The sequence below is a fragment of the Taudactylus pleione genome, unplaced genomic scaffold (assembly GCF_031769625.1).
Source record: "Taudactylus pleione unplaced genomic scaffold, aTauple2 ptg000522l, whole genome shotgun sequence".
Taxonomy (NCBI): domain Eukaryota; kingdom Metazoa; phylum Chordata; class Amphibia; order Anura; family Myobatrachidae; genus Taudactylus; species Taudactylus pleione.
In genome coordinates this window covers 2,349,987-2,638,344 of record NW_028284924.1, presented here as the reverse complement: position 1 = coordinate 2,638,344, position 288,358 = coordinate 2,349,987, and the positions used below count along the sequence as shown (strand labels likewise).

Sequence of the window (288,358 nt, the reverse complement as noted above, 5' to 3'; positions counted from 1 at the left end):
ACAGTGGAACTACAATTACTTTGATTCTACACTTTATTACCCCCATACCAACAGCCCAGGGGTGCGGGGAAGAGCCCCGTGATTCAGACCAAGCCTGGGAGTTCCCTACCTCCCCTGAAATCCTACGCAATTTTTCCCTCCTATATTTAAAACCAGGACTGGCCCTGCAGCCTGGTGCTGGTTCCTAAATAATGGTGGAACCCTACTCATTTTGTTCCCTGTAATTTTTGGAAGCAGGACTGGCTGACAAGTCCGGGGCTGGTAATGCTTTTTTTGGGGGGGGGCATGCCATTTTTGTAAAATAATTTAACACGTTTTTTACAGGTCTAACACACAAGCAGCCTGCACATATCTCACTGATATGTGCAGGCTGCTAGCTCGGGAGAGATATGCAGAGGGAAAACACTGCAATCTCGGGTGAGTAATCTCATCTTCACTTGCAACTCAGGGAAGATATCTCGATCTGCTTCCCCATCGGCCATCTCACTTTCAGCTAAACTCTCTTCTTAGTAAATTTGAGAGATGAAAAACGGGCAAATCACCCGAGATTCGGTGGTGCAAATCAAGATTAAAAAAAAACTAAACTCCACCATTCTCGATTCTTAGTATATTTACCCCTAAGTTATAGCTCTTTAAATTCAAGCCATGACCTTTTTACAAAGTTGTATTCCATACAGATAACCCCCCATCCATCAACCAAGAAAAAAAATACACGTGTAAAACTAAAGACATCCACAACAAGTACAAAAAAGTATCATTGCGTGTTTTATTTTTACGACTGCTTGAGAAAATATTTAGAACAGATACCCTAACACTACAGTACACTCCTGTATAAAGCTGGCCACACATCTAGGGATTATCTGTCCAACCAGCCAACTAGTTAATTGGTTGGAATGGAAATCTGGTAAGGTATAAAAGCAAATGACAATCAGCAATTTGCTCCCAAAAGCTGGAAAATTTACAAAAACTGTTGTTTGAACAAATTGTTTAGATCAAACATTTAACAAACTTGTCTGACGGCCATTTTCATCTGTTTTCTGGCATTTAGGAGCAAATTGCTGATCATCAGTTACTCCCATACGTTACCAGATTTTCATTCCAACCAATCAACTAGTTGGCTGGTTGGACAGATAATCTTTGTTACTGTGCTTAACTCTATGTTGTTACGAATATTTACCCACATCTTATTATTAGACCCTTATAATAGAAAACTATTTGACCAATTTAATCATTACTGTTTTACTGTTTATCTATCTAAGCCGTACATGTAGACATAGGACCTCATTCAGAGCCGCCGCAAAATGCGAGCGCTCGCTCTGAATGATCGCGGCCGCATGTAAAAATTGATCCGGCCTCCTGGCCGCTGGCTAGGCTGTGGGTTACCACCCACAGCCTTAGCGAGTGGCCAGTTTGATGGTCGCGATGGTCGAGACCATCGGAGCTTGCCACGAGACCCTTGAGGTAGGGTCTCGTCTGCGGCAAGCCCCAGAGAGCTTTCGGCTCTAATAGAGTCGGAAGCTCTCCCACTGACATCACTGGTGATGTCAGTGGGGCCACCCACAAACGGCAAACGTTCGCTTGGGAACGCCTCCATTTGTGAAACCACCCCCCCCGCCACGCCTACAAAACGGGGTGAGCTGTCGATCATCCACCCCTTTTGTAGTGAGCCCCGGAGCGAGAGAATTTCTCTCTCGCTCCGGGGCTTGCGCAGTGCGGCCGCTGAGCGTGCGCACAGCCAAACATCGACCCGCTTGCAAGCATGAGGTCCATAGATTCATTTTAAGGGGACGTTTTCTCAACTGATGGTGCATCTTGAAATACACTGGGCAGAAACTGGGGCTCTTACTAAGAAGCCTGCCACACTTTTTGAAAATTTGAATGACCTTTCAAGTCATTCATATATGGGTATACAGAATCAAAGCCCTACTCCCAAGACAAGGCACTGTGTGTCCTCCCTCCTCTCCCTCTAGTTTACAGTTAATAAGAGGGTTAAAAAAATCCCCAAAGAAGAGAGAAATAACAGAGTTAATATGAAAACACTAAATTATGTATAAGATTTTACTTTTCTTTGGTTACAGCACGTATCTGGTAACGATGTGATAAAGAATATGCTAATTCATATGTACTTTAACATTGTTTAGTATGCAAGTTTAGAGGATTAAAAACCAAATGAAAATCAAATATTATACATTAAGTAGTAAACATTTTACAAATTAGTCAGCTCATGTAGCTCAATATACATTGTGTTATAAAAAAAATAGCATTCAGTAAAAGTTCTGTGAAATGGAGATTAACTCACAATGCGAATTACTGATTTTCATCTACATTAAAAACGGTTACATTTGAATTTTTATATATATTCATGATGGCGGCACTCAGGAAAAAAGACAAGACTCGCAGGGTGAGTAAACAACGTTTCAGTGCTGTATTGGGTAGTGCATTTTCGTCAGGGATCAAGATACAAATGAGTGTAAAATAGCTTACCTAAATACCTATAGGACCATCCAGGTCACCGCCCACTGATCTCAACGGCGTCAAATGATGATGTCATAGTGATGTATGTGGTCACGTGACACGGAAAGAGCCGCACCATGTGATGGCAAACCAATGATGGAGATGCTGGTTGCTAAGTAGCAAACACAGATGGGTAAACATAACAAGGCAATACCAAAACTAGTAGTATGCAATGACTGGTAATGCTGGTTGCTGAGCAACTAGACGGCAGCGTAAATGAAACAGCACAGAAGGGAACTACAGCGGTGATCACATATACTGATATAAAATATTAAACAATCGGATCAGCCATATAAACAAACACACAATCAGCACTGTTTACATATAATAATGGACATATAGAAGGCTATCTACACCAATGAAATACATGGCACTAAGAAATCAAAAGAATATCGGCACTGATCACATATATGAGTATGAGATGTTAAACAATCGAATCAGCTGTATTGGCAATCGCAGTGGTTAATTTATGCACGCCCATGCAACGGCGTTCAAACGTACAGGTACGCCTGCGTTTCTCCAACTACTCCCCCGTTACCATTCCCAAATGCTCACGGTCTGTCACTCACTCTGCGATAGATTCCTATTTGCGTGCGTAAATGCAGTGCGATTACAGCACACGCGCTGTGCGGTGTATACGCATGCGCAGTACCGAACAATCGTCCGATCTGCGTACGTAGTTGCAATTGTCTACACTGCTGAATCAGGCCCTAAGACATTTTGTTGGTTGGCAAACTTAGCCCTTGAGAGGAAGACATTACCGGTGCCGAAATGATCCCAATAAAAGGACTAATTTAATCCTTTTATATCTGTATTCCATTTTTATTATTTTCTTACATATATATTCCCTCTACCAAATCATTTTATTATGTTTTATATCCAATCAATTGAATTTCACTTTGCACATATTCATTAATCACATAACTGTAATTAATATGTACATATTAATATACTTACTAGTGTTTTCCTTTATATTAATACTTCTGATTTGTTCATTATTCCTATTATTTATTTTCTCTCAGCCTACCTGAATTTACAGACCCTAAATATAAATATTTCATTCACTAATTTTTTAGATATCATTATTTATCTGTCCTAATACCCACCATCACATCCTTCATCTATCTTACTCAACTACCCTTAATCTCCAACCAGCCTTTCGGACCATAACGGATATCCACCTGCCTACATATTAATTTCCAACGCTCTCATTAAAATCAGTCCTTTGTTTCATTACCCCGTTAACTCTCTCTTCAAGGATTTCTTCTTTTCTTTTTGTTTTATGATCTTTGCTCTTTCACATCAATTTGTCCATCTCTCTGTCATCTTAAATGCATATATCTACTGTCCACTTCTGCCCACCACACTCATTTACAACGTCACCGTCTGCCATTAAAGCACCAAAGGGAACATTTACTATGTGCTGAGTTTGAAACCCCAGTGGTTTTGTTGAAGTTTAGCAGAAGGATTACATCCCGCTGATTTATTATGCACAAATCTGCTGTAACATAGCAGACAAATCGCAATTAAAATAGAATAGAACTTCGAATGACCATCAATGTTTTTACTATTACAGGTATAGGAACCTCAGATTTACTAAGAGGTGGGTTTAGAAATAACTGCAAACCTGCTGGTAAACCCACCAAAATAAATGAGGTGGTCATGACAGAAAGAGAGTAATCACAACACACTTATAATAAGGCCAATCATTATGTATTTGATAAGGAGGTAAATAACATTGATAATTCTCTTATGGGGGAAATACCATTTTATTAATATATTAGTGGGATAATTATTGTTTAATTTTGTTAGGAGAGCAATATTATTGATTAATTATAATATTGGGGCAATATTAATTGTAAACATTTTTATGTTGTTTTTTTTTTAAAGTTATGATGGGTCAACGTTTAATATTTTATGTAAATGGTGCACACAACATAAAATACTAAAGGTTGCCCAGTCATATATTAAAAAAAAAAAAACATACAAAAATTACATATACAATAGGAGTTAGACCCTAACTCTAATATATATAAATATATATCCCTGCATTACAGTGTGGTAGGCTTAATTGTTAACAATAGACTGGACAGACTTTGGGGAAAGATAAATAGGGGGCAGCAAGCCTCTAGAATTCTTTTTTACGTGACCTAAAAGCCATAAAGTGTCAGCTAGCTAAAATGCTTAATGGGAGATATTACAGATCCAAACTATTGGGGACCAAGTCCAAGAGCATTTCAGATAATAGTTTGTTCAAATAATTGGACATATGTTAAGCTACAGGTGTATGTTGTTTTATTCTTAATTTTACAATATAAATTAAGTTTTATGGGCTAGTACACCATCAAACAATATCTTTTGTTCCCTCAGATTGTCTTTGGGTGATCTACTTCTCTGACTCATTAAGTTTGCTGGTTCAATGATAAGATTTTTCAGTCATTGTGATACTAGCTAGCATAAAGGACTCTACATTTATATATATATATATATATATATATATATATACTGTTTTTATATATATATATATATATATATATATATATATATATATATATATATAATCACCTCCACACAAAAGTTTGGATAATAGCTTGGCCAAGACATGTCAACATTTTCCTAAAATTGTATCCTGGATTAAAACCAAGGAGTTTTCTATTCTGCACAATGCAGTATAATAGCAATGCTAAACACATATTTTACAGAAGCTCTAAACATTACTGCAGATCTTGTAGAGGAAATCAACACAAACAAGCTCAATCTAATAACATAATAAGGTAACGTTCAGGGGCAAACAAATCAATACAATAAAAAACAGCAGCACAGTAAACCTCTCTCTGCTTGCAATGAAATAGATAAAAGATTCCTTTTGTGAACATACAGGCGACTGAAAGTCACACAAATACAAAGTCTGGGGAATTCAAAACTATAATAACTGGCTGTGTTATGTGTGAGGTGTTGCTGCACAAAAAATCGGGTAACATCTCAAAGATTAGAGAATAATAAGTAATACAACTGGTTTTTTAACAGATTTCAAGTTTATCTTTGCATTTCAATATTAATCACAAAATATATATCTGTCTTAATATTTAATATCGGTGGGTCCTGCATGCTCACCCATCAATCTAAAGCGACAGCAGGGTTGCACAAATCAGGACCAATTTCCACTTGTGAATGGCCCAAATAATGCCAAATACAAACCAAAATGGAATGAAGGCACTCTCCAAACTTTGAAATAGCAACAAAAAAAAGCAAAAATATTTATTCCAATTAGGACACCAGTTTGCGTAGTATCAACGTTTCGGTCCCCACCGGGACCTTTGTCAAGGTATCATCAGCAGACTAACAGTAGTAATCAGGCAGCACTAGCAGGGAACAAGTTTATATCTTTATAACCTAAGTTTTGTTTGTTTTAAAGTCAGGCTTAATATTGGCTGGAAACTTGCCCAATATCGGGCAACATCCAACACAGAACATTACTTTTGAGATGTAAAACCTGTCTGGGAGATGGCTTTGGCAGATATAACATACAGTAACTGTGTGTATATGGACCCGGAGGTACCTTTAGTGCCATCATAAGCCTGGTAACATGTCATAGCTGTTTCTTGATCACTGTCGAGGAGTAGGAATTTCGGATCAATTGATCGGGTCTTTGCTGGATGTAGACAATAGGTCTACGTCCGTGTGGACCTCACCATGGGATGGGAGCTTTGAAAAAAAAATGACTGGGCATAAACAATGGGACTATTTCTGGTCTGAAATTTTATTTGTGTTTTTCATGATTACTCTCGTTTTATTATATTTGTTTGTTAATAATGTACATGTGATTTTTATGGTTAGTTTGATTAATCATTTCTCAGATAATTTTGAAATATTAAAATGTTTATCAAAATTGTTTTGGTCACTGACCATGACAATTCTGATTGGCTGACCAAAGTTTAAACAGAGAAAGTGCCCTCCCTGATCTCCTTGATAAAGACCGATCTGAAGTCAAAGGAGCTATAGACCTAAAATTTGGAGAGCTGAGGGCCTTTCTCCGATTGATAACCCTGTCCAGTCCTGCGATTGATCCTGAATATACATCTATAACCTGGTGGGAGGCCATTTGAGCTTTCCCTTATTGTTCAGATTTTTATCAGATATCAAATGTAAAATTTTTTATTTTTTTTAATGGAATTACACTATCAAGTGTTTTTTTACTTTTTGGTTATCATCAGCCCATTTTAGAATATTTTGAATGAGAAGGACGATGGAGTTGGAGATGTAATACATCTATTATCATGTTCATTTAAGGTGTATCCTATGGAGTGTGAACACAACCTTCCTTATCATTCCTAAACACGGGATAGGGATCCGGGGATTCCATTTGAAGGGACACCCTCACAGTTGCGTGCTGCACAAGTGGACACACTTTGTACTGGGTTACTACACCATATTGCCATTTATTTTTCTTCCACATACCATCTTGAACAAAGGATTATGTGACGGTGAAATTAAGCTACGACTTTGTTTAGGTCCATAAGGATAGTGGACTTCCAATTTAAAGGCTGCCAAGTGTTTCTATATTTATTTACATTGCGTGTTTAGTATTGTTGGTGCAAGGATATGTCACCTATTTTATTTTTGCCTAATTCACAGTGTAAATAAGCTCTTACTAGTCTTAACTATTCTGACAATATTCCAGAATCTATTTAAAAATAAATGGTGTTTGGGAAAAACACAGGTGCTTTGAAGATTTACTAAATATAATTGGTCAATTTTGAGCCAAAGTTACATGGTGTCTCTAAAATAAATGCATACAACAAATTACTTCCCCAGCGCTGACAAGTCATCATATATATGAAAATAAGGGCCTGATTCAGAGCCTCTCGTAAGCGGCCGCTCGTTCGCTCTGAGCGATGTTCGCAAAACTGCACATGCGTATGGGTCGTACTCGTAATGCGCATGCGCGAACCAGTTATTGCGGTCGGAAATCGTGCGCTCGTAAAACAGCGAGGGGCTGCTAATTTGAGTGACAGATTGAGGCGTTTGTGGGTGGTAACAGGGGAAGATGCTTGAAAACAGGGGAGTGGAGATCCGAACGCAGGCGTGCCAAACGGTGAAAACGCCGCTTAATGGGTGTGCATAATTAACAAAGCAGAGTCATCGACCACGTCACTTGGTTGTCTTTTAGCCTGAACTGCTCGCAGTGATTGCGGGAAGTAAAACCTACCACAAGCACTGCGAGCAGTTCAGACGCCTTTCGATGTACTCGATTAATCTAATAAATAGCGGAGATGACGTATGATGCGAACGGTCAAGGGGCGTCTTTACAAAATAGCGAGCGCATGTTTCGGACGCTCGCTCAGACATAGAGGCGTTCACAGACCGCAAAGAGCGAGCGCTCAATTTAAATATCCGGCCCCTTTTTCTGAACGAGCGTCCGCAAATAGCGTCCGGCTCTGAATGAGGTCCTAAATGTCACTTAGAACCAAATAAAATAAGACAGTGAAATTGATGGTGAAATCTTCCTTACTCAATAAAGAGCCATATGAAAATAAGAGAATATCTATTCAGTGCCAGATTATGGTCCATATGGGCCTGGAGCTGAAGTTTATGAAGGGCCTATTGTGTGCCACTGCGGCGGGGGGGGGGGGGGTGACCGGCGCTGCGGTGGTGGAGACTAGTCATGTGGGGCGTGACCAGTGCTATGTGTATGTGGTCTGCATAGGGAATGTGGCTAGTTCCATGGAAGGCATAGCTAGCGCCTTCATTTAGCCAGTTGTCTTTATAGTGCAGCTACTGTATAACAAAAAATATGTTGTGAACTGTATTGTCTGCCTTTTTTTGAGTGCTAGAATAGTTTAGATTAATAAAAAAAAAAATATCTAAAATTGTTCACTGATTATCGCCATATTTCTAGAAGTGTTTATCACACATCACTAGCTATATATATATTAAATAAGGTGAGTCTCCAGCTGGTCATCTTGTAATAAGGACGTAACCTGAAACCAGTTATATCTCCGAGCACAAATTTCTGTCACCTTCCAAGGATAAAGACATGCATACAGGCATTACAGGTATGTTTCTACAAATATTAAATTGGCCGTGCATCCACTTTGCAAGTAACAATCTGTAGCACTAATGTTGGGGTTCGTCAGTGGCGTCCTCATCTTTAGTTGCACCTGGTGCGGGTGCACAGGCAGGAGCGCGGCTACGCCGCGCGTCGGGGAAAGGGGCGGGGCCTCCGGACAAGTGGGCGGGGCCTCACATGTGGGGCGGGGCCGCGCACCCGAACCCTGGTTTTAGTGTCTCCGGGGGATCCAGGAGGTGCGGGCTGCCCCGGGGACCAGTGTGCTTGTAGTGCTGGCTCCCTCACTGTGACAGGAGCCGAGTGCTGCACGTAATTCTACAGTGCAGCACCCAGCTCCTGTCACCAGAGGGGGAGTCTGCACTTTGGTGTCACCTCTCGGCGGGTGACACCCGGGCGCGGCCCGCACACCCGTTGTGACGCCACTGCGGTTCGTGCATCTGCAAGCGGTTATGCCACCCTCTGCGACTGTCATCATTAATATCAGCACTTGCACCAGACTGTGCTGGGTGCAAGATATCCATCAGTAACAGGTGTGCCATGCTTGTACATATGACACAGAATCGCATGGAGCCTTAGATATATGCCCACAACACGCCCATGAAACTCCCACAAGTGAGGTTGGTTATATGCGTTTACATTGTCACCGCCCAGTTCCCGCCCCAAAATACCTTATTTCACGGAAAGACAAATCCCGAAAAGTTTCGTCTGACTAAGAATAGGACAGAGATACAAAAAAAAACCCTTCAATTTACATCTGCGCATGCGCTGCGTGCAAACACTCGCCATCTATGCCCTTGAACAGAGATCTGTCTGTCTCAGAATCAGGCCCATTAAGTGTATGGATGGATGGATGGATTGCTGATGCAAATGGTACTCCAAGGTATAGTTCAAAAGGGTTTGATGTATTAATTAGACAGTTACAATTTGGCAATCATCATATAAATGATGTTGACATTGACCATGTTGACACTCATCTAGTTGATACTGATGTTATGTCGACATTGTTATAATCTCGACATGGAGGTTTTCTTCTCCTGTCCCTAACACTAACGGAAACTCTCACCCTGCTGGAAATGTCACCTTTTGACAAAATCAACATTTATAATGTCTATATTCTGATAATGTTGATATTTTGCAGGCGGCACTGTTATTGAGGTTATCAAAGCTGTTGAGATTGTAATTGTTGACCACCAACATTGTTTAATTTCTGGAACTCTACCTACACTGGACTACTGGCAAAAATGTGACAAATTAATGTCACCGTTTCAGTATAAAATATTATGGCATCAAAAATAATACAACCTAAATAAAAATACTTGGAAACATTTTAAACACAAAAAATAAAGCATAAAATTAAATTCTAAAAAAAGTCTTACATTGTATTCATTTGTGACATGTCTGCGAACCGCGTCGCAGAATGATACACTGTAATACTTTTTTTTTATCATTTTATATTTAAAATAGGAGTACAAATAACTCCATGGGCACTGAAAATGTTTGACCTATTCCAATTAAAAGCACTAATATTTTTATGAACTCTACCAAATGTTCTCATTTACATATGGCTCATTATTAAGTAAGGATGATTGCACCATCGGAATCACTGTATTAATGTGGTTCTATCAAAGAATATTTATCTTCAAATGGCGTTAGCTGCTGTAGCCCAATGGCTACTTTCTCAAAAATTACAGAGAGAGGGTTTTGTAGGAACCCTCCATGGCAAAGTCCGCCCATGCATCTGTGGTCAGCAGACCGTGCGTGCGCAGAAGTGCCTTAGCGCACTTACAGAGAAGTGAAGGGATGGCATTAGTGTAACTTGGATCACATTGCAGGGATGATTTACTTCCGGAGCCCTGTCCCTGGTTGTGATTTTTAATACATCGTAGGAAATCTTAATTTCTTATTGTCACTAATAGCGGTTATAAGAAATTATAAGTATTGGGTCTAAAGCTGGCCACACACTGGACCAACTTTCATCCAACCAGCCAGCTAGTTGATTGGTTGGAATGAAAATCTGGTAAGGTATGAAAGCAAATCACAATCAGCAATTTGCTCCCAAATGCCGGAATATGGACAAAAACTGTTGTTTGAACAAATTGTTTAGATCAAACAGTTAATAAACTTGTCTGACGACCATTTTCATCTGTTTTCTGGCATTTAGGAGCAAATTGCTGATCATCAGTTACTCCCATTCACTTACCAGATTTTCATTCCAACCAATCAACTAGTTGGCTTGTTGGATGAAAGTTGGTCTAGTGTGTGGTCAGCTTAAGACATGATAAATAATACATATGCCCCTAAGTGACATTTATACAGGTTGAGTCTCCCATATCCGTTATTCCAAAAACCGAAATATTCCAAAAACCGGAATATTTTGGTGCATATGTGACGTCACGACGTCACCTGACGTCATGACGTCACTAGTATCAGCGGCCAATGACTAGCGGCGTGGGCGTGGTCCACAAGCCAGGCCACCCCCCGCATCGCCCGCCAGACCCCCAGCGGCAGCCGCGGGACCCCTCGTGACAGCTGCAGCACCCGCCGGACCCCTCGTAACAGTCGCAGCACCCACTGGACCCTTCTGCCTTACCTGCCGGACCCTTCCGCCTCAGTCGCTGGACCCCTCACGACACCCGCCGGATCCCTGTAGCACCCACCGGACCACCACAACACCCGCGCGACACCCCCGCCGGACACATGTATCACTCGCCGGACCACCGCTACACATTCCGGACCCACCCGCAGCACACGCCGGGGCCTCCCGTGACACCCGCCGGGCCCCCCCTCGTGGTCCCGAGCATTTCGGATATGGGAGACTCAACCTGTACTCATATACCTGACAACTTGTCAGTGACGTAGAATAAATTTGTTGTACGCTCGTCCGTGGGGTCATTTGGGAAGTTCTTATCTCCTTTTTTGGCTGGAGACATAGGAGTCAATTCACACTAGGCACCAGCCACTGACCCTTTTTGTCCATCTCTAAAATAAAGCCACCAGTGTACTTTCCAAAACCAGGTAAATGCACAGAGGCTCTTTAGTGTTCGTGGAGTAAGTACAGGGATCAGGGCAGCTTGTACTCTACACCCCCTGCACCAACAGATCAATACAGAACCATTGTTCTGTATTACATAATGCCCATAATAGTGCCCCAAATCTACAGCTGGGGTGTCGTTGGGGGTGGGGTTGTGTTTGCATTACTCTTTATTAGGTTGTAGTGCAGCTTTAAAAGATTCCACACATGGCATGAAACAAACTATAATATACAATAACATTTTATACATATAAATCACCACAGGACATAGGACTCCATTCAGTCAATCGCTTGCTGCAAGCGATCGCTCTGAATGAGGGCGGCCGCTTACTTTTTTAAGTGCCGCCTCCTAGTCGATCGCTAGGCTGTGGGTTACCACCCACAGCTCTTGCGATCGACCAGGGTCGACCATCGGGGCTTGCGACGAGACCCTAAGGTTGGGTCTCGGCAAGCGCAAGCCCCAGGGAGCGTCCTGCTCTGATCAAGCAGGAAGCTCCCCACTGACATCACTGCTGATGTCAGTGGGGCCGCCCCCAAACAGCAAGCGTTCCGTTGGGAACGCCCCCGTTTGGCCGGCCACGCCCCCTGCCTGCCTCCCAAACGGGGCGAGCTGTCACTCACCATTGACAGCTCGCCCCCTTTGGTGCGAGACCCATAGCGACGGAGTACCCGTCGCTAGCCGGGTCTCGCACATGCGCATGTCGGAGCCGGCTCCGACGTGCGCATGTCCAGTGGGGGAACATCGATCCGGTTACAATCGCTCAGCGCTTGCGACCGGGTCTGAATGACCCCCCTAGTTTCTTGATACATTACAATTCCCTCTTCTCTGTTTGGTAAAAAATAAAACAATGCACAAATGATTGTGACTGTATAAACATATATTTTATCTTTCCAAATAAATCTTCCGGAAAGAAACTACTCAATAAATGACATAATGTTGGCTATAAATCAAGAACCACAAAAAAAAAGATTTTTAACATCATTAAACCAGCACTAAGAGCATTGGATTTGTAATGTAAAACTTAGCATTAGAGTATGAAAGTGTCGTCTGCCTTTGTGTAATGAGATGCGGCAAGGACAGTCTCTCTCCAGTAAGTGTTTCTCCTATTCAATTCATTAAACCTGCCAGCTCCGAGCCAAAGAGTTTATCATTTGTTACAAACAATTAGAAACGCGTTTTGTCTGCTTCAACAGAAAAATCTCTCCCACAGGTTAGAGGAAAAATAATATTGTCTGAGGGCCTGACACATTACGGATCGCAACCATGATTGCAATAGCGATTATGCACGCAGTCTCACTGCGATAGTATGCTAATCCACTGCGATCGCTATGACATTGCAGCATAACATAAGGACGCCCACCATACCTTACACACATCCGTAATCCTTAGCAAAACTGCGAAACCATCGGTAACATCGAGTACCATCACAGCCTCACACACACTTGCACAAGCTCTGGCCTTACTCAGGAATTGATAAGCTCATCGCACGCAGTGAAAGCTCAAGCTGTGTATGGCATCGCAGTGGATCATTTACGCACGCCCCTGCAACAGCGTTCAGCGTTCAAACGCACTGGTACTCCTGTGTTTTGTCGACCATCCCCCCATCACCTCCCACAAATGGCACTTCCTGTCAATCACTCTGCGATGGGTCTGCGTAGTCCCGATCGCAGTGGCTGGTTCGCGCACGCACTCTGTGATGCATATGCATGCACGGAACTTAACAATCAGACGATTGTGTGCATAATTGCAGTTGCGATCGGTAATGAATCAGGCCCATAGTTAGTATAAATGGTATACACTTATATGCTTTTTTTTATATTACACTCAACTGTACGTAGTACTGGCACTTTTTTTTTTTTTTTACGTAATATTTTTAATTCTTATAACTAGTTCCATAAACAGGAAGAAAGTAGTCAGATCATTTCTGAAATGAATAAAATAAATATCGGAAGACTTGTCCTGAGTGTGGAAGCGGCTATAAATCATTCCGGACAGAGGACCTGATTCAGAAATGGCCGATGTCGCAGAGCCGCACAGAATCAAAATGTTAATGCAGCAGAGGGTGTCTGGAGGTAACAGATACCTCCTTGCTGCATCAGAGAGATCCGGGTGCAGCGTCTGTAGGTGCTTGCCTCAGATCACGATCGCAACCATCACGACCACCGGTCACCATGTTTGCCCCTTTGGACAGGCTGCGTAAGCTGAGACTTACTCACCCTGGCCGGTTCCTGGCCACTTGCACAGACCCTGGCCTTGTTTCTCCCAAAAAATGGGGGCAACACATCCGTGTTTCCGGAAACACTGACCAGGAAGGCCCACGCTCCGCTAATCCCCCCAACACCGTCAATCAGACTGCAGCTGGGAGACATTTTGAGCGGACTCTCAGATAGAGAGCTGCGCGTGCACAGTACACATCCTGTACATACGCAGTCCTCCAACAATCGGCAAAGGATGGTGCATGGGAGCATCATAGATGGCAGCTAACGCCCACTGCATTATATGTGGGAAGTGCTTTACAGAGGAAGCGGGATACTGGAAAAGAACTGCTGAGTAACTAACCCAGTTGTAACTGGGAGGTCCCATAAAAATGGGAGAAAAAATATTATCATCATCGCCTTATTTATTAGGCACCTGAAGTTGTACGCAGCACCAAACACGTAGAGACAAAAACAAATACAGTAAACAGCATTGTTACCATGCGCAACAGAGAAACATCTCAAAAGTACAAAACATAAATGTAAATATTTCAGTAAAACCAGGGGGAGAGATATAGAGTGACAGTGGGCAGGGGTAGGGCAACTGGCAGTAGTTATGGTCAGCAGACAGTGGTGCATTACAGGGTGAGGCACAGCAGCTTTCACTGATCCTGTGCACAGAGGGCCTGATTCAGACCCGCTTGCGAGCGCTGATCGCTCGCAAGCGGGTCGATGGTGCCCTCATGACGGAGGGAGCTCCATCGTGCGCATGCACGAGACCCGCATAGCGACGGCCAAGCCGTCGCTATGGGTCTCGCACCAAAGGGGGCGTGCTGTCGATGGTGAGTGACAGCACGCCCCCTTTGGTGGGCGTGCCGGGGTTGTTGCTGCCCAGACGGAGGCGTTCCCATGGGAACGCCTACCGTCTGGGGCCGGCCCCACTGGCATCACTAGTGATGTCAGTGGGAGTGCTTTTGGCTCTGATAGACCAAAAGCACTCCTGGGCTTGCGGCAGCGAGACCCTAACGCAGGATCTCGTCGCAAGCCCGATGGTTGCGATGGTCTTGACCATCGCGACCATCTTTTTGGCCGCTCGCATAAGCTGTGGGCGGTCATCCACAGCCATGCGAGCGGCCAGGAGGCCGCTCCAAAAATAGGTAGGAGGGCTGGCCCTGATTCAGAGCGAGCGCTCTTGTCAGAGCATCCGGCTCTGAATCAGGCCCAGAGTATGAGGAGAGCAGACAGTGTTAGAGTCGTTGAGGGGGAGAAGGAGAGAGCAAAATCGAGGATGACACTGAGGCTGCAGACATGTGGGACAGAAACCAGGGTGATCGGTGATGTTAAAAGCGGAGAGGAAAAAGGGGGGGGTGGAGGGATCTTGGAATAGGGAAAATAATGGCCCTCATTCAGAGCCGCTCGCAATTAGCGCTCGCTCGTTCTGAAAAAAGGGGTGGCTATTCAAATGAACCGTATGCTCTTTGCGGTCTGTTGCCGCCTCCATGTCTGAACGAGCGAGCAAAACATACACTCGTTTATTTGATAAAAACACCCCCTGGCCGCTCGCATCATACGTCATGTCCGCTATTTATTAGATTAATCGAGTACATCGAACAGCATATGAACTGCTCGCTATTCTTGTGGTTGGTTTTTTCAACCGCTATTTTGCGAGCAGTTCTGAGTTAAAAAAAAACAAGTGACGTGGTCAATGACGCTGCTGTAATAATTATGCACTCCCTTAAAACGCCCGTTTTGACCTTTAAGCACGCCTGCGTTCTGATCTCCACTCCCCCTTTTCAAGCACCTTCCCCTGTTACCACCCACATACGCCTCATTCTGTCACTCAAAATAGCAGGCATTCGCTATACAGCGAACAAACGATTTTCGGCCGCACTGACTGGTTCGCGCATGCGTACTAAAAACCGTACGCATGCGCAGATGTGCGAACATCGCTCGGAACGAGCGTACTGCCGCTTACGAGTGGCTCTGAATGAGGGCCAATGTGTTCAGTCTTGGACATGGTAAGATTATTGCCTTGTAAATTACGGATAACAGAGGCATACGTGTGTGATTACATAGGAGTAAGGTGTATAAAGCTGAACGTGTGTGAGTGAGGCAGACTCTACAGGGAGAGCTTTGATAACTAGTGTTATTTACCTTGTAGTGGCTGAACACACAGAGGGCCTGATTCAGACCCGCTCGCAAGCACACAGCACTCGCAAGTGGGTCGATGGTCACCGACTGCGCATGCACCACCTCCGGCGGGGCGGCTGTCGATGTTTATTGACAGCTCGCCCTGTTTTGTAGGCGAGGAGGGGGGGTGGCTGCACAAACACAGGCACTCCCTTAAGAACAGCTGCCGTTTGTGGGCGGCCCTACTGACATAACTCGTGATGTCAGTAGTGGACTTCCTGCTCTATTAGAGCAGGAAGTCCACTCGGGCTTGCGAGAGCTGAGACCCTACCACAGGGTCTCCTCGCAAGCCCGATGGTCGCAATAATCGCGACCATCGCCAGGCTGCTCGCAAAAGCTGTGGGTGGTCAACCACAGCTTAGCGAGCGGCCTGGAGGCCGAAAAAATAAATAAATCCCCGCCCTGATTCAGAGCGAGCGCTCGCAAACAGCAAGCGGCTTTGAATCAGGCCCAGAGTCCACAGAATCATCTGTCTCTGAGCGCAGGCTGTGGCATTTGAGACCCAGGAGTTTATTTACTATGTGCCGGGCTCTAAAACCGGGCGCTTGCGATCGTGTTTATGCTCGAAATTTAAAAGCGCAATGCTTTTACCAGCCGTGTATTGCTAGGATAACATTGGGGAACAGTCAATCTGTTGCCAGGGATTTAAGAGTCGATTTTGATTAATTTTGTGCTCCTGATCATGAATATGCCATGCTTATTTTTCAATTGGCTCTAGTTTTTGAGATATGCATATGTCTTTAATATTTATGAAAAATTTAATTAAACAATGTAAAAAATTGTTAAAAAGATATTTTTTTTTATTCTGATTAAATTTGATTCAGAAAATGTTATAAAAAAGTCACAGGATAATTACATACATAAGTGTTAGGAAGCTATGAGAACCGTTTTTTGTAGGATATTCTTTTGTGTTCTTGTTGCGGGCAGTTCCTCTGCAGACTCCAACAGTAATCGGCCATCATGTGACGATCCCACCTTCCATGATATCTTTCGTCCATTACCTGAATATCCTGTTGGAACCATTCACTGTGTTCTTTGCTTAAATCTCCTAGATTGGAGGGGAAGTGATCTAAATGGCTGTACAAAAAATTTACTTTAATACTCATGTTGGCATGTTGTGGACTAATTCATGATAGTTGTCTTCAGTGTCATTGCCTAAAAAATTCTGAATGACAGACACATAACTCAGCCATGCTTCAGATTCGGTTTCAATCATACTGTAGATGTGGTAAAATTTGGATCCTTCACCAGTTTCCGTATCCATGGGCCGTCAAAAATTCCTGCCTTTAATTTTTCAATACTAAGAGATGGAAATGTTTGACAAATATACGTGAAACAACAGCCTGACTTGTCCAATGCTTTTACAAATTGTTTCATTAAACCCAGTTTTATATGGAGAGACGAGAGTATGATTTTTTTCCTGTCAATTAAGGGCTCATGAATGATGTTGGCTTCTCCTACAGTTATAACTTCTCTTGGAGGTCATACGGTTTTCTGCCAGTGCTTTTGTTTTCCACGACTAACCCATAAGCATATGTGACAAGGATACTTACTAGGACCCTCATTCAGAGCCACTCGTTAACAGCAGTATGCTCGTTGTGTTCCGATGTTGAGAAACCGCGCATGCGTCGGTGTAACACTGCGCATGTGCGTACGGCAGATTGCGAGCTTTTTGTCACTCGTTCGGCAAATTGCGAACAGGAAGTGACATGTCAAATGTGATTGACAGAACAGGCCGTTTTTGGGCGTTGACGGGGGTGGAGATGGAAAAACGCAGGCGTGGTGAGGCGTTTTTGGGGCGTACATAAATTAGCTCATGCGAACGTCAAATGTGTTCGTACCAAGTCATACGTCACTGGCTGATCCTCTTTCCGTTCAAACTGCTCGGACAGCTTGGGGTCTGGATTACTCGACCACAATGGCGATGGCCTTGTCCTTTGGCCCGGGCCTCCTCGATGTTTCATCGATTTATCACGGCTTGTCAGAAAAACAATCAACTTTGTATTGAAAACCAGCTTGTAATGTGTTTTTTTTTTTTTCTTTGGGATAGCACAAAACCGTACGCAGCTGAAAATCTCTGCTGCTAATTTCAGGATTACACAATCAATTAGCGTATTTTTGTAGGAATGTATTTTACAATTTTGTTAGTGTTTTTTGATATTGTAACAATATTGTCATCATGTTTGTGTGTATTGTAACCTTTTGCATTGGGCTTGAGTTTTGGTTTTTTTTTAACAAAGTGTTCCTTAAAGTAACATTTTTTTTTTAACCCTTGATTTTTTGGAAATCCAAAGCTAAGATATCGTTTTTTCCTTGTGGTACAGGATTAACTAGAAACCAATTTTCAATTAATGTCACAATACAGTTGAGAACAATTTGTAGGTTTTATTTTCAAAACACATTTTTAAACAAATCATGTGCATTTTCACGTACAAGTTTGGGGTCATTGTTACCCACTAATATTTGGTACATTTGTCTTTTATAAATGATAATTTTGGTACAAAAAAATACAAAAAACAAACAAACAAACAAAAAAAACAATTCACAAGAAAGGAGAGAGGGAAGTTTTGGCCAGAAAGGAATATGGGGCAAGCACAGAAGGAGTGTGGGAAAAGTAGCCAGTGCTGTCATCGTTTCTTTCCCTGTTTGGCTGGGGTAGGGTGGGCGCCAAACCGGGTCCGGGATGTCCTCTGGCTGGCCTGTCCAGAGGCAGATGTTGTGGCCTCTGGACTATGCACAGGGCTAGGCACATTTGGAGGAATGGCTGTTGTTGTGCCAGAGGTGGAGGATCCTGATGTTCCAGCAGGAAGGGAGGTCGGCTCCACCATGTGCTGGCGAACGAGCTGCTCCAGGGCATTGGCGATTCTGATGTTGGCCCTGGTATTTTCAGCCAGGGCCTGACCAATGGTCACGTTGGCCGCAGCATTTTGCTCCAGGGCCTCAGCCACCCGTAGCAGACTGGCGTCCATCCTCTGCAGAATCTCCGTATGGGAATCCGATTTAAAATTGAGTTCTGTGAGGAGTGCCACTGCCTGCGAGGGGGATTGCCCAGGACTGGCTTCTGCAGGGTCCTCAGCCATATGTACTGGTTCCTCCCCTGCAGAGCCAGCAGAAATTCTGCGGCCAAGGCTCCCCTCTGGAGCAGACTCATCCGCCTGTGTCTCTATGCGAAAAAAGAGAAAAGAGGAACATTACAATCTACATATTGTCACAATAACTTTTCAGAGTTGGTTACATCACAACATTTACCTGGGACAACATGAGGAGCCGCAAAGTCTGGCATGTCCGTATCCATGTTGGACACGCCAAACACCTACACATCCTGCACACACCCCTGTGCCAGCTCTTCCAAATCATTAAACTCCAATGACACAGGGGTGGGACCCCCACCTGTCCCCCTTGCATGCCTAGCCCTGTCAGCCATTTTTTGCTTCAGGCGATATTTGAAGTCTTGCCATCTGTGGGTGAAAAAGTAGGCATTATTCCTGCATTATTTGACCCATTTTTTTTGGGTGGTCAAGTTTTTACTTACCGCCGTTTGACATCCCGGGCTAGACGGACATAATCACCCACCCTATTGACAGCACTGGCTATCTCCTCCCACATTCTCCACTTCTGGCTTACACCCATATTCCTATCTGCCTGTGGCAGGATGTCCACACACTTCTGAACCAAAACCTCCATCTCCTTTCTTGTGAATTGTTGCTGCCTTTTCTTTTTCCCAGCTTTGGCCGGAATAATTGGCCCAGCAGCCTCTTCCATGTCATCCTCAACACCTATTTACAATAAAATTGTTAAATTTTAGCTGTCCAACTTTCACTATATTCTGGCTCAAAATAATCCTTGATTAGAAATGCCAGAAATACTTACCGCCCGCCTCTTGGCCATTGTTTGGCTGGTCTGTAGCCATTTTTCTGGTCAAAACAAGAAATACACCAAACAGTTTTTTTTTGGTCGTGACGTATTTATATATGCGTCCTTATTATTCGGCCGCATCATTGATTGTGCGTTCCTATGATCCGTACTTAATTTGAGCGGGAAAAGAAACACTATTTATGGCTTTGGCCGACTCGAGTGTAGGTGGCGGGTATTGTTTGTTGGAGGTTACGTTGGTCGGAGTGGATTGTTGGCGGGAGTTGTATTTGGCGGTGTTTTGTGATTTGTTCTCTGCGGGTTTTTTTGGGTTTAACTTTCCGTTCACATTTTTTGGTGTGGTTCTTTTAGTTGTGGTGTATTTTTTTGGTACGTTTTTTACCGTCTTCCTTTTGTTAAATTTGGCTATCCTTTTTTGTTTTTTTGGTACCAACAATTTAAATTTTTTCTCCTTTTGTAGGTTTCTTTTGGCTCTGCCCCAACGACCTTTTTGTTCTGTGACTTCTATATCGTGTATTGGTAAGTTTGGATTTTCACTTGTTTGTTAAATGTTCATGACTTTTTTTACGCATCTTTTGTGGTCATTACTGTTATTTTCTGTGTTTTTGTGGATCATAAATGTGAGAACTATTTAGCGCATTTTTGTCGGCTTGATTTCTCTAGTTAAATTGCGAACTAATTAGCGCATTTTTGTCGGCTTGATTTCTCTAGTTAAATTGTGAGATATTTACCGTTCACAATCTGGGTTGTTGTTTGGGGCCCAAATTGTGGAAGTCGGTGCAATGTCGGTTTGCTCTTTGTAGAAATGTGTGTTTATCCCCTTTTATTTTTTGTCTTTTACAAAATCAAGCTTACAATGGGCACCCCAAATTTTGTCCTTTTTATGGTCTGTTGAATTTTAGGTTTGGGAAATCATGACAATACCCCGGCATGTAAGCATCTTTGGATTGTATCGTAAAGATAAGTATTTTTCTGTCTTTTTTGAGGGAAACAAACCTTAACTTCAATTCTTGCCATTTCAGGTTGATCTTGGTTGGATTGTTGTGGCCATGCTCCCGGAAGCCGACCAACCTCAATCTCGTCCCAGGCATAGGCATCGTAGGCGTGCAAGGCCCCAGATATATAGAACACGTGTCACCCTTTTTGGAATGCCCGATGATGAGGTGTTAAGGCGCTACCGTCTTCCGCCCCAAATCATCATAGACACTCTCTCTTTAATAGAGAATGATCTGGAGCGGCAAATTGACAGTCCTACTGCAAAACCACCACTTACGCAATTTATGGCGATGTTACATTTCTGTGCCTCAGGATCCTTTCAAACCACGGTGGGAATAGTTGCGGGAATCTCCCAATCCTCCTTTTCAAGGATCCTGAGGGCAGTGATGGAGGCCCGTTTCAAGCACCTCCATCATTTTATTAAAATGCCTTTGGATATGGGTTCCCTTAGTGTGGCCAAGGCCAATTTTTACCAAATAGCTGGCTTCCCACACATCATAGGGGTTGTGGATGGTACTCTCATACCTCTTCAGCCTCCAGCACGGTTGGAGGCCATTTTTAGGAACCAAAAACACTATCACTCACTGAATATAATGGTGGTATGTGATGCCTCCCTCCAGATCCTGTCCCTGAATGCAAAATTACCCGGGAGTGCACATGACTCATTCGTCATCCGGCAATCAGGGATTTGGCAAAAATTAAACAACCTACAAGCTGGTGATGCGTGGCTTCTGGGTAAGTGGAGACCTTTAGTAGATACCAATGCAAAGCTTGATACACAGTGATCCTGATGTTGTCACTTCTTTTTCACAGGAGACAGTGGCTACCCTTGCACGCCCTGGCTGCTCACTCCTTATTTGGCTCCCACACCAGGGCCACAAAGTGATTTTAATTCCGCACTTACAGCCACCAGGCAAGTGGTGGAGCGCTGTATCGGCCTTTTAAAAGGCCAATTCAGATGCCTCCACCTCTCTGGTAGCAAGCTCATGTATTTGCCGGATATGGTTTCGAAAATTGTGGTCCTGTGTGGGATCTTTCACAACATCGCCATAAGGAGTGGTGTCCCAATGCAGCCAGAGGATGCCTTGCCTGAGGATGGCCCCCCCGAGGTTGGTCGGAGGTCAGTATGTGGGGGGGCCATACGCGATGATGTGGTGGCCAGATTCTTTAGGTAATTATTGGCACAAAATAAGTTATTTGACACAATGTCGAAAGGAAATTATTTTTCAATCAAATTAATCGTTTTTTTATTTCCCATCTTGTGTTTTATTTCATAATATTTTGGAATGAAACGATGACTACTTCCTGCTCCCAAAAAATGACTTCATGGGGCCACATTGGATATATATTCTGGACCCAATTTGTAAATGCAACATTTGTGGAATCATGTTGGCATGCTCATTCGTCAACCAGTTCTTGATTTTTAGCTTAATTTTTATTATGGTGTTTGCTGTTTTTTTCAGTTTATCACTGTGTGTATTGTTTGTGACCCAACACTTTGTGTTTTTATTTTTTGGTGAATAAATTTTTGGTTATTTGAAACAAAACAATTCTTTTCGACATTACAAGCAAGTGTAAGTAGGTTCACCCAAGGAAAAGTTGCTTAATGGCTAATCCTGTAATGTGTCAATTTGCTCATTTTTTAACAATGCTTTGTGGGTAAAAACCAACACCAAAAGGTATTATGTAGAATCAGTATGTTTTTGAATCTCTGCCTAAGCAGGTTTACCTAAAAATGTAAAAATTTAAATTAAAACAAAACCCCCCAAAAAATCTGGTAACTCTCCAAACCTATTGTTAGTGTTAGGTGTTTCATGTGCCTGCTTTAAAAAATCAGCATAACACAATCTTAGTTACATTAGTTTCAAATACTTGCTGCAATAGTCTACTTATGTAGGTTTAAACAATCTAAGATTTTCAGACAAGGAATGAGACTGTATTCAAAATTTAAAATTTTATTTTAGAAAAATAATTCTGGGGAAAACAAAAAAAATTAGGGGCGCAGGATCCCCGCCATCCTATCCAGGACCACCAGCAGGCCGATCACATGCCCCCGCATCAGTTGGACACACCCGGCTAGGTCCGCCAAACGCCTCTGGTCCTCTGTGGGTTATAAAATTGTGGTGCTTACTAAAATGAAGCCATAATTTATGAATCTAAAAAACTACTCAAGCAAAATACTTAGCAAAAAGTGACAATAGTGTTTCAAAAACCACATTAAAAAATAAACCTTGAACAATAAAAAAATAAAAAAAATAAAAAAACCTAAAAAATCTGGCAACCGTAAGCCAGAGATACAAGTTTGACTGTTTTGACATGTGGGATATGTGTATGGGGAAATCAGCTGTGAAATGTAAATACAAACAGATATATAACCAACCTTTAAAAATAATAAAAAAAGGAAAAGGCACAGACAAAGGATTACATCAACACATTTTCCTTAAAAAAAAAGGATAAAAGGGAAACATACCGTTGTGAATGACGGCTGGCCCCGAAACCACTCCATCGTCCTCCTCGGAGGTGGTCAAATTTCCCAAGGAGGTGGGGGGGTAATGACTGACACGGGAGATGGGGTGGTCAAGAGAGGGGTGGGTTGAGGGGAGGGGGAATTGGGATGGAGGGGAAATCACAAAGAGGGATGGGCGACAGGGTCTGGGCAGGCTGGGGTGGAGGGGGAATTTGGGGGAGAGGAGGTTTGGCTGGGGGTTGGGGAGAGGGGACGAGGGCGACGTCTTTGCCGGCGATGACGCCGTAGTCTTCGCTCGGCCCCTAAATGATGGGAAACAAATTGAGGTTAGTTTAGAACATCACCTTGCTAAACGCTAATTGTTTAACAAACAAAAAGGAAAACAGGCACACGCAGATATGAGTGAAAAAAAGAAACAGGCCAAACAAGAAAACATGCACACGCAGATATGAGTGCAAAAAAGAAACAGGCCAAACAAGAAAACATGCACACGCAGATATGAGTGCAAAAAAGAAACAGGCCAAACAAGAAAACATGCACACGCAGATATGAGTGAAAAAAAGAAACAGGCCAAACAAGAAAACATGCACACGCAGATATGAGTGAAAAAAAGAAACAGGCCAAACAAGAAAACATGCACACGCAGATAGGGCCACAAAGATAAACAGGAAAAACAAACAAAACATAACTTACTTTCCGCTATACGCTGGCGAAAACATGCCAGCAAGCGGGGCGTCCGCCGTTGAAGGTCGGACCACCTGCGCTCCAGCTAGACGATCTGTCGGCGTGAGCCGAAGGAACGCAGGTGGCTGCGAACCTCCGCATAGGCGGCACGCTTCTCCCGATTGCTGATGGGGGGAGGCTGGCTGGTGATACGCCTGTCCATCATCTCTGTAAGAACCAGAAGCTCTCGCTTGGTGAATGCAGAGACTCTCATGATGGCAATGGTGTATTTTTAATAAAACAGTTTTAATAAAGACCAGAAAATAATTTTGATTGGCTAATGTAGTTGGGAAATTAACAGGAACCATTCTATTGGTTAGTGTATGAGTCATGTGTTCTACAGGCCAAAAAATCTATTGTGATTTATGATAGGCTTGATGCAGTGACATGCGTAAGCTAATTTAAATAAAGAAATGAACCCAGTAAAATATGCGTGGGTAAAAACACGGAAAACAAATGGATAATTGGCTCAAACATGTATTTTGGCAAAAGAAAACCATTGTTTAAACCGTACTTATTCTGCGGGTAAACAAAAACACGGACAAGAGTAAAGTTTATTGAAGAAAAAAAAAAAAAAAAAAAACGAACACATGTGAAGAGCAATTAAGCTAATTGATATATTGATTGGCATGATACGATTGAAGGAGGTAGGCAGAATGAACGAGCAGGTAATCGGAATCTGACAGGCCCACTTCCGGTTTGTACTTGTGCGTGCGTTCCCTGCAAGCCACATTGGGGATGTATGTTCGCTATTTGGCTCGCTCGTTAGCTAGAGGAGGGGTCGGTAGACTTTGGGGAGGAAGTTTAGCTGCGTTCGAAATTACGTGCGAGCGCTTAAATGAACATATTTCGGCAAGTACGCCGAACGTACGAACGGGCACACGCGTACGGGTCTGATTCAGGGCCTATATCCACTTTGCTGCCCAAGAAGAAAGTTTACCATTTTTAAATGGGCACAAACAGACCACTGATGCTGAGAATAAGCAATTTTTTCTAAGACTAACTTGATAGATTCATACTGTTCTTTAAGTTTTGTTGAATGACTGATAGGAATCGACGCAAATGTATTCCCGTGGTGTGGTAATTCGCATTTTAAGCTCCTTTTAGACTAGTAAGGTACTTCAAATGGAGAAAATAATAGAATTTTATAATTTTTCATTAATTTGAAAACTGGAGTGAATTCAGCTATAGCAAAGATCTTGGGCCAAATGTAATAGGGTGAGAGTTTAGAAAAGTGAGAGTTTCTGACACTTTTTAAACTTTGCCAATGTAATAGAGTCCAAAAACAAAGTAACAGAGCGAACTTGCATGTTTTTTTAGACTTATAAAACTCTCACGATTTAAACTCTCAACGAGATGTTTTCCCATTTTGAAGATAAAACTCAACCAATGTGAGAGTTTACTGCTAAACTCTCACATTTTCTAAACTCTCACCCTATTACATTTGGCCCCTAATGCGAAAATAGGACCTTCGAGTACTCTCAAACCAGTATTAAATGCTTGGCAAGAAAAAAAAAATTTGTTCCCCAGTGTAATCATTGCCCTTTTAAATTTCGGACGATTGTATGCTCCTGGTTTTAGAACCCGACACTTAGTAAATAAACCCCCAAGTGTGTAATTTAAATATATATCTCCCCTAATCATTGTGGGCTTGATTCTGAGGCGCATCTAATTCTATAGAAATTCTGCCTGTGTCTGGCTGTAACCTGACGCATCCATGCGACTGCGCTGACCCAAGCCCTCTGCGTGTAGAGCAGCCATCTTTACTACTATCAGCATTTGCACTTGCCCCATCTTTGGTGCAGGAAATCCAGCTAGAAGTGGAAGGATCTTTGCATACGCTCACCACAGAACAGCCTGTTACTGTCTAAACACCCACAGGATGCTTCTATGTCTGAGCGGGATAGGTACGAGATACCTGGCGCTCGGGATCTCGGCGGTCAGAATCCCGATGCTGGCATCCCAACAGGGTTAGGATACCGACACCTTCCGGGTAAGTATCCTAAGCCTACCCCTCCCTCCCCGCACCCTAAACCTCCCCCCTAGTGCTTAACCCTAACCCTTCCTCTAGGGCCTAACCCCAGCAGCGTCACTAGGGGGGTGCGGGCCACACTGGGAGACATCATCCGAAAGGGTGACACCAAAATAGCAGAGCTGCTCTGCTATTTTGGTGCCACCCCCTTGGATGGTGTCACCGTGAAGCCAGGACACTGAGGAGCCTATGTACTGTATCAAAGCTTGATCAGAGATAAAATTGTGAGAGATAAATCACCAACCAATCAGCTTCTAACTTACATTTTATAGGCTGTGTTTGAAAAATGACAGGAGCTGACTGGTTAATATTTTTTCTCTCACAATTTTATCTGTCATCAAGCTTTGATACATAGGCCCCTGAGAGAGGTAGGGGAGAGACTGTGGGCTGCACCAGCAGCTGCTGGAGCGCTGAGTAAGCCCACTGTGTGTCGAGAACATCCCCAAGATTGGGAGGGGGCGGGAACATCATAAGGGGGCGTTGCTCTGCGGGACAACGCCACACCCCTTCCACAAACCAAGCCCCTTTCACTCACGGTGGCGCGGAAGAAAACCAGTCAGCCAAGCTGCTGCACCGGGTGTCACCCAGATAAGTGACGCCTCTGTCTATCCCTCCCCCTAATCCCAGTACTTACAGTCAGGATGCCAGCGCAGGGTATTTTAACTGCAGCCCGTCTGAACGCCCCTTTGTCACCCTGTAATGCCCATTCAGCCCTACGTGAACAGCAGCTGATTCAAAATGGCTCGTGATTGCTGTAAGCTGCGTACGCAGGCCATGACACCGATGCAGGCTACTAAATATCACGAGATCCGCCCACATTTGGAATTGCGTGCGCCTCAGCAGCAGGCCCTGTATGTTCCCGATTGTGGTTTGCCTACTGTAGAATGTGGCTTGTCAGTGTTTAGATCCAGATCACAGCCCACTGGACCATAGCTTAAACCATGGCTAGCCAATGACAACGGCAATTACATTGCACAGAACACTCCCTCCTCCAGGGTCCTATTCCTGTAAACCAGATTGTTGTGGAAACATTTTTTTTTTTTTTTTTATTGATAGATGCACTAAAATACACAATTTCACCAAGACAATAGATGTGACATATGGGAATGACCGGATTCTGTCATTGTATTCCCTGATGGATATGGACATTTTATTGGTTCATAAAATGTGAGAGCGTATCTCGTCTTTTTATGGTGTCAGGAAATGTGCCTCTTTTTACATTGGAAGTGGCAATACGTCCCCATAGTGATGTCCCTCATAGTGGTGCTGTCTGTAAGGAAAGAGCTTTAGATCTGGGAAAGTCTCACAGAGCAGCTGTAGCACAGGCTGTAAATCCTTTCCTTTCTTACAGCTTCCAGATGTGGGTTTTAGATCACTAGCAAAAGTTCCTAAGGGGTCTATTTGCTAAGCCGTGAACGGAGATAAAGTACCAGCCAATCAGCTCCTAAGCAATGTCACAGGCTGTGTTTGAAAAATTACTGTTAGTAGCTGGTTGGCTGGTACCTCATCTCCGTCGACTGTAGACCCCTAAGTGTTTTCTGTCGTCTGTTGGTTATTTATTTCATGCCTAGAATCTGATTACAAAGGGCCCCATTTAATAACGAACCTTATTACTAGCTGAATATTTCATTTAGTATGGCAGTGATACTAACGAAGATGCCACTAGTATCCAACATTGCTTACCCCACCGGCGAAGACCAGCGATGTCCCCCTCCTTGGTGGCATCCTCCGCTCTGTTGCTGGCAGCGACGGGCTGCTGTGTTATGCCACATACACGACGGCCGGTCTGCACATAAGTATGAGACTTTCACCAGGCGGGGACACAGCAAAGATGTTATCCTCCTCCCGTCTTTTAGGCAGATCCTATAGGTGTTGCTATAGGTGCCAGCCGTGTGTGATGGAGGTCAGTCTACACCAGTGGCTACCAAACTTTTTTAAACCACGGCGCCCTAGAGTATCAGAATTGTTTTCACGGCTCCCCTAAGCCAAACATGCATATACCAGCAGTCATAGCATGTATACTATGGATATATCGCAGGGTCTCAGTGGAGCTAAGTGGTACATGTTCATGTCCCACTGTGGAATTCTAACAGTGACAACATGGTGCCACGCATGCCCAAAACACCAGACAGTGGGCATCTTAATAAAAGATTGATGCTTCCCTAATCTTCTGTGCCAGAGCTCCGTAGACTGGGCATTAGACGCCATCCTTGCATTACACTGCTGTGTGTCAAGGCCATATAACTGACGGCACTGGGTACCTGTTGTTATTACAGTCCATCATTTGTTCTGTACAATGCACTTTCCTTTTGTGAACTGGACTATGTGACCTCTTTACTGTAGGTTATGCGATTTCTACCCTTATCTGGTACATAAAGTACATCTTGGATATTAGTGACTGGTTGTAGGACCTGATTCAGACTTGTGAATAGAGTAATATAGAGCAAGTAACTGTGTACCTGGACAAACCATGTTGCAAAGCAAGGGATGCAAATACACACTATTTTGGCATGTGCGGTAAATACTGTCTGCTTTTGCCCGCAGCCCACAAATGCTGGACAGCTTTATTTTTACACTGTAATTTAGAATTAAGTTTGGACACACCCCTCCCAAACCTAAATCTAGCACCTGAATCAATATACCAGGCCCCCCTATGTGTGCGCGTTAGAAAGTGGGTGTGGTCACATGCCACAAGGGGCGTGGCCACTGAAAAATGGGGGCATGTCAACATGACACAAGCCCATTTTTCATCACTCTTGGAACATTCCTTTCCATTCCATATGCACCTTAATGCCCCCAGTAGTAGTGTCCCTCTTGCAATGCCCACTGTAGTAGTGCCCCTTATACAGTGGCCCCCCTTATGTAGTGCCCTCAGTGGTGCCCCTTATACAGACCACCATATGTGCTCCTTATACAGTACCCCCAGTATGCAGTGCCCCCAGTAGTGGTCACTCTTATGCAGGCCGCCAGTAGTGCCCTTTATACAGTGCCTCAAGTAGTGTCCCTTATACAGTGCCCCCAGTAGTGGTCCCCCTTATGCAGGCTCCCAGTATGTAGTGCTCCCAGTAGTGGTCCCCCTTATGCAGATCCCCAGTATGCAGTGTCCCCAGTAGTGGTCCCCCTTAGGCAGGCCCCCAGTAGTGCCCCTTATACAATACCCCTAGTATGCAGTGCCTATAGTGGTGGTCCCACTTATGCAGGACCCCAGTATGCAGTGCCTGTAGTGGTGGTCCCTCTTATGCAGGACCCCAGTATGTAGTGCCTCTAGTGGTGATCCCACTTATGCAGGACCCCAGTAGTGATCCCCCTATTCAGTGCCCCAGTAGTGATACAGTGCCTCCCACATATATAACACACACACAGACATACATACACAAAACACTTACCAGAATCCCCGCTCCTGCACGCACACCGCTGTCTACTCCCCCGTCCTTCTGCTCGGTACTATGTGCGAGACGTCATGACATCTCTCCCATCACCCACTGCAGGAGCCGGAATTCATGAGTGAGCTCCAGCCCGGCTCCGTCAGTGGCGTAGCAGGCAATGAGTCTGCCTGACTCTCACTGGCTGCTGAAACACACACACCGCCGCCGGGTAGGACAAGTGTACTACCCAGCGCCGGCGGCAGTGTGTGTGTCACTGTGTAGAGCACTACACTGACTTTACAGGTCCTGGGCCGCGGCTGGGGCGCTCCCCCTTCCCCCTCCCCGCCGGCACCCAGGGCTCGAGTCCCAGCCAACCTGCCCTGGTTACGCCACTGTCTAGCAGCAATCTTTTCTGTGGCTCTCTGTGACACCCAAAGAAGACTCATCTTTGCTGTTGCACTTCTTATTCTACATAGCATTTACATTCTTCTGTATACAGTACATTCAGATGTTTTGTGACCTATTTTGTGGCATTTAGACCACTTGTTCTTTTATTTTCTGGGGTTTCACGCTGTACGCTCGCAAGCGGGTCGATGGTGCCCAAGTGCGCATGTGCACGACAGAGGGAGCTCCGTCGTGCGCATGCGCGAGACCCTGCGAGCGACGGGGAAGCCGTCGCTCGGGGTCTTGCACCAAAGGGGGTGTGCTGTCGATGGTGATTGACAGCACGCCCCCTTTGGTGGGCGTAGCAGGGGCGTGGCTGCCCAGGCGGAGGTGTTCCCATGGGAACGCCTTCCGTCTGGGTCCGGCCCCACTGACATCACTAGTGATGTCAGTGGGAGTGATTTTGGCTCTGATAGAGCCAAAATCACTCCAGGGCTTGCGGCAACGAGACCCTACCGCAAGGGTCTCGTCGCAAGCCCATTCAAGACCAAGTCAAGACCATTGCGACCATCATCATGGACGCTCTCATAAGCTGTGGGTGGTAACCCACAGCTATGCGAGCGTCCAAGAGGCCGTTCCAATTTTAGGTAGGCCGACCCTGATTCAGAGCGAGCGCTCTGGTCAGAGCGTCCGGCTCTGAATCAGGCCCTCTGTGAGCTGTTACCTGCATTCCATCTGCCGCTGTGTATCACCCTAATCTGCCAGCACTAAAGCGTCCACGCTGCATACAGACTTGCATGTGCATCTGCGGCTCATCCCATTTGCTGCTGTGTATCACCGCTTGTACTATCTCCGTGGATCCTGCTCTATGTCAATGCCGCTGGTTGCTACCATTGGGACAGGGAATGAAAGTTACCTGTAATCTGTTAACTCTGGACTCTGTGGTTCACTTCAGGTTAAACAGCTATACTCTTGTTCTGAGCTTGCATTGGTTTCCCTGTGCTGTGTGGTATTGTCCTGGGCTGGGGTCCAGTGTGCAGTATACTGTCTGTATACTGAGGTGTCCAGTAAGCTGTATTACCTATCCTAACTCTCAGTACCTGAGTTTCTCACTGGGTTCCAGAGCTTGCGTTTAAGCAGTACCAGGGTTTTAGCTTCCTCAAGTTCTACCCTGATTACATAAGACTCCTGGCCTGAGTTCTGAGTTTCGCTCTGCCGGTAATATATTGTTCTGAATTCCGGAGGTCACCTTTGCCCCTGAAGTGTGTCCCTGGTCTTACTGTCCTTCGCAGGTCTCTAAGCATCGGGCCACCCAGAGGATCTGGACTGCTCACTCCGTTCCAGTTCTCTATCCATACATATCACAAGTCTGTGGTTCATACACTAGTGTGCCTATTTTCCTAAGTAGACTCATGAGTCAGAGTATCATCAAGGCTCATTTCATGTGCACCCTTAATAGTTACGAATAAGATAACCCCTGTATCAGCGCTCAGGGTGGTGGTTGCCAGTGCTCAGTATGGTATTTCTGTCAGTGGGCTTACAGGACATGTGCAGCATGGTACCTTCTAGTGTGATGAGTACATCTTCGAAATAACAAAGACCAGTCACCGAGAAAAGTTAGGCGACAAGTTAGATCATGAATAATCTATGAACAGACAAAAATAACATACTTAAATAGAAAACATGACTTGTTAACGATATTAATAAATGTTACCAGGGTGAAAGTGAAAAGGAGAAAGAGAAGAAAAAGGGAAAATTAATCAGAGGGTATCAATATATAAGAGATTGCGGGTATTTACGTTAAGTCTTCGAAAAACTTGATGGGAAGAGTAGCCATAATCATAGAGGAAGAGAGAAAAAAATAATTAATAAATATATATATATGTGAAAATAAAGAGTAAAAGAAAATAATAAAAATAGGATATGGGAAGGGGGGGCGAGCTTGGGAAGAGAAAGAAGAAGAAAAAAAGAGAGAGGGAACCGTAGAAGTTAGAAAAAAAAGGGAAAGAAGAGAGTAGGAGAGGGAAAGTAGAAGAAACAGAGAGCAAGTGGTTAGGAAAGGCCAGGAGGAGATACACCCTGAGACCTATACCATGGGGACCATACTGCAATGAACTGGTCCACTGTGTTGTTTTGGAGACTTGTCATGTACTCCATTGTGGCCACAAACCAGGTACGGTTGAGAAGCTGTTAACGGGTTGAAGGACATAATTGCTTCCAAGACATAGCAATTTGATATTTAGCGGCACAGGAGATATGTAGGACCAATTTATTCTCAAAATTGGATAATTGGCGGACTGGAGCATACAGAAGCAACAAGGCTGGAGTAAGTGGGAGATCAAGGGGGACTAATGAGGATATGAGAATGGACCAAAAGGGGCAATATGTGGACATGTCCACCAGACGTGGAAAAGGGAACCTATTTGTCCACATTGTCTCCAGCAGAGGTTAGAGGTATTTGGATATATTTGATGTAAACGCTCTGGAACAAGGTACCAGCGAGTGTATACCTAAAAGAGTTTTCCTTAATAGAAACGCTAATAGAGTATTTCGATATGTTGAGGGGTATGTGTCTTCACCCAAAGTACTTAAGTCCGTTTCCCAATGTTGTTCATTGATCTCCAGGGGTGCAGAGTCCTGGACTAAAATTGAATGATAAATTTGAGATATGATGCCCTTCTCAGGGGACCTATAAAAACAAAGGCGTTCCATTGCCGTGGGGTTTTGTAAAGAATCTGTAGAAGAAAGAGATGAAGTGATAAAATGACGAACCTCAAGGTATTGATAAAAACAGGACTGTGATAGAGAGTGTCTCTCCTGTTGTTCCAAGAAAGATTGTGGAGCAAATCCACCCAGAATATGATGAAAGTGGGTGATGCCAGCCGCCGTCCAAGTAGAGACCATATGGGGTGAGTGACCGGGGGGGAAAGAGGGGTGAAACCATATAGGTGTTTGTGGCGATGGGTGATTAGACAAGGCGAACTTAGTATCGGGAGTCTCAAACAGAAAGAGTAAGTAGGACTGCAGGGACCGTCAAAATTGAGATAGGTCTGTGTTTCAAGGGGAGCCATGGGAGGTTAGAAGCTGAAGACACCTTACTGAGAGCAGATTCAAGATCAACCCAGCATTTCTCCCAAGTGAATTCTATTGTCTCATACATGGTGTTGATGATATTCATGTCTGGACGGGATGACGGGGGCACGTGCTGCGTCATTGGGAAGAGCCGCCAAGCTCCTGATGTCAGCAGCCTGCCACTGGACCTGCCAGCAGGTGCTGCGCACACAGAGGGTGATATGGTGATGGATATACAGGGTAAGATACCATGCTTGTGTGTATATATCCCCGATGAAAGTTTCATTAATAATCTGAAACGTTAGAATCTATAATCTGGTTGAAGCTCAATTGAATTTACCTGTAAATTGAAAGTCCTGGAGTGGCACCTTCTTTGCAGTGCTCTAACAACTCTTTAAGGTAGGCACCTTGGCAAGTATGTTGCATTGACAGTTGGAATCTATGGTTTGCTGAAAAATTGTATAGCTCTGGGCGATGAACCCTGAGTTTTATCCGAGGAGTAAACCCTGTGGATAATTGAGTCTGCCCCTTAATGTGTGATAATACACTCACTATACTGTACCATAACTTGGAGATATCCTAGTAAGGGGACTGACATAATTGATAATGTCATATGACTGAAGGGGTGATCCCTGCATTGCACACCCTGCACCCAGAACATACCTAACTGATGCCAGCAAGCATGTTCCCCCTCCTACACGGTGCCATTTTCCCAGTGACATGCAGAGTAAACAAAGACTGTTTCCTTGTACACATATGCCAACTGCGTTCTGTCACTTCTATTTGGAGACGGAACTATGGGAGAGACGTCTCCCATAGTTCAGAGGAGCAGCCAGGCGCACTGGAGGAAGAGGACACAGGAGCGAGGCTTAAGGTAAGTTTTTACTCGGGGGCATTACTATTGGGGGCATTACTACAGGGGATATTACTATTGAAGGCACTAATACAGGGGGCATTACCTCTACAGGGGGCATAACTACAGGGAGTGCCACTCTGGGAGGCACTGCATAAGGGGCACCACTACTGGGGGCACTGCATAAGGGGCACCACTACTGGGGTCACTGAATAAGGGACACTACCACTGTAAGCACTGCATAAGGGGCACCACTACTGGGGGCACTACATAAGGGGAACCACTCCTGGGGCACTACCACTACCGTGGGCACTACATAAGGGGCACTACCACTACTGGGGGAACTGCATAAGGGGCACCACTACTGGAGTCACTGAATAAGGGACACTACACTGTGGGCACTGCATAAGGGGCACCACTACAATGGGCATTGCATAAGGGGCACTAGTGCTGTCGGGATTATGTGTAAGGGGCACTACTGCTGTTTGCATTGTATAAGGGGCACTACTACTGTGGGCATTATGTGTAGTAGGGGCACTACTACTGTGGGCATTGTGTATAAGGGGTACAAATGCGGGCATTGTGTAAAAGGGGCACTGCTGTGTATCCTACATGAATAAGGGACACTACTATGTGGAGCAATGTGAATCGGGTGAATCAAGATTATGCTACTGTGCGATCGTAGTCCCCATTGATGATAATGGGGACTGCGATCTGCAGTGCTAATTAGCACTATGCATTGTACTCTTAGTACATAGAAGCGATACATAATTTTATGTATCAAACAGCTTGATACATAGGCCGCTATGTCTAGTTTATGTATTCCTGTATTAGGTGGATTTTACTGATTTTTTTGAGGATCAAGTGCCTTTAAAGCAAACACTGATGTAATTAAAGTAGCAGGGGTTAATCCTGAGGAGTTATCATTGTATAACATTGTAGAGTATGAACAGCAACATCACCGAGACTCTCCTGTGAGCCCTCCAGCTGCCAAACACACAGAATCTGTAATTAGCACAGACACCTGCAGAGAAAAGAATACATTTACTACTGCACCTCCCAGCCACAGTAATAGGAGATAGGAGAACACAGAGATACCTTGCATAAGTGTTTTTACTAGTGCTTAGGCTATTCTGTAGGCTCCTCAATTTGTGTACGATGTCAGAGCAAAATAATAGATAAAAACAGCAGTAAAACAAAGTTACAATAATTGAAATCCAAGCTTGTGAGCATAGGTATTCTAGAAAAAAAAACAGTTTTCTAGGAAAACGGTTTCTAGGGTCATACGTACTTATGTGCCTTAAAGTTGCATTCAAAGCTAGGGTTACCATACTATCTCTTTAACTGGGACACTGATGAGTTATACAGGTTCTGTGGCCGGCTGACTTCAAGCCTGGATTTCAACAGTTTTTTTTAATGAGCTACAGAACCTGCGTAATCCATGAATGTCCCGGTATAAAGGGATGATATGGTAAGTCTATTCAAAGTAGATTGGTATTTTAGTTCGACAGTGACATAATGAGAATTTGGACATGGAGCAAATGTTGACCTGTTGAACGTGTCAGAAGACATGGTCACATGGCCTCCTCCTACTTAGCCAGACACGCCATCGCTCCATCGGACTCCTATCATCGGTCACGCATTTCTATCTTGCCTCATTTATTCATGAGCTCTACATTTAGCCTACGTCAAACAAGGCACGCACAACCACAAAAAGAGGATATTGTACGGCACTTCAGACGGCATTTGAGTCTATGGGTTAAATTTACTAACTCTACTAAAGTGAGAGTTTTTAGAAGGTGTTGCCCATAGCAACCAATCAGATTCTAGCTATTATCTTCTAGAATCTAGAAGGTGCTGGTTAAATGTTAAGTAGAATTTGATTGGTATGGGAAACATCTCCACTTCTAAAATCTTTCACTTTAGTAAACTTCCCCGTGTGCGAACGCGCGTGCATCAATCCACCAGCAGCTCTGCTATGCAACTGTGGGGCACTGCGGGCGCAGGTGGGATGGTGTGGCATTACATTTGACTGTCCCACTAAAATCAGGACAGTTGAGAGGGTAAGGTTTTCAATTTTGCATATAAGCTTGTTTCTTTTACATTTTAGCCTGTAAGATGGACAAGTGACTAAGGAAAACTAATCACATTTGTGTTTGCATAACTGTTTTTGTTGTTGTTGTTGTTTTTGCTTTAGTTTGATTTATTATTACTTTGGATCACATTTGTGTTTGCATAACTGTTTTTGTTGTTGTTTTTGCTTTAGTTTGATTTATTATTACTTTGGATCACATTTGTGTTTGCATAACTGTTTTTGTTGTTGTTTTTGCTTTAGTTTGATTTATTATTGCTTTGGATCACATTTGTGTTTGCATAACTGTTTTTGTTGTTGTTGTTGTTGTTTTTGCTTTAGTTTGATTTATTATTACTTTGGATCACATCACATCTGCAATTCTTTCTATTTGTGACAAAACACATCTCTCTCCTTCAAAGCTGATGGACACATTTCATTGCAAAATGCAGTCATCTGCGACACGCCCAGATTGTCATAAGATAAAGCAATAGTCATTCATTATGCTGGGTACACAATGGCAGATATATTGGCCGATCCATTGATCGGCCAATATATCTTGCGTGCGTGGGCCAGTGTGTACCAGCGATATTCCCAATATATCTGCAGATATATTGGGGCACCATTCTGTTTGTACGGGCAATCTGCCGACTGCCCATACACTTGCAGCGGAGGCCGCGTGGAGGGGGGGTGTCACGCTCCCCGCAAGCGGGAACCGCGGCCAGAAGACAGATGATGGTTGTACAGTGTGTATGAACAACCATCATCTGCAGATATACAGTATCTGCATATCCCTCGATCTACAGATATATCTGTTAGGTGTGTACCCAGCTTCAGTGTGGCTAAATCCTTGTGTTACAATCGCATGCATCAGGGATGTCACTAGTTCCTTATGAATGGTTAGGTGGAATATGTTCAGCACAGATTGGCTGCCTCCAATACATGTAAGTCACAAGTTCACTATAGAAGTGTTAATAGCTTGAATGCAAACAAAATGGTAACGTTTTGTTAAATATAGGCCAATGCCTGCTATTCGCGGCCAGATGTAATAGCAATTCATCATGTCCCAGAAATCTCTAATGACTTGTCATTACAAACAAACTCTGCACGCATTTCGCAATCTCAGAAATCCACCATTTCTGAACTGCGATGTCTAGAGCTTGAGGAACCCAGCAAAGGGCAATTTGCAAACTCGCCGTGAAAATCTAAAAAAGTTATTTCAATGGCGTCGAGCACTTGAGATTTTTTTTTTATTAAATTCAATGAACACTATGGGGCTGGTTTTGGGTTGGGAACAAAGCAAAAACATCAAATAAAAAAAAAAAAAAGAACTAACTTTGCATCTGGAACAAACCATTTTGCAATGCAAGGGGTGCACATACATTTTTTTTTTTTTTTTTTTTGCATGCTTGGTAAATACTGGCTGCTTTTGCATGTAGTTTAACGATTACTGGACAGCTTTATTTTTACACTGCAATTTAAATTTGAGTTTGAACACGTCGCTGCCAGATCTAAATCTCGCTACCCATGTTACCTCTGTCCCAACTGCAGTGCAGTATGGTTTTGCCAAGGTGGAAAGTTACTTTCTCTCTTTTGCTTTACTCCCCACCTCAGAATCAGCCTCTATATTTAATAATGCCTCCATTCGCAAAGTGAGTGACAGGTAGCCAGTGTTTTGGGAATGTAATGGAGATGTAGGCAAACGCAGGAGTGTCTCACCATTAAACGCCGTTTCATGGGTGTGCACAAATAAGCCATTGCCATCTCCTTTGCAGCATGAGAATTCACTGTGTCAGGAGAGCTGCTGTTTGCTGGTCTGACTTGCCACATATTCTGCATGGCTGCCCGATGTGCGTCGATGGTACCGATGATTACGCTGTTGCACCTCATCGGACAGATATGAGAGGGTAGCAATGGGCGTCCCTATGCTGGGCTGTGCTTACACTGTACGGATATGAGAAGGCAGCTGTGGGCGTCCCTATGCTGGGCTGTGCTTATACAGGGCCTGATTCAGAGCCGGACGCTATATGCGCTCGCTCGTTCAGAAAAAGGGGCCGGCTAAATTGAGCGCTTGCTCTTTGCGGTCTGTTGACGCCTCTATGTCTGAGCGAGCAAACGAAATATGCGCTCGCTATTTTGTAAAGACGCCCCCTGGCCGTTCATATCATATGTCATCTCCGCTATTTATTAATTAATCGAGTACATTGAAAGGCGTCTGAACTGCTCGCAGTGCTTGTGGTTGGATTTTCCTACCGCAATCATGCGAACAGTTCAGGCTAAGAGACAACCAAGTGACGTGGTCGATGACGCTGCTTTGTTAGTTATGCACACCCTTAAAACGCCCGTTTTGACCATTTGGCACACCTGCGTTCGGATCTCCACTCCCCGTTTTCAAGCACCTTCCCCTGTTACCACCCACAAACGCCTCATCCTGTCACTCAAATTAGCAGGCACTCGCTATTTTGCGAACACACGATTTCCGACCGCACTGACTGGTTGGCACATGCGCAGCGCATATGTGTGAACATCGCTCGGAGCAGCCGCTTACGAGCGGCTCTGAATCAGGCCCACTGTACGGATATGAGAAGGCAGGAGTGGGCATCCCTATGCTGGCTGTGCTTACACTGTACGGATATGAGAAGGCAGCAGTGGGCGTCCCTATGCTGGCTGTGCTTACACTGTACGAATATGAGAAGGCAGCAGTGGGCGTCCCTATGCTGGGCTGTGCTTGGGAAGGCATCAGCATATTTTAGCAGCTGCGATCCGTGAGAGAATGCAGCTATGATTTGCAGTAGCGTACGTCTCGGAATCAGGCCCTGTTTGGAATGGGACTGAAGAACAGAACCAGCTCAGCCAATTACAAGCAGATGGCACGTAAACATTACTTGTGATCGAGGTTTGAAAAAGTGGATTTGCTTTTTAGTGCATTAGGTCAACTGCACTTAATCATGTGATACTGCTATTATACCTAATTTCCAGGTCTGACCCTGAGGTTGGAACTGGGTTCCAAACCGTATCAGATCCTGAATTTAGCCGGCGCCGACCCAGGCAATTCCCAAGTCTGCGTCATTCACACCGGAGCCGGGTCTGCAGTGACATCATCTCCAAACGCCACTGAAGCCGGCCAATCGGCAGACAGGCGGCACGATCCCTGACATCGTCACCCAGAGTTCACACTGCAGTGTTTCACGCGTTATGCCCGTGTTAAACCCTGCAAGTTACCTGGGGTGGATTACCGGGTCACTCCAGCTGGGAATCCAACCCAGTCCCCTTTTACACCAAGGAGCTACCCGGGTTAACCCTGCAATAACCCAGGTTTTATCTCTGGTGTAAAAGGGGTATAAGTCACAAAAAAATAGAAGATTTTATCAAATCAACATTTGACAGATCTTTAAAACAGTTTCATAGAAAAATAAATGAGCGCATAAGGTCGATTGTCCTTATTGCTGCTGTTCCCAGCAATGGAAACTAGTATAACTATGATGATGATAATACATTCAAAATACATAAAATGTTGAATCTCTCTGCTGGCAATCTGCCGTACAGCAAAAAAAGGTTAAGACATTAACATAAAACAAGCCTGTGATATGCAGTAATCATCCTCCCAGCAAAACTAAATGCATCCAATGACCGTATGTCACATAGACAGAGCCTTTCAAACAATTACAGCCAATTAATAGCATAAGCCAGCTAAACTGGGAGGGGGGTAATGTATTCTGTACAGGATGCCAGCCAGCACTCAACAGGGAGCATATAACTTGTCACAATGCAGTGACCTCAGACTTTAGCAGGGGGGCCATACAATTGCTTGTCACAAGGTACTGCGTATGAAGAAGACCCTCCCATATAATTACCCTACATGTAAATGTGACAAAGTACAGAACACAGACCTGCACATTAATGGACAAATAAATGCTGGTCATTTCCTGATTTCTCCAGAAGTGGGATCGCTAATGTCACTGAAAAGAAAATAAAGAACAGTTTGTTCAGAGAGAACAATAACCGTGTAATGCCAATAAAGCACGATCAGGTTTGTTCATGGCAAAGGAAACTGCTTATTATAAAAAATTAAAACAAATAGGACTGATTTAATGTAACCTAACCAGACCTTCAAAGCAAATCAGTTTGGGGACAAATAAGGCTGGATTCAGAGTTAGTCTGCATAGATATCTAACTATTTTCAGCCAACTACACATGCGTCGGGGGCTTGCACACGCAACCGAGAGCAATTGCGGGCGATTCGCATGGATCTCAGTCGTATCTCTACTTGTGACCGAGTGGGCGTTACTGGCCAGCAACAGGGTATTTGCATGTGTGGTAAGACTGCTGTGGGCGGGTTGATGGAATTACGAGCTATTCAGAGGTGAGCAGCGAGGGGAGATATCTCCCCGACTGCAAGGCTAGGGCTGGTGCTTATGTGCGCGGATATTAATGATGGCTACTTTCACCAGCGGGAGGATAGGGGCGGAACGTTCTCAAAGATGCGGCTGTGACTCTGAATGTAGAGGTAAATCCGTGGAATGAGGCCCCAAATGAATCAGACAGAGATCTGCACCTCTAGCAGGGAAGGCAAAAGCCAACAGCGATGCAACTTTTCTAGTAATGAGGACGATATCAGAAGTTTTGGGGTATCTAGGGAGAATAGGCATGAAACTGGAAATAGCCAGAGGTAGAGGCAGATATACTTTATTTTTCGTTAAATTAGGAACAATCAAAGCTGGTGATGAACCGTAAAATTGAATTGTAGCCGAGGGAAACCTTCGCTAAACCAAGAAATCTATGGCTAATTGGAGAAGAGATGTAATCTGAGCCATACTTGCCTATTCTTCCAGAACGTCCAGGAGGCTCCCAAAAATCGGGTGGCGCTCCCAGCCACCCAAGAATGGGTAGGGCTCCCGGACGGCGCCAACCCCCCCTCCCGCCGGCGTCCACTTTCCACCCGCAGCCGCCCACTTATACAGTACTAGTGGGCGGTTCAGGGGGACCACTGACGCGATCGTGGTACCGCCAATAATCTCGTCATTGTGTAGCAGGGTAAGGCCGCGAGGACACAATCATGCTGCCACGGCCACTGCTCCGCCCCCGAACTCACACCACGCCCCCTGCTGTGCTGATCTGGCAGCCAGATTGTTGCCATGTATGATCTATTAACTTGATATCGCCATGTTATATTCTGCTACCTTATGTTTTATCTGGCGGTTTGAATACTACACAATTGATAGAAGCCAAACACATAGAATGCTGCAGAAAAAGAACCATTTTACAAAGCATTGCTTTAAATTACCTCATCCCCATTTTTTTGTAATGTTTACAGAATGAAAAGACAAACCGCAAGAATCGTCAATTTACCTCTGCACCGATTGGGATGAAACCAATGCGAGATGGACCAGTTGGATCCTGGCCTGGTTTTAGAGGGGTTAGGGTCCCGGTCGGACCTCCTGTTGGTGTACGCTGGGCAGCACTTTGATCCGAGGAGCCTATTCTGAGCCTTCTAAAGGATGATTTGGACGAAAACTTCACAGAGTGGTAACTATGAATATCCCTAAATCACTAGAGAGAAATAATTGCTTTCCAGACTTTGATTGTGGTTCCAAAGCACAAAAAGTTCTTTTTGCAACAAAAAGTAAGTTACGCGCTTTGATCTATCACAATTAGCGCAAAGACAATTAAATACAAAAGGTACAGCTTGATACATACGCATGTCCAAGTATACAGTCGTCAATCCTGAGGTCTGTGGTCATCCAAGAGAATGGCTACTGACTGGGACCAGTGCACAGGTTATATACCCTACAGATCATGATAACAACAATGTAGACAGACAAACATTGGTTCTTGGTCTTTGTAGTACGCTGTAGTTCATAGGACAGTTCATATGTTGTCACTAGGGGTATGTCCCAATTATCCAACAATGTCTTGAGATTACATTGTCTTTCTTTATCTGGTTTAAGACACTACATACAGAGTATAAATTCTAACTAATAATTTCCTATAATCCATAACCATTGAACGCAAGATGCGACTCCCTCGCTGATAGATTTGAATATCTGGAAATAAACATGGTGTCAGTATAGTACCAAACATGCCATGTCTACCATGTTGTATACCTTAAATATCATATATGCACACTTTATACCATGATGATTGTCTAATAAAACCTTTTCTATATGTGCTTGCATAAGTAATAGTGAGATATTTACAGAAATACATAATTATGGTTTGCGCGTCTGAGCACAGTGCAAATGTTGCAGTGCATGTATGTATTGTGCACAACGCAATTATGCCCTGTGTGTTTGTGCATTTTATCTTACATATGCTAATGTGCGTTGTGCATCTTCATATTAAAATAGTTACAGGGTATGTTCGTGGGTATGTGCGTAAGCATAAGAGTGTCTATGTGTTTGCATTGTGGATACACATGCGATTGTCTATGTGTATCCATGTGTGTGCAAATGTGCATTAGTGTTTGTGTCATGGATTAAAATTTATATATATATATATATATATATATATATAGCTTTATCCAGTAACTGGTATTTTTGATATTGTAGCCGTCTGAATCTAATTACAAAAGGTCATATAAAACTAAGTTTGTCCTGCTCACAGGTGGGGCAAGCCTTGGCCATAGTTAAGAAGTCTGATAACTTTAACAAAGGCTTTCTTATGCTTATTTAGAATACAATTGTCAGTACTTCTTAGCCACTTCTCAGCATTGGACATAAGGCATACAATTGCTAATGCTAGTCAAACTTCTGACAATTGTTTCTAACTCTACATTCAGAACACTTCCTCTGAGCATATCAGTGTCTGTGTTACACTTCAATTGCCACAGACATACTGTATCTGTATGCGGAGCTTCTCAATATATATGCAAACACTCACAGTATCTTTGTGTATTTTTAATTACTTGTCACAGACATACTCCTGCTTCTCACACACTTGACTAAACCTTGAATGACAGATATATATATGAATTTGTGTGCATCGGCTTGCTTCTGATGCAGAGTAGCGTCCGATTTACTCTTTATCAGCCCACAAACGACTAGATCGTCAGATAATAATTATAAACGATCATAACCAATTATTTGACTTTGACATGACATTGCATCCCAGAAGACATACTAGGGGGTTGAGGTCCCTGTCGAGAGATCCGGTCAATATCCTGGCAAAAGGGATGCCGGCGCTTAGAATACCGGCACTGGATTCCCGACACCTGTCAGAATCCCGGTGCCGGCATCCCGAAGGTAAGTAGCGGGGTTAGGGGGAGGGTTAGGTTTAAGGTTTGGGGAAGGTTAGGTTTAGGCATCAGGGAGGGAGGGTTAGGGGCAGGAGAAGGGATAGGATACCTACCGACAAGTGTCGGTATCCTATCCCCGTTGGGATGCTGGCGGTTGGGATTTTGACAGCTGGAATCCCGAGCATTGGCATCCCGTACCCAATCCCCCGGTCAGACCTCCTGTTGGTGTACGCTGGGCAGTACTTTGACCCAGGGACGCTGGGCAGAACTTTGAGCCTGTTCTGGGCCTTCCACTGGATGGATTCGGATGAGAGGGGTGGCAATTGGTTTTGAAAATGACTAATAGAGTGGTTGGGGTCCCGGTCGGACCTCACGGCGGAGTGAGCGGGACAGAACTTTGACCAAAAAATCCTTTTCTGGGCCTTACACTGGATGGATTTCGACGACATCACATAATAAAACTTGAAGATTTAAACCCGGGCAACGGTAGATACTTCAGCTAGTAATACATTATACTTTATAGACTGAAAGCCAATCACCTGTAGTGTAATCCCTTTCCACTGCATAATGAGGTGCATGCTACACTAGGCCTGTAAGAAGTGTTTCACCAAAAGTATGCTTCATTCTTAGCTGAAGAAAAGGAGGATAGAATCTATAGGTTATTCTCTGTTATAAAATTCTTTGTACTGGCATTGACAGTGTTCATATATCAGTGTCATATGTAGAAATTGCCATAGCCACCCCTGACCTGCTGCGAAAAGGGAGCCTGGTATACAGAGTTCAAGCACTAAAAATAAATATTATATATGCACTAATTATAAGCAATTACCTACTACCATTAATATTCAGTACACATGATTTCAGGAATAAAATGTGGCCTTCTGGTGCGCTTCGCCCTCACTCATTTATTAACTGTGCTTGTGAGATAGTAATGAGAACCAGATATTGGTTACGTAGCATAACATGATTACTTAATAATTTAATTTGTAAGGATTTAAATTTGAAGTAGAGAAGATGGGTCAGTGAAATGTAATGCGCTTTATTCTTTCATTAACACACCGGATATACCTGTATAACAGACCTGCTTACAGTATAATTCTCTTGGGGTCAATAGTTTCCAAAAAACGTGTCAGACATTGTGGGGTCTACTTACCATTGGCAGCAATTACAAAAATCTTTATTTTATAATAAAACATTTAATGCTTTTGTTCTATTATAACCATCCAGCGATGACGATAACAGAACACATATTGCAGTGGAACCACCTTAATAGTTGTTAAAGAGGCAACCCCATGCAAAGGCACTGGAAAGTCTTTGTGGGCAAAGCCAGCAGGTATATCGCCGACACTTATCGCCAGCAGTAACTCATATTCTGTACTTGGCAAAATAAAACACCCATTCCTGCCTACAGCAAGCCTCTTCACCATTTTATAAATCTGTCCCTTAGGGGTAGATTTACCAAAGCTTCTAAAACAGACAAGTAGTGATGTTGCCCACAGCAACCGATCAGATTAAAGCTGTCATTTCTCTATGGCATTCGAGGAAATGATAGACAGAATCTGATTGTTTGCTATTGGCAACATCACTACTTGTCTGTTTTAGAAGCTTTGGTAAATCTACCCCTGACAAGTAGTGATGTTGCCCACAGCAACCGATCAGATTAAAGCTGTCATTTCTCTATTGCATTCGAGGAAATGATAGACAGAATCTGATTGTTTGCTATTGGCAATGTCACCACTTGTCTGTTTTAGAAGCTTTAGTAAAGTATCACTACAGCTTAAAAAAGAGGTAAAGGGAAGGAACAGAGAGCATCCTCCATTCACTGTCATCATCTTCCTCTATTGTCAGTCACCTGATTTGTATTTGTACACAAACCCGATGGCTCGCGTACAAATCCAATGTTTTGGGATCTGCGCATGTGCAGAACGGGTCCTGCTTGATCGCTCTCAGGCCCCCTTTAAGCCAGGTCCATACTAGACAATATTTCATCTGATCTGGCAGATCGGGCAACATATCGTCCACACGGGGCAGTGTGTACCTGCTGTGTGGCTGACAATGCGTGCTTCCGCGCGTCGTCGGCAACATCGCCTGTCCGCAGGTCCGACAGGCGATATCATCAGCGGGACCAATGCTGCCGAATGCATTCCCCATGTAACATGCTATTCCCATAGGTTTAGGGTAAGGATTAGGGGTTAGCGTACCAGAACTCTGCATCACCTGACCTAGAAGACACCGCCGATACCCTCTCTTTGTCGACATTCTGATCATGTCGACGTTTCATTAGTGTCGACATGCTGATAATGGTCATGTTAAATATGTCGACAAAATATAACGAACCCCACAGGATAACATTAAGGATTATTATTTCTTTACATTGATTGTTCATTGCTCCTGGGATTTCTGAAACTAAAATCACATCTATTCCTTGTCATCTCAGCGTTCTGGAAAGTTATCAGAAAGTTCCTGACAGGTAAGGTAAGTGCACGCGTCAGCTTGGTAGATGTGCCTGAGGAGCTAGCAGTTCTCACTGTGCTCACTTCTGCAAGTTTTACATCTAACCATTGAACCCGGGATTCCCAGCAGAAAACATTTGCTCAGTAATCAGGATTCCATTGTCTTCATCTCAAGCTACAAAGGAAAAGCATATGAAAACTCAGAATCTGGTCAACGGGCAATTATTCTGTCAGCTCAACACACACCGTACTCTCATTATATCTTTGTTTTAAACACATGGCGAATACATTTTCATGACAGCGTCCTTCAGGAACGTGTTACCAAAATACAAATATATGATCTCTCAGAACAATTCTCATTTCATCATTTTACATCACTTCTAACGCCCTGAGGCCAGGCGCCAGCAGCTCCATGTAAACCATCTGTCCGTATAACTTAAATACAAAGCGTACACCTGCTTTGTATGGCCCCCTCCAGTGTACAAGGACGCGGTAATGCACTATCATAAACCTGGCAGTGCTTGACACTGGCAGAAAGTGACATTGTTACAAAGCCGGCAGCTAGCCATATGCAAGGATCTCTCCAGATTTGTTTCCATTTACCATGCTAATAAGTGCTATTCAGTGCATTACACAGGTATTCATTCAGACAGACCCAAATCGGCACATGAAATAGTTACACCAAGACAGAACATTTAAAGGAAAAATACTACATTACAAAATAAGTCACCTAAAATCTTTATCAGAAATGATATAAGGTTATTTTTCCTGCTCTTCGACGTTAGTACTTATATAAAGATTCATGGACTGATATAGAGTGAGCACTACGCCAGTGTACAGCAGCTTGCATCATTTCACTTTGTGCCTGCTCACTGCGCAATTGGTGACCTGCGTGCGCCTGACACTTCACACTCTCTACGGCTAGAGCGGCAGAACGCAGAGGGAAGTGGCATATGGCTACAGCAACAATGACGTCACCCACACAATTCGCGACAGAGGGGCTGTGCTGTGGGGTTCCGAACTATGGATAGACCGTAAAAAGGTCGACAATGTCTAGATAGACACCAGATGTTAGATAGTCAATAAGTTGACTGGGACAAAAGGTTGACAAACTAAATGTCGACATGTAAGAAGGTCGACAGGTACAAATGTTCGACGTGGTAAAAATATTCAAAATTTTTTTTTAGGGTTAGGCACTTACCCCAATGGTTAGGGTTAGGCACCAAGGGGAGGGTTAGGGTTAAGATTAGGGCTAGAATATTTTTTTTAAATCATGTGTCGACATTTTGTATCTGCCAACCTCCTTACATGTCGATATTTAGTGTGTCGATCATTTGTCCCTTTCGACCTGTTGACTGTCTAACATCTGGGGCCAAATGTAACAGGGTGAGAGTTTAGTAAATGTGAGAGTTTAGCAGTAATCTCACATTGGTTGAGTTTTATCTTCAAAATGGGAAAACATCTGGATGACATTTTAAATTGTGAGAGTATTTTGAGTCTGAAAAACATACGAATTTGCTCTGTTGCTTTGTTCTTGGACTCTATTACATTGGCCGAGTTTAAAAAGTGAGATAAAACTCTCACATTTTCTAAACTCTCACCCGATTACATTTGGCCCCTGGTGTCTATCTAGACAGTGCCAAACCTTTTAACTGTCTATCTCTAAATCCACACACGCAGTTAGAAGGGGTGTTTAACGCGCAAGACGGCTAGGTGTTCGTGGACACATCTGTAGTTATTGTGTTTTCTTAAGTATATAAAATCCAGAACTTAATCACCTAATTATAGGTTAAGTCTAGTTGATCAGTGCACGGACAACAGAACCCTCATTAGTGAAGGTAAGAATCTTGCTGCAGCTTTGGCACTAGAGTGAAATCATCCATAGTTCTTCAGTAAAGCAACTGTACCATCGATTTACAATGGTGGGAAACCAGAGCCGTAACTAGACTTTTTCGTGCCCTGTGCCAGAAAGAGCATTGGCGCCCCCCTCATTTTCAAAGGGACATAATGCACCCAAAAAAGGGCCATGGCCTCATGGGGAAGGGCCAAGGAAGAGATAGGAGAGGCCAGGAGATGCTGGGGATGAAATAAGAGGAAGCTACAAGCAAGAATGATAATAAACAGAAATTTGACAGGCCCAAATAGCGCCCCCTGACCTGTGGTGCCCTGTGCCATGGCACCGGCCGCACTACCCTAGCTACGGCCCTGTGGGAAACACGACATGCTGCAAGGGCCGCACATTACCCTTAACATCAGAAAATTAAAAAAAACAGCCCCAAAATGACCACCATGCCACACATACCAAAATGCCTTAACGTGCCCCAGAATACCACTCATACACGCCCCTCACAACAACATGCTCCCGCGAGCACCAGGACCTTTGTACAGGACAGATTGCACATGTACCACAAAATTTCCCCACATGCCACTCAGACCTCCCCAAAGCCACCAGACCTCCCTCACATGTAATGTAGACGTCTTGATAGGTTTGTCACATTCCGCGTGGACATCCTCACATTTCTAGAGGCAAAATGGGCTAAAATAAGCCCTGCATCTGGTCCAACCACTTCTGTGGTTAAGATTTTGAGGTCAGTAAATCAGGACAGATGGGAGGTATGCCCCCCCATCCTTCCCCCCACCCACTGGAAGTCTAAAATACTTACTTCGCAACCGGCAGAGCTCTCCCTCCTTGTGCTGTGTGACGTCCCTTCCACATACAGAATAGGCCCATCAATGGTATAGATGGATTGACTCCTCCAGGTGTAACACCTGCTTCATCTTGTGGAATTTTGGTGTAATAGAGCTGGTGACACCGCCATTGAATGTGAACACCTGTTACGTATGGCTCTTCTACCAGACATCTTCGTAAAGATAGTCCTGATTTCACCTGCTTTTTGTTTTACTATTGCTAATAAAACACATGTTTTTAAAGTTTAATATGGTGAATTTAGATTGATTCTAAGGTTGTATGCAACATTTGGGGCTGCTATGTAAAATATAAAAGGAAGACAGCCATATGTTCCACTTGTCGAACGTTGGCGGTAAATATCAGATTTGTATTTGCACGTTTTTATTTTGACATGATAAGGACATGGAGCGAACATAAATGGCAAAATGTAAACAGAAAATAATACTGCGTGCACTGCTAACCAATCAGTGTCATGTAGATTTTCCTGAGAGGCTTGAAAACATTTTTCATGCAAACATTTACCACAAAATTCAAAGCATTTCTTAGTGTTTTTTCCTGACAAACAACAGCATCTACCTCGATCGGTAGATGACACGAAATGGCCACTGGATGATCCGGCAATGTCCAAGCTTGATGGTGCAGTGGAACCACCTTCACAAAAAAACGAGTCCAACTTTAATGGCAACTGTGGCAACTTCACAACCAAAATATAAATGGAACCCAGCTTCCATTGAACGTATGGCTTGACAATGCAATCTCCAAGCAGCAACAGCAGCCATATTTAGCCCATTTGCAAACAGATTCCATCGCCATTTAGTACTCCCATCCACATGTGGGACATTGGTCTTCAAAGATATAAGTTGAATGCTAAGTAAGATAAAACAATGTTTTATACATACAAATGAGTGACAAACACTACACAATACAACTATCACAGGCATGGGACACCAATTTGAATTCCACATGCATAGTTGGAGCTAAACTTTTAAAAAAAATTTTTTAGGACATTTCAACAAGCAGCAGATTGAAAACGACACAACATTATTTAATAGTACCTCACGATATCTTACAACCTGCCTTCTACACAACATATTGCAAATGTCCAGTGGCTTAAACAAATATTTCAACAGTTATAGCTTCACAAATCCGATGTTCTGCTTGTGGAACGTTGGCAGGTAAAAGGTTACGTATGTACACTTTTGATTTGCCCAGCTTAATAGAATATGTATAGCAAATATGGGTATCCCCTCAGCAGCCCCCAGTGACATCACCAAGCAGTGCCAGGACTAGACGTAGGGTGGTCCTGTTTGGTGGATTACAGCAACGTGGCCTAAACTGGGAGGGGTGTTTTGAAAGCATGGAAGGAGTCCTACAGCTATAAAACTGACATATGTAGTGTAAAAATGACAGCACAACATTAGATGAAAGCGAGGAAGGCCCAGACTATTGGGGAAGAGTTAGGAAAAATTAGGAAAACATTGTATAAACAGTCCAATAACCAACTACATTATTTACTTTTAATTAGAACAATTTAAAAAAAAAAAAAAAAAGTTATAAACATAAAATAACATTATTCTAGGCGAACAATGTTTTATAATTAGTTCCACTTTAATTATGCGCACGTACGTGACCTATATCTTTCATGGATCACTGCACCTTGATCTCATAATCTGTCATCTTCATGCTAATGGAATATTGATTTCTTCAGCAGATCCTCTACAATAATACACATGATGGTTAATAATTCCTTTCCTTATATATTGTGCTAACATACTACTCTAGCCCACGCCTGTAATTCATTATCCATAGATTATAAATAAGGGATTGCAGAGAACATTGTCCGCAGGTGATACACCATGTGTGATAAGCTAGGGGAGTATATTAGAACACTGCAGAATCATTTCTAGCCAATCTATGTTATACAGGACTGCAGAGGGCATTCATCTTACATGGTCGCTTCCCAGTGTCATTTATTTTGCATTCGTTCCAGATATGAGAAAAGAGAACAGGGTTTGTTGGAAGCAGTATGTGGTCTATCAATATTCCAGGACATCTGTCACTCACCTGGACACGAGCCTGGCACTCAGGTTCTGCAAGTGCCCAGTATAACCGGTATATGTGCCTGGGTGGTTGCTGGCAAATTGACAGACTACATATCAGTAATCTCTGTGTCCTTTTCCCATCCCTGGAACGAATGCTAAATAAAATATACAGCGAAGAGACAATATAAACTGAATGCTATCAGCAGTGATATAGAAGTTAGGTTCAGCAGAAATAATTCAACAGTACTTTATATGCACCACTGACTTTGGTTTTATACCAGTGCAGCCAGTGCTGACCTTAGATTGGATATGGAATTTGCACCTGTGCTGCATGGACTGTCCCTTCGCTTATGTGTCACCAGACTATCCTGAGGGCCAGGACCTGAGGATTTCCTGTTCCAATGTTCAAAATATCATGCTTAGCGGTGTGCGAGAGGCACCATCACTCTCCCATGGTCCTTGCAACTGGCTAGCAGGGTCCCTGGAAAGGCTGCTGCAGCGCCGCTAGCAGTGTTTTTTGGACACCCTAGACAGGCAGACTGCAGCGTATACAGCCCCCCGGAACATCCTGAGGATGCTCTGGGCACTGCTGTTCTTACAGGTGCTGGCAGTCCCGCCCCTCCGCATGACATCATGCACACAGGGGCGTGGCCAGCACAGGGCACAAGTCAGTACTGATTTATTTGCACATTACAATTTCACAAAAGAGCAAAGTGGTGCAATACAAAGTTGAAATCAGCAATTCACAATACAGGAAATGCATAGGACTACTGTAACAACACTCGGGTCCCTGGGTAATTTTATTTAACTGGAACACTTCGTTCTTGTGCTGCAAGGTAAAGGGGTTAGCAATACACTATTTCACCCACACAGCATATAATAACACCATTAACCGTTTGTGCATAACAGTATTTGTAACCTGGTGGAAATTTAGTCCCCGAATGTCTGCCCAAAACCCCTTGCGTTGGTGCACTAATAAACGGAGGCCTTAAGGCTATGTCACTTTAATACCTGAAGATAGCTGTGGATGCTACACTGCCACTGATGCTAATACTGTCACTGGTACTTGAATGCTGCAATTCCGGGCTTGGAAACTCCTTAAGATAGCCTGCAGCTGTCCCTGAAGAGTGCTGCCTATGCTTAAAATGAGTATACTCCGGTGGTTCTATTCACGGGTCTTGGCAGAGGAAGTTTAACCCTGTGTAATACAACATAGGTTAAGTTTAGTTGGTATGGGTGAAACAAAAAAACAGTTCCTTATTAACTGTTAATTAAAGCAAAGAGTTCACTTTTATTAACTTCTCATAGGCGGTTATGAACTAATATGCATTTGTTTCTGGAGTAGGCAGTTCTGGCTATCCTGATGTGTTTCACATCAGGATAGCCAGGTGCATGGCCGGCGGTTCGATTCCCGGCAGCGCCTGGCCGACCAAAGCAGAGTTCCCGGCAGCGGAAGCCCGACAGCGCTGGAAATCCCGATCGTCGATAGGTAAGTACTAACTAACCTAACCCTCCTTAGGGGTGCCTAACCCTAACCTCCCCCCCCCCCCAAGAGCCTAACCCTAATCCCCCCTCTAAGTGCCTAACCCCCCCTTCCCCGCTGACTAAATCTAAGTCACCCGGGGGGGGGTGCCTAACCCTAAGTCCCCCCCGGGTGCCCTAAACCTAACCCTCCCCCCCAGCGGCTGTCTGCTCGCGGCGCCCGGCATCCCTTCCATCGGGATGTCGGGCACCGGTCTCCCGGCATCAGGGAAATGTCAGGCGTCTACATCTAGACGCCCGGCATTTCACCCTCGCCGGGATATGACAGTCGGGAAGCCGGCGCTGGTATTAAGGCAGCCGGCTTCCCGATTGTATACCATTTCACTGTCCTCACTTAGTACTGAGGGTTTGTGCTTAGTTTATACTCCCTTTTGAAGTTACCAATGCTGACAGGCAAGAATAAAATTAAATTGCCACAGTCTCAGATAATATGTCAGCTGAATTTACTATTCCCTTGCTAACACCAGTTTAAGCTGGTGCAAATGCTCCTTCACTGTGTGCTTCAGGCTGCTCTGACTACCAATGGTGGTGTGAAGGTGTGTTTAATAGATCGCTCACAGACTTGCTCCTCGGTTTTCAGCTTACAGCATCCAGGACAGCGCTCACTTCCCTGGTCCAGCCCCGGCTGTCAGTTACTCAGAAAAGGGGAGGTTTGGAGGCGGCCCCCACTGACCCTGCTTCCTCCTACAGCTCCTCTCAGCTTCCTGGCAGCTCTGGTCCCGTCACACCACTCACAATGCCAGAGGCTCCTCACAGGCATGCTCTGGTAAGTGTACTCTGTCACCCCACAGGCAGCCTCTACCTCCGTCAAGTGCAGCACTCCTCTAGTGGCCGCTACTTCAGGACTGCCCAACAGGGGGGGGAATGCATCAAACCTTTGTGCCAGGAAACAGTTTAAGAATACCATAAACATGTGTGTGTGTGTGTATATATATGTGTATATATATATATATATATATATATATATATATATATATATATATGGGGTTCTACATTTTGAAGTCATCCATCAGTGGTACTCCCAAGACTGGGGGTATCACATATGAACCGCCGAAGCAGCATCAGTGCACGTTACGTACGCTAATACTGCTTCTCCTCCATGTATGATTGGGGGGCTGGGTGGTAAATAAGAGGGGCGCCCCTGTCATTGTCGGCGCTTCTATCTACAAGATAGCAGCACCGATAGCCTAGGCTATGTATGAACGGTCAGATCGCCTGACCGTTCCGCCCGCTGCAGCTGTCGCTATCGACAGTTACAGCCTGGCAATGCATTATCCGCCACAGCAGGGACAGTGCTGTCGGCTCCAGGGCTGCACGCGGGATCTCGCAATACTTGCGAGATCCCGCGCATGCTCAGTGGAGCAGGCCGGGACTGAGACGCAGCGCATCAGCACTAGGCTGATGCGCTGTGGTCTCAAGCGGGGATCGCTGGAGGGGGAAGTTATCACTCCCCCACTCCGGCCGATGAGATGTTAATACATCTCATCGTTAGTGCTTCCTGCTTTGCCTCGGTAAAGATGCGAAGCAGGAAGCGTTATATCGGCATGTTAAGTGCCGCTATAATACATCTCCCCCAATGATCCATAGGGCTACAGGCATTTCCTGAAAAGTATCAGTGTGTTTTCATCAACAAGTAGATCTTACTAACTGCTTTGGGCTCATTTACATGTGGATGTCAGTCAGGTATATGACACGTCTCTGATGTAGCAGTACACGCCCACTTTATCGCCACGCTCATAGGTGCTGCTTTCACAATCTCCCTGATATGCTTTTTCAAAAGTAGACAAGTATGCGCAGGTGGCGTGGACAGTATTGAGACAACCGCCTGCAGCTTTGCAACTCCAAGCATCTGCGTCCAAAGAAGCAGCATCGGTTGCAGATCCATTGATTATCGGTGTTCTGTGTAGCCCTACGATCGCACAGAAAGGCTGCAGGGAACGGAGATGCCGGAGCAACTTTCACTGCATACGGGATTGCAGAAGCAGGCTGCAACAGACCCCGAAAACTGTCGCGACACGCCTGCCTTTGTCGCCACTCCCGGTTAACTCCCAGTAATACTTCCCGACTGTCAATCACACTGCGAGTAAAATTTTGTGTGAGCGACTACGCCTTGATGCATTACCGATAAATCACTCAAAACATGTATAGAGAATAACAGCGCAAAACATATGTGTGAGAAATAAATAAAAATATAATCGAGAGAATCCAATAGGGTATTTCTAAAAAGTGATAACAGTTATTCACATTAAATATAAAAACATGTATAATGCGATTGCATATCAATACAGTAAATGTAGGAATAAAACCAGTGAATAGGAGGCCCCGGCCACAGGGATTGTGAAGAGTCACTCGGAAGTTCACAGATAACTGTACCTAACCTGCAGGTGGGTGAAATCCATGCATGTTACCGTGTCCAATTTAAATGGCAGTGAGATGCCCGGGGTCTGTTGCTTGTACCTGCAGCTCTGTGCGTTCTCTCCTGGGCGACTCCCGTGTACTCCTGTCAGTAAGTTGGAAATTTAGTCAGACCGGCTAGGATTAGTATTGCAAGATCGTCCCACTTCTGTCTATTTCTGCAGGGAATGTTAGGTAATATATATATATATATATAGAAAGACCATGACATTACCGATCACCTGCGGAATATCAGCATTACGCACATCTCTGAACCAGACCCATAAAGCGAAGTTATGTAAGAGAGACATTGACGGCCTTTTATCTCTACTTTTGGTTTTGCCCTCTTCTTACATTGAAAAATGCATTAAAAGCCTATTAAAAACAGGAGACATACGAGCTGAAGGTTGTCGCTCCCACCATTGTGTACTAAACGGTTTTACTTTGCGTTCACATTGTTAGAACGATGCCAGATTTATCTCCGTGAACCTGTGCTACCACCACAATAGACTGTACTGATCTAAGAACAATGCAGAGAAGGATCATGGAGAAATGGAAAAATTCGGGCTGCTCCTGCCCCATCTCCACGTCTTTGTTATAGGGGTAAAGTATGTTTTTAACCTTAGGAAGTGAATAGTACCATAAATGCAGAGTAGATAGCAATACACTTTTTTGCAGTCATTGGCCTCCGCTTCTATAATGGCGACACAAACGATGTTCACTGTCGCACAACCACCTGTTGTATCTACAGACAGATACTGTATAATAACCTGACTCTTCATCACTATCATTCTGCCTTGTGGTTCTTGTAGGGTTGAGGCCGTCCAGGAGGCAGTAATGCACCTTAAGACCTTGTGCAGTAATGACAAATGACGCCACTTAAAGGCTACCCAATTAAATCAGGGCTGTAGCTAGGGTAGTGCGGCCGGTGCCATCGCACAGGGCACCACAGGTTAGGGGGCGCTGTTTGGGCCTTTAAAATTTCTGTTTATTATCATTCTCACTTATAACTTCCTCTTATTTCATCCCCAGCATCTCCTGGCCTCCCCTATCTCTTCCCTGGCCCTTCCCCATGAGGCAATTCCCCTTTTTTGGGTGCATCATATCCCTTTGAAAAATGAGGGGTGTGCCAATGCTCTTTCTGGCACAGGGCACCAAAAAGTCTAGTTACGGCTCTGAATTAAATGACCAGCTCGATGCCGTTCTACTTACAGACACATGTGCAGCTGTGATAAAAGTCAGGCCTGTGGGCTTTGATGCTACCAGACTGGACCACAGGGTGGAAAATGGCTCAACAAGCATGGGGTCCAATTGCAAAAAGTGACACAACCAGCAGCAGCTAAGCTAGGCTGGTCCCGCTATACAAGGGAGACCTGCTGTCTGGATACCCGGAATAATGGAAAACCAGGTCGGGACAGAATGACCTAGGAAAAAGGGGTTTGAAAAAAAAAACATGCAGGTGTGCCCCCTTACCTAATGCTGAATCGCAGTGGGGCTCATACTGGCACTCCTGTTGTGGTGGGTACTATGGTAATACTAGTAAGTCAAAAATAGATTAATAATTGCTGTGGAACTACCAGTCCCAGCAAGCCTGGCAGCCAGTGACAGCTTGGGCATGCTGTTTTGTAGAACTATAAATGCCAGCATGCCCATGACTGCCATGTTAGTGCTTGCAGTTCAGCAAGTGCTAGCATTCCTAAGCAGTAACGATTTAGCATCAGCACTTACATCAAGGCTTAAGGATCATCAGTAGATACCCCGTCCTAAGAGCAGGTTCTGCAAATGCGGAGCCCAGTCTAACTCACATTTCTAGATGGCGGCAACACGTGTGCTCCCCTCTACTGTACTCTGCTACTCAGATGTTTGCCACCCACAGTGAGACTTATGCCGGGTACACACCAGATATGTCGTCCGATCCGGCACATGTCGGCTACATCGTCTAGTGTGTACCCTCAACGTCACTGATGCGCGCTCCCGCGCAGAGTCAGCCGGACATGCATGCAGGTCCAACGGGCGTAACCGTTAGTGGGGTCATGCTGCCGAATGCAGCATGGCCTCCGCTCATGCGCCGTGTGTCGGCACCCCGCCCGGACGCATCGCTAACTCATCGCTAATCTGTAAACGAGGCAGTAACAGAAAATCAGTGTATTGTATTTCTTTTTGAATGAAAAGGAAACAGAATATATTAAAAAAAATATTTTGCAGTCAGTTTTATACAGCGATTATACATTGTTCGCTCTGTTCATTTCACACGACAATAGGTAAAATTATACTTTTTGTAACTCTCATCTTTGACAATTAGGCAGCTCTCAAAACATGAATGTACCAGATCAGAAATGACGGCCCTCACTAAAGTGAACATAATATAAACTAAAAAAAACAAAACAATCGTAAATATGAAAAATAATCTAATTAGCAAAGGGCCCGATTCAGAGATAAACGCAACTGCAATTTGCACGCAGATCAAGCGATTATTTGCCATTGCGCATGCATTGCAGTGCGTCCGCTGTGCGTTCACGCAGACCACAGAGGCCCATTGCAGATTGATTGACAGGAAGTGACCATTTGGGGATGGGGACAGGGGGTGGTTAGCGAAACGCAGGCGTGCCTGGCCATTTGAACGCCGTTACGTGGGTGTGGATAAATTAGCCACTACAATTGCATACGCAGCTCTGCGTGGCAGAAGAGTTCCCTGGCCTTCGTCAGGTCAGACCTGCTGCAAGGGTAAAATGGCCGCCGATGTACTTCGATGGTACCGATGTTTATGTAGGTATGCGTAGTTGTACGCAGGTGAGAATGCAGTAGTGGACATCTTGATCTCGGGTGAACTTTGCTAACATTAGCATATTTTTGCAACTGCGTTGCGTACGGAGATGCAGTTGCGATCGCATTAGCGTACATCTCTGAATCAGGCCCTAAGTCTTAAACTGGTCTGTCTGACAGAATCTACAATGCCCCATTCAGTCAGTATCGCTATTTATAGATCATACCCTATATTGCAGCTCTTATTTTATCACTTTTTTTTTTTTAAATGGTGTTTTGTCTAGCAACATCGCTGTTTGAGTTTGTTGGAATATGGGGGGGGATTTGGGGGTAGGCTGAAGCTTTGCCAAGGGCGCTGAGAAGAACTGCACTGCCCCCGAATGTCAGATGCAGTATATAGACATGAAATAAGTTATTTTGGCTTATCGGTGTTACCCATTTACTTTATTGGTCACTCATATGCTAAATGCAGATGTTGCTGCTATTGCTCAGATTGCGGCAGCGGATTACGAGTTGCTGACGTTCGGACACACGTATTGCAATACATTCTGCAAACTTCGATTTCCAGCTATGCCTAGAGAAATAGGAACACAACTTCAGTTCAATGTTTTGCTGCATTTCATTACGTTCATTCTACCCTCACAAAACTCATTTTGTATAGGTTATTGAAAATTAGCAGATTTGTTAAACAGCGGGTCTCATTCAGACCCGCTCGCAAGCGGGTCGGTTACCCAAATGCACATGTGCACGACGGAGGCTGCTCCGTCGTGCGCATGCGCGAGACCCTGCGAGCGACGGGGAAGCCGTCGCTCGGGGTCTCGCACCAAAGGGGGCGTGCTGTCGATGGTGAGTGACAGCACGCCCCTTTGGTGGGCGTGCCAGGGCGTGGCTGCCCAGACTGAGGCGTTCCCATGGGAACGCCTACCGTCTGGGTCCGGCCCCACTGACATCACTAGTGATGTCAGTGGGAGTGTTTTTGGCTCTGATAGAGCCAAAATCACTCCAGGGCTTGCGGCAGCGAGACCCTACCACAAGGGTCTCGTCGCAAGCCCGATGGTCGCGATGGTCTTGACCATCGCGACCATCTTTTTGGCTGCTCGCATAAGCTGTGGGTGGTCACCCACAGCTATGCGAGTGGCCAGGAGACCGCTCCAATATTAGGTAGGAGGGCCCTGATTCAGAGCGAGCGCTCTTGTCAGAGCGTTCGGCTCTGAATCAGGCCCAGTATATCAAATTTTCTCACTTAAGGGTCCATTTATCATTCTATATAACGGGTGTTTTCGGGGGGTTAACCACAAACAATAAGTTTCCCCTGGATGTATGATGGAGGGACCATAGCACGTCTACTGTGATCCCTCCCATTCCCGCTGGAAGCCGCATCCCCCATAGGTTTCTATGGTGGATGCAATGCTACCAGGATTTACCAACATCCGGAATGCAATGCATTCCAGATATTGGCCCCCGCAGCTAACGCCATCTGAAGATGGAGTTAGCTGCTGTAGCATATGGGCTTCACAGCGCATAATTAGACGGCGGACTGTTTCTCCTGGTACATGGCTCTCTGGGCACATGGCAGGGGCTTTCGGAGTCCCTGCCCCTGCATGTGCCGGATAATACATTCAGGCGCTATGATCTCATATTGCAATGCGATCAGGGGCGGTAATGTCATGCCCAGATCGCATTGCGATCATTAATAAATGTGCGTTTTAACACCTTAGTATCCGTAAAGGATCACAATAATTAATCCAATTAAATATTTCCCACTAACTGCACTTATTTTTTATCACATATTATCAAAATTAAGCTCATTAGCATCTTATTTTGCCTTTTCTATCATTTTGGCAGATGCGGGACCCTGTCTTCCGTTGGCCGCAGGGCCCGGCCCATCACATCCTGCCTCTGCAACATAATGACTCCTCTATGACAAATCTGTCCAGTGTACACTTTATTATACCGAAGCTGCTCTGTTCCTAGCACAGCATGTACTTTAGACAAGTATTCCACGATCTGCACGTTTTCCACTGTATGCTGAGATCATCTCATCCCTGTTGAACTACAGTATATTACTTTTTTTGCTCAGTATTTTTGTGCATTATCTACTGATCCCCTTGTCCTTTAACATGCGATGATGCAGCCTTAGCCTAATTAAAAGGGAAATGTGCACAGTAATGCAGGACTGACAAATCCCGGGAGCTTGGTAGCCATCGTATCTACAAAAAAATGCTGCTGGAGGCAAATTCTTGAGTCATTTCCATTGATGTTCTCCTCCCTGGCTGCTTCAAAGTTTGTGTTGGCTCCTAAACTCTAGATTAGTTTTGACACCCATACAATGAAACGCATTTTAGAAATAGCTGGGGGACGAGAGAGGTAAGAATGAAATAAATCAGGATCCCTTCATTTTCTTTCTGTATAGCTTCAGTCATTTCTCAACCCTCAAGTTTTCCCAACCTGTCATGTTTTCAGGATTTCTGTGGAAGCTGACCTAGCAAAATAAATGAACTCACCTTTGCGTGATTAAAGACATCCACAAAACATCACCTGTTGGGGGTAATTGAGGACTGGAGTCGAGAACCCCTGCTCTAGATCATCAATGAGTTAGCTAGTATTGCCAGTTGGACCACGGTGTAATGCCACTGAACACTAAATAGTGTCTCAGGAAAGCCAAACATGGATAGAGAGTTTCTCATCTTGTGTGACAGCTGTTAAATATACCCTAAAATAGTATTATGCAGGTTGAACAGTCTTGAAAAAACTGATCATTGATATGACAACGGCATACCCTGAAAACACCTTAAATCAGGGTTTCCACTACAAAAGTGGATGACAAAGCTGGACCCACCGGAATAAAGGGGGGGAATTCATTTAAGGGTGAAACCGTTCAACCGGCCGAATCTGCTTTACAGCAGCGGGATCTCGCACTAAAGTGTTCACTACCCCATAGGGTAGCGAGCACTTTTGTGCGAATCGGGCATTCAGACAGCCGAAGGGTGTTAGATGGGCTACCGTTGCCCGCGTTTAAACGCTGTGGCAACGGTAATTCACAACCTTCCCCAGCAATTGAATTCCCCCCAAAGTGTGATTAGGCAATTTCTGTAAACTGCACTGGTTACATTCTGGTCTAAATGTCCCCACACAGGGCAAAATCTTAGTTCAACCAATCCTTTTACAGTGTGACCTCACAATCGTATTCAATCCTATCTGACTCAATTTGATCTGGTGGGACAGAAAATCAGTTTGGCCGATATACAAGGTACAGTAATAAGAGCAACCAATAAAGCATTGCATTCTGCTTACACTGGAACGTCTACATATGTAGTTCTGCGGATTTTGTTCTGAATGGATGCACTAATACCATTGGATCAGAAGGTTGGTCACAATTTGTACTCTGGAACGAAACATTGCAATCACCAACTTCGGCAATTTTGCCTCTGGCACCAATGGAGGTGTACAGGAAAATCAGTGATGTTTGGTTACCAGAATGTATGGCAACTCGCATATCCGCACATCTGCGACCCAACATTGCCCAAAAACTCAATCGGCCCCTACGACTTATATACGTTCTGTAAAAACATCTCCAAAGAGGACAATTTGCCCTATCCCACTTACCAGCAGTTTGTATCTGAACATAAAATCATACAGTACTTCTCATACTGTGGACACAGAGCATTGTGTATATGCAGCCTATATAGGTGAACACAACTCTAACAAGATACAGTATATGATAGCATATATATATATATATATATATATTAGATTACAGGTTATTGTATATCCTTGTTAGATCTGCATCTGGATATGTACCTTTATTCTACAAAGTAAAGCAAATACTCTTCGGTTTGGCCTGCCAGCACCTGAGCGCTGCTCAGAAATTAGATGGAAGGTAATCAGCTCAGAACAAATGTAAGTAAATTCAGCTAAACATTCATCCTTTTATAGGAGCAGATTACAAAGGCCAAATAATGTAAATGGCAAACCCTACTACTGCTATTTCAAATTACAGAAGATTCCATACAGTGGACTAACAATAAGGGCCACACCAGTCTCCCCTGCAATAGGGCTCTGAGCTGCAGTGGAGCCCTGGCAGCAACTACTGTTGTGAAATGGTTTCTAAGTATGGGGACATGGCTTTCTAACTGGGGGGCACGCTATGCTTTCCCATAAATGCACAGAGCTCCATTATAAATGAGAGCTGGAGACCAAGGCATGCTTATTAGATGCATGCAGATTCATTCCATCCTGTAACTCAGCTGAATTAAAGCGGTTCTGAACGGATATAATGAGCAGTTTCTACAGAGCAAGAAGCAGGAGGGACAGGAGCAAGATAAGTATGACCAGGCAGCTGCTACAAGTGCTGGGATATTCTCTACCACTCTGGTATATGGTTCCACAAGAGCTGGACTGGTATTATGCTGCCCATCCACTAGCAGACCTCAAAACGACTGCACGATTACGACATCATGCAGTCATTCGTCAGTCTGTGATGTTCCTACACTGAATGAGCAGTCGTTCAGTGCAGGCTCATCAATCATCTGCAAACATGCTGAATCTGACGTTATCGGCAGGCTGACCAGCTTGTTTGCACGATGATAGATGTCTAAACGACCAGCGGGCACGCGCCTTGCTGGTCGTTTTAGACATTTTTGCAAACTATTTATGAACGATAACGATATCGTTCAACTTAATCATCTAGTGGATGGGCACCTTTAGGATGGCAAAGACAAGAGAAGGGAAAACAAGCTGGGTACACAATTGATGATAAAGACCAAGAGGCATAGTTGCACATAAAGCCGTCTGCAGGGCGTATTCTGCATGTATTCTGAAGGCAGCCACTTAGAACTCCCTGCACGTCTAAATTATTTTTTCTTCTGACTAAATGTTATCCAAGGTTCTTGCAAACACATTAAGCAAGGTGTAAGCCATCAGGATTAAGCTGTAGGTTGATTTTTGAAGTGTGATTTAGTGGCATCATTTGGGAGGCTTCCAATTTAAGAGAAGTTGGCATTTCACAAAAGTAATTCCTGTAATATAGAAGAGCTTCGGGGAGACAGGTAGCATTTCTCATCTCGCTGTGTTACCAAGCGATGCATATTAAACCAGCAGCAATTTCCCTGGTAAATAGTAAACAAGAGAATACACATAGCAGCTGTTAAGAACAGAACGGCCGCCTGGTTACGATCTGACGGCATCACGCCCAGCTAGCAATGCATCCAGAGGAGAGCCAGGACCATCGCAGGCTCACAGCTTTAAAGGCAGGTGAAGCCATTAGATAATCTCCAATTTATTCTAAGTGAGGGGAAAATGTCTGTATTATATATAAAGCTATAAGTCACAATGCCGTATAACCTTATACATAGTGCATCCGGAAAGTATTCACAGCGCTTCACCTTTTCCACATTTCGTTGTTACAGCCTTATTCCAAAATGGAATAAATTCATTTTTGTCCTCAAAATTCTACACACAATACCCCATAACGACAACGTGTAAAAAGTTTTTTTTTTTAGATTTTTGCAAATTTAATTAAAAAAAATAAAATAAAATGTACGTAAGTATTCACAGCCTTTACTCAATACTTTGTTGATGCACCTTTGGCAGCACTTACAGCCAAGTCTTTTTGAATTGGATTCCACAAGCTTGGCACACCTATCTTTGGGCAGTTTCGCCCATTCATCTTTGCAGGAACTCTCAAGCTCCGTCAGGTTGGATGGGAAGCGTCGGTGCACAGCCATTTTCAGATCTCTCCAGATATGTTCAATCGGATTTAAGTTAGGGCTCTGGCTGGGCCACTCAAGGACATTCACAGAGTTGTCCTGAAGCCACTAATTTAATATCTTGGCTGTGTGCTTAGGGTCGTTGACTTTCCCTCTATCTGGACTAGTCTCCCAGTTCCTGCCACTGAAAAACATCCCTGCATGATGCTGCCACCACCATGCTTCACTGTAGGGATTGTATTGGCCTGGTGATGAGCGGTGCCTGGTTTCCTCCAAACATAACGCCTGGCATTCACGCCAAATAGTTCAATCTTTGTCTCATCAGACCAGAGAATTTTGTTTGTCATGGTCTGAGAGTTCTTCAGGTGCATTTTGGCATACTCCAGGCAGGCTGACATGTGCTTTTTACTAAGGAGTGGCTTCCGTCTGGCCACTCTATCATACAGTCTTGATTGGTGGGTTGCTGCAGAGATGGTGGTCCTTCTGGAAGGTTCTCCTCTCTCCACAGAGGAATGCTGTAGCTCTGACAAAGTGACCATCGGGTTCTTGGTCACCTTCCTGACTAGGACCCTTCTTCACAATCGCTCAGTTTAGACGGCCGGCCAACTCCAAGTCCCGGTGGTTCCGAACTTCTTCCATTTATGGACGATGAAGACCATTGTGACCTTCAAAGTAGCAGATATTTTTCTGTACCCTTCCCCAGATTTGTGTGAGACAATTCCTTGGAGTTCATGCATAGTTTGTGCTCTGACATGCAGTCAAGTGTGGGACCTTATATAGACAAGTGTATGCATTTCAAAATAATGTCCAAACAACTGAATTTACCCCAGGTAGACTCCAATTAAGCTGTAGGAACATCTCAAGGATGATCAGTGGAAACAGGATGCACCTGAGCTCAATTTTAAGCTTGTGAATACTTTTTTTTTTATTAAATTTGCTAAAATCTCAAAAAAAAAACTTTTTACACGTTGTCATTATGGGGTATGTGTAGAATTTTGAGGACAAAAATGAATTTATTCCATTTGGCTGTAACATAACAAAATGTGGAAAAACTGAAGCGCTGTCAATACTTTCCGGATGCACTGTAGATCGACATCACTTGTGCATTATAAGCTCCACTGGGGCAGGGACGTGAATGATTTAATATTCTCTATAAAGCCTTCATAATACATAGGCATTATATAATTGTTATAAAAAAAAAAAGAAGTCACCTCGGATTTCAGGGACCTGTTTACATGGCCTCCTTGGTTACCTGTAATATCCAAAGGATTACCATATTATCTTATGTCCTCTGTTTGGGCTGGCGTTGCCCAGTGAAGTTGATCGAACAAAGGACCCGTTGGCTGCCTCCGTAGAAGGGAGAGGGCTTGTAGTGTGCGAGTTTGGGCTGGGAGGTTGTACTCAAAACTGCTGCCTGGATCAGTGGACACTGCTGTGCTGTGAGGGCTACAGGCCACATGTATGCTAGGTCCTTCATGCATTGATGACATAATTTTTATCAGCACGGAGACATGTTATATAGGCAGAGAGAAGAGATCACTACATAGATGCATACATACTGTAATAAAAAGCTTTTTATTATCTATGCTTTATCTAGCCAAGTAAATATGTTCAAGACAGGTATGAAAGACTGGGCTACCTTCCACAATGTATGTGCCGTTTAAGTTGGCTGGATCAGGCCATCTAACAGCACAATCCATGTAAAGACAAAAGGAGTTATTTGAAAAAGTGCACCAACACAGGAGGAGTATGTCCGAAGCAGCAAGTTGTAAATTAGAAGGAATTCTAATAGTATCTGGTACAGACATGTCATATTCCAGGCATTAGCAATGATATAGAACATGGACTGTCCAGGTTGAAACTAACTGCACAGGTGGATGCACCCCATTGCCGATGCCCTGATCAATATCAGGAGTGAGCACCCACTGGAGTCTAGAACTGGTCTAGGAATCTGATGCAAAAGAGTAGCCTTCGTACAAGACAGTGGGATGTGGCTTACAGGGGCACCTAAGTTTAGGTAGCTGTGAATTATTACAGCTTGAACTAAATAGATCTGCTTAGACGGCATTGTCCCGAATTTCTTTGTACGGTCATTAGACTTACAGGATTATAACCGGGCAGTTTAACATACACGGCATGTGATCTCCACCGATTCCTTGGTTACTGCGGCAGTCTGCACATGTGGGTAACATCTGTCCTGGCTCTACTTAAACCAGAGAACTTTAAACACAGACTTACTCCAATCTACCAGATAACCACAAGTGTGTCTTTACGTCTATGTAATCTGTGTTATGTCATCATCCCCTCAGTGTAGAGAGCTGCATAATGTCAGTGCTTTATAAATGATTTAGGATTACTTGCACAATTTAGATGCATACTGACAGCTCTAAGGCCATTAACAAGAACCTTAAAAAGGTGAATAAAACAGAAGAATATATTCAGTGTTAGGGTCAGTTTGCTTTCACGGGATTTAAATCTAAAGGGTCTCCTGGGTTTTACTAGCCCAGGTGTCCTCCAGTACCAACAGGCTACATTTTGTGGATGTCTTTAATCATGCACAGGTGAGTGAAATTTATGTTGATCTGAAAACATGAGCTGTAGGTAGGGTTGCCACCTCACCCCTTTTAATACTGGACAAACATGAATTACACAGGTTCTGTGGCTGGCTGGCTGACAAAGTCTCAATTTCACTTGGTTTTAATCAGCCATAGAACCTGTGTAATTCATCTGTCTCCCTTATTAAAAGGGATAAACTGCAGACCCTACCTGTAGGAGGTACTTGAGGGTTGAGGTTGAGATCCACTGTACTATACCAAAGGGGGCTCTACTCCCACTGTAGAGACCACAGTGATAATGTAAGCTTGGAGTGTAACAAACAGATGCGGGACATGTGCAGTATTATACAGTATAGTGAATGATGCACAGGAATGATGTAAAGGTAGAGAACCACCGGTACTTGATGACCATTACACAGGGACTAGCTGCCGGTTCCTGAGCTAGTAACACACCGCCCCATAAACAGCGAGTAACCATACTGACAACAATGCAAAGGGATAGGTACAGCAGTTACATCCCACAGGGGGAAATGTATCAAACCTAAAGATAAATGGTGAATTAGCCATTATTTATCTAGCACCTGTGAAATTAGTTAGAAGCTGATTGGTTGCTACAGGTAACATCTCCACCTTTTCTCTTTAGAAGGTTTTGTACATCTCCTGCGTTGTGATAAGGGGTTAAGGAAACTTTCATACAAATAGAATCGGTGCAGCCTGAATAAAAGCTCTGTAGGCAGTGTTCGCAAATACGCGCTATAGCGCGCATTTTACCCGGGATTGAGTAGTGGGGACTCACTTTTAAAAAGAAGGCAGGTCCCCGGGGACGCACTGTGCTGTGGCCAATCCCTGACAGCTGGCTGCAGCACAGCGCGTGCCCCTGCAGAGACGGACACAACGCTGTCTGTTAGAGCAGCCAATGAGAGTCAGATAGACTCTCATTGGCTGCTGCTGTGGAAAGCCGTGCTGGGATCAAGTGTCTGATCCCAGCATCGGCACAGCATCCGTGCCCGGCGCTGGGACAGTGTGTTTGTTCCCAGCACCGGGTAAGCCACCGCGGCGGGTACCTGGTGAAGGGAGCTCCTGGTCCCTTCCACCAGTGGCGGCGTGAGAAGCTTGGCTCTGGGCGCGAGCTGAGCGGAGCTCGCTGCCCGGAAGCCAAGTAGCGGCGGCGGTTGTTTGGCACTGGCCGCGAGCCGTTTGGCTCGCGGTCCAGCAGCCAATAGGAGGCACATGCGACGAGCCAATTGCGGCTCGCCGCGTCAAAGCCCTACCCACTCGCGACGTCTTGAATAGACGCTACTGAGCGGGAACGTTCAGTCCATCGGCGGAGGGGAGGAGTGAAGACCTCCCGAAGACAAGTGAAGAGAAGAGCGGCGCGGCAACAGTTCCGGCGGCCACGCAAGAGGCCAGAAGACGGCGTGATCAAAGAAGAGGCGTTGCTGCTGGCCAGGACGGGCCCGCAGCAGAAGACTGAAGCTGAGGACCGAAGAGGACTGCGGGGGTGGAAAGCAAAAGCGCCAACGAAGCTCCCCCCGCAGCCTCTTCCACCGTACCGGTAGGCGGCCTTGGACCACCGGTATTTTACTCCTCCCTAGACCACCAGGGTTGTCGGGCACTAGGCCCGTGGGATAAATTCTGGCAATAGGCCTGTGGGTATATAGGCTGGCACAAGGCCCGGGCAACATAGGGGGCATTAGGCCCAATTGAAGGTATCTGCCCCCACAAATAGGTGTGTGACCTGGGCATTAGGCCCAGGTCACTAAAGGGCAAATAGGTGGGTCCCCAGCAGTTGACCCACCTATTTGCCCTTTAGTGACCTGGGCCTAATGCCCAGGTCACTCACACCTATTTGGGGGCAGATACCTGCACTGCATAGGTGGTCTGAGAGGCATATGGGGGACTCCTGGGGGCAATGCATAGGGGGACTACTACTGGGGGCAATGCATAGGGGGACTACTACTGGGGCAATGCATAGGGGGACTACTACTGGGGGCAATGCACAGGGGGACTAAAGGGCATTAATGTGCAGTATAATGTGCATCGTTTGTAAGGGGTATTACTGCATAGCATAATGTGTAAAGGCCGGGCATTAATGTGCGTCGTAAAGTGTAAAGGCTGGGCATTGCTGTGTGGCATAATGTGTAAAGGGCATTAATATGTGGCATAATGTGTAAAGGGCATTAATGTGCGGTATAATGTGTAAAGACCGGGCATTTATCCTTTGATAAATATGCCTATTACCTAAAGTGTTATTCATAGGCTAACCATACTATCGCTTAAAAACTGGACACATGAATTAATTACACAGGTTCTGTGACTGGCTGACTTCATGCCTGGATTTCACCTGGTTTTAATGAGCCACAGAACCTGTGTAATCCATGAGTGCCCCAGTTTAAAGGGATGATATGGTAAGCCTACTTATTCACTATGGGTTTTGTGAACAGACAAATCATATTACCTGAAAGATCATGGAGGCATTAAAATATGCATTTAAGGGACTTGTGGGGATATCTGATGCTGTTGGGGTTATCAGATGGGCATTTTAGGGGCATGTGGGGAGGTCTGAGGCATATGGGGAGCTCTAAAGCATAAATTATGATGGGACCCAGAAATGGTCAGGCAGGACCCCATTTTTTTTTAAAAGTGGTGGGTCCCTGGGACCCACAAATTTTGTCACTCACCACGATCACTGTGTAGGTAATGTGTAACACCACCACATGTACAGTGGAAGTAATCTACATTTTTAATTAGATTCTGCTTTACTCTCGGCAGATGTCTTGACCAGGCATAAAGTGCTTTTGGGGCAAACTGTGACTCGCTCATGTAACTAACAAATAAATGCATTAACTTGTGCCTGGACGTGTTACCAGGACGTGCAGTCAGCTTATGTTCTTATTACAGTCCATTGTTTCAACATGTTTCTCTGAATGAAGATCAATTAACTCAGCCGACAGTGGCTATTTGTGTTAGGTCATCCTGCACATTGATGAAATACCTCTAAGGAAAACGCTTTCACGTGTGGGAAGGAAGGGGGGGGGGGGGGGAGCACCTCTGAATACACAGAACTGGCCAAAGTGAAACATTTCAATTAGAATTTTGCTGCTAATACCAGTAAGAACCGACACTCGGCAACAGCATCCAGGAGATGAATGATCCCATTCTGTAGACGGTGCTGTGTGTATATGGGAGAACGTCCTGTGGTTTGGTTTGCAGGATGACCCAGAATATTGGGAAAGCAATTGGCTAATTCTTTATTACTTGTATTATATTAAAATGTACATGATAAAAAACAACTGGTTTACATATGACAAATTCTGGGTCGCTTTTCTATTCATGCCTCTTACTGCCTAAAAGGGATGTTTTAAAACAATTTCTTTCTTTCTAATAGTAACTGCAGTATTATCTAATAATAACAATGTTAAATGAAAAAAATACATCTACAGATAATAGCACATTTTCTATAGGGTCTCGAAGAAACAAGACCAGTGGTGGATATTACCTAGTGGCTGCTGCAAAATTCACCGCCAGCAGGGACTGCCCGTTGGAAGGTCTCCTTGCTCATCACATGATGTACAGATAGCCCCAAGGGAGGCGTTTTCTCCTCCTAGAACTGCCAGTCCAGACTACCAATGGGGAGCCGCTCCCCTGGTACTACATCAGCCCTACCCGGCCGATGCAGTCCCTATAAGCCGGCCGACTTGTTCATCTGTGCGCATGATCGCAATCCTGTGCATGCGGACACCTACAGACACCACTGGCCAGCAAAGGCAGGAGCCGCCGCTGAAGAACAACCCATAAAAGAAAATACTTCATTAATACCTATAACTGATGACTCGTGTTCTTGTGTAAGAAGCGCACAATTCTGAAAGGGGTATAGTCTAAATGACATAAAACGCAATGATTATGAACCAATGAAGAGCTTTCCTTCCTTCGGCTGCCGTCCCGCTGAGTGAAAGTCGCGCTCACGGTCACTGTTTATCTTTTACAGTGTTGGAATAAAGCCGCTGCTCGCTGCAAAACAATTCGCCCCCAGTACTGCAGAGAAGATCTATTTAAATGTGGTTTTTTCAACAAAAAGAAAAACTGATTCAGATCTTTTCAATTAGTGAGCTCATTTAATTAGTTCCCTGCATGGCAATAGTCTGAAAAATTTGTTTTGAGATGAAATGATAAATCAGACAAATACAAAAAAAACTAAACGCTTTATTCCTTTCTAATCAGATCTACAAACAGCATTTCCCGATTCATTACAGTATTACTAACAGCTGAGAGAACAGCCGGAGATGGCGCTCGCCCTCCCCAGAAATGGCGCCTTTCCTCCTGAGGTTCAGGATGATACCTTTGTGCGGGAAATAACTTCATTGACGAAGCAATTATTCTTCGCCAGAACGTCGGCTTTGAACTGATTCAGTTTAAACTTTATGTCTTCCTCAGACATTTCGGAAAGTGACAGAGCTTTCACTTTGGAGAGAAACTCCTGGATTATCTTCTCGCCTTCCTGTAAGAGAGAGAGAGAGAGAATCGCTCCTTTCATCAGACAAGCTGACCGATTTTCTATTTAAATGTGTGAAGAGGTATTCATAGTACAGAGATTGCAATATGGGTTACTGCAAGCATCATTTTAACAAATATAAACTGTATAATATAATTTGTATTAGAGGTTCTCACATTTCAGTCATTAATTTGCTGTGTTTACAGTCAGATAATTTGAACTAAAATTGTCATATTTAGTTGACACGTTTTGCACACATGTATTTGCTACTGAACTGGACTTGTCAATATGTGGTGTAAATGTTCAAATACTTTGACAGACTATAGATTGATCTAACCCTGAACAGCTGTAATGCTCTGATTGGTCACATTAGTGGTCTAACATATGCTTATTGGAGCATAGAATATCCAGAGAGTATAAAACAATCTGCAGCAATTAGCTGCCTGGTGGTATAAACCTATGAACTATATACTGTATTAAAAGTTGTCCAGGGAGCCGCCATCTGCATTACTATTTGTACCTCCCCATGCCAGGAGAGGTAAATTGGAGGTCACCGAATGCAAGTATTGCTGAACAGCATAGGAGAGTCAGTTGAAGAGTCGGTCAAAAATTTTATCCCGGCAATTAGTGAAACCTTCACATTCTAAGATTTTATGGGAAAGATTTCTGGACTGCACAACCTGACATTATATATATATATATATATGATGGGAGGTGCTACCTGATGAGACTAATTGCAGGCACAGAAACAGACAAATCTCAGGTGCACAACTCCAAATTATTAATAATATATATAAATGCAATAAAATTTTGCAATCAATTGAGGTTTTCAGCATAATCATGGCCAAGGTTATGGGCCTACCCACCAGATCCAGGTAACCTCTTTCGGGTAGGTCCCTAACATACTAGGGTTCAAATCCAGTGCGCAGGACCCCCAAAAACATGCTCTTTACTGTACATTTACATTCACATGTACAGCCAAACCCCAAACTGGACAATCACCACTACAGGGATTCTGTATGTGCTACATGGCGTACCCAAACTTATCTTTCCAAACAGGCCACATTACTACTCCCAATCTGAAGAAAACCCAAATCTACCTCAGTTCTTCACCCTCTTACACATGTATTACGGCTAGGAGAGCAATCAATATTCTCTCTCCCAACTCAGTCAGTGGAGCCATCTGCAAGCACGATACAATAATCTCTCTTCCAAGTCAGACCAGGGCTCTCTAGACAGCCAAAGTTGTTGTAGGAAACGTGTGCCCAACAGACCCAGGTGAAGCAGGGACACCCGGAATAATGAGAGGAAGGGTAAAAAAAATATATGCGACGTGACAGAGGGGACTGGAAAAATTGTTGCCAGGGTCTAAATGGTTCCTTTATGTCCTTATTACTCTTTGGCAATGTAAATTCCATTTGGTAAATGTGTAACATTTTAAATTTTCTACACAACTTACAGTGCATCTGGAAAGTATTCACAGCGCTTCACTTTTTCCACATTTTGTTATGTTACAGCCTTATTCTAAAATGGAATAAATTAATTTCGGCATCAAAATTCTACACACAATACCCCATAATGACAACGTGTAAAAAGTTTTGAGATTTTTGCAAATTTAATTAAAAAATAAACTAAGAAATAACATGTACATAAGTATTCACAGCCTTTGTTGATGCACCTTTGGAAGCAATTACAGCCTCAAGTCTTTTTGAAATGATGCCACAAGCTTGGCACACCTATCTTTGGGCAGTTTCGCCCATTCCTCTTTGCAGCACCTTTCAAGTGCCATCAGGTTGGATGGGAAGCGTCGGTGCACAGCCATTTTCAGATCTCTCCAGAGATGTTCAAATCAGATTCAAGTCTGGGCCACTCAAGGACATTCACAGAGTTGTCCTGAAGCCACTCGGTTGATATCTTGGCTGTGTGCTTAGGGTCGTTGTCCTGCTGAAAGATAAACCGTCGCCCCAGTCTGAGGTCAAGAGCGCTCTGGAGCAGGTTTTCATCCAGGATGTCTCTGTACATTGCTGCATTCATCTTTCCCTCTATCCTGACTAGTCTCACAGTTCCTGCTGCTGAAAAACATCCCAACAGCATGATGCTGACACCACCATGCTTCATTGTAGGGATGGTATAGGCCTGTCGATGAGCAGTGCCTGGTTTCCTCCAAACAGAACGCCTGGCATTCACGCCAAAGAGTTCAATCTTTGTCTCATCAGACCAGAGAATTTTGTTTCTCATGGTCTGAGAGTCCTTCAGGTGCATTTTGGCAAACTCCAGGCGGGCTGCCATGTGCTTTTTAATAAGGAGTGGCTACCATCTGGCCACTCTACCATACAGGCCTGATTGGTGGATTGCTGCAGAGATGGTTGTCCTTCTGGAAGGTTCTCCTCTCTCCACAGAGGAATGCTGTAGCTCTGACAAAGAGACCATCGGGATCTTGGTCACTTCCCTGAGTAGGGCCCTTCTCTCCCAATTGCTCAGTTTAGATGGCCGGCCAACTCTAGGAAGAGCCCTGGTGGTTCCGAACTTCTTCCATTTACGGATGATGGAGGCCACTAAACCCTTCCCCAGATTTGTGCCTCGAGACAATCCTGTCTCGGAGGTCTACAGACAATTCCTTGGACTTCATGCTTGGTTTGTGCTCGGACATGCACTGTCATGTGTGGGACCTTATATAGACAGGTGTATGTCTTTCAAAATCATGTCCAATCAACAGAATTTACCGGGATGCAATCGGGAAGCACCCCTAAGAAGGGTTAGGGGGGTTAGGTTAGCAGATACTTACCTTAGGACGAGCGGGATTTCCAGCGCTGCCGGGCTCTGCTGTTTTGTCGGGCTGCCGCTGCCGGGATTCGAACTCCCGGCCATGCGGCCGCCGGGATATCATACCGATTCCGAATTTACCACAGGTGGACTCCAATTAAGTTGTAGGAACATCTCAAGGATGATCAGTGGAAACAGGATGCACCTGAGCTCAATTTTGAGCTTCATGGCAAAGGCTGTGAATACCTATGTACATGTGATTTCTTAGTTTGTTTTTTTTATAATTAAATTTGCAAAAACCTCCAAAAAAATCTTTTTACACATTGTCATTATGGGGTATTATGTGCAGAATTTTGAGGACAAAAATTAATTTATTCCATTTTGGAATAAGGCTGTAACATAACAAAATGTGGAAAAAGTGAAGCGCTGTGAATACTTTCCAGATGCACTGTAATATATTCCTGCAAAAAGTAAGTGTAGCAGTAGGCCCAGAGCTACAGACGTTGTAGATAATGATCAGCTATCCAAACCTAAATCGAGTCACAAACCTCTTTCTCTTTGAAGCGCCTCTTGCAGGCCGGTTCCTCCTCGCCATCAGATTGAGTCCCAAGGAATTGGAATTCTTCTAACTCCAGAGCCTTCGCTTTGGCGTTCTCAATCACGTGCTTTGGAAAGCTAGCCAGCTCCGCTACATGAATTCCAAAACTCTGGTCGCAGACACCTTGAAAATAATAAATTGATCATTTGTTAAAAAGAAGGAAAAATACAGTCTACTGAATCACATTTTTAAAAAAAGCAGTTTGTAACATATTTGGCTGCATGTCCTCGGGCTTTACTTAAAAGGTGGCAACTGATCTATTTCCAAAACCAGTTAGGACTCATCTCACTAGAGTATAATATTTCTGCATGTCTTGATAGTACTGCTATAGTTTTAGAATAAAACAAGAGAGGGGGAGAAAAGGCAGGGGTATGAGGAGGGATGAAAAATCTAAATAATCTAAGTGTGAAGAGAGGAAGGGGCAATAAGGAAAAAGAACGAGGGGAGATCAGCCAGCGCACAAAGAAAGTGACGGTGTTATTGTGGCCATACACGGTGAGATTCAAAAGTTGGTAAGATGAGTTGTACGATTTCCCTTGAAATTATTCCCTTAAGATCCTGGACGATTTGTTTTGAAAATGCAACGACTTCACATAAGACTTCACATAAGACTTCACATAAGACTGCAAATCATACACGACAGGTTGAGGTCTCTCAGCAAAACCATCTGATCTGCGATCCAACTAGACGACGGCGGGGACGCGCATCGGGGTCGCAGAAGACTCAAAATACAACTATTTTCATAAGATTGGTCTGTCCAACCTGTGAAAACTGCCCAAATCATGAAACCATATTCTGTTATTAATCACTGCCAACCAAGCCAAAGGCAAATGTGTCCTTCAATCTCTAGCCAGCTGTGCCTTAGCCGCGTTGCAATTGTGACGAATAAGCTTTCCCAAGGATTTGTTGATGTTGGGGATGGGTTTATAAAGCAGAATCATGACGGGGCCAGGAGGCAGTTGAACGGAAGCGACTCGTGTCACAAGAGATCGATCGATCATTCCAAAATGCCTGAAAGGCAGGATACTCCCACCAGATACCTCTTAGGCCGCACTGTCTCCAACAGAGGTCATGCTGTGTTTGTCGGTGACCTTCTTAAGGGATGTATTTATGAGGGGACAACCTGCTCCAGAATGAAGGATAAGAGACAAATATGGCACTGGGGAGCAGTGGAAAATGTGCATCCTTGTCATAATAAAATGTCAGGCAACATAACACACAGACATTTGGTGCTTGGGATTTACCCAGCCCAATATTGAGAGGTGCACAGAGATCTCGGTATCTGGTTATTAGGTATTCATAAAACATATTTACAATCAATGCCAGCAGGTTAAAAATCAACAGCTTTGACGAGGCTGATCATGTGATTGCTTACATCATAAAGAGCTCTTGTGAGGTCGCTCAGCTTGGGTATAAAGGTTACTGGGTGGCACAGAACAGTCAAATATCAGCTGCAGTGAGCTAGTGTGTACTGCATATATTCACTGTGTTTTTCTGTTACTATATCATCTAGATTTGTCATCATGTAGTCTAAGGTAAGACCACTTTATATTTGAAAAACACTCATGACCAAGATACTCTGCGATGTACAAAATGGATGAAAATGGTTGTCCACTTGCAAGTTATGTTTACCATGAAATTGCAGTTTAACAAAATTGAACAGTCTGACAATTATACTTATTACAATGGTGTTTACATGACTTGATGAAATGCAATCATTTTTTCATAATGCTATATGTAATGAGTTCCACAAAGACTTGTTATGGGCACTTTACAGGGGGAAACAATACTGTGAATTTCACAAACACATGCGGGTAGTGTAACTTTAGAAATGTACCCTATAATGTAACGGGTAGGTGTCGAGAGCCAGATGTGTTGTTGAGTCAATCACAGGTCTCAGGTCTGCCACGTAAATGGCATTTTTCAGAAGTCTCCTCTTGGAGAGACTTACCTGAAGTCTGTTAGAAAAGTATAGATTTACATTTTAAACTTTAATAATGTATGCTGCAAATGCTTCCCTGTACTGTGCAGTCTTATATATAGCGCTTGTTGCTAACATTATATAACCATCACCAGTGACCTATCTTTACAGAGGTGCCTGCTGTAAAATTCTGGCGACTGTCCTAATGACTGCAGTAGAGTTTCTGTGCTACTTTGTTCCATCCCTTACTGCTATACTTCCATCACCCATAACCATGGCACAAGTATTCCCTCTGGAGTTACCCAAGACCATCTCTGCCAGCCGGCATGACTACAGATGCAATGTAATGCTGTACTGAGGTGGTGGAAGAAGGACACCAGGTGCAATTGACTGTCTCCTCGCCGTAGGCTGATGTTCAGTAAAAGGTTAGGTGGCCTCCTTAATGTGCTGGATTATACATGTTTGTTTTCAAATTTTATTTGACCTAGTATCTCTTTAAAAGCACACTGCAATATTGGTCTCTCTAGTAGACCAGTTGATACACAAAGGGCTTCTATGAGATTTTTGCACAATGTTATCATTGTTTTGTAGCTGAGCAATAATGAAGACATAAATAAGGAATATACATTCACGTATATCTAGTCTCACTCCTGTGGGTCAGACATGGCAATTTAAAACAGACTACATTCGATTACTCACTGAACCACAAGATGTGACATAACTATATGACCAGCTAACCATGGTTACGGCAATAAATCATATACCATTGCTAGTACTGAAGCCGATCTGAGACCTGTTCTTATCACATTTCCCACAGGAACATGCAGCAATCCCCTCTCTCACTTTTCTTAACTCAGACCTGATTCCAAACTTCACAAAAAGTTATTAAAAACATGTCATATTCTCCTTCAATGCACCAGTTATGATGCAAAGTGATATAGTTCCAGGTTGGGGAAAATGGGACTTTCAGAAAACCTGGTACTGCAAAGAATTGTTAGGCTGATTCTGGCTTTTTTCCATCCCAACCAGAAGGTACGTAAATTTGTCAATTTTGCAGAAGATGTGCTTGGGAAAATATACCTGTTCATGTTGCAATACAAAATAAATATTTGGGCTCGGCGGGATACAGTCATAATGGCAACATGGAACATGTCAACATCTGTACAATGCCGACATTAACTTTAGGCTGCGGGAGCGAATGGTTAAGGTTAGGGGCGTTACTCACAGCTGGATGACAGCTGGAACTTACCATCACATGACCGCTGAACTAAGAAGAGACCGCCCGAGATCTCATAGCAGGTAAGGTAGCTCTGCATGGGGTCACTCTGTTTTGTGGACAGTCTCATGTTGACATGATGAATAGCAACAAATCATTTAAAGGACAAATAAAATGAGGAAAGAGATATTCACCCAGGGAGTGCAATTAATACATTTATTAAAAGTAACATATAATTAAATACAGAGAGCAAAATACACATAAGTAAAATCTGTGTATCTCCAGGACTATTAATTGATGGAAATGTATATTATATATATATATATATATATATATATATATATATATATATATATATATATATATATATATACACACACCAACAATTCGAGGCGGCATTGAAGGTCTTTATCCTGCTTTATTGAAACACACCAACGTTGGTGTGTTTCAATAAAGCAGGATAAAGACCTTCAGTGCCGCCTCGAATTGTTGGTATGCTTCTTACTAAGGAAGGCACGGGGGCAAGGTGAAATTTGAAGTGGTGAGTGCCAGACCGATGCAAATAAATATATATATATATATATAAATAAAAACATAAGTCCATATAGTGAACGGTGAGGAAAGCTCTTATATCCTTAATTTCACTCCGCTGTTGGGATCAAGAGATTTTGTCACACTGCCGAAAATTCACACTCACCAGTACTAGGTGCAAAGTGCTGTATTGTACACAAGCTTGGTAATATGTCCCGTAGTACTTGTTGGAAAGTGGAGGGAGGGCACTTGACTTTACGGTTATTATTGGTCTCTGCGCTATGCTCGACCTCCAAATTATAGGCTGTCAGTACAGGGAGGGAGAGCGGTGCACCATATGCATAATGGACCTGGCACTATGCTCCACCTCATGCAGTCTCGTATAATGGAATTAGCCGGAAAGAGGGGTGGGGTGATCCAATCCTCTCTTACCCTCCTCTTGGAAGCCGGCGTTCTCGTATTATGCAGCCACGGCAGTGCCAGTGTGGTAGGTATAGCGCTTGGTCTCACAGTGCTTTTAAAGGACGGATCTAAGTACCAGATACTGGAATCCTGAAGGGTAGTAGTCCTTACTGGATTCTCTGCCAATGTTCAGGGGCAGTTTCATTTGAGGGTGAAAAATGAAGCTGCCACAATCAGCTTTTATTCCTCCATTGTCCAATCAGTAGTAATTAGCAAGTCATATGCAACTGTCACTTTAAGCTCTCCAAATACATCAAAAACCATCTATATTCGGTGGACATAACTAAACTAAAGAAATTACAACAACATAATACAGTATCATAGGTGGCTAAAAAAACAAAATTAAATAAATACATTAGTAAATAATTTAAAACAAATAAAAAGCTCCATAGGATATCATTGTAGAAGACCGGTATAATGCCACGGGGAGGGGGGCAAATCCGCCCCTGCCCCGGCCGGCGGGACCCATGGCTGCCTAGAAGATGATGGTCGGTCAGTGTATATGAATGACCATCATCTACAGATATATCTGCAGATCACTGGATCTGCAGATATATCTGTGCAGTGTGTACCCACCTTAAGAAAAGGAGCTCTCAATTAAATGATTAGATAGTCTAGTCTATTTATCTAATCATTATCTACAACCCACTTCAAGTCACAGGATTAAATCTCAACTCCCTCCATAAAGAGGATTATTCGTGTTTCATTTATCTATTCCAGAAATGAAACACAAAATATCCTCTTTACGGAGTGAGTTGAGATTTGAACCCGTGACTTGAAGTGCATTGTAGTGTCTCATCTATCCTCTGGTATAGATACCTTTTATCCTTTGAGTATGAAAATCTGTAAAGTGAATAGTATAAATAAAAAAGGAGAAAAAAAAAAAAAATCTTTTTGAGGTGCGAGAAGATTCAAACTGAGAACACGTTATACTATGTAGTGAGGCACTAGCCCACTAGGCTATTTAGCTGATCATGAAGAGTTCCTTTTCTTATACCTGTCTTCTACAATTATGTCCTATGGAGCTTTTTATTGGTTTAAATTATTTACTACTTATGTATTTAATTTTGTTTTTGAGCCACCTATGATATTATATTGTTGTAATTTCTTTAGTTTAGTTACGTCCACCGAATATAGACGTTTATGATATATGTGTTTTAGCACCCATTGGGGGGTACCCAATTATCCCCGAACATTGTTTGGGCACTGCAATTGGCAAACACCGGATTTTTCGCACATTATCCCCGACTTCACCCTGTCTTCTTAGTTCAGTTGAAATAATAGGAAAGTTCTCACGAAAACGCATAGGACATGCGATAAGCTCGCGGAACTGTGTGTTTTCACCATTTAGGTGGTGAAAAAATGGCACTTATCATGGATTATTTTTTGGGACATACAGTATCAGGTCTTATAAAATATCCACGATAAGTGCTGGCATTGGGCGGCACTTCAGGGATAATTGGATAGCCCCGCCGTGATCAATTAGCAGCGCTAAAGTAGCTAATTGGATACCCCCCTTAGTGCCAATATGACAGCTGCATATGACTTGCTAATTACTTCTCTAATTGGACAATGGAGGAGTAAAAGCTGTTTGTTGCAGCTTAATTTTTCACCCTCAGATGAAACTGCCCCTGAACATTGGCAGATAATCCGGTAAGGACTACTACCCTCCAGGATTCCAGCATCTGGTACTTTGATCTGTCCTTTACAGCACTGTGAGACCAAGCGCTATACCTACCACACTGGGATTTCCATGGAATGCATAATACGAGAACGCCGGCTTCCAAGAGGAGGGTAAGAAAAGATTGGATCAACCCTCCCCTCTTTCCGGCTGATTCCATTATACGAGACTGCATGAGGTGGAGCATAGCGCCGGGTCCATTATGCATATCAGTGGCAAACAGGATTTCCAGAGGGGGGATTCCAAATGCTTAAGTTTAAAGTGAGTGTGGCCTGTCAATGAAGGGGGCAGAATTAGTTTTTAACCAGCTTTAATAAGCGTCATACAAAGTGTATTGTGTGTATTAATTCCAGCGTATTCAGGACCAGTGATCACAGTAAGCCATAGATGCTCTAGTAGGCCATCCTGTCTGAGCTCAAAGTATTCATTTTAGATGTGAGCACCTTCCAGAGCAAGTCCTGGAGCCTGGAGGAGCAGCAGAAGAACCTAGCACAGCCCTGGACATACTGTATATGTACATATTGGGCTCTATAGCAGTGCATCTCTAACAGTGCATGTTTTCCAGGTCTTCTAGTTGGTGCACAGGTTATTTATTACTGGCTGATGCATGTTAAAAGATCCACAGGTGGTGCTAATTATTTCATTTGTGATACTGAGAAGAACATGCAGCACTAGTAACAATCTATTATATTACTATTTCTATTGTGGTCATGGTGTGGGCCTGGGAGGGGGGTTTCCAGGCAGACGGAAACCCCCCCTGAGTTTGCCTATGCATATGGTGCACCGCTCTCTCCCACCGTACTGATGGCCTATAATTTGGTGGTCGAGCATAGCGCAGAAACCAACAACAGTAAAGTCAAGCGTCCTCCCTTCACTTTCCGACAAGTACTACAGGACATATTAACAAGCTTGTGTACAATACAGCACTTTGTACCTTGTACTGGTGAGTGTGAATTTCATCAGTATGACAAAATCTCTTGATCCCAACAGCGGAGTGAAATTAAGGATATAAACGCTTTACTCGCCGTTCACTATATGGACTTGTGTTTTTATATATACACATTTCCATAAATTAATTGTACTGGAGATGTACAGATTTTACTTATTTATTTATGTGTAATTTGCTCTCTGTATTTAATTATTAATTATATGTTATATTGTATATTTTAATAAACTTATTAATTGTACTCCCTGGGTGAATATCTCTTTACCTATATTATTTGTTCCTTGGTACGCATTTGGCAATACAGTACTGCCAAGCTGGGAGATGCATCTATTTAAATTCGGTGGACGTACATAGGTTGGTGGCTTAGATTTGCGCTAGGGTTTATTTTGTTGAACAATCATTTAAAGGATTTACCCATTTTAAATAACATGTACCCCGCTGTCCTCCTATAGTTCATATAATCTCATTAGAGCGTCTCCTGGCTCACAGATGGGACAGATTAGATGCAAGTTCAAATGCAATGTCAAGAAAAGCCACTGACTTAACATCGGTGATTCATATTCTACTTTATTGAAATGATTTCTAATCACAGTTTAGGATTTTTTTTTTTTTTAATAACCGGCGTCTCAATGTTTGATCTTAGCTTGAGCTCTGCGCTGGTTAACACGGTGGCGGAGTACTGAGAAAACTCAATTGCCAGCAGGTATTAAAGCTAACAGATCAATGAACACTGCACCCGCGTGTTTTTCCTTTAGTGTCAGTGGAATCCTTAAGTAAAATGGAAGGGTGAGCAGTCAGGACATAGTGTAGGCAAACAATTCAGCCCAGCTAATATTCTGCTGAACTTCGCTGCTGCTGTGACTCCAATAAAACTCTACCGTCTGGGGAAAAAAATCAATTATGGCTAGAAGATTGCAGGACAAGCCTAAAAATAACACGTCATGTGTGAACTAGGAGTGTTCAGTTTCATGGCTATGGTCTGAGTGGTGAGAGACCGGGACCCACAGTAAACAAGTTTAAGAGATAATGAAAATAAAATAGTAGTAAGAACCCGCGCTTCGCTGGTGGCGGCTATAGGTGTCAAAGGGTAATCCCTATATATACCCCAAAGAGAATGTGTAAACAGCAAATAGTCACCTAAGTGCACAGTATACAGATAATCAGATAGTAGAATATAATAACCTTGGCAAACACATCTAAAATAAAATTCTGTCCAATTCACAAAAAAAGTTTAAAAATATAAAAAATTCCACTGTATAGGAGAGGTAGAGAGCAGCTGAATTCTCCTATTCAAAGTGGCTCATTCACAGAAATCTTCAAACTCACGTATCACCTCCGCTCATATAAAAGAGAGAGAGGGACCACCATAGTGCATTATCATTTAATAAATGGATAAAAAGTAAACATCAGTTTAAAAACAAATCCTGAGTTTAAGAGATAATCTATTAAAAAAATAAAATATAATAAAACTACATTTTGTCATTCACAAGACATAATGCAGAACATATTGGCACAACGCATTAGCACTGGCATTAATTCTTGCAGCTTATGATCCTTAACATTTCATCACATAAGAGCAACATCATGTCCGGTAAGCATGTCCATCTTCCCAACGTCTCACCCCTCATCAAGAAAACATTAGGTCAGGCGCCACGCAGGCAGTAGCAGGCATGTAGACAGAATACACACGCGTGCTGTTGTACTACTGCAGGATTCCCTTTGCACACTTGATCACATCAGATTCCTGGACTCCGAGAGAGCGACCTCTGTAACAACCCTGAACACCAAACCTGCAAAGTCCATCTATGCTGCAATTATCAGCTGCAGCATCCTGCTCACAATAAGCACAATATCTGCGCTCGCAGTGACCATTTCATGCCTGATGCAGAGATGACAGCGCCCCTGTTTGTGGAGCGTAACTTGCTCATGCTCCAGAACCAAGCCTACACAAGTATGGGGGAGAGACAGAGTTGTTCGCATTTCAGTCACATCTACACTTGTGTCCGAAGGGGCATAACTGGGGGGGATGTAGTCAGAAGGTCGACAACGTTGACATCTATAAAGTCAGCAGTTATGATGTCGACATTGTTAAAATATAGGTTAAAATATAGGTATTAGGGGAGAAATAATCATCATAATGCCAGAGGATCAGGGGTCTGACCTGGGTGTGGACTGAAAAATATACAGTAAAAAGGTAGACAATGTCTAGATAGACACCAAATGTTAGGCAGTCAATAGGGACAAAATGTTGACACTCTAAAGGTCGACCTGTAAGAATGTCGACATGCACAAATGGTCGACAGGGCCAAAAGGTCGCCACATGGTTTATTTTTTTTTTGTCTAACCCTAATCTTCACCCTAACCCTCCCCTTGGTGCCTAACCCTCCCCTTGGTGCCTAACCCTAACTGTCCCTTCTAGTGCCTAACCCTAACCCTCCCTCAAGGTGACTAACACTAACCGTCTGGGTAAGTGTCTAACCCTAAACCTTAAAAAACAAAATATAAAATAAAAAAAATGTGTCGACCATGTCTGTGTCGACCATTGTCACGTCGACCTATTGACTGTAACATCCGGTGTATTTAGACATTGTTTACCTTTTTACTGTAGATCTTTAGACCGGATCCCGTCTGACCTGGAAGCCACAGTCACATGATCACCAGGAACCTGGAAGATGCCGCTGGGGACGCCAGGAGCAGGTATGTGACCGCTAGACCACCGAGGATGATATATCGACATTCTAACACGTCGAGGTTTCAGCAGTGACTAAATGATAAATGTCAACATAGACATTATGACTGTGGACATAATCACACCTCCCCCACGTACATGAGCTGTAATAGGGAGGAGTCCTGTCGTAGGCACAGTTATGTGAGGTTGTGTGGACGGAAGTGCTGGTGATGTAGATTTGGATGTAAGCATAACTATGCCGGTTACCAGGAGTATCCTTTGCACCAGGTATAGGCAGGCACAAGTGAGCGCTGATGAGGACGACGACGACTTTCAAACCATGAGAATGGATCGGTGGCAAATCCATGGCAAAGATGCTACAAAGCTGCATACTGGCTAATGTACACATATAGCACCATGTGTGTAATGCCAGCGCAACTAACGGCCTACCCGCATTCAGCTCTGCATCTTGTGTCTTATTGAGGTCACCGACAGGCGCCATTCTCATTAGTATCAGGTCATGTTTGCCTAAAGTCTATTAAATAGTTATAAAAATCTAAATGAAAATAGCAATTTAAAATGAAAACAGCCTGTACCACCACTCTGCGACCTGTATAGCAGCTGGTCCATGCATCAGGTCTCATGAGGATAACTAGGTGACGGGCCTCTATCTAGGCTACCTCTACCCTCACCTTTGCAAAGGTTTACAGAGGACACTGCAGTCATTACCATCTGTGCAAAGCCCTGGAATCTGCCACATGTACTGAGCCCTGTGCTGTGCGCTGCTCTCCTTCAGTGCACATACAAATGAGGCGTATACTACACAAGATATCCCGGGAAACTCCAGATGCATGCACAGTATGAGGGTTTGGGAAGGACTGACAAAGCACTGCTCAGCTGTGCAGTTCCAGATCTCCTCTGGGTCACAGAGAAGAGGTGTATGATGGCCACGTTACCGATGGTCAGAGCACAGCTCCATGCTAACAAACAGCAATTGGCCACAACAAGGCAAATAACTGAATGAAGACATGCAGCAAGTGTGTGGTATATGATAACACATATATCACACTTTCCCTGTAGTCACTGTTGCTTATGACAAGCTCACAGAGATATTATTATTATCATCATTTATTTATATGGCGTCACAAGTGTTCCGCAGCGCCTTACAAAGTACATAAATAAATGGGTTGACCAGTGACTTACAGCACAATACAATACAGGACGAGGACAAGGATAACATACATTGCTATATTAGCGACTATGGGCCATATTCAATTTGGCTGCGAAAAGTCGTTATCGCCGATGACGTTATTTTCGCATGTTTGAATTATTCCCGTATTCCATTTCAAAGACTTTTTGCACCGGTGACAAGTTTTCACCACTGAAATAGGTGGCGAAAAAAAGTGCGGAATTGGGGTTTAGGGGTGCAGACTTTAAAAAAATAGCCTGCACCCCCGGGAATGTCATAGAAAAAAAAATAAACTAGGGACACCCCGAAAAAGTAACTTTAGAGGTAAAAAATAAAATAAAATAGGGAACACACTTCTAAAATAGCCAAATTAAATTCAGAGGGGTTCCCAAGTATGCGGCAGGTGTTTTCTTCATTGCGGGAGTAGCGGCAGGTGCATTTTTGCTGAATTTTTAAAAATCATTTTAGGGACTTAAAAAAATGCTTTCCCCCATGTTCATGTACCCCAAATTTGATAGATTTTTTTTTGTGGTAAAAATAACTATTGCCAAGTGCTATTCTTCACCCCTTTTTCATAGTCGCAAATATGCACCTGCCGCGGCTATTAGAAACCCCGACTTCCTTTAGCAGGCAAAAATGGGGATACCCATAGTGATATATAGGGGGGGTCCCTGGAATCTTTCCCAAAAATTCCAGTTTTTTGGCGATACTTACCTTTCCGCCGGCTCCCATTTTCGTTGATTTCTAATTGAATACGGGGGATAAAGCCACAAGATACTTTGTCCCGGAAAACCTGCGATGTGGAGCGAAAAGTCCAGCACGGACTTTTCGCTCCCAAATTGAATATGGCCCTATAAAACCCAGATAAGCAATAGAGCATAAGCAACCAAGTGTTAGGTGTTAGCTATGGGAAGGACTGATGTTTTAGGCGATCCAGCTAGAGTAGCAATGTAAGTGCACTGTGACTATACAATAGACCATATAAAACGTGCGAGGGGAGAAGTAGGTCATTCATCTCTGACCTTTCTTGATCCGGTAGAGCATGGTCAGCGTTTCATCTGTTGTAAGCGCCGTGACGTGCAAATTGTTCACTGTTGGCACCTGGTCTGCCAGAGCTGTCAATTCATGGAAGTGGGTGGCAAACATACAAAATGCCCGGATTTTAGTGGAGATGTACTCAGAGATCGCCCAGGCCAGTCCAAAGCCATCGTAGGTGGAGGTCCCTCTGCCCAGTTCATCAATAATAATTAGTGAGTCCTCAGTGGCTGATCTGCAATAGGGGACATTACAAAGAACTATAAAGTTATGTAAACAACTGCTTAACATAGATTGGGGCTAAAAGGTATCCTTTATAAAAATAATAATTATTTGTTTGTACCATTGTTCTTCTTTTATTGTCAATACTGATAGTGGCACATTTGCCATTGCTGTGCGTTGCAAACAGTTATTGAACGGAAAAGAAAAGGGCCCCCATATTACATTTAAGAATGACAAATGTTTAAAAACAAAACCAACCACATTACACAGAGGGGTTCCCATGCTCGGTCCTCAAGGCCTAACACAGTCCAGGTTATCCATGCTTGAGCACAGGTGACTTAATTAGAACCTTTATCACTTTGATATAACCATCTGTGCTAAGCCATGAATATCCTTAAAACCTAGACCAGGCCTGGCCAACCTGTGGCTCTCCAGCTGTTGTGAAACTACAAGTCCCAGCATGCCTTGCAACAATTTTAGCATTCCCTAATAGCAAAACTGTAGCAGGGCATGCTGGGACTTGTAGTTTCACAACAGCTGGAGAGCCACAGGTTGGCCAGGCCTGACCTAGACGGTTAGAGTGCCTTGAGGACAGAGTTTGGTAACCATGGACACTTGTCTTTGTCATCAAAATATCTCATCAATCAATTAAGTTCCGTTTCTAAACATGACCATATTGTAGCACGTCCAACACAAAAAAAACACAAGTAAATATAAATCGTCTGATCTGGACCAACACCAGTCATTATATTAGAGCAGAGTTTTCAAAACTCAGCCATTATAGTGCTGGTTTTAAGGATATCCATGCTTCAGTCCAGATCGTTAAATCAAATTGACCGAGGTATTAAGTAATCTGTGCTCAAGAATGGATATCCTTAAAACCTGGACTGTAATGGTGGAGTTTGGGAAACTCAGCGTTATAGCAATTGTTCTGTAGCATCTCACTTTGGTGTTAGCAAGTCAGCCTATTAAATCTGAAAATACATAAAACGCGTAAGGTGCCTGGCTGTTTCGTCATTAATTCATCTCAGCTTATTTCAATGCAGCCAGGGACAGCGCGTAATTTAAACTGTCAGTTTCTAGAACCGCTCCGCAACCCTGGCGCCCGACACCGTCTGCGAAGACGAGCGGTGAGATGCAAATCCCCCATGTTGGGCTACAGACATTCCCTGATCTTAAACAAATTAGTCCTTATTTTGTTTTGTTTTTTATTGCAGTCTACTACGCTCTCTCCTTAGCATCTACAATTGGTTAAAGTTTTAATTTCACATTGCCTTATTAAGTCTGCTGCAGACATCAGTGCTAATTGGGGCAAAACTGGCAGGCAGCTGCGGACGGGAGGAAACACTGAAAGGTAATATAAAATGCCAGAACCGCGCTTAACACATCATTAAAACTATATAACTCTTTGGAGATGTCAGCAGTGTGACTGGACCTGTAAGAGCTTTTGTTACTCAAAGCCGCATTTAACATTTCCCATTTTCTTTCACCCACGGGTTTGTGCTGTGACAGCTTCAGGTTCTGGTAATATGGCATTTCTGCCACCACTCACTAATTAGGTCACACCGATCGCTTTGGAGTGAGCTTTGTGATAGACACCTGGCAGGAGACCTGGAGCAGATCGTGCACCCTGGATTGGACGATAATAGGTAGCGACAGACAGAACCCTATTTAGCGCGCTATTGTTGTGACATCAACCATATGTATATTACAGAACAATTGACCATAAGGGAGAAACATCTGTGTTAGCGCTCAGAGTTGTTACATATAATTAGGATAGGTACAGTAATCTGGAGTAATAAGAATTTATACAGGCTGTTACATTTGGAATGTCCCTCCAAGGAATACAGTAAAGAATTTAGCAATAAAATACATCATTTAAAGACCTGTGATTCAATCTTGAAACCACCCTGCAATTCATACAAAACTGCGCATTTCCAGCTGTCGTGCGACTAGAAGACCCAGGCGTTATTAAACGTGTGGAGTCTGCCCATTGTAGGACAACTAAATGGCAAATCGATTGATGGATGATACCATGTATTTTCCATTATACAGAGCATACGGTATGTCGCCTTGCCCAGGATAGATAAATATAATAGATGATGGGTCAAAGCTTGGAGTTCCCTCCAGAATGGGTTCTGTTACATTCCCCGGGAGATGATGTAATAATATGAGATATGGTAAGAACTTACCCTTGTTATCTCTATTTCAACGAAGTCCATAGGGTTCCACAGGATACCTTGGGGTATAGGTGTGACGTCAGTCGCAGGGCACCAAAGAGTTAAGCTTTCAGCCTCCCAGGATGCACTAGGTCCCCCTCCTATACCCCGCCCCCGAGCCAAGGCATCTCAGTTAGTTACCAAGCCATAGGCCGGAGGAGGAGAAGGAAGAGAGAGAACAAAGATCTGGACACATACAAGAATCACATTCTCACCAGAGGGAGACGGAAAACCGGTGACCAGAGCAAAGCCCATCTGCAGCACAGGTGCGACAGGGCGGGAGTCCTGTGGAACCCTATGGACTTCGTAGAAATAGAGATAACAAGGGTAAGTTCTTACCATATCTCATATTTTCTACTTCAGGGTCCATAGGGTATCCACAGGATACCTTGGGGATGTCCCAAAGCAGTATCCTTTAAGGGTGGGGACGCTCCTGTGCAGAAAGGAGAATCCGCCGCCCAAAGGAAGCATCCTGAGAGGCGAAGGTGTCAAACCTGTAATACCTCACGAAGGTATGGACAGAGGACCACGTAGCAGCCTTGCAGATCTGGACTGCAGAGGCACCACGTCGAGCTGCCCACGAAGGACCCACAGACCTAGTGGAATGAGCCTTCACAGAAGGAGGAACCGGCAGGCCTTCATGAAGATAAGCTTCAGAAATAGCCATACGGATCCAGGCTGCCAAAGTTTGCTTTGAAGCAGGCCAACCCTTTTTACGGAAGCCATAGAGGACAAACAAAGCGTCCGACTTCCTAAACGAAGAAGTGCGGTCAACATAAGTCCTTAAGGCCCGAACAACATCCAAAGAGGCCTCACCCACGGAAAGACCCGGTGAGTTAAAGGCCGGAACAACTATTTCCTCGTTAACATGAAACTGGGAAACAACTTTGGGAAGAAACTCGGGCCGAGTGCGGAGCACTGCCCTGTTCCCATGAAAAACCAAGAAAGGGGGTCTACAAGAAAGAGCCCCTAACTCAGAAACACGTCTGGCCGAAGCAATAGCCAGAAGGAAAACAGTCTTAGCTGTTAGCCATTTAAGATCCACTGAGCCCAGTGGTTCAAACGGCGGTCCTTGGAGAGCCCTCAGGACCACAGCCAAATCCCAAGGCGCCACAGGTGGAACAAAGGGCGGCTGAATGCGGACAACACCTTGCATAAAGGTGCGCACATCCGGGATTGTAGCAATCCTACGGTGAAACCAGACAGACAGGGCCGAAACTTGTACCTTCAAAGAAGCAAGGCGAAGCCCATGATCTAGTCCCGCTTGTAGGAAGGTGAGAATCCGAGACAGACGAAACTCCCGCGGTGCATAACCTCTCGGTCGACACCACTTGAAGAACGTATGCCACACGCGATGGTATATCCTCGCGGAAGACGGTTTCCGAGCTCGCAACATGGTACGCACCACAGAGCTGGAAAACCCCCGGGACCTCAGCATGGCCGTCTCAACAGCCACGCCGTCAAAGACAGCCGAGTCAGGTCCGGGTGAAGACAAGGACCCTGAGACAGAAGGTCCGGTCGTAGCGGCAACCGCAGAGGACTGACCACGGACAGACCCTGAAGATCTGAGAACCAGTGCCGTCTGGGCCACGCGGGAGCTATCAACAGGAGCGTCCCTCCTTCCTGTTTGAATTTCCGGATTACCCGTGGAAGAAGGGAGACCGGAGGGAACAGGTAAGCGAACCGGAACGTCCACCGGACGGACAGAGCATCCACCAGAGACGCCCCTTCGTCTCTTGTGCGAGACCCGTACACCAGCAACTTGTTGTTGTTGTGCCGGGACGCCATGAGGTCGATCTCTGGAAGACCCCACCTGTCCACCAGCAGTTGAAAAACGTCCGGGTGCAGGGACCATTTGCCCGGATGAACGTCCTGGCGACTTAGAAAGTCCGCCTCCCAATTTAGCACTCCCGGGATGAAGACCGCTGATATGGCCGTAAGATTGCGCTCCGCCCAAACCAGGATCCGAGAGACCTCTACGAGAGCCGCCCGACTGCGGGTTCCTCCTTGCCTGTTTATGTAGGCCACGGTGGTAGCGTTGTCCGACTGGACCTGTACCGGGTGACCCGGGAGAAACCGATGTGCCTGCTGGAGAGCATTGAAGACCGCACGGATTTCCAAGATATTTATGGGAAGCTCCGCTTCTGTCGGCGTCCACCTGCCCTGGAACAAGTGTGGACCCAAAACCGCTCCCCAGCCCCGAAGACTGGCGTCCATTGTCAACAGGACCCAATTTGGAACCCAGAACGGACGTCCCTTGTTGAGGTGGGTCGTCTGTAACCACCAAGCAAGGGACAGGTGAACTTCCGGGGTGAGCACAATCGTCTGGGACTTCAGAGACTGAGGCAGCCCGTTCCACTTGGACAGGATCAGGTGCTGCAGAGGTCTGGAGTGAAACTGGGCGTATTCCACCATGTCGAACACCGACACCATGGAGCCTAGTAACCTCATCGCCAAGTGTAGGGACACCCGGCGGCTGTGCAGACAACTGCGCACCCTTGACTGTAAAGCAGAGATCTTGTCCTCGGTCACGAAGATCCTTTGCTGTCCCGAGTCCAATAAGGCTCCAAGATGAAGAATCCTCCGAGACGGGATTAGAGTGGACTTCTGCCAGTTGATTAGCCAGCCGTGCCGTTGCAGCAGTGCAATGGTCAGGTCCAAGTGGCGTAACAGGAGCTCTGGAGATCCTGCCACCAATAACAGGTCGTCCAAGTACGGCAACATGCGGACTCCCTGCAGCCGCAGAGAAGCCGCCATGACCGCCATCACCTTGGTGAAAACCCGTGGTGCTGTCGCCAGGCCAAAAGGTAACGCCCGAAACTGGAAGTGGTCGCTGCGGATTGCAAACCTGAGGAACTGTTGATGGCGCAAAAGAATAGGGACATGCAGGTAAGCGTCCTGTATGTCCAATGACACCATGTAGTCCCCAGGTTCCAGCGCCAGAATGATGGACCGTAGGGTCTCCATCCGAAACTTCTGTACCCGCAAAGACCTGTTGAGTGCTTTGAGGTTGAGAATCGGACGATACGACCCATTGGGTTTCTGTACCAAAAAAAGATTTGAATAGAAACCCTGGCCCCTCTGGGAGAATGGAACAGGCACTATAACTCCAGCCTGGAGCATAGTGTGCAATACTTTCCGCAGCTCCGTAGCCTTGTTCCGGTCTGATGGTAGACCCGTGGTGAAGAATCGAGCCGGGGGTCTGTGCCGGAAGGAGAGGGCGTACCCGTGGGAGACCACCTCCAGAACCCAAGTGTCTGTCGTACTGGTCGACCAACACTGGGCGAACTGCAGCAGGCGGCCTCCCACCCTGGGATCCCCCAAAGGGAGGCCCGGACCGTCAGGCCGCAGGCTTGTCATCTGGCTTGGGGGACGGACGTCTGGTACTCCATGTCTGCTTCCGGGGCTTGACTGATTTCTTAGGGCCAGCCTGTCGAGGAAACGACTGTGGTTTGGGCCTGCCCTGGGCCCTAGATGACCGAAAGGACGATGGTCCAGAACCAGAAGGAGCAGCGGCCAACGGGAGACAAGCCGATTTGGCTGCCGCCAGCGTGGCCACAATCTTATCCAGATCCGGACTGAAGAGAACTTCTCCGGTAAACGGCAACGCCTCCAGACCCTTTTTGGAATCTGCGTCCGCCTTCCAGGATCGCAGCCACAAGGTGCGACGAGCAGCTACCGCTGCTGAAGAAATCCTAGACACCAGAGTACTCTTGTCTAGGGCCGCCTCGTTGATGTAGGTGGCCAAATCACGGAGATTGCCAATCAACTCTGCCTGTTCGGCCGGACAGTCGGAATCAAAAGAAGCCTCTAATGAATCCGCGCAAGGCTCCATCGCTCTGGCAACCCAGCAAATGGCCATAGCCGGCCGTGCTGCCCCCCCCCCCGCAAGGGAATAAGCAGACTTCAGGCAGATCTCCACCTTGCGGTCCGTAGCATCCTTAAGGGAGGACATGGATGGCATCGGCAATGTGGCACTACGGACAAGACGGGTCACGTGAGAATCCACCTGTGGAGGGGATTCCCACTTAGCAAAATAATTATCCGCGAACGGATAAGCCACCGCCAGGCGTCTCTGCGGCTGGTATCTTTTGCCAGGCTGTTTCCACGCCTCCTCTAAATGGTCCACCAACTGACCCGAAAGAGGAAAGACTGTGGCATCGCCCTTCACATCTTTGAAAAAGGCATACTTAGATTTAGCCGCTGGGGGAACTTCGTCCTCAATCACCAAGGCTGTGCAGACCGCCCGAATAAGTCCAGGAATATATACTTTGGACTTAGCATCAGCGTCCTTAGCATGGAGAGGTTCCTGATCGTAAGGATCCAGAATCTCCCCATCATCAGACGTCCCCTCGTCATCCTCATAAGGAGCCGACAGAGACGCCACCGGCCGTTTATGCGGCCGCATCACAGACTCCCCTTGCAACACATCCGACAAGTGCTGTACAGAACTCGTCAGGGAGTTAACCCACGCTGGCTCCTGAGAAACCGGGAGCGGGGAAATAGGGAGACTGTGGGGTACCACCAATTGTCGTGGGAAACCCTGCATGGGTGACGACACCACTGACTGCTGGGACAAACCCATCGGTGTAAACGCGGGCTGCGGAGCTAACTGGCCCACTAAGGCTGTAAGCGCTTGAGCGAAACAAGCCCAGGGCGGCTCCTGTACCGGTGCAGTAACCGTAAGAGGCCGCGCCATAGACAAACACTGCCGGCAGAGGCCCTCCGTGCTACCCTCCCCCTCCGCTAACGGTACTTTACACGTAGTACACTGTAGCCGGAGGGGAAAATCACTTTCAGACATGATGGCACCACGTATGTGACCCCTCTCACCAATTATATATTTAAGAGGCGAGAGACCACCCTGCAGCACCGCACCGCAAGGGCTTAGCAGAAAAAACACAGACAGTATAAAGCTGACAGTTTAGAAAAAAAGTTACAGGCAGCAGCGCTAGCACAGTCACATACAATGCAGAGAAATAACAATTCCTGCACTAACAGCGCTGATCACTCAACTACACAGACACAGGGCCTGGTAGGACACAGCGCTGCATACACAGACCTGACCACAGCGGAGGAGAGGTATGCGGGGGGACCCAGACCACGATGCTTCCAATGCAGGCTTCCAGCAGCGTTCACCATGCTTCAGAAAAGATGGCCACCGAGGAGCAGAGAGAAGGCTGGCCTGGGGGAGGAGCGCTGACACAGGGCCAGTCAGCACAGTGCAGAGAGGGCTGTGTGCAGCGGGGGAGGCGCCGGCTGTGAGACAGGGAAGGCGCGCTCCCCTGGCATGCATTTAACCCCTGGGATGCAGCAGCGCTACCGCTCTGCTGCGGTCCGCTGTCCCAGGGGGTAGTGGAAGCGAAGGTTGGTCGCCTGGCTCCACGCTGCAGCCAGTCCCCAGGGAGCCCCCTGCCTGGGGACTTAGGACCATGTGATCAGCGGGGACCCCCCCGCGGGACCCCACTGCTTACCTCTGTCCCCCTTGAATCCGGCCATGGTCCGGAACATCTGGGGTCACCGCTAGCTGTGACCCCAGATGTCCACCAGCATCCCCGGATCAGTACCGGCGTTCTGGTACCGGCGGGGTGTAGGGAAGACAGCATGGACGTCAGGACTGACTGTCCATGCTGTTCATCCAGATGTGCAGCCACAGCTGCATGAAGAAAAAGCTTCAGGGGCTCTTCTAAGCCCCCCTCTAGCAGGTGCCTCCGACTACGGCCGGGCACCAAACGAAACTGAGATGCCTTGGCTCGGGGGCGGGGTATAGGAGGTGGACCTAGTGCATCCTGGGAGGCTGAAAGCTTAACTCTTTGGTGCCCGATGACTGACGTCACACCTATACCCCAAGGTATCCTGTGGATACCCTATGGACCCTGAAGTAGAAACAGGGTTTCTGAGCCCAGATAATAAATACACCTTTATATAACACAGGAATAGCACTCTATGCAGGCCTTACTTTTCTGTGTTAGGCTCATCACTTCTGCGGAGACTGTTTTTGGTCCGCAAACTAGCCTTGGTAAATAGGAGCACAGCATAAAAAGGATAAATGGATACAGGGCCTTAAAGAAGGGTGTGCAAACAGTGCTGCAGCCCAGAGCGCAATGCAAAGGTTATAGCACGGTCACTGCCCCAGTGTCACTCTTCTCTGGCTTGTAGGGAGCCCTAGAGCCTGGAAAGGCGCCCAGTAGTAAAAACCTTATAACACACATGGCGTCCAGCTACCTGGCTGCTTCCGGCCCGGCCCACTCTTGTGACGTCTTCACGGGGGTGGGGAGGGACCAGCACAGGGCGTGAAAGTGTCCTAAATGGACGCACACACTTGGGGCCCTATGGATACAATCCTTGACTCTGTATCCTTTAGTCCCTCTTTGTAAGTTTAATATCACCGTGACCTTCTGGGAGGGTTATTGTCATTGACCAATCATGAGTCAAGTACGCACCTATTGAACTCGCACACATTTCATTCTTAAAGAATCTAAAAATGTTATGTTTCCATAATCAAAAAATAAGAGCTGCGGCTCTGTTAAATGGAAATGTAGGACTGAACAACTGCCCGTCTCACTACAGTGGTCGAATTGGACCTTATTCAAAAAGCTCAAATGCAAAGCATATCATGTCAGTTAGGCTTGCTGTGAAATCACTGATCAATGGACCTGCCCCTGTGTATGAATTCACCAACAATGGACCTGCCCCTGTGTATGAATTCACCAATCTGCAGCCTGAACAAGGCATGTGTTATTATAGAGATTGCATGGACCAAGCACACAAGCCCTGGCTTTGTACTGCTGCAAGATATAGAAGCGCATCCTCTTCAAGCAATGGTTGCTCTTAAGGACAGACTATAAGGCAAGCTGGACATATTTAGATGAGAATACATTCTCTGTTGCTTCTGGTGTATTAGTTTGCTGACTATATGTACCTGAGGATGGAGGCAGTTTCTAGCATTTCAGCCATGAAAGTGGAGACGCCTTTGAGCTGACTGTCTCCCGCTCCGACGCGTGCCAGGATGCAGTCCACTATGCTCACCTCTGCCGAGTCACATGGTACAAAGCAGCCAATCTGTGCCATGAGGACGATCACTCCCGTCTGGCGAATGTACGTGGATTTACCACCCATATTAGGACCTGGCAGTAGAGGAGTACAGAAAGGGATTATTTCGGTACGACATTCATTTTTCAGACACTATTAACTGCGGAAAACTTTGGCAACTCCAAATGTAATTTTTCAGCCAGCTCAGACAAAGTCATCGGAAGCAAAGTTTAATGTGTATTAATGCGACACGTTGGGGACCAGTTGTCAGAACAACGCGAAACGAAAATTTCCATTTGATGGCATGAACGACGCGACTATGAAGGCGCTCTCTCTGACGTCCAGCATAAATGTTTCTGTGGGGCCTAACAAACGGCTCTTCCTAAAGACATGCGTCATCTGTGGTCTCCTTGCTGATCTATTAGCTACTGCTCATTATTTATAGACGTACAAGTGACAACTTCTTGTTTTAACTGCTTCATTAATGTCAGATGTTCCCCATTCATGATAAAGCCAATTTTCTGGTTTTCACAATGTGACAGCTGGCCTGACAATTGCACTTATATTACCCAGTTTACTCAACTGAATCTGATAAAAAAAAAATTATACAGGTTGAGTCTCCCATATCCAAATATTCCGAAATACGGACTATTCCAAAATATGGAATTTTTTTGGCATGACTGAGATAATGAAACCTTTGATTTTTGATGGTTCAATGTACACAAACTTTGTCTAAGGCACAAATTATTAAAAATATTGCATAAAATTACCTTCAGGCTGTGTCTATAAAGGTGTATATATGAAACAAATGAATTTCATGTATGTACACAAACTTTGCTTAAGCCACAAAATTATTGAAAACATTGTATAAAATGACCTGCAGGCTGTGTATATAAGGTGTATATAACACATAAATGCATTGTGTGTGTATATTGGGGTCCCGAACGTCAGGAAGACCCCTTCTAGAAGGGCAGATCTAGGAGGAGTTTGGTTATGTTCCCCCTCCCAAGATATTCATTTAAGGGTGTAGAAATCATTCAGAACCTTTATTATTATTATTATTTTTTTTTTGCAGCTACCACAGTTATTTTATTGATGCTTATTTTACACACTTTTATAAAAGTACTAGTCAGCAGCCCGTCAAAATGACGGGACATTGTTGCGCCCACGAAAAAAGTCCCGTTTGAGCACGGGTCACTTTTTGGTCCTTTCTGCCCAGGTGGCTGCGAGTAGAAATGTCAGCGCCGGCGGAATTGCTCTGTCGGGCGCCATCTAGTGGCTGCCGGAGCGCAAGACAGTTGAATTCTACCCCCATTGAGGTGAGGAGCAGCGTTAGCCATATGATATAACATTTTAGCACTACCAGAACAAAATGTAAAAAAAAATATAGAATCAATACAACTTTTTAAAACCGGTCTTATCAAATTAAATTGCTGCTAATTACTAGGTTGTCAGCACCAGATCTAGAGACGCTGACAAATTACCAGTGATGATGTGAAACATCTGTTTCTCCTTCTGGAACATGATGTCATTGGGAATGAAGGCCACATCGTCCTGCACTTCAATACACGGATGTCTGGCAGATTTCAGCACAATCTTCCCCTGTCCCTTCTCCAGGATGACTGGGCGGACATATGGCACCGGCGCTCCATTAGAAACGTAAGCAAAGCTGACAGCCGCATCCAGCTGAGCAATTACGTCGTTCAGAGTCTGAATTGGATCCACATATCCTATACCAGGTGGAAAGTAAACTTGCTTTATGTTGGTTCAGGGCAGAATGCTCACAAATTCAGACAAAGGAAAATGCCAAGGGAAAACAGTATAATTAGCACTTTCTGTATATACCAGAAAATCATCTGTCACAGTGATTAAAAGTACAGTACACATAAAAGATTCTTAGATCAGTGAGACTTAAAATGCACCTGTTGCCTACATAGCATGGAAGCAGCCATTTTGTGTACGGACTAATGGTGCAAACACACGGTCAGATTTTTCCTTCAGATCTGAACGATAACGATTTAAAAATCGTTCAGTCTTTCATATCTGAAGGAAAATCTGACATATCTGACATGCCTGAACGATGGACGATGAACGATGCGCGCTCCCATTTGTCAGATAACGATATCTGACATCTGATGTGTTTGCAGTCCGACTTGGACGATTTAATTCATTTTAATGCAAAAATCGTTCAATCGTTCAAAACTTTGGTAAAATCGTTCAATCGTTCATCTGACAGATCTGACCGTGTGTATGCTCCATAAGAGAACACAACCTGTTAACACAGAACTCGTGATATCACCATAAAACATGGCAGCGTGCATTCTGATTCAGGTCGGTTCAGCCCAGCAAGACCCAATGTATCCTTCCCAGCTCACCTTTCCCTTTAGTATGTAAGCTTTTAAGAGCAGGGCCCTCCACACTCCTATTCTTCCCTAGCACAGTCCATGTCACCAGTGCTACACCCCCATCTCCCCTTCATCGACTGTGACTCATTCATACATCGGGTACAGGATCACTGAGTACTGAATTAATTCCCACCTGCAACTCACCATATTATATATGTTCCTGCTATCTACAGCAAGCTGCCCTACGTTTGCGTCTGTTTTTTTTTTTTTGGCTGTTTGTTCTAACCGGTCTGTGGTTTTTTTATTAATGTTTAGTACTTATGCTATGGTCTGACGTTATTTACTGAACTTATGCTCGGATATTCTGTTACTGTGATTTATTTAATAAGCCTTGGGCGGAAATAAAGTGAAGAGAGATAAAGTACCAGCCAACCAGCCCCTGTCATTTTTCAAACACAGCCTGTGACATGGCAGTTAGGAGCTGATTGGCTGGTACTTTACTTTATCTCCATTCACAGCTTGGTAAATAGGGCCTGATTCTGAGGTGGGTGCAAAGAAAAAAAAGAGCAAGTAACTTTGCACTTTGGCAAAACCATGTTGCACTGCAGGTAGGGTAGTTTTAAAATGTGCATTTAGATGGGAGGGGTGTGTCCAGACTTAAATCTAAATTGCAGTGTCAAAATACCGCTGCCCAGCATTTGTGGGCTACATGCAAAAGCAGCCAGTATTTATCCAGCATGCAACAAAAAAAAAATAACAATTTACACCCCTTGTATTGCTACATAGTTTGTCCAGGTGCACATCTATTTGCTCTCTTTTGCTTTACTCCCTGGTAAGGATGTTCTAGAGTTTTGCTTATTTAGTTGATTACTTAAACTGCACACATACAAAAGAAATATTTTCCTAAAATGCCCCTTCCGTGGGGAGGAATGAACATGAAGTCCCGGCGCCTGAGTAGGTTCATATCCCGAAGCCAGCAGCCTGAAGGAGAAGATCCTGACAGGGCAGATAAGTAGTCTATTCCCTACATCTCTACATTCTCCCCCCCCCCCTCCCACTAACCCTATCTTAGTGGTGCCTAACCCTAACCTCCCCCCGTGCCTAAAACTAACCTTCCCCCGAGGGTACCTAACCCCCCCCTTACTGCGCACTAAACCTAACCCCCCCCCCCCGCGGCTAACGCCAAGGTCGCCCCGGACTTACCTTGTTCGGGCTGGCGTCCTTCGGCGTTCCAGCGTCAGAATTAAGATAGGCATCTGTATTTTGACGCCTATCTTAAGTCCTTTGTTGTGTTTTGTGGTCGGTATGGAGACCGGCGGCCTCTCATAACTGCATCCCCATAGGTGGACTGACCCAAACCCAGCAAATTCATTTTACCCACAATAAATGGCTACGTGGGTGTGTGGGAGCTGGAGGACTAATCACAAGCAGATTGGTTCCCCAGCTTATACCATTCTCAGTGGCCATTTTGTAAAAAAAAGCAATTAGATTGGTCTGTATTACGGGAAAGTTGTGGCTGCTCCACGGACTCTGGCTAAGGGGGAGGAGTCCAATTAGGAAAATATTTACCTAGGTGGTAATGCAGCATTAAAGAATCGGCCCCAATAATACATACAAACCTCTATATCATTTAGCCTCTTCATTGATTTAGAGCAAACTTTTAGTTTCCTTAACATACAAAAACTGGCAATAACACAGAACCATTCACCAACAAGCACACAACAAAGGGGTACATTTATTTTTGATGGGGTTGGTGAAATAATGTCACCATGGTATGCGGTTTGCAAACAAGGAAACTTAAAACAACCTATTCGTCATCAAACTGTATCCCTAAAACCTTTATTATTGTACTCCGCTGTAAAGTTAACTTTATTTACATAGACAGTCATTTAAAACCTTTTATTCTCACATCAGAACTGCAATGTGACTGGAAATCAAAGTACTAGTACAGAACATGAAAGGAAGAGTAAAAAAAAAAAAGACACTGTGGCTCGGTGGTAAGCAATGCCACGATAGTAGCGGGGTCGTCATGCATTAGAATGTTCAAAGGGGATAGTATGGGATTCTTCCCACACTCCAAAACATATAATGGAAGGTTAACTGGCTGCTTTGTGTGTGTATTAGGGGATACAGACAGTAAGCTCAAAGGCTCAGGGACTGATGTGAATGACAAGTGTCCACTGCACAGCACTGCGTCATTTGGTGGCGCTATATAATCAGAGCTGACCGTGTCCAGAATAAGAATTGCAGGCTTCACATAGCCGACATGGGCAGGTTTAAAGAGGACATGCCTCCAAGTGGAGAGGGCTCAGAGTTGGACTTTCTCCACCCTCCTGTACCAGCTAGGCATAGAGCAAAGGGCAGATCGCCACAGTTCTAAATAACAACTGCATGTATACTGTATAGCTGCTCTATAGTTTTAACCAGATTAAAAATAAACTGAAATCGCCTACTCCCCTAGGACCAGCCCTGCCGACATCATTTAGAAACAAATGTGTGACCATAAAACTTTACTAATAACAATTCAGATAGAAATGTGCTAATACTACAAGAAATAAGAATGAAGTTGTTTGGGGCTGGGGGACGGAGCAGGGGGGCTGTACTGCCATCTCAATACACCGCTGGCATGCCATCATTAGTGAAACAGATCCCACATCTCAATCATTTAGTGTCTCCAGCAGGGAACTCACAAACATCCTTATAGCAATTTGCAGCGAAGATTAAAAAAAAAAAAAAAAAAAAACAATCGATGGCAGAAAAGCTTGCAGTAATTTAACCTCATTTAATACCTGCTGAGTTTTCCTTTATTATTCAAAAAGGAGGAAAAAGTCACTTAACGTTGCAAGATATAATAAGCTCCTCTAATTAGACTGGTAATTTGAACATGACTGGCAGGATGTCTACACCGATCACCTTCACAGAACGCAGACAATACATTGTGCAATTAATAAGTGTAGGCACCGCAGACAGAAAACACAGGCCCACTGGTAACACAAAGATGGATTAAAAACAAACAAGCCCGTATTCATTTGTATAACGCATCACCATTGTACTCACCAGAAGAGATATTAATGATTTCTTTAACAATGGCATTCTGTGCCTCCTCATACTCCTCCCGATTTCTCATGTACTCCTCACTATAGGAACTCAGTTTACTGTGATTGACAAATAAGAGAGACGTTATTGGTGCCACTCTCTCTGCATATACAAATGTGCAAAAACAGCAGCATACAGTAGTACAATTCAACTCTTTACCTCCCTTTCCACACTTCTGGTTATATTACGTAATCCTATTGGCCCCCGTATTCTGCTAAAGGCTACTCACCCCTGTGCTGAGCTTATTTTGCCACTTTTCAGGCTGGTCATATTCCAACATCTATATCATTAACCTTTGATGTGCAGTGCCCACACAGATTATACCTTGAATTTTTTGAGATGACTGAATATTCAACAAATACCATTAGAAAGAAAATCTATAAAGGTGCGCACACACACGATTTTTTTAATGATTATCGATAACGACATTGTTTATCGTCCAATCGTTGAAAAAAACGTTCACTTTGAGTTAAAACGATGAACGATTATCGTTCATGCGCGTTCACGTTTGTAGTTTTGTAGATCAGTCAGACTGACCAACTCACGATTTTCAGTAAGGGAATATGCAGAAATCGTTTGTAGTTCAAAAAAAGCGTTCCTTACATTTAGTAAATGAACGATTTTAGTAAACGATTTTCATTCATTTTTCCCTTGAAAAAATGAACGAAAATAGTTTACTAAAATCGTTCATTTACTAAATCGTTGTGTGTGTATGCAGCTATACACTGATTTTTGAAATTGTAAGAAAGTGACATTTTTTTCTAACCACCACCTGTAAATAATTTCTTTGGGATTAATCCACCTTTCCAGAAAAGCGCACACAAGTTTTCTTGAGAAAATCTGTACTTAAAAATGATAATGTATTTTCTTTATAGTTTTAAATAAACACAAAATGTAGAAACATAGCCCAACACATCATGCCATTTTGAAAACTAGGCAACCTACCTCAGTGCCATACATATACCCTTAGCTGGCAAGACAGTGCCCCCAACCTCCCCCCTGGGAAGTTTTGGGAGCCTCTTAACTACTACACTGGAGCACATCTTGGGCAGCAGTGCTATACCTCAAGACTTGCCTCCTGGGTGGCACCACCAGTCTCACAAGCCCGGTACGGCCCAGACCATCCACATTGAATAATGACACCCTTGAGCTTGCTGAAGCCAAAATTGAGCATATGAACCCTTTCATCTCTGGACTTATTAATACTTTCTATAGTGTAGGATGATAATTTCTGGTGATCACTAGGCAATAAATACTAAGGGGGCACATGGTGACCACTGGTGAACATCAGACAATAACCAATAAGTGGCCAAATAATTTGGTAGAGCGGACTTCCTCTTTTCAAACGAGTGTGCTCTAGAGTTTATTAAAACAAGGATGGGGAAAATCTTCCCCCATCATTAGACTTTTGAATGACTCACATAGTGTAGGCCAGTTATTGCCTGGTAATCACACGTATTATCCTGAAGACATCATCGCTGCTCCATCTGCCCTCATTGGCCGTAACTTCTGATGTGGGACCTTATAAGTATGCCCCCCCTTTTTATTTTCTGCAGTGCTGAGAACAAGAGGGATCCATTGTAGTACTGAAGAAGTTACATGGGATGGGTGGGTGGAACTAATGCACATGCAACTATGAAAATTGAGTTCTGTAACTCGCAGCAACTGATTCTAATAGTTATGAAAAACAAATCATTTAATTTAATTAAAGGCAATAAGATACACTTTGAGGGCTGCACTGTCTCTATCCTTCAAAAGGGCTGAAAATTACCCTTAAACTCAGTATTAAGTTTAAAAGAAAACACTTTTGATAAAAAAAAAAAAATCATCTGTAAAACATATCAGAAGGCATTTTATACAAGTGCTACGGGATCGGTATGAAACATCGCCGGACCTACGTCTGGCAGTTCAAATCTCGACACAGGAAGACCGGCACCAGTGAAGATCCCGACAGCTGTAGAGGTTATTACTAACCTAACGGTATGCAATCGGGAAGCCGACTGCCTAAATACCGGCAGCCGGCTTCCCGGCTGTCATACCCGGCAAGGGTGAAATGCCGGGCGTCTAGAGGTAGACGCCCGGCATTTCCCCGACGCCGGGAGACCGGCGCCCGGCATCCCGATCGGCCGGCGGTATTTCATACCGATTCCAACCTAAACCCCCCACCCAACCCTCCTTTAGTGGTGCCTAAACCTAACCCCCCCCCCCCCCTTCCCCGCAGCCTAAACCTACGTCTCCCGGGGGGTGCCTAACCCTCCCTTCCCCTAGCCTAACCCTCCCAGGGGGGGGTGCCTTTCCCTCAGCCCCTAACCTAACCCCCCCCCCCCCCCTGGTATGCCCGACGCCTGTCATTAGACGTAGATCTAATGACAGGCGTCTGAGTTTTGATGCCTGTCTTTAGTACCTTGCCGGGATTTGACAGTCGGGAAGCCGGCAGTCGGCCTTTCGACCATCGGCTTCCTGACTGCATCTCAGTGCTACAAGCGATAACAAAATCTGACAAAGCAAAAGTGAGCTGAGGTGAGAAGAATGCTCGGATGGCCGTCTACTGACTATCACAGATCTAACTGCTTGCAGCACCTTTATTTTTGCCATTCTGTACAGGTTTCAAAAAATTGTACCAAATGCACAACACTTTTTAAAATATATTCGTAAGTAATGAATACCCCCATGCATCAAGCTGGGTGATCCGGATTACTGTTGGGTGTGCTTTTGGCCACCCCTGGGTTAAATGACAAAAGCATTAATAGTGAATTTCCAGTTCCCAGAATGTATGCATTAAACAGAGCACAGTCTGCAATTTTCTAGTGCCATAGGAACTCTGTAAGGTAGAACTTCAGGTTATTCTGTGCTGTTCCACAATGTTTTCCATTACACCACTTTGCAGAAGCGGACACTAGTATCAGTGTCACCAAAATTGTACGTACTGTATATATCAGCCATTTTAGGCTCTGAAAGTCTCCTTCAGTTGGAGAAGCAGCTAGCTTGCTATGGTGAACGTATACTAAGTTAAACTGCCACTTACATACATTACAAGTATTTGAAATACGCCAGATAGGAAGCCAGCGTTGCACTCATGAGCCATTAACTATGTACTGACGTTGTTGTAATTAGGGGCATCTGAAATAGAAAGCAGAGGGTAAGAAGGCAGCAACCTCTCTGTACTAATAAGCAGTGCAAGCCATGTTATAAAATAAAATAAGGTCTGGCTGTGGTGTTGAAATGAGAAGTTACAGCATAGTTAGGCCTAATGTATACAGTAACTAGCTGCAGTACCCGGCTTCACTTAGGTGGAGGTCAGTGATCTGTCTCTCTAGGCAGCCGGCTCCCTCCCCGAGTAGGCTGCCACTTGGACACCAGTTTCCTTATACTGAGCCACTCCTCCGACATAGGACCCACCTCTAGGGACGGGTTTGGTACGGGATCCCGACTGTCAGAATCCCGAAGCCGGCATCTCAACAGGGTTCGAATACGACACTTGTCGGTCAGTATCCTAACCCTCTCCGGTACCTGACCCTAACCTCCTCCTCCCCGCACCCTAAACCTAATCTTTGCCCCCTTAGTGCCCAACACTAACCCCTAACCCTGCCCCCAACCCCACTACTTACCTACGGGATTCCAGCAGCGGCATTCTGAGCGCCGGAATCCCCGCGGTCAGGGTATTGACCGCTTCCCCTAGGGACTTGTACTGAGCCAGCCCCTCTATTCTCTTCAGTGACTGCCCTCTGGTATTCTCGTCACTGAGTACAGTGCTTCAGCCTCCCTAGACGACAGGGCGCTCCACCGATCACAAGACATAATTGGTCCTTGACCAGTAGGTACACCTACGCTTTGTAATGGGTCTCCTCAGGTGACAGCTGCCCTCATTACTGCAGGCTCTCACTGCTCACAGCAAAAGCTCCTCTACGAAGCATAGGGCTGAAAATGATGTATACTTGCAGAGAGCAGTGTAGTGGACCCCTCTGCGCGGAGCCCCACAAACAGCCGCCTGGAGACCGATCGTGATGATCCTTAGCCTAAAACCTGCCCGGGAAAATTACCTACACAATGGTGAAAACCACAATCTGTTCAATGGTTGCGGAGTTTATTGCAATCACACAAACAAACGTTCTCATTTCTAAGCATTATAGATAAACCAATGATTTTGTATGAAGACAAAAAAAGGACTATACTTAAAATAAACTACATGCTGTGTACCATACTGTGATGATCCATTAATTGGGCGTAGTAGAACAGAAGTTAGAAAAATAAAAAAATGTAGTCTTTGACCAATCTGGTTGACCATGGCGGCGTGGCCCAGTCCTAATAGTCATTCAGCATGTTTAAAAACCTGACTCCCAATGACGCAAGTATGAATTAAATGAACAATTGGACCAAACAACCAGGCTCGTATTAACATTCACATAACAAAGGTAAGATCATTTATTTGTATTTACTTTCAGATAGCCTGTACTCCCCAGTTTGAAAGTGAGAGGGGGATGAAGTATTCTGTAGCCAGGCCATTGAGATGTCCATAGTATTTAAGGAAGAGGAGCAAGGTGATCTCATAGTAGACAATGTCCACTTGTGCGAGGATGTTAGTGAAGACAAGGCTGCGTGTCACGTGAGGTGAGTAATGACAGCGCTGAAGAAACCTCAAAGTGGGAATTATGGGGAATTCAATACAGTGCAATGTTAGGCTGCGCACATTACCGATTAACACCGTAGCCAAACATCGCTAATTTTCCTGCGCAAGGGAAAAATAGCCATGCTACAGGTCGCTGAGTGACTTTGCCCGTCCATTCCAGAGGCAATCCATGGCCATCGTGCTAAACTGAATTGTTGGAGATCTCTCCCCAATCTACTGAATGCCAGACCCAAGCGCGATTATCACAGCAAAATTTTGTTTTAGACGAGCTGACCAGGCCACATTACGCTGAGAAGCAACGCTTACAAGTCGTGCTCCAAATATTTTTCTAACACAAGAGTTATTTAAACTAAGGATTCATGGTAGAATACCATTTCAAATCGATGGTGAATGGAAATTAATTCCACGGCTTGGAATTAGATTGCTCACATGAACATTTATTTATTCATTGTTGTGCCATTCAGAAATAATTAAAGGATGTCAGCGATATGTAGCATTTTGTCAAGTGTGTCGGCTCTGCTGTAACTGTAATTCAGGCTTGAGAATTAGTGCTTATAAGTTAATAGAAGCTTAGGGAGCAGCCAGAGAAGGACAGATACCGTATACAGAAAGACTTATTTAAAGGAGTGAGTCATTGATTTCAAAAGTTAATAACAAATGCCGCAAAATCTTAAGATTTACTAGACATGACATGAAAACACAAATGTCTCCTTTCAAACGTACTGTAATAGGATTTCTAAGTGAGGTTACAAAAGAAATAGATAAATGAAGTAGAGCAGTACCACGGGAGGGATATACAATGAGACAGATAAGGGCAGTAACAATCGTACTGTCTATTTTGTACAAGGTCAGATATACAAATCATTAGTTGAATGAAACCATACAGCAGTATTTGACATCTTAGGGGTGTATTTACGAAAGTGCGGGTTTTTAGAAGTGGAGATGTTGCCAATAGCAACCAGATTCTAGCTATCATCATATAGAAGGTGCTAGATAAATGAGTAGAATCAGATTGGTTGCCATGGCCAACAACTCTACTTCTAAAAACCCGCACTTTAGTAAATATACCTTTTACAGTAAACTGCCTAGTACAGGGAGATCCACAGGTAACTGATATATATACAAAAAGAAATACAAGTGCACAACTCCAAATTAACTGATTATAGAGGTTTTTGGCATAATCTTGGCCATGGTTATGGGCCTACCCACCACATCCGGGTAACCTCTGTAGGGTAGGTCCTTAACATACTAGGGTTCAAATCCAGAGCGCAGGACACCCCCAAACTCGCCCAGCTAAGCCACCCCCAAGGCACCGCTATAATAAGAAAAGTGAAGTGTAAAGGAAATATTTAAGAGCAGCCGCAACTGCATATAAAGAATAAAAAATAAAAAGTTAAATATATATAAAAAACAGACAGTGAAGCGTTAAAATGTGTTGAAGGAAAAATGTGTTATACTGCGGTGCCCTGAGGCAGATCAACCAAAGCATTCCAGGGGGACCCACGCCCCAAAAATGAACCAAAGCTGTACTACACAGTCTAAATATTTGCAGGACTTACCTATATTGTGTCTCTGACTGGTGTGCATATTACAATGCCAGACTCCATGCTCTAAACCAATGTAGTAGGGGTGCCAGTCTGAGTGTAAAGTGTCTCAAGCTTTCAGGTGTGCAAAGCAATGCACTGATTGGATTAAATAGAAAATGGGCCTCAGACTGCACACCCTGAACACATGGGTGCTACCTGTGGAGACCATTGATATATACACAAAAATACCATGTGTTGCCTTCAAACTTGTGCATGAAGGACATAGCAATGAGACGCAAGCTCAGAGATCACTGATCTCTATGCGTAGATGCAGTGCACACAGCGGTCTTAAGAAACAACCTCTCATGTGGTCGAATTTTGATTGTGACCATTTAAAAAAATAAAAATAAATTAGAGTTATGGTAGACTTACCTAGATAACTCCTTTTCTTCAAGGTACATAGGGTCCACAGGGATACCATGGGGGGATATTATGGTTGGAAGACCAGGCACCAAACAGTTAAAGCTTCTGCTCCCAGCATGCCCTGGGTCCTCCTCCATATATACCCCGCCCCTAGCCATAGGACTTCGGTTTAGTTAACAAGCCTCAAGGCAGGAGAAGGAACAGCAATCATAGACCAGAAACACTCTAACACAAGGTGAGGGAATCTGTGACCGAAAGAAAAAATTATCCATGCAGCCAGGTGTGTCAGGGTGGGTGCCCTGTGGACCCTATGGACCTTCGAAGAAAAGGAGTTATCTAGGCAAGTCTAACATAACTCCAATTTTCTTCTTAGGGGTCCACAGGGATTACCATGGGGATGTCCCAAAGCAGTTCCCCTAAGGTGGGGGACGCTCCTGAGCAGAAAGGAGAACTCGTCGCCCAAAGGAAGCATCCAGAGAGGCAAAAGTATCAAAGGCATAAAACCTAAGAAAGGTGTGGACAGAAGACAACGTGGTTGCCTTACACAACTGTTTCGCAGAGGCACCACGACTAAATGCCCACGATAGCCCTACAGACAGTAGCATGTGTAGTCACCGTGTTTAGGACAGGGAGATCAGCCTGTGTCTACACCTAAGAGATACTCATACATAACCAATGAGCTAGGGTCTGCTTGTTAGCTGGCCATCCATCGTTTGTGAAAACCATATAATACAACAGAGATTTTCTAACAGAGTTTGTATGCTCCAAATAGATACGTAGAGCACGAACTACATCCAGGGAGGCTTCACCTACAGAAAGATATGGAGCCTGAAAAGCTTCATATCATTCACATGAAAATGGGACACTACCTTAGGAAGGTAACCCTCGCTTGTGAATTTGCAAACATAGATCTGGAATATTGTCCTCTGGCAGAAACACCCTTTGTGACGATTTCTTCCAATTGATTATCTAGCCATGCCTATATACACCAAGGCTATGGTCATTTGAAGATGGTTTTTGTAACATAACCGGAGTCTGCACCAATCAAAGACGGTCGTCCAGATATGGCAGGATTCTGACTCCCTGACGCCCAAGATAGGCAGTCATGACTGCCATTATTTTGGTGAATACACGGGGAGCCGTAGATAGGCCAAAGGATAGAGTCTGAAATTGGTAATGTTGCTGGAGGACAGCAAACCGTAAGATTGTTGGTGGGATGGTATAATAGGAACATGCAGATATGCATCCTAAATTGTACCTATTTTAGGCCTCTACATCTCTGGTTGGCAACATAGGATACATTTTATTTTTTTTGCTAAAGTCAAAAGGACTATATTAGGGGTAGGGAACTGGTGGAACTCCAGCTGCTGTGTAACTGCACCTCCCATCATGCCCTGCCACCGTTTTAGCATTCCCTAACAGTAAAACAGTGACTAGGCATGCTGGAAGGTGTAGTTCTACATAGCTGGAGGTCTACAGGTTGTCTCGCCAGGCCTAGATGATAGACTAAGCTACTGTGAAAATTTAATTCATGTCCAAATTATTTAAAAATAAAATGTAATGGGTGGAAAACCATTCAAATGAATTTGCGCTTGCACATTCCGGCGAAAGTCCCAACAAAACTAAATGACAGCCAACTTATTTTCAGAAACTGCTGGCAAAGTAGCATGAGGCTGTGTATAGGAAGGGGTCACACAGTGAGAAACTGCTGTCATTCAGCAGGCACTTCACAAGCATAAAAAACATTGCCAGCTCTACCAACCACAACTGGGAAGCACAACGTCATGCAGGGACGGAAAGCGCAATTTATCATTGGCTAAGTCAGTGGTTCCCAAACTGTGCGCCTTGGCACCCTGGGGTGCCTCGGGACATTTGCAGGGGTGCCTCAGGTTGGTGGATCTAGCACAAAATCAAATTATTTATGGTCAATGAAATGTAAATGTAATGTAAATATATGGACAAACAGAAGCGTAAACCTGTCCACCACCACATAACTGACCCTAAAGGTGCCCACACATACCGACTTTTCATCCAATTTGGCCGATTTCGACGAATCGTGACGACAGATCATGTAAAAAATGGCCAAATCGTGAGTTTCTACTCTTTATCACGATGCCGATGCTCGTCCCCGCTCGTCGTACCTCGCATCTTCAGATCTGCCGTGCTGTAGGGCAGATTAGCCAATCTGGGATACAATGCACTGGCTGCAAGATAGATCTTAAGTCAGATTGGACATTTTTAACTCCAAATCGTGACCACGACTGCCTGGGGAGAGTTCAGGGGAAATCGTGTACATCGGCTGATTGGGAGCAAGTCGGTATGTGTGTGGGCACCATAAGAAAGACAGGTAAGCACAATTTACTTCATTTTACTACATTTTTTTTCTCTCTCTCTCAATAACAAACTTAAAAACTTAGGGTGCCGTTAACACAATGCTGTTAATCTAGGGTGCCGTGATTCAAAAAAGTTTGGGAACCACTGGGCTAAGTGAAACAGAATTCCAGACAGCGACGCGACTGCTAGATCTCCCTATCACTTACAGCTTTACAAAACAGCATCAAGAAAGTTTCCAATTCAAGACATAAGTCACTCGTAATGTGAAAGTTTCATCGCCAGTGAAAGTGGTCATTTTATTTCAGACTGACAAGGGATGGTCTAGTGCTGGGGAGGTCAGTCTTTGTTACCTACTCTATAACCATAGTAAATAAAGTAACGTTAATAGGTCAACCGGGCAATGAAATGTCAAACACATACACACACATATATCATATATTATTTATATATATATATATATATAATGTTTGCCATAATCAAATGCGGTTTTTCACTTACCTTTCTCTTTCGCCAGTTTGATAGAAAATGCCACATTATCTTGCAATAACCTACTGAATGACTGTTCAGAGTTACATAGTGCAAGCAGTATTGTAAATGTGCATTGGTCTCTTGATGCATAATCTACGCCCGCGAGGGGCTGCTTCACGAATGGTAGATCAAAAAAGGAATATACAGTCACGCTATTAAACTCAGGCCTGGGTACTGTTACTTGCAGGGAAGATTGCAGAATTATTTTTCCATATGCGCTCACTTTCAGAGGAATATCGCATTAGAACGTCCATATTTAGTCTTTACAGGCGCATACATATTAAACATAAGGGAGACAGTTGCAGACAGTTCTTCGATGTCAGCATCAGCAAATTAGAAAGCAAAGATTGGCTTGAGCTGTTTTAGATATCCTGAAACTGCCTCTCTAGTTCTTTCATCAGATTATTCTACAACTTTTTTCACATTAGGGAAATTATTCAAAAATTGCTTTCCAAGCTGCGACTTGAAAAGCTGCAATTTTTTTTATTTGAAAGCATTTACAAGGAACAAATTGGGCGATGGTTTTATCCTTCCCCTGCAGTTCAAGGTTGAATGCATTGCAGAGAGCTGTGAAGTCTGTCGGGAAAAAAAGAGCCAACTTTATTAATCGCGATGCTTCATGCAGCCAAGATGTTCTTTCTCAGAGTTGTAAACCAGATATATTAGCGGCAACAGGGACTGAATCTCTCTAAAAACTGCCTGACATCATTGTACAATCGTGGGTCTTCATACCCTGCATCGTTTTCCTCCAGCTGAGTCGTCTTGCACGAACAGAGGGCCTGATTCAGAGCCGCTCGTAAGTGGCCGCTCGTTCTCACCGAGCGATGTTCGCACATCTGCGCATGTGTATGGGTCGTAATGCGCATGTGCCAACCAGTCAGTGCGGTCGGAAATCATGTGCTCGCAAAATAGCGAGTGCCTGCTAATTTGAGTGACAGGATGAGGCGTTTGTGGGTGGTAACAGGGGAAGGTGCTTGAAAACGGGGAGTGGAGATCCGAACGCAGGCGTGCCAAACGGTCAAAACGGGCGTTTAAGGGTGTGCATAATTAATAAAACAGCGTCATCGACCACATCACTTGGTTGTCTTTTAGCCTGAACTGCTCGCATGATTGCGGTAGAATAGCGAGCAGTTCATACGCCTTTCGATGTACTCGATTAATCAAATAAATAGCGGAGATGACGTATGATGCGAGCGGCCAAGGGGCGTCTTTACAAAATAGCGAGCGCATGTTTCGGACGCTCGCTCAGACATAGAGGCGGCAACAGACCGCAAAGAGCGAGCGCTCAATTTAAATAGCCAGCCCCTTTTTCTGAACGAGCGAGCGCAAATAGCGTCCGGCTCTGAAACAGGCCCAGAGTTGACTATCTTGGCAGTAATTTTTTTATAGCAATGATGGGAAACAGGCGAGCCTTAGGGCCACATGCAGCCCTCTAAGTTCTCACTTGCAGCCCCCAGCTCCTTCCTACCTTGCTGTTATATTTGTTTGTTACAGCTTTTAAAGATGGTTTAAAAGCTCGGATGCTATGCTATTACAGAGAGGTGTCCCTTTCATGATATTAATTTAACTTTATAGGGAGATTAAGCGGTATATTTACTAAAGTGCTGGTTTTTAGAAGTGGAGGTGTTGCCCATAGCAACCAGATTCTACTTAGCATTTATCTAGCGCCTTCTAGAAGATAATAGCTAGTAGGTTGCTATGGGCAACATCTCCACTTTAGTAAATATACCCCTATAATTAATAAGCCCTATGCAGCCCCCAAAGTGTATCAGCTCGCCTGTCTCTGGTCTATAGAATTTGTCCTGTTTAAAGTTTATAACACTCCTTATTGTGATGTGCAACAAAATGGATTGTTCCAAAATGAAACGTTAATTTTTATGAAGGCATCCATTGTGTGGATGTAGTCAGGAAGCCAACGGTCTAAATACCGACCGCCGGCTTCCCGACTGTCTAATCCCAGCAAGGTACTAACGACAGGCGTCGAAATCCCAACGCCTGTCATTAAACCTACACCAGGAGCTTTTACGAATGAAGGTAACCCGGGCGTGGACAGCCGCGTTGGGGTAGGGTTATCTTTTAGGGTCCCGGGGGGACTTAGGGTTAGGCACCCCCGGGAGAGGTTAGGGTTAGGTACCCCCCCCCCCCCCCGGGAGACTTAAGCTGGCCACACATCTAAAGATTATCTGTCCAACCAGCCAACTAGTTGACTGGTTGGAATGAAAATCTGGTAAGGAATGAAAGCAAATGACAATCAGCAATTTGCTCCCAAACGCCGGAAAATGGACAAAAACTGTTGTTTGAACAAATTGTTTAGATCAAACATTTAACAAATTTGTCTGACGGCCATTTTCATCTGTTTTCTGGCATTTAGGAGCAAATTGATGATCATCAGTTACTCCCATACGTTACCAGATTTTCATTCCAACCAATTAACAAGTTGGCTGGTTGGATGTAAGTTGGTCTAGTGTGTGGCCAGCTTTAGGGTTAGGCTGTGGGGAACTGGGGATTAGGTTTAGGCACTTAGGGGGGAGATTAGGGTTAGGCAGCCCTAATGTAGCGTTAGAGTGTAAAAATAGGTTGGTTAGTACTTACCTTTGTAGCTTCGGGATCTTCACCTCTGCCGGGCTTCTGCTGTCGCGATTTGAACCGCTGGCCACGTGGCCGGCGGTAATACATACTGCACCCCCATTGTGTTTACTAACCACGATCATGGCTACATGTCAGGTAGCAGTGCACAACTTTTTGTAGTCTTGTTTACCTACCAAAACTAAAACTAAAGGCAAACATCTGCACTTCTAGTTGTGTCTGTTTTTTAAGGAGAGCAGCTAAAATCTCCCTATATATCAGGAAGTACCATTTATATAAACACGATAAATTGAGAGTTGCGAGGAAAAACAGCAGTTTAATAACAGTTTAATGATGACTTTGCACTGCAAGTCATAACCTAGTCCCTCCACCGGTCTTACTACAGATTGGCGAGGCAGAGGCAAGTCTTTCATTGCTTGCGTGATTTCACCTTTATACTTTAATTAAGCAAATAAAACATTTCCAGCAATAAGGAAAGTTTGCTTCAACATTTGTCCAACTTGGAAAAAGTTTCTTAAGCGTCACTAAAATATTTGCAGTATGAAATGACGCTTTGCTGGCTGCTGGGCACTGCAAACTGGGTCTAAGCAAATAAAAGCTGCTGTGCTCCCAACTAAGCCTTCAAGGATTTCACGTCAATCTTCCTTATTTCACTATTAGGTGGAAAGTCACGATGGCGGTTCTTATGTTGTCTTGAAAAATGTCTTCCTAAAGCAAAGCAACGTTTGCACAGAATATCAAGCATATGCATTCGCCTCTAAACATCGGAAGAAAAAAAATAAAAATATTCCCATTCATCATGACAGCGGTAGGTTGTGCGTCTTTAATATGCAGCATGTGTGTTCAAGTAAGGGTACTAATTGTAAAGCAAAAATGTAAAAACACTACTAACACTATGTATAATATATACACACAATCGCAATAAATGGCCTCCCCCAAACATAAACATGGCTGGCCCGGGTGCCCTCCACACAGTAAATGTACAAACAAAGCCACAGCAACACGCAGGAGACTTGAAACCAATGAAAACTAAATTTAAACAAACTGTTTGTATCCGGCGATTCTGATTTTAATCTTTCTTCAGGGATAAGCAAAATAATGTAGGGGGTCTTTAAATATCACCCAAAGTGATGCATGTATCAGGGAACCTCACATCCACAGATACCGTACTTCTGGGCGATATGTAAAGGCAGGGGATGTCTGCGTTATATGACTTGTCCCGGGAGACAGCTTACATTTCTGCTTTGAGCTGTATTAGTAGTGATGTGAGCATGAGCGATTCCAGGGTCTGTTGGAAGGCTGGCAGTAACTATAGCCCGCAGACAAAGAGACCAGTTCAGGACTTAGGGGAAAATGTATTAAACTGTGTAAAGTTTGGACAAGTTGCCCACAGCAAACAATCAGCTTTTAGCGAGCATTTATCAAGTACATTCTATAAAATGATTTTGCGTTGGGCAACTTGTTAAAAAGGTTTCAAACACCGTCCCCTCACTGGGTGTGTGTACTTGCTGTGACAGGGCGGCAGATTAGGGAATTCTGGGCCTGATTCAGCAAGGATCGCAAATACAAACCTGCACACAGGCTATAGATTTGCAATTGTGATCCTTGCAATAATGCAAATGCAGCAGGTGGTGTATTGACCGTCCCTGCTGCATTTGCGATCCCAGCACTGTGACGGAAGTCGATGGTCGTGATGGTTGACCGCGCCGGGCGGCCGACAGCTGAGTAAGAAGCCTCAGCTTACTCAGGCTGGCCGGCTTGCGAGCCCAGAAGACTGCGTACATACACGCAGAGTCTGGGCTGGCCATTCCTGGAAAACGAGGTAACGCTGGCCATAAACGCTTCTGCCTGTCAAACAGGCAGAGCCATTCAAGGGCTTGCGTGCGATTGAGCAGGACCCATTCTGCACACACGCAGAATGGGTCCGGCGTACGCGCAGTTATCAGTGAATCTTGAATCTGCGTTCAGCAGTGCACGCCGAATCAAGCCCTCTGTGCGTTCACTGACGACAGCTGCCCATTGTCGGTAGTGCCGCAGTTGATCTGAGCGATTGTAATATGAATTTTTCAGTAGCCCAGGAATGTTTATGCCACTCCTTCCACTGTCAAAACAGAAAATGCGCAGTCAATTTTGGGAAACCAGGAAGCTGCATGACTTTCATCTAGTGTCATAATACAAAGACTCTGAAAAACTGGAAATTAGTTGTTGGCTACTTTATTTGCAGCTATGATCTGACAGCTGCCGCATAACCAAGTTTTTAATTATTGATGATGCTGTGGAGGGCAACGGACACAGGTACATGAAAACAGCGCGAGTGCCTGATACATTCTTTGTTTGTGTGTGCAATATATATATTTACACACACTAATATAAGAACGTTGCATCTGTGTCAGTTCCAAGTTGGTGCAAAATCAACTAAACCAATTTCACGAAAGCTGCATCATTTTGTAGTGGAAACTCCTAAAATAACCAGAACTTTGTTTTATCTCGATCAGGCAAGTTAAAGCTGAGCAATAACAAAAACAAAATGTATTGACGACATCATCAATGCAAGAGACAGGTGTGATTCCATGCGCTTGGCCGGTAAGTGGTGGGTGGAGAGGTGCTTTGGGCTCACATTCACTTGAATAGGATAGGCTACATAGCAGTATGTGTACAGCGCACACAGTGACATTGGTGTGAGTGCTGGATGAATAGGATAGGTTACATAGCAGTCTGTGTACAGAGCACACAGTGACATTGGTGTGAGTTATGGGTGAATAGGATAGGTTACATAGCAGTCTGTGCACAGGACACACAGTGACATTGGTGTGAGTGCTGGATGAATGGGGATAGGTTACATAGCAGTCTGTGTACAGAGCACACAGTGACATTGGTGTGAGTGCTGGATGAATAGGATAGGCTACATAGCAGTATGTGTACAGGGCACACAGTGACATTGGTGTGAGTGGTGAGTGAATAGGATAGGTTACATAGCAGTCTGTGCACAGGGCACACAGTGACATAGGTGTGAGTGGTGGGTGAATAGGATAGGTTACATAGCAGTATGTGTACAGGACACACAGTGACATTGGTGTGAGTGGTGAGTGAATAGGATAGGCTACATAGCAGTATGTGTACAGGGCACACAGTGACATTGGTGTGAGTGGTGGATGAATAGGATAGGTTACATAGCAGTCTGTGCACAGGGCACACAGTGACATTGGTGTGAGTGGTGGGTGAATAGGATAGACTACATAGCAGTCTGTGCACAGGGCACACTGCTGCCACCAGTCTGTATAGCGCTGTTGGTCCTTTGGGCCACTCCCACGACAGGGCCCCTATGCAAAGCAATACAACCATAATACTTTCGGGTCAGTCGCTATATAGGCCGCTAGATGACCGTACAGGTTGACAAAACATTTCTGAAAAATGTCCCCTGCATGTTGCCCATGTTACAATGATCTCTGTAGACTGGTGCTAATGAGAGGAGTAACCAGGCACCGTTGCTAAGTAACAGCTACATGTTGCAGTACAGTTACTGACAGTTGATCTGACATCTGAGAGTTCCGGCACCTACTGAGCAGGTCAGACACATCACAGCCTCTCTCCTTTATTATATAGTCTAGTAAAATTGACCCTGCACTGACATACTTAGCAGAGACTTCTGTCCAGTCTCTGCTGTTGTGATGGGAGCAGTTGGGGGAGGGGTGCTGCCCTGCTATCCTTGCGCATGGCAGATCACCGCCAAGTCTTACATATACCACAAACGTGCACCAATGTAATTCTTTCTAGTAAGAGCGACATCAGAATTTTTTTTAATTTTAGCATCAACTTTAAAAATTAAATACAGACTGCGCATCTCATCGGTAACACACATTCAGTTTTATGCGGCAGGGAATGGGGTCGGCAGTTAGAGATGGCTGCACGCTAGATCAGCAACATATCCCACACAGTCATCTTCTCAATAATGTCACCTAGGACAGGGTCATTTGGAAGATCTACTGGATCCCATCTCAATTCTGCTGAGACACAGAGTTTGACTGTCATTGCTGTCTCTGTACGTCCTTTGGTGATCTACGTAGCCACCTTGGTGACAACAGCAAAAACGTCAGCAAGCATGAGAAACAAGAGTTCTGGCTCAGACAGTGTTCAGCCTTTCCCAGAACGAGGAGGATCGGTTGAGATAATTGGTGAAGTACAGTCAAAGCTGCCAGCAGCTCACTGTTTTGATATTGGTGACTGATAATCATCAGTGCAGCGTTCTTTAGCTTCCATGGGATATGGGAGCAGAAGACCCACCAGAATGCCCCTGTTAACACTACGACATCGAATACAGTGCCTCACCTGGGCTTGTGACGTCACTGATTGGACCCTGGAGGACTGGAAACATGTGCCATGGTCAGATGAGTCACGGTTCCAGTTGTTTCCGGCTAATGCTAGGGTTACGGTGTGGCGCAGGCACCATGAGGCAATGGACCCCAACAGGCTGGTGGTGGTTCCATAATGGCGTGGGGTATGTCCAAGTGGCATGGGTTGGGTCCGCCTGAACACATCATTGACAAGTAACCACTACGTTGCATTGCTTAATGACCATTTGTAGCCCTTCATAGACTTCATGTACCCCCACGATGATGGAATAGTCATCGATCCCAAGTTGTTCAGAATTTGTTCGAGGCACATTCAGAAGAGTTCGGACGAATGGTGTGGCCACCACGTTCACCCGATATGAACCCAGTCTAGCATTAATAGGACATTCGCAACCAGAGTTTGGGAACCTCTGGTGTAGGTCTTTTTGCTGGCTTATTACAGTGTTCTGCGGAACAATTTTGAGACGTTTATGGTCTGAATTAACACCTCCCTTACACGCACCTGTTGGAAGTTAATAAATTGAATGAGCAACTTGCAGATCACTGGTTTGAGAGGCATGTATGGGATCAGTAGCTGGAGGGAATGTTGGTCCTATCAGTGCCTTAGTGGAGAATTTTGAAGCACCTCTTAGTAAGTTAGTTCTCAATTTAAATACACATGAATGTATGACCCGATGTGGGGGCTCATATTGTTTAGCGTTAGGACCACCTTAGCAGAGGGGCCTTGACGTGGCAGGTGGAGTATTATATACTTGCAAATGTGGGTCTTCTGCATCTTATTATCATGTAGAGTGCAGGCTTTGTTTGCTGGCTTATTACAGTGTGCTGGGAGGAAAGTTCAGTAGCACACAGTAGCTTGCACAAATTCGCACTGCACAAGTGCCAAAAATGGAGCATGCAAGTATGGCCAAATGCAATTTCGATAGCATCTACACTTACAACTGAAGAGGCTGTGAAGATATTCTCACGAGGACAAAGTTCAGGAAGGTCGTGATCTCAGGAAGGTCGTGATCTAACGCTGCCTATGCAGACCTGGACATGTGGAAAAGCACGCCCCAATTTACATCCAACTCTGCATAAGGCTTTCTATACTCTTCACAGAATTTTCCAATTAAACTTTGTAAATGCAACTAGAATATTTAAGTTAGTGCAGGGCTCGACAAATTCTTGTAAAATCTAGAAGCCAGCTTGAAAGTTTAGGAGCCAGACCATCACCTGTTACCAAAATATATGAACACCTGTATGGACCACCACACCTGCCATTCAATACCCATCAATCTCCCCACATGCCATCAGACCATCACACATGCCTGATCAATGGTCATCATTCTGCCACAAGTCCAAACCTGCCCCCAATTCAAAATGTCACACCTTAGGGCCCCAAATCCATATTATGCTACACCGTAGGGCCCCAAATGCATATTGTGCAACACCATAGGCCCTCAAATCCATATTATGCCACATCGTAGTGCCCCAAATACATATTATGCCACACCGTAGGGCTCCAAATCCATATTATGCCACATTGTAGGGTCCTAAATCCATTTTATGCCACACCATAGGGCCCCAAATCCATATTATGCCACACTGTAGAGCCCCAAATCCATATTATGACACACTGTAGGGCCCCAAATCCATATTATGCCACACAGTAGGGCCCAAATACATATTATGCCATACATTAGAAACCAAATCCATATTATGCCACACTGTAGGGCCCCATATAAACATATGCATATAAACATACGTAGTTGTAGGTTTCCTTTTAGCTCCAAGTGAATCTCGAAGGCCTTTCCCAATAAAAGTGTATATCGGTTTAGCTTTTCTACCTAATGGAGGCCGGTGAACCATAGCAGTGAGACACAGGGCACACACTGGGCGCTAATCATCTACAGTATGAGACGATAAAAATCTTCAGCAGACCTGAACGGCAGCCATTGCCAATACCATTTAGTCTTATTTTCCTGAGGGAAAGGTGTATTTGTTTCATTTTAATAATTCAGCTATTGCTGTCATCACTCCCTTTCTATTGTGCAGTTACCATAACACCCTAATTTTTTTTGTTCCGTGGACATATTGTGTAAATAACTGTTGAGATAACGCTAGAAGGGCGCGGTGGCACGCGGAGCACCTGGCAGCTGAACAAAGCAAGCAGGCTTGGAGCAGGTGGCTGTGAGTCTCTTGGGAATAATAACACCATCCACAATTCACGCTCATTTGAAGTGAAATAACCTCCTGAAAGGCACATTAATCAACTGTTTACACATTGTATAACTCTCTGCCTTGATGTATCTGTAAGCAGACGTGCTGCATGAAAGTACACTATTCAGCCTCATCAGCTAAGCAACCTCCACTCTCTGTTCAACACCCACATGTCTACATCAGAAAGACTGTACAGGGAAGCTGCAATACAATGGAAGCGGGTCAGCCAGCTGTCCCTGGACAATTCCGCATTCATCATGTGCGATTTAAGATTTTGTGCATTACGTTTGCTGGCCACCTTTTGTTATTGACATTACCATGTAGTCAGTGACCACCACAACAGAAGATTCCTCCTGAGACACCCACTCCACGCTCTGTACTCAGCAGGGTTCCGAATAATAGTGTAGTACAGGACCACCACTAATGGCGCTGGAAAAATTGCTGCGGCGGCCATTTTTCAGGCGATTTTTACAACGCTGATACAGCCAACATGGGACTTCGGAGAGGTAAGTATTAAAAATATGGGTGCAGGCTGTACGGTGTGGGCCCCCCTGGACCCAGCATCCATTATAGATACGCCCGTGCCGCCATGTGTGTCTCTATGTATCTGAGTTTTAAACCTTTGGAGGATCTCAAGTTTATGTCTGATTTATGATCTATTTAGCCAATTTTTTTAAGCCCTGGAGTGCCACCATTTAGTATTGATATACTGTAGGCGGTGGTGATCCATTTAGACACTAAGGTCCCGGACATAAACAAAAGAGTTGTGGGCACTCACCATAGAGTAGAAAAAGCGACTTTACTTAACTCACAGACATCAGGTCAACGCTTCGGCCCACACCCCACAATAGCTAGGAGCCGATATAAGTAGTAGAAACAATCACATAACCCCTCCCACCAATTAATCCACCAAAGTTTGTAGTATTACACCAAAATACTTAAATATCATATCAATCACTTACCAGTGACTCAAGAAGGTAAATGACGGTGTAATCAGACGGCGTGGCCAGTCCAAAGCCACGCCGCATAGCTACTGTGGGGTTTCATGGTGGTTTAGTTGTTACATTCGTCGTCTTATTTTTTTTTCATTTCTCTGTTTATCTGTCCGGTTATGCATTCGGACACCCCTGCACTGATTGGGATGAAACCAATGCGGAGTGGTCAAGTTGGATCCTGGGTGGGTTTTACGGGGGATAGGGTCCCGGCCGGACCTCCCGTTGGAGAGAACTACGCTGGGAAGAACTTTGACCCAGAAGCCTGTTCTGGCACTTCCACTGGATGGATTTTAACGACATCACATAATAGTCTTAAAACAAGCATAATTTCAACCTAGTCAACGCCAGGTACTTCAGTGTGTTAGATAGATATATAGAGATCGATAGACAGATAGATAGATAGATAGATATCTATCTATCTATAGGTTGAGTCTCCCTTATCCAAATATTCCGAAATACGGAATATTTTTAGCATGACTGAGATTGTGAAAACTTTGATCTTTGATGGTTCACTGTACAAGCTTTGTTTAAGGCACAAAATTATTAAACAAAGTATAAAATGACCTATAGGCTGTGTGTATAAGGTGTATATGACACAAATTAATTTCATGTATGTACAGAACTTTGTTGGAGCCACAAATTATTGAAAACATTGTATAAAATGACCTTCAGGCTGTGTATAAGGTTTATATAATACATAAATGCATTCTGTGTTTAGATTTGGGTCCCATTCCTAAGGCATTTCAATATGGTATGCAATTATTCCAAAATACGGAATATTCCGATATCCAAAATATCCCTAGTCCCAAGCATTTTGGAGATGGGAGACTCAACCTGTACATATATCCATTTACGGGCCATATTTAATTGCCTGCGAAAAGCCGTTATCGGCAATACTTTTTCGCCAATGACGTCATTTGTTGCCAATCTGAAGTTATCCCCGTATTCAATTGCGGAGACTTTTCGCACATGCGAAAAGTCAATGCAAAAGAACCAGTGAAAAGTTTTCACCTATGAATAGGTGTCGGAAAAAAGTGCAGAATTGGGGTTTTGGGGTACAAACTTCCAGAAACCACCCAGCACCCCTTGGACAGTCCCCCAAAGATAAACTGTTAAAAAAAAAAAAAAAATACACAGGACACCCCAAAAAAGTACTTTCGTTTTGGGGGCGAAAAAAAAAGCCAAAGTTGGGAGAGAAAACATTAAAACTAGCGAAATAGACTCTGGGGGGGGTCCCCAAGTATGCGCCAGGTGTTTTTTTTTTTTTATTGCAGGTGGTTGTGGCAGGTGGATTTTTCACAGTTTTTAAAAGTTAGCCACTTTAAAATATGCTTGCACCTATTTCAAGTACCCCAAATTTGATGGGACTACTCATTTTCCCCCAAAAAACTTGCTAAATGCTATTCTTCACCACTTTTTCAAAGACGCAAAATAACAGCTATTGAGACCATTTAAACACCCCAAATACCTTCAGCAGGGCTATTCGGAGGTTCCCATAGTGAACCCCTATGTCAGAGCATCTTTTGGGGGGGGGTGTCAGGCTGATTTCCCCAAAAATGACAGCACTTTTCGCTCATTCTGATTTTGCCGGGTGCCGTTTTCGCCGAATTGGAATTGAATACGGGGATACGCGGGGACGAGCGTGATACTTGAATATGGCCCTATATATCTATCCTGTACAAAGTCAGACACATCCGTATAGCATTCATTACTGCAGACATGCAGCTTTGGAAACCAGCTACAGGCACATTGCTCACGGTATCTGATCTTTCAGAGATGAGTAAATGAAATATCAGGTCAGCATGATAATATGACTCACTCGATGACCTGTAGATGATTCACACACACAGGAAACTGCCTACTTGCAATCTGCTAGGTAAATGCCTTATTAGCCAATCATGCCTCTTCTGAAAATGTGCACTTCCAATGTCATAGCATGACTCCTCCGGATGCATCACCCAAAAAGAATAAACTCTACAAAAGTAACGGGTGGGCAGAGCAGCAGTGGCAGTCTTTAGGATAGGTCACTGGTTTTTGTTTTTTACACACAAAAGAAAAAAAAACTTCTAAGCAGATACTGAGGAAATATAAATGTGCACCAGAACCTGCTCTATTCTAAACCTGGAGGATTCATCTTTAGGTAATGGCTGAATTGTGTGTGAAATGAACAGTGCAGACTAGAGACCAACACCGTAGATTTACCAATAGGCATCGGGATAGGTGAAAATCATTTCTCATGTACTTTGTTTTTTATAAACGTGGATATTCCCATTACATAGCTTTATTGCTGCATTAGACATTAATAATACCTCTTTATCCACCTCTTACCACGACAAACAACCACTAAACACAGCCCCCGAGTTGTAAATAAGGGCTTCATTGAGGGCTGGACCCTATTGTGGGTCTTAAGGCAGTTTTCAGATTATAGCAACCTGCACATGCACAGGATCCGTTCTGAGCATGTGCAGAGAGGGTGCTGCCATCTTGCTCTCAGACCCATGCTGTGGTGCTTGGGGGGGCAGAGCGGGGGGGTGTCTGGCCTATGTTCCCGGAAACAGGGGGGGGGGGCTGTGTACGCAGATTTACAGCCCTCGCATGTTGCTAGCCTGAGTAAGCTGAAGCTCACTCAGTCTGGCCAGTGCTGCCACCAGGGAGCTTCTATGACGCTGCACTCTGATCGCTATTACTGTCAGGAGGAGTCTGCTTCCTATAGATGCCTCCTGCAGTATATTTTTATTTGCTGGACGGTATGGCACGGTCGCTTCCTTGCGGCTGTTGAATACTGTCCGGACCTGAATCAGGTCCTAAGCCATTATTCTTACATCCAGAGTCCCAGGTCCCTGCACTCCATGACACCTAAGGAGCATTATTGTGTACTATGATTACTATAAAAAGTAATGAACGGATTATAATCGGCTACAAATGCCAGGACATTATAGCAAATCCGTCAGGGACTAAAAGCAGATTATTATGGAGACAGGACTCAGCAGTGCCTGCGGTGGTAGCAGACAGTACTGGAAAAATGTTCCAAGGCAAGTATGACATGTCTCTAAGGAAAAAAGACACCTACTACACTAAATCTATCCTCTCGATTTAGTTTTCTAACAAATATATAACATTTAATAAGACCATAAGCCTCCAGAAGACTAATCTACACGCTGAATAAGGTATAAGCAGCTGCCACCTATGAGAGGCCTACGGCTTTATGAAGACGGCCGAGCTGTCAGTCACAGGTTACTAGTACACAGGGCTGGATTTACGTGCACCTAATTCCTTTTACGTTTATTGCAAGTCAGTCACAGGCTGATCTGGCTAGGAAAGGATGGGGGTTATTGAGAAATAATTTATTTACAGTATGACAATACCTGTTGGTGAACCGCACTCCGTTCTTCTGAATGTCAATTGTTGTAAACTTCTTATTGTTTCTCAGACATTTTTCCTCTTTGCAGGTTACCCGAAAATAGTGACCCAGTTGTGCGTTCGATTCCAATTTTATGCTTTTTCCAGGATCCAGTCCTAGTTGTTGGAGGTACAAAAAAAATAAATCTAAAACGCTTTACTTTACGGTCACATACAGAACGTGACTTTGTGGTGTCTGATAATGAAGTCTCTGCTAAACATAGTACTAAGAATAACACTCGTTAGTCATCTCCCATTTAGCTTTATAGAATCCAAATCTTCTGCCCATATAAACCAGCCAACTAAACACATCATCTGACAGCGAGATTGCAGATACAGCAGGACCCAGTAGACGGTACAAGGCATGATTTAAAGCAAGGAGTATTAGGAAATCCTGGCTACTTTGGCAGCCAAACCTTAGGGTAATAACACCGAAATTAGCATCCAATGTAGAAATGATTAAGACATAAATCACCGCGAGGGACGTTAATTCATTGCTATTTCAGGGTCTTTTCTGACAAGGGAAAGCCAATGTGCACGTATCTAAATACTTACGCACGGTGTATTAATCGTCATTAGTTATTTGACTTTCAAATCCATAATTAAACTGAATAAGCACAGCCGTTTATATAGATGCCGAGCAGATGGCAATAAAAGACCTTGGGGATGAAGCTGAAGTCTATGTGCTACCTAGAAGATTTATAATAATTAAAAGGAAAATTAACAGGACGGGTGTGTGTGTGTATGTATGTAGGGGCGATCGGCTGTGTCTGCTTGCCGCACGCTCTGCGCAACAGACTCACAATTAATGGCCAGTGTCCACCAGCATACACGTGTAATTGCATAGCTTACACGTGCCTTGCAGAAACACTGCATACTTTTAACTTCTGGATCCCTTCTAATATTCACCAGATAGGTGATATACACATGTAGGGGAAAATGCCATGAAGCTTGATGTCACAGTATTTATTTATTTATTACCAGTTATTTATATAGCGCACACATTCCGCAGCGCTTTACAGAGAAAATTTAGCCATTCATATTAGTCCCTGCCCCAGTGGAGCTTACACTCTATATTCCCTATCACATGCTCACACACATACACACTAGGGTTAATTTTTTTGTGAGCCAAATAACCTAACCAGTATATTTTTGGAGTGTGGGAGGAAACCCACGCAAGCACAGGGTTTCAAACTCCACACAGTTAGGGCGGTGGTGGGAATCGAACCCGCGACCTCAGTGCTGTGAGGCGGGATGAGCCCTGTGTACTGTAACTACAGTAATATACCGTAATATGCGCAAATGTGCGCAGGGGTACCTCATGCTTAAATCTACACCCCCTCCCCATAGAGTCTATAGTGCTACCCCCATAATGTTAATGAACCTGTTAAAATTGATCAGGAAAGGAAGATTAGTGATCACCCCATACTGCTACCAACAGAGGCCTTCTTGGTGTTTAGCAAGAGAAAGGAAACAGCACTGATAAGATGACAGATAAAAATGAACAGATTACATTTCCAGGGTGTAATGGGCGATACCAAGTTAAATAGACATATTGAGAGAGCATAGAAGGACTTAGGGAGAACATGAACTCTACAGTACCGATAGGCAATAGGCAGCCGCTAGCTCTACTCTGCTTCATTACCCTGCGCTGACTGCCGTGGAGCTAGGACCAGGAGTGAAGCTCAGCTTGTCATAGCTGCTCCACATGACCGCTCTTCACAAGAGGAGCAGCAAGTACAGCTCAGTCAGCACCCAGTTATCACCTTTCTATCTTCTAGGGGTGGAGGGCATCATTTCTGGGCCCTGACTAAGGTAAGCCCAGTTTTGGGGTATGGTAGTGTAAATGAGTAAGAACTGCTAATTAGGAATCATTAGCTGTTAATTAGCTGTAGACAGATCAGGTGGGGATTTAAAAGATGTGTAAGAACTCTGAGAGTGTGTCAGATAGTTTGTGACAAGTGGTGTCTCTGTGATAAAATGTATAGCAATAGTACAAGGATGCACTATGGGAAGAAGGCAAGCCGGCAGAGGCAGTGTGACGTTCTGGCAATGTTCTGCTGGGAAACCTTGGGTCCTGCCATTCGTGTGGATGTCACTCTGACATGTACCACCTAACTAAACATTTTTGCAGACCAAGTGCAAGCCGTCATGGCAACTGTTTTCCCTGATGGCAGTGGCCTATTTCGGCAGGATAATGCGCCCTACCACACTGCAAAAAATGATCAGGAAAGGTTGAGGAACATGACAAAGAGCTCAAGGTGTTGACATGACCTCCAAATCCCCCAGATCTCAATCCAATCGAGCATCGGTGGCATGTGTTGGAAAAACCAGTCCAAGCCATGGAGGCCCCACCTCGCAACATAAAAGGACTTAAAGCATCTGCTGCTAATGCCTTGGAGCCAGATACCACAGGACACCTTCAGAGGTCTTATGGAGACCATGCCTAAAATGGGTCAGAGCTGTTGACCAAAATGTGTTTCGTAGATCTTGATGTTTTTATGGAAATGTTTTTCCCCCATGACTTATATACTTCCCGAAATCACCGGTGGGAGCTTTTTATTCTCCGAATGGACCGTTGTTGTATGGTCACGAAAATTTATGAAATAAAAAAAAAAAAAAAAAAAAGAGTGAGAAAACAAGCGCCTCAACGTGTTTAGTCTCTTATGCTGGTTTAGCCTGGACTTAATCAGGAGGATGCTAAGAGGCGAAACGCGTTGAGCGCGATTGTGACTCCGGTATTCTCATCCAGCTCTTTGAGAATCAGATAAACACTTTGAAGTTTTTTTTAAATGTATATGTGGTGGTTGTAACAAATTTTTAAATACTACACCATGAGAGAATTTTTCTTCTCTCAATCATTGCTAAATTCTGGATGTCCATACACATGGTGCTCCATGAACAAGTACAAGGCATATACTACATGTATAGCTCAGAGTGTTAACTGTAATATGTCATGTGTATGCGTATACTTGCAAAGAAAGACTAGCTGGTATAGACAAACGAAGCATGGCTGGCCACGTACATGTATGTTTATTGCTTATGTATGGCCAAATGTGACAGATGGACAGCCAGGGCCAGCAGCGTAATCACTTTGTGCATGGGCATCTTTAGTTAAACAGTCAGAGAATGCAACAGATCAGAACTGTCAGAGACATGAAATAGACCATATAGCTATTAGAAGGCAGTGTCACTAGGGGCTGATAAACAGTCTTGGGACATAAGATGCTCTTGATACACAGAACCACCACCCACCTAGTTCCCTGGCTGCACTGCTGAGGGTAGACTGCATGCTCCTCTCCAGGTCGTCCATCTTCTCTCTCAGCTCTGTCAAGTTGGGATCAAATGAAGCTTTTACCAGAAACTCGTGATTTTCTACCTGGAACACAAATGCCATAAAATCATAAGAAATACTTCATGAGCCCTGAGAGAGAGGGGAGAGAGAGCAAGATCTATATAATTGCGAGAAAGCGTGTCTGTCTGTCCTTTATGCACAGCCAGACTTTTGGACCTAGCTCCACCAAATTTTGCATGGTGCTTTAGTTTGACCAGGATTAGGTTTTTTGCCTAGGTTTGAACTTTGTTAGGGCCGCTCACAGTCACACAATCTCTATTAAAAAAAAAAAAAAAGACACGCTTATATTACACAGGTTCCAGGTCTGGCTCCAATGAAAATTGTCTACCAAAACCTGTGAGATAGCTACAAAAGTATCCTGTTCACATCAGTCTGAGCAAACTTGATGACTCATGCAAGTTTATTAAATCCAGAGCCTCTTCGTTTGCATGCAAGGGTGACGTTCTGATGGGAACCCAGGATTCGATAAGTCGGCCACAGAGGCAGCTCGGGCACCATAGCAGCCGCACCCCTTGCACCCATGGTAGTGCGCCACTGTTTTCATGCATGTTTAGCAAATAGTGGGGTCCTTTTCAGGATCAATGGAATGGGGTTATAGGGGAGGACAATGTAGGTTGCAGGTATACTTTAGGGTCCAGTCTTCAGCCTGGGCGACGCAGAGTATCCCTGCTAATATTACATATATGTATATCCCCCCATGCTGCATTAAGTGCCGCAGTGTTCATTTACTTACCTCCTACAGAGTGTTATGTATTGAAGGGCACCTGCATCATTTGCCTACATTTGCCTTGTGGAGTGCTTGCTATTGTGGATATATAGATATAAATATATATACACAGCGATATATACTCATATATAGAGCCGCTCGCTAATTAAACATCACTGCAGCCACATGATCAGTATTAATGTTATAGTTACGCCAAAGTGCATTCAGTTTATCCTCCCCCCAGAGTATCAGGCATACAGTATATACACAGACAGTTACCAGCAGATGCTGGGCCAGCTTATCACACACTACAGGGGTCCGGGCGGTCTTTTGGCAAATTCTTTATTAAACCATTACATTTGGGTTGAGTTCTTTTTAATGCACCAACAATTACTGCGGCAGAAATAAAAAACTATTTTGGCACTGGTATTCCCCCTCGCAGCCATATGAATGGCTAAAGGCCATTAGCCATGTCCCATATACCCAAAGAGGATCCTAAACAAGGACCTACGATCTCTTTCTACATTTGTCACATGAGGATCCAATAACTGCAAATAACGGATTACATTATATTACCACCGGCTGGTTAGCAGACACAGCGATAGTCTATAAAGGAGAGTATGATACAGTAAGAGAGCCAATATAAGCCTAGAGTAGGAAACAAGATACTTGTGTTTTTGCAGTTTCTATATTGGATTTGTGTTGGCACTGGGCAGTACCCACAAGAAACAAGAAAGGATAAACAGAAAGTGTAAAAGTGTTCAATAAACCAAATGGCTAACACAATATACAGGAATCATTCTCATCAATAAACAGACAATGTTTATTGATGGTAAAACAAAAAAAAAAAGGCCCACTTTAAATGTATTTATTCTTCTCCTTATAATCCCTTCCTCCTATTGACTGTAGCCTTATTTCTGTATTATACAAGACAGAGATGCTTTAGGGTCAAGATTGGCAAGTGTGATTACAGCCGAGCAGCTGCCGATTTAGTACAAAGCCCTGCGGTGCTCTTCGGAAGGAACTACTATAGAGATCTGCTGACACTTTATAAATAATTAATAAGGTTGTACATAACCTCTATGTTAGGTCTGCGGCTCACTGTGACAGCTTAATTCCAGCCTATATGTATGCAGTAAACCTATGGGAAGTTGCAAAGAATAGCAATACGAAAAATAAAATAAATAAATATAGATTCTAAAAACATAAAAAGTCAGTAGGTCATATAAAAAAAAAATATATAAAGGCACGGATACATCAAAAGAGCAAAAAGGGTTAAATATATAAATAAAATTATTAAAACACAAACAAATACATTTTTAGAAGTTATTCCTATTTTAATACCAAGATGAAAGAGACCAAGTATTTGAGAGGTAATTTTGCAGACGAGATTATGTAAAACTATACAGCAGCTACTTCTCATTCCCCCTGTTAGAGGGTTCAGCACAATTCTTAATTATTGTTTGAAAACAAATAACATGAAAAAACTGTACTAGCTTTTGCATAGACAATTGCTTTACTTCCGCTGCACCAATAATTAACATTTCTCTGGATTTAATAACATATTCATATACACTTTGCAAACACTAAATTAACATTCATTTCCATTTTTAGCAATTTGAAAAGAAATAGTGGCCCATGGGGATAAAGGTGTATACCAAAAACCTGTGCTACCCCACCTGCATATACATTATAAAACGTTTGCGGAGGAAACAGAGGGCATTGGGGCTTCATCTAGCCTTGTGGCCTACTCATGCCCACATTTATTTCATATTAACACCCTAATAATATATTTCATATCACCTCCCCTGGCCCAGTTAGCACTATGGTAATGGTCTGATGTTTGGGATCCCTGTACATAAAGGACTATGGGTCTCATTCAGACCCGCTCGCGAGCGCTGTACGCTCGCAAGCAGGTCGATGGTGCCCAAGTGCGCATGTCGGAGGGAGCTCCGTTGTGCGCATGCGCGAGACCCGGCGAGCGACGGGGAAGCCGTCGCTCCAGGTCTCACACCAAAGGGAGCGTGCTGTCGATGGTGAGTGACAGCACGCCCCCTTTGGTGGGCGTGGCTACCCAGACGGAGGCGTTCCCATGGGAACGCCTACCGTCTGGGTCTGGCCCCACTGACATCACTAGTGATGTCAGTGGGAGTGCTTTTGGCTCTGAGCCAAAATCACTCCAGGGCTTGCGGCCACGAGACCCTACCACAAGGGTCTCGTCGCAAGCCCGATGGTCGCGATGGTCTTGACCATCACGACCATCATCATGGACGCTCGCATAAGCTGTGGGTGGTCATCCACAGCTATGCAAACGGCCAGGAGGCCGCCCCAATTTGAGCTAGGACGGCCCTGATTCACAGCGAGCGCTCTGGTCAGAGCGTCCGGCTCTGAATCAGGCCCTATGCCCTTTCATTTTATATCAGTTATAACTTCGATTAGGTGGTCATTTAATTAGTACTCTGCAATGGCTCAAAAGGAGTATAAAGATAAACCTGAACGAGCTTTTATGCATTACCAGGATCTATTTCTGTTCTGATGGGAAGTGAACTCGCGCTTGGAGAAGATAATATGAGATATGGTAAGAACTTACCCTTGTTATCTCTATTTCTACGAAGTCCATAGGGTTCCACAGGATACCTTGGGGTATAGGTGTGACGTCAGTCGCAGGGCACCAAAGAGTTAAGCTTTCAGCCTCCCAGGATGCACTGGGTCCCCCTCCTATACCCCGCCCCCGAGCCAAGGCACCTCAGTTAGTTACCAAGCCATAGGCCGGAGGAGGAGAAGGAAGAGAGAGAACAAAGATCTGGACACATACAAGAATCACATTCTCACCAGAGGGAGACGGAAAAACCAGTGACCAGAGCAAAGCCCATCTGCAGCACAGGTGCGACAGGGCGGGAGTCCTGTGGAACCCTATGGACTTCGTAGAAATAGAGATAACAAGGGTAAGTTCTTACCATATCTCATATTTTCTACTTCAGGGTCCATAGGGTATCCACAGGATACATTGGGGATGTCCCAAAGCAGTATCCTTTAAGGGTGGGGCCGCTCCTGTGCTGAAAGGAGAATCCGCCGCCCGAAGGAAGCATCCTGAGAGGCGAAGGTGTCAAACCTGTAATACCTCACGAAGGAATAGACAGAGGACCACGTAGCAGCCTTGCAGATCTGGACTGCAGAGGCACCACGTCGAGCTGCCCACGAAGGACCCACAGACCTAGTGGAATGAGCCTTCACAGAAGGAGGAACCGGCAGGCCTTCATGAAGATAAGCTTCAGAAATAGCCATACGGATCCAGGCTGCCAAAGTTTGCTTTGAAGCAGGCCAACCCTTTTTACGGAAGCCATAGAGGACAAACAAAGCGTCCGACTTCCTAAACGAAGTGCGGTCAACATAAGTCCAACATCCAAAGAGGCCTCACCCACGGAAAGACCCGGTGAGTTAAAGGCCGGAACAACGATTTCCTCGTTAACATGAAACTGGGAAACAACTTTGGGAAGAAACTCGGGCCGAGTGCGGAGCACTGCCCTGTTCCCATGAAAAACCAAGAAAGGGGGTCTACAAGAAAGAGCCCCTAACTCAGAAACACGTCTGGCCGAAGCAATAGCCAGAAGGAAAACAGTCTTAGCTGTTAGCCATTTAAGATCCACTGAGCCCAGTGGTTCAAACGGCGGTCCTTGGAGAACCCTCAGGACCACAGCCAAATCCCAAGGCGCCATAGGTGGAACAAAGGGCGGCTGAATGCGGACAACACCTTGCATAAAGGTGCGCACATCCGGGATTGTAGCAATCCTACGGTGAAACCAGACAGACAGGGCTGAAACCTGTACCTTCAAAGAAGCAAGGCGAAGCCCATGATCTAATCCCGCTTGCAGGAAGGCGAGAATCCGAGACAGACGAAACTCCCGCGGTGCATAACCTCTCGGTCGACACCACTGGAAGAACGTATGCCACACGCGATGGTATATCCTCGCGGAAGACGGTTTCCGAGCTCGCAACATGGTACGCACCACAGAACTGGAAAACCCCCGGGACCTCAGCATGGCCGTCTCAACAGCCACGCCGTCAAAGACAGCCGAGTCAGGTCCGGGTGACGACAAGGACCCTGAGACAAGAGGTCCGGTCGTAGCGGCAACCGCAGAGTATTGTCCACGGACAGACCCTGAAGGTCTGAGAACCAGTGCCGTCTGGGCCACGCGGGAGCTATCAACAGGAGCGTCCCTCCTTCCTGTTTGAATTTCCGGATTACCCGTGGAAGAAGGGAGACCGGAGGGAACAGATATGCGAACCGGAACGTCCACCGGACGGACAGAGCATCCACCAGAGACGCCCCTTCGTCTCTTGTGCGAGACCCGTACACCGACAACTTGTTGTTGTGCCGGGACGCCATGAGGTCGATCTCTGCAACACCCCATCTGTCCACCAGTAGTTGAAAAACGTCCGGGTGCAGGGACCATTCCCCCGGATGAACGTCCTGGCGACTTAGAAAGTCCGCCTCCCAATTGAGCACTCCCGGGATGAAGACCGCTGATATGGCCAGAAGATTGCGCTCCGCCCAAACCAGGATCCGAGACACCTCTACGAGAGCCGCCCGGCTTCGGGTACCTCCTTGCCTGTTTATGTAGGCCACGGTGGTAGCGTTGTCCGACTGGACCTGTACCGGGTGACCCTGGAGAAACCGATGTGCCTGCTGGAGAGCATTGAAGACCGCACAGAGTTCCAAGATATTGATTGGAAGCTCCGCTTCTGTCGGAGTCCACCTGCCCTGGAACAGATGTGGACCTGAAACTGCTCCCCAGCCCCGAAGACTGGCGTCCGTTGTCAACAGGACCCAATTTGGAATCCAGAACGGATGTCCCTCGCTGAGGTGGGTCGTCTGTAACCACCAAGCAAGGGACAGGCGAACCTCCGGGGTGAACACAATCGTCTGGGACTTCAGAGACTGAGGCAGCCCGTTCCACTTTGACAGTATCAGGTGCTGCAGAGGTCTGGAGTGAAACTGGGCATATTCCACCATGTCGAACACCGACACCATGGAGCCCAGTAACCTCATCGCCGAGTGTAGAGACACCTGGCGGCTGTGCAGACAACTGCGCACCCTTGACTGTAAAGCAGAGATCTTTTCCTCCGTCACGAAGATCTTTTGCTGTCCCGAGTCCAATAAGGCTCCAAGATGCAGAATCCTCCGAGACGGGATTAGAGTGGACTTCTGCCAGTTGATTAACCAGCCGTGCCATTGCAGCAGGGCAATGGTCAGGTCCAAGTGGCGTAACAGGAGCTCTGGAGATCCCGCCACCAATAACAGGTCGTCCAAGTACGGCAACATGCGGACTCCCTGCAGCCGCAGAGAAGCCGCCATGACCGCCATCACCTTGGTGAAAACACGTGGTGCTGTCGCCAGGCCAAAAAGTAACGCCCGAAACTGGAAGTGGTCGCTGCGGATTGCAAACCTGAGGAACTGTTGATGGCGCAAAAGAATAGGGACATGCAGGTAAGCGTCCTGTATGTCCAATGACACCATGTAGTCCCCCGGTTCCAGCGCCAGAATGATGGACCGTAGGGTCTCCATCCGAAACTTCGGTACCCGCAAAGACTTGTTGAGTGCTTTGAGGTTGAGAATCGGACGATACGACCCATTGGGTTTCTGTACCAAAAAAAAAAGATTTGAATAGAAACCCTGGCCCCTCTGGGAGAATGGAACAGGCACTATAACTCCAGCCTGGAGCATAGTGTGCAATACCTTCCGCAGCTCCGTAGCCTTGTTCCGGTCTGATGGTAGACCCGTGGTGAAGAATCGAGCCGGGGGTCTGTGCCGGAAGGAGAGGGCGTACCCGTGGGAGACCACCTCCAGAACCCAAGTGTCTGTCGTAGTGACCGACCAACACTGGGCGAACTGCAGCAGGCGGCCTCCCACCAAAGGGAGGCCCGGACCGTCAGGCCGCAGGCTTGTCATCTGGCTTGGGGGACGGACGTCTGGTACTCCATGCCTGCTTCCGGGGCTTGACCGATTTCCTAGGGCCAGCCTGACGAGGAAATGACTGTGGTTTGGGCCTGCCCTGGGCCCTAGATGACCGAAAGGACGATGGTCCAGAACCAGAAGGAGCAGCGGCCGACGGGAGACAAGCCGATTTGGCTGCCGCCAGCGTGGCCACAATCTTATCCAGATCCGGACCGAAGAGAACTTCTCCGGTAAACGGCAAGGCTTCCAGACCATTCTTGGAATCTGCGTCCGCCTTCCAGGATCGCAGCCACAAGGTGCGACGAGCAGCTACCGCTGCTGAAGAAATTCTAGACACCAGAGTACTAATGTCTAGAGCCGCATCGTTGATGCAAGTGGCCAAATCACGGAGATTGCCAATCAACTCTGCCTGTTCGGCCGGACAGTCGGAATCAAACGAAGCCTCTAATGAATCCGCCCAGCGCTCCATCGCTCTGGCAACCCAGCAAATGGCCATAGCCGGCCGTGCTGCCCCCCCCCCGCAAGGGAATAAGCGGACTTCAGGCAGATTTCCACCTTGCGGTCCGTAGCATCCTTAAGGGAGGACATGGATGGCATCGGCAATGTGGCACTACGGACAAGACGGGTCACGTGAGAATCCACCTGTGGAGGGGATTCCCACTTAGCAAAATAATTATCCGCGAACGGATAAGCCACCGCCAGGCGTCTCTGCGGCTGGTATCTTTTGCCAGGCTGTTTCCACTCCTCCTCTAAATGGTCCACCAACTGACCCGAAAGAGGAAAGACTGTGGCATCGCCCTTCACATCTTTGAAAAAGGCATACTTAGATTTAGCCGCTGGGGGAACTTCGTCCTCAATCACCAAGGCTGTGCGGACCGCCCGAATAAGTCCAGGAATATATACTTTGGACTTAGCATCAGCGTCCTTAGTATGGAGAGGTTCCTGATCGTAAGGATCCAGAATCTCCCCATCATCAGACGTCCCTTCGTCATCCTCATAAGGAGCGGACAGAGACGCCACCGGCCGTTTATGAGGCCGCATCACAGACTCCCCTTGCAATACATCCGACAAGTGCTGTACAGAACTCGTCAGGGAGTTAACCCACGCTGGCTCCTGAGAAACCGGGAGCGGGGAAATAGGGAGACTGTGGGGTACCACCAATTGTCATGGGAAACCCTGCATGGGTGACGACACCACAGACTGCTGGGACAAACCCATCGGAGTAAACGCGGGCTGCGGAGCTAACTGGCCCACTAAAGCTGTTAGCGCCTGAGCGAAACAAGCCCAGGGCGGCTCCTGTACCGGTGCTGTAACCGTAAGAGGCCGCGCCATGGACAAACACTGCCGGCAAAGGTCCTCCGCACTACCCTCCCCCTCCGCTAACGGTACTTTACACGTGGTACACTGTAGCCGGAGGGAAAAATCACTTTCAGACATGATGGCACCACGTATGTGACCCCTCTCACCAATTATATATTAAATAGGCGAGAGACCACCCTGCAGCACCGCACCGCAAGGGCTTAGCAGAAAGAACAGGGACAGTAATAAAGCTGACAGTTTAGAGAAGAAAAGTTACAGGCAGCGCTAGCACAGTCACATACAATGCAAAGAAAATCAATTCCTGCACTAACAGCGCTGATCACTCAACTACACAGACACAGGGCCTGGTAGGACACAGCGCTGCATACACAGACCTGACCACAGCGGAGGAGAGGTATGCGGGGGGACCCAGACCACGATGCTTCCGTCCAGTGCTTCCAGCAGCGTTCACCATGCGTTGGAGAAGATGGCCACCGAGGAGCAGAGAGGAGGCTGGCCTGGGGGAGGAGCGCTGACACAGGGCCAGTCAGCACAGTGCAGAGAGGGCTGTGTGCAGCAGGGGAGGCGCCGGGTGTGAGACAGGGAAGGCGCACTCCCCTGGCATGCATTTAACCCCTGGGACGCCGCAGCGCTACCGCTCTGCTGCGGTCCGCTGTCCCAGGGGGTAGTGGAAGCGCAGGTTGGTCGCCTGGCTCCACGCTGCAGCCAGTCCCCAGGGAGCCCCCTGCCTGGGGACTTAGGACCATGTGATCAGCGGGGACCCACCGCGGGACCCCGCTGCTTACCTCTGTCCCCCTTGAATCCGGCCATGGTCCGGAACATCTGGGGTCACCGCTAGCTGTGACCCCAGATGCCCACCAGCATCCCCGGATCAGTACCGGCGTTCTGGTACCAGCGGGGTGTAGGGAAGACAGCATGGACGTCAGGACTGACTGTCCATGCTGTTCATCCAGATGTGCAGCCACAGCTGCATGAAGAAAAAGCTTCAGGGGCTCTTCTAGCCCCCACTCCAACAGGTGCACCCGACTCCGGCCGGGCACCAAACTAAACTGAGGTGCCTTGGCTCGGGGGCGGGGTATAGAAGGGGGACCCAGTGCATCCTGGGAGGCTGAAAGCTTAACTCTTTGGTGCCCTGCGACTGACGTCACACCTATACCCCAAGGTATCCTGTGGATACCCTATGGACCCTGAAGTAGAAATAGGATCTCTTCTGACGGGAAGGACACTGGGTAGATACATGACATGGTAAAGTATTTATGCGTATGATGACTAGAGAGTACATACAGTACGGCATGCTCAGCATCACACCTGTCGTGACTGTTTGCACTGGAAGACCAGGGGTGTGGTCTGACAGACTGCACTGGAATGGTGCTGCAAGGACTTCACTATAGCGGTAAAGGCCGGAGAGTTCTGGAAATCTGTTCTGACAGGAATTGGAACGGCACGGTTAGGTGGGGACTGGGACCTGATCCGACAGGGACTGCACTGGAACAGCATTGCTCTGCAGGGACAATGATATGTTCTTCTAGGGACTGCACTGCAATGGCACTGCTGTGAAGGGACTGAGTTCTGCTCTTACAGGGAATGCGTTGCAATGGCACTGCTCTGAGGGGAATGGGACCTGTTCTTACAGGGGGGGGGGGATGTAGCCATGTGACCGCCGGTCACAATCTGACAGCGGAATGCCGGCTTGAGATTTATGAATGGCGTCGAAATACCGAAGCCCATCATAATCCCGACGCCGAGAACGCCATCCCAAACAAAGCTAAGTCCGGGGCGCCCTTAGCGCCCGCTGCTCTGGGAGTACTGGGAATTATTCTAATAGTGATGGCACTGCTCTGGGAGGACTGGGAATTATTCTAATAGTGAAAGCACGGCTCTGGGAGGACTGGGATTTATGCTGGTAGTGATGGCACTGCTCTGGGAGGACTGGGATTTATGCTGGTAGTGATGGCACTGCTCTGGGAGGACTGGGAATTATGCTGGTAGTGATGGCACTGCTCTGGGAGGACTAAGATTTAGTGGTCTATTTACTAAGCAGTGTTAGGAGACAGAGTGAAAAGTGATGAGAAAGTGATAAGGTGCCAGCCAATCAGCTCCTGTCATTTTTTCAAACACAGCCTGTGAGATGACAGTTGGGAGCTGATTGGCTGGCACCTTATCACTTTTCACTCTGGTCTCCTAACACTGCTTAGTAAATAGACCCCTTAGTCTGATATCAATGGTACTGCTCTGGGAGGACTGGGATTTATGCTGGTAGTGATGGCACTGCTCTGGGAGGACTGAGATTCAGTGCTCTCCCCAGAATTTTTTTTCCAGCCGGGTGGCATCAAGAAGTAGCTGGGTGGGGGCCTTCGTAATAAAAAAATGTTTTAAACCCTGACGATATGATTTAAACTTGAAATAACATTTTATATATTAATTTTCCTCTTCTTGTTAGGGGCCCAGTCATCTGATTATGAAAAAGTTGTAAAGTCTGTAGGATCTTGTCCTTTTATACAGCTCCCAGATACTGTCCCCACTATGCAGGCTCCCAGAGTGCCGGGTGGTAGGCAGTTTCTTGCTGGGTGGTGCACCCGCCAAAAACAGCCTGGGGAGAACACAGAGATTTATTCTGATATCGATGGTACTGCTCTGGGAGGAGTGGGATTTATTCTGATATCGATGGTACTGCTCTGGGAGGAGTGGGATTTATTCCGATATCGATGGTACTGCTCTAGGAGGAGTGGGATTTATTCCGATATCGATGGTACTGCTCTGGGAGGAGTGGGATTTATTCTGACAGTGATGGTACTGCTCTGGGAGACCTGGGATTTATGCTGGTAGTGATGGCACTGCTGGGAGAGCACAGAAATTGGTTATAAAAAGACTTCACTAGAAAAAGTAAAAGGTGGGTACACTGTATGATATATCGGCTGATCTTGCAATCCACGATGGATCGCAATGTCCATCGTATAGTGTGTAAGGGCAAAATCATCCAATTCATTGCTTTGAGATTTGGGTGGCTGCATCATCCCATCAGATGGGACAATTCCACGGACGACGTGGAGTTACATGAAGCATGTAACGATATATCACATTGTCGTATGGCAGATTGTGCAGTATGTATAGTGATGTGATAAAAATTTTCGCCTGTTTTCCAGCAAAGTTTTTTGCCTCCTTAAACAATGCGCGCTCCCGTCTTTCGCCCTATTCAATTGCAAAACAGGCGAAAAAGCATGTGCGAATGCAGCGAACAGGACAGTTTTTTTGGGGGGGAAATCAGTCTGTACCCCTTAAAAAGCCTAAGTGACTCTGGGAATCAATATAGAAATGTATTAATAGACGAAGTATTTTAGCTTCTTAAATTGAGTCAAAGGGCTGTTATTTGCATATTAGCATAAGTGTGGAAAAATGATAAAAAGCTATTTCTTTTGGGAAAAATTATTGTTGTAGATAAATTTGGGGTTCATGTAAAGGGGTACTAGTATATTCTCTATAAAGTGCATTATAAAAAAGTTTCAAAATACTCCCACTGCAGCCTCCAGCAATCCTAAAAACACCTGTCCCATCCATACAGCCCCCAAATACCTGTATGCCCATTATCCAACACTTTTTTTCACCCCAGAATTTACGTGTTTTTTTAAGGTGTATTTCGAAATGTTTTAAATATTTTTGGCCTAATTAGTCTTTGGGGGGGAGGGGGGGGGGTGGTCCAAAAGGGTTCTGAACCAACCCCCCCCAAATTTTTAGGCAAAAATAGGGATTTTGCACATCTTTTCTCCTGCCTTTGGGTGGAGAAACTTTTTCACCTGTTTTAGCCGATGGAGTTTTCGCAAGTTTCATTATTTCACTGAATTATTAACTATTAATGTGTATACTCAATGCTGCACTGAAAGGACATAAAAGGCTAACCCAGGCACATACCCAGCTACAGGACAGCAGAAGCTGCTTATGCAGCTGAAGGAAGATCTTTCCCAGGAATATATTAGTGTAATGTAGCAGTGCAAGCTTCCATTAGGTAGGTAATTGCATTAGTGCTATGCGGCATCTCCCTGTGCAGTGTGCTGTGCCTTCCTCCCACACTACCATTGTACACATAGGGGGGCCAGATCTATACTACTACTATGCTGCCCATCTGTGCTCATTCCACAGTCAACAGGAAGGATACACCATTCATCACAGAGAATGGAGATGACAAACCAGAGAGCACTACAAGCTGCATCCTTAGTTCATTGGGTCTGATTCACTACGGATCGCTATTGCAGCTGCGATTACGCACGTAGGCCCACTGCGAAAATATGCTAATGTTTGCAATCTAAATGCCATCGCAGCCTAACCATAAGGACGCCCTCATCCCTTTACTCACATCTGTAATACTTAGCAAAATAGCGAAACCATCGGTAACATCGAGTACCATCGCAGCCTCACGCACACTTGCACAAGGTCTGACCTTACTTAGAAATTGCTAACCTCGTCGCACGCAGTGGGAGCTCAAGCTACGTAGGGCATCGCAGTGGCTAATTTATGCATGCCCCTGTTAACGGCGTTCAAACGCACTGACACGCCTGCGTTTCGCCGACCACCCCCAAATGGTCACTACCTGTCCCTCACACTGCGATGGGTCTGTGTAGTCCCTTGCAGTGTGATCACAGAGGAGCCTTCGTGCACTGCGATGCATGGGCAGTACGCAACAATCGCCCCGTCTGCGTGCGTAATCGCAGTTGCAATCGGTAACGAATCAGGCCCATTATCCATTCGTGTCTACTATAATGCAAGTTTACCCAATAGCTGTGTTTGATTAATTTTCAGAACAAGGCATGTAAGGTAGTGAGCACTTATAGGATCATATAGCCTTGAACAGCTTTTTACTATTGACCTATTGTATACCATCTGGAATGGGTATGAAATACATCACTACGATTCCCGTCAGCGGCAGCCCGACAGGAGCAGAGTGCGAAGCAGTGGAAGCCCGACAGCGCTGGAAATCCCGATCGTGGATAGGCAAGTATCCAATAACCTACCCTAACCCTCCTTAGGGGTGCCTAACCCTAACTTCCCCCCCCAAGTGCCTAACCCTAATCCCCCCTCTAAGTGCTAACTTACCTAATCCCCCCTCTAAGTACTAAGTAACCTAACCCCCTAACCCTGACCCTCCTTAGGGGTGCCTAACCCTAACCCCCCCCCCCCCCCAAGTGCCTAACCCTAACCCCCCCCCTTCCCCGCTGACTAAATCTAAGTCCCCCGAGGGGGGGGGTGCCTAACCCTAAGTCCCCCCCGAGGGGGGTGCCTAACCCTAACCCTAACCCTCCCGGGGGGTGCCTAACCCCAAGTCCCCCCCGGCAAGCCCTAAACCTAACCCTCCCCCCCCCGCGGCTGTCCGCTCGCGGCGCCCGGCATCACTACGATCGTGATGCCGGGCGCCGGTCTCCCGGCGTCGTGGAAATGCGGGTGTCTACATCTAGACGCCCGGCATTTCACCCTTGCCGGGATAAGACAGTCGGGAAGCCGGCTGCCAGTATTTAGGCAGTCGGCTTCCAGATTGCTTCCCTACTATCTAGACCTAACAAAATAAACATTCAAAATACCTGTTTATACATTACCCTAAATGGAGTAATGTGTTCTGCTTTTATGGTGATTACAACACTTAAATAAAGCTTGTTTAAAACTACTGGAAATAAAACCCTAAGGCAACACACACCTGACCACAAAATTAAATTAATTAAAATAAACTTTACTTGTACATCACAATTGTACAAATGATCATGTATTTTTCAAAATCTCTCCGATGGTCACATAATATGGCCACCAGTTACAGACTGAGGTCTCAGAATGTCTTGTGAAGACATAAGAGGGGGGGGGGGGGAGAACTACATTAAGCACTGCAGATAGAGCCCAGAGGGGCATTCCAAAGCCTCGCTGCTCAATATATCATATGACTGTGTCAAGGTAGTCCATGATACCGTGCAGAATTCAAAATCTTAAACGCAGCCTGAAGAAACAAGACAGGGAACACAGTCATTACTTTTATTTTGAATATGCTAGGTATATTAATATAATGATACATATATTGTTGTAATAAACGAAGCATGAGATACCACTCAGGACAAACATAACATTCATTTACCCTGCCAAATTAGTTACGCTAAAAATAAAGATCTTATTTACGAATTATACAATCTTACATGCCTCCACTTTGAGAAGTCCATTCAAGCTTGCGCCATCTACTGTCCAAATTAGATTGTATTACGTATGAAGTTCATCTTAATTAAATAATTGATATGGCAGCTACCACTCGTCTGATGGTGCAGAATCTATGCCATAACATAATCTCAACTGTAAAGAAATTGGCTGCATAATATATGAAAGAGGCTCAGACAGGAGGGCAAAACCTGCGTTTGGAGTGGACAACTGTGCTGCCTGCAAGATGGTCAGATGTGAACGGTGTTTGCAAAAGAAAATAGCGCTGTTAACCCAGAAAACTGCGTACGCAGAAATGAAAGGTTTCCCCACCATTCTCCGTCTCCCAGCTGCAGAGCATGTAACTTTGGCAAGTAATGCATGTCTAAAAATGACCCATCTTGATAGCTCAGTGCACAAAAATCTCATTAAAAGGGATGTTGTCTGCTTGAGTTACTGCGCACACACGAGCGGCGCACAGTAAAACCCTTATGTTTTAGAACAAGGCTTGCTCTGTAGCAAATGTTCTATTTATCAAGTGATACAAGCATGAAACGGCAACGTGGGTGAGAGACCGCATCCATTCTCCAGGTCAGTGAACATTTAAACACAAGAGTGATTTAGGTCACAGCTTACAAAGAGGAGCTCATTAACACAGGTGAGAAAAACGTGTTTACAACCAATCGCTATTAATTGCGCCTCTTGGAAAGATCCACTTGGCACATGTAACCGATTCTATCTCAGGAAGGGACTCGGGAAAAAGAAATAAGAGGTTTAGCAATTCAGCTGCTGATATCGTGGCACCAGCAGCAAACATACACTAAAGCTGGGGCAGACAAAGTAATGTAGATTTACATTACAGCGCCAATCAACTTCCATCGATAAAACGGACACCTAAAAATGTATGCGCCATCAGTAATTTCTTTATTAGGCTACATGGGAATCCTCCAGGACTGCGCTATAGTACATACATAAGGCAGTAGTATTCACGGTGCACAAACACAAGGCTGGGCCCTTACATCGGTCAGAGCTGCTATAATGAAATAAAAATGGCTTATTATAGCCCAAAATTAAAAGGTAACTGTGAGCTGTAATAGAAAACAGGACATCACTATCCTATAAGCAGCTAAAACACAAAACAATGTAAATTTGATTTACATTTTTCCAAATTAAAAGATAAATACACAGAACTGAATGACAAACAGAAGTGGTAAGTGACATTATTAATCAATATCTGCATCCAATTACGCCAAGCTAAGATTGTCTGGCTCTAATTATAGACTCAATATGAAAAGAAAACCAACAGCGTAAAGTACACTGGGAGATGCAGCCAGCTGAGGACAGACCAGGTCAACCACCACAGTTTATTACAAAAAATTAAAAAGAACAATTAATAAGATATTAATACAGGTTCTAAAGAAACACAGAGCACCTTCATTATGGGAAGTAACCAGCACACCATTATAATAAGAGCCAGGAGAGTTGTCAGCACGGACAAACACAACCCACCTTATGTGGTTAAGCAATTAGGTATATTGTGGCAGATGTATGAAGCTCTGGGAAGCGATAAAGTGCAGAGTGATAAAGTGCAGAGTGATAAAGTGCAGAGTGATAAAGTGCAGAGTGATAAAGTGCAGAGTGATAAAGTGCAGAGTGATAAAGTGCAGAGTGATAAAGTGCAGAGTGATAAACGACCAATCAGCTCCTGTAATTTTTCAAACACAGCCTGTGAGATGACAGTTGGGAGCTGATTGGCTGGCACCTTATCACTTTTCACTCTGTCTCCTAACACTGCTTAGTAAATAGACCCCACAGCCTGTAACAAGACAGTTGGGAGCTGAGTGGCTGGTCGTTTATCACTCTGCACTTTATCACTTTCCAGAGCTTCATACATCATGTGGAGGAAAGGCAACTCTTGAATGAACGGTTCGTGGATTCTGTTGAATCAGGCATTACATTTCCCATACTGAATAGGCACTTGCACCTCCTGACAATTGTTTGCTGCTAGCCCTAACACATGCCCCCCTCAAACATGTTTTTAATAATTGAGTATTTACCTTTACCCAAGTAGACGGCTACGTCCAGCCAGACCGGGATCCTGGCAGTTGAGAGGTAGCAGCCGCACTTAAAGAGGTGATTTAAAGAGAATTTGGTAAATATCCCACATCATCTTCTGCCTGATTCCTATGAACCAGCGAGGCATGTAGTGAGAGACGCACCATTCTATATCTGCCCAATACAACCGAGGCCTGGACTTACACTTTGGTGGGGGCATCCCAAAACGTCTTCACTCTGCTAGTCAGTGGTCTGGGGCCACAAGTGTAACTTCTATGTGACATATTTTGAAAAGATCTGCATGTAAGTATTTACCCTGAGGTTACTGTAAGGCCTGTACAGTGTATGGTAGAGGACACCGCTGTCTATACACTTGTCTTTGAGCTGCGCTAGGACTGTAAAGCTTTATATTCGGTACTGGTGATGTGGCTGTGGGTAGCGTGCATTGTCCTAAAACCCCCAGGCTATCGGATCACTTCAAGAGATGGATACAAAAGACCTTGACTGGTAGTGAATCGTAACTGCATATTACCATCTCTTAGTGTAAACCATCCACCACCTGCACGAAGCTACTCAATGAGCAGGCAGACAAACCTATTCTATCTGGTGCCCTTCTACTTTACCAACGTATTAATGTCAGCCACTGTTCCAGCCGATGGGGATACATGCCTGCACCTTAAGGTGCCCATACATATGCAACGGATCGTCGTAATGCAGTGATGCGATCGGAAATTTCCGATCACCCACCATCGATGTTCAGCGATCCATCGCCGGATCGCTGACATTTGACATGTTAAATGTCCCCAATTTCACGATCGCGATCGTCTAAATCCAACATGTTGGATTTCTGTGATCCTGCGATGCCGGGTTGCAGCATCGCGGCAATCCGTTGGAGATGTATGGGCCCATTACCGTAGATCAAAAAATTTGGTTTCACGCCAATCTCTGTGCAATGGCCGTATCAGGGCTTGGAAGGTATACCCCAAACACCTGCCTCCAACAATTTTACTGAACCCCAGCCTGCCCCTTAGCAGCTTTCCACTTCAGTAGTGACAAGGAACTAGTTGGCGGGGAGTTAAGTCGGCTGAGTCTGAAAACCATGGGAACTGACAAACTAGGGGAGGTCCTCTCAGGACTTGCTGCTTTTGAGAAACAATCTCAAGCAAAATTAAAGTTGGAAGCAGCTTTCTGCTGTGTTGCCTTAAAGGAGGGGAACAGACGCTCGCTCTGTTTGTTTGACGTAAACTAAGAGGCAAAAGATAAAACAGTTGTGTGTGGGACCTATTGCAGCCATTGTGGACTCCAATGAATAGTGCAGCCAAGGTCACTCAGCTCTGGTGTGTAAGTTCAACTCCACCAGTGACATCCAAAACCACATTTGGAGTGAAGTTGCATTATGAGGTTTAAACCCCCCCCCCCCCCCCCCCAAAACAGCATTTCCAATATGTTTTTCACAAAGTAATTGCATAAAAAAAAATCATAACAATGGGTCAAAGATGTCTAGATTGGGCCACTAATGCGTTCTATCATTAAGTATATTTACATTTTTTTAGAATGTGGCACAACTTATGTGTTACCAGCGATCGATTGATTGTACTGGAGAAAGTGGAATGCATAAAAAGCGCACAGAAAACACTTTAAAAAGCCATCGCTAACATCTCAGGCGCACATCGGTTATCGCGCATTTTTACCCATCTATACAAAGAGAAGAGAGCCCCAAACACACTGCAATTAGCAGCGTAAAATCATGATGGGTGTTTGAAGGTCATGTTATTATCCACTGGGGAATATGAAATTAAATATCAGAATATTATAACCAAATAAGAACACACACTGATACGTTTTTGAAAATCAAAATTGGTTTCTCATACTGTAACAAACTGTTTCCAGCAGAATAACTGGGGGTCAGCCGGCAGAAACGAGGTGGGACAAATGTTTGGGTTTGAGGATGAGCTTGTGATAGACAACACAAGCCGATGAGATAACATGAAAAGCAGCTAATGTACAGTAAGTGGGCCACTGGAGACAGACTGCAGAAATTGTTCCTTTGTGTACGGGCACAGACAGTACAGAACATACGGGCAACTGAACGCGGACAGATCCCGGCAGCCGCCACAAGTGTGCCCTTGATGGAATAACAGAGTAGACAGACCTAATTGAAATGCTAGAACAAAACTACATATATTTCCAGACAGAATCTAATGACCTAGATGGAGTTCGCTTCAAATTGTTTTTTTTAGAAGTAATGCTTCACTGTTTGCTCTCTTCGTGAATATTGATAAAATCATTCTCCACAGAATTGATATATAATCTGATCTTGTAATTAAAGACATTCAGTGCATGAAACAGGACAACAAACATTGTGTGTAATACTTTGCTATAAGAACACGGTGTATATAATGGGTCACGTCATCTCACAGATAGTGGTTATCACTAGGCAGACATTTTATTAACGTTATTTTATATAGCGCACACATATTCCACAGCGCTTTACAGAGGAGTATTTGGTCATACACATCGATCCCGACCCCAGTGGAGATGACTATATAATATTGCTTGCCACACAATAGGATTAACTATAGTCAGTATATTTTGGGATTTGTGGGAAGAAACAGCAGTACCCGGAAGACACCCACGCAGGCATGGAGAGAACATATAAACTCCACACAGTTAGGACTATGGTGGGAATCAAACCCAAGACATCAGTGCTGTGAGGCAGTAATGCTAACCATTACGTCATCCGTGCTGCCCAGACATCTGCATCTCCCCCAATTCATAGAGACAAACATCAAAATGGGAAGCTGAATAAGACCGCACAGGGCAGGAGGCTGTATACAAATTAGCTGGAGGAGGAGTAACATTTCGCAATAAGAAACTTAGGATAGACTGTACAATGCAAATAATGGTGAATAACAGGATAACAGGACATGTGCACCAGGAAGAGGGAGTGTGAGCATAGGAGGTAAAATGTGTTAACGTTTTGATCACAAAGGTGATAAAGATAAGAATATTGTGATAAACAACACGCATTGGGATGTAAACAATTTAAATAAAGATGGTCTCTATCACACAAAGCAGGTTAAGAGGTAGAACCAGACAGGATCACATTCTCTTCTTGCAGCAAAGTTTCCAGGTAGACTGTTCACCTCCTGTATAACTATACTAATTTTAACGCACACCTGCAATAAGCAGACAATATTACATCGCCACACTCCACAAGACTGAATTTGCATGGGCTACAGAGACTCCACTATAATCTCATAACCACAAAGGTCTGCAACTAAATTCTTAAAACAAATAGCATACAAATCAGCATTTCATTGGTTTAATTCAAACTGCACTTCTGAATGCTGGATAATTAGCTAGTGCAAAAATAATTACCATTGTATACAAATGACACATCTGAATAGTGACTAATTAACGAGTGCAAGGATGGCATAAATGGTGCAGAGAGGATTGCTGCAAAATTGCACATTACTACCCTGAACGTCTGAGGACCAGCAAGACTTAAAAAGATTTGCTTTTGCCCAGAGCTTATGTGTGAATGACTTTACCACTAGGTGGTGCCGTCCCCCGCAGTCACCATCAGAATCCTACTCCCATGCATACTGAATTCACCTGTGCTGGAATAATTGAACACAGGTCATCTCAAGAAACAAATTTATGTTTGTGAGTAACTATTTCCCAGATGAGTGAAGCCAGGCTGGCATCGGACACATGATGCCAGCTACAGATGCTCCAAAAAGCCCTGCCTCCGTCCTCTGCCTGCAGCGCCTCCAAAACGTCAGCAGCATCATATGAAGTATTTTTACGTTTTCTGGAAGTTTAAAAACTGGCGCCTGCCACTATCTTACTGGGAGAAAGAAAAGAAAGATTCACCAAAAATTAAAAACTCAGTGGTCAGACAGTAACATTTCCGCTTATTAGCATAAGTTGCATTCAAGGTGTCTCAATGTACTATATTCTATACTAGACAAGCAGTCACTATCAGGCACGCAAATGGATTTTAGACGTCCCTTATCTACTGTAATTTTCACAGCTCTTTTCTCTATCCTCTTGGTAGATGCGAGTGAACTAGGTCTGTTTGTGTTCGAATGAAGGTGTTTGTCACATGCTGTAGGATTCCTTGTTTGAGGCACAGTACGAGGATTGCAGGAAGATGGTGAGAAAGATACTGTGCATGCCCCGAACGCTTTCTTCCTGTGGGTGGGGGTGCACAAACATTGCGCACGAGCCCCCTCCCCGGCCAAAACACCCCTGTTTTTAAACATAGTTGGCAACTTCTCACCACTCATTTCTATATCCCCAAAATATTATATTCTTCTGCATCTAGTGTCACTTTGCATGTGCGGATAACTGCTCAGTGTTGCTTCTATTAAGTATGCTGGGAATAACCTGCTCTGTGCTTATGGTAAACCGCACAGCGCAAGGTCTGATGTTCTGTTTGCTGGTTGTTATCTTAACACCTAGCAATGCGATATATGCATAAAACATTGTTCCGCAGTTATATACCTTGTTTATCTGGTCTTTGGACCAACCTAAACACCCTAAACAGTACCCTTGTTGCCACTGGAAATGCTGGAAGTAGCTCTCCGGACCGTTATAAGCAGGGAAACGACACAGAATAGCCAGTATGCGTCCAGGTTAGCTGCTACAAATCTATGTGTCTGGCTTATGCATAGCTCCAAATATGGAACATTATTTCCATTTTTATGTTCTGAATACGGAAAGCATTAGCTTAGTTAGCTCAAAAGTCCCCCCCCCCCCCACAAATAATAACTGGAAGTGAAAAAATAAATAAAACACAAACGTGAATTTGTTGCCCAGGCTCCATAATCTGTGTACCAGCATTGTTTTGCAAATTTATACAAGTTTGATTGAATATTAGTGGGAAGATCAGGTGCAAGGTTACGGTGGAGGCTTTGAAGGAAAACAATAGGGGCTTTGTTTGTATGCTTTCTTCTTATTAAGCACAGGATACATTTCAGCCAGAAAGAAGCAGCACATCAGCAGTCAGAGGGAAGGTGCACGAATTGCTCGGCACAATACACAGCAGAATAGAAGGAGCCGGTACAGTGGTAAAACCAAAGCGGAGATTCTTCAGAGATTGCAAGACGGCATCTGCCGCCGAGACTTTGGGAGCTGCATTTCATGTGTAGCTAGAACACAGCTCATTTATTAACTTATTTGATCAGCTCTGCAGAAACATACAGCTCCTGTGATAGCACGACGTACCTGCTCCAAGTCCATTGTGGTTTCTATCATTTCTTGAAATTTGGAGAAGTCAGCAGAAAGATCAGTGAGCGGGGTCACAAAGATGGCCAACAGCAGCATCTGGTGGGGCCCTTGAAATGAGAAAGACATTTTATTTGAATTTATGTTCAAGAGTGAATTCCGATTTCAGCTGTATTCAGTAATCTTGTACCAAAATAATTTGTACCTAATATCCTTCTCACTGCACAATGATAGAATTTATTTATAAAAGGGTCATTCCATGTGACTCACGTTACATTTCATGTTCATTTATAGAAGTTTAAATGCATCACACACGAAAATTAAGTTGAAAAAAAGTTTAAAAATATGACAATAATATATGGTGGAGGTAGTCATAAGTAATGCTTAGAAGCAGAGATAAATGTACTCTCTTAGTAGTTAGATGTTATTGTTTATATGTGTGACTCATGTTACAGCAGAATGGACACAAGAACTGAGGGGACACACAGTCAGGTGCATAAATATTGGGACATTGACAGAATTTTCATATTTTGGTCTCTATTCACCACAACAATGGCTTTGAAATTAAACAAACAAGATGTGCTTTAACTGCAGACTTTCAGATTTAATTTGAGGGTAATTACATCCAAATCAGGTGAACGGTGTAGGAATTACAACGGTTTCTATATGTGCCTCCCACTTTTTAAGGGGCCAAAAGTAATGGGACAAACTAAACAATCCTAAATCTAACTTTCACTTTTTAATACTTTGTTGCAAATCCTTTGCAGGCAATTACAGCCTGAAGTCTGGAACACATAGACATCACCAGACGCTGGGTTTCATCCCTGGTGATGCTCTGCCAGGCCTCTACTGCAAATGTCTTCAGTTCCTGCTTGTTCTTGGAGCATTTTCCCTTCAGTTTTGTCTTCATCAAGTGAAATGCATGCTCAATCGGATTCAGGTCAGGAGATTGACTTGGCCATTGCATAACATTCCACTTTTTAGCCTTAAAAAAAACTCTTTGGTTGCTTTTGCAGTATGCTTCGGGTCATTGTCCATCTACACTGTGAAGCGCCGTCCAATGAGTTCTGAAGCATTTGACTGAATATGATCATATAATATTGCCCGAAACACTTCAGAATTCATTCTGCTGATTTTGTCAGCAGTCACATCATCAATAAATACAAGGGAACCAGTTCCATTGGCAGCCATACATGCCCACGCCATGACCCTACCACCACCATGCTTCACTGATGAGGTGGTATGTTTTGGATCATGAGCAGTTCCTTTCCTTCTCCATACTCTTCTCTTCCCATCACTCTGGTACAAGTTGATCTTTGTCTCATCTTTCCATAGGATGTTGTTCCAGAACTGTAGTGGCTTTTTTTAGATGTTGTTTGGCAAACTCTAATCTGGTCTTCTTGTTTTTGAGGCTCACCAATGGTTTACATGTTGTGGTGAACCCTCTATATTCACTCTTGTGAAGTCTAATCTTGATTGTTGACTTTGACACATATACACCTACCTCCTGGAGAGTGTTCTTGATTTAGCCAACTGTTGTGAAGGGGTTTTTCTTCTCCAGGGAAATAATTCTTCTGTCATCCACCACAGTTGTTTTCCGTGGTCTTATGGGTCTTTTGGTGTTGCTGAGCTCTCCAGTGCATTCTATCTTTTTAAGAATGTTCCAAACAGTTGATTTGGCCACACCTAATGTTTTTGCTATCTCTCTGATGGGTTTGTTTTGATTTTTCAGCCTAATGGTGACTTGCTTCACTGATAGTGACAGCTCTTTGGATCTCATATTGAGAGTCGACAGAAACTGATTCCAAATGCAAATGTCACACCTAGAACCAACTCCAGACAGTTACCTGCTTAATTGATAATGAAATAATGAGGGAATAGCCCACACCTGTCCATGAAATAGCTTTTGAGTTGATAGTCCCAATAATATGCTATTGTCTTATATTTCTATCTATGCTGATTGCCTAGCAGTCATTTATAACCTTTATTTGAAGGTGCAATAAACTAATCTTTACAGTTATAGGTTATCGCCTTATGTCCCAGCAGAAGTATTAGAGCGCAGTTGTCATGTTTCTTTGTTTCTGCTAGTGAGGTTGACAATCACCTCTTTTTCACTGCTGCACTGATATCACTGCACAACAATGAAAAGGTTTCCGATGTGAAAGTAGTTCTAATTTGATTTCAGTATGCACAGAATGAATATGACATGTAAAACTCTGTTAGCTCTGAGTTCCGAGATCTAGCCCATTTATGACGATGTAGGGGTATTCCTAGTGACGTGGGCAGAATGGAGAGAATCTTACCAGCAATCTGCGTTCCGTGCAGAGGGGGCGGGGCCTAATGACCCAATTAAATGAATCAGTTATTTGTCCCCTCCCCTATTCAAATATATGCGATTCACGGAATTACCCACACAAGATAACTGTGGTGCACTGAGTGACAAGCATAGTGAGCGATTCCACCAAGACATTTCAGCAATGGAACAAAGATATCAGGGTAGGTGATCACTACTGTTGGACAGTGACAAGAGATGCCCCAGAAGAGGAGTACAAGCGACAAGCAAAGAGAAAGCACCCCCATGCATAGGCCACTATATTAGATAGTACTTTCGTATGCTGTATGTATGTTTCGTATGCTGTATGTTTCGTTGTGTGTTCTTATTTGTGATGATTGAATTAAAACTGTTATTTATTTTCTATCAAGAAAATATCAGATTTTAAAATAGCTTTTCACTATGACTATATTACTAAATGTACATACAGTATAGTGCAAGTAGCGTAGCTCAAAAAATACAGCTAGTAAAAACATTCTGAAATCATTTTAGTTTATCTTGACCTCAAATTAGTAATGTATGACTTTATTTTAGAAAGGAAACAAAGTAAAAGTATTAATTTGTTGTACAGTGTATTTGATTCTCCTGATTAGCGCTAGGTTATATGTGTGCGCTCATTTGAGGAATGAAATTCACACTAATAAATTAATCTGAGATAAGTCAGCTGGTAGCACCTCCTTTACATCGACATTGGTGGAACTTATAATAGGAGACATAATCGGCTTTGACCTGTGTGATCAACTATTATCATCATCATTTATTTATATGGCGCCACAAGTGTTCCGCAGCGCCTTACAATGTATGTAAAACAAATAGGTGACCAAAGACTTACAGTACAATACAGGACAAGTACATGGGTAATATACATAGCCACATTAGCGACCATAACACCCACATAAGCAGCAGAGCTTAAGCAACCAAGTGTTAGGCGCCCTAGTGGGGAGTAAGAAGTAGATGAAAGTAAAGTAGGGAGAAGCACAAGAGGGCATCCCTATAGCAATAATTACTTAAAAGGTATCGTATGCTGATATACAATCAGCATGATCAAATGAGTCTTTGAGCTGGCTTCTGAGCTTCCCAAGCAGATGTTTCCTTCAGAACACGCTGGGATTTATAATGGAGCCCCAGTCACAACTGCACGTAGACTTGTGACTGTGAAAAGCCTTTTTGTTTTTTATCCATCCTGGAAAATGGCTGTATTAATTATTTATAAATAGGGATGTACAGATCTGGTCTCGCTCCATTCACGCGAACAGGCTACAAACAAACACCAGTCTGGAAAGCCAGGAGCCTGTGAATGAAACCATCAGTGTCAAGAACGCTCTCGCAGAGACACAGAGAATGAGCTACTTGAAAAGGGCGTCAGAGTATGAAAAGGTACACACTGACGCCTGACAGGGGGATTGTGGGGTCTGAACAAACACAGCAGAAATCTCATTTATTAACGGTGTCCAAGTGGCAGCTCCAGACAGGTCTGACAAGGAAACACTCCGAGGCAATTTAGCAATTTATTATATTTTACTTTAGAAGGGGGGGGGGGGGGGGATACACTAAAATCAAATTTAAGCAGCTAATGTCCCTTCACCAGCTGTACACTACAAATCCCAGCATGCCTCCCAGCCGAACAGGAACAGGTCTCTGCAATCTACTTTACTCATCTGCTGATCCCAGGCATTGTAGCTCACGCCCAGTACACCTCATACATAAATACTTGTGGGGAAAAGTGAAATGGCGTTTTATTTTGCGGTGGAGCGGTAAGAGGAAAAAAAAAAACTTCACAAAACATCGGAGTTGGACTATTTGCCGCCTATGGGCCTAATTTGGAACGCACCTGCGTAATCGCACGCAAGGAAGCTGCGAAAATATGCTGTCTGCCACCGCTCAGCCCGCATAGACGCCCACTGCTGCCTTCTCACATCCGTAATACCTCGCAGTCCTGCGTATAAATCAGTAACATCGAAGCACATCAGCCTGTCGCAGAAATTGCAAGTCTCGTCACACGCAGTGAGTACTCAAACTGCGCAGGCGATCGCAGTGGCTAATTTATGCACGCCCGTGCAGCGCTGTTCAGGCATAAAGGCACGCCTGCGTTCCTCCCACCACTCCCCAGTCACCACCCCCAAACGCTGACATCCTGTCACTCACTCTGCGATGGATTCTTGTTTGCGTGCTCGCAGTGCGATTGCAGCGCACATGTGCAGTACGGTGAACACATGCGCAGTACTGAACAATCGGCTGCTCTCCGTACGTAGTTGCAATTGCGTACGCTGCTGAACCAGGCCCTATGTCTCTAGTTTTTGGCCTTTAAAACATTAGTAAAAAAAAAAAAAAGCCAAAATATTATATTTATGTCTAATTAAGTCAAATATTGTGGCTAAATAAAATTCCTACGCTTAAAACGCTAAAGCAGACCATTTAGATATATCCGGGAACGCAACAGACATTAAACCCACCAAACTGTTTGCTCATAAACCTACAATATCTATATAGTCCCATGAATGTATTACATGTGCATACAAATGGTGTACACGACAGCAGGCGCTATAAATTCAAAAGCAATAAAGGGAACAGCAGCTTGCAGCCTCATAAACCATGTGGATTATATTCATATCATAGAGGTATTTAAATAAATGAGTGAACTACACAGATAGCGAATGCATACACTTTTGATGTATTTTCCGCATTGAAAAAAATAAATAAAAAAAGACCTATGGCAGGATAGATGGGTAGATCTACTCAGCCCACAAGAGGTGTCGGAAAATGCTGAACTGACCTATTCGAGCTTACTTATCTATAATTTGCTGCACAGACATTCACCAGCCATCAGATTGCACTGCAGGGAACGCGATTAAGAAGATGAAATGCTTTATAAAACTATCACTTATTCACCAACTCATTTAGCAAAACAAAGCAATTCTGCAGGTTGGAGTGCAACTATCTCCGAAACTCTGTGACAGGTACAGGCTGGAGAGATCCTGCGGTTCTGCTAAAGAGCGTTATACAGACATTCCTCACTCAACCACCGTTCGGACTTCCGACCAGCACCCTGACCAGCTAGAACCCATAGTACAATGACAAATGTTATTATGAATGCCTTTTTTCTTTTTTTATTGTACTGTACAGTATGTAAGAGTTATGCAAAGTAAAACAGTTACAGCATCAAGTTTGAGTTTCCTTTAGACCTTTTCCTAATTCAGAAAAAGAAAAAATTATTGCCTGTATTAAGTATACGGCTCCTCGTTTAGTGACCAATTCGGCCGTATTCAATTAGACGCGAAAAGCCGGTTTCCGCTGAAAAGTATCGCGGGTGACGTCATTTCGCCAGGCGGAAACTTTTCGCCGTACTCAACTCCGAATAGTTTGCGCGTACGCAAAAACACAAAGCAATGTAATAGGCGAAAAATATTTGCCTATGAATAGGGGGTGAAAAAAAGTACAGAATTGTTGTTTTGAGGTGCAAACGTCAGGAAACCACTCAGCACCCTTGGGACAGCCCCCCAAAGCATAGCTGCATCACAAAAACCATAAAAAATGACATTGAAAACAAGGGGCAAAAGTACAAAGTTGGGGTACAAACTTAAAAACTAGCAAAATAAGCTTTTGGGGGGTCTGCAAGTATGAGGGAGGAGCTTTTATTGATTGCAGGTGCTTGCTGAAGGGGCATTTTCACTTTTTTTTTTCTTAAAACGTCACTTTTGCGATTTTTAACCATGCTTGCACCCATTCTCATATACCCCAAATTTGCTGGGACTAATTATTTTCTCCAAAAAAACCTGCTAAAATGCTATTCTTCACCACTTGTGCAAAGACGCCAATTAGCAGCTTTTGAGAGCATTTAAGTACCCCAAATAGCTTCAGTAGGGCTATTCGGGGGCAACTACATTGATCCCCAATGTTAGTGCATCTTTTGGGGGGTGTCAGGCTGTTTTTCCCAAATCTGACAGTACTTTTCGCCTGTTTGCGTTTCGCCGGGTCCCGTTTTCGCGTCCTTTGGAATTGAATAGGGCGAATAGCGGGGGGCGCCCGATAAGTTTCCGCGTCCAAAACACGCTATGTAGGCAGAAAGTAGATTCTGCCAGCGGCATTATCGCGGCTAATTGAATACGGGCCTTAGTCGTATAAACGGAACTCGGTCGCTAAGTGAGGAATGTCTGTAGTGACTATGTAGCGTACACACGAGATGTGGCAGAGGAGAAAGCAGGTGATCGTATACACTTCAGTACTACTAAAGAGCGTTATAGTGATTATGCAGCACACACGAGATGTGGCAGAGGGGAAAGCAGGGGATCGTACACAGCAGGCAGGATGAGCAACTGCACAATGTTTTACACGGACATTGCACTTTTTTTTTGCAAAAAAAAAAGTGCAAAATGCAGTAACCTACCAGCTTCATTATCAAACGCGCATTGAAGGCATATAGTTAAATGTCGGGTGGTTGCTATGTGTTGTACAGTCACAGTTTCGTGAAACATCCACTGCACTAAGAGGGCGGCAAAACTCACTTTACCAAGCTGCCAGTTTTGAGATGTTCAGTATTTCGACGCCTATGTTAGATCCCTTGCCGGGATTACACTGTGGGTATTGAGACCGGCTTCCATGCGTCCGCTGGTCTCATAACTACATACTTTTTAAAGTTGGGTGTGGCTGAATTAAATGACCACACACTAATTGAAAGAGATGTCCACCTACTTTAAGCCATGTAGTGTGTATGTACAGTATGTATGTAGGTCCTTTACTTAGTCCTGTAGTCGGTGAAACACGTACAGTCTATACATGTAGTCTTGATATCTGACCCCTCATTATTATACAGCATACAGGACTTTTATTTGAAATGAGAGCAAGTACAAATAGTTGTCGCAATCTACATAAAGTGTTTAGAAATAAAATTGATGCACAAAATAATAACCCTTATATGGATGATACATAACAAATTAATATATAAGAAAATATTAAAAATGCATGGGCAGATGATAATACAAATGCTTTAATGTTAGAAATACGTAAAAAACAAGAGATATGGTAAGAACTTACCTTTGTTATCTCTGTTTCTACGAAGTCCATAGGGTCCACAGGGTTGACCTTGGGGTATAGGTTGGGAACCAAATCCGGGCACCACAAAGTTAAAGCTTTTAGCTCCCAGGATGCACTTGGGTCCACTCTCCCTATAACCCCACCCCCCAGCCAGAGGCACCTCAGTTTGTAAGTAGCCAAAGGCCGGAGGAGGAGAGAAAAAGAGAGAGAAAACTGGAACACTCAAGAACCATACTCACAGAAAAGGAGACGGGAAACCGGTGACCAATAACACAGCCCATATGAAGCCAGGTGCGTCAGGGTGGGCGCCTGTGGACCCTATGGACTTCATAGAAACAGAGATAACAAAGGTAAGTTCTTACCATATCTCTTGTTTTTCTACTTCAGGGTCCATAGGGGGTCCACAGGGTTGACCTTGGGGATGTCCCAAAGCAGTTCAACCAAGGGTGGGGACGCTCCTGTGCTGAGAGGAGAATCCGTCGCCAAAAAGGAAGCATCCTGAGAGGCAAAGGAAACCAATGCCTAGAACCTTAAAAAGGTATGGACAGAAGACCACGTGGACACCTAGTAAGGCAAAACAGCCGAGGCGCCACAACGAGCCGCCACGAGGGTTACATGGCCCGAGAAAAAACAAGCCTCAACGACAGAAATGCCTACCCATGGGTAGGACCCTGAGGAAGACATACGAGGCCATCCAGCCAACATTTCATTATAGGCCGGCCATCGTTTCCTGTGAAAACCAGAAACCGCAGACCACCAATAAGGAGTCCGATTACCATAAGGAACTTGAACGGATCATATAAAGCCAAAGAGGCCGGACCACAGTCAATGAGGCCACACCAGCCGAGAAGACTGGGGACTGAATGGCCGTACCATAAGTTCCAGAATAATATGGAACCTAAAAACCACTCTAAGAAGAAATACAGGGCGGAGAGCAACTCACACCCTGACATGATGCCCTCCAGAAGAGGGAGCCACATGAGAACACTCCCAATTCAGACACTCTCCTGGTTGATTTAACACCCTGAGAGAGAGAGAGCTTAAACAATAGACCATGTAATGGCTATCACAACCAGTGGTTCCATTGACTGTCCCCGGAGGGAACAAAGAACCACTACTAACTCCCCAGGAGTCCCTAGGGAGGACAAGTGGAGGCATAATCCAGAAAACACTCCAAAGGATGAACTGGATACCAGAGCGGAGCAATTCCATATCTTAACCATACCGACAGTGTAGAGATCCGCACTGTCAGGAAGGCCAGGCAAGGGTGAAACCCAAGCCAGCCGGAAGGTATGCCAGAATATCTGAAAATCCTGGACACCGGAGGATCGTATCGACAGGTACGATACCATAAGAATTATGTATGCCACAGTCCGTGGCAGATCCCAGCAAAGTCTGGCCTATCTGCTCTAAACATCTCAATGAAGACAGAGCCAGGGAAGCCCTAGGACCACAGTAGGGGCGCAGTCAAAGACAAACGATCCAGGTCCAGGGAAAAACAAGGACCCTGAGACAACAGGTCCAGATAGTGAAGCAGTAGGAACGGAGTATCGATGAGGAGACTCCGAAAATCTTAGTACCAGTGATGTCTGGGACGAACTGGAGCCCCCAGAAGGAAAGCCCCTCCGTCTCGAATTAAACTTCCGACGACCTCGAGGAAGAAGGGAGACCGGAGGACACAGGGTACACAAAGTGGAAGGACCACTTCACTGACAAAGGCTCACTGAAAGTAGCTTCAGTACTCCTGGAGCTGGACTGTAACACCGGTAATGTGTGATCAAGTCAGAAGGCCATGAGGATCAATCCCCTCAGGGAGGCCCCCTCTGCTCACCAGGAGTTGAAACCTCTCTTGGAGAAGAGACTAGTCCCCGGGATGCACGTCGCGACGGCTGAGGAAGCCCGCTTCCCAATGGAGAGCTCCGGGAATAAACACTGCAGAGTTGGCAGGAGAAGACCCTTGGACTATGTCAGAATGGATGACATACCTGACATTGCCACCCAACTACCAGTGTTGCCTGATGGAAGTCACTGTTGTGACACTGTCGGACTGAACCTATTCAGGTTTACCGTGACATATGGGTTAGGCCAGAGTGAAGGTCCAAGACAGCCTAAAGTATCAACAAGTTAAGTGGCAGGGCAGAAACGACAGACGTCCAACTGCCCCGAAACGAATGCGGACCAGACACTGTCCTGTAGCAAAGAACACCCTGGACGAGATGGCCATAGCCACCCGGACAGAGACCAACTCGCCTCCGGAGAAAGTATCATCGTTCGAACAGCGATCCGATGGGAAAAACTCGATCCATCTGGAGGGGAGTCAATTATGGCAAGGCCTGGAATGGAACTGAGCACATTCCACCCTACCAAAAGGTAGACACTCTGGTAGACCGCGCATCACAAAGAGTAATGACATATGTCGAATGCGTAGATATCCGCACACTCCAAGTTGAAGAGTGGAGATCTTGTCTTACGCCAGAAAAATTCTCAGAGTCTGAGAATCCAGCAGTGCTCCCAGATGAAGAAAACCCTGTGAGGGATGTAGGGAGGACTTTTTCTCCGTTGACTAATTATCTGTACCGAGAAGAAGCCACGGTTATCCTGACCTGGCGGTAAAGTACCTTGGTGATCCTGCTAAAAGCAGGAGACCGTCCAGAGAAAGGAGCATTCGGATACCCTGAACAGGTGAACTGTCAGAAAATCCATAAGGCTGGTAAACCCCGGTGGAGTTGAGGACAGTCCAAAAGGCAGAGCCCGAAACTTACAAGTGTTGCTGTGGCACAGCAAACCTGAACCCATGCTGATGAGAGGGCTCTGTACGTACCCGTAGGTACGTATCCTGAATACTCAGATATACCCTAAAATCCCCAGGTTCCAAACGTCGGATGATGGAGCATGGACGATTCCACCTGAGTCCAGGCACCGTTGGAATCTGATTCAGGGATTTGAGACAGAGTATAGGCAAATGAGGACCAGTCGGTCACCGCCCCAGAAAGAAAGTAGAACAACCAGTCCCTCACTGAGATAGTGAGGTTGGCCGAAATAGCTCTGCTTACCACAAAGACTGTATAGCTTTCTGGGATTGTAAGGCCCTGATCAGGTCTGAAGAAGGGCCCGTGTAACAATGCCTGTGAGGAGGCTGCCTCAGCAATGAGAGGCCGTTGAGAATCAGTACCTCACTCTGGAAATTCCCCAGATGTAGACCTGTCCCGTCAGGCTAAGGGTATATCCTCAGGTGTAGAAACAGGGTCGTCCGGAAGTCCAGGACTGCTCGGTACTGGATATGGTGGCCCCCATGGAGGCCGACAGCCTAGGAAAAAACAGGCCTTTAGGCTGACCCCGAGGACAAAAAGACTTAACAGAGTTAGTCCGAATGTAGTGGGAGCAGCTAAAGACGGTATCTCCCCATTAGTGATACTGCCAATGATGCAACGATCTTGTCAAGGTCAGGACCAAACAAGATCTTCCCCATGGAAGGAGTGTGCACCTCTGCTTTCCCATAACGCAGCCATAGGGTACTGCGGCGGATACAGACGCCGCCGAAACCCTGAAAGTTAGAAGACCGGCATCCCATGAGGTAATCCCACATATGACCACTGCATATTTTATGTGAGCGGCAAAAGATATTTGAACCTCAGACGTGTTGGAGGGGAAAAACGTCACAAAAGCATCACCATGCGATGGCCATGGTAGGACGGGCAACAGGCCCTGAAAACGAGTACATTGATTTCAGGCAAAGTTACCACCTACGGATCCTTCCAGGCCGGGATGGGAGGCGTATTAATGCCTGTAACCCGATGATTAACATACAAATCCATCCCAGAAGGGGATTTCCATTACTTGTGAGGACCCTCAGGGAATGTGACACAGGAGGCCTTTGTGACTCCTCGTATCTGGCGACAGCCAGACTCCTGCTATGAGATCCACCCGCTGGGCAGAAAACGGGAGATGTATGATACAGGTGCAGGATCGACATTCTCTATATCCAGAATGAACCTGGCTACCAGCCCCAAAGCAGGGATAATAATACTTGAAATCGGCTCCCCCCATGTGAGAGGGAAAGAGCCGAATATACCATCCAGTTCACGGCAGAGCCACTGGTCAGTAACCACAGGGCGTATATCACGCCAATTAGTATTTCGTATAAAACGACATCCACCAGGGTGGCCGTTGTGGTAATCCCTGCAAGGGGAATGACAGACCGATGTGGTATCGGAGGTAATTCATGTACTGTGAAAAACCCCGGCGGGGAGCGACAGTCTGTTGCACAGGGGTAAATTGCAAGAAATTGCGAGATATCCCGAGTTCAAAAGGGCAGTATGGTGAAGTAACTCCAAGCGAGTGACGACAATGGGGCCCGCCCGGCGATCCTCAAAGGAGAGGATCCTGAGAAATAAACCGCCCTTTAAGGGGGTCGTGCAAGGGGCCCCGCACCAGATGGTGCCGCATACATAAACCTTTCGGAGTTAAAATCCTCCGCACTAATTCCTGCAGGCTATGACTTGCAGGATAGCAATAATGGGTGCAGTATTGTGTGCAATCTCCTGGTCAGATATATCTGACTATCTTGACGGATATATTAAGCAGTGCCATACCGGTCCTGACTGACGCTAAGATTAGCTGCAGGGACCCATTATCAGCGTATGCAACTCACAGTTCCATCTAAAATATGGCAACGTGCAGCACGCAACAGTATGTGACAAACCTCACAGATATTAACAAATATATATATGTGAGGTCTCAGAACCACCCCAGGTACACCTGTATTAGGGCAGATAAAGAAAAGGGATAGATATACACTGACAGGTGAGAGAAAAAGCAGACAGTCAGCACTAGCATAAGTCACATACAATGCAGAAAAATATATATACATACATAAGCATGACATATAATATACTGCACAATGTCGCTACATTCAACTGCCCAGATTCAGTGTCTGGGAAGGCTATAGCACTGTGTACACTCACCCAAAATGGCCAGGTACGCAGGGGGACTGGGCTCACTGACATCCTAAGAGTTCTGCAGCACCACAGAGAGAAAATGGCCACTGGAGACCTCAGAAGAAGCGTGGCCCTCGGAGGAAGCAGCTCAGCGACGCCAGACTGTATTATTGAAAGGCGCGCTGAGCTGAGGGGAGGAGCCGCTAGACAGGGAAGGCTTCCTCCCCTGGCTAGCAATTAACCCCCCGGGATGCCGGCTCCCGCTGCCGCTATAATCCCTGGTGGGCTGTGGACACGCGGGGTATGCCTCCATGGAGGGGGAGCCCGCCGCCACCGCTAGCGCCTCCGGTCTGTCCCCAGAGACCGGAGGCATAAGGCTGCATATTCACACGTGGATCACTGCAAGCGGTGACCACGCGACTTACCTGTCCCCGTCGATCCGGCAGCAGCCCAGGGATTCCTCCAGAGCCCGGCTAGTACAGACTCTGGGGTCCCGCTGCGATCCCCAGATCTGTACTGGCGTCGCAGCGCCGGCGGGGTGTAGGAGCGGCAGCTCAGACGTCCATTGGACAGTCTGATGCTGCCGCTCTGAAGAGTAGTAAAAAAAATAATAAAATAAAACTCTTTTAAGCTTAGGGGCTGCTAAGCAGCCCCCCTGCAGTAACGGTGACCCAACTCCGGCCGGGCACCAACTTAAACTGAGGTGCCTCTGGCTGGGGGGTGGGGTTATAGGGAGAGTGGACCCAAGTGCATCCTGGGAGCTAAAAGCTTTAACTGCGTGGTGCCCGGATTTGGTTCCCAACCTATACCCCAAGGTCAACCCTGTGGACCCCCTATGGACCCTGAAGTAGAAAAATGTGTATTTCTCAAATAGCAGACATCCTCATGTGGTGCATAATTTGAACAATAAAATACAATATATAAAAATATTTAAAAAAAAAAAATATAACAAAAATATCCAAAATACAAAAAGATGGGTACTTCAATGGTTAATAAGTCCAAATAATAAAAAGGTCCACATATGCCTTGGTGGGGAAAAATAAATATTAAGCATGAAGCGCACACAAAAATTTAAGTTGCAATCTAACCTGCAGGTGGTTGGGGCCGTGAAAAATGTCCAAGTGATATAAAACCCTACTCACAGGTGGTAGCCCTTGTATTTTTTTATATTTTTATATATTGCATTTTATTGTTCAAATTATGCACCACATGAGGATGTCTGCTATTTGAGACATACACATTTTTTTACGTATTTCTACCATTAAAGCATTTGTATTACCATCTGCCCATGCATTTTTAATATTTTCTAATATATTCATTTGTTATGTATCATCCATATAAGGGTTATTATTTTGTGAATCAATTTTATTTCTAAACACTTTATGTAGATTGCGCCAACTATTTGTACTTGCTCTCAGTTCATGTTTATATCAGGTGACTTCTGACTATTGTTGGCAGCATCTACATACGGTCATCTTTTAAATTCACTATTTCAGGGTCACGCTACATTTGGACAGACAGCACAGTCTCAATTCCCTCTTTTTTTCACATAGGACTTTTATTTGTACTTATTTGGAGGAATTCTTGTCAAACTTGGAGGACTTCGAGGTGTAGACCCATAATGTATGTAAACATTCCCTGAGGAAGTCCAAAATAAACAGTGGACAAAACGCGTGTTATAGACCTTTACTCTTTGATCAGATAAGCCCTTGAATTTTATATGTACAAAGATACAGTATATCTTGTGTATTATGTTTTATTAAAGCTCTGTGGAAACATATCACACTCTTGAGGTTTCTCATCTCAATTCGAGATACTGAAAACAAGGAAATCTGTTCGGAAATTATGAAAGAAAGATCTCACACAGAACCATTATATTATTTTGAGACATTGTTTTTGGAGCATTTGGTATTATACCCAGACTTTAGCGAATATTAGTTGTGTGGTGATACTTTGCAGTCGTTTTTGGATCTCACATGGTTGAATTGGCACTATATTATATAGGTTTCAACAGAATTACACTACGTATCTTAGATTTATTTTTGTTTGAAAAAGCTACGTCACTTTGAAATGAAAGAGAGAAGATTGAAGGATTTAAAAGATAAGCTATGGTATTTTTTTTTTTTTTTTTTTTGGTACTCCAGCCAATTATTACATTTATTCCATATTTATACTTGGATATTTTACACTAGAATGCACTTTTTTTCTTACTATTTTCCTAGATCTATAGATACAAATGTGTCCTCATACATCTAGCCTCAATACGCCATGTAGCGCGACTTGCCTGGCGTCAGTGAGCCGCCAGGTCCTGTGCAACACTGCTAGCGCCAGAAGTCACATAGAGATGCGACTAGGACGCACCAGCAGACTGTGCTTAATAATTTGATATGTGACATTTTTATATCTGTGTGCACCGGAGTCTGTATATGAACCACAACTGAACTTGGAATTAAAAAAAACAGAGGCACAGTCTGCTGGTGCGTCCTAGTCACATCACAATGCAACTTAAGGGGCTCATTCTACTAGGCGATATTAATGAGCGATTAAACGATTACAACATCGTAATCTTGCAATAGCTCATTAATAGTGTACTATAATGTTGGAAACGACCAGCGATGCGTGCTCCTGCTGGTAGTTTCCGACATCATTCATCGCCCGTACATGCCGGTCAATCTGCTGATAATGACAGAATGGCCAAGTTCGGGGATAAGGGAGGGTGCCTACACTGAACGACTAATCGTTTAGTGTAGGCACTGCAGGGGAAGAGGAACGACTGTACGATTACGATGTTGTAATCGCACTGTCTTTCCCTAGTCGCCTAGTGGATGTGCGGCTCAAGAGGCATTTTCTGCAAAAAAAAAAAATGAAGCCCGATGCTAGCAGAGTCTCATAGAACCCGGTGCGCCCCGAGGGAGGGAGGCTTTTTGGCACGAATGCAGCAAAGATGTGGACATGTCTGTGTAATATATATGTAATGTATCTAAAGATTATATATACTGTGTGTGTAAATATTATATATACATATACACACACACAGAATATTCATCCTTCCTCCCATTGGCCTAGAGTGTCGCATTAGAGGATATTTTATGCAGTTGCTCTATACTGCCAGATCATAAATATTAACCAATGAGATGAGGACAAGTGCCAATTTTTCAGCTAAGATCAGCAGTATGGCTGCACCTACTATATTCATGGATTTTTAGCATATTATTTTTAGAACTTACAAAAAAAAATATGAATTGTAACTCTACAAAAACAAGCAAAGGCCTAATCAAAGACAATAGCCTGAGAAAGCATACCTTATTTTATGTTATTAGCAGCAGTGTTCGGGGTTTGGGAAGTAACGAGTACGGCATCAGTAGTTGCTTAGCAACCGGTGGGAGCCACAAGAGGGAAACAAAACTTCAAATATTTCAACTTATGCAAAATAAAAACAAGAGATATGGTAAGAAGTTACCTTTGTTATCTCTGTTTCTACGAAGTCCATAGGGTCCACAGGGTTGACCTTGGGGTATAGCTGGATCTGGATCCACGGGCACCACGCAGTTAAAGCTTTGCTGCTCCCAGGATGCACTTGGGTCCGTCCTCCTCTATACCCCGCCCCCGGCCACAGCCACCTCAGTTGGTAAGCAGCTAAGGCCGGAGGAGGAGACTAAACAGAGAGAAGGAAGACTGGAACACACAAGAAACCATACTCACAGAAATGGGAGACGGAAAACCGGTGACCAGCCACACAGCCCATTTGAAGCCAGGTGCGTCAGGGCGGGCGCCCTGTGGACCCTATGGACTTCGTAGAAACAGAGATAACAAAGGTAAGTTCTTACCATATCTCTTGTTTTCTACTTCAGGGTCCATAGGGGGTCCACAGGGTTGACCTTGGGGATGTCCCAAAGCAGTTCAACTAAGGGCGGGGACGCTCCTGTGCTGAAAGGAGTACCCGGCGCCCAAAGGATGCATCCTGAGAGGCGAAGGTGTCAAACGCATAGAACCTCAAAAACGTTTGAATTGAAGACCAAGTAGCCGCCTTACACAGCTGAACAGCGGAGGCGCCACGTCTAGCAGCCTAAGAGGGACCCACAGAACGAGTGGAATGAGCCTTAACAGAGGCTGGCACAGGTAAACCCTCCTGTGCATAAGCCTCACAAATAACGGAACGAAGCCAACGGGCTAACGTTTGCTTGTTGGCAGGCCAACCCCTCTTGTGAAAACCGAAGAGGACAAACAATGAATCCGACTTCCTAACCGAAGCAGTCCGGTCCACATAGATTCTAAGTGCCCGGACCACATCCAAGGAAGCCTCACCAGCAGAAAGATCAGGTGACTGAAAAGCTGGTACAACAAGTTCCTGATTAATGTGGAACTTTGAAACCACTTTGGGCAAAAACTCAGGACGCGTGCGGAGCACTGCCCTGTCCTGGTGAAAAATTAGAAAAGGAGGGCGACAGGAAAGCGCCCCCAATTCTGAAACCCTCCTGGCAGAAGCAATTGCCAGGAGAAAAATGGTCTTAAACGTCAGCCACTTGAGCTCCACCGACTCAAGCGGCTAAAAAGGAGGACCCTGCAAGACCCTCAGTACCACCGCCAAGTCCCACGGAGCCACCGGAGGCACGAAGGGAGGCTGGATCCTGAGAACACCTTGGAAAAAGGTGTGAACATCTGGCAGTGTAGCAATCCGTCGCTGAAACCACACGGACAAAGCAGACACATGAACCTTCAGAGAGGCCAGGCGTAAGCCGAGGTCCAAACCTGATTGAAGGAACTCCAAGATTCTGGAAACCCGGAACACCTGAGGATCATAGTTTCTGGATTCACACCACTGAAAATAAGTGCGCCACACCCTGTGGTAAATCCGCGCGGAAGCAGGCTTGCGTGCCCTAAGCATGGTACCAATGACCAAACTGGAGAAACCCCTAGACCTCAAGACGGCTGTCTCAAGAGCCACGCCGTCAAAGACAGCCGACCCAGATCCGGGTAAAGGCAGGGCCCTTGAGACAACAGGTCCCAACGCTGAGGAAGAAGGTACAGAGCGTCGATGGAGAGGCACCTCAGATCGGAGTACCAAGGAAGTCAGGGCCACGCCGGAGCCACCAGCACGAGCGTGCCGCCGTCCTGCTTGAATTTCCGCAGAACCCGAGGAAGCAGGGATATCAGAGGAAACAGATACGCCAGGTGAAACGTTCATTTCACCGACAGAGCGTCTACCAGACAGCGCCTGCGTCTCTTGTCCTTGACCCGTAAACTGGCAACTTGTGATTGTGACGGGAGGCCATCAAGTCCAGCTCCGGCAGCCCCCACCTGTCCACGAGTAGCTGAAACACCTCTGGGTGAAGCGACCATTCCCCGGGATGCACGTCGTGACGGCTGAGGAAGTCCGCCTCCCAATTGAGGACTCCGGGAATGAAGACTGCCGAGATCGCTGGAACGTGACACTCCGCCCAAGCAAGAATGCGAGACACCTCCGACATTGCTGCCCGACTGCGAGTTCCCCCTTGGTGGTTGATGTACGCCACCATGGTGGCGTTGTCGGACTGCACCTGAACCGCCCTTCCGTGAAGAGCGGGCCGGACGACTGCAGGGCCCTGTACACAGCCCGCAGTTCCAGGATGTTGATGGGGAGAAGTGCTTCTTCCGCGGACCAACGACCCTGAAGCGATAATGAGCCGGTTACTGCCCCCCAACCCCGGAGACTGGCATCCGTTGTGAGCAGGACCCAGTCCGGGATCCAAAAGGGGCGCCCCTCGACCAGATGCGCTGTCTGAAGCCACCAAGCCAAAGACTGCCGAACCTCCGGGGACAACACCAGCATCTGAGAGCGGATCCGGTGAGGTAACCCGTTCCATACAGATAGAATCAGCCCCTGCAGGGGCCGGGAATGGAACTGGGCAAATTCCACCATGTCGAATGTCGACACCATGGACCCCAGAACTCTCATAGCTGAATGGACCGACAGGCGGCAACTGCTCAGGCAACTGTGTATCCGCAGCTGCAGGGAGGAGACCTTCTCCGGAGTCAGGAAAATCCGTTGCTGACGAGAATCCAGCAGGGCTCCCAATTGAACCATCCGCTGAGATGGAATCAGGGAGGACTTCTTCCAATTTATCAACCACCCGTGTGCTTGAAGACAAGCAATGGTCAGGTGGAGATGTCGAAGAAGCACCTCCGGGGAGCTCGCCAGCAGCAGAAGATCGTCCAGGTACGGCAACAGACGTAGACCCTGACCCCGAAGGTGGGCAGCCATAACTGCCATCACCTTGGTGAACACCCTCGGAGCCGTGGAAAGGCCGAAAGGCAACGCTCGAAACTGGTAGTGATGGTTCAGGATAGCAAACCTCAGATACCGCTGATGTGCCGTTGCTATGGGCACATGGAGATAGGCGTCCTGGATATCGAGGGAGACCATATAATCCCCGGGTTCCATCGCCAGAATGATGGAACGTAACGTTTCCATCCTGAACCTGGGAACTCTGAGGTATCTGTTCAGAGACTTCAAATTCAGGATAGGGCGATGAGAACCATTGGGTTTCTGTACCAGAAACAGAGTAGAATAGTACCCCGTCCCACGCTGAGACTGCGGAACGGGAACAATGACCCCTGCTTGTAGCAAGGATTCTATAGCTACCTGAATCTGACCAGCTTTGGTCTTGTCCAGAGAAGGACTCGTACAGAAAAACTGGTGGGGTGGCCTGAACCGAAAAGACAGGGCGTACCCCTGAGAGACCACTTCTCGAACCCAGGCATCCGTGGTGGTATTGTGCCAACACTGGGCGAATTGGAGAAGTCGGCCTCCCACTCTGGGGTCCCCCAGAGAGAGGCCCGTCCCATCAGGCAGCAGGCTTATCCTGCTGCTTGGAAGAAGGGCGCCGAGCACTCCATGCTTGCTTCTTGGGCTTGGGTGCGGCCTTGGTCGCCGAATGTCTCGGGAAGGACTGGCCCTTGGCCTTACCCTGAACCCGAAAGGACCGAAAGGCAGAGCTCCTCACTTTAGCCGGCGCAGAGGCCGAAGGGAGGAAAGCCGACTTGGACTTAGCCAAAGTATCCACTATTTTGTCCAAATCCGGACCAAATAGTAAAACACCATTAAAAGGCAAGGCCTCCAGACCCTTTTTTGAATCTGCATCAGCCCTCCAGGACCTCAGCCACAGGGAGCGCCGAGCAGACACCGCTGCAGCCGACACCCTAGAAGTGAGCAGGCTGGCATCCAAAGACGCCTCCCCAATATAGGAAGCTGCATCCCGCATCTGTCCCACTAACGCTCTCTGGATATCCGGAGCCTCATCAGGAAAGGTATCCTCCAAGGCATTGGCCCATGCCTCAATGGCTTTAGCCACCCAGGAGATAGCCATGGACGGGCGAGCCACCGCCCCGGAAAGAGAATAAATGGACTTTAAACAAGTCTCCACCTTCCTGTCCGTGGGATCCTTCAAAGAGGAGATAGACGGCAATGGCAGCGTCGCGCTTTTGATCAAGCGGGTAACGTGGGAATCCACCGCCGGCGGAGTCTCCCATTTCCTGCAATGAGCTTCAGGAAAAGGATAGTTCGCCGCCAACCTCTTCTGTGGATGGAACCTCTTACTGGATAATTGCCAGGCCGCCGCCATATGATCCGATAATTGATCAGACAGGGGGAACACAGCTGAAGTCACCTTGGTCTTTTTAAAATTAGGAAACTTCGACCTAGGAGCCGGCGCATCATCCTCAACATGTAGGATAGCCCGCACCGCCCTAACTAAGGCTGGAACATTAATGGAGGACTTAGCTTCCACCTCCTGCCCCATGGCATCAGAGTCAGAGTCCTCATGGATTTCTCCATCATCCGAGGACACTTCCGAGTCCGACAACTGCGCAGCTAGTGAACTCACAACCGGACGTTTAGACGCCCTTGGTGGCACATCACCTTGCAACATGGACTGAAACGCCGAGGATGAAGCCGCCAGACTCTGTACGGAGCTGGAGAGAACATCCACCCAAGGCGGAGGAGCCGTCGGAGCAAAACTCTGCAAAGGCACTACAGACTGACACGTCACTGGGGAAGACTGCACATACACAGGCAGTCCCGAGTAAGGACCCACAGTCTGGGCCCCGGGGGGAGACCGCAACATTTGTGGAACACCCGGGGAATGGGGGATGGTGGGCTGCGGCAACGCCCTAGAAGGGACCGCTGATGGGACCGATAACCGGTCCGCAATAGACGCCAGCACCTGTGAAAACATCGCCCAAGGAGGGTCCTGTGATACAGGGGGGTTGGAGGGGCCCGGTACCAGCTGGCACCGCCCGCACAGACCATCCTGAGATAAGTCCTCCCCATCAACTCCAGCAGCACAGAGTCTGCAGGAAAATAACACAGGAGCCACAGAGCGCTCAGTCTCCTCATCCGACATGATACCGTAAATCACAAGAAATACGTATCACCAGAGGAATTACGGTATTAACACCCGCGCACTTACTAGTATGCGACACAACAGCCCAGATATGGTACTGTGTAGCACACAACAGTATGTGACTGACCCCACAAATACGTGTTTTATATAAGTGAGGGTCTCAGAAAAACGCCCTTCCCCCACACACCTGCCGGGCCGTAGGAGAAGGAAAGGGATAGTTATAAGCTGACAGCAAGGAGAATAAGTCACAGACAGGCAGCACTAGCAATAGTCACATACAATGCAGAAAAGTTAGTACTCACTGCACCTTCCGCTACAATCAACCGCCCAGATTCAGTGTCTGGGAGGGCTATAGCGCTGTGTACACTGTCCTTTAGCAGGGGAGAGGTACACAGGGGGACCGGTCCACTTGATACCGCCTGGGAGTCTGCGATGCCTGCCAGTAAAGATGGCCGCCGGAGACCTCAGAGGAGGAGTGGCCGTAAGATAAGAGCAGCACAGCGACGCCAGACTGCTAGTTGAAAGGCGCGCTGAGCTGAGGGGAGGAGCCGCTAGACAGGGAAGGCTGCCTCCCCTGGCTAGCAATTAACCCCCGGGTTGCCGGTCCCGCTACCAGCCTGTTACCCTGGTGGTCTAGCGGACACGCGGGGTATTCCTCAATAGAGGGGGAGCCCGCCGCCGCCGCTAGCGCCTCCGGTCTGTCCCCAGAGACCGGAGGCTCCTGACTGCATTGAAGTATCCGCGGGCCGCCGCGGCTTACCTGATCCCCGTCGCGGCCGGCAGCAGTCAAGGGAGTCCCCAGAGCCCGGCTAGTACAGGCTCTGGGGTCCCGCCGCGATCCCCAGAGCTGTACTGGCGTCGCGGCACCAGCGGGGAGAAGGAGCGGCAGCGTGGACGTCCTAAAGGACAGTCTGATGCTGCTGCTCTAAAAGTGTAAAAAAAGTAGAAAAAAATAAAAAATTTATCTTTTAAAATAAAGCTTAGGGGCTGCTCCTGCAGCCCCACTGCGACAGGGTGACCCGACTCCGGCCGGGCACCAACTAAAACTGAGGTGCCTGTGGCCGGGGGCGGGGTATAGAGGAGGACGGATCCAAGTGCATCCTGGGAGCAGCAAAGCTTTAACTGCGTGGTGCCCGTGGATCCAGATCCAGCTATACCCCAAGGTCAACCCTGTGGACCCCCTATGGACCCTGAAGTAGAAACAACTGGAGCTGCACATAGGTATACAGTGCTTCCTCACTGCTTACTGACCTTATAATGAGACCACATTCCCACTAATGATATAGCTAAGCCAGTCACAGACTAAGCTATATTACAGTGGGCTTATTCGCATTGCATTTCACTTTAAAATGTGATGCTGTACATTGCCTTGTTTTATTACTATAATTGCAAACAGTAACACGGAACAAAGCTATAAATGTAAAATGTTTGTTTGTGGCAGACCGGCTGCGCTTGGCATGTTGGGAGCTGGGATATGTGGCTATTCATTATCCAACCCTGCATTTACATGTATACACTGGTGATTTCCCTGCGCTGCACTTACATGTATACGCTGGTGATTTGCCTGCCCTGCACTTACATGTATACCCTGGTGATTTGCCTGCCCTGCACTTACATGTATACCCTGGTGATTTGCCTGCCCTGCACTTACATGTATACACTGGTGATTTGCCTGCCCTGCACTTACATGTATACACTGGTGATTTGCCTGCCCTGCACTTACATGTATACACTGGTGATTTGCCTGCCCTGCACTTACATGTATACACTGGTGATTTGCCTGCCCTGCACTTACATGTATACACTGGTGATTTACCTGCCTGCACTTACATGTATACACTGGTGATTTGCCTGCCCTGCACTTACATGTATACACTGGTGATTTGCCTGCCCTGCACTTACATGTATACACTGGTGATTTGCCTGCCCTGCACTTACATGTATACACTGGTGATTTGCCTGCCCTGCACTTACATGTATACACTGGTGATTTACCTGCCCTGCATTTACCTTATTGCCCCAGGTCTGGTCGTTACATTTATGTCCCCACAACTGGATTGTATTCTCATTTCACCTATATTTACCGTAATTAGACTATTTTTATTCTATTTCTATTCTGTATTACAACTGCAATAACCCATTGTACACAAGTCTCCCAAATTATCTCACTAATATGTGGTTTATCAATTTATTGACAAATTCTTACATTACTACTATTTCTCTGTACTAACAATTTCTCATCTCAACCATAGTTAGTAGGTAATATGTCTGAACATACAAGAATACTTTAATCTGCATAACTCTCCCCTCACATTCCCCAACTAACCGTTTTTACAAGCTAGGGAGGTACTGGACAGCAACTGCTCCCCCCCACAGGGACAAACCTTGTTCCCCACAAGCATTACCAATACATCCATCAATTACTCCCTACAAGGATCACCAATACAGCCATCACTTATTCACTACAAGTATCACCAATACATCCATCACTTACTCGCTACAAGTATCACCGATGCATCCATCACTTACTCCCTATAAGGATCACCGATGCATCCATCACTTACTCCCTACAAGGATCACCAATACAGCCATCACTTACTCCCTACAAGGATCACCAATACAGCCATCACTTATTCCCTACAAGGATCACCGATACAGCCATCACTTATTCCCTACAAGGATCACCGATACAGCCATCACTTATTCCCTACAAGGATCACAGATGCATCCATCACTTACTCCCTACAAGGATCACCGATACAACCATAACTTACTCCCTACAACAGGCCTGGCCAACCTGTGGCTCTCAAGCTGTTGTGAAACTACAAGTTCCAGCATGCTTTACCAGCTGGGAGGGTATGCTGGAACTTGTAGTTTCACAATAGCGGCCCTCATTTGCAGCAAGTACATACACTGCAGTCAACTACAATGGTAATTGTTCTGCGTGCCTGTAACAATGCATAAATTCGCCCATGTACCAAGTTGTACACATTATAGATGCGTCCACACTGCCGCTATCCATACACTTGTGGGAACAGCCGCCATCATCATAGAAGCAAACTGCAGCGCTATACCTGGTGCAAGAGTTCCATTCAAAATCAGACTGATCTCAGCATAGCCCGCCATTCCGCCTACACCTAACTTAGCCTATGTGCAAACGCCCTGATACCACCCAGTCACGCCCCTTCAGCTGAGTACGTTTATCTACTGTACTTGTGCAAGGTCTGTCCGACAGTTAAAACCACTTGCACCTACCTCACTGCTTCGGGCGCTAAAATGTTAGAAGTTGGTTGAGGTTTTTTTTTAAACCACCCCTAACAAAAAAAAAAGCAGATACTTCATATGTCTATTGTGCTAACAAACTGAAATGTATACTAACGAGAACATGCTACTGGTCCCATAATAAATGCAGATGTGTTAGTGCCCGGGCTTCTGTATATATACGGTGTACGTTTGGGAAGCCGGCGGACGCAATGTCGACCGCCGGCTTCCCGACTGCTAAATCCCGGCGAGGGTTAAATGACAGGCGACTAAATCTAGACACCTGTCATTTTACCGACACCGGGAGACGGGCGCCCGGCACCCCGATCGAAGGGATGCCAAGCACGGGGGGGGTTTCTGGGGGGGAGAGTTAGGTTTAGGGCTCCCAGGGAGGCACCCCTCCGGGAGGTTAGGGTCAGGCCAGGAGAAGGGGGGGGTTAAGGGTTAGGCACCCCCAGGGGGAGGTTAGGGATAGGCATCCCCCTGTGGGACTTCAGATTAAGCAGCGATGAAGGGGGGGGGTTAGGTTTAGGCACTGGGGGGGGAGGTTAGGCACCCGAAAGGAGGGTTAGGGGGTAGAATTAGGTTAGTTATACTTACCTTTAGGACGAACGGGATATCCTCCTCTGTCGAGCTGTCAGGGGTAAATCATACCGAATGCATCTATAATACTTTAATATGTGCCATGGCAAGGCGCACGTGCAAAGATCCTGTCTGATGCCACACACTATATGGACTGAGCAGAAAGGTGGAGAGCGCATAGCAAGTGTCGTACTCACTACTTTATTCAGCTGTTGAGAGAAAGGAAAAAAACACTGTGCAACACATAAAAACAAGCTAAAAGGTATTTCTATAATCACTCCTGTGGGTGTGACGGTGACGTACCAGATGTCAATAAAGACTGGAAGAAAATGCAGTTACGCTACGACCACTGTCGCGCCATGAGCATTGTGCCACCGTCCGAAATGAACGCCACGGGATCCGACCGCTCTGCTCGCGTTTCAAACTGCATGGGCACTTTTAGTGAATGGAGAGGTTGTCGCCTCATGTAGCGTTCCCGCCAGGCTGTTTTAACGGAGCGCCACACCTTGCCCGATTTCAAAAGGGCAAAATGCCCCCTGCCCTCCTTGGCGACTCCTCGATAAAACAACCTGCCAGGTGCCATCCTCACCCGCGGGCTGCAGTGTCCACGGGTGGGGAAAATTGCGGTATAGCAATCACCACTGGTGAATAGATGCCTGGCACATGTGCAACGCATCTATTCACAGAAAAGGAAGAGCTTGGGGGCAGCCCCACTTGTCCGTAAGTGCCGGGCACACCCCCAAGGATGATGGAAAGGGGAATTTTCTCGTGACCACACCCCCTTTTCAGGCGCGAGCCAGAGTGCCCTTACTCTAGGTCCACTTAGAGTGAACACTACCATGAATATTGGTTCAGCCAGCAAAATGACTGCCTGCCGCCTGCACGGGTAACAGGTGTGGTTATAAGAGGGGAGGACAATAAGAATTTACTTTATGTTCTTCCTTTTTAAGATGCATCTGACTAACAAGGGGGCACTTTTATATTAACATTCATCTCTTGTTTGAGCATAACATTCCCAACTTTAAAATAGGCTGGGAGTGAACAGCAGCCAATCAGATATCAATGGTCTCAGCAGCACAGATTAATTCTGGAGCGGAGTATGCAGGGGAATCAGGAGAGGCAACATAGGAGATGAAGTTATGTCTCGGTAGGTTAAAGCAGTGGTTCTCACACCCAGTCCTCAGGATCCCCCACCGTTCATGTTTTCCAGGTCACCTGTGGCTTTTAAAAATGTGACCGTTCGTAACACACCTGTGCCCAGCTATGTGGTCTGGAAAATGTGAACTCTTACTGGTCCTGAGGACTGGGGTGGGTTGGGAACACTGGGATAAAGGATTAGGTAAATCACCTGAGGAGGCATTTACTTACCTGTTGTAAAAAGTTACAAAGTTCAGTATTGAGCTCTTCAGGGGGATCAGTGCCAGAAGGCAGATGTGGTACCAATCATTATTAAAGGGCTTAAACTGGAACCAGGAAATGAGAGACTTGTGTGAGATTGTACCAGTGACTGGAGACCATACAGAGTCAGACAAGGACAGTGCTGGGGAGGAACATGAGGAAGGAGGGCCCTGCCTGTGACCGCTTGCATGCTAGTTATCTACCTAGGCCAATGGAAATAACAGTGCAACGTACACATTAGAAGACAATAGGGGAAAACGGAGCTGGAAGTGGACCTGGAAATGCTAGCTGACACAAAGCCGAGGAGCGTGACACAGCGCCAGGCAGGAGCTGCAATATCAAACATCCTGGGTGTATAAAGAGAGGATCTATGCACATGATGCCAATATAGCATAGCGTAAAAAGCTCTAGCTACACCACTTCTTGAATATAGGGTGCAGTTTTAAGCCCCTCACTGTAAGAACGATGCGAGAGGCATCAGAGGCGGACAACTTTATTACTAAAGGGAATCGAGAAGTTAAAATTGTAAAGAGATTAGAAAATCTAGGCTTGTTCCAATTGAAAAAGAAAACAAAAAAAAGCCTTAGAGGTGACCTAATATGTACAAATATAGGCGAGTCAATACATGGCGTAAAATGATTCATCTCAAGCAGAGGACAATGGGTCATCAACTGCGGCAGACTGTTCCACCATCAGAGCAGAGGACAGGGCTCAGCAATGGTGACTAAGCAGTGAGATTCCTGACCCCCCGGGGAACCAATGCACATGCAGACTAATATACCGTTTACACTGGCCACATAACCCGGGTCGCGGCTCAGTGTAAAAGGGGCCAGGGTTGGATTCTCGGGTTGAGTAACCCCGGCAATCCAACCCGGGTAGCGAGTAGGGTTGAACATGGGACCGACCGTGTAAACCTGCAGTGTGACCTGGGTACCATCCACAGAATAGGAAGATGCGTCTCCCCGCTGCTTGGCGAGGTTATCTCCAAGCGCTGGCAGAAGAGAACTACTGCACCCGTGTGCAGTGTAAACGGCGCCAACACCGGAATAACCCACGTCAGAGCCCCGGTCTAAAAAGGGTCTGTCCCGTGTAGAACAGTGTTCCAAATCACGGATCAGACCCGGGATTTTGGTGTAAACGGTATAACAATATACTGAATGCTTTTCACACAAGAAATGTTATCTGTAGCTATAATTAAATGTCATGGGAGTGATGGGTACTGGGAATTTATCTAATTACACTTTTTGGGGTCAGAAAGGATTTATATACACACACCAGCTAAATTGGCAATTGTCAAACCTTTGGGTTTGATTTACGCTCCTCTACATCAATGCAATTAGGATTTATTAAAGCAATAAACACCGTGAACTAGTCAGGATTTCTTTCTACCTTGCCCGGTACAACAGCACTTCAAAGGATTAATGCAAGCGAAGATTTAAATTAAAATCAAGGTTACACAAAGCTCTGCAAAGTGGAAAATTACTTTCACAAAACAAGATTGGAAGACTCTGATAGGTCAGGGACAAGAACAGAAAGATTACATTTGGGTTGGACGTGTGCCCGCTGCAAAAACTCCATTTATAAGTAATGGCAGCGAGCACTGAACGCTAGGCCACGCCATGTCATTCCAGCGGATGATGAATGACCGGCTCGACCACTTTCAATGGGTGTAACTCTTCTTAATGGGAGATGTAATGTTTTAAACTGAGTAATGAACTTAGAGAGACACATTTGCAAATTATCGCAGCAAAAAGCAGAACATTAGAGAAAAGCTATTCTTGGCCCTAGGAAAGTTTATCTACGTGTAAATCAATGTATCCTCCCATGTGTTTATTTGGTATGGCTACAGGATGCCGGTGCTCGGGATCTCGGGTATCACAATCCCGATACCAGCAATTCAACAGGGTTAGGATACAGACAACCTTTTCGTTAGGTATCCTAACCCCCCCCCCCTCCCTCCCCCTAGCCCCCCTCCCCAGTGCCTAAACCTAACCCTCCCCCCAACCCCGCTACTTACCATTGGGATGCCGGTGCCGGGATTCTGACAGGTGTCGGGATTCCAGCGCCGGTGTTCTAAGCGCTGGCATCCCCTGCGCTAAGATACTGAACATGTCATGTTTATTTTAGGTTTAGTTTATTTTTTTATTTTTTTTTACTGTTTATCACACTTACAGCAGCAGTCCTGACTATTTAATAAGTGCTCACTGACCCCGATGCTTCTCTTAGTGGGGAACCCCAGGAGATACATACTAAAACAGTTTTCTCATGTTAGCCACGTTTATGTAGCGAAGTTGATCATTCCCCAAACTATGGCTAAGAGCAGAAGGATCAATAAGAAGCTGCTATGGGGGCCGCGTGGTCACATCACAACCGGTATTACACAAAAAGGGGGTTTTATATAACAAACTGGGAAACCATTCCAATGTTCAGTTAGTTTAACGCACAGATCAAATGTAGCATTCCCGCTAGGCTGTTTTAGCGGGGCGCGGCATCCTGCCCTCCAGAAGGAGGGCAAAAAGCGTCCTGCCCTCAAAGCCTGCGGGTGCGGTCTTCACCCGCGGGTTGCAGTGTCCCGTGGGTGGGGAAATGTGCTGTGACCCGGTCACCGCCGAAGAATAGACGCCGGGCGCATGCGCCCGGCATCTATTCTCCCTGTCGGCAGCGCTTGGGGGCTGCCCGGCGTGTTCGTAAGTGCCGGGCACGCCCCCAAGAGTGACGAAAAGGGGACGAGTCTTAGAGACACACCCCCTTTTCAATGGCCACGCCCCCTTTTTGGCCGAAGTGCACTCTCTAGTTCTGGCGCCCTGCCAGCCGCCGGAGCTAGAGTGAACACTACAAATGGGTTGGGTACGGGCTGCCGGCACTCAGGAGCCTGGCGGTCAGAATCCCGCATCCCGACAGGGTTAGGCTATCGACACGTGTCTGTAAGTATCCTAAATCTAGCCCTAAACCCAACCCACCCTCCCCACTGCAGTCCAAACCAAATCCCCCCCCCCCAATAGCCTAAACCTAACCTTCCCCCTAGCGCATAACCCTAACCCTCCCCCCAGTGCCTAACCACACTACTTATCGTCGGATGCAGTCGGTCGGAATGCTGGCGCCGGGATTCTGACTGGTGTCGGGATTCCGGCAACGCCATCCCAACAGCCGAGATTTAAACTACATCCCGTTAAAATCAACAAATCACAGAAAATGTAGTGGTTACGTTTCCATGTAACGCCTATTCCCTTTATCATTCTTAAGGGGCGATCAGCACGAGATCCCGTAGAAGCGGGATAACAAGAGATATGGTAAGAACTTACCTTTGTTATCTCTGTTTCTACGAAGTCCATAGGGTCCACAGGGTTGACCTTGGGGTATAGCTGGATCTGGATCCACGGGCACCACGCAGTTAAAGCTTTGCTGCTCCCATGATTCACTTGGGTCCGTCCTCCTCTATACCCCGCCCCCGGCCACAGGCACCTCAGTTGGTAAGCAGCTAAGGCCGGAGGAGGAGACTAAACAGAGAGAAGGAAGACTGGAACACACAAGAAACCATACTCACAGAAATGGGAGACGGAAAACCGGAGACCAGCCACACAGCCCATTTGAAGCCAGGTGCGTCAGGGCGGGCGCCCTGTGGACCCTATGGACTTCGTAGAAACAGAGATAACAAAGGTAAGTTCTTACCATATCTCTTGTTTTCTACTTCAGGGTCCATACGGGGTCCACAGGGTTGACCTTGGGGATGTCCCAAAGCAGTTCAACTAAGGGCGGGGACGCTCCTGTGCTGAAAGGAGTACCCGGCGCCCAAAGGATGCATCCTGAGAGGCGAAGGTGTCAAACGCATAGAACCTCAAAAACGTTTGAATTGAAGACCAAGTGGCCGCCTTACACAGCTGAACAGCGGAGGCGCCACGTCTAGCAGCCCAAGAGGGACCCACAGAACGAGTGGAATGAGCGTTAACAGAGGCTGGCACAGGTAAACCCTCCTGTGCATAAGCCTCAAAAATAACAGAACGAAGCCAACGGGCTAACGTTTGCTTGTTGGCAGGCCAACCCCTCTTGTGAAAACCGAAGAGGACAAACAATGAATCCGACTTCCTAACCGGAGCAGTCCGGTCCACATAGATTCTAAGTGCCCGGACTACATCTAAGGAAGCCTCACCAGCTGAAAGATCAGGTGACTGAAAAGCTGGCACAACAAGTTCCTGATTAATGTGGAACTTTGAGACCACTTTGGGCAAAAACTCAGGACGAATGCGGAGCACCGCTCTGTCCTGATGAAAAATCAGAAAAGGGGGGCGACAGGAAAGCGCCCCCAACTCTGACACCCTCCTGGCAGAAGCAATTGCTAGGAGAAAAACGGTCTTGAACGTCAGCCACTTGAGGTCCACCACCTCAAGAGGCTCAAAAGGAGGACCCTGCAAGACCCGTAGCACCACCGCCAAGTCCCAAGGAGCCACAGGAGGCACGAAGGGAGGCTGGATCCTGAGAACACCCTGGAAAAAGGTGTGAACATCCGGTAGTGTAGCAATCAGTCGCTGAAACCACACGGACAAAGCAGACACATGAACCTTCAGAGAGGCCAGGCGTAAGCCGAGGTCCAAACCTGATTGAAGGAACTCCAAGATTCTGGAAACCCGGAACACCTGAGGATCATAGTTTCTGGATTCACACCACTGAAAGTAAGTGCGCCACACCCTGTGGTAAATCCGTGCGGAGACAGGCTTGCGTGCCCTAAGCATGGTACCAATGACCGAACTGGAGAAACCCCTAGACCTCAAGACGGCTGTCTCAAGAGCCACGCCGTCAAAGACAGCCGACCCAGATCCAGGTAAAGGCAGGGCCCTTGAGACAACAGGTCCCGACGCTGAGGAAGAATCCATTTCACCGACAGCGCGTCTACCAGACTGGCGCCTGCGTCTCTTGTCCTTGACCCGTAAACGGGCAACTTGTGATTGTGACGGGAGGCCATCAAGTCCAGCTCCGGCAGCCCCCACCTGTCCACGAGTAGCTGAAACACCTCCGGGTGAAGCGACCATTCCCCGGGATGCACGTCGTGACGGCTGAGGAAGTCCGCCTCCCAATTGAGGACTCCGGGAATGAAGACTGCCGAGATCGCTGGAATGTGACACTCCGCCCAAGCAAGGATGCGAGACACCTCCGACATCGCTGTCCGACTTCGAGTTCCTACTTGGTGGTTGATATACGCCACCGTGGTGGCGTTGTCGGACTGCACCTGAACCGCCCTTCCATGAAGAGCGGGACCGGACGACTGCAGGGCCCGATAAACCGCCCGCAGTTCCAGAATGTTGATGGGAAGAAGAGCTTCTTCCGCAGACCAACGACCCTGAAGTGACAACGAGCCGGTCACTGCCCCCCAACCCCGAAGACTGGCATTCGTCGTGAGCAGGACCCAGTCCGGGATCCAAAAGGGGCGCCCCTCGACCAGATGAGCTGTCTGAAGCCACCAAGCCAAAGACTGCCGAACCTCCGGGGACAACACCAGCAACTGAGAGCGGATCCGGTGAGGTAATCCGTTCCATTCCGATAGAATCAGCCCCTGCAGGGGCCGGGAATGGAACTGGGCAAATTCCACCATGTCCAATGTCGACACCATGGAGCCCAAAACCCTCATAGCCGAATGGACCGACAGGCGGCAACTGCTCAGGCAACTGTGTATTCTCAGCAGCAGGGAGGAGACCTTCTCCGGGGTCAGGAAGATCCTTTGCTGACGAGAATCCAGCAGGGCTCCCAAATGAACCATCCGCTGAGATGGAATCAGGGAGGACTTTTTCCAATTTATCTGCCACCCGTGCGCTTGCAGGCAAGCGACCGTCAAGTGGAGATTATGAGCAGTACCTCCGGGGAACTCGCCAGCAACAGGAGGTCGTCCAGATACGGTAGTATCCGTACATTCTGGTTCCGAAGATGTGCGGCCATGACCGCCATAATCTTCGTGAACACCCTCGGTGCCGTGGAGAGACCAAAGGGTAGCGCCCGGAACTGGTAATGGTGTTGAAAGATAGCGAACCTCAGATACCGCTGGTGCGAAGGTGCTATCGGAACATGGAGGTAGGCGTCCTGGATATCCAGGGATACCATGTAATCCCCCGGTTCCATCGCCAGAATGATGGAACGTAACGTTTCCATCCTGAACTTGGGAACTCTGAGGAATTTGTTCAGAGACTTCAAGTTGAGGATAGGGCGATGAGAACCATTGGGTTTTCGCACCAGAAACAGAGAAGAATAGTACCCCATCCCTCGTTGTAATTGAGGAACGGGAACAATGACCCCTGCTGTCAGCAAGGACTCTATAGCTTCCTGAATCTGTAAAGACTTGGTCGTATCCTGAGAAGGACTCGTGCAGAAAAACTGGTGGGGCGGTCTGTGCCGAAAAGACAGGGCGTACCCCTGGGAGACCACTTCTCGAACCCAGGCATCCGTGGTGGTATTGTGCCAGCACTGGGCAAATAGAAGTCGGCCTCCCACTCTGGGGTCCCCCAGAGGGAGGCCCGTCCCATCAGGCAGAAGGTTTATCTTCCTGCTTGGAAGAAGGGCGCCTGGCACTCCAGGGCTGCTTCTTGGGCTTAGAAGCGGCCTTGGTCGTCGACTGCCTCGGGAAGGACTGACCTTTGGCCTTGCCCTGAACCCGAAAGGACCGAAAAGCAGAGCTCCGTACCTTGGTAGGAGCAGAAGCCGAAGGGAGGAAGGCTGATTTAGACTTAGCCAGAGTGTCCACAATTTTGTCCAAGTCTGGACCAAAAAGCAACTCCCCATTAAAAGGTAAGGCCTCCAGTCCCTTTTTGGAGTCAGCGTCAGCTCTCAAAGACCCCAGCCACAAGGACCGACGCGCCGACACAGCTGCAGCTGACACCCGAGAGGTTAGCAGGCTTGCGTCTAACGATGTTTCCCCAATGTAGGAAGCTGCATCCCTCATTTGACCTATCAATGCTCTCTGGATCTCCGGAGCATCTTCCGGAAAGGTATCCTCTAAAGCATTGGCCCAGCTCTCGATGGCCTTAGCCACCCAAGATATGGCCATGGACGGACGGGCCACCGCCCCCGAGAGAGAGTAGATAGACTTAAAACAAGTCTCCACCTTCCTGTCCATGGGATCTTTCAGGGAGGAGATCGACAGCAAAGGCAGCGTAGCGCTTTTAATTAAGCGGGTAACGTGGGAATCCACCGCTGGAGGAGTTTCCCACTTCCTGCAATGAGCCTCCGGAAACGGATAGTTCGAAGCCAACCGCTTCTGTGGTTGGAACCTCTTGCTGGGCAACTGCCAGGCCCCTGCCATATGATCCGTCAATTGATCGGACAGGGGAAAAACCGTCTAAGCTACCTTGGCCTTTTTATAATTTGGGTATTTTGACCTGGGTGCGGGCACATCCTCCTCAATGTGAAGGATGGCCCGCACCGCCCTAACCAATGCCGGCACATTAATGGAAGACTTATCCTCCATCTCCTGGGCCCCGGCATCCGAGTCAGAGTCCTCATGGATCTCCCCGTCATCCGAAGACACGTCCGTGTCCGTGAACTGAGCCGCCAGTGAAGCCGGAACGGAACGCTTGGACGCCCGTGGGGGCAAATCACTGTGCAACATATTTTGAAAAGCCGATGACGAAGCCGCCAGACTCTGAACAGAGCTGGAGAGGACGTCCACCCAAGGCGGGAGCACTGCCTGAGGATACCCCTGAAAAGGTACCATCGACTGCTGGGGGATTGCACGTATACCGGCAAACCCGCATAAGGACCCACAGTCTGAGACCCGGGAGGAGACTGCACCAGACGAGTCACACCCAGGGAACGGGGGATGGTAGGCTGGGGCAACGCCCTAGAAGGGGCCGCAGTCGGGACTGCAAGTCGGTCCGCGATTGACGCCAGCACTTGCGTAAACATCGCCCACGGAGGGTCCTGCGCCACTGGGGGATTAGAGGGTCCAGGTACCAACTGGCACTGCCCGCACAGACCGTCCTGAGACAAATCTGCCCCGTCAACCCCTGCCGAACAGCGTCGGCAGGAAAACAACACAGGAGCCTCGGAGCGCTCATTCCCCTCATCAGACATGACACAAACTTTTTTTGCAATAAAAGTGTCTCACCGAAACGAGGTAAGGCGTATAACACCCACGCACTCCCAAGTATGCAACCCAAACAGCCCACAATATGGTACTGAGGAGCACACCGCAGTATGTGACGGACCTCACAAATACGTAGATTTATATAAGTGAGGTACCCAGAAAGAACACCCCTCCCCCCAGACAGCAGCACTAGCAAAAGTCACATACCATGCAGAGAAGTTATACTCACTGCACCTTCCGCTACAATCAACCTCCCAGATTCAGTGTCTGGGAGGGCTATAGCGCTGCGAACACCGTCCTGAACAGGGGAGAGGTACGCAGGGGGACTAGTCCACTGTAAGCCTGCCTGGGAGCTCTGCAATGCTGCCTGAGGAAGATGGCCGCCGGACAGCTCTGAGGAGGAGTGGCCAGGAGATAACAGCCCAGCGACGCCAGCACACATGAGAGAAGGCGCGCTGGGCTGAGGGGAGGAGCGCTGAAGCAGGGAAGGCTGCCTCCCCTGCTAGTACTAAACCCCCGGGGAAGCCGGTTCCCCGCCGGTACTTACACCCCGGGGGCCAGCGGTCACGCGGGGTATTCCTGAAGAGGGGGAGCCCGCCGCCGCTACTAGCGCCACCGGTCTGTCCCCAGAGACCGGCGGCATGAAGACAGCATTATCCCCGCGTGCAGCGCTGACAGCGCTGCACGCGGCTTACCTGGCACCTTCAGTCCGGCAGCAGTCAGTGGGAGCTCCCAGAGCCACGCTAGTACTGACTCCGGGGTCCCGCTGCGATCCCCGGATCAGTACCGGCGTCGCAGCGCCAGCGGGGCTGTTGGAGCGGCAGCGTAGACGTCCAGATGGACAGTCTGATGCTGCCGCTCTGAAGACAGTAAAAAATATGAGATATGGTAAGAACTTACCCTTGTTATCTCTATTTCTACGAAGTCCATAGGGTTCCACAGGATACCTTGGGGGTATAGGTGTGACGTCAGTCGCAGGGCACCAAAAAGTTAAGCTTTCAGCCTCCCAGGATGCACTAGGTCCCCCTCCTATACCCCGCCCCCGGGCCAAGGCACCTCAGTTAGTTACCAAGCCATAGGCCGGAGGAGGAGAAGGAAGAGAGAGAACAAAGATCTGGACACATACAAGAATCACATTCTCACCAGAGGGAGACGGAAAACCGGTGACCAGAGCAAAGCCCATCTGCAGCACAGGTGCGACAGGGCGGGAGTCCTGTGGAACCCTATGGACTTCGTAGAAATAGAGATAACAAGGGTAAGTTCTTACCATATCTCATATTTTCTACTTCAGGGTCCATAGGGTATCCACAGGATACCTTGGGGATGTCCCAAAGCAGTATCCTTTAAGGGTGGGGACGCTCCTGTGCAGAAAGGAGAATCCGCCGCCCGAAGGAAGCATCCTGAGAGGCGAAGGTGTCAAACCTGTAATACCTCACGAAGGTATGGACAGAAGACCACGTAGCAGCCTTGCAGATCTGAACTGCCGAGGCACCACGTCGAGCTGCCCACGAAGGACCCACAGACCTAGTGGAATGAGCCTTCACAGAAGGAGGGACCGGTAGGCCTTCACGAAGATAAGCTTCAGAAATAGCCATACGGATCCAGGCTGCCAAAGTTTGCTTTGAAGCAGGCCAACCCTTTTTACGGAAGCCATAGAGGACAAACAAAGCGTCCGACTTCCTAAACGAAGAAGTGCGGTCAACATAAGTCCTTAAGGCCCGCACAACATCCAAAGAGGCCTCACCCACGGAAAGACCCGGTGAGTTAAAGGCCGGAACAACTATTTCCTCGTTAACATGAAACTGGGAACAACTTTGGGAAGAAACTCGGGCCGAGTGCGGAGCACTGCCCTGTTCCCATAAAAAACCAAGAAAGGGGGTCTACAAGAAAGAGCCCCTAACTCAGAAACACGTCTGGCCGAAGCAATGGCCAGAAGGAAAACAGTCTTAGCTGTTAGCCATTTAAGATCCACTGAGCCCAGTGGTTCAAACGGCGGTCCTTGGAGAGCCCTCAGGACCACAGCCAAATCCCAAGGCGCCACAGGTGGAACAAAGGGCGGCTGAATGCGGAGAACACCCTGCATAAAGGTGCGCACATCCGGGATTGTAGCAATCCTACGGTGAAACCAGACAGATAGGGCCGAAACCTGTACCTTCAAAGAAGCAAGGCGAAGCCCATGATCTAGTCCCGCTTGCAGGAAGGCGAGAATCCGAGACAGACGAAACTCCCGCGGTGCATAACCTCTCGGTCGACACCACTGGAAGAACGTATGCCACACGCGATGGTATATCCTCGCGGAAGACGGTTTCCGAGCTCGTAACATGGTCCGCACCAGAGCTGGAAAACCCCCGGGACCTCAGCATGGCAGTCTCAACAGCCACGCCGTCAAAGACAGCCGAGTCAGGTCCGGGTGAAGGCAAGGACCCTGAGACAGAAGGTCCGGTCGTAGCGGCAACCGCAGAGGAATGTCCACGGACAGACCCTGAAGGTCTGAGAACCAGTGCCGTCTGGGCCACGCGGGAGCTATCAACAGGAGCGTCCCTCCTTCCTGTTTGAATTTCCGGATTACCCGTGGAAGAAGGGAGACCGGAGGGAACAGGTATGCGAACCGGAACGTCCACCGGACGGACAGAGCATCCACCAGAGACGCCCCTTCGTCTCTTGTGCGAGACCCGTACACCGGCAACTTGTTGTTGTGCCGGGACGCCATGAGGTCGATTTCTGGAAGACCCCACCTGTCCACCAGTAGTTGAAAAACGTCCGGGTGCAGGGACCATTCCCCCGGATGAACGTCCTGGCGACTTAGAAAGTCCGCCTCCCAATTTAGCACTCCCGGGATGAAGACCGCTGATATGGCCGGAAGATTGCGCTCCGCCCAAACCAGGATCCGAGAGACCTCTACGAGAGCCGCCCGACTGCGAGTTCCTCCTTGCCTGTTTATGTAGGCCACGGTGGTAGCGTTGTCCGACTGGACCTGCACCCAGCGACCCTGGAGAAACCGATGTGCCTGCTGGAGAGCATTGAAGACCGCACGGAGTTCCAAGATATTTATTGGAAGCTCCGCTTCTGTCGGCGTCCACCTGCCCTGGAACAAGTGTGGACCCGAAACTGCTCCCCAGCCCCGAAGACTGGCGTCCGTTGTCAACAGGACCCAATTTGGAACCCAGAACGGACGTCCCTTGTTGAGGTGGGTCGTCTGTAACCACCACGCAAGGGACAGGCGAACCTCCCGGGTGAGCACAATCGTCTGGGACTTCAAAGACTGAGTCAGCCCGTTCCACTTGGACAGGATCAGGTGCTGCAGAGGTCTGGAGTGAAACTGGGCGTATTCCACCATGTCGAACACCGACACCATGGAGCCCAGTAACCTCATCGCCGAGTGTAAGGACACCCGGCGGTTGTGCAGGCAACTGCGCACCCTTGACTGTAAAGCAGAGATCTTGTCCTCCGTCACGAAGATCCTTTGCTGTCCCGAGTCCAATAAGGCTCCAAGATGCAGAATCCTCCGAGACGGGATTAGAGTGGACTTCTGCCAGTTGATTAGCCAGCCGTGCCGTTGCAGCAGTGCAATGGTCAGGTCCAAGTGGCGTAACAGGAGCTCTGGAGATCCTGCCACCAATAACAGGTCGTCCAAATACGGCAACATGCGGACTCCCTGCAGCCGCAGAGAAGCCGCCATGACCGCCATCACCTTGGTGAAAACACGTGGTGCTGTTGCCAGGCCAAAAGGTAACGCCCGAAACTGGAAGTGGTCGCTGCGGATTGCAAACCTGAGGAACTGTTGATGGCGCCAAAGAATAGGGACATGCAGGTAAGCGTCCTGTATGTCCAATGACACCAAGTAGTCCCCAGGTTCCAGCGCCAGAATGATGGACCGTAGGGTCTCCATCCGAAACTTCGGGACCCGCAAAGACTTGTTGAGTGCTTTGAGGTTGAGAATCGGACGATATGACCCATTGGGTTTCTGTACCAAAAATAGATTTGAATAGAAACCCTGGCCCCTCTGGGAGAATGGAACCGCCACTATAACTCCAGCCTGGAGCATAGTGTGCAATACCTTCCGCAGCTCCGTAGCCTTGTTCCGGTCTGATGGGAGACCCGTGGTGAAGAAGCGAGCCGGGGGTCTGTGCCGGAAGGAGAGGGCGTATCCGTGGGAAACCACCTCCAGAACCCAAGTGTCTGTCGTAGTAGTCGACCAACACTGGGCGAACTGTAGCAGGCGGCCTCCCACCCTGGGATCCCCCAAAGGGAGGCCCGGACCGTCAGGCCGCAGGCTTGTCATCTGGCTTGGGGGCCGGACGTCTGGTACTCCATGCCTGCTTCCGGGGCTTGACCGATTTCTTAGGGCCAGCCTGTCGAGGAAACGACTGTGGTTTGGGCCTGCCCTGGGCCCTAGATGACCGAAAGGACGATGGTCCCGAACCAGAAGGAGCAGCGGCCGACGGGAGACAAGCAGATTTGGCTGCCGCCAGCGTGGCCACAATCTTATCCAGATCCGGACCGAAGAGAACTTCTCCGGTAAACGGCAACGCTTCCAGACCTTTCTTGGAATCTGCGTCCGCCTTCCAGGATCGCAGCCACAAGGTGCGACGAGCAGCTACCGCTGCTGAAGAAATTCTAGACACCAGAGTACTAATGTCTAGAGCCGCCTCGTTGATGTAGGTGGCCGAATCACGGAGATTGCCAATCAACTCCGCCTGATCGGCCGGACAGTCGGATTCAAAAGAAGCCTCTAATGAATCCGCCCAGCGCTCCATCGCTCTGGCAACCCAGCAAATGGCCATAGCCGGCCGTGCTGCCCCCCCTGCAAGGGAATAAGCGGACTTCAGGCAGATTTCTACCTTGCGGTCCGTAGCATCCTTAAGGGAGGACATGGATGGCATCGGCAATGTGGCACTACGGACAAGACGGGTCACGTGAGAATCCACCTGTGGAGGGGATTCCCACTTAGCAAAATAATTATCCGCGAACGGATAAGCCACCGCCAGGCGTCTCTGCGGCTGGTATCTTTTGCCAGGTTGTTTCCACGCCTCCTCTAAATGGTCCACCAACTGACCCGAAAGAGGAAAGACTGTGGCATCGCCCTTCACATCTTTGAAAAAGGCATACTTAGATTTAGCCGCTGGGGGAACTTCGTCCTCAATCACCAAGGCTGTGCGGACCGCCCGAATAAGTCCAGGAATATATACTTTGGACTTAGCATCAGCGTCCTTAGTATGGAGAGGTTCCTGATCGTAAGGATCAAGAATCTCCCCATCATCAGACGTCCCTTCGTCATCCTCATAAGGAGCGGACAGAGACGCCACCGGCCTTTTATGAGGCCGCATCACATCCGACAAGTGCTGTACAGAACTCGTCAGGGAGTTAACCCACGCTGGCTCCTGAGAACCCGGGAGCGGGGAAATAGGGAGACTGTGGGGTACCACCAATTGTCGTGGGAACCCCTGCATGGGTGACGACACCACAGACTGCTGGGACAAACCCATCGGAGTAAACGCGGGCTGCGGAGCTAACTGGCCCACTAAAGCTGTTAACGCCTGAGCGAAACAAGCCCAGGGCGGCTCCTGTACCGGTGCTGTAACCGTAATAGGCCGCGCCATGGACAAACACTGCCGGCAAAGGCCCTCCGCGCTACCCTCCCCCTCCGCTAACGGTACTTTGCACGTGGTACACTGTAGCCGGAGGGGAAAATCACTTTCAGACATGATGGCACCACGTATGTGACCTCTCTCACCAATTAAGTATTAAATAGGCGAGAGACCACCCTGCAGCACCGCACCGCAAGGGCTTTAGCAGAAGAACAGGGACAGTAATAAAGCTGACAGTTTAGAGAAGAAAAGTTACAAGCAGCAGCGCTAGCACAGTCACATACAATGCAGAGAAATAACAATTCCTGCACTAACAGCGCTGATCACTCAACTACACAGACACAGGGCCTGGTAGGACACAGCGCTGCATACACAGACCTGAGCCACAGCGGAGGAGAGGTATGCGGGGGGACCCAGACCACGATGCTTCCGTCCAGCGCTTCCAGCAGCGTTCACCATGCGTTCTGGAGAAGATGGCCGCCGAGGAGCAGAGAGGAGGCTGGCCTGGGGGAGGAGCGCTGCCACAGGACCAGTCGGCAGCATGCAGAGAGGGCTGTGTGCAGCGGGGGAGGCGCCGGCTGTGAGACAGGGAAGGCGCGCTCCCCTGGCATGCATTTAACCCCTGGGACGCCGCAGCGCTACCGCTCTGCTGCGGTCCGCTGTCCCAGGGGGTAGTGGAAGCGCAGGTTGGTCGCCTGGCTCCACGCTGCAGCCAGTCCCCAGGGAGCCCCCTGCCTGGGGACTTAGGACCATGTGATCAGCGGGGACCCACCGCGGGACCCCGCTGCTTACCTCTGTCCCCCTTGAATCCGGCCATGGTCCGGAACATCTGGGGTCACCGCTAGCTGTGACCCCAGACGCCCACCAGCATCCCCGGATCAGTACCGGCGTTCTGGTACCGGCGGGGTGTAGGGAAGACAGCATGGACGTCAGGACTGACTGTCCATGCTGTTCCTCCAGATGTGCAGCCACAGCTGCATGAAGAATAAGCTTCAGGGGCTCTTCTAGCCCCCACTCCAACAGGTGCACCCGACTCCGGCCGGGCACCAAACTAAACTGAGGTGCCTTGGCCCGGGGGCGGGGTATAGGAGGGGGACCTAGTGCATCCTGGGAGGCTGAAAGCTTAACTCTTTGGTGCCCTGCGACTGACGTCACACCTATACCCCCAAGGTATCCTGTGGATACCCTATGGACCCTGAAGTAGAAATAAAATAATAAAATCTTCGTTTTTTTAAAAAAAATAAAGCTTAGGGGCTGCTTATGCAGCCCCACTGCGCAGGGTGACCCGACTCCGGCCGGGCACCAACTAAAACTGAGGTGCCTGTGGCCGGGGGCGGGGTATAGAGGAGGACGGACCCAAGTGCATCCTGGGAGCAGCAAAGCTTTAACTGCGTGGTGCCCGTGGATCCAGATCAAGCTATACCCCAAGGTCAACCCTGTGGACCCCCTATGGACCCTGAAGTAGAAATTACAGGTACGAAACATTGGTAGAAGGTAAGTTCCACCACACTCCTCTAAACAGTGGTAATCTAGTCCATTTTGCTACCACTGTGAGCTGTAAGGTAAATCCAGATTCCCCTTTGGGGTAACAATATGAAAAAGGGGGTAAACTCTTGGGCACAGGTTGGCTAGCTATATTTAATACCATGTTCTTACTATCTCTCCTTTAGGACCATTAAGTCCAATGGTGATAAAGGTGAGGGTGAATAGTCCGACAAAAGCTAGATAACTTCCAAACGTATTTATGCTAAAAAGGTAATTGGAGCAGGTAACATCTCATAGGTTTAAGTCAATTTCAGTTTCCAAGGTAATTCCGCATTTCACGAGTGGCTGCGCCCACTTCTCCAGATAGCAATTTGCAGACCATTTCTGTGTAGAGTCTGACTAGGGCAATGAGTATGCTCCTAGTCGAAGGTAAACTGTTTCCCTTGGTTAAACTCAGAAGAGGAGAAGCTAGCGGAAACCAGATAGGCTCATTAATGGCATCTTCTATAACCACAAAAATAAAAACCTCTTTTTAGAGGCCAAGTCATTTGTCTGCAGGGATTTTTTTGGAGGGCGGAACGAGGTTATGGAAAATTTCTGACACACCGTTAGGAGAGGGCATGTCCAATCTCTACTCTAAATTGCAGCGTAAAAATAAAGCTGGCCAGAGCGGCCAAAATTCAAAATTTGCCAATATTAAATGATCTGGTATTCACTCACCATTGTGATATTTCAGATTACTCCAATATACCATTCCCCCTCTCTGACCATCACCTTCTCTCTTAACTTATCCCTCTCTCCCTCCCCTCCTCTACGTCTTAAGGCTACCATCACTAAGCTAACATTGAGGCTATCGACAGTTTGTTTTTCCTCTCTGCTTGACTCTTCTCTCCCCTATCCTTCTCTTTCCTGCCCTGAACAAGCCGCTTCCCTGTACAATGCCTCCCTTACTTCTGCTCTTAATTCTGTTGCTCCAGCGATCACTGCTCACCCTCGCAGATCCACACCTCAGCCCTGGCATTCCAAATGCACCAGATATCTGCTAAAGTGTTCACGAACTGCTGATCGACAGTGGAGGAAATCACGATCTAAGGTAGACTTCCTCCATTTCACATTTATGCTCTCATCCAACAGCGTTGCCCCTTCCCTCTCCAAACAATCATATTTCAAGAACCTCATTTCCTCCAACTCCTTAAACCCCCGGGGGCTCTTCGCCACTTTCAACTGCCTCCTCTGCTCATCCCCTCCTATACCAGACCACATCCATCTTACCAACTCTGACAACCTTCTCCCCTATATCTGGAGCGGAAGTCATTGCCCTCATCCGGTCCTTTCCCACTTCCACCTTCCCCTTGACCCTATCCCTTCCCCTCCACTACCACTCTCCTCCTGTCTGTTCCCATCTTTCCCATCTCCTCTTGCACTGTCCCTTCTGCATTTAAACATGCCCTTGTCTTCCCCATTCTTAAAAAAGCCTACCCTTGATCCTAATACTCTCCAATTACCGACAAATCTCTCTTCTACTTTTGCCTTCAAACTCCTTGAGCGTATTGTTTACAACGGCCTTACCGCCTTTCTTTCCTCCCATTATAAATTGACGGCACAACATTCTCCTCTAGCCCTAAAGTGCGCTGTCTGTGAGTTATCCTGGACTCCTCCCTCTCCTTCAAACCACACATTCAGCACCTCTCTCAGTCCTGCCATTTCCATCTCAAAAATATTTCCAGTATCAGACTCTTTCTCAACCTGAATGCTACTAAAACCCTCATCTACTCACTAGTCCTCTCCAGATTGGACTACTGTAACCTCCTCCTATCTGGCCTCCCTGACTCCCACCTCTCTCCACTCCAATCTGTCCTCAAAGCTGCTGCTCGGCTCATCTTCCTCTCCAATCGTTCTGCATTTGCCACCCCTCTCCTATAAGCCTTACACTGGCTCCCCTTCCCCTACAGAACCAATTTCAAGGTTCTTACATTCACTTGCAAAGCTCACACCCAATTCTCTCCCATTTACAGCTCCAACCTCATCTCCCTTCACACTCCCGGCCGCCCACTTCACTCATCAAATGCATGCTGCCTCTCCTGCCAACTGGTTACTTCCTCCCACTCCTGCCTCCAAGACTTTCTCTGTGCTGCTCCCCACCTCTGGAACTCTCTCACTCTCCCCATCAGACTCTCTCTCTACAAATCTTCAATCAGGCTCTCAAGATCCACTACTGCACTTCATCATATCCCTTCAGCTCTCATCCTAACCCGCTGCTACATGCTCCTTCCTCCCTGTCTATCCCTTCTGTGTCAAACCTGTTTGTCTGCCTCTCCCCTTTAGAATGTAAGCTCTCACGAGCAGGGCCCTCTACCCTCTTGTGCTTCTCTAACTTATACTTTCATCTACGCCTTACTCCCCACATGGGCACCTAACATTTGGTTATTTACGCCCTGTTGCTTATTTTGAGTGTTATGATCACTAATGCAGCAATTCATATAGCCCATGTCCTTGTCCTGCATTGTATTACTATTTTTATTCTAAGTCACTGGTTTCTTGTTTACTTAGGGCTGAATCCAATTAGCCGTGAAGAGTGCGAGTTGCCGTTGCCACGGCGTTAAAACACCGGCAACGGTGCCTCATCTAGCACCCCTCAGGGCAAGCTCCGAGGCCAAATTTGCACAATTTTGCTCGGAGCCCTATGGGACTGCAAGCACTTTTGTGCGAGTTCGGGCTGCCGTAAAGTGCAGTTGTTTCCGCTATTTGTTTCTGTACTTTGGAAGCGCTGCAGAACACTTGTGGCACCATATAAAGGATAATTTTCCCTGCATGAAAAACGAATAAATAAATGCAATGTATCCCTTGCAGTGCAACATGTTTCATCCAGGTGCAAATTGCTCCCAGCTCTAAATGAGATTTTAAGTCTGCTGTGCAAGGAAGGAAAAAAGAAAAATTCCACAATCACGTTTGATCCCCCAAATGTCAGTCACCTTCGGTTTTATTGTGAACTTTAATAGCTTTTTTTTAAAAAAGGCAAGTTTCCTGGAAATGCGAGTGTCCAGGGAACTGCTGCAGTGGCAATTTATACCGTGCCACGCGTGGCTTTCTAGGTGCTGGCTCCTGCAGTGGGGTCCAGCAGTGAAACTAGAGAGGTGATGCACTAGAGAGTGACTGACACCTACCTTCATATCTCTCCAAGGCCTGGACCACGCTGGGGAGCTGCTTCACAGCCTGATAGAGTCTGTAGCAATCCTGCAGGTTCGCCGTCTGTCGCTGAAATTTCTTCGCCAAGCGATTAAGATCCGGAAAACGCCTCAGTAGATCTTCCTGGAGAGACTGCCTGAGTTCGGCATCGGTCACGAATGCTTCAACCAAATTCAACCTGAGGGAAAGAATTGCTTATGTCAGCTTTCTGCACAGGAGGACAATTACATTTTCTAGTTCTACAGCTACTATTTCTAGCTCACAGATTGAAGACTACAAACACCCTGAACGCACTCTCCCTGTAAGAACTTACTATCCACTACAAAAATATCACTGCTATACATAAGTACGGGATATTAATTTGGTGTCCATATTATGAAAAGCAGATACCTGTGACTTGTAGTTCCACAGCACTTTGCGAGCCATAGTTTGCCTAAGCCTGTTTGGACATGTAGCGGGGTGGGTGATTACATTTTTGCAACAAGCCCAGTTTTTACTGTCTCGGGAATTCTGGAGAGATCACTGTAACAGCTTCCATCGTTCTTCATGCAATTCCTCATCATCTAGCTTGAAGACAAGCCTCTATAACTAGATGGACTAAAGATCACTTTGCAAGTGAAGGAGCCACATTTTACTCTACTATCTGAATCGTTTCAGCGATTTAGGACGTACATCATGAACACATCTATCCTGAGATGAGGGGCAGAAAGGATAAAAACAAAAGCTGGTAAACAGCCCTGATTCTGTAATTTATTTTTACACCCAGGCACCACTACACACACTGCATTGCAGAGACGGTGGAAGAGAGATTGCTGCAGTCACACTACAGAATGGATTTCCAGTTAGAGCCAGGCTGAGCAGTAACGTCACACGTTCTCACACAGAAAGAGACCAGATTATGTGAACCTGCATTATCCGCTATGTACTACATAACCCTTCCGCAATAAAGTGCTTTCAATTTAAGGACAGGCTTTTACTTGTCACCTACTGTAACAATTTTCGTAGGGTGAAATCTGCTAAATGCGATAACACGCAAAGCGCCATTCTTGTTAAAGTTCATCTTAGGCTACTGCGGTATGATAGATACACTTTAGTAAACGGTCTACATTAAATTTCTATGCTGCTATCTCCTTGTTACTGCATGCACTATCTGCCTATGGCAGAGCTCGGTCGCAGTGCAGTGAGCCGATGTAGTCAAATTCCCAGCTACATTACCAGTTTGAAAGCAGCCGACATTAACCTATAATCCAGCAGTGCAAGCTGGCTATAGTGTAAATCACACATGGCGACTAGATGACAGATTCTGAACTAGAGACATTAGCAGGTCTAGCTAACAGTCAAGTATTTTTAATGGGGTGGGGGTTGGGTGTATTATTAAAGCTGCATACACACGTAAAGATTTTCTGTCCAACCATCCAACTAGTTGATTGGTTGGAATGAAAATCTGGTAAGGTATGAAAGCAAAAGACAATCAGCAATTTGCTCCCAAATACCGGAAAATGGACAAAAACTGTGAACAAATTGTTTAGATCAAACATTTAACAAACTTGTCTGACGCCATTTTCATCTGTTTTCTGGCATTTAGGAGCAAATTGCTGATCATCAGTTACTCCCATACGTTACCAGATTTTCATTCCAATCAATCAACTAGTTGGATGGTTGGACAGATAATCTTTACGTGTGTATGCAGCTTAAGATACACTATTTAGAGATACTTTATTACAACACATTGCACACATCTGTGGGGGTTTAAACTGCAGCAGGATGTCAGAACGACAGATTATTTAATCTTCAGGCTTCTTACACAACTCACTATGGGGTCTATTCATGAAGCAGAGAAGATCCCAGTTTAGCTGATATCAGGGCTCTTCTCTGCTTCATGCTATCCATGGTGCTAGTTTACTGTGGGAGAAGTGTATGACTTCTCCAGCAATACCCCTTGCTCTATGTCTGCTTCGCATCCCCATACTATTGTATAATGAGTGCGATTCATGAAGGAACGGAAAGCTCAGTATTCCGTCCCCTCCTGCGGTACAGATCCACCATCTGAGGATGGCGTTAACCGTTACCGCAAGCCGGACAGAACAGGGTACGCATACTTTCTTGCTCTCTGTCCAGCACCTGGCGCTGGCTCCGCCCCTTTTCCCAGCGTCCATAGCAGCAGGTCCGACGTGACCTGCTGCTTTCAGACTCCGGGGCAAGCGTAGTGAGGAGCAGGTCTGTCTTCTCACTGCGCTACATGGATCGAGGAGAGGTCGGTCAGCACCCAAAGACATCGGACAGGTAAGTGTACATGAATGGCTACTAAACTTCACTATATATCGCATCTATGTGATGCGATACATAGAGCGATATCTTTTAGGAGCCACTTTATGTTCTATATGTATGTACTTCGCTATTTAATACCAGTTATTTATATAGCGTACACATATTCTGCAGAGCTTTACAGAGAGTATTTTCTCACTCACATGTCGCCATTCACGTCAGTCCCTGCCTCACACGCACACATAATCACTATAGTCAAAAAAGTTCGGGAACCAAGTAATCTACCAGTATATTTTTGGAGTGTAGGAGGAAACCCACACATGCATGGGGAGAACATACAAACTACACACTTTGGGACTCAAACTCAAGACCTCATTGCTGTCTAATGGACAAGAATATACACAATATCACACCATCCTAAAATATACAAACAAGGGCTAGGATTTATTTCAGTATTGTCAAATCTTTCTAAAATATTTGGTCAGTAGGCAGAAACCTAATATTCAGTATAGTATGTCCCTGATTTTGGGAATAAAGGTTGGCATTGCTGCCTCTCAGTGAGGCACGAGTTCAAATCCTGACCAATGAACTGTGTGGATTTTGTATGATTGCATGGGCATTCGCCAGGCGCACTGGTTTCCTCCCACGCTCCAAAAACATACTCTGCCTCTGACTGCCTAAATAAATAATAACCCAATGCATATAGACTGGTGGCTCCACTGGGGCAGGGCCTGTTGTGAACGACTGAAATATTATCTGTAAAGAGTTGCAGAATGTGTGTATATATAAAAACCTGTGTGCTTTCTATTTAATTTTTAGTCTAACCAAGATTCCGTCTTGCATCTAAACAAATGGATGCCAGGATTTCATTTGAGGTTTCTAAACAGTAACTATTAAATAAATCTAAGAGAGATAATCAAGTTACAGACTCCGCAATGGTTGTGGGCACTAAATCAATTTTACTGTATAAAGCAACCTGAAAAAAAAAAAAAAAAAAAAAACCTCTACTACAATTTTTCAATCTGTTATACATCATGATGCGATAGAAAAAAAATAAAAAATCAAGCTTGTAGCACCATCTTGTGGTAATGCAATTGTGACACCAAGAAAGGAAAAGTATAACTAAACACACTTTAACTTTAAAGTATAATTCAGAAAAAAAAAAAAAGTCAGTCTGCAAACATTCTCGCAAGCCGGAAAGCAGGAGAAAAGTGTTGGGACCAGCCGGAAGGGCTGACACTCACCGCGCGGCATGAAGTCTCTTTTCATGCGTCGGTGAGTACAGTGGAGCTGGGAGGAGGGACGGGGGCGGAGCTGGCAGCCACAAGACAGCTCGCTGCACAATCTTCTGTGCAAACAGCAGCATGTGAATACCATCGAGGGCTGTACGCCATCTCAGGATAGCATACAGTAACAGTCAAATTCTGAAATAATATAATTTTCGGAAATTGATGAATATGCCCCATGATGAATATCCCAATCAAATAATGTAAATTACATAAAAATACGTTATTTATAGGATGATGAATGGACCCCTAAAACACTTCTGTCTAGGGAAGCCATTCCCGGGTTTTTTTTTTCAATCCTGGTATTCGGGATTAAAAAAAAAAATAAAAAAAAATTTAATCCCGGGATTGGCCTGGTATATAAAAAAAAATATGCCCCCCGCCCAGCCCCCAAAGTGACTTACGGGCGGGACTTTCGGTGGCGGCGTCTGTCCTTTAGAATGGTGGGTAACGTGGGCGGTCCAGCTGGCATTAGGCTGCGCAGCATGACCTCTGTCCTCACGTTACGCTGCGCAGTGCCAGGCCGCCGGGGGAAGGGGAAGCTGGGCAGTGTCTGAGCACTCTGCTGGAGGGGCACAGCGCTGACCAGCATTTAAAAGAAAAAAAAAAATTATGGCCAATGCCGGGATTCAATTCCGGCCATTTTTAGGCCAAAATCCCTGGATCCCGCCGATCCCGGGACTGGCCCCCCTACTTCTGTGCCCCGTAATATCACATATAAGTTACACTGAGTGCCCGATTCTGATTTGCACACATTGCCGATGTTCATGGTGTTGAGCGATTTTCTTGTTACTTTGTGAAAGCAAGTCTCTACAAACTAGTACAGCACATGCGTCTTACAGCGTATATGCATAGAGGCTTAATTGCTCACACTGAGGTCGAACTCTGACGGAGAATTTGCAGGCGCTGGGACAGTTTTCGATGGTGTGAACGATGGCTACATCTAAAGACGCACCAAGTGGTATTACAGCATCTACAGACTCTGACTCGGGTGTCTCAGTCCTTGCACACTCAGACGCACGCTTGTGCACCAGGGGAGGGACCGATACCAGCATTAGAATATAGTCACAGATGCACGCATGTGCACTAGGGGAGGGACTGATATTAGCATATAGTCACAGATGCACGCTTGTGCACCAAGGGAGGGGCTGATATTAGCATTTAGTCACAAACGCACGCTTGTGCACCAGGTGAGGGGATGATACCAGCATTAGCATATAGTCACAGACGCACGCTTGTGCACAAGGGGAGGGGCTGATACCAGCATTAGCATATAGTCACAGAAGCACGCTTGTGCACCAGGGGAGGGGCTGATACCAGCATTAGCATATAGTCACAGACGCACACTTGTGCACCAGGGGAGGGGCTGATACCAGCATTAGCATATAGTCACAGACGCACGCTTGTGCACCAGGGGAGGGGCTGATACCAGCATTAGCATATAGTCACAGAAGCACGCTTGTGCACCAGGGGAGGGGCTGATACCAGCATTAGCATATAGTCACAGAAGCACGCTTGTGCACCAGGGGAGGGGCTGATACCAGCATTAGCATGAAGTCACAGACGCACGCTTGTGCACCAGGGGAGGGGCTGATACCAGCATTAGCATATAGTCACAGAAGCACGCTTGTGCACCAGGGGAGGGGCTGATACCAGCATTAGCATGAAGTCACAGACGCACGCTTGTGCACCAGGGGAGGGGCTGATACCAGCATTAGCATATAGTCACAGACGCACGCTTGTGCACCAGGGGAGGGGCTGATACCAGCATTAGCATATAGTCACAGACACACGCTTGTGCACCAGGGGAGGGGCTGATACCAGCATTAGCATATAGTCACAAACGCACGCTTGTGCACCAGGGGAGGGGCTGATACCAGCATTAGCATGAAGTTACAGAACGTCAATAGCATCAATAGACGCTAGGCGGAGGAGTGACAATAGTGGCCCATAAAAAGCATCATCTGATGGAGAGAGATATGGACAGATTATCAGACACGCAGCAAATCCAAAGGACATCTGACACAACTAGTAATGCTCATCCAACACACAAACCCCAAAAGTACATTTTCTGGATCTGGCGCTGGATGCATTGAGCATGTATATAATGGGACTTTCAATGTGGGGAGATATGAATCTTAACCTAAACCAGGTAATAGACACCTCATCAGATCATTTGACTGTATTGGTCCTAGTACAAGGTTATAAAATAAATACAAAGTTTAATCATTCACAGTTATTTATATAGCGCACACATTCTGCAGGGCTTTATAGAGAACATGTCCGTTTCTCATTAGTCCCTTCCCCGGTGGAGCTTACATTTTATATTCACTCTCATGTGCTGCACACACCTAGGCTTATGGGTGTTTTTTTATCAGAAGCCAGCATTGAAATGGGGCATGAAGATCCTAAACTTAAGGGGTGTAGCCAGCCACCATAGAGGGACTTGGCCACCATTAGAAAGCACATGCAGAGGAACTGGGTCCCTTTATAAATAAGGGGACAAGGGTGTGTCAGGACCACCCAATTTGATTGGCAGAAGGGTTGATCTTGGTTCAATTTCCATAGAAACAATTCAAGCACCCAAGTTCATCCATGATCCTGCTCCGCCAAGTTAAGCAGGGTACACACTATACGATATATAATCGCCCGTGGCGGATCGGAACATCCATTGTATAGTGTGTACCCCAAAAAAACAAACAATTTATTGTATAATGAATTGGGCGGTTGTATCTTCCCATCAGATGTGCTGCACATCAGATGAGACTATTTGGTATAGTTTACACTAGAGATAATGATATATCACACAATATATTGTGCAGGGCGTATGGCAATGCAATATATCATTAGATCACATCGCCTCGTTGTCAGCTGTGTACCCAACTTAACTAACTGCTAGGGGAGTGGGTAGGACCCCTAGGGAATTTCCCCTGTACACCTGTGGGCCAGTCCGGCCCTGCCTACCAGTACATTTTTAGGTTGAGAAACAGGAACTCCCAGAGGAAACTCACGCAAACACAGGGAGAACATACAAACTCAAACAGATAAGGGCTTAGTGGGAAATATCAGACCTCAGTGCTTTGAGGCAGCAAGCTAATCACTGCCCCACCGTGCTGCCCCTGCTACCTCGCTTCTATTGAAGCATGTTTTATACTACTCCTTTTTGAGACTCTACCAGCTACCAACTTTTTTTTATATCTATCCTGCGACTGGAACAGCCACCTTCACTGACGGCTGTTTTACACACTAGCAGCGGGAACGCCACCCATGTCACTCACTTTTTAGTGGGAACCAGACAATGATTTTAATGACAGAGCTGGTTACGTCGTTTAGGAGGAAACACCCCCCCCCCCCCCTTCCAAGTGGTCACAATATAATAGACACTGGTCTCTCGAATTCATTTATCCAGTGAGATTGATGGGCGAGAGAAGAGGGGGGAGGGGAGCTTGGGGCACATAACGTGCTGTTGCAGGTCTCCCGCACTTGCGAGCTCCGTTCTCTTCACCCAGTTACGTCACAATGCCGCCCAGCTGCAAAACATTTCTGAGAAGAACACTGGTCTAGGTTCTCCTAACTTTCAGAAGCACTGCTTGGCTTCTCACCTCCCAATTTGGACCAGAGTGGAGGCATCTTACGTGGGACTACTCTCATCAAATTAATTTGATTGGCCACTGCCTAAATACTGCTCACCCCAATACCCTTAGAACGGGATACAGTCAGCATGACGGGATGCCAGACGTCAGTATACCGATGCCGGCATCCCAAAGGGATCAAGATACCAACATAGTCATCACGACTACCGGCATTCCGAAGGTAAGTACGCGGGTTAGGGTTACGCCCAGGATGAAGGGGGGGCGCATGTTTAGGTTTAGGGCCCGATCGGGGAGGATTGGGTGCTGACCGGGGAGGGTTAGGCACCACCAGGGAGAGGTTAGGGTTAGGCACCACCCATGGAGGGCTAGGTTAAGGTACCACCAGGGAGAGGTTAGGGTTAGGCACCACCGGGGAAGGATTTACTGGCATCCCGACCCCTGGTAAATCATACTGATACCCCTTAGAACATCTCTGACTACTGTACCTATAGACCAAATCTATAATCTCATACAAACCACAAAACACATAACTCTGCTATGGAACTATCAGCTTTTGCCTCAAGTGAGGATCCCAGAGAATCTGAGTTTTGGACTTAATATAAATTAATATTTCAACAAAACCACATGAGTTGGCCTGTGAAGGAGACATGCAGGTGTCCCGGATGAATGGGCTGAGATCAAAGAATTTAGCAAAGTCTTCCCTTTGTGTCCGTATAATGGAAAATACGATTAAATGAAACCTCACAAACCAACCTTCTCACCTTCTGATCGCTGCTGGAGAGGACATAGGCACCATGGTTACCTTCTGCTGGTACTGCCCACGTCTCAGATATCATTGGCATTCTATTAACAATCTAGCATTGCCATTTCTAGCTTCCATTGTACCTATCTTAATCTATTCTGTCTAGGCCGATTATTAAGGCTCCTTAGCATTCACAGATATTGATCCATAATACAGTATATGAAATACCGCAATTTGCTATATAATCATATATAATATTAGTAACCCAGACGCTTACTGTGCTGATTAATTCTACCCGTCATAGTTCGCATTTAGAGTACATTACGAGCATTCTTCACTAAATTCTCTTGTGTCAGCTCCCTCTAGGTATCACATCAGGAGGCCGTGAAACTCAGCGGATATCTTGTGGAACATCCAGTAGGTACGCCTCTCTGCTCTCCCCTTTCCTGGTTCCCCTCTGACTACCCCTTACTAACACTTCCTGCAGGCTCCTGTATCATCTGCCCCAATTTAGACCCCGCTGCTTATGATCCCCATTTGTCTCAGCAATTGGTGTCCCCAGACTCTAGTTCAGGCCTTAAGTTATGTCTATTACATGTCTTTGTTCCACACATATGGGAGTATTGCTGTATTTTTAGTTGTCGTTCCTCCTGCATTTCATCATTTTTATTTCTGTTTTCTGCCCTTTTAAAATTTAAACTTTATTAATGTTCATGTAAAAAAAAATTTTTTATATATACATACATATTATATATATAAAAATTTACTTCTGTCTTGTACATACGTAGCCCGTGCATTCTCCTTCGCACACAGGAAATTAAAAGGCCACGTGTGACTGGACAGCAGTGGGGGGAATTCTGGGGACTCCCTGCTCCGATCCCATGTTATTATTAGGTACCAATTGTATTTCTACTGATATGGGAGGGGGTGACGTGGGACAATGCTGTGGCGCTTCATTCATTTCCGCTTCTTATTCATTTCAGTTGGGCTTCTACCTTCTACCTAAAGCATGTTATCCACACTGAAATGAACAGGGCATTGAAATGAACAGGAAACCTATTATATAGAAATTTATTTATTTTCTAAATGGCACCTGAAAGAGTTAAAACTTCTAACAAAAAAAAAAAAAAAAATCAATCATAATTAAGGGTTATATTCAATTAGCGGCGAAAAGCTGGTTTTTTTTCCGCCGATGACGTCATTTTCTCCATTCTGCAAGTATCCCCGTATTCAATTCTGTTTTCTTTTTTCAGGTACGAAAAGTCAATGGGAAAAATCAGCGATAAGTTTTCACCTATGAATAGGTGTCGAGAACTAGTGCAGGATTGGGGTTTTGGGATGCAACGTTGCGGGAACCCCCTAGAACCCTTTGGACAGTCCCCCAAAGCTTAACTGTCAAAAAAATAAATAACCACTGGACACCCCAAAAAAGTACTTTCGTTTTGGGGGCAAAATAAAAAAAAAAAAGTTGGGGGACATACATTAAAACTAGCAAACTAGACTCAGGGGGGTCCCCAAGTATGCCCCAGGTGTTTTTTTTAAATGCGGGTGTTTGCAGCAGGTGTATTTTTCATGATTTTTAAAAGTTAACTTTAGCCACTTAAAAATATGCTTGCACCCATTTCCAGGTACCCCAAATTTGATCGGACTACTTATTTTTTTTTTTAAAAACCTTGCTAAATGCTATTCACCCCTTACCCAAAGACACTAAACTGCACCTATTGAGACCATTTAAATACCCCAAATACCTTCAGCAGGGCTATTCGGGGGTACCCATAGTGAACCCCCACGTCAGAGCATCTTTTGGGGCTGTCAGGCTGATTTTCCCAAAAATGACAGCACTTTTCACCCGTTTCAGATTCTCCGCCTCCCGTTTTTCGCCGATTTGGAATTAAATAAGGGGATATGCGGGCACGAGCACGCTACATTATCCCTCTGAAAAGTGGCGATGACGGCGAAAAGTCCGGCAACTGACTTTTCGCTCCTAACTGAATATGGCCCTAAGGGAATTAACATACATGTCTTTGCAGAGCCCAGCGGTGAGGACTACTAGGTGCAAACCAGATAATCCAATTAAGTCTTCCATTAAATCAGAAAACCATGAGAATCATCAATAGGGAGACCTGCAGACTAAAACTGGCCACACATCTAATAGATTACCATTCCAACCAACTAGTTGGCTGGTTGGAAAGAAATCTGGGAGCAAATGACAATCGTCCGTTCGCTCCAGAATGCCAGAAAATTAACAAAAGCGGTTTGTTCAGACAAGTTAAATGTGTTTTTGTCTCTGGGCCTAATTCAGCATGGGGTCCCGTAGCCGGCCGATGGTCCGCAGAGAATCCGATGCTGTGTTGGACAACGCAGCTCGGATACGTAATGCAGCAGGAGGCGTGATGCCTCCTGCTGCATTAGCATAATTACAAGGAACGCAATTGCAAAGCTGCCTCATGTTGTCCTTGCTGAATCAGGCCCTGTGTTCCTGTAGTTCAGGAGCAAAAGGACGGTTGTCAATTGCTCCCATACATTATCAGATTGTCCTTCCAACCAGCTGGATGTGTGGCCAGCTTAACATGTACTGTCAAATCAATAAAAATGTAAAGTGCTGTGTGCGCACACAACGACTGCTGCATCAGAGAGCAATTACTGTGATATAGACTCATGCGATACACATGGTTAAATAAAGGGAATGCATATAATTTATATTACCTAGAATACAATAAATGATACAAACTGCTTCCCTTTAAGCACCATACACAATCCGTCATGGCCCCTGTCAATCAGGAACCAAACACTATGCCAGTGATACACGACCATTGTGTCAAGCAACAGAAATTGTTTTTTGTGTTGTGTTTTTTTTGTGCCACAAAATCAAACACAAGTCTGCTTCCAATCATGTTTAACGCACAAGAATTAAGGCAGTATATGGTTCCGTCTGACAAATCACTGTATAAGATTCTATTTGTAAATTTACAGGAAAAAAAATAAAATAAAGGACAGTATTTTGCAAGTCCACATTGACCCTAATTATTAGTAGGAAATAATGGGAGCATGATGCGATATACAATTCGTAACGCCTGGAATAAGTCACAGGTTGCTCTAAACTAATGTATTTATGTCTGGCTGCCTATACAAGTCCCTGTTCTTGTGGAATAAGAAAAGCTTCTAAGTGTAAAGCAGATGTACCCAAATTAGATATACTGTAAGGTTAGAAGTGCTCTCAGAATATGATTGAAAGAATTCAGTAACCTTGAGAGGGACGGGGTAGAGAGAGATATATAGATATATACACATACATACAGAAAACCACAGAGGGAGCTGATAGTGTAGTAAGTACAATATCAATTGGAATTAAGGTTAAAATAATATAGAAGTACATCAAATTTCTCTTGATTGTTTGCTTATCTGAGGTATCTTTGGCGTCCTTAAAGTCCCACTTAGTCAGCTGCAGGTTATGTTCCAACTACTTCAGTCCTGGAACAATACCCTTTCTCCAAGCACCAACACGCCATTTACATGTACCTGTGTCCGTTGTCCTCCACTGGGTTATACGGCAGCTCTCAGGGGGTCATTCGGACTCCCGAGCGAAGGTCGCTCGCTAGCGGGTCGATGTTGGGTGAATGCGCATGCGCACGACGGAGGGAGGTCCGTCGTGAGCATGCGCGAGACCCGGCGAGCGAAATCACTCCTGGGCTTGCGGCAGCGAGACCCTACCACAAGGGTCTCGTCGCAAGCCCGATGGTCTTGACCATTGCGACCATCATGGACGGTCGCATAAGCTGTGGGTGGTAACCCACAGCTATGCGAGCGTCCAAAAGGCCGCTCCACATTTAAATAGGACGGCCCTGATTCAGAGCGAGCGCTCTGGTCAGAGCGTTCAGCTCTGAATCAGGCCCTCAGATCATAGCTTCAAATAAAGTAGCCAGCAACGGATTTCCAACGTTTCGTTGTCTTTGTATTATGACACTTCCATCAAGTGCCATAATACAAAGACAATGTAGGGGGGTAGTTGGTGCAATAGAAGGCAGATGGAATGGCAGGCGATATTAACCTATATACAAGGATCAAATGTCTGCCAAGTGCAGGCAAGGGCCATTTCCCGGTCCTGTCTGGCACTTCATTAAAGGATGAGGCTTCAGCAGAGACAAAGAGCAGAACATATTAGCAATTCAATCACTGCAAAAGTAAGTGAGACCCCTTGTACCAATGTAGAGAGTGGTGTGGGTAACCAGCCTGCACAGTGTTTCAAAAGGGGGAAGAAAAGTGCAGTTGAGGGAAGCTTGCTGGTGAGCGCAACACCAATTAGAACAGACAGGTAGCGCCCCTGGCTTACAGGAGATAACCAGATCAGGTGCCCCCATCATTACAGGACATGTGGCTCTCTGAGGGGATTCAGATCTATTACAGGGACAACTAATAGAAAAATGATTCCATGGAGATGGAATGTAGGACTGAAGGTTTTTGAATTGAAATGAACATGAAGCATAAGTTACACTGTGCAGCTCTCCCAGGGAATGCGGAATTGTGCCAAACGGAACTGAAGCAAATCTTTAGTTGCAGGATTTCTAATGGAGAGTTCTTGTGCAGGCCCAGCACCAGTTTACCAGGCTAACATTGAGAATGGGAGAATATTTAGGGCTCTATTTATTAACATTATTTTTACTAAAATAAAGTGAAAAAGGGTGTTTTCACACCCTTTTCACATTATTTTAGTTTCACCTGTAGTTATTACAGGGTAATTGGAGTAGAATTAGTAAAATTCTACTCCAACCCCCAGTATCGCTTATTTTTAGTAAAGCAGATCGCCTTTCCCATAATTGTAATGGGAAATGTGATCCGACCACAGTTACTAAAAATAAATTGTCAAAAAATACCGGGGGAAGCCCTGTGATAATAACGCCACCTGGAGGTGGCGTTATCCAGGGTCTCTCCCGGTTACCGGGCTCCCACTCTGCTCTAACAGGGAGAGCAGAGACGGGAGCCGGTACCAGTAATCAGCTATGTGGTCTAAGCATACCGCAAGCTGATTACTGTAAAAAAAAGAAAAAAAAAAAATTAAACATTTTTTTTTTTTTTTTACTTACCTGAATCCAGGGACCGGTGATCGGGCGATCAGGCCCCAGTGCAGTATGGGAGATCACCTGATCGGGAAGCCCGTAGAAGATCACCGGAGGCCAGGAGGATGCAGGAAAGTGTAATGAAGGGAGGGGGGGATCGCGGGGGGCCGCGATCGCGGGGGCGGGGCTTAACGCCGGGGGCGGAGCTTAGCTTTGGTGAGGGGGTAGTAGCGGTGGTCGGTCGGCGCATGTGCGGGCTCTTAGTCGCGGTATTTTTTCCGAAAATACCGCGACTAGAGTGCGGATGGGATCCGCAGGGACAGAGCTTTATCGCAAGCTCTGTCCCTGCAAGGGATTTATAGTAAATCCCTGTGATATTGCCTGAATTCGCAATGCGAATTCACTCGGTAATATCACACTACAATCCGCATTCAATATACGGATTGTAGTAAATAGAGCCCTTAAAGACATGAATTATCACTTGTTTACAACTGAAGGTCAGTAAGGTAAGGTGAAGGAAATACACTATCAGCAATTGCATGTATTACAGACATGGCAGGGGTAGTGAGTTTGGGGCATATGGTCAAGGAAGCTGACCGGAAGAATGGGTGCAACCGTTTCAGCATGGCCAAATAGCAAAATACTTGCAGGGCATGCTGGGATGTGTAGTTCTACAACAGCTGGGGGGGACTGCTTATTGCCGATCTGTGGATCGGACGACATATCGCCCACATCGGGCAATGTGTATCCGCTAGGTCTTCGATTATGCACTCTCCCGCGCATCATCAGCAACATCACCCGTCGGATCCAACTGGCGATATAGTCAGCGGGTGTCATGCTGCCAAACATAGCATGGCCCCCGCTGTTGTGCCGTCAGTCCCGGCATCGGCAAGTGTGTATGCACTTGCCTATGCCGGCACCCCCACCGGGACCCGTAGCACGAGACATCGGTGGGTACACAATCGTTAAGTCTGTACCCAGCATGTCTTTCTTCCTACCATTCAACTCAGTAGGACTGAAGGTTTTTGAATTGAAATGAACATGAAGGAGATTAAACCATGAAGTATTTCTCTGTGTATTGCCTCTTTAATAAGTGGGAGTTATTTATCCTTTAAGATTGAGAATGTTAGTTGTGGTTTTCTCCTGTCCTGTAGGATTGTTAGGGGAGGACTTTGTGGGGTTTTAGCTGATGCTAGGTAGATTAAGTACCTCTCTGATCTGGTTCACCCTCCCAACTTCTCTGATGTGTGTGTGAATTTACTGTATTGGTTCAGCTCACTCAAATAAAGATCAAAGCAACAAGGATGTAGAATACTACCAGTGGGATTCCCTTATAATAGGTTTTTTTTTTTGTTTGTTTTTTAAGAAGTCACAGCATATTTAAAAAAAAAAAAAAAAAAAACAGCCAACCCTGCTCATAGGCTAAGCATGTAACCATTGTTGAGAATATGGGTTTTTTTAAGCTGAAAGCTTGCAGAAGAGTGTACACAGAGGGACTGTCACAGGCGGAAAACACGTATTGAATGTTTAGTGTGAGGCGAGTGGCAACCTTGTGCAGCAGATGCAGGTAGTTACTAATAACCTGGCGCATTATTGGAACTTCCCTTAGCGGACCTGACTGCATTATACTTGCTTTTTAAGTTTTAAAGAGTAAAAGACTTGACAAAAAAAATTAAATAATAATCATAGCGAGAGGCCGTGCAGGATATACAAAGTTAAGGTGAGAAAGGATATGAAGAGCCCGGTACCTTTAGAACACCATGATTTTGGAGAATATACACCCCAGTGTTACTGTCAATCTGGAGAATAAGTTTAGCCGGTAGACTCTCTCTTTGACCACCTCCGAGGCATTGAGAATAGGAGAGCTGGCATGCAGGTCAAGAACATGTAATACTGGCTTGGAACAGGATGAAGTACAGCAGTCAGGGAAAGCATATCAGTCCATAAGGTGGGTACACGGAGGAGCACTTGTGCCTTTACCTACTTGCAGTGCCAGACTGACATGTGCCCTATAGTGTACTGGGAGGTATATGTACATTACACCCAGGATAGATGTCCACTGCCTGAACGGGAGGATGGGACTTCACTATCTCTTGCTCAGAAAATATTACAGGCTTAGCTGATCCGAGCTGGGAATTTCAGGGGCAGAATCTGGGTCATGTATAACCAAACCATGACCGTCTGTGGTGGAATATGGACCCCCCATTAATATCAAATTAGGGAGGAAACAGACTGTGAGGTGGGGTGTAAGTGATGAGATAATTAGGAGCGTCACTAGGTGGGAATCAGTACAATATTGAACCAGTGTAAGGCATCAATGTTATAGCCTAAGTAAGCGAGGATGAAAAGGTGGAAGGATGGAGAAACAAATAGGAAATAATGAGGGGACAGGTAAAACAGTGACTGGTGATACTTTAAAGGAGTTCTAGAAGTAAAAAAAGAGTGAATAGAAGGATTAAGGCGCGTTATGGTTTTTACATTGCCTTATTGAATGGGGATGGATCAATATGGTGTAATGAAGTAGGTGAAGGTACATGATCAGGGCCATAAATCAGGTTTATGGGCAGCACAGGTGGAGGTTTATAGGTCACAACTGCAAATGGCTATTGCTGTAATGTTGTATTTGCTTAGTATGGGTCAGAGCCAGCTCAGCGCCTGCTACAGATTGTGAGGCACTCCTGTCTGTACGGGATCTGCGTGGCTTATTCACATTGCCGGCAGTGTAATGTCGAGCACGGTACTAATGTCCGTCAAAGCATTGCAACAGTGCCAGCATCTATGGGCCGTATTCAATTAGAAGCGAAAAGCTGTTTTCCGTGAAAAAGTATCACCGCTCACGGGTTTTCACATGGTCGGGGAACTTATCTCCGTATTCAATTCCAGACGGTTTTCGTCTACGCGGAAAGTCAATACAATGTAATAGGCGAAAAAGATGCACCACTGAATAGCAGGTGAAAAGTGGTGCAATTTTTTTATTTCGGGTTGCAAAGGTGGTGAAACCAGTCAGAACCCTTGGGGCTGCCCCCCAAAGGACAACGGTGTCAAAAAATCCCGGGGAAAAACTTAACACCCCAAAAAAGTATTTTCATTTTGGGGTCAAAAAAGCACAAATTGGGGGGGACAAGCATAAAAACTAGTGAAATAGACTTCTTGGGGATCTGCAAGGATGGGTCAGGTGTTTTTAGGATTGCAGGTGTATGCAACAGGTGCGTTTTTCACGTTTTTTTAAAACTTCACTTTAGAGACTTTAAAATATGCTAGCACCCATTTCCAAGTACCCCAAATTTGCCAGGAGTACTTATTTTCACCAAAAAATACTGCTTAATGCCATTTTCACCACTTGTGCAAAGACGCTAATAAGAAGCTATTGAAACAACTTAAGTACCCCAAACAGTTGTATTAGGGCTATTTGGACACATCTACATTGATCCCCAATGTTAATGCATATTTTTGGGGGTTCAGGCTGATTTCCGCAATTCTGACACCACTTTCCATCTGTTCTGATTTCGCCGCTTGCCATTTTCGCATGGTTTGTAATTGAATACGGCAAATAGTGGGGACGCTTCCGCGTCCAAAACACGCGATGTCGGCGAAAAGTCGGGCAGGCGAAACTTTTCCGCGGGTGCGAAACTAATTGAATATGGCCCTATATTGTAAAGCATCATGTTTAAAAGTTATAATGCGTCAACTAACATTAGAAACATGTCGGCATACTGTGCTCGACATTACACTGACAACAATGCGATATCCTTATAGTGAAGGTCAGATTAGAAAGTATCTCCAGTGTGTCCTGGGTGGCATGTACTCCAGCAAGCAGAGCAGAAGGGGGCAGCTGGTTAAGTTAAAAGCTGCGGCATGAGGTGGGATGGTGTGGTGCAGGTCTGTAATAGGGATACAGAGGCCGATCATGTGACCAACATGCTAGCCAATAATGCTTAAGGCAAGAGAATCCCAAACTACGCCATTACAGTCCAGGTTTTAAGGCTATCCATGCTCGAGTCCAGATGGTTAAATTCAAATTCCTGAGGTACTAGATTAAGGCACCTATGCTCCAACAGGGATATCCTTAAAACGTGAACTGTAATGGAGGAGTTTGGGAACCTCTGCTGTAGACAATGATTTGGAAGCGGTGTCTGAGAGAGTTGATAAGGTGGAGGACCTGGACCTCCTCCTGTGGTCTCGTTCTGTGGTACAGACGTTCTGTAAACAGGTTACTACAGGGGTCTTCAACCTTGGCCCTCCAGCTGCTGTGGAACTACACATCCCAGCATGCACTGCCATAGTTTTAGCATGCTGTTATACCAAAAAGGTGGCAGTGCATGCTGGGATGTGTAGTTCCACAGCAGCTGGAGGGCCAAGGTTGAAGACCCCTGGGTTACTAGATGTGTCAATGGCTCTAACGCATCACTTACACTGTTGTCCCTGGCAGTCTGCCTCTGGTTAAGCCCCAGGTGACCTTAGTTGATGCCACCACAAGGCAATATAAAAACATGTTCACGTTAGCTAATGTGTGCATAGCTTCCAATGGCCCAAAGTTTTGGGGTTGGTAACAGAAGTGGTGCTCATCTTAAGAGAGAATAGCCTGAATGTATAGAGTTTACGGATTTAGGATGGAGTGGAAAAAGCTGTTGGTATTTGGCGGCGGGCTGCACAAATGTCCACAGGCCTAGAGTCTCTTCATTTATGTGGGCTAAATTGGTATGGCGGGAGGACGGTAGTATGCAAAATGTACAAAGTAAGCTCGCAGGGCGGATGCTGGTATTGGGGTGACAGATGACTCAAGCAGACGAGTAGCGGCTGGGGGTAAAAAAACGGATCTCCGAGGCCCTCAACACACTTGGGCCGGTTGATGGTAGTAGGGAAGCTTTGATAAAATGATAAAGAATTTATACAAATTACGAGTGTTTATATAGAGTTTTATATTAATAATTACTAACATGTGATGTTAATTGCGATCACCATTTTTAAACTCAAATTTAGGGGCCAACTTGCAACCAGAGAAAAGTTATGGGGTCCGTAACAGGTGTATTATCACGTGCGTGGAAAAGAGGTGAGACGCCGTTGTATTCTGGTGACCATCCCTGCATGAAGTATCACACTTGCAAGTTAAGAGGTCACCGCGCAGGTTGGAGATGGAACGGATCATTCCACCAAAGCATCGTGGCTGCTTACAGTCAGTTTGCATAACATTGTATTTACTACAATTAATTGTGATAATCAGTGAATGTATATAACAGCCACTATTACCAAGTAGTTTAATACTATATTCTTCGCTGCGTATTAGGCAACGTAGCAGTCTGTAGACAAAGTCTGTGAATCCACAACGTATTTACATTAAACATAACGAGGCAATACTGTACGTATAACAGATATTGTGTTCCGACAACACAGCAATAGGAGTTTATTGCCCATGCATAGTGAAACTGCCTCACCCAGTTCATTCTTAACAAGTTGTGAAATCCAAAACCTGCTGAAACTGGCCCGAAGGTAAACACACAGATACCTGATCGGGACAACGCTACGCTACAGAAACATGCAACGTTATGAGGACAGAAAGCCGCACTGACTCCAGGTCTCAGCGTAGGCAGATACCTGTAGATTTATCAGTCATCTGCTCTATTAGTCAGCAGAAGTTCCCAATTTTCACTCCGAGAAAACACAGAAAAACTTTCTAGCAGAGGTCAAAGACTGATCTCTAAAATTTGCTTCCAACAGCTTTTGTTGTTGTTTGACAAGTAGATCTTAAAATAGGGCGTCACCATTTACCATTGTCACGTCCGAAAAAGAAAAACAATAAGGTCGCTAAAGAATAAAACTGCTACATTGGAGAAGTATTTGTCATTACTTACTACAATATTTGATTTCTCTACCTGTGCAATCATCCTGATGCGGACCGGCGCTTAGCCATGTATTTGCAAATATATGCAACAAAGACCTCTGGATTCCTAGTATCATGTAGTATTTAAGCCTTTTTGCGGTGTGCTGGAGGGAAACTTATTTTTTCTGTAGTCCAGAGTAAACTCCTTTTACAAGCACCTATGAAAAACCATTAGGTTGATGTGCGCAACCCCTACTTTGTATTGTAATCATCCTGAGAACACATTTTTACACTTTCAGAGCAGACGCTGCCTTTCACCAACCTGCCTTGCTTTCCAGCACCACTAGAGGGAGCCACCTGACTACTAAAACTGCAATGAGGGCTAGGGCATCCTTATAGGGAAATAAGGAGAATAGTAGTCGCAGGTGAGTTCCGTGGCCATATACAGGTACAAAGCAGCAGGCAGTGCTTTTATGCAGGTTGTAGGGATGAGTGGTGATTCCAATTATATATATATATATATATATATATATATATATATTATATATATATATTATTCCTTACAATACAATTTCATACATCACTCTAAATATATGGGCATATACGACACATGTACACTTACACAATCCTACATTTAAAAACACATGTAATCATATAAGTGGACTTTACTGCAGCAGATATCGCTCTCGCCAGGCCCTGTTCATTGTTGAACAGTCATATTCACCATTATACAATTTTGGAGTTGGACAATGGCTCATTCAAGAAACAGGAAGTCAACTGTGGCTTCCTCTTCTTTTAACCCTTCCGGTTCCAGGTGTACAAATTACATCAGAGGCTCCTTTGATTTTAATGGACCACACAGTATCCGCAATGGCAATGGGGTGTTGGCGGCAGGGAGGGGGGGTTTGGGGGCCCTGCTTCAGTTCCATAGAGATATTGGCCACTTGATCTCTTCCTGACCGCCAGACTGAAGGCGCTCATGGAAACAGTCATCACCTGATGACGAGAGAGGCGTCAGGTCCTTTATGACCCAGATAAGTCCAGATAAGTCCTTACATCAGCTCTCATACAGTTTTATAGCATGTGAGTGCATGCTATTGTAATAAACATAGCCCAAGGCTCCCCACTGAGTGACACATTCACGTCATCATGTGTCAAAGATGTCATTATTATCTACAAGTTCCTAAGTAAGTGATGAATTGAGATGGTGCATTATAATCATCATACCACCTACATAACATATAAAGAATTATTTCTAAAGGGAAAACAGACACCAGAAATCCCCAATATACCTTCCAGACACTTTATAAAACCGGCGCACAGGCAATTGTGAAGGTGGTGTAACCGTGACAACCAGGTTCTGTCATGTTTCATTTGTAGTATGGAAAATGAAAACAAACAGCTGATTGGATGTAAATTAGTGTTCCCGCTAGGCTGTTTTTGCCCGATTTTAAAGGGGCAAAATGTGCCCTGCCCTGTGAGCGGCTCCCCGCTAAAACAGCCTGACCTGTGCCTTCCCCACCGTGGGCCACAGTGTCCCGCGGGTGGGAAACGTTGCAGTGACCGATCTCTGCCGGGTGCCTAACTGGCATGCGGACGGCAGTGTGATGAGGACACACCCCTCCGCATGCGCCCATGTCCCTTTACGGGAGTGAGCGCGCCCTCTTCACATGCACAAACCTCCCTGCCCACGGTCTAGAGAGAATATTATATGATTTACAGCTATTTCCACTGACATTATATTTGCAATGCATAGAGTGGAGTTCATTTGTTGTAATTACCTATTTACTTACAATATTGCAATGAACCGGCAGAACTTTACACCCCCATTATTCTGTAAATCAAGCATCAGTGCGGTCTCTTTTGCAAAGGACTCACTAATCCCCATACAGTATATTATCATCTAATTCCAGTTAGCAGATGAGTGCGATGCAGAGCGGAGTAAGTGACAACTGCAATTACACCTTGAATTTCCCAAATATAAATCCCAGCACAGTAATAAATCAAACATTTACAACACCGTAGTCGGCACCTCCCTGCACTTTGAGCTTTCACTTACTGTAAAAGCTCTGAATAGGTTTTAGCCCAGTTCTCTATAGTCAACCAATAAAAACGCTTTGCAGAAGGGCTCCTGGAAAGCATCGTGCAGTGTAAATCATCATATTATAATGTGAACTTGGCTATTTGTAATGTCATTACCTTTTCTGTAACTCAGCCCCAAGCAATTGTTACTATTATTTGGTTAAAGATGTTGCTTCACGCCCTCTTCCCTCTGATAAGATTCCCTCAAAAGGTGTAGGACGCTATAATTAATAATTCTCATTGTCTCATCTGACCATCTAGGACACAATCTCTCTACATGCGCTGTCCCGACTGATTCCAGATCTCCGGGTTACATCCTGGTGCTCCAGTGGTTTGACGTGTGTGGCAAGACCTTGCAGGTACTACTTCCCTGGTCCCCTTCTCCCAACTACAGGCCCAATGTCATCTTCCATCGACTGAACTCTTTACCTACTATTGCATTAAATACTGGGTGACCAGCCTGGATAAACTGTGCGGCTCTCTTAATTTGTCCAATCCTGAAATTTTAACTAAGTTCACCCACAGTAGCCCTAAGGGACATATTCGTTTTTTGGTATTCCCCGTTTGGCGATAATGCCTCCGATAAATCTAAACCTCAGCTTCTATGGGAAACAGATTTACATTTAGCCTTTAGGCCTCAGCGTTGGAGATCAATTTAAGGGCTCATCAAATTTCCAAATGTTACACTCCTCCTAGAGCTCCAATACAAAATCCTTCATTACCTGTACTACACACCGGCCAAATTACACCCCACACGGCCGCCTCAATCCAAATTTTGTTGGCGCAATTGCACGGAGGTGGGTGAAATTTTCCATATTCTCTGGGGTTGCTCATTCGATCCCCGTGGGTTAGCGTGTTTGATTTGGTTTATAATGTTCTGAATATTCGGCCACGTCTGTCCCCTTCACTTGCACTTCTCCCTGGCTATACTATACTCCTGACTAGCCTACTCTACATCAGTTACTGTATATACTAGGACACAATCTTACAGCTACCAAACTGCTATAGCCCAGCTTTGGAAACACCCCCCACCCTCCTATCTATAAGACTGTCCATAAAGGCCATTTGCTTTTTCGATGTAGACTCTCAATGTATCTTATTCCACTTCCTCGCCACTAATAAAGTGGTTTAACAAGCAGATTTACTGATCCGGCACGATTCTTGCTCTTAACTTATGTACTCATGAGGATTACGATTTTCTATTAACATCTGTGATACCAGGTTTTTCATCTTTGATCCCTAGGCATGGAATCTACTCTGTTTTATGCCTTATAATGTTGTCTATTAATGTGCTTCTTTTTTCCCCTATGTGGACTACGTACCCTTATTCCCTCCTCACTATTTTCCCTCTTTTTTTTTTCTGTACGCTCCCTGTTTCCCATCCCTTTTGTTTCTGGTTACACCTTTAGAGAGCATTGCACAACTTGTGACAACTTCTGTGGCCTATAGAGTGGCTGCCACGTAATGAGCAGTGCTCCCAATTCACCTCACTGCGTCTTACCAACTGGTCTCCCCAAGTAGAAGCAACACAACTGTGGCACTGCCGTATGAAATCACCGTGGAATCAAAGGCGGAAACTACGGCTATGTACAGTAGATGGTGGAAGCGCAAACAATGTCACTGCCTGAAGTCCTGAGCTTCCTATTCAGTCATGCTCATCCCTGATAAAGGTACCACCGAGGGGGGACAAAAGGTGATGGGAATGTGTGAAGGTGGTGAATGAGGCGGACATAAAGCTGTACGTATATTATGAGCATGTGACTATGACGCTGTATATCTGGGCACAGGCTATACGCCAGACATAAAACGTAAGCACATAAGGTTGTAATGCTGGGGCTAGCGCTGTATGTTATATGCATGATACTGTGGTGGCCATGAGTGCTTAATCTCCTGGCTAATATGGTGAGGATGTTCTGCTGGCAGAGAGCTGTGCATGGTCTGTAGCAGCCATGAGGCTGCTGATAGTGGCTGTACCTATTTTTTTGCCTTGTTTCATACCCTCCTCATCCCAATACTCAAATCAGACAGCTTTACATGAGGCTTACCCGTGTTATCAGATGCTACAGGCAAGGTTATAAGCACACTTAACCAACCAGCACATTTAATAATAGACTCTGCTTTTACCTTAAGCTAAATCATTCTTAGGATCTTTACCTCTCCTCAATTCTGTTCTTGTCCAAAAGAGGTTGCTTGATCCACTGACTGACCAGTCTCTGCCCCTGGGGGGTTTTGCATTTGTTTAGCAGCCCAGCCAGTGACTGTGTGCCACTTGTGTCCTCAGCGGAGCCCTTCGTGTAAGAAAACAAACACACAATGACATTGACGCGTAAACACATGTAGTTGTAAACACTACCGCAAAGACGGATACTGTGTAGCAAATGTAAAGAACAATTCACTGAACACATCAGTAAACATAAGATTTATGTGCATAGATTTATCTGTTTAATGTAAATATACACGTCTGTACAAATGTATACATGTCCGGCTCGTCAGGCGGTGGCCCTCACCAGTAGATCTCTGCACCAAGCCACAAAGTTTCGGTCAGAGGACACTTGCTCATCTCACCAATCCTAAGGTAACCATCTCTCAACAGTCTCTTTCCAACTGCAATTCTCTTGTCCCCTTTGTTTCCAAATTACCAGAGCGACTTGTATACAACCTCCAATCTGATAACCTACTTCTTTTATACTCATCCACCTGGACCTCTGTTGCCTTGCAAACCTGCTGATCACCCTCTTCTTCTCTGCACATCCTTCACTCCATTGGCCTTCAAAACACCATACGTTCCTGGTTCATTTCTTACCTATGTAACCTTCATTGTCTCTACCTCTCACACATACTCCCCTCCATCTGTATCAATTCTTGGGGGCCCTAACAAGGATCTGTTCTTGGCCCTTTACATACCCAAAATGCTTATCCATCCCAGCTTCCCACCTTGACTACTGCAACCGCCACCTGATCTTACCGTTTTACCACTTCACATCACTGCGCGGATGCCTACGATAGATCACTGTATTTTCCAGAATTCAATCCAGAATACTAGCCCTCACCACTGTCATCCATTCATACATCTCACCTCCTTAGATCTACCTCTGCCCTGCGCCTTGACCATGTTAACTACATCCCACTCCCAGGACACAAGACTTCTCCTGTGCGACCTACTTATGGAATTCTTTACCATCAGCCGCATCGTCAGGTTGGCCTGCATGTAGGGCCGATCTGATGATGCGGCTGACGACCCCACGGGAGCGCGCACCGCACAACACTGCGTACACACCTAACGATTGGTCGATCCGATGGAATCCGACAAATCATTAAAAAAAATGTTTAGTGTGTACCCACTTTTAGGCCGAGCACTAATGATGGCTCTGATTTAGAGTTGGTACCAATCACAATGGTCATGAACAAATCATGTAGCACTGCCAGCAAGGTGTGCAAGCGCATTTTTTTTGCTTGTAGTGAGAATACTGCTTTACTTACATGCTGCAGGCACATATCGGTCAACTCTATATTTACTCTGCATTTTAGAATTAGGCTAGTCAGCGCCAGCATAACTTTACAATATATTGTGCATTATTATGTTCAATCTAAGTAGCCTGATTTGTTACTTAGATTACATAACATACATTTGCCATTCAGGAAGGAGGCGGAGTGAAAGGTTTGGTGTACAGACTCCACTGCCCTGCTTACCATGGCTGATCACTCTCACCCAGCCTTTAAAAATCGCTAATCACCCTCTGAAAACACACCTCTATTTGTGATTGTCCTACCCATACCGGTACCCCCTCGTTATCCCAAATATCCACTCAGAGCCACGGTGGTTCCCCTTGTCACAGTTCTGTCCTCTTCCCATTTGTAATTTCTTATGAACTGCTCCTTCCCTACCCTTTGTTTTCATGTCTGAACCCATTTCATTCCAACTTGTATGTCCCGGTTTTATTTATGTCCTGTTTTCACGACTGTCCGATGCCAGAAAGGGGGGGGGGCGGTGTAGAAGCCCGCAGGGACTCACTGACGGGAGTGGAAGCTTAAAAACGTAGGCGGAGATATTTTAGGTTCTTGCCAAAATTGTTTAATTACATGCAGGAATTTGTAATCACATTTTTACTATACACACACACACACACACACACAAGACCGGCAAGCACAATTCAGAAGACGACTGGTCACACATTTTAATAAGATACGCATGCTGTAACATATGACCACTCTCCTTTGCTGTCCACTCTCCTCCAACCATGAGGCCCTCAGTCACTTTAGAAGATTAATAAATCCGGCCCCTGAGCTATGTGGGTATATATTACATGAAGAATATTAAATCATTGGGCCAGGTAGTAGTTCTGCTAATGACTACAACTGGGATACAATGTAACAAAGTGCATAATATAATAAATGTAGGAAGCAGATAGAAATGAGTAAGAAGGTATTTGGTTAACCTAAAGAAATGGAAAAATAACAAAGCAGCACTCAAGAGACCCTCAGACTGTCAGGGACAGAGACTAGCCCAGGTTGGTTCTTTGCTTTGAACTGTGATTGTTACATAAAAGCAGAGTTTGAGTCAAAAACATCTTTGCCATTACCCTATAAAGGCTGCAGGGAATACGTATGTATAAGTATTCTTTTGTACATCACTATCCCACCCTGCTCTTATCTCGAAGGCGATCACTAACAAGGGAGGGGACACGGGCTCTGCCTGCACTTGTTTAAAAAGAAAAAAAACAAAACCTGCTTACAAGTGTTGGTTTTGCTATTTATGTATCATTATTCACCATAACAGCTTCTGCTTCTTGTGCTCGGTCTCATCGCTAATGCTAATAGAGGGTTTTACAAAGCAATCCCAAGCACTTCTAGCCCGTCTGACCTAGCGACATCCATGTCTGCTACGTCATCTCTTATAACTGGTGGCGATATGCAGAGATTCATGGGAGGGGAACACAGCACTTCTCTATCTGGAGAGGAAGCACCATGGCATAGATCTGCATTGTATAGGCATGCACAGGAAGATAAATACATTCCAGGCCTGGCGAATACCACTGCATCCTCCTCCAGTCACACTTAATAGACAGGCCTGCTGTAACTTGCGCTGGCTGCCTATACAGCACTAGAGCTTACAGCATTCTTTACACAGACCCACACCCGTAGCCACACATGCCAATAGCTGAAAACTTTTATGTCGTTGTTGGGCAGATGGATCAGTCATGTGCAGAATGCTCTATACAGACATAGGACATAGTACATTACACCTACCTAACATGACCTGGCCACTGGACATATACTCTCTACATCCATACATAGGACATTACACCTACCTAACATGACCTGGCCACTGGACATACACTCTCTACATCCATACATAGGACATTACACCTACCTAACATGACCTGGCCACTGGACATATACTCTCTACATCCATACATAGGACATTACACCTACCTAACATGACCTGGCCACTGGACATACACTCTCTACATCCATACATAGGACATTACACCTACCTAACATGACCTGGCCACTGGACATACACTCTGTACATCCATACATATGACATTACACCTACCAGAGTTAGAGCAAACATGGAGCGACTCAGTGAATTGAGAGCTGCCTTGTACATCGTTTTAAAGTGCTGGGACCAATTCACTTAGACGTTCAGCAGCGATCATCATTTTTTTTTTTTTTTTTTTTTAGAGGGGGTATTCAATTAGGTGCGAAAAGTCAGTTTCTGCTGAAAAGTTTTGCTGGGCGAAAACTTTTCCCCGTATTCAATTCCAAAGACTTTTCGCCGGTGCAGAAAGTCAATGCATTGGAACAGGCGAAAAAGATTCGCCTATGAAAACTGTGAAAAAAAAGTGCAGAATTGGGGTTTTGGGGTGCAAACATTCGGAAACCACCCAGCACCCTTGGGACAGCCCCCCAAAAGGTAAACTGTGTCAAAAAAAAAAAAAAAAAAATGTAGAACACCCCAAAACAGTACTTTCATTTTGGGGATGAAACAAACCAAAGTTGGGGGACAAAACTTAAAAACTCGCAAAATATACTCCAGGGGGGGTCCCCAAGGATGCCCCAGGTGTTTTTAAGATTGCAGGTGTTTGCGGCAGGTGGATTTTTAAAACTTCACTTTAGCAACTTTAAAATATGCAAGCACCTATTTTCATTTACCCCAAATTTGCTGAGACTGGTTATTTCCTGAAAAAAACCTGCTAAACGCTATTCTTCACCACTACTGCAAAGACACTAATTAGCAGCTATTAAGAGCATTTAAGTACCCCAAATACCTTCAGCAGGCCTATTTGGGGGTCTCTATAGTGATCCCCAATGTCAGTGCATCTTTCAGGGGGGGTGTCAGGCTGATTTCCCCAAATCTGACAGCACTTTTCGCCAGGTCCGAATTCCCCGGGTTCCGTTTTCGCCGATTTCGAATTGAATACGGGGATAAGCGGGGACGAGCGCAATACTTTTCCGCATGCAAAACCAGCGATGTCGGCGGAAACTCCGTCATGCGAAAAGTCTGGGACTTTTCGCATCTAATTGAATACGGGCCTAGGTATCAAAAAGGAGTGTAAATATTTTGATACTTAATTAATAAAAGTGAAGAGTGTTTCCCCCCGAGTATTTTTTTTTTACGTCTTTTTTCTTTTAATATGTAATTTATGTTTTGGGGTGAGTGACAGAATACTATGGTGACTCTCTCTAGTCTACAATAATGAATTTGGAGTTAAAGAATTTATTAATTATCGCTTTTGCAACGTGATCAGGGCTCGCCAGTAACGCCCATGATCGCATTGCAAAACGCGATCATACCGGCTGGATGTACCATCCGGGACATGCAGGGATACGGGCTCCAAAAGAAGCCCCTCTCTGCGATGTCTCCGGAGAGCTGCCGGCCAGTGCAGGGGGTGGTCCCGCGTACTACACATGCCCATCCGCCATAGCCGGGGAGGGTTCTGGTGGACCCCTCGCCAGCTAATTATGCGCAGTGTAGCCCATAGACTACAGCGGCTAAAGTCATCTTCAGAAGGCATTAGCTGCCTGGGCCAATACCTGTAATTCATCGCATTCCGGATATTGGTAAATTTGGCAGCATCACATCCCCCATAGAAACCTCTGAAGGATGCGGCTGCTTGTGGTAATGGAGGTATCACAGCAGATACCTGCTGCGGTCCCTTCACAATACATACGGGTGAAACTTAATATTGGAGATAAACCCCCGAAAACTGGTGTTTTCGGGGATTACACGTCAAATGCACTTTGTTAAATGAGCCCCATAGTCCTTTTCACTCAAGTGCAGATCTAACGTTATCGTTCTGTCTAGATATTACAAAGCGCCTAACACCTGCGGGAATATTGCCCTTTTTACATGAAAATAAAAATATTGAATTTGACTATTACAGCGTCCCACCTTGTCCCTCGTCTCAGATGTGAACATAAAAACACAATACAAGATGTATTCCAATAGCTGCTGTGTCAGGTCAGGCTGCGTTACACTCACTGCTCATTCCTCTGCATTACAAGACAGCAGAGCTGCGGTGTAAAGAACAAGCTATACAGCAGAGCGCAGTATACAGAGCAAGCTATACAGCAGAGCGCAGTATACAGACTCGCTTAGAAGAGTCAGGCTATTTGCATACAGCACATACTAGCGATTCTATGCGCTCTCCTGAGTAAATGGGACAGAGGCCAGCTGCCTTACACATGAGCCGTTTTACCCCACAAGCAACATGAACTCGTTAAATAATTGTCTTAATACATTTAAACTTCTTATGGATAGTTCTCTCTCTGAAAATAAGGGAAGAGCACTGTGCAATTGTGTAACGGTCACAGATATGGAACTTTTTGCAACTTTCTAGGGAGAAGAAAAAAAAAAAAACTGATGAACACGGAACGTTCTGCTAAAACCAGACACATGGCAGCTACGTTCGCACCTATGACACGTAAAGAGGGTCACACGCAAAAGGATTTCAGTTAAGCTAAATTGTGTCATTTACAACATGTCACAGGAACCACTGCGTTACAAAGGCACTCCCCAAACACAAACATTGCCAATCGTAGGTGTAAAAGTTCACACACTCCCTGCAAACCCACATTAACAAGAGCATATACAATTATGAACCAGGGACAACAGCTTTATTATGAAAATTCTCTAAACACTTAAGCCGCGTATCCACTAAACGATATCGCTCCACGACATTGAGCACACACACTGAACGATATCATTCAGTGCCGGCACCCTCCCTCATTCGGACGATGAGCGACGTCGTCAACGACCAGCGGGAGCGCGCACCGCTGGTCGTTGACGGCATATCCACTGGACGATATAATTAACGATTACGATATCGTTCATTATATCGTCTAGTGGATCAAAGGCGAGATGTATCAAGCTTTGGAGAGAGAAAAGTACTAACCAATCAGCTCCCGTCATGTTACAGACGGTGTGTAAAAAATTACAGGAGCCGATTGGTTGGTACTCGCTCTCTCTCCAGGGCTTGATACATATACCTCCAAGTGAGAAACTGTTTAGCTCTTCTGAAATGAGGAATCAAATCAATTTACAACATGCATCATTATCTTTATGTACTGTACACTTAGAGAAACAGATTTGGATGAAAATTTTGGTTGCTTTGGACTTTCTATACATTCTTTGGTTCTTATTGTATTACTTGGACAACAGTTTTGGATTTTTTTCAGTTCTGCATTCACACATTAACCTTTCTGGTGATGCTGTATATTAACTGTACCGTTATTCAATTTGTGGGTTAGTGTGTCCCCATAGCCTGCATTCAGTGATGTCGCCAATTTCTAGGCAGCATTGTCAATGTCTGGCTCCACCCAGAAAACAGCTGCCTGTACTCTATGCAAGTCATTTATTCTCTGGCTTTCCAAACCCACAAACCCACCCCTCACCCCTCTTCAGTCTTTCCCTAACCCTGCTGCCGGATTCATTTTCCTCTCATGTTGCTCTATATCTCCAGCCCTCCACCGGCTTCCTGTCCCATTCAGGATCAAATTAAAACCTCTCACCTACAAAACTCTCAACCACTCTTCTCCCTACATCTCCACCCTCATTTCCTCTCACACAGACACACAGTCACTCTGCTAAGGATTGCTGCCTCACCTCCTCCCTGATCACTCCTTCCCATCCTGGCATTGAGGATCTCTCCAGGGCCGCTCCCAGCCTCTGGTGCCCTCACTCACTCCATGAGACTTTCATCCAACATCCTAGGCATCAGGCATTGCCCTTAATCATTGTTTCTCTTTTTATTTTTGTAAACATTTTATTGAAGCATCTCTAGAATTTACAAGGTTAAACAACATACATATGAATAGCGTTTCCCGCTAGGCTGTTTTAGCGGGGTGCTGCGCCCTACCCTCCTCCTGGAGGGCAAAAAGCGCCCTGCCCTCCAGAAGCGCAGCACCCCGCTAAGACAGCCTGCTGGTGCCGTCTCCACCCGCGGGTCGCAGAATCCCGCGGGTGGGGAAATGTGCAGTGACCCGTTCACCGTCGGTGTATAGACGCTGGGCGCATGCATTCGGCATCTATTCTACCTGTCAGCAGCGCTTGGGGGCTGCCCGGCGTGTCCGTTAGTAGCGGGCACGCCCCCAAGAGTGACGAAAAGGGGACGCGTCTTATAGACACGCCCCCTTTTGAATGACTGTGCCCCCTTTTCGGCGTGTGTGGAAGTGCCCTCTCTAGCTCCTGCGCCCTGCCTGCCGCCGGAGCTAGAGTGAACACTATATGAATACATGTGAAATAGATGTAACTTCCTCTCTACTATCAAACCATAAAGGAGAATTTTTATGTAATTTTTTTGTTTCCTTGTTCCCAACATATAACAATATTAGTTGAGCTTAATAAATAGATTGAAAATAGGAATAAAGGAGGAGGAGGGTCATTCTGAGGGGAAAAAGAAAAACAATAACCGGGGCAAAAATGAAAATGAAGAACAAAAAAAAATTAAAAAAAGTAACATTAACAAACATTACTACTAAACCTTAATTACTATTAAACTATTATTGTTTCTCATTCTATCATACCAATGCCCCTCCTACTCTGCAGTTCCCTACGCTGCCCTCTTCTCACGGGATGCAATCGGGAAGCCGGCTGACATTATACTGACGGCCGGCTTCCCGACTGTCATATCCTGGAGAGGGTGAAATGCCCGGCGTCTAGATGTAGACGCCGCTTATTTCACCGACGCCAGGAGACCGGCATCCCGATCGAAGGGATGCCGGGCGCCGCGAGCGGACAGCCGCAGGGGTTATGTTTAGGGCTCCCGGGGGGGACTCAGGGCTATGCACCCCCCCAGGAGGTTAGGGTTAGGCTAGGGGGAGGGAGGGTTAGGGTTAGGCACCCCTTGGGGGAGGTTAGGGTTAGGCCCCCCCCCCCCCGGGGGACTTAGGTTTAGGCAGCGGGGGGGGGGGGTTAGGTTTAGGCACCCCTAAGGGAGGGTTAGGATTAGGGGGGGTAGGTTAAGTTAGTTAATACTTACCTAGGGACGATCGGGATTTCCAGTGCCGTCGGGCTGCCGCTGCCGGGATCTGCTCCAGTGCCGGGCTACCGCTGCCGGGAATCGAACCGCGGCCGGCGGTATTTCATACAGATTCCCCTCTCACTATTCTGTTCACCCATATTCACCTGCTGTGAGCAGGGCGCTCTCCCCTATGTCTTCTCTACATCATTATACTGCACAGTGTAATTCCGTATTTATGTGAAGTTGTGAACTTGTTGTATTAGTCTATACTTATGAAACACCCAATAGCTAAAAGATAATGAGAGATATGGTAATGTTATCTTTCTTTCTACGCAGTCCATAGGGACCACAGGGTGACCTTGGGGTATAGGTGATGATGGGAGTCATCCGGGCACCACGCAGTTAATTTTTCTTCCCAGGATGCACTGGGTCCCTCTCCTATACCTCGCCCCTCGGCCAGAGGCACCTCAGTTTCGTAGCAAGCCAAAGGCCGGAGGAGGATAAAAGAGAAAAGAATCTGGAACACACGAGAATCACATTCTCACACAGAAGGAGACGGAAAACCGATGACCAGAGTAAAGCCCATCTGAAGCACAGGTGCGTCAGGGTGGGTGCCCTGTGGACCCTATGGACTTCGTAGAAAGAGATAACAAAAGGTAAGTTCTTACCATATCTCATTTTCTACTTCAGGGTCCATAGGAGTCTACAGGATACCTTGGGGATGTCCCAAAGCAGTACCATCAAGGGTGGGGACTCTCCTGTGCAGAGAGGAGAATCCGCCACCCGAAGGAGGCATCCTGAGAGGCAAAGGTATCAAATGCATAATACCTCAGAAAGGTCTGGACAGAAGACCACGTGGCCGCCTTAAATCGCTGAACAGCCGAGGCGCCACAGCTAGCTGCCCACGTAGGACCCACAGACCGAGAAGAATGAGCAGTAACAGAGGACGGCACTGGAAGGCTCTCATGAATGGAAGCCTCAGATATCGCCATGCGAAGCCACCTAGCCAAAGTTTGTTTATTGGCTGGCCATCCCTTCTTGTGGAATCCATAGAGTACAAATAAGGAGTCTGACTTCCGAAGGGAACTAGCACGGTCCACATAAATCCTGAGGGCACGTACCACATCCAATGAGGCCTCACCTGCAGAGAGGTCTGGGGAATTAAAGGCCGGCACAATAATTTCCTCATTAATGTGGAAACTAGAGACCACCTTAGGAGGAAACCAGGGCGAGTCCGAAGCACTGCCCTGTCCTGGGGAAAAACTAGAAATGGAAGCAATAGCCAGAAGGAAAACCTGTCTTAGCTGTAAGCCATTTGAGATCCACTGAGTCCAGGGGTTGAAATGGACGGCCCTAAGGAAAACAGGCAAATCCCAAGGCGCCACAGGAGGGACAAAGGGAGGCTGAATGCGAAGGACCCCTTGAAGGAAAATGCAGATATCAGAAAGAGGAATCCTTCCCTGGAAACACACTGAAAGGGCAGAGACATGCACCTTCAGTGAAGCAAGGCAGAGACCAAGGTCCAAACCCGCCTGCAGGAAAGCCAAAATTCTGGATAACCTAAACATTTGGGGGTCGTAACCTCTGGGACACACCATTCAAAGTAGGTATGCCACACACTGTGGTAAATCCTGGCAGAGGCAGGTTTACGTGCTCTAAGCATGGTGTTAACCACAGAGACGGAAAAACCCTTGGACCTTAGGAGGGATGTCTCAAGAACCACACCGTCAAAGACAGACGACCCAGGTCCGGGTAAAGGCAAGGACCTTGAGACAACAGGTCTGGACGTTGAGGCGAGAGCAATGGAGAAATTAACGATGGAGAGACTTTTAAGGTCTGAGTACCAGTGACATCTGGGCCACGCTGGAGCCACCAGCAGGACAGTGCCTCCTTCCTGTTTGAACTTCCGAAGCACTCGAGGAAGAAGGAAGATTGGAGGGAAGAGGTATGCAAACTGGAAGGTCCACTTGACTGACAGAGCGTCTACCAAGAGAGCCTTGGAGTCTCTTGTCCTGGACCCGTACAGTGGAAGTTTGTGATTTTGTCCAGAGGCCATGAGGTCCACGTCCGGAAGGCACCACCTGTCCACTAGGAGCTGAAACACTTCTTGGTGAAGAGACCATTACCCGGGATGCATCTCATGACGGCTGAGGAAGTCCGCTTCCCAATTGAGAACTCCTGGAATGAACACTGCCAATATGGCTGGTAGATGGCCTTCCGCCCATGTCAGGATGCGTGACACCTATGACATTGCCGCAGGACTTCAAGTCCCTCCTTGATGGTTTATGTAAGCTACGGTCGTGGCGTTGTCTGACTGAAGTTACACAGGTTTTCCGTGAAGTAGGAGTCTGGTTTCTTGTAGGGCCCTAAGACTGTCTGAAGTTCCAATATGTTGATTGGTAGAGCAGACTCTTCTGCTGTCCATCATCCCTGAAAAAGTGTGTGGACCCGTCACTGCGCCCCAACCCCGGAGACTGGCGTCCGTTGTCAGAAGGACCCAGTCCGGAATCCAAAAGGGGCGCCCCTTAGGGAGGTGGATCGACTGCAGCCACCAAGTCAGAGATAGACGCACCTCCAGAGAGAGTACAGTTTGTGTCCTATACGATGGGGCAATGAGAGGATCAATTTCTGCAGATGCCGGGAATGAAACTGAGCATATTCCACCATGTCAAACGTCGACACCATGGATCCCAGTAACTGCATGGCTGAGTGTATGGACACTCAGTGACTGTGGAGGCATATGCGCACTCGTGTCTGCATAGTGGAAATTTTGTCTGTGGTCAGAAAAATCCTCTGCTGTTGGGAATCCAACAGAGCTCCCAGATGAAGCATCCTTTGAGATAGGAGCAGGGAGGACGTCTTCCAGTTGATCAACCACCCATGCATCTGTGGTACATATATTGTCAGCCGTAGGAGGTGGTAAACTACCTCTGGAGACCCTGCTAACAGCAAGAGGTCGTCCAGGTATGGTAACAGGCAGATGCCCTTTAGCTGCAGATGGGCTGCCACTAATGCCAAAAACTTTGTAAACACCAGAGGTGCAGTAGAGAGGCCAAACGGCAGGGCCTGCAACTGGAAATGCTGTTGTCACACAGCAAACCTGGGAAAACGCTGGTGAGCCGAAGCAATCGGAATATGCAGCGACACCATAAAATCCCCAGGTTCCATAGCCAGTATAATGGAACGTAGAGTTTCCATCCTGAACCGAGGTACCCTGAGGAACTTGTTCAGGGACTTGAGATTAAGGATAGGTCGGTGGGATCCGTTCGGGTTTTTGAACCAGAAAAAGGCTGGAATAATAACCCGTTCCCCTCTGGGATAACGGGAACGGTACAATGACTTCTGCCTGAAGCATGGATTGTGCTGCCTTTTGAATAGCCAAGGCCTTGTCCTTGTTGGACAGGAGGCCCGTCCAGAACAACTGATGGGGAGGCAGTCTGCGGAAGGAGAGGGCATACCCCCGAGAGACCACTTCTCTCAGCCAGGTGTCTATAGAAGTCTGACACCAGCGCTGGGCGATTTGAAGAAATCGGCCTCCCACCCCGGGATCCCCAGGGGGATGCCCGCCCCGTCAGGCTGAGGGCTTGTCATCAGGCTTGGCAGTTGGACGTCTCTCGCACTCCAAGCTTGTTTCTTAGGCTTGGTAGTTTTCTTGGTGGTAGACGGCCTAGGAAAGGACTCCAAGAGCGAAACCACAGGGATGATGTGGAAGGCATAGGGAGAGTCGCGCTTTTAACCAAGCGCTTGACGTGGGAATCCACCGCCAGTGAAGTTTCCCATATTGAAAAATAGTCCTCAGCGAAGCGATAAGCATGGGCCAGACGCTTCTGTGGCTGGTAACGCTTCCCAGGATTTTTCCATGTCACCTCCAGATGGTCCACCAGCTGGTCGGACAAAGGAAATATGGCCGCAGCCACCTTTACAGGCTTAAAAAGGGCATGTCTGGACTTATGTGCTGGAGGATCGTCCTCCTCTATGACCAAGGCCGCACAGACAGCTTGTATCAGACCCGGAATTTATATCTTGGACTTGGACTCCCTCTCCCATGTAGAGGAGTCGAGTCATCCGGGAGCGCCCCATCTTCAGATGAGACCTAGTCATAATCATATAGAGTAGATTGGGACGACGGCAAAAATCTTTTAGCCGGTCTGCCCTGAGGGACCTCCTCCTGTCGCACTTCTGCAACATTTTGCAATGCAGTGGGAACTGCAAGCTCTGAGGGGGCATAAGCTGCTGCGTGAGCCCCAGGGGGGAAAACACAGGAAGGACAGCTAAACATCCCACAACAGCCGTTAGTGCTTGTGCAAAGCATGCCCAAGGGGGCTCCTGCGGTGTGGCAGAGACCGTAGAGGAACCTGGAGGAGCATAACACCTTAGACATAATCCCTCAAGTACCATGTGTCCCACTCCTAACTCCGCTGTACATTTCTTACAGAACAGCCAGGCGGGAGCCAAATTAGGCATATCACTATGCCAGACATAGTGAAGAGGATACCAATATACTGTATGTGACCCCCTACACAGAAATAACAGACTGTGAGGGTGTACCCTGACAACAACTGTGTTAGGGCTCAGAGAGAAACAGGCACAGGGAAAGTAAAACAGACAGTGCTAGCATACAGTCACATACAATGCAGAATAATAACACCTGCACTTAATGCAGCATCTGGTAGGACAAAAGTGCTGCATACACTGACCACGTCCAGGAGGAGAGGTATGTAGGGGGACCTGGGCTCCGCACCGCCTGCTGCGATCTGCAACATATAGCCAGGAAAAAATGGCCGCCGATCTGAGGGGGCGGATCTGGAGGAGGAAAGTTGCCACAGCCCAGCCAGACTGCAGTGGAAAGGCGCGGTGTGCAGCAGGGAAGAGCCGGCTGTTAGACAGGAAAGGCTGCCTCCCCTGGCCAGCGTTTAACCCCCGAGACGCTGGAGCGTTCCACAGAACTCCATCCCGATGTCCCTGGTGGCCTAGTGGGGACGCAGGACTCAGTGCCTGGCCCCACTCGCTGTCATCCCCAGGGAGTCCCCAGACCTGGGGGAAAAGAACGACTCGGCGTGCACCTGCGTCCCCCATAGCTTCCAGCGGCAGTCCAGGAATCCTCCGGGGTCCCTGCTAGACCCCAGAGGCCCGCCAAAATCCTCGGATCAGTATCAGCGTCTCGGCGCCGGCGGGCTGAAGGAGTGGCAGCGCGGACGTCCCCTGAACTGTCCGCGCTGTCGCTATTTTGAAGAAATCTTCTTTGAAAACAAACAAAAAAAAATCTTCAGGGGCTGTTGTAAGAGCCCCACCGTGTGTCTGTGACCAGACTCCGGCCGGCAAACAACTGAACTGAGGTGCCTCTGGCCCAGGGTATAGGAGAGGGACCCAGTGCATCCTGGGAGAAAAAATTAACTGCGTGGTGCCTGGATGACTCCCATCACCACCTATACCCCCAAAGGTCATCCTGTGGACCCCTATGGACCCTGAAGAAAATAACATTTACAGCAGCAACATTTATATGAAAAAAAATCGTAGAGTGCCATTTATTTTTAGAGTAACAAAAGTCTTAGATTTTATGCTGACATTGTTACGCATTTTTATTTCTTCTTTTAACATTTAAAGGGGTAAATCCACTAGCAGATAGGGGAACAACAGTACAATTACAACATTGTAATCGTACAGTCGTTCCTCTGCCCTTGCAATGCCTATACTTAACGATATTTCGTTTAGTGCAGGCACCCTCCCTCATCCCTGTACATGGTCAATCTGATTGACCAGCATGTTCAGGCGTTGATTGATGTCGGAAACGACCAGCAGAAGCGCGCATCGCTGGTCGTTCCGACATTATAGTGCACAATTAATGAGCGATTGAACGATAACCATGTCGTTATCGTTGAATCGCTCATTAATATCGCCTAGTTGATGTGCGCCTTAACTTTGAATGCAGATTTGGTTTTCACATAGGCTAGTGAATCTCACACTAAATAATATGCTGGCTGCAACTGCCCGGATATCGCGGAATGCGGTCCAAAAACAGACCCCACGGCCAATAATAATCAGACGGAAAACAAATTATCACCAGACATGTTGAAAGAGAACTTCTGTTGGGCCATCTTTTACCTGCACACTGTCGAAACTGGATTATTGGCTGAGACAAGATCAGTTTAAAATTGAATCGCAGCGACACCATCTTGCGACTGGCCGCAAGACGCCATTTTGCGAAATGGCCGCCTAAGCGCCATTTTAGATAAACTCACACTTTAGTACATGTGGCGATAATACTATTAGCATCATGCAAAAGCATCTGTGACCATCGCCATAAGTTACGACGATTCACCAAAAACCCATTTCATGACTTTACGTATTATAAAGGATATATTTCAGAAATGGCTTTACAGTATGTCAAAATTGGATTGCATTAGCTGAACAGAGCAAATGGCCACGTGACAACTAGCTTGTGTAGACAAGCTTCCTGGATAACGTCTGCTCTCACTCCAGGTGGCCCGGCCCGAACACACACCTTACCTTAGCAGGCTTCCTGCAATGAAATAACTTCAAAGCCAAGAGTGTTATCTTAGGTCTGGGTCTTGTAGCTGGGCTAATTTGCATTCACACAAGAGTCTGGGAGAATAAATGGCCTTTTCTTTTGTGCCTGGAAAAGGTGGGGGCTGCTGAGAGAAGGGGCATGTGGAACTATAAGGCTCAGCATTCAACACTGCTAGGTGTTCACTTAGTGAGATTTAAGTGCACCATTCCTCATACACACAATTGCGCTGTTAACTAGTCGCATATTAGCGAATGCATAAGACCTTGTGTAAAAACACTGTTTTATTAGCTTCATGCGCATCTGCCCCAAGTTAACTAGCGTCTTTATATCAAACCCCGCATACTCACACATTACATAACCACATCAAAGGTTTAATAAGCTTTAAAGTAAAAGATTTAAGATTGCTCAGTTAGTATAAATGCTGTGAAATAAAGATATTTGATAACTAAGGTTTATACATGCTAAGAAAGCAGTGTTTGGTTTCGTACTGATGCGTACTCTTTCAACAGAATTCCGGTATTATCGGTGTGGAGATCGCATCATGCATTCTCAACTTATGGACCGCAGAGACTTCAAGCAACAAAACGTATATTATATGAACAACTGTTAGGATGATTGCATGGGGTGGGAGGGCAGAGACCCCCAGTTGTTGGAGGCTGGGTTGAGTCTATTTGAACCAGCCTGTTAAACGCTCTGTAACAGATGCTTCCACCATGGGAACCAATGGCATAAGCAACAAACTTCTCTATTGTCCTGTCTATTCTGGGGGGGTATAAATGTGTGCTCCAACACTGGGGTCTTAGTCTTCTTGCTGAACGCTGAGGGACGAGGGGTTTCTTGCTGGTGCCTAACATCTGGACCAGAAGGCGCTGCGTATGTATACTGTACTTGGGTCTGTGTAATTCCTTTGCGCCGAATTGTGTCTGGATCAATAGCGTGTAACTGACTGTACTTTTACCTGAATAATACTTGTGCTTTGGATCCACAGATTCCAGATCTTAAGTCTTCATTTACTGTATGACTGCGTACGCAAATTTGCGTCATCCTTAGAGGTTTATAGGTAGGATATTAGAATGTATAGGCAGGGGTATATAGAGGTTCTGATCCAGTATCATCAACCAACAGGTAGGAGAGATGGGGACTCCAAGCCAGCATAAATAATAGGCATAATCCTGTTCAAATCTTTCCAGTTAGTGGCAAGAACTAAACAGAAGATTCTTTACAACAATACAGCTGCAAAATAAATCCTCACACTGTAGAACTCTATTGTTATACACTATAGACACTCACCTGAAAGAGATTTAATGCACCCACCGCTGCATTATCCAGTTTCATGTACTGAGTAAGGTCAAAGCTGCTCATCTGAAACTGTCCAAAATTTGACTCATCAGACAGTAGCTCCAAATACTTCATCACTGCTGACAAAGCCGACATTGCAACCTGAAATGACAGAAGGTCACAGTAATAGAAACAATAATGTAAGCACATGAAAAGCCATATTGAAATAAAGGTTAATAAAACAGGACTGGTATAAAAGGATTCTCTATGCAACAAGTGCTGGTCAAATGGCCAGGCAAGCCTAGAAATAAAATAGATTGAAAAGCAGATATATCTGGGAGATAATAACCATGATTGACTACAACACTTAAACATTGCACCTTACACCCCTCTTTTTCACATGACAGCAGCAGAGCTGCACTAGAACCACAGCAATCATTAAGGAATTAGCTGGTATCTGTGCAAGTTAGACAATGACAGAGAACGCTATGAATCTGGGGCAGATTTGCACCTTCGAGCAATGTTGATAAAGAACCCTTATAAAGGGTAATTATGATGAGATTGTAGAGTAAGTGATAAAGTGCTGAGCATCATGGTAGAGAGGAGGTTCCATGGCAAGCTTAATGAAGGTTAGGGCTTCATTTAATTGTAAGACTTTATCCTTTAGATCAGTGCCCAATAGTCATTAAAGGCAGCTAAATGCTAACTGGGGTGGAGGAAGAAGTAGCAACTCTGACATTCATCGACAGAAAATGCTGAACAAGGAACATAACTACTGTACGTCCAGGGTCCCTCATATAAGGGCCTATTACAGAGGCCAGCCAGTCAGACCCAGCAATAGGTTGGGTATGGGAGGCCAGCAGGCGGGATGCTGGCCGTCAGAACAGAGAGAGTGGCACCCCGATGCTTAGAATCCCGTCAGGGTACCATAAGTATTGAGAAAGTCACGTGAACGTCACAAAACGCGTTAAGGGCTCCACCACCTGATTACTACACATACTGGAGGGTGGAACTATCCTTTCTACTTCAGGGTCCATAGGGGGTCCACAGGGTTGACCTTGGGGTATAGCTGGATCTGGATCCACGGGCACCACACAGTTAAAGCTGTTGCTGCTCCCAGGATGCACTTTGTCCATCCTCCTCAATACCCCGCCCTAGAGCCACAGGCACCTCAGTTTTAGTTGGTGCTCGACTGGAGTTGGGTCACCCTGTAACGCAGGGGGGCTGCATAGCAGTCCCTAAGCTTTATTTTTTTTTTAAGAGTTTATTTAATTTTATTTATTTTTTTACACTCTTCAGAGCGGCAGCATCAGACTGTCCATTGGACGTCCAAGCTGCCGCTCCTACACCCTGCCGGCGCTGCGACGCCAGTACAGAGTCTGTACTAACCGGACTCTGGAGGAATCCCTAGGCTGCTGCAGGATCCCGGGGAACAGGTAAGTCGCGGGTCACCGATGCATGCAGCCTTCAGCCTCCGCTCTCTGGGGAGACCGGAGGCGCTAGCGGTGGCGGCGGGCTCCCCTCTATGCAGGCATACCCCGCGTGTCCACTAGACCACCAGGGTATATACTGTCAGCGAGAGCCAGCATCCCGGGGGTTAAATGCTAGCCAGGGGAAAGCGCCTTCCCTGTCTAGTGGCTCCTCAGCTCAGCACGCCTTTCCAGCGCATGGTCTGGCGACGCTGAGCTGCTTCCTTCTGCGGCCACTCCTCCTCTGAGGTCTCCGGCGGCCATCTTTTCTATCAAGAGGCAGCGCAGATCTCAGGCAGCAAAGTGGACCGGTCCCCCTGTGTACCTCTCCCCTGCTAAAGGTTAGTGTATACAGCACTATAGCCCTCCCAGACACTGAATCTGGGCAGGTTGATTGTAGTGTAAAGGTGCAATGAGTATAACTTTCTGCATGGTATGTGACTTTTGCTAGTGCTGACTGTCTGAGCTTTAATTCTACTTACTGTCAGTCCATACCTATCCCTTTTCTTCTCCTACAGCCCTGGCAGGTGTGTGTGGAAAGGGCTTTTGTCGGACCTCACTTATATAAACTCATGTATTTGTGAGGTTGGTCACATACGGTTGCGTGCTACACGGTGCCATATCTGTGGGCTTGTGTGCTGCCCCAGGAGTAAATCAATGAACTTCATCCATGGTGTTGAGAATATATATATATATATATATATATATATATATATATATATATATATATATATATATATATATATAACTCCGGCTAGGCCCAGACGTCCTTGATACTCCGATCTTCGAAGCCTCTCCATCAATGCTCCGTTCCTTCTGCCTCAACGTCGGGACCTGTTGTCTCAGGGACCCTGCCTTTACCCGAATCTGGGTCGTCTGTCTTTGACAGCGTGGCTCTTGAGACATCCATCTTAAGGTCCAGGGGTATTTCCAGCTCTGTCATCAGCACGATGCTTCATGCGTGCAAGCCTGCTTCTGCTAGGATTTACCACAGAGTGTGGCATACTTATTTTCGATGGTGTGAGTCCAGAAACTACGATCCGCAGGCGTTTCGTGCTTCTACGGTTTTGGCATTCCTTCAGTCTGGTTTGGAACTAGGCTTACGCCTAGCTTCTTTGAAAGTTCATGTGTCTGCACTCTGGGCCTGATTGAGACCCGCTCGCAAGCGGGTCGATGGTGCCCTAGTGCGCATGCGCACGACGGAGGGAGCTCCATCGTGCGCATGCTCGAGACCCGATGGTGAGTGACAGCACGCCCCCTTTGGTGGGCGTTGCTGCCAGACGGAGGCGTTCCCATGGGAACGCCTACCGTCTGGGTCCGGCCTCACTGACATCACTAGTGATGTCAGTGGGAGTGCTTTTGGCTCTGATAGAGCCAAAAGCACTCCTGGGCTTGCGGCAGCGAGACCCTACCGCAGGGTCTCGTCGCAAGCCCGATGGTCGCAATGGTCTTGACCATCGCGACCATCTTTTTGGCCGCTCGCATAAGCTGTGGGTGGTAACCCACAGCTATGCGAGCGGCCAGGAGGCCGCTCCAATTTTAGGTAGGAGGGCCCTAATTCAGAGCGAGCGCTCTTTTCAGAGTGTCCGGCTCTGAATCAGGCCCTCTGTGTGGTTCCAGCATAGGATCGCTACTCTGCCAGATGTCCGCACCTTTTTCCAGGGGGTGCTCAGGATTCAGCCTCCCTTTGTTCCCCCTGTGGCTCCTTGGGATTTGGCGGTGGTGCTTCGGGCCCTGCAGGGTCCTCCATTTGAACCTCTTGAGTCAGTGGAACTCAAGTGGTTGACTGTGAAGACTGCTTTTCTCCTGGCTATTGCTTCGGCCAGGAGTGTGTCAGAATTGGGGGCGTTGTCCTGTCGTTCCCCTTTTCTGATTTTTCACCAGGACAGGGCGGTGCTTCGCACTCGCCCGGGTTTACTTCCTAAGGTGGTTTCTAAGTTCCACATTAATCAGGAAATTGCTGTGCCAGCATTTCAGTCGCCTGATCTTTCGGCTGGTGAGGCTTCCTTAGATGTGGTCCATGCTCTCAAAGTTTATGTGGACCGGACTAGTTCCAGTCGGAAGTCAGATTCCTTGTTCGTCCTCTTTGGTTTTCATAAGAGGGGTTGGCCTGCCAACAAACAACCTTTGGCCCCTTTAGTTTGGTTATTTGTGAGGCTTATGCACAGGAGAGTTTGACTGTTTCGGCTTCTGTTAAGGCTCATTCTACTCGGTCTATGAGTCCCTCGTGGGCTGCTAGACATGGCGCCTCGGCTGTTCAGCTATGTAAGGCGGCCATGTGGTCTTCCATTCAGACCTTTCTGAGGCTCTATGCGTTTGACACCTTTGCCTCTCAGGATGCATCCTTCGGGGCACCATATTCTGCTTTCAGGACAAGAACGTCCCCGCCCTTAGTTGAACTGCTTTGGGACATCCAAGGTCAACCCTGCGGACCCCCTATGCACCCTGAAGTAGAAAACAAGAGATATGGTAAGAACTTACCTTTGTTATCTCTGTTTCCACAAAGTCCATAGGGTCCACGGGGCGCCCGCCCTGACGCTCCTGGCTTCATATGGGCTATGTGGCTGGTCACCAGTTTTCCGTCTCCCTTTCCGCGAGTATGGTTCTGTGTGTTCCAGTCTTCCTTCTCTCTGTTTTTTTCCTCCAGCCTTGGCTACTTACCAACTGAGTTGCCTGTGGCTCAGGGTCGGGGTATAGAGGAGGATGGACCCAGTGTATCCTGGGAGCAGCAAAAGCTATACCTCAAGGTCAACCCTGTGGACCCTATGGACCTCGTAGAAAGAGAAATAGCAAAGGTAAGTTCTTACCATATCTCTTGTCCGATCCCACTAACTGCACTACAACCACCGGTGGAGGTATTGCCCAGCACAGTCTCCGAGGACGCTCGGACAGATTTGCTACACATCTGTGCTCACATTAACGGGTTCTCCCTTCCCGCTACAAGCGCTGGATTGCTCAATTCCGTGAGTGGGACTCAGACGAAGGGGATAAAAACTGAGTCTTTAATTACTTGTCTGCCTATTAACATTGGAACCTTAGATCTTTACGGAGGAACTATACACCAATTGCCTTTTGCTGCTAATAGAGAGACTTTCTTACTCATACCCAGTCTTAATTGATTTATACTTCAGTCCAGATACATTGGAATATATTTATATCAATGCCGCTGATGGGGCCATGACACCCTGCTTATTTTTTGACTCATGAGCACTTTTTTTTTTTTTTTTTTGCAGGATATCCCTGTTTTAGCAGACTGCAGGTATTTTTTTTTTTTTTCATACCTTCTTGAGAGGTCTATATAATTTTATTTTAGATTGTATGTTATTTGACAACTTTTCTTTTTCTGTTTATTAAAATTAATATATTTATGAGAGACTTCTGTTTATGTGAATTTCCTATGCGCAGGTCTTATATTTCCTTCTGTTTTCAATTGCCTTAGAACCCTCAGAGCTGATTCTTTTGGACCTGCAGCAAACGGGAATTCTCTTTATTATATTTATTTCTACACATTAGTACCTCCTATAGTAATTCGCAAGCTAATTATTTGTGTTTGTCGTAAGTATTTTAACCCTTCACCCGTTAACCCTCCCTTCCTGCATCCTAACCCTCCCAGCCCAACACCCTAACCCTTCCCCTGTAGTGCCTAAACCCAACCCTTCCCCCTTATAGCCTAACACCTAACAAGTGGTGCCTAAACCTAACTCCCCCTGTCTGTACCCTAACCCCCAAATCCCCCCACCCCACGGTGGCTAAACCTAATTGTCCCTGTCCGCAGCCTAACCCTCCCCGTTAGTACCTAAACCTAACTCTCCAAGATGGTGCTTAAACCCAACCCCCCGTCCATAGCCTAACCCTAACCTCCCCCCCGATGATGGGATTCTGGCACCGGTGTTCTGGCCATGGGTCGAGATTCCGGCACCCGGATTTTGACTGCCGGCATCCCGTGCGGCGGCCGATTAACTACAGCACCCCAGCAATACCTGCTTCTCCATCTCCGGTAACGCAGCGCTAGTGACTTGTTCTCCTTTCTTCGCTTTCAGTAAACGGTTCAGATCTTGTACACAGTCTTTTGTGGTGAACTCGCCTTTTTTCCTATCCGTAACCAGGATCCCACCTCGCTGGACAATCTGAGCAAACACATTCATGAAAGCAGAGAGTTAAAGCAAAGTCAGAAGGGTTGTTCCACTGTAAATATAATTTGCACTACTTAGTAATAACATTTGGGAGGAGATTTATCAACCCTTCTAAAGAGGATAGGTGTTCTCTCAGGGAGGTTTCATGTATCTATTTCAAGAGTTTATAGCTATACAGTCCAGATTCATTCACTGATAGTCAGCAAAAACCACAGCAAACTTGGCAAGGGACATTCCATGGGAAATCTCACACACAGCGCACATAATGGGATCCAAGCATTCACAACACACCAGGCTAGGTTATCAGTCTTCTGCATCTGAACATATCCTTAATCTACACAGAGTTGCAAGTCCTTAGATGTGCCGTTATACTGCATACTTGAAATAAGCTCTATAGGTTTTATTAACTAAGGATATCGGATGTAAATCTGTCCTTTTTAAATTACATGAGCACATCAGCCTGTGCCATACCCCCCATATTAGCCTGAGCCCTCGTTCGATACTTCCCCTGAGCCTAATGGCCTTGCTGCTATTACTGCAGTCAGAGCACTAGTGTGATGACAGCAACATTTCCGATAAGAGTGCCTCTGAGCACAGTAATACTGCAGTCAGAGCACTAGTGTGATGACAGCGATGCTCCTGGTAAGAGTGCCTCTGAGCACAGTAATACTGCAGTCAGAGCACTAATGTGATGACAGCAACGCTTCCGGTAAGAGCGCCTCTGAGCACAGTAATACTGCAGTCAGAGCACTAGTGTGATGACAGCGATGCTCCTGGTAAGAGTGCCTCTGAGCACAGTAATACTGCAGTCAGAGCACTAATGTGATGACAGCTATGCTTCCGGTAAGAGTGCCTCTGAGCATAGTAATACTGCAGTCAGAGCACTAATGTGATGACAGCGATGCTCCTGGTAAGAGCACCTCTGAGCACAGTAATACTGCAGTCACAGCACCAATGTGATGACAGCGATGCTCCTGGTAAGAGTGCCTCTGAGCACAGTAATACTGCAGTCAGAGCACTAATGTGATGACAGCAATGCTTCCGGTAAGAGTGTCTCTGAGCACAGTAATACTGCAGTCAGAGCACTAATGTGATGACAGCGATGCTTCCGGTAAGAGCGCCTCTGAGCACAGTAATACTGCAGTCAGAGCACTAATGTGATGACAGCGACATTTCCGGTAAGAGTGCCTCTGAGCACAGTAATACTGCAGTCAGAGCACTAGTGTGATGAGAGTAACATTTCCGGTAAGAGAGTGCCTCTGAGCACAGTAATACTGCAGTCAGAGCACTAGTGTGATGACAGTGATGCTCCTGGTAAGAGCGTCTCTGAGCACAGTAATACTGCAGTCACAGCACTAATGCGATGACAGCGATGCTCCTGGTAAGAGTGCCTCTGAGCACAGTAATACTGCAGTCAGAGCACTAATGTGATGACAGCGATGCTCCTGGTAAGAGCGCCTCTGAGCACAGTAATACTGCAGTCAGAGCACTAATGTGATGACAGCGATGCTTCCGGTAAGAGCGCCTCTGAGCACAGTAATACTGCAGTCAGAGCACTAATGGGATGACGACGACACTTACTGTGCTCAGAGGCACTCTTACCAGAATACTGCAGTCATAGAAGTACATGTGTGTGTATAAGAGCAAATGACAGGAACTCCTTCTCATAATTTCCAGCAGGTGCTCCCCATATCAGCACCAGGGGCGATCTCCAGTGTAGGAATAGAGGGTGAGCACACAGAGATGGGCGACTTCTCCAGCCATGAGATGAAATATTAGAAAGTGTTTCAAAAGCCCAAGTTGCGGTGCAACTTAATCTGGCTTCTCCCAAAGGAAGAGCTCTTATCCCCAAGCCACAAGGATACAGTTAGTGTTCCGCTAAAACAGCCTGCGCTGTGCCTTCCCCACCCGCGGGACGCAGTGTGCGGCGGGTGGGAAAAATTGCGGTGAACGATCTCCGCTGGGTGAACAGATGCCGTGGACTTGTGTACGGTATCTTTTCAGTGTGAGGGGAGAGCTTGGGGAAAGCCCAGCACCTCCGTAAGTGCTGTGCACGTCCCCAAGTGTGACAAATTGGAGTGTTACAAGGACATGCCCCTCCCCGGACAGCCAAGTCGCTTTTCGGGAGCGCACGCAGAGGCTCCATTTCCGCACTCTCAGCGCCCTGCCTGCAGTCTAGCAGGAACACTATACAGTGGATCAAGACTCTTCAGACTACCCTTTAATGCAATCTTAGGACAAAGTATTCCCCTGATCGCCAATTAATCTTAAAAGACAGGAGCAAGAACTGAGCCCAGTAGACTTAAGCGAATACCAAGAATGACAAGATATCTGTGAATGCATTAAACTGTACCTAGAGCTTAGCAGTACTAAAGACAGGAGATAAAAAGTAGTGACTTCCTGTCAGCAATCCCAACCAAGAGCACAGCCATCAGACACCGCCAGCAGCAAGCTGCTGATAACCGTCTATATCATGACACAGGCTGAGCACATTTCATTAAGAAATGTAACAGCCCATGTTAAATGTCACCATTGTCAAAATATAATCAGTCCCTTTACTTGACAATAACAACTAATTAGAACATTTTGCGACAGATAATTGTCAAAGGCACGTCAAATGCTTTGATAACTCAACACAATTATTTCATAAAGTATTTTTAAATAAATGAATTTGCAATCCGTTACAGTGTCCTACAGGTAAATACTTTTTTAAAGCAGCAATGGCACTTTTTTTTCAATAGCAACTTAAAGAACTTAATATGGCAGTCACATGAAACCGAGGAATCAATCATTCAAAGCAGCCTGAAGAAACAAACCAAGGAGAAATGGAAGTTACCCAACGGCTTCTCGTGGCCAGCCACAGTGGTTTATGTACCAAAAAAAAAAAAGTCATAGATATGTGGCTTCAAAATGAATCACTTTTAAGATGGGTACACACGTTACGATTGTGTACCCACTTGCGCGGCCCACGATCCCAGGCTGACATACCGGGCGGTCCATACACACAGGGCGATCCGGAGCCCGACCGCCCAATAGGTCGGCCCCTGCCGCGTAGCGCTGCATGGATCGTCAGCAGCATAGCCTGATCTTCCTGCATGTACAAAAGATCAGACGATGAGGTAGACTACCCCACGTGAACACGCAACGCACGATGTAGTGCATACACACGGAACGATATTGGCGATTGGTCGTTCCGATGCGTCGGATCGTTTAGCAATAGTGTTCCGTGTGTAGGCACCTTTAGTTTGAAATAGAGAAATAAAGTTACTTATTTAAAAAAGAATGCATCCTGTTTTCACTAATTCAATGCAAACACTTAAAATGTTGAATGCTCTATGTTACCCCATGCTATGTATGCTTTAGTCCACTGTTAGGCAACGTGTGACACTGCAGCTGCTGCGGAAATACTCATCCCAGCATTTTTCTGTTAGCCCATGTTAAAACTATGCCAATGCATGCTGCGATGTGTAGTTCCACAGCAGCTGGAGTCCCACAGGTTGCCTACCCCACATTTACTCCATGAATGCACTATAGGCAATACACACTCAAAACTATGTGTTTCCATCATTTACAGGGGGCAATTTAATTAGTGGTGATGGCTTTGATGTACCAGTGTCTAACATGCCCACCAACATCAGATTTTTTTTTTTCTGGCACCTCACTGAGGGCCTGATTCTGACCCGCTGGTGAGCGCTGTACGCTCGCAAGCGGGTCGATGGTGCCTAAGTGCGCATGTGCACGACGGAGGGAGCTCCGTCGTGCGCATGCGCGAGACCCGGCGAGCGACGGTGAATCCGTCGCTCGGGGTCTCGCACCAATGGGGGCGTGCTGTCGATGGTGAGTGACGGCACGCCCCCTTTCGAGGGCGTGCCGAGGGCGTGGCTGCCAGACGGAGGCGTTCCCATGGGAACGCCTACTGTCTGGGTCCGGCCCCACTGAGGTCACTAGTGAGGTCAGTGGGAGTGATTTTGGCTCTGATAGAGCCAAAATCACTCCAGAGCTTGCGGCAGCGAGACCCTACCGCAGGGTCTCGTCGCAAGCCCGATGGTCTTTGACCATCGCGACCATCATCATGGATGCTCGCATAAGCTGTGGGTAGTAACCCACAGCTATGCGAGCGTCCAGGAGGCCGCTCCAATATTAGGTAGGAGGGCCCTGATTCAGAGCGAGCGCTCTGGTCAGAGCGTCCGTCTCTGAATCAGGCCCACAGGTGCAAAGGAAAATCTGCGATGTTGGGCTACCAAAATAAAAGGTGATCTGCATTGCAGCACATCGCAACCAAACTCATATTGCAATAAACATTAGCTCGCAATGCCTGTTATTGAAAGACAAATACAGTGTAAAAGGCAGGTTCCACGGACTACTCTATGGGGGCGATTCAAGCGCAGAGGAGTCACAATCATCGAGATGTATATACACACATTCTTTTATCCAGCTTTTTGTCCAACATAAAAAATAACCAAAATAAAAAGTGATGAGTAACAGATACCAATGTGCTGGTTACTTGGGTTGGGATCAGTCAGCACCATTCACAGACAGATACCCCAAATGCTTCCAATAACAATACCTGTCTGACTTTACCCATGTCACCGGCCACGTCTCCCCCAGGCACCACGCATTCCTTTGGCCCAATCTGAACAAGCAAAGCTTCTAGATTTGAGAACTGATCATTATCCGGGAATTCACAAACTCCAAGCCGCCTGAACGTTGAATCCACATAACCAACGCCAACCAATCTTTGTCCCTCAGCGCTGACCAACCGGATGCCAACAACCCCAACTGCAGAGGACATGTCATTGTTTCCAAACAGAATCTCCTCGAACTGCGTGAGGTTTCCTGGCGAGGCCTGGAAAGAAAAATATTAATATTTTACACGTCTAAGTACGGATTGCAAAACACAACAAGCAACGCCAGCGTCTTCCTGCACTGCAGCCACTGCTTTTTGGTGTAATGCCTAGCATTGCCGACTGTTTCTGCACCCAAGTGTAGAGGAGTGAATGGGCATCACAGATTTAAATATCACATTTGCTACACTGATGCACACAGCGGAAGTGTGCTACTTGCTGTTCAATGATCAACACACAAATAAGAGGCCAAAATGCTAGAGGAACCCGGGGACAGTGACTTTGGAACAAGTTCACATAATGAAACAAACCAGTGCCACCTTTTTATAACGCCAATCCACACAGCACCAAGTCTATGAACTGTACAAATGAATAAATGTTCCATGAAGGAACGTTACCCCGACTAGAATACCAGCTTTGGCCGACTTGGTGGTAATCAAGCACTGTAATAAATATACAACATCACCCATCATAGGTAAACTGACCAGGTCAACAAATATAATTGTCAACAAACCCATTTGATAGTTTTAGTGCATTTTTTTAAATATATACCTTAAAGGCCAGATGCCAGTCATTGTCCTTTGAGGATTTGCTTCCCGACTTGTTTTTGTATACTTCTACACGATACTGGCGGACAAGAAGAAGGTCCCTCACTACAGACTCAAAGTTCATTTTACTGAGCACCACACTCTCCAGTTTCTTGCTCCCTGAAATAAAAAAAATATATATAATTACTCCAGACTGATATTTTAGTAATGATCAAGTTTAGCGTTCTACATTCTTCCAGCACCAAGTACAAATTATATACATAGGGGAAGATTAATTAGCTGCAAAGTTCCAGAAATTATCTGGGCAAGAGGTTTGCTCATGACCCGAAGAAGTTTAAGCAAAAAACAAGTGAAGTTTACAGCATGTAACTACTCTCTATGTGCTCATCGCTGGAACCTCGCTCTTCACTGAATTCCCTCAATAGGTTAATGCAGAGGTTCCCAAATTCCTCCTTTGCAGTCCAGGTTTTAAGGATATATCTATGCTTGAGTCCAGATAGGTAAATCAAATTGACTGAGGTACTAATTAAGTCACCTGTGTTCAAGCATAGATATCCTTAAAACGTGGACTGTAATGGCGGAGTTTGGAAACCTCTGGGTTAATCTATTATTATAAAATTGTCCATTGACCTAAATAAGGTCATCACGCAAGTTTGCGTAATGATCTAATTGTGGCTGTGGCATGTGGAGGTCAAAACTAACATGCACAGCGCACTCCAGATACCACTGCGTGCAATGTGCATGTTAGGTGTGACCTGTACACGCGCACTGCAATGATGGGAGATAAGACTAACGGATCTGGATGGGGCAGGGGCGACAGATGTGATCATGCCGGTTCATTACATACTAGTAACAAATACATTTATATATATAAATAAGTCTCACTAAATTCATTTTGTGTCATTTAGAAATTATAAGGAGGGGGAACAAAAATAAACTTAGAATATAATGTTTGAATTAATTGCTGGCCATGTAAAGACGTTTTCTCTCATGTTTGATAGGGTAAACACTGTCTGATGGCTATAGAAGACAGGGCACACAAACAAAAACCTATAGCACAGAGAGGGCGATTCAATTCTTGCGTGGGAGGTGATAATTAATGAGCACCCAGTTTTGCAATTCAATTGTTCTTGGCGCTCATTATCACCCTTTTCACGCCCTATTAGACCTGGTTTAGCTGTGTAAAACGGCTAAACCCATCTGAAGGCCTGGTTAGGGCACCCTAACCACAGGATTCTTGCACATTTGTGGTCGCACCCTCCTGTGGGTACAAGCAGATATGCCGGCAGCTATCGCGCTCAGACAGAGCAACAATTGAATTGCTCCATCTGACGACTAAAAAAAAAAATAGCTGCCGGCTAAACAAATGAATCGCCCCTAGAGCGCACATTACGGGGCTGAATGAGAGATACGCGCTAGTCGGCAGCTTTAGGTGCTCGAAAATAAATGCAGATCATCTGTATTCAGAGTTGGCAATATTAATGCGCTGGAACCACCCCTCTCATTCAGCTTCTGAAAGTATCCGTCACCGGTGACGCTGCGCATTCTCGCAGTGCAGATTTAACTGAAAAATGGACTCTAAATCAGACTCTGCTTTCCTTCGAGGAATGCAGTGTGTATATATAGATGTATATAGCTAGCTATGTATAATACAAATATATATATATATGTCTTACTGTAAATAAAAATACAAAGCCTAAATAAAAGCCTTTTTCTTTTGTTACAGTTACCGCCAAGGTATCAGGTTTTACTCTGTGTATACAACCTGTACAGCACAGAGCACTGCAGAAACTTTCTGGCGCCTTACATAAAGAGGGATATGTACTAAGCCTTGGAGAGTGATAAAGAGGGACAGAGATAAAGTACCAACCAATCAGCTCCTAACAAAGTTTTCAAACAGCCTGTAAAGTATAATTTAGGAGCTGATTGGCTGGTACTTTCTCTCTCTCTCTCACTCCAGCTCCCCGAATAGATAAAATGAGAAAGAAAAACTAGTAATACACTAGTCACTGTATGACACACAGGGAGGAACTTGTGCTGGACGCTCCACCTATCCAAGGTAGTAATATATATATATATTTATTACACATTCCATCACAGGTAACCTTTAAAATGTCATGTGACGTCACCAGCCTCCAGCTATAATATATGACACCTGCTGTGACCCCCCCCCTGGCATTAGTTCTATACTATGACACAGCACCAGTGTGTGCAGCGCAGCATGCAGGGACTGTATAGGGCAAGGACAGCAGTGACCACCTGAGCCCAGGTACTTGATGACCCCATTCGTCTTGAAGACCTCCTTAGCGGCGAAGAGCGCGTCCCCGCCGTGCACCGTGTAGTAGTCGTTGCGATCGAACACCCGCACGGTGGTCTCCGGCTTGTCCGGCATGGAGTGGTAGAAGCTGAGGAAGCCGCTCTCCGCCCCGCTGTCCATAGACAGCTTCTCCTTAGGCTGCACGGCCATGCTGGAATCTCCCGCCAACACTGGCACTGACAGAGCCGCGTCACTCCGGCAACGAACTCATCATGACGTCGTCGCTGCAGCGGAAGGGCAAACGGCTAGCGTTGCTGGGGGAACGCCTGATGCTACCGTGGGCGCCATGTTTCATAAGGGCATGAGGTCACCAATAGACTAGGCGTAAATTGCCAAAAGGAAGTTGGAGGTTTAGCGATCATGGTCTGAAACGTGTTGAATGCCAGCTGTTGTGAAACTACACGTCCCAGCATGCCTTACCAAAGTTTTAGCATGCCTGAACAGCAAAACTGTGGTAGGGCATGTTGGGATGTGTAGTTCCACAGCAGGTTGCCTACCCCTGGTATAGAATTTATTAGATAAGTGATAGCTAGAAGCTGATTGGTTCGCTATGGACACCTTCACGTCTTGTCCCCTTTACGATGTTTGATACATCTCTCCCTTATACCCCTTTCATACAGAAAAACGTTTCAACCCGGTAATTTGCTGATCAACACGGGTCCTTTTTCTGTTTGAAAGGGTCAACCCCAGGCTTGCCTACCCTCCCGATTTGGCCAGGAGCCTCCCGAAAATCGGGTGCAGCTCCTGGCGTCCCGGAAAGGGAGGCAAGCCTCCTGGCAGCTTCCGACCCCCCCCCCCGCGCAATTAATAGTTATACCCCCGCAGCGGAGGGGGTCCGATAACGTGATTCACACTGAATCGCATCATTTTGACCCCACCCCCTGCTCCACAATGCCTGTATTATCTGCATTGTGTAGAGGGGGCAAAATGACACGGTCACGTGGCCCTGCCCCGTCACGCCCACAAATGCTCATCATCCACCCGGCCACGCCCCCGTCCTGCCGATCTGGCTGCTCCCTCCCGGAAGGAGCAGCCAGAAAGTCGGCAAGTATGGTCAGGAATTTACCAGGGTCGGAGACCTGGGAATTTCGACCCCGGGTTGACCCCTTCAGACAGAAAAAATACCCATTTTATTCTGCTCTTCTGTTTGAACAGGGGTTCTGGCTGGGACCAGCAAAACGACCCAGCACTCAAATGCTGGGTAAAATCCGTGTTTTTGACATTTTTCTGTCTGGATGTGGTATTAGAGGCAGATGTACTAAGCTCTGGAAAGTGATAAATTACAAAAAGGGGTCTAATTACTAAGCAGTGTTAGGAGACAGAGTGAAAAGTGATAAGGTCCCAACTGTCATCTCACAGGCTGTGTTTGTAAAATGACAGTTGGGAGATGATTGGCTGGCACCTTATCACTTTTCACTCTGTCTCCTAACACTGCTTAGTAAATAAACCCCAAAGTGACAGTTAGGAGCTGAGTGGCTGGAAGTTTATCACTTTTCAATTTATCACTTTTCAGAGCTTAGTACATCTCCCCTAGTAAAAGAGTATAAGAAATATAATTTCATCACTTAGATCAGAGATTCCCAACCACAGTCCTCAAGGCACACTAACAGTCCAGGTTTTAAGGATAGCCATACTTGAGCACAGGTGATTTAATCAGTACCTCAGTTATTTTGATTGAACCATCTGTGCTTCAGCATGGATATCACTAAAACCAGGACTGTTAAGGCACACATCCACTAAAAGACCTCAAAACGACTGCACGATTACGACATTGTAATCGTGCAGTTGTTTGTCAGTCTGTGATGTGCCTACACTGAATGAGCAGTTGTTCAGTGTAGGCACATCAATCATCTGCAAACATGCTGAACCTGACGTTATCGTCAGGTTGTACAACATATTTGTACGATGATAGATGTCTAAACGACCAGTGGGAGCGTGCATCGCTGGTCGTTTTAGACATTTTTTTAACGATCTTTAAACGATTATTGAACAATATCATTATCGTTCAATCGCTCAATTTAATCGTCTAGTGGATGTGTGCCTTTAGTGTGCCTTGAGGACCGAGGTTGGAAATCACTGACTTAGATATTTGTCTGTGCCTGTTTCTAAAGCTGCATACACACACAACGATTTCGTTACCAACGATTTTATGAACGATTTTCTGTCAGATTTTTTAAAGTGTAATGAACGATTTTTTTGAACTACAAACGATTTTTGCATATTCCCTTAATGAAAATCGCTGAGTTGACAAGTCTGACTGAACTACAAACGTGATCGCGCATGAACGATAATCGTTCATCGTTTGACTCAGAAAGTGAACGATTTTTTCAAATGATTATCGTTAAACGATATTCGTTCAAAAAATGTGTATGCAGCTTTATGCTGACTTAACCTGGGTTTAATTGAATAAAACAAGAAGTTTATTTCAACCAATGATCTGAGCTCAGGGGGTTAATTCAGACAGAAAGTTAATGCAACATAAGGAGCAGTCAGATATCTCCTAATGGGTCTGGTTGACGTCACTTGGCAAAATTATTATTTTTTGCACATTTTCTAATAAAATATAAATTCTCGTTAAGTTTTCATTTGGGGCCAATGCAAAGGGGGGAGGGGTCGTTTGCAACTCAATTATTACAATGGCTGAGCCACGAGCCTCGGAAGGAAACCGCCAAAGGAATTGAGGAGGAAAAAACTTTGCTGTTATGCCATGGACATTACGGTATATACAACATACTTTATGATTTGAACAGAAGTTTATACCATACTTGCCAACTCTGCCTGATTGTCTGGGAGACTCCCTGAAATAATAGCAAACTCCCTGAAGAGTATACATGCCGACATTCAGTTCCCTCCTTCCGAGAGGGAGCTGAATGTCTGTGCACAGGAGGGGGGCGTGGCCGGGCAATGACACGGTGTTAGGGGCGGAGCCACGCGATTGCGTCATCATGGCTCCGCCCCCTCTTCACAATGCCGAAAATATTGACATTGTGAAGCAGGGGGCGGAGCCATGATTCAGCGCGAATCGTGTCATCAGGCCCCCCGTTGCAGGGGTTTCTTGTAGTAGTTGGGGGGGGGGGTCAGGCAGCAGCCGGGAGGCTTGCCTGCCTTTCCCGGGGGGGTCGGGAGCGGCACCCGATATTCGGGAGGCTCCCGACCAAATCGGGAGGATAGGCAAGCCTGCTGAAGAGTCTAGCACATACATGCCTACTCTCCTGGAAGTCACAGGAGGCTCACGATTTTTGGGTAACCCCCCCACAACTCCGAAAGAGTACGCAAATCTCCTGCATCTCCACTTACTAGTAAAGTGGGCAGGATGTGAAGATTTTACGAGAAATTTGCGAGTCCGTAGAGGGGGCGGGGCTAAATGACAAGAATCACATAATTTAGCTCCGCCCCTCCTCACAGACCCCCAAATCACTGGCTTTTCCTGCAAAGGGGGCATGGCCTAATGACGGCAACAGTCTGGCCCTGACCCCCCCAAAGTTGAGAGCAGCTCTCCTCTCCGGGCAGCTCCCGGGACAGATTCCTAAAAAGTTGGAAAGTATGATCTAGCAATCTCATTGATTGCACCTTACCCCCATTATGAAGCCGATATATATATATTCATTCCATAGACAAAAACCTTACGGTTTCACATGTCCCATTAAGACGTCAGCCTTAATGATTGGAATTTCAATGCTTTTTTTAGTTTGAGTGACACAAATTCAGTAGGTTTTGTGACATTTCAGATCATGTCTAAGAAGGCTTAATGGGACATGTGAAACCGTAATGTTTTTTGTCTATGGAATTTCATTGGTTTTTTTTATCATTTATTAACCATCAGGGTTTTGATGAGCAAACCGGGCCACCTGCAGAGCAGGACGACAACAAATAGGTACACTAGCACAGGTGGAGGAGCGGACAGCATGCTTGAGGTGTTTTGGGGGTGCATAGGGGGGCAGGTTGCAGGTGTGTGGGGCAGTGGCAGCAACAGGGTCATTGCACAGAAGCATCAGCGGGTGACAAAGGGCCTCACTGGTGCTGGGCATGCACCTAAGAAAATCAACTTAATAAGACACAGATGCATGGATGTATCAGTGAGATCCATCCATGCATCTGTTAAAAATTGAATGTGTAATATAAAAAAAAAAAAAAAAAAATGACGTGCTCCCACAGCACAACCAGCATCGGGCTTTGGAGCCCCAGTGCTGGTTGTGCTAAATAAAGGGGACAAACGTCATACGAGTCTTCTGCATTAAGCACAACCACACCTGGCTAATCAGAGCCAGTCCTGGTTGCCAAAATACAGGGGACAAACGACGTAGGGGTTCCCTGTATTAAGCCAAACCACACCAGGCTAATTAGAGCCAGTCCTGGTTGCAAAAATACAGGGGAAAAACGACATAGGGGTCTCCTGTATTAAGCCCAACCACACCAGGCTAATCAGAGCCAGTCCTGGTTGCAAAAATACAGGGGACAAACGACGAAGGGGTCCCCTCGAAAAAAACAACTGAATTCTCCCATAGAGAACTCCTGACGGCATGGTGTTTAAGCAGGCTTGCCTACCCTCCCGATTTTCGGGTGCCGCTCCCGGCCCCCCGGAAAGGCAGGGAAGCCTCCGACCCTCCCGTCCTCCCCGCTGAAAAGATTAGAAACCCCCGCAGCGGGGGAGCCGGTGACGCGATTCACGCTGAATCGCGTCCCCGCCCCCTGCTTCAACGGCATTGTGAAGAGGGGCGGAGCCACGATGACATGACCATGCGGCTCCGCCCCCGGCTCCACCCCCAATGTACCACCAACTGGCTGGCCCGCCCCCAATGACCGCCACCGCTGTTAGCCGACAATCAGCTCCCTCCCGGAAGGCTGGAGCTGATTGTCGGTAAGTATGTGTTTAAGGGGCTACACCTCAAAAGCTAATGGAGATACAGAGCTGAAATTTGGCCCGGGCAGGTAGAACTGTCGCTTGGTGCTGCATGCCAAATTTCAGGGCAAAAACATCAAAAATTGGGATTTGGGAGTAATCTAAAGCTCCAACTGTCAGTTTTTTTCTGACACTTTCAATTAGGATCACTTTTCTGCCGTTCTCTATGGGGGATTTTTGGGAAGGCATAACTCAGGGTAGGGGGCGAATTTAGACTTGGTGTTTGTTTTATTAGGTAGCTATTGTTCCAGGGTAGGTGCTCTTGGGGTTCAGGTAATTGAGAAAGTTACAGTTTTTAAAATATTACCTCATGAATCCGCCATTATAGAGATAGCAAGTTTAAACTTTTTGCACAGCCTCAGGAGCCTCCAGCAGATGTACTCACTGTGGCTTCACTTGGATGCACCAAGATAGCTGGCCAGCGCAGGCGGTGGGCTTGGGGGTGGGGTTTAGCTGTGGCCGGGACCTGGGGACGGTAGAGGGCATTAGCGGTGGCAGCATGGGCGGTGATGGTGCAGGCAGCAGGACCCGGGGTAGGTAGCAGCAGACAGATGCAGGCTCAGATCTGAGTATAAATCAGCGAGACACGTCTGTGCTTGTTTAAAAAAATAAAAAAGAAATTGCATGCCGCCCCCCCAAAAAAAAACAAAAAAAACAACCAGCACCGGGCTTTGGAAAGCCAGTACTGGTTGTGCTAAATATAGGGGACAAAGAACATAGGGGTCCACCGTATTCAGCGCAACTAGCCTTCAGCACTCGCTGGAGGCTCCTATTGAGGCTGCGCAACAAGTTAAAACTTCCTATCTCTATAAGGGCGGATTCGTGAGGTAATAGTTTAAAAACTGGAACTTTCTCAATTACCTAAACCCCAGAAGCACTTACCCTGGAACAATAGCTACCTAATAAAACAAACCCCTATTCTAAAATGCGCCCTACCCCGAGTTATGCCTTCCCAAATATCCCCCATAGAGAACAGCAGAAAAGTGGCCATGATTGAGTGTCAGAAAAAACTGTCGGCCCGTATTCAATTAGAAGCGAAAAGTCCGACTCTTCGACTTCATCGGAGGTTTTGTCGGCGAAAAACTTATCACGCGAGTATCGCGTGTCTCCGTATTCAATTCCAAATCGGCGAAAACGGGACCCGGCGAAACTGAAATCAGCGAAAAGTTCTGTAATTTTTGGGGAAATCAGCCTGACACCCCTCCCAAAAGATGCTCTGACATGGGGGATCATTCTGAAAACCCCCGAATAGCCCTGCTGAAGGTATTTGGGATTTTTAAATGGTCTCAATCGGAGCTGTATAGCGTTTTTACAGAAGTGGTAAAAAATTGTATTTTGGAGTTTTTTGGGGGGGGAAAATAAGTAGTCCCATCAAATTTGGGGTACATGATACCCCAATGTGAAGTTGCTAATGTGAAGTTTTAAAAAATTTTAAAAATCCACCTGCCGCAACTACTTGCAATCAAAAAAGCACCTGAGGCATACTTAGGGACCCCCCCTGAGTCTATTTAGCTAGTTTTCAAATTTGTCCCCCAAAACGAAAGTACTTTTTTGGGGTGTCCTAAGGTACTTTTTAAATTTTTTTTTACACAGATTAACATTAGGGAACTGTCCAAGGAGTGCACGGTGGTTTTGGGATGTCTGCACCCCAAAACCGCAATTGTGTACTTTTTCTCGCCACTTATTCATAGGCAATACTTTTTCGCCAGCTCTAATGCATTGACTTTTTGCACCGGCGAAAAGTCGGAATAATTGAATACAGGGATAAGTTGAAACCGACGAAAATGATGTCATTGGTGAAAAAGTATTGCCGAAACTGACTTTTCGCTTCTAATTGTATACGGCCCTCAGTTGGAACTTTAGATTACTCCCAAATCCATATTTTTTATGTTTTTGCCATGCAGCACTGAGCGACAGTTCTACCCGCCTGTGCCAATTTTCAGCTCGGTACCTCCAATAGCTTTTGAAATGTAGCCCCTTAACCACTTAACTGATGAATTCTTTTTCCAAAAACCGCTCCAAAATTGTCGGTTTATTTTTTGATTGAATTAGATCAAGAACATAATTTTAAACTTATCACTATTTTATTTGAAAACATTTTTTTTTTAAAACACAGTATACCATAAAAATAGCGATTTTTATGTTATACTGTAGTGATGGCCATTGACATCTGTACCATCGATGGTGCAACCATTATTAGAAGCCATCAGTTGTTTAGTGATTGGTCGAGATCTGTGTAGACCACAACTGCCGATGTTTCATAAACATCGATTGAGGGTTGCCATCGATGGTGCAACATTGATGCCTACCAGCAATGGCAAACTACTTGTTTTCAGTCAGACCATCAATGGTTTGCAAACCATCGATGGACGGTTGCCATGCCTAATCACATATATATCAGCAGTTGCTTACACACACATGTATGTATGTATGTATATATATATATATATTTATATTTACACACACATTTTATATATATATATATACATACACACACACATATGTGCCTAATCAGCCGTGTGTGATTCGTTTATTCCAGAGTGCCACCGTGTGGATTACACACATACATATATATATATATATACACATATGTATATGTGTGTGTGTATATATATATATATATATATATATATATATATATATATAAAAATGTGTGTAATCCACACGGCGGCACTCCGGAACAAACGAATCACACACGGCTGGTTAGGCGTGTATATGTAATGTATATGTGTGTGTATATATATATATATATATACACACAAATATATATAGATAAACATTATAATAAAATATATATATATAATTTCATTATGGCCTGGCCCCTTATAAAAATGGGCGTTATGGGGAGGGAGGAGGAGCGGCTGAGGCCGGAGGGAGCTGGCGGCCCGGACACATAGCACAGCGGCGGCTACCAGAGCCGCCGCTGCTGCTTCTACTCAGCTAGTGATCATTATGTGATCACTGTTGTGCTGGAGCCGCAGCGGGAGTGTGTCCCGGCTACTTAGCAGCAGCGGCGGCTACCAGATCCGCGCTGCTGCTGCTTCTACAGACTGATCACACTGATCGCTGTGTTCCCGGAGCCGCAGCGGGAGGGTGTTCCGCTGGTGACACCGATACATAGCAGCGGCGGCTACCAGTGCCGCCGCTGCTGCTTCTCACTGAAGGGGGTGGGGCCTGCCGGGCTGTGGCCGATCACTGCTGGCCACAGTGATCGGGGTCACAGCAGCAGCCAGGGCTACACGAGCCCTGGCTGCTTCCTCTATTGAAGTGGCGCCGGGAGGGGGGTGCCGACGGTGCCCGATCACTGTGGCCAGCAGTGATCTGGAAACACAGGAGGGGGAGCCGCGGGTGTAGAGGAACCAGAAGGTCCCCTGATATAGGCGGCAGTGGGAAGATTAACTTCCCATAGCCGCCAAGTGGCCATTTATGACTGGTCGTATCTGATACGACCGTGCCAGGCAAGTGGTTAAACACCAATGCCCCTCAGGAGTTCTCTATGGGAGAATTCCATTTTTTTTTTTTTAGAGTCAGCCTAAATATAAGGGCACGACTGTGCCCTTATAATATACTGTATATACATTCAAATGGGATCATTCGTATAATTTCCCTGCATTGGTTAGAAGGCACAATGATCCCTATGGTTACATGTATTCTCAATGAGTTTTCACCAAGAAGCAGATCTTGCTAACTGCTTTGGGGCTCGTTTACATTTGGACAGGGCCGTAGCTAGGGCAGTGCGGCCGGTGCCATCGCACAGGGCACCACAGGTCAGGGGGTACTGTTTGGGCCTGTCAAATTTCTGTTTATCATTCTCTCTTATTTCATACCCAGCATCTCCTGACCCATCCCCATGAGGCAATTCCCCTTTTTTGGGTGCATCATGTCCCTTTGAAAAATGAGGGGGGCGCCAATGCTATTTCTGGTACAGGGCACCAAAAAGTCTAGCTACGGCTCTGCATTTGGATGCCAGTCAATTTCATGACACATTCGTTTTAACGCTGCCCTCATAGGTGTTGCCCCATGAAAAAATGTTCTCAAAAAAGTAGGCTAGTATGGTTTAAGCTTAACTCAAGACTAAAGCTAGGTACACACTTAGCGATGTGTAGCCGGAGGATATGTCTGGCCAACATATCGTACCGCGAGTACACCATTGAGCAATGTAATTGACAGAGCGATCCCTCGTTCAGTCATTCATTACCTGCACTGGTGCCGCATTCAATATTGTCTGGTTGCCTATGCAGCATGGCTGACCGAATAATATCACTGGAGCACAGATAGTCCCTACACACTGGATGGTGCAGCCGATATGACGTTCCGATTTGGCCGGAAACCACATATCGGGCCAACATTGTCCTAGTGTGTGCTCAGCATAAGTGTTCTAAAATGGCTTAATAACAGTGGTGGAACGCTGGATACACCGACTAGGAGCGCTGTTAGATTTCCGGGACATACTATGGATGACTCCAATTGACCAACACCTGGCTGCACCCTGTACACTGAACTGCCAAAGAGTTCACCTTATAGTGATATATGCTGGGGGGGGTTTATGTCTAAATGTGAGTGCAATTTGTATGATAAATATTTGCGTTTTATGACCGTATCAGTTTCCATTTTTCCATCTTTTGAGATATTACAGTGTCTGGAAGGAATACATCCCTGTGCACCCACAATCTGAAAAATAGAAGCTTTCTTGTGAACAGATTACAGAAACTGTGTTCTGAAAGCCAGGTGTGGATCGTATTTGTTTAAGCGCCACTGTGACACAATTTGTGTCGTTTAGAGCCATTTTTCAAAGTTTGTTGCAGGCTTTTCTCTGTGCCACACGGGCAGCTGACGACTAATTGTTTGTTCATTCTGGATTTATTGTTATAAAGGTCTATAGACCTTTTTCCCTGTCAACCTATTGACTGTCTAACATCTGGTGTCTATGTAGACCAGGGTAGGGATGGACATTGATGGTTGCCTACCAACGATGTTTTTACCATTCGATGGCAGCATTCTGGTGTTTCCCACCATCGAATGGCAATCATTAGATGGCGGTTTCTATTCTTTAAATGCTGTGTCTCTGCATCTCAAATCTCCATGGCTCATGCTGCTGGGATCGTTGGAGGCAGTCTCACTGCCTCAGACGTGACCCTCAGCCCCTCCCTAGACTGCTGCTATCTCTGTTTGGCTCTCACTGTCTCAGAGAGCCAATCAGTGTGCAGACCTGGCCCTGCAGCAGCTGTCATTCAGACAGCTACCAAAGTTTACACCAGCAGAGATGGACAGTAATGTCTCTGCTGGTGCTGTAAGGTTTTTTTTTTTTTTTCTTTCTAGTATATCAAATTCCTCCTACATTCTCCCTTCCTTCGCCTATCACACATCTGAGGACTAAGCAGCCTGGCTGGTAGTGACCCCTCTGATAGAGTCTTCTATAGGAGTCTCTTCCCTGGGAGCAACCTGAACCCCCTCCCCCATTTTACACATTCTAGGCACCAAGCTAGCCAGATGAGGCTTGCAGGAAAAAAGCTCCGGGGGACTTATACAGGCCCCGGGCCTGAGGTTCCCCATCCCTTATCTAGATGGTCAACCTTATTACTGTCCATCTATTGTCTGCCACCTGATGTGATGGCAGCAGTTCCTGTGCCCAGTGTATGTTCAATCGCATGTACTAATATATATTTACAAGATATATCACATCTGCTGCACGGCCAAAACAATACATTTGTGTAGATGTCAGATATAGTGTGTACACACGAGACAATGCACTTATAGCATTTGTACAGCTGATGAATACTATATCTTAGCGTACCCAGCATTAGTAATTTATACATTTTATCTTGTGACCTCAGTTTTCCCAACCGCTTTACCTAGATTCTTTCCATTCGCAAAAGACCACCACAACTTACCTCATGTCACATGCTGCAAAGAGCCTTCTTCACACTTCAGGCACCCATACATCAGCGATGATGTTCAGGTACGCTCATGAGAATTATGATACAGCAACATTTTAGGGGCAGTTCTAGTAGCAACGGGCAAAAGTTACCAGCATTTCAGTTTCTATGGCATAAGAAGGGCGCAAGAAAAATCTGAAGTTGCTGTACCGCAATTCTTGTGGTGACTGCAGCAGACCACCACGACTGCTCATCAGGAATCAAAAATCAGGCATTAGACTTTATTCTGAATCTGCCTTATGATAGAGTTCAATAAGTGTACTGAGAAGTGTTGAATCTTTTGAGGGTCTGGCATTTCTTATGCTGGGTACACACTGACATATTGCCCGATCATTTTATCGGCCAATTTATCTGGTGTCTGTCGCCCAGTGTGTACCCGCGATAAGTCGGTGAATGTAGTTGTTCAGACATTGCATTGGCTGTGCTGCACAGCCGATGGACAGATATGTCCCGCTATAGTTTTCCTGTTAGATCTTGGCAACACTGTGGCAAGGCATGCTGGAATGTGTAGTTCCTCAGCAGTTAGAAGTGCCACATTTTCTATACCCCTGGTATAGCATCATGTTTTCAATAGCAGGGCATGACAAACTGTATTCAAATGGAACTTCATATTTTTTCAACTTTATTGTTTTTACATAAAAAAAGGGTTCAGTACAGAATATTTACATAAAAACATTTTAAACCAGGCAAGTTGCTTATCCCCCCCTAACAAAAGCTAGGACAGAAACATCTCCAGCCAATGGCTTGAAAAAGGTAAAAACATGGTCCAAAGTACCACCATTTTGTAGGATCACAACATCCCATCTTTTAATAAAAAAAAATTCAGACACTTACAGGATCTTATTACAAAAAAAAAAAAAAAAAAAAGTAAAATTCACAGCGTATACACTGTAGGAACAGGTGCTGAGCAAGTCACCCAATATAAATATTTTACAACATCTCTCCATCCAAAAACAAAAAAGGTCACAACGTTGGTCCAGTTACAGATGGTACCATTTACTAACTGATCAAGTACATGAGTACTTAGCATTATCACATAGGATCTTTCCATAGTTTGAAGAGCCACATATCTACGAGTTGAGTTCTTTCTGCATTTCATTCATCTCCTTCATCTAGAACAGAAACAAACAGGACATTAGAATTTCTATATCTTGGGCTTCAGTTGTGCAAACAAATTAATGATTGGCACATGCTATACCCTGGGGGAACCTGTTCGATTGTCATTTAACAATGTTCTGTTAGGTAATGCTTAAGGGAGGCATTACGATTAGGACTTGAGTGTGTATCCACTAGGAGATTTTAGCAAGCAATTGCATGATAACGACGTAGTTATCGTGCAATCGCTTGCAAATCGTGCATGCTTTGGTCGGAAATGACCAGTGATGCGCGTGCACGCTGGTCGCTTCCGACATCTATCACCCGTACATGCTGATCAACCTGACTATCCAATCAGGCTCAGCATGTGCGGAGATGATTGATGTGCCTGGACTGAACGTTCAGTCTAGGCCAGGGGTTCCCAACCACGGTTCTCAAGGCACACTAACAGAACAGGTTTTAGGGATAACCATACTTTAGCACAAGTGACTTAATTAGTACCTCAGTTATTTTGATTTAACCATCTGTGCACAATCATGGATATCACTAATACCAGGACTGTTAGTGTGCCTTGACGACAGAGGTTGGGAATCACTGTCTAGGCACATCACTAGATATGCAAATGACAGCACGATTGCAATGTCGTAATCGTGCTCTTGTTTGTATCTCTAGTAGTGGATACCCACCTTTACACTAAAATATGTGTATTTTGCCATTCAGGGGGTAGGGGTTTAAGGAATTCAATAGTTTGCACCAGGCGCCTAACTAAGATTGGGTGCACACTGAAGCGACAGGCATTTGTTCAGACATCGGAACGAATGGCCATGGACAGCGATTGTGCGTCCATACTGGACGACTTTAATGGACAGAACTACAAGCCAAGTCATTCACTGACAATGCACTGGCTGCTAGTGATCGCTAGGTTTGATGTACAGCATATCAAACCTGGGGACTGCAGTAGCACGCAATCATGCGTGCAACTGAGCGATGTAGGAGACATGTCGTTATGAAAAAGCATATCGTCCTGACGTCGCTCCAGTGTGTACCCGGCTTAATGGGCATCTATAGGAGCAATGAAATTGTTGCTCCGATTAGACGCCTACTATCCGCAGCAGACTCTCGCAGCCTCTAGAAGTGCGTTAAAAAAAAAAAGTTAAACTGGTACAAACAATTGAATCCCCACTTTAAGTATTTAAAGAATGTTTAAGACTGCTTGCCACCAACAAGTTATAAACCCATGTTAAACCTATCTTAACTACAAATATAATGCAGTTAGATTTCTGTAGTACATTTAGGATAGTTTTAGATTGCAACCAGAAACGACTTCATAGTAGCAGGGGAGCCACATTGCAAACTCTTGGCTGGAAACCTACAGACAGGGCTGCAATTTTCTGGTTGGATCATTTGGTTCAACACATTTTCGGTAGTTAGTCTAGAAAGACCACTAATAGGTGCCAGCACAACTGCATATTCACAATCAATTTTGACCTTAAACAGTTTGAATCTGTTCTTATTTCCTATACAATACATAGACAATACTGTAAATTCCTGCATTTCTTTAGCATAGCCCAATGCTCTATACAATGCATAACAAAAGCCCTCATTCAAATTTGTGCACAAATGAAGCAATGTAGTGCCCAAGAAAGAACGTTACTTTTGGAGACTCCTCATAAAGCAGATATTTTGCACACTGACCGAGGGGGTGAGTTACTTTAGTGGACCATAATTATGTGCATTCAGGTATTCAACACAGCTTACCTCAGCTTTCTCATATCGGCCCCTCTTCCTTCTGGTGAGAACCTATGAAAGAAGAAGAGGTATGTCAGTAGGCAAAAGTATAATCACATTTACTGCAACAGATTTTTACATGTCTGCATCCAATGATGCATGTAAAATAGCAACACTTCACATTGGGAAAGCACATAGCTATCAGAGCGATAGTAGGGACTTCTCCTCTACATCTGGGAAAGGAGTACATAGCTAGCAGAGTGATAAAAGGGACTTCCCCTCTACTTATGGTAAAGCAGTACACAGTCGTGTCCACATCCATCCAGTGTTCGCTACAAGTCATGTTACCGAATGCGTGACTAGTGCAGAGTCTCTTTTCATGAGACGCTCTTCAAATGCGTCAGTGATACAAGTAGGGCGCACAAGCAGTATCTGCTTATTAAAATATGCGGCATGGCTATATTCCGTGCGCCTCTGCATGTAAAGCGCTATGATAGAGTCAGCGGCTGTGACACCAACGTAGCATTTTGCATGCAGGCGCACATAGAACACAGGCATGCTGCATATCATTTTACTCAGCAGAAGCTGTTGTGTGTCCTGTTCACATTGCTGTGCAAATCAGATACATTTGAAGGGAAAGTCACACGGCGCTCGGCGAGTCCAGAAGCGCTGTTTAACCTGCGAGGAGACTAGATGTACAAGGACACATCTGTAGCTAGCAGGGACTTGCCCTGTACTTATGGGAAAGTAGTGCATAGCTAGCATAGAGTAATCCCTCTTATTGGATATAAGCAAAGAGCAGGATTGTGTATACACAGAATCCGTAGGAGGCAGTAAGGTTTGCCCTGACAGTGGGAGGCTGCTTATACTTTATAAAGCTAAACCTAGTCCAATGCGTTAACTGGTCACATTTTTACTTTAAATACATTTTAGCAGCTTTTTTTATTTATACAAGTGTTTAATACCTACCAAGACAACTATTCCAGCAACAATTGCCACCACCACCACAACTATGACAGCAATCACACCGGCAGTCAAGCGCTTCATAGATATCTCATGGGGCTTCTCGTCGATATAGAAGATCATCGGCTCTTGAACAGCAAGGCTTTTGCCATTGACGGACAAGTCAAACTTCTGGTCTGCGTGCATGAGGTTATCACCCTTAATCTGCATAAGAAAGTTTACACAGGTTACCCGCCATCACTAGTCAACATTTTGTTGATTGCTCCATTAAACTAGAGCAAAAACTCAACTCAGGCATTAAAAACTGTACATTTTGAGAAAACCACACATTACACTAATCCTGACATTAGCATACAGTTGCAGGTCAGTATAAGACTAAAACGCCTGTAGTATATAGCTTACATCTTTTTCCATGTAATAGCCAACTTCTGTAATGTCCACTTCGCCTGGAGCTTTTGTTGAAGAATTTTGCTTCAAATCAATGAAGACGTAAGGACCTTCCAACTGTGGAGAGAGCAACTTTGTTAATCCGTTTTAAGGAGTGCCAAATCAGCACACAAGTACTCATTAATATATCTCAATTGAGCGTATGCAAAGTTTGACAAGGGTAGCTAATATTTAAGAGTCAGTAATCAATGTATTTTACAAGCATCTAGAGATAGAAAGGGACATACAGTAGACTATGTATTGGTTCACGAAACAGCCAGTACAGGTCAAGTTTCCCATATCCAAATACTCCAAAATACGGAATATTTTTAGCATGACAGATAATTAAACCTTTGTTTTTTGATGGTTCAGTGTACACACTTTGTTTAAGGCACAAAATTAATTACAGATAAAGTATAAAATGACCTATAGGCTGTGTGCATAAGGTGCATATAAACAAATGCATTCTGTGTTTAGATTTGGACCCTGTTCCAAAGATTGTTCAATATGGTATGCAAATATTCCAAAATATGGAATATTCCGATATCCAAAATACCCCTGGTCCCAAGCATTTTGGATATGGGAGACTCAACCTGTAGTAGTAAAATATGCATTTGCAGGAGCTGACCATTAGAGGGAGTCAGCTGCAATTAGAATCACAAATTCCAATTTCCATAGGTCTAGTGATCCATTTGGAATCATACAAGCTAATTAAGTACAGGCAACCAGGGATGGGGCTAACTTTGCACCACCATCAAGGAATAGTGCTACCCTGGCCCTGAAGGCCTCCTGCCCTCACGAAAGGTTTAGCGGGGCTGATTGGTTTGTTTCATGTGTGGGCCAATGTTTCAGCCAGGTCACCAGTCCAGCATTCCTACCATTGAGTCTGGAGGTATGGTTAAGAAACCTAACACCCCCCCCCCCCCTTCCTCCACCCCCAGTTCTGTACAAGTTGTCCTCTTAAGCTGCAGAATTCTGTTCATGTCTGTCTTCCAAGCATTAGACAGAGTGCGCACACATTTTCTTCTGCCAAAATACAATGGTCATCCTAACTCACCAACCATGTTATGTTATTGTAATATTGATTTTCTCCAATTCTGTTGTGGTTTTTCCCTTTGAACAGAGCTGTAGACACGGACACTAATATATATACATAGAAAAAAGTACCTCAAATAGCTTACCTCAATATTATCAATATATTTTTTAGAGAGATTGTACCGGCTTGTAATTAAATTGGTGATTGCCCTGTGAAATGAAAGATACAGTTAAAGTTTCCACTTTTGAGAAAAAAAAAAAAAAAATTATATATATATATATATTACTTACATTTGTAGATCAGATGTTTGCCCACTAAAAGTTTCAGCAAGCTTCATTTGAACCACCACCCAGCTGTGGGGACAAAAAAAAAAAAAGTGCCTTTATTACATGCCCCATAAAGAATCTACATAAACAAGCTGGACATAAAATGGAATAAGGGCAAATATGGCCAGGAGAGGTCAGATACTCTAAGTATACAAAGCTGGGGACAGGACCCCCAATGTGTACAGCAATACCACATTCAAATATACACTTTTTAAAGCTTAGACTAATCACAGAACCTGCTAATTTTAGTATCCCAAGGTGTAAAACTACCTAATTGCCTCATAGGGTATGTGTTCAGCATCCTGGTCAGTTAGAATGCTGAAGCTTACATCAGTGCCAGAATACAGACCCACAAAAGGTAACTAACAGGGTGGGGGAGGTTAGGTTCAGGCACCTTTGGAGGGGGGTTAGGGAGCAAAGAGGGAGCATTAGGGTAGGGAGAGAGGGTGGGTTAGGATACAGACCAACAACTGTCGGTATGTTAACCCTGTCGGGATCCCAGAGTCGGGATTCTGACCGACAGGATCGCAACTGTCGGTATTACATACAGATTCCCCTCATAGCTATAACATACGGCAACATCTACACACCCCATCCCATGCGATTCATTTCCCACCACAAGCATCTTTGTGACATGACACCAATATAGTAAATAGTTAACATTTTAAAAAACTTAGGGGGCCATTCAAGTTGACAGGACAGACAAGATGGGCCATTCCAGAGCAGCAACACCCCAGAGTTGTGCAGGAACACATGTAACCTTTTGATATGCTCTGCGGCACATTGCCTGTAACAGAATACCCCCTGCATGTATGAAAAGATAGTTTAAACGAAGGCTGTAGGCCATGTAATCAGACAGGTTATAAAAAAAAAAAAAAAAAAACAAAGTTCACAGGACAAAACTGATACACAACTAGCATTGACAGCTATAGTGGGTGCATAGGGTGCCATTGTTATGGGGCTTAGAGACTTAAGGGCCCCAGACCCAGTTCAAGTAGCTATCAAGCTCCCAAAATTCCCTGCCAAGAAATTGGGTCTGGGCCATTGCCGGACCCTGAAAATTGGGACTTGTCTGCGGCATTCTCAGACTCCCTCTCAGTAAAGCTCCACACCGATATAATCCATCTCCCACGCTCCTCTCTCAGACACAGCTGAGCTAATCAGTAAGCCCAGCACTGTCAGGGCTTCTCCTTGTTTACAGCCTTTGTGAAACTGGGGAGCAAGAATTGAGCTCCAAGATTAGGACTGTCACAGAAAGGGACAGTGTTCCTAAATTAAGATCTCCCCTAAAAATTGTGTACTGCATTAGGAAGTTTTCCCCATCTCCTGTGTGACATAATGCCAACTGGAGGCAGTGTGTGGCATAATGTGTACTGGCAGCACTACAGTGTGGCATATTGTGAAGTGGGGGAATACAAGGCAGCATAACGGACTGGTGGCACTATGGTATAATGTGAACTAGGGCAACTTTGCAAGTCCTAAAACAAACTAGTGGAGAGAGGCTTCTCTAGAAGCATTGTGGAGGGTTCCCTTCAAAATGTTGCTATGGGGCAACAAGTTCTGGTTAAGTCCCTAACAACCAGAGTGTCATGGCAATAACTTCCCAGTTACCTGCAAGCTCATCCAGTACACACCAGACTAATACATACTGCTATGGCAGAGGACCATCTCTTCCAGCACATTAAGGCATCTAGGCTCATTACCCCATTAACGCAACATGCCTGACCACTGCAGCACACAGCCCGCATAAGCCCAATATGTAGCAGTAGGATGATACTTACAAAGTCCTAACAAGCTCAGGACACTTCTTGCTTTGACTGTCTCCTTTATCAGTTCTTCTAACTCCAGCAGAGTTGACACACCAGCAAGTGTCTGTGCCATTGCATTGCCGAGCTTTGAAGGTCCCGTCAGCTTCACAGTCAGGATTGTACAGCCCGTCATTGTCAACCAGAGCATTAGCAGGCTTTGGTCTTCGGCCACCTTTTGTACCAATACTTTCTATCTTCATTAACCAGCATTTTGGAACCACTAGAAATGCAAGCCATAAGTATTAGCAGAGCAGTGGCAAAGGCTAGTCACTTAATACTCCTCCCACACACCTATATAGAAGGATACTCACATTTAGTACAGTCCACCGGTTGTGAATCTTTACCAATTGAAAGATTACAAGTGCAGGCCTGTGCATTTCCACCAGCTGCGTCACACTTCCCCAGGTAACTGGTGAGACATTTGCAACCTAAAAGCAAGCATAAACCAGACTTTATTCCATTTTTTTAATGAACTTAAACACCCACAGATGACCTAATTCTTTATAGACAGAAAAAAAGACTGCTCTACCACGGTACAGATGTCAGCTTCAATGGATCACTAGCCAATCATCCAGTGGTTCCCAAACTCAGCCCTCAAGGCACCCCAACAGTCGAGGTTTTAAGGATATCCATGCTTGAGCACAGGTGGATTAATTAGTAATTCAGTTCATTTGATTTAGGCCATATGTCCTCAAGCATGGGTAGCCTTAAAACATGGACTGAGGGTGCCTTGTGGACAGTTTGGGAACCATTGCCATAATCCAAAAGAAGTCAGCTAATTTACAAAGTGAATTAAATAACTAAACAAAAAGACTCGGAATGGAGGAATGACCTACAGTAATCCTGTAAAGACATGTTAGGTCTGGAGGGCAGCCAGAAATAAACTTCCATGTTACAGTACACAGCGGCAGTATATACACCGACTAGTGACACACTGGGCAAGGAATATTACCTTAATCATGGGCCATTTAGAAGGGGCGATGGCGGTTTTAAAGTCCTGCAAACTACACAGAGACCCAACACGGATAATCAGGACATTCATAGATTACAGGCACACTACACATTTTGAATAAAACCCAAAAATTTTATATTCACAAAAAAAAAAAAAAAAAAAAAACACAAGCCAGTAAAATCAGCCTATAATGTTTATCTATGAAGAACTCCTGACATGACATTAGGATGTGGCACATACACCGGGTATAATGGAGGAGCCTGGAGACAGACAACAGCAGCAGATTGTGTTTGGCGACATAGGGGGTCTATTTACTAAGCAGTGTTAGGAGACAGTGAAGAGTGATCAGGTGCCAGCCAATCAGCCCCTAACTCATTTTTCAAACACAGCCTGTGAGATGACAGTTGGGAGCTGATTGGCTGGCACCTGACCACTTTTCACTCTGTCCCTTAGTAAATAGACCCCATAGTACGAGTCCAGATTGCCCCCTGGGCTTAGAGGGCGCTCAGCACTACAGGTACACGGCATCCCAGGTGTTCTGGCGCAGCCACGCCCCCCCAACCACTTACGTCACTCAGGTGTAGTAAGATGGCGGCGTCGCCCACCTGAGGGATCCACCCGGCGCCATTTTGTAAGAGAGCCGCGCCTCACCCAATATAACCTGGAGGAGACTCGCTAGTCTGAGCTCCGAGGCCACCTGCCTCCATGAGAGGAATAAATGAAGGGGCTAGCCTAGCCATAATAAAGTATAACAAAAAAAGGTGTACAGAGACTGCCAGTGAGTAACCACAACAAAACAATAAGTGTATAAAGTTGCTAGTAGTAGAGTACAGGCAGACAGCGGGAGAGAGGTAACGGTACATGGAGAATGCCGACCTCACACCAGGTAACGCGCTTATCAGGGAGAAGCAGCAGCCGCCTGATAATGCAGGTGCACAGGTGTAAACTCCCTTATCAGCCCGATACCTTATCTCTATGCACTCACTGGCCACAGCCCAGCACCAGCCTGCATAGGACTCACAGCCAGTCACAGGCAGGAATCCATCACATACTGTAACATTACCCACAGGACCCCCGTCCCCTATAATATACCTTTATATAACGGGACCACCCACAGGTCCCCCGTCCCCTATAATATACACTTTATATAATGGGACCACCATCCTCTATAATATAGATTTTATATAGTGTGACAACCAACATGACCCATCCCCTAAAATATAGAACGTTATCACTAAGCCCCCCCCCCCCATACACATAATGGATCACAACCCCCCCCTGCCCCCATACACAATGGATAACTACAAGCTCCCCCTCAACCTTTAACATAATAAGATCACTAAACAGCCCAAACCTCCACCATATATAATGGGATCGCTAACAGACCCCAACTTCTAAAATACATGGAACAAAATATAATGTGATCACTAGCAGAAACCAAAACCCCCATCTAAGCAGGTTGGCACTGGAGGAAAGCTGGCAGTGCATATAGTAGCACAGGTCACCTAGGGCCATAGGTAGGGCAGCAGATACATGCAGGCTGCCCCAAGGAGAGCCAGTATAGCGCCAGGTACTAGTAGTGTCCGGCCGTGTACCCCTGTTACATCCCAGAGAACACACCAGTGTAATAGATGAGAGTTTACACCAGTCCCTGGGCACCCACCTGGGTCCTGAGCATGGGCACTATGCAGGAGACAGACCACCAGCAGCGCTCCCAGTCTCAGCACAGCGGAGAGCTCCATTCTCTTTGCTGGGGGGGGCGAATCAACTTCGGCCTTGATGTCCTTTCGGGTCTGATCCCTGGATCCGTTTAGCAGCCCTCACCCCAAATCACTTCCTCCTTATAACCAGGTCAGACCGGTCGGACAGGTCCCTCCCTGAATCATAAACAAGGACGACTTTGGTTCTCCGGTTACACCTGGCTGTTATGCTCCCACCCCCTTCCACCGAAACCAATGCAGTCTGAATGGGGAGAGCTTCTCTTGCTGCTGATCAAAGGTGCTGGAGAGTAATAATCAGGCTCTGTAATCCAGTCCCAGCTGTGTCACCAGCGTCTCCTGCTTAGTCCCAGGTTCTATTGCACAAAGCCAAGCCCCAGCTCTGCTCCAGGTGAGTTATATAGCACCTGGGGTGACGTCACTAGCGAAACTCCCGGGTGACTCACTTGAGCAGGAGGTGGGCAGTTACCTGTCTGCCTCACCTGGGAGCTCTCTCAGACACAGCCACTGTGGTTCTGTGTGACCCACCCCCACCCAGAGGGAAACTATCTGCAGAGACCGTCCCGGCATCTAGTAGAAACTCATTAGTCACATGGATGAATCTCTTTCAGTTATGTAAATAAATGATGCACCTATGACTGAAAAGGGGGTCATTTTCAGTAACTTGTTTGTTATACATTGTTGTTTTTTTTTTTTAGATATGTGTTCAAAACAAATGTAGTTGTCTTTTTTTTTGGGGGGGGGAATTTTACTAGCACAAATACTGAGCATTGCAATAACATAGTGTGACAGTATGTACAGACTGGATTTAGTCGGCATCCTGGCACACAGAAAGCTGATGATAGAATCCTGATAGCAGTCAGAATCCCAGCTCCAGAACACGTCATCCTGATGGTAAGTATTAGGGTTAGGATTTAGGCACTAGGGTCAGGGTTAGACTGGGTTAGGGTTGGCCGGGGAGGGGGGGTAGGTTTTGGTTGCAGGGGGGGAGGTTTAGGAGTAGAGACGTACAAGTGTCAGTATTTCCAACCGTACGGGATTCTGTGCACCAAGATCCCGTCCCCAACCCATACAGGCCACATGTGTGTGTATATTACGGGGTCCATTCAATTAAATCGCCCCCATTTTGTTCCCAAATTGAGTATTTTAGTTAAAATACGTGATTATGGGGCATGAGAGCAAAGTCATTTGGGACATCGTCCCTAATTGGATTGACCCCAATGTCTAAATTATGCCGGGTACACACTAGATGATATGACGACATATCGGATCGCCGAATTGGACAACATATCGGCCAGTGTGTACTCGCTATGTCACCGACAATGCGCGCTCCCGCACGTCATCAGGGACATCGCCCCTCGGACCCGCGTGCAGGTCCGACGGGCGATATCGTCAGTGGGAGCCATGCTGCCTGCCAGACGCGACATCGGGCTGGGTGCACATCGCTAAGTGTGTACTCAGCTTTTGATCCATTAAAAAAAAAAAAATGTGGTTCAGACCCCTATGGTCTGCTAAAGAACCCATTTTGCTCAGATCATAAATTCCAACCCATATTGTAGGGTCCAAATAAGGTAGAACAGTTATCTTGGTCTGTTGGGCGCATCATCATTAGTTGGAAGTTGGAACCATGAGAAAGTAAGCACTGTGGTTTAAAGATTTCAGGTGGAAAATGGGGAGTGTATGGGAAAAGCTGGGACACAGATTGTGGGCACGCGTGTCCAAATGTTGCTGCATTCTGAATGTGAATGGATTACAAACAGAACGATAATGGGACTGTACGTATGTCTTAATACACACGCATCGCACTGCCTCATGTTTTCCGTAGGAGAGAAGACCAGTCTTCATTATAATCGCCACTTACACCTAACCCATCTGAATTTGGAGTCCAGATTGCATACACGCGTCTCAGAATAGCGAGTACCTCTAGCTACAAGCCAATGATACCCCCACAAGAGGTTTTCTTCCGCGTGTGCGCCCTTTGGCCGTCCAGATGAGACCCAGGAACCCACTTTTTTTTACCCACAGATTGAGAGAAACGTCCGAGCTGCGTCCAACTCAGCATCGGCTAGATACACAAAGATGCGTACTGTATGTTCACTATGGCGCATGCACGGTTTGCTAAAACTCGCTAGACGCAGCCACAACCGAACTTACGTGCGTCTCAGAATCAGGCCCCACGGGTCGTTGTTAATGATACCAGCGTCATTTAAAATATTCTGCCCACCTGTCATTTGGTTATCTTGGGCTAGGGTGGAGCTGACCAACTCTCACAAAGGAATGACAGGTGGGTGGACTCCATATTTCATGCAGCGTTTGTACACACACACCACCCCGAAGAGAGCCCCGCTTCAAGTTCCGCTCAATCCTTATTTAGGGCTATTAAGAACACAGTGGGCAGCCCGTGGACTGAGGAATTAAAGATGTATTTAGTGATAAGGTCAGTGAATGAGAGAACCTGGTAAATAAAGGGCAGCACTGGCTGAGAGGTACCGGCAGGGGCGCCGAGAGGGGGGGAGCGGGTAGAGTTTACCCGGGCCCGGGCTTCAGGAGGGGCCTGGCGGGGGTCCGGCGCCGCCCCCCCCTCACTTCCTCCCTCCCTCTGCAGCAGCCCAGCACACAGCGTGTGCTGGGCTGCAGTGGGAGATTGCTTGTGGCTGCTAAGCATTAGCCACAGCAATCTCCTATGCCTGAAGGGGGGAGCGATCACACTGATCGCGCCCCCCTCTGGCTTTGCGCCGGGCTGAGGGGCTCACAGCGCACCTTCCCCAGACCGCAGCGGCGCGAAACAATTTTTTTTTCAAGGGGGCGTGGCCACGCCTCCCGCGATTAGGTCACGCCCCCTCTTTACCGGGGCCCGCCGTGGCTCTCTACGCCCCTGGGTACCGGCTATCTGTACAGTGAAGATCAATACTTACACAGGTACACAGGAAACAAGCAGATACAGTGCCTTGCAAAAGTATTCACATCCCTTTGAATTTTTCATGTTTTGTTGCCTCACAACCTGGAATTAAAATGGATTGTTTGAAGGTGTGCATCATTTCATTCACAGAACATGCCTACAACTGTGAAGTTGTGTTTTTTTTTATATTGTGAATCAAACAACATTTAGGAAAACATAACAGAAAACTTCAGCGTGCATAACTATTCATCCCCCTAAAGTCAGTACTTTGTCGAGCCAATTACAGCTGCAAGTCGCTTTGGATAAGTCTCTATGAGCTTGCCACATCTTGCCCATTCCTCAAGGCAAAACTGCTCCAGCTCCTTCATGTTGGATGGTTTCCGCTTGTGAACAGCAATCTTCAAGTCTGACCAGATTCTCAATCGGATTGAGATCTGGGCTTTGACTAGGCCATTCCAACACATTTAAATGTTTCCCCTTAAACCACTCAAGTGTTGCTTTAGCAGTATGCTTCGGGTCATTGTCCTGCTGGAAGGTGAACCTCCGTCCCAGTCTCAAATCACAGGCAGACTGAAACAGGTTTTGCTCAAGAATATCCCTGTATTTAGCACCATCCATCTTTCCCTCGACTCGAATCAGTTTCCCAGTCCCTGCTGCTGAAAAACATCCCCACAGCATGATGCTGCCACCACCATGTTTCACTGTGGGGATGGTGTTCTTGGGGTGATGGGATGTGTTGGGTTTGTGCCAGACATAGCATTTTCCTTAAATTTTAGTCTCATCTTCCTCCATACATTTGGGGAGTCGTCCACATGCCTTTTGGTAAACTGAAATTGTGTCTTCTTATTTTTATACCTAAGTAATGGCTTTTTTCTGGCCACTCTTCCATAAAGCCCAGCTCTATGGAGTGTACGGCTTATTGTGGTCACATGTACAGATACACCAGTCTCTGCTGTGGAACTCTGCAGCTCCTTCAGGGTTACCTTTGGTCTCTGTGCTGCCTCTCTGATTAATGCCCTCCTTGCCCGGTCTGTGAGTTTTGGTGGTGGACCCTCTCTTGGCAGGTCTGTTGTGGTACCATGTTCTTTCCATCATATGATGATGGATTTGATAGTGCTCCAAAGATTTGGATATTTTTTATAACCTAACCCAGAATTGTACTTCTCAACAACTTTGTCCCTGACTTGTTTGGAGAGCTCCTTGGTCTTCATGGTGTGATGTCTCTTGCTTATGCTGGGCATACACGGCAAGATAAAATGTCTGTCAGACCGACAGACATTTTATCTGGCCGGCTGCCAGCCGCAGATGTCCGCGGCATACACTGTGAGAGAAATCTCACGGTGTATAGCCCGACATCTGCGCTCCGCCCCCGGGGGAGGAGACATTTTCCTGTTCCTTCCGTAGGAAGGAACACAGGAAATGTCTGTCTGTCAGCCGCGCTGGGCATACACTGCCCGATGCGGCCGACAGTTACCAGGTAAATATCGCATCGGACGGGCATGCTGGACAATCCAGCATGCCCGACCGAGCAATATTTAACCCTCGGTCGCCCCCCCCCACGCTACAATTATCGCGGCGATCCGCCGATATCGGGCGGATCGTCCCGATAATTGCAGCGTGTATGGCCAGCATTAGTGGTGTTGCAGCCTCTGGGGCCTTTGAGAAAAGCTGTGTTTATCAGATCATGTGACACTTAGATTTCACACAGGTTGACTTCATTTCACTAATTATGTGACTTCTGAAGGTAATTGGTTGAACCAGAACTTTTGAGGGGCTTCATAGCAAAGGGGGTGATTACATATGCACATGCCAATTTTCAGAATTTTATTTATAAAGATTCTTTTTTATATATATTTTTCTCATTTCACTTCACCAAATTAGACTATTTTGTGCAGATCCATCACATAAAATTCAGATTAAAATAAATAAAAAAAATTACAGGTTGTAATTTAACAAAAAGGTAAAATGCCAAGGGGGGTGAATACTTTTGCAAGACACTGTACGTGTAAATGAGTGCATGAGTCTTGTGGAACTCGTTAATTAAGATAACCAAAATGACAGTTTGGCAGAGTTAATTTTCCCAGTGACGCCCATATACAGTGTACATAGCAAATACCTAATTATGAGCATAATAAGCAGTTATTTTAGTGTAGACAATACAGTACAGTACCTTATATATGCTGAGGACTTTTAAACCACTAAGATACACCTGAAAAACACATTCAAACTAGAATGCATGTTTTCTCGCGTTCCTTCCTTTCCACCATTGTGTTGTACAATTTTATTATGTTTAAAAAGTTAGAATGCAGCACAACCTCATTCTCAGGCGTTAGCGCGGATTGGAAGTATAGTTTGTGTTGATAAAAGAGCCCCACATGGAAAATGAGGAAAAAATCCATAGCTAGAACCCACCTAATGCACAATTTAGATTTCACGAGTTACTACATCTTCTCCAAATGCATACAGTAAGTGTAAATAAGATTGAGGGCCTTATTTAAAGCCGCAATAATTTGAAAGGCAAAACCAGGTTGATTTTGTCCTTTAAATTATTGGCATTTTTAAAATACAGGGTAACTCACTGGTATCGTGCCCGTGCCTGCAGCTCTTATAAAGCCCCGTTTGTACTGTACCAACATCGCAGATTTTTATTTGCACCTCAAAGAAGTGCGCAGGAAAATCTGCAAAGTTGTTGTACCATAACTTAGTAATGTGCGCATTCACTAAATTTTGCGCTATAGAGTTAATATTAAAATACATTTTAACCTTCTCTGATTTACATTGTGTAGTTACTATACAAGATTCAAATTGGGAACCATTTACTTCTCAAATTGTCCTCAGCACTGTCTGAATTTGTCAGACATGGGCTCAACATGGTGCCAAATAATGTCAGCTCCTAAGCTTGCAAACCTTTCATTTCTATTGATGCTGTTATCCATTCTGCTATTTTTTGCACATATAACCTATTAGGTTCATATGATTAGTGCCAATAGTTTCCATTTTTTTTTTTGCAATTCTTAATTTGAGAATTGGTTACCTCTAGTATTTGGCTCAGGGCCGGCTCTAGGGGTGTTCAACCAGTGCGGTCGAACAGGGGCGCCACCCATAGAGGGCGCACCCCTCCCCAACATCCCGATTTCAGCGGGACAATACTGTCCCGCTGTTCCACCCGTGGGCTGAAGTGGCCCGCGGGTAGTGAAATCGGGAGGTTAGGGACAGCTGTGCGGCGGTGCCGGACCCCCGGAGTGTGAATGGATGCCGCGCGCATGCGCGCGGCATCCGTTCACAGACGGGAGAGGGCTGGGGGAAGCCCAGCCAGTGACAGTTTTCACTTTCTCAATTTTTAACACACCTATATATACATATGTATACTTTCCCATATATATATATATTACATTTGAGAAAATGTAATTGAATTATTTATTATCACTATAGTAACATAGTAACGTCACCATTGGGATTATATCTTTATAAATTCTACCAATTGCTGCTAAATTAATAAATTGCTAACATATATATAATAATTTTAATTTTGAGTTCTCATATAACATCTTTCTGCTATATTAGTTCTTTTTATTGATAACCTCAATATCTCTTATTTTTTATCATGCTGTATAATGTAGTTTTTCTTCTTTCCCTTCCAGCAATTGCTGGATAAATTCCAGTATATAAATCAGTTGGCTAGACAATCTGTCCATCACCAATTCTAACCTATCAATTTATTTGCAGAGCCAACTGATTATGATTGGCCTTCAAGCCAATCAATCAATCCCCTGGACAGCCGTTATTGGCTGACTTAGATCTTAAATAAAGAGAACAGCGCTATGGTGTTTAGGTCTTGCTTGTGAACAAGCCAATAGGCGAAACGCGCGTCAAACTACAACCCCCACCCACCAAGGATCCGAACAGCTGACCTGCAGCACGAGCACAAGCTCCCTCACTACAACTTACCCTGCACTGATGGGGACAGCATATGATATGTATAAATATATCTTCAATATTGTGATTTTTTTAAACATTTATATATTTACTAATACCTTAATTGGAGATATTATCACTAATCTACTTTCAAGAGATAAAAAATACTAGTCACTCTTTCAGTATATAATTTGGATGCCATGAAATTGCTTACCTTAGGTTAATAATTAATTATTGTTCTTTTTCAGATCCGTGTAATACCCTTATGTCAAAAAATGATTATGACATGAACACGGATATACTGGGACATGTGCAATGTTTACAGCAATTTGCACTTTACAGGGATAGGTGCAATATTGCTAGAGATAATCACCTTAATGTTTTATTAAGGCAAATGACCATGAATTAAATAACGAAATATGCATTAAATGTGATATGTGCTAACGATTTTGATAATTTATTATATTTACTTATTGTGTGACCAGATGGGCTACCACACAGGGATACGTGCAATATCTTCTCAGAGATTTGTGCAATTGTATTGGATAACATCGTTGTGTTGATATGCTCATTTTGTATGATTTAATAACCACTACATAGGGATACGTACAATATTGAAACGTGTAATATCCAATTGCCACTTTTTTAGGGAATTGTGCAATTGTGTGGATTATGTTGAATAATATCGCTATGATAATATGTTTATCCTGTATGATTAAATAGTCATTATAAAGGGATATGTGCAATAGTGATACATTTTATAACAATTAACTAAGCACTTTCACAGGGATACGTGCAATTGTGTCACATTATCATTTATTATATTTATATATTGTATGATTAAATATACCATCACACAGGGACACGTGCAATATCTCTTGAGGGATTTGTGCAATTGTGTGGATTATGTTGGACAACATCGTTATGTTAGAAATGTTCATTTTTGTATGATTAAATAACCAATACACAGGGAAACGTGCAATATTGAAACGTGCAAATTGCAATTTTTTCAGGCAATTGTGTGGATTATGTTGGATAACATCGTTAGGACATAATGTTCATTCTGTATGATTAAACGATCATTATACAGGGATACGTGCAGTGTTAATAATTAACTGGGCGCTTTTCACAAGGAAACGTGCCAATTGTGTCATATCTACACATTGTAAGATTAAATACACTACCACACAGGGATACGTGCAATATTGATATGTCTTACATCAATTAACCAAGCACTGTCACATGGCTATGTACATTTGTGGGTTATACAACTGTCATTTTTCAGGGATAAATGCAATATTGTGATTTATATTGGTTATCACTACTGAGTTGAGTGTACTGTTTTTCTATCTTATTTTGTGTTTTCTTATATGTTCGCCTTACAATTTAGTGACTTATTTTTCTTAAAAGACATTAATTAAAAGGTATGTTTTAACAATTTATAATCATATCATAAGATTTATCTATATAAAGAGTGCCCCAAAAAGGAAATTTCCTTCTTTTTACCTGTGCAATATTACACAAAATGTGTTTGAAAAATGAAAGTTGGGAGCTGATTGGCTGGCACCTTATCACTTTTCACTCTGGGCCTGATTCAAACCTGCTCGCAAGCGCATAGCGCTCGCAAGCGGGTCGATGGTGGCCCAGGCCCGCTGAGAGCCGCATTGGGCCCGGGTAATAGGGGGCGTGGCCTAATCGTGGGAGGCGTGGCCACGCCCCCTTCCTGGGAAACAAACAAAGATATGCGGCGCTGCGCGCTGGGGAGGGGGGTGCTCTGTGCCCCCTCAGCCCTGCTCAAAGCCAGGGGGGGCGCGATCAGTGTGATCGCTCCCCCCACAGGCATAGGAGACTGCTGTGGCTGCTGCTCAGCAACCACGAGCAGTCACCCACTGCAGCTCAGAACACGCTGTGTGCTGGGCTGCTGTGAGGGAGGGGGAGCGGCGCCGGACCCGGGCCCCCGCCAGGCCCCTCAGGAAGCCCGGACCCCGGTAATCTGTACCCGCTCCCCCCCCTCTCGGCTTCCCTGGGCGTGCACACTGCTCTATTAGAGCCAGAAGCCTCTGGGGCTTGCGGCCACGAGACCCTACCACAAGGGTCTCATCGCAAGCCCGATGGTCGCGATGGTATTGACCATCGCGACCATCATCCTGGCCGCTCGCAATAGCTGTGGGTGGTCGCCCACAGCTATGCGAGCGGCCAGGAGGCCACTCCAAAAAAAAAAACGCCCTGATTCAGAGCGAGCACTCTTTCAGAGCGTCCGGCTCTGAATCAGGGCCTCTGGGCCTGATTCAGAGCCGCTCGTAAGCGGCAGTACGCTCGTTCCGAGCGATGTTCGCCCATCTGCGCATGCGTACGGTTTTTAATATCATTTGGTCGCTATATAGCGAATGCCTGCTATTTTGAATGACATGAGGAGTCGTATGTGGGTGGTAACGGGAAGGTGCTTGAAAACGGGGAGTGGAGATCAGAACGCAGGCGTGCTTAAAGGTCAAAACGGGCGTTTTATGGGTGTGCATAATTAATACAGCAGCATCACTGACCATGTCACTGGGTTATTTTATAGTCAGAACTGCTCGCAAATTTGTGGTAGCAAAAACCAACCACAAGAATAGCGAGCAGTTCATACGCTGGGCGATGTACTCGATTAATCTAATAAATAGCGGACATGACGTAGGATGCAAGCGGCCAGGGGGCGTATTTTAAAAAAAAACGACCGCAAGTTTGGTTCGCTCGTTCAGACCTAGAGGCGTGAACAGACCGCAAAGAGCGAACGGTTCATTTGAATAGCCACCCCTATTTTCTGGACGAGCGAGCGCTAATTGCGTCCGGCTCTGAATCAGGCCCTCTGTCTCTTAACATTGCTTAGTAAATAGACCCCTGAGTCTTAGAGCAGGGGCAAGGAGCTGTCCAGCAGCTACAATAGTCAGGAGTCATGGGTTCAAATCCTGACACTCACATTAGACAAACCATACCTGCACAGGTTTAATCACTGCTGCACAGACTCCAGTCTTCCTGTGCCACCAGGGAGGCTTCATGCCCTGTTACAAGATGTGCTGTGTAGAGTGACATGATGGGAGGCAGAAGTCTCCTACTTAGCTCCTTTGAGAAACCTGGTAAACAGCTGTTCCAGCATCCCTGCACCACTACCCGCCTGCAGCATACACTCGCCAGCTCCCTGCTTTGCTTAAGCTCCTCTCCAGCACCAGTGTGCATGTAACAGAGAGTATGGCTGTACCTGTTATCTATTAATGGGCCTGATTCAGGTTGGCTCACAAGGCTGCAGACGCACACAAGCGGTCGATGTTTGCGTTCTACGCATGCGTATGCATCGCAGTGCGCAAGCTGGCCACTGCGATCAGGTATGCGAACACGCAGCGGCACATAGAAATGATTGACAGGAAGTGCCGTTTGATTGTGGAGAGGGGGGGTGGTCAAAGAATGCGGGCGTGCCTGTGTGTTTGAACGCCGTTACAGGGGTGTGCATAATGAAGCCCCAGCGACAGAATACGCAGCCAGAGCTCTACATGGCGACAGGAAGCTTCGCAGGTTGTGAGGCATATCAAGCTCAACCACAATTCTGCATATGGGTCCGATGTTACCAATGTTTTCGCTGACTTGCGGATGTATGTAATGGGAAGTGAGCTGCATTATAAGCTGGTGGGCGTCTTGGTATAGTGCTGCGATCGCATTAATTTGCATATTTTCGCTACGTGCGGGTGCTTGCGATTGCAGACTTGCGATCTGTGCTGAATCAGGCCCAATAAACCAACATCCCTGGTTAAGTAATTAGGATGTTCATAGTTTGCGTCATCTGCTGGTGTGTGCCTACATAACTCTGCAATGACCTGCACACACATCATTTCCAACACTAAGTTACCAGATCTGCCATAGCCTGTAGGCACCAGAATCGATGATCCCAAAGCCTACAGAATTTTAAGAGTGGTTTGCGAACAATGCATTCTCTAAGGTCTATGGTGTGAGAGAATCGGCATTCAAACGCACTGACATTCCTGCGTTTCGCTGACCACCACCCCCAAATGGTCACTTCCTGTGAATCACTCTGCGATGGGTCTGCGTGGAGCCTTCATGCCGCACACTGCGATGCATACACAATCGGCCATCTGCGTGCGTAGTCTCAGTTGCGATCGGTAATGATTCGGGCCCTTTGTTTCTGATAGACTGACTTGCAACTTATTTACAACTCTCATTTTCAGTATCTAATCTGCTTGAAACAATTGATTGCAAATTTGCTTTCCGTTATCTGTAGTAACCTTAATCAAGGTTAATGACATGAAAAAGTAAAAATATTGAGGCCAAGACAGATTTGTACCCAAGTCGGCTGCAGTGACATGTGCACTGCGTGTGCGGAACTTAGGGCCTGATTCAGAGCCGGACGCTCTGACCAGAGCACTCGCTCTGAATCAGGGCCCTCCTCCCTGAAAATGGAGCAGCCTCCTGGCCGCTCGCATAGCTGTGGGTGGCCACCCACAGCATATGCGAGCGGCCAAAAAGATGGTCGCGATGGTCTTGACCATCGCGACCATCGGACTTGAGATGGAGACCCTGCGGTAGGGTCTCCCTGCCGTAAGCCCTGGAGTGATTTTGGCTCTATCAGAGCCAAAATCACTCCCACTGACATCACTAGTGATGTCAGTGGGGCCGGCCTCAGACGGTAGGCGTTCCCATGGGAACGCCTCCGTCTGGCAGACACGCCCCCGGCACGCCCACCAAAGGGGGTGTGCTGTCAATCAACATCGACAGCACGCCCCCTTTGATGCGAGACCCGGAGCGATGGTGAGCCCGTCGCTCGCCGGGTCTCGTGCATGCGCACGACAGAGCTCCCTCCGTCATGCGCATGCGCAGTGGGGAACATCGACCCGCTTGCGAGCGTACTGCCGCTCGCGAGTGGGTCTGAATGACCCCCATAATGTGTATATTCGCTCCTGTGCTAAGTTGCATGCGTCTGTACCACCACACAACCCACAACCCCTATCCATGCACTTGGTAAAATAGCCAAATGCTTAAGATTTTCACTGACACAAGACATGGCAATGCCAGCAACACTCAGAATGATCCAGTACCTCAATGCCTGCTTGTTAAATGACCGGACCCCTGCACCTTCCGGTCACACTCAAAATGATCATATCACACATGGCGTATCATACTTCTTAGCCTGCTAATCCTGCTGCAGGTCAACTAGATTGGATGATCAGACTTTAATCAGACAGAATGTTTTTACTGGAGCCAACAATCACTGCAGTATGGGGCCAGTTTGTGTCACTCACTGTACTTGGTCTAGGATCCAGCTCGTTGAGCATGTGGCAACCTGCAGTTAGGTGACTGATGATGTCACCAACCCACCCTTTTCAAATTGTCTGCTGCTCTCATTAAACCGGTTCTGTGCACTGCTTAGGGGTCTATTTACTAAGCAGTGTTAGGAGACAGAGGGCCTGATTCAGAGGCGCTCGCAAAAAGCGAGCGCTCGCTCTGAATCAGGGCGGGCGCTGTTTTTTTGTTGTTGCGGCCTCCTGGCCACTCGCATAGCTGTGGGTGACAACCCACAGCTATTGCGAGCGGCCAGGATGATGGGCTTGCGACGAGACCCTTGTGGTAGGGTCTCGTGGCCGCAAGCCCCAGAGAGCTCCTGGCTCTAATAGAGCCGGAAGCTCTCCCACTGACATCACTGGTGATGTCAGTGGGGCCGCCCACAAATGGCAGGCATTCGCTTGGGAGCGCCTTTTGTGAAGCCACCCCCAGCCACGTCTACAAAACGGGGCAAGCTGTCAATCAACATCGACAGCCGCCCCTTTTGTAGTGAGTCCCGGAGCGAGTGCTTTTTGCGCTCGCTCCGGGGCTCGTGCACGTGCGTGCGCACTGGGCCACCATCGACCCGCTTGCGAGCGCAATGCGCTTGTGAGCAGGTCTGAATCAGGCCCAGAGTGAAAAGTGATAAGAAAGTGATAAGGTGCTAGCCAATCAGCTCCCAACTGTCATTTTTCAAACCCAGCCTGTGAGATGACAGTTGGGAGCTGATTGGCTGGCACCTTACCACTTTCTTATCACTTTTCACTCTGTCTCCTAACACTGCTTAGTAAATAGACCCCCTTAGTGTCAGTGTACTGGGTCTTCTATGCTCCATTGCTTTGTGTGTTATCCTTATGATTTCTCCTGTGTACCACTTCTCCAGCTTGTCTATCGTTTGTGATTTCTGCTTGTGACCTTAACCTCGGATAGTTTTTGTCCCTTCCTCTGCCCGCCGTGCTTGTAACTCGATTCCTCCAGATCGTTACCGACCTCGCACAACTTCAAGCCTGTCTTGCCTGTAACCAGGGCAGAGTGTTGCGACCAGGACCGGATTAAGGGCTGCATAGGCTTGGGGCTGAAAATGTTAAAAGGCCTATACTGAGAAGGTGAGGAGCTGTGACCAGTGCTGTGTGGGTGTGGCCAGTGCCTAGTGTGTGTGTACACCCCATACACTATCAGTCCCACTGTCTCCCTAAATACATAAAAGTAGAAAAAAATATATAATTTTGAGTGAAAACTAGAAAAACTATTTTAATATTTATAATTTATGGCTAACCATGTGACCACCTAGGCAGCTGGTCTTCAACGTGCTGATGATGGGCATATTTTTATGTGGAGGCCTGGAGCTGTAGCCCCATCCACCCCATGTTAATCTGGCTCTGACCATTTTCTAGAGAACTGACTGTAAAAGTAATAAAAATAATAAAAAGGCACTATCAGGAGTAAGTAGTTTGACCAAGCAGCTGCTCAAAGGGAGATAGTCTCCTAAATACAACAATAAAAAACAACTAAAGCAGCGCTCCAATTAAAAATTAAAAATACACATTTTAATAATACAAGTCAAGTTTAAAAGACATTATTAAACTCACAGATATATAAGAATGAATGTAAGCACAAACGATGTTCAATGACAAACATGCATGTCTAAATACAGGCTCTTAAAATAGAACAACACCCTTTGTAGGCACAGTCTGTTATGCACCAAGCAGAGGCCCTGATTCAGAGCTGGACGCTCTGAACGAGCGCTCGCTCTTAATCAGGGCGTGTTTTTTTTTATTGTTGTGCGGCCTCCCGGCCGCTCGCATATCTGTGGGTGACAACCCACAGCTATAGCGAGCGGCCATGATGATGGTCGCGATGGTCAAGACCATCGCGACCATTGGGCTTGCGACGAGACCCTTGTGGTAGGGTCTCGTGGCCGCAAGCCCCAGAGAGATTTCGTCTCTAACAGGAACGCCTCCATTTGGGCAGCCACCCCCCCGGCCCGCCACAAGGGTCTCATCGCAAACCCGATGGTCGCGATGGTCTTGGCTCCGTCGTGCGCATGCGCTCTTGGCCACCATTGACCTGGTTGCGAGCGCTCAGCGCTTGGGACCGGGTCTGAATCAGGCCCAGAGTTCAATGTACAATTGAAATTTCAGTGTGAGAATTGGAAATATTACCACCTTGTCATACTCTCCAGCTTGAGGTTTTATTAGTGGTGGTCTAAAGTTACTAAATACCCATGCATCCAGGGGTAATCTTCTGTGGCACTGAAACAAATGGAAGCAAGGATGGACCAAGTCCCACATAGAAATACACACCTTAAGGGTGATCACTGGTGGCACCGTTCCCAATGAGCACTGCTGGGTAGTCCAATGGTCCCTTAGTGGTCCCTCACTAAGACTCCACAGGTCCCAGACTGGAGAGATACAATCTTGGGACTGGTACTAGTGTCAATAACCACACCTTGGTAGTTCCAAACACAATGACACAGTGTCCACAGTGTAGCAAAAAGTAAGGTGCCAGTACCTAGTACAGGGTGTCACACCAACGCGTTTCCCTGCCGGATTGGCAGCTTTTACAAGGAAAAAGAAAAAAATATGTGAGACTCGTGAGTGCACTCTCGGGTGATTAAGAAAAAGAGAGGGGCTGGGCTCTCATGATATGGGTATTTTTAGCATCATAATAAAAAATAACTTTTATTTATACATTTAAAAATGACATAACAAGATTGATAAAATATAAGAAGTGGTGTATAAAGTTAGGAAAAAGTATTAATAAAAATTCCTGATAAAAGCTGCTGGGTCATGTAGTAATCTAGAAGCTATTACTTCTGTATTAATTAGAACAGAGGATGTGTATCATTGCTCATTGATTCCAAACTTGGATTGTACTATCTTCTAGAGCAGGGTTGATATAATGTATCATGCAACAATAGCTATCAGTTACTATGTTGCAATTATTTTTTATATGGTTTGGTAGGGTCTCGTTGCTGCAAGCCCTAGAGTGCTTTCGGCTCTACCAGAGCCAAAAGCACTCCCACTGGCATCACTTGTGAAGGCAGTGGGGCCGGCCCCAGACGGTATGCGTTCCCATGGGAACGCCTCCGTCTGGGCAGCCACGCCCCCGGCCCGCCCACCAAAGGGGGCGTGCTGTCACTCAACATCGACAGCACGCCCCCTTTGGTACGAGACCCGGAGCGATGGTTTGCCCGTCGCTATCCGGGTCTCACACATGCGCACTGGGCCACCATCGACCCGCTTGCGAGCGCTCGCGAGCGGGTCTGAATCAGGCCCACAGTGTGTAACGGGAGGCAAGCCCACAGTTCCTCTCAAGTGACATCACTATCAAATGATACTAATAGGACAGAGCTCAATTACTATTTGGAGCATCACGTCCCTTGTCACTGCACTCCAAGCCTCAATCTCAAATGTGCTTGTTGACGTGATTCCTGGATCTGGTCATGTGATACGCCCATGGGACACGGAACACAGAGAAACATCTCATCTCCCTTGGCACAATTAACCAAGGGAATACATTGCGTCCTGTGTTCAAAACGTGTCACATGACGCCAAGAGCTGATCACGTGATCCGTCTATGGAGCGCGGCATCTAACAGTACCGCGTTCCACGGACGGAAGTCCTGTCTCCCTTAGCCTGGTAGCCAAGGAGACAAATAGCATCCTGTGTTAGAGCGTGTCACATGACTCGCTAATCCAATGAAGAAAAATACCAAAAATGATTAATGGTCTAGTATAACTCAATTCGCTCTAGGCCTCCCATATAGACAGCAGGCAACATAGACAGGATTAAAAGGTAAAGCACATAACAATTACTGTCTAAAACACCACATTGGTTTACAGAGTGAGGTATTAATAGACATGACATATATACACCTTAGAATGTAAGCTCCTATGAGCAGGGCCCTCTACCCTCTTGTGCTTCTCCTTACTCTACCTTCATCTATTTCTTACTCTCTACCAGGGCATCTAACACTTGGTTGCTTTGCATTGTTGCTTATCTTGGTGTTATGGTCGCGAATGTAGCAATGTATATTAGCCATGTCCTGTAATGTATTGTATTGTATTGGACTGTATTGTACTGTACTGTAAGTCACTGTAAATCAATCTATTTGTTTATGTACTTTGTAAGGCGCTGCGGAACACTTGTGGCGCCATATAAATAAATGATAATAATAATAATACAACGATTTATGCACAAACAGATGAAAAAGGCTGCTATTGATCATGGCCATACATAACACACTAAGCAGTTAATAACTGCAGTTCCTGGCGCTGAAATGTGGTTATACTAAATACCTGCTGCAAGTAATAAGGGTCTAGATAGGACCCCAAGGATATACTTCTAGACAAATTTAATAAGAAAATGACTGCGCTAGATGTCCAGTCGTTCTCAATATATAGTGTATATACGATATTGCTCTCTATTATGTAGACAAAAAGGCTTGTTTGAATGTCACAAATAAAATATTTAATTATAAAACAAGCACAAAACATAAACATTTATACATACAACATTGATGGTGCTAAAATAGGTAACCAATCACATCTAATGCGACCTCTTGGTATATGTATGAGAACCAGAAAAAGCTTCAAAGATAAAAACTACAGAGATAAAAAAAAATATAAAAAAAAATATATGAATTCCTTAGCATACTATAGTCCAAAAAGCAAATGTTTTTTTGTAACACTTTAGTTCATACTTTTGGTTAATAAGTATCCAGTTGAAAATATGTGGCAATATGTTTCCACTTTAGCAGCCTCTCAGATGAGCCAGCAAGCCTGTCACTGATAAGTGAATAATGCGTGAATACAATCCGTGAACACTGGCGTCCCAGCAGTTCACTCTTGAGCTTGGATGCTCTGTCGTTTAGATGTGAATTACCTCAGTCTCTTAGTGATGGATAATAATCAGCACCTCAAAGTAATGTGGTCACTCGGAGGTGCGTGATCCAGACGCCGCTTCCCTGCCGCGGGATAGCAGCTGGAGGTATAGACCGGCTTCTCAGGGGTGATCAGCGGCTGCTGTAGTGATAAACGGCTGCTCTCCCTGAGTGGTGTGTAACCAGAGTAGTATCAGGAACCAAGTGTCCTGATGTCCTGATACTACTCTGGTTACACGCCGCTCGGGGAGAGCAGCCGTTCTATACCTCCAGCTGCTATCCTGCGGCATGGAAACGGCATCTGGATCACGCACCTCTAAGTGGCCACATTACTTTGAGGTGCTGATTAGTATTTAAGGAATTTATATAATATTTTTTTATCTCTGAAGTTTTTATCTTTGAAGCTTTTTCTGGTTCTCATACATATACCAAGAGGTCGCATTAGGCGTGATTGGTTACCTATTTTAGCACCATCAATGTATTTATAAATGTTTATATGTTTATGTTTTATAATTAAATATTTTATTTGTGACTTTCAAACAAGCCTTTTTGTCTATATAATAGAGAGCAATATTGTATATACACTATATACTGAGAACGACTGAACATCTAGCGCAGTAATTTTCTTATTAAATATGGCCATACATAAACTTCATAAGACAAAGCAAAAATGACAAAAGAATCTATAACATAAATCTCTGTATGTCCAGTAGGGATCTGATGGAATAGTACATAGGGTATTCAACATTATACTATCGATACTGAAAATCAGTAAATCAGTTGATTTAATCTTAATTGATTAGATTGAAGGAAGGTATTGAGATAGGCAATGGACAAAAGGAAAACATACGATCTAGAACTTATCTGATGGTATTTAGTTCTAAAGCTTCATTAAGGCCACTCGGAAACAACGAATCGAGTTGGAATGTCCAAAATATCTCTTGTTGACACAGTCTATGGAATTTATCACCCCCCACCACGCACTGTTGGGGGGATGTGTTCCAAACCTGTAACCCGCAAGGAGCCTGGATCACTTCTATGATGTTCCATAAAATGTTTAGGTATACTGTGATTGTGTACTCTATTTAGAATATTTCTCCGATGTTCCATGAACCTCACTTCACGGGATCTAGTCGTGCATCCCACATAGTTAAGATAGCACCCACATTGTAGCCCATAGATCACTCAGTTGGTGTTACAATTAATAAAGCTGGAAATTTTTAAACACGTTGTTCCCTGCCTCGGTGGATATAGTCAAGGTCTTGTATTGGGCATGTTTACAAGTGGTACTTTTTCCCTTGCCACATTTATAAAAGCCTAATGGCTTTGAATTCAGCCAGTTGCCAGTGGACTTCTTCGGTCCATCCACAATTGGGTCGCATTTCAAAACACTAGGAGCAAGTATAGTTTTCAACTATTGTTTTTTCTAAATATAAAGTTGGGATTCATAGGAAAGATATTTCTCAGTATAGGATCACATTTTAAAATACGGTAATTTTTATCTGATAATTCTTTTTATTTCAATAGACTGGTTATTGAATTTAGAGATAAAGGCCAGTTGTCCCCTATGTTTGGTTGGACTTTGGCTTAGATCTCAAAAGGCGGTCTTTATCGATATCCAAGACTTCCTTAAAGGCCTTATCCAGAATGTATTTGGGATAGCCTCTCACCTTAAACGCTTCTATCATCCCCATAGCTTGTCCAATAAAGTTCTATTCACTGGAACAATTTCACCTAAGGCGTAGCAGTTGTCCTTTAAGGATGTTGGTTTTCCAGGGTGCATAGTGTGCACTTTGGAAATGAAGATAGGTGTTGCTACCAACCTCCTTCATATAGTTAAAAGTAACAATCCGATCCTCAGAGACCTCAAGGGTGACATCCAAAAAATTAATTTTCCTCCTATCATAGGAGTGAGTGAAAACCAAATTAAAAGTGTTGGTGTTGAGAAAATGAACAAAATCAGCAGCAGTGTCAAGATCCCCATCCCAAATAATAAACAGATCATCTATGTAACAGCCATAGAGGACCAGGTGATCGCTGAGCCCGCCACCCCACACAAGTTCATCTTTGACTCACCACATGTAGATATTTGCGTAGCTCGGCGCAAACCTGGTCCCCATGGCCATCCCCATAGTTTGAAGGTAAAAATGTTTGAAAAAATAAAATTATTGTGAGTAAGGATCAATGAAATGCAATCCAAAAGAAGCGTATGGTGTTTCTCGGCCAGGTCAGCATCACGCATCAAGATGTCTTTCATCACCTCTACTAACAATTGGTGAGGGATGTTGATATATAAACTATGGACATCGAGTTAAAATGGCATAAGAAGGTTGCCAATTAATACCCTGAATTAATTGTAGGAAGTGTGTAGTATCACGTATATGAGACCTTAGCCGAGAAACACGTGGCTGGAGATAGGCATCCACATAAGCTGAGAGAAAAGAAGAGAATTGACACCAGAAATGATGGGATGCCACGGGGGTGAAGTGAGGGACTTGTGAATATTGGGGAGGTGATAGTATACAGGAATAGTTGGAAAAGGTGGTAGGAGGAACCAGAACACATCTTTGAAAATGACTCCATCTTCTAGAGCTTGTGTTAACAGCATTTCTAATTCAGAGTGAAAAAGCTTGGTAGGATCTTTAGAGATTATGGAATAGAAAGAATTATCACCAAGCTGTCTAAGGGCCTCCTTTACATAATCAGCCTTATCTTATATTACAAGACCTCCACCCTTGTCTGCCTCCTTTGTCACAAGGGTGGAGTTTTTGTTTAGATCTCCGAGGGCCCTCCTTTCTAGTTTGTTTAGATTGCTTCTCTAAAGCTTGTACTTAGAGGTGCATAGAGTCCTAAAACTCTCCAATGTTGTTTTGTAAAACATTTCTATGGAGTTGCACTTAAAACTAATCGGGAAGAAATCAGATTTGGGTTTAAAGCCCTTTTTATCGATATCGAACATTTTCTGTAATCCCTCATTGTTCTCAATCAGATTGTTTTCTTCTTGTAGGCTTTGTAGGATTTCTAAGGTAGGGTCAAGGGAGACAGGACGTCCATCCGTGGAACGCAGTACTATTAGATGCCGCGCTCCATAGACGCATCACATGATCAGCTCTTGGAGTCATGTGACACCTTTTGAACACAGGACGCAATATGTTTCCTTGGTTATTGTGCCAAAGGAGATGAGATGTTTCACTGCGTTCCGTGTCCCATGGGCGTATCACGTGACCAGATCCTGGAATCACGTCAGCAAGCACATTTGAGGTTGAGGCTTGGAGTGCAGTGACAGGGGACGTGATGGTCCAAATAGTAATTGAGCTCCGTCCTGTTAGTATCATGTGATAGTGATGTCACTTGAGAGGAGACGGAAACCATTATGAGTATGGACTCTAATTAAGTGATGTTTTAACCATTATTATATAAGTACTTTTCCTTTCTTTATTTTACCTTTAGGAACTGTGGGTTTGCCTCTCGTTACACACTGTTTTAGGACATATAAGTGACTGGTAACAAATGTTTATTTTTACGGGGTTGTTGCTTACATAATTGATTAATTGAAACTCAGCTGAATTGATTTTAGTTTGAATGAATGGCACTACCTAAGAGCTCTATTGAGACTAATCCAGTCACCTTGAAAAAGCTGCCAATCTGGCAGGGAAACGCGTTGGTGTGACACCCTGTACTAGGCACCGGCACCTTACTTTTTGCTACACCGTGGACACTGTGTCATTGTGTTTACAACTACCAAGGTGTGGTTATTGACACTAGTTACAGACCCAAGATTGTATCTCTCCAGTCTGGGACCTGTGGCGTCTTAGTGAGGGACTCGGTCCACCATTGGATTACCCAGCAGTACTCATTGGGAATGGCGCAACTAGTGATTGCCTTCAGGGGTATGCAGTCGGGAAACCCGGCGGACCTAATCCCGACAGCCGGCTTCCCGACTGTCATATCCCGGCAAGGGTCTAAAGACAGGCGTCGATATGCTGACGCCTGTCATTAGACATACGCTGGGAGCCTGAAGCCCGGCATCCCGATCGAAGGGACACTGGGCGCCGAGCGCAGATAGCCACGCGGAGGGGGGGTTAGGTTTAGGGTTCCCGGGAGGGACTTAGGGGTAGGCACCCCCCCGGGAGGTTAGGTTTAGGCTAGGGGAAGGAGGGGTTAGCATTAGGCACCCCCGGGGGGGACTTAGATTTAGGCACTTAGAGGGGGGGATTAGGGTTAGGCACTGGGGGGGAAGCTTAGGGTTAGGCACCCCTTAGGGTCATGGGGTAGAAATAGGTTAGTATATACTTACTTTAGGATTATCAGGATTTTCTCCTCTGCCGGGATGTCGCTGTTGGGATTGCAACCGCCGGGCATAGGTCCAGCGGTAAATCATCCCGATTCCCCTTGAGGTGTGGATTTGTATGTGGGACTTGGTCCATCCTTGCTTCCGTTTGCTTCAGTGCTACAGAAGATTACCCCTGGATGCATGGGACTTTAGTAACTTTAGGCCACCAGTAATAAAACCTCACGCTGGAGAGTACGACGAGCCAGTAATATTTCCAATTCTCACACTGAAATTCAAATTATACATTGAACTCTGCTTGGTGCATAACAGACTGTGCCTACAAAGGGTGTTTTTCTATTTTAAGAGCCTATATTTAGACATGTATGTCAAGCATTGTTTGTGCTTACATTCATTCTTATTATCTGTGAGTCTAATAATGACTTTTAAACTTGACTTGTATTATTAAAATGTGTATTTTTACTTTTTAATTGGAGCCCTGCTTTAGTTGTTTTTTACAGTTATCAACTTTATCTGCTGATATGACATGTCACAATGTAAGGTATGCCAACTTGCTATAATACTTAGTTATCACCTGTATCTAGCTAGTTAGATAATAAATGCATTATAAATAGATACTGTAATAGCAATGGCACAATGCATGCAGGAGATGATTTTATACCTCACTATACTGACTATATACTGACTATACTGACCATATACTGACTATACTGACCATGTGACTTGCTACATCTAACAGCTTTTGATATGTTGGGAGAAAGGTCACCATTTTGTATTGAACTGTCAGCTATCAACTATATTTTGCTTATATGACATGTCACAATGTACGATATACTTACTTTAACCTAAATGTTATATTAAAAATTTTATGTTGATAGATTCTAAATAGATAAGATACTGTAGCAATGGCAAAATGCATGTAGGATGTGATTTTTCTTCTCAGTATACTGACCATGTGACTTGTTTACATCACAAACAGCCTTTGTGATGTCACTGAGCTTTGGTAGGAAGGTCATCAATTTGTAGAGAACTGTCAGTTATCAACTGTATCTGCTGACATGACATTTCACAATGTAAGGTATGCCTGCTTTAACCTAAATGTTATATATGAAAATATTGATAGATAGATAGATAGATAGATAGATAGATAGCAATGGTAAAATGAAAGTACAATGTGATTTATAATCTCAATAGGCTATTCAGATGACTAGCTATAAAACTTAGGGCCTGATTCAGAGCCGCTCGCTATTTGCGGTCGTTCGTTTTATAAAAAGGGGTGGCTATTCAAATGAACCGTTCGCACTTTGCGGTCTGTTCACGCCTCTAAGTCTGAACGAGCGAGCAAAACTTGCTGTTGTAATTTTGAAAAAAACACCCCCTTGCCGCTCGCACCATACGTCATGTCCGCTATTTATTAGATTAATCGAGTACATCGTACAGCGTATGAACTGCTCGCTATTCTTGTGGTTGGTTTTTTCAACTGCTATTTTGCGAGCAGTTCTGAGTAAAAAATAAACAAGTGACGTGGTCAATGACGCTGCTGGATTAATTATGCACTCCCTTAAAACGCCCGTTTTGACCTTTAAGCACGCCTGCGTTCTGTTCTCCACTCCCCGTTTTCAAGCACCTTCCCCTGTTACCACCCACATACGCCTCCTTCTGTCACTCAAAGTAGCAGGCATTCGCTATATAGCGAACAAACGATTTTCGGCCGCACTGACTGGTTCGCGCATGCGTATTACAATCCGTACGCATGCGCAGATGTGCGAACATCGGTCAGAACGAACGAGCGACCGCTTACGAGCGGCTCTGAATCAGGCCCTTAGTTAGCAACTTTGGGCCTGATTCAGACCCACTCGCAAGCGGCTGTCCGCTCGCAAGTGGGTCGATGTTATGGACTGAGCATGCGCACGACGGAGGGAGCTCCGTCGTGCGCATGCGCCAGACGCGACGAGCGAAGGAAAGTCCTTCGCTCGTTGTGTCCGATCAAAGGGGGCGTGCTGTCAATGTTGATTGACAGCACGCCCCCTTTGGTAGGCATGCTGGGGGCGTGCCTCCCTGACGGGGGCGTTCCCACGGGAACGCCTCCCGTCAGAAGCCGGCCCACTGACATCACTAG

General features: G+C 45.7%; 2 protein-coding genes across 2 annotated transcripts; both read right to left on the bottom strand.

Annotated features, from left to right (window-relative positions):
• Window positions 1-69,400: 69,400 nt before the first annotated feature.
• Window positions 69,401-244,292, bottom strand: MSH2 (mutS homolog 2). The gene is made up of 16 exons (XM_088450684.1): window positions 244,001-244,292; window positions 241,746-241,900; window positions 240,917-241,195; window positions 236,197-236,343; window positions 230,760-230,909; window positions 214,629-214,762; window positions 191,613-191,812; window positions 147,389-147,498; window positions 125,858-125,981; window positions 122,569-122,719; window positions 99,595-99,692; window positions 95,677-95,922; window positions 94,083-94,287; window positions 84,707-84,954; window positions 73,021-73,193; window positions 69,401-69,715 (listed from the first exon to the last, which is right to left on the bottom strand). Exons 1-16 carry the CDS (start codon window positions 244,206-244,208, stop codon window positions 69,545-69,547), a joined length of 2,799 nt encoding a protein of 932 aa, XP_088306810.1. The 5' UTR covers window positions 244,209-244,292; the 3' UTR covers window positions 69,401-69,544.
• Window positions 244,293-255,499: 11,207 nt separating this feature from the next.
• Window positions 255,500-265,327, bottom strand: EPCAM (epithelial cell adhesion molecule). The gene is made up of 9 exons (XM_088450718.1): window positions 264,892-265,327; window positions 262,588-262,704; window positions 262,250-262,496; window positions 260,433-260,495; window positions 260,288-260,351; window positions 259,083-259,184; window positions 258,687-258,884; window positions 257,748-257,789; window positions 255,500-256,006 (listed from the first exon to the last, which is right to left on the bottom strand). Exons 1-9 carry the CDS (start codon window positions 264,968-264,970, stop codon window positions 255,965-255,967), a joined length of 954 nt encoding a protein of 317 aa, XP_088306844.1. The 5' UTR covers window positions 264,971-265,327; the 3' UTR covers window positions 255,500-255,964.
• Between the last annotated feature and the right edge of the window lie 23,031 nt (window positions 265,328-288,358).

What these genes read in the sequence shown, in the direction of transcription:
- MSH2 (XM_088450684.1), bottom strand. Translation starts at nt 244,208, where the DNA reads ATGGCCGTGCAGCCTAAGGAGAAGCTGTCTATGGACAGCGGGGCGGAG. An exon ending in CATCAAGTACCTGGGCTCAG is followed by an intron (nt 241,901 to 244,000) that starts GTGGTCACTGCT and finishes TTTTTATTTCAG; the next exon opens with GGAGCAAGAAACTGGAGAGT. An exon ending in CAGTGCAGCCAGGGAACTAG is followed by an intron (nt 122,720 to 125,857) that starts GTGGGTGGTGGT and finishes TCCAACAACTAG; the next exon opens with GACTGGATCCTGGAAAAAGC.
- EPCAM (XM_088450718.1), bottom strand. Translation starts at nt 264,970, where the DNA reads ATGGAGCTCTCCGCTGTGCTGAGACTGGGAGCGCTGCTGGTGGTCTGT. An exon ending in TGCCCATGCTCAGGACCCAG is followed by an intron (nt 262,705 to 264,891) that starts GTGGGTGCCCAG and finishes GCTTGCTTTTAG; the next exon opens with GTTGCAAATGTCTCACCAGT. An exon ending in CAAACATCTGATCTACAAAT is followed by an intron (nt 260,352 to 260,432) that starts GTAAGTAATATA and finishes TTCATTTCACAG; the next exon opens with GGCAATCACCAATTTAATTA.